Below are 280815 nucleotides of genomic sequence, written 5' to 3' on the forward strand. Positions count from 1 at the left end.
TTTCCTAGTCTCGTTTGCAGTGTCATTAGAAAGATAAAAAAGAAGTCACTGGGTTTTCTTCAGTCACACAAGACATTTCATAGAATCACAGAATGGTTTGGGTTGGAAGGGACCTTAAGGATCATCCAGTTCCAGCCCCCTGCCATAGGCAGGGACACCTCCCACTAGCCCAGGTTGCTCAGATTGATGATTCGATGCCATACACCTCCCTAGGCTCCTTCAGAGCAAGGGCTGGCAGCACCTTCAGCAGCATCTCCTGTCTCAGGAGTGGAAGGAGAGATGCAATCACAGACACAACAGACAGTTTGGAAACCAGTTGATGACAGGCCATGAACCCCCTCAGTCATGCACATCGAGCACACACGCAGCACATGAGCTGAACCAAGATCCTAGCATCTTGCCAGGGGAACAGGACCATGATGGACACGAGGGCTACCTCCCCAGCACATGTTACATGGATCAGCAGGATGAAGCTTTTGCAGCCAGGGATGGTTTCACAGACCCTGATGGATATTTCTGCTGCAAAATGCTCTTTGAACCTCTACGCTTTTAGCATCCACAACATCCTGAGGCAAGCAGATCCCCAGCTCCTGTCTCCGTTTGTTTGCTTTGAGCCTTCCTGCTAATAAAAGAACTAGAGAGTCTGAAGCAGAATTACAGAGCACCATTGAATAACTTCTTTCTATTTACCCCTTTTTAGGCCATTTGATTGTCAAGCTCACCATCTTACTTTCCAACACTACAACTATTTCCGAGCTGGAGAGACACAGCCGGCTTCGGGCCGCTGCAATTTATACCTGTCCTGTACACACACACGCAGATTCTCTCCCAAAGGGCTAAACCTGTGGCGTAACCTGAAATTTCACATGCCTGGAGCTGCTTTTCAAGAGGACAGAGTTTAAACACCCAGCTGAGATGTACCCAGGGTACTCACTGCTCCTGCGCCAGGCTCCTTGTGGGTTCCCCTGCCCCGTTCAGCCAGAGAACATCCCCGCGTCCCCAGCGCCGAGCCCTTGCTGCTGCAGCCCGGCTCCCTGTCAGCTCCAAACTGGAGGCGTCATCTCCAAAATGACTGTTGCGTTGGCTCCTGCCAGACTCTTAATTACGAAGAAGGCTGACACAGATTCTCAGCAAACGGCATTCACGTACTGCAGGGGAAAACAGAATGAGGGCAAGAGGAAAAATGGGCTAATAAGAGAAAAATCAACTGGAGGGAAGAAGCCACGTTGTGCTGTACAAACCTGACACAGCGACAATGCTGGAGCCCAAAATACTGGGAAAAAATAGGTTAGTGCACAGGGGAAGTAGGCAGTGCTCCACAAACATGGAGGAGAGACGGTGTGCAGCACAGCATCTCGGCACCATCATCTGGAGGTCTCTCTCCCCAGCTTGGGTCAGGGCAAAGGGGACAGGTTCAGATTCAGAACCCTTCTATAGTTCTGATTCCAGCACACAGACCAGTGTGTTTGAGAGCCCAAATGGTGCTGTCTGAAGAGCCCACAGCCGCCCTGCATGATTTACGCTGCCTTTATAAAAGCCTAAAGTGTGAATAAAGCATGAAACTTAATGCCCAGCCATCCTCTCCCTGCAGCTGAGCCTGGCAGCTTTAAGCTATTATTATTCCAGCTGCAGCCTGGTGGTCAGCCTGGAAAGGAAGGGGACCCCCTGCTCCTGCCTGTGCTGTGACAAGCCAGGGCTTTCACCTGCAAACAGGCTTTAGGAGAAGAGAGCCTCAGACCCAGAGGTAAAGCCATGGAGCCTGCAAGCCCAGCTCACAGCACTCGCTGCCCTAGTGAAGGACATGCCTGGTAGCACAAACACAGCAAAAAATAATCTATTTACCCTTTCTGCCTTGCTCTGCGAGAGGGAAGGAGCATCACTCGTCCGGCTTCAGGGAGCTGCAGCAGTGAGCACAAACCCAAAGGGAAGCGCTGGCAGAAGGGCCAGGAACCCTCCCCTACACACCACACAGGCCAAACCTGCCTTGAAAAGCTTCGGGTCTACCCTCAGGCTGATGGCAAAGACGCCTTGATGACAACAAGGGGAACAATCCTGGAGTTTCCATCTCCTCCCCTGTAACCTCCCTACAGAAACAGGGAGACAACCTGAAGGAGATGAAACATCAGCAGCAACTCGCCACACAGCAACAGGGGAGGCATTCAGAGAAGTTCAACATACCCGAATGCCACTTGAAAGTCACCTGAAAATACATCTTAACCAGCAGCCTCAAGTATGGGGACCAGCTTTCAGCATCCACACTGAAATATCAAGACAGGAAGATGTGAATGTTTTTCTTCTCTCACCACTCAGCCCTACTTCGAATACCAGATAAAATATTCCCTTTCAAATTCCTTACTGCAAAGGCAAGGAAGCACTGGCTGAAAAAAGCAGCAGCCAGGCAAAACTAAAAGCACCTCTGCAAGAAGTCCTCTGAGGAATTTACTTTCTCCAGGATCCTCCCCATCATCAGCCCACACCACTGAAAGCCCTTTTCAACACTAGATAAGAAGGGGCCCCACCAGTAAAGCTGGCAAAACATCCACAAGGCAAAACATCAAGGTATTTCACAGCCCGGGGGGAAGATGGGAAAATGGCAATTTGAACATCATTAAGAACGTTCTGATAACTTAAACCACAAGGAATGAGCTAAATCCACTAATGATTGTCTGCCCTCTCCGGGCAGCTCCTTTGGAGGATCCCACAGCAGCTGCCTTGGCTCCTGCAAGCTCACTGAGCCTCTTCCTTTCCTCACATCGGCCAGTCCCGGGAGCCTTTTCTCTTCCTCAGGATGCAGAAACAAGCATTAATAGGTCACAGTGCCAACAACTGCCCCTCTGGCACGGCGGGCTGCTTCCTATGGGGGAACTCTCACAAGAAGTTGCTCAAGAGCTCATAAGCCCAAGGACTGACCCCCTAGAATTAGGAGGCTCATCTCCAGCAGCACCCTTTCTCATTTGCTGTGGAACACAAAGTCACACAATCAGCAGAAGAAAACCAAGCGAGATACAAACCCAAGCCAGGGATGCTATGCTATACATAGGGTTCTCCTGGGAAAGAAAACCAAACACACAAGACCACCATTAATAATTGTGGCTTAAAGTCCTCTGCTAGTAACAAGGTCAGTAGAATCCTCTTTGTATCCCAACCACCCAGAAGTGCTTGTCTGAATCCCCCCCCAGATACCATACTCCTGCTGTCCTCTCCTGGGGCAGGCCACCTCCCAGGCCCAGAGCTGGCTGCCAGACAATGCTACCCAGTCACAGTCACCTTTGATGCAGACAGACCTGCCTCGTCAGCGCTCAGGACATTAACACTGCAGTACCCATGCCTCGTCGTTAAAAAAAGGCATTTTTCCACACTGAAATGCTACCTCTAAAATCCCATCACACAGCAATCTCACCAGCTGGTCCCCGAGCAGTAATGGTGCAGTTCACCTACTTGTTCCAGTCATCTGCTTTTCCCAACAATATTCTCAACTAAACTATCAACTCTGGGGACTTCAGAGAGTTCCTGCAGCCACTGCATCAATGGAGCGTACCTGTCCTACTGACCTTCAGCCAGACCTACCTGCAAGTCATTAATCACTTCTGAAATCCCCATCCATTACCAAGTTCCACAACAGGAACAGCGAGAACAGGAGAAGTGCAAACAGTTTTGCTGGCAGGTTTCTTCAATTTAAAGCCAGAAGCTGTTGAGTGCATTTGTTTTTTTTTTAAGCCATGCAGAACCTTGTGAGGACAAGGGGGGGGGGGGGGAGGGGAAAAAGGCAAGAGCCACAAATGTACATTTTATAGTCAGCCTTTAATTTTTTGCCTGTGATGACTGCAATAAAGTGCACCTAATTTCACATGAAATGAGATAACATGGCTCTTAATACAGCCAACATAACATCAAAAGATAAACCTCAGTGCAAAATGCTTATCTGAAGACAACCAAAGCAGTTAAGACATTTACTGTGCAAACAGCCTTTTCCAACACATGTAACTTCTGGCTGGGGGCCAGTAAATGAGTTGGCAAAACATAACGGGCAGCGGGTTTGCCATTTTGCTTCCCGACGTCCTGAAGCAGGTCTCAGCTCAGCAGTCCCTTGTCAAGGCTCTGCAGCAGTGCTTTGGGATCATCTCTGCAAGGCTACCATGAGCTCCAATTTAACCCATGTCTAGACTTTAGCAACTGGGGAATTACTACAGCTACAAAACAGATGGAGGAGAAGTCCTGACAAAGCAGGAGGGGAAGACAGAGAAAATGCCAGAATGTATACACAGGCATTAAGCATGAAAACACAGGACTGGCTGAGCCAAAAACGATTTCAGGACTTTCTCCATTTATAGTAAGCTAATCAGCTGTGAACTTAAGAATTACAACGTGCGCCCTAAGACCAAAATAGGCCCTGCAGCCATTTCTTGTGAAACAGAGCCGAGGCGTGCCCATTGTATCCAGGGCCACGTAACTAGAAAAGCATGTCTGGTTCTTTATGTCATTGTGTTAAATAAAAGTAAATATCAAAGTGGTTAATTTATCTGGAAAAAGACCTCAGCAGTTTCAGTGTGCTTTGAACTGCAATACAAAAGCTGTTAATCTAAACCCCTCCCCTTTTCTTCTCCAAAATATACAAGACAGCAACTTCAACTTTACAGGGTAAGAAAATATATACACACTACATACATAAGTAAACTTACTCTGCAATTTATACAACATTAGTGAGAAAAAAAATATAAACATTAAGAAAATTACATACAATATATTAAACAGGGTAAGCAACTGCTATCAGAGGGAAGGCTGACACACTATCAAAGACAGGCGGAGGAGCAAAGGATGATGTTGCTATTCCTATACAACAGTAATTCTGTTTAGCCTAAAGCCGTTCTTTTGCCAAACAAAGATACCCTTTGAGGTAGATTCTCCAATTCTTAAATAACATGTTGAGATTTTTAAAAAAGGGATTTTCTTCCTCTCCACTCCCTCCCAACAATGCCACGAGCATAACTTCTGTTTGAACAAAGCTAAGCTGATTATCCTGTGAAGGGCACAGAGAAGCTGCAGTCTTAGGCTAACTAACACTTGAAATGAAAGACAAAACATTTAGCATGAATTCACAACTAAAATACCTTCCCACAAGACATGTGTCCATTCTATAGCAGTTCCTTTATGGGTAATATACATACTTAAATGTGAAGGTTGGTGGTGTTTTGGGGAGTTTTTTAGCCTTATTATACATTCTAATCTTGGAAAGTTATAGGGGATTTATGATACAAGACAGAGCAATCTACAAAACTTAAAAAGGAAACAGTATTATAAAACGCACATGTTGATACTGTTAAAAATCTCACTTGAGGGAATCTCAGTTGGTGCTTCTACCCAATACCTTAACTTTCTCTTCATACATACACAGATCCTACAGACTAATCACAGCGTAAGATTTAAGCGATGGCATTTGCATGGAGAGCACAAAAGGAGATCACCACCTGACTACTTCACAAACAGCTCTTGGAGCTTTGTGACCACACTGTGTGCGCAGCAGGACTTCACACAAAGGAATTCAGACCTCCTGTGGCTTGCACAGTTTTCACATAGGCGGACCAAATGCTCATCTCCCCAAATCTCCACCGAGCTGAGACTGTAGGATTAGTATGTTCTCCATTTAGGACAGTGCTGAAGCCAGATAACAAATATGTATGTTTGTATGTAAGAAACAAACATACTCTTTTATAAAGAGTAGTACAATACTACTGGTGTAATAAGATCTCACCTATAACTTGGTCTTACAGAAACACTTCCCTTGCAGTCACATTCACTGCATAAATAAATACCCGAAGATGAGAAAGTTAAATTAATGTATCACTAACATAACAAATTCCATTTTGTTGTTTGATAAAACACAACCACAGAGCAAAGAAGCATCCACTTAACCTGTTTGGGCACAACCATGCTTAAGGTCTGCTTCCACCGTCAAGTGAATACAACAGCAGTCACTTGTTCACATGCAACTGCTGTATTTTGTAGTTTTTTAGAAACACTGGATGCTCATACCAATTCTGCTTTGCAGATTAACATGTGCAGGCAATGGTGTTTATCCAGCCCAGTTCTGAACCACTTCCTTACCAGATCACAACAGGGGAGGCCTAACACTGTTTCTGAACTTGCATTCCATGTCATGGGGCAATTCTTTCACAGCTATCCTACACGGATGTTTGATGGTGTGTGCTGGCAAGAAATCTAAGTCATACAGCTTCCAATATGTCTTGTGATTAACAACAGAAATGAGAAAACTTTCCTCAGCTCTAAATAGGATAAAATATATCTAGCTAATTCAGACAGGACTACAGAAAGAGCTGGTTGGGTTTGTTGGGGAGTTTTAACCGTAAAAACCAAAAACCCCAACAAATAACTGATTTTTTCTTTCAGTTTACCCACTTCAATTTTTCAGAAATAGTGTATTTGTAGGAAAAGCAATGTTAATCAAATCAGATCCTCGTGTTTCTAATATCTGCCTGTATCAAGCTCATGTTCCAACTCAGGTGACTGATTTCTTCTGTTCTGATCAAGGTGAAGCTCCATTCATTCTGTATCTTCCTTAAGAGTTTTTCTGTTATTTTTCCCTGAACTAGGCAAGATTTCATGAATCTGGCTCCCAGAAATCATGCAGTTTTCCCTAAAGAGCAAAAACAAAATAGTAAACAAGTCAAAAAAACAGTGATAGTAGTGTAAAGTAGGCAAGTGTTTAGCCAGAGATCACCATGATGTGTTGCAAGTGCCTAGAATTTTATTCAGAAACACTTGCCAGTTTTCACATATGTGAATCAACCCCACGTATCTCTGAAAGAGCTGCATCATTATCAACTTACATCAGTTAGTAAGCTGCAAGTTGCTTCTGCAGCCATGTGTTACTAATTTCCTTCCCCCTCTAGAAGAAGAAATGTCACACACACAACTATGTCTCTATTGCGCATTGCTGGGAGTCACTAATAGTTTTTACAGACAAATGGTCAATGACACAATTTTTAACTGAAATCAATACTAAGCATATACGTATAATTTCATTTTTATAGAAGTGTATCACTACATTACTAGAAAGTTAATGTTTTTCCAAGACAGGACTCAATCAGATGGCCTGATCACATTAGAAAAGAAATCTTACAACCCTAGAGTGGAAGAAACAGCTCTGAACTCTGGGTACCAGCAGAAATTATCCACCTATTCCACCAAAGACAGCTAGGCATCATGAAGGCAAATATTAATGCGAGACTAATCAGGACATCATTACTACTGGTGCTTTCATAGAGCACAAAAGGCTTTTCCTAGTCACTGTATGAAATTCAACACATTTGAAGGGGAGGGAGTTATCAAGGGCTGTTAAACATATGTTGATAGAGCCCTGGACTCAAGTAGGCTCCAAGTCACACGCTGCCAGACCACAGCAGGAAGTGCATCATTGTGTTCATGCCCCAATGTCCTTCTCAAAGTGTCTGCTAATAACTATAATCAGACACAGGCCCTGTGACTTGACTCAGTACTAACATTTTAGTGTATTATACAAGCCCTTTACAAAAGCAGCACTTTTAAGGATAAAGATGAAATCTTGGTTTTACTGAAGCCAACAAGGTAATAATTTTAATTAAACTCTATTCTAATACATTTAATTGCATGCCGCAGCCATGCCATTTACGAAGAAAAAAATACTCTTTAAAAGAATATGCTGTTTTCAAATGCTAAAATCATGAGTTAAATGCACCCTGCAATATGAAAAGAGAGAAGAAAGTTTCATTACAGTACCTGAGTAGGCCGAGTGGTTTGTATCACATCTTGCCATTTGCCATATATCCTGGCAACCAAGTCTTTCACCTGCAAGTTCAGACAGATTACTTTAGGCATTTATGCTAAGAAAGCCAAGATCATACCCCATCTCACCCCAAACCCCAGATAAACCCAACACCCAAGGTCTACTGGGACCATGTTATAGTCAGCCCAAAGTATCACCACCTCAATTCCAACCAGACCCCTGTAATTTGGGACTCTTAATGCAAAGTAATGTACTCCACACAAACACATTACAGGCACATGACTCCCCACGTTAAGTGTTTGGAATCAGCATGCAAGCCTCTGGCTTCCAAACACCCACCTCATCCTTCGGGTGAGTTCAGTTTGTTACACAAGTCTGACTGTATCTAGAAAAGGTGCCTGCAACTGCAATCACAAAAGCAATTCAAGCACTGCCTGCTTCCAAAATTAACTCCTTATATGTAAAACTGTGCTTTTTCATAACCAATCACAAGCAGGTGTTTAATCCAAGCCATTCAGAACTGAGATTTGCTTCATATGCTGTGTTAAAACCCAGCACAGTGGAGTCCTCTAGAAGTTACTGTATGATTACACAAATGAAGTGATAGGAAAAAAACAGAGAAAGATTTTCCCTTCTCAGTGCAAGGGAAATAAAAACTAAAGTGAATGAGACCCCAGACACAAAAATCAAGGCAAGAACATTTAACTTGGTAAAAGGATCCATGCTCTACTCATCTGGCTGAATAAAACAGAACAATCTTGAGGATGCAAATGTAAGGATGCACACAACTGCAAATGTCTGATTTAAAGCTGAAGAAGCCAAGGCTTTTCAAAGCTGAGGTTGGTCACTTATCACTGCTCTGATTTGGCCTGCTACAACAGCATGCAAAGCACGAAAGTCATAAAATTACAATTTCATCAGTAAACCCCACACCACAAAGCAAATGAAAGTCAATTATCCAAGCTTGATGCTACATCACATACACCTTTGGCTTAAATCTGCAACAGTTTCACCTAATTCATTAATTTGAAAATAAACCAGAGACACATGGCAAGATAGGCTAGTATTCCAGGCTTCTGTATCCTGCTCGGCATGTAGCCTCTGCTCTTTGGAGCCAGCTACCAATGACTGACAGGAAAAGAAACAGGGCAACTCTGCAGTTCTAAAAGTTGAGATGCCTGGTTAAAAGGATGACAAGCTAACGTTTTGCAGTTGTTAATAGTCCTGTTGTTAGCAAAAAGAGTATTTTGGGCATATATTTATGTACATGCAAAGACAGGATGCAGACAGAGAAAACAGGGCTGAGATAGGGGAACACCACACATCAAGAACACTAAAAACCATCCCAAAACACCCCCTCTCCAACTTTCTTGTCTTACCTTAGTTCGATAAAACAGCCTTGCATCTTCCCTAATATCACATTTTATGTGCTTATCTAAGGCACCACAAAGCTTCAGTAAGTGTTGCTAAATAAAGACAAAAGTGTACAGCTCTTTAAATCCTCCATGTCAAAACTAAAAGCTTCCTTCAGACATTACTGCAATTTAAAAACAATATGCATCAAGTTGATTTTTTCCTCAGAAATATACAGTAAGGAAGGAAGAAAAGAAAGAAAGAAAGAAAACAAGACCATAAGATCCTCTGTCGGTTGCTGGCATGGCCCTGGTACAGCAGATGTAAGAGCTTTAAAAAAAGAGTTTAGAAGTATAAAATTTGTGATGTGTAGCCTGCTACAGTTTCTACCAGCTAATTTGTAAGTCCTGTCTGTTCCCAAGGCAGCAAGTGCAGTGCCATTTATCAGCAAAAAAAGTTCAGAAGTTACAATAGCTAAAAAATAACCTTTTCAGCAATGACTCCGGTCATTTTCTTTTGTAGGAATTAACTAAGCAGGTAAAACATAGCCAAGGTTTTTGCACTGACCTCTGATTTATCTCAAAATTCCTCATTACTTAATAAAGCAGTTTTGTAACTTCATAATCTCTTGATAATGGGCTCCCAAGATCTTTCCCATTCTGTGAACTCCTTTATAAGATTCCTGTTTTCAATCTCTCACCGAAGAGCTTCTAATAGGCTCTGCTCTGCACAGCAGGTGAGACATCCCAAAACTCTAAATATAAACATTTGCTGGTGTCTCAAGACCATGACAATTTACCTCATCTCACTGGAAGAGGACCAGGAATGAAACAGTTATACTGATTTTACACAAAGCCCAGCCTGCACAGTAATCAGCCATACCCCTCTTGCCACTTGATGGTTATAACAGGTCAGTGAATAATAGACTCTTTCTTCACTAAGAAATACAGAAACATTAAAAATTATATTAAAAAAGATCAAGTTCTCCACAATCTTCAGGAAGGCAATGTAAAAAAAAAAAAAGCAAAACAAAAAAAAACCCAAAGAAACCAACCCTACCCCAAATCTCAAAACACCATTACAATATAATTCTTTACCAAATTGTTTCAGATTACACTCTGCGATCATCTTTTTTGCTTTGAGCAGGAAATTGAGACACTTAAGCCCCAAAAGTTAACCAAACATTACTGCTTTACCTCTCTCAAACAGTTCATTTGACAGATTCCTTAAAAGCCAACAGTGATTCCACATGATAGAGGATGTATATAGACACCCTGCCGCGAGCAACTAGAGCAAGTGATCACAGAAATCTGAACAGGATTACTGTAAGTCTAAGCAGAAGGTATTACTTAACAGATGCTTACATCGCATCACATGGCACAGAGGAACTATCACCACAGAGAACAGAAGAGATACAGTCCTAGTTTTCACTTGCTGCATGGCTGCACTCCAACGTGAAAACCATGGGGTGTTTGAACACATCTGACTGGATACTTTCAAAGTACTTTTAGATACTTTTTATACTGAAACATTTCAGCTGTACTGCAAGAGTTCACAGAATCATTTGGCTTCTTAGAATTTCTGTTTGAGTTAACTTACGGTTACTTTCTGAGAAAGATTAACAAAATAATCATCTGCTGATCCATAGCTTTGTGTTCTGAGGTTGCTCCATTTGCAGAAATGCAGAAGAGGTTTATTTCTCCGCAAAAAGTGCAGAGAAAGCTCTTCCGCATTTACTTTGCCCCAGAACAAGTTTCCCCCCAGTGCTATCTTCCACTGGTGATCTATCAGATGACAGCTACTGATAAAAACCCAAAGATTTTTAGGAGTTACTTAAGTTACTTACCCTTTGATTAGAATTTACACGATCAAAGATACTAGCTTCACTGACTAGATGAAGGAGGATGTAGATTAGGTAGTATGCCTGGAGAGAAATCAAAAGAGCTTTAGCAGTCAAAACACAATCATAACTCTTCACATCTAGATCCAGCACAATTTTTGCTTTTGGAGTAATTCCTCCAATAGCCATATCAATGGACAAGTATGCCTACACATTTGCTTATCTAATTTAAAATAGTACATTCATGTATCAGAAACATTTTTAACCACTATTACACTGGTTTAAGTTACTTAAGTAACCTACAACAGTTTCTGTAGTTTTAATTACCAAAAATTAAATTCAGGCATTGGCTTTATTTTCCCATCATCTACATCTAGATCTAAATACTTGCTAAGAGATTCCATGGCAGACTGAAAGAACCAAACCAATATTCAATTTTTGTATGGATGGAAATACTAAATCTTTCTAATACCTGTTTATGAGAAAAGATTCATAAAAGATTCATAAAACTCTTTCAGAAGTCTGCAGATGAAGGTCTGGTTCAGCATCAAACAGTTCCCACCGATTACATGAGAAGGGAAGAAGGACAGTCCTCTGATTACAGAAGACAGAACTCAAAACATCCATGTGACTGAGACATTCAGAAAATCTGACCCTTTCCCCGTTTGTTAAACAGCCTAGTACAGCTTCCTCCGTCACATGCTACTTCTTTCCTTCCTCCATGACTATAACCAAAATAGGATATAAGATTGAATTATGCAGATGAACGCAGCAACAAAATAGTGTGTGTACAGTTCCACGTACAGAACTGTCTTCACTTAACAGGAATTAAAAGAAGCATTCTCAAAATTATAGAAGATGCAATTATATAATAATAATTAAATATTTATATAAAAATATGTAAAAGACAAATGCAAAACCCCACTTCCAGCTCTGTACCTCCTGTTCTAGTTCTGCATGACACTGGTCTCCATCAGCATCCTGCTGCTCCAGTCTTTCCCTCATCTTCTTTAGTAGATTAGAAGGTTTCATGTAGACAAGAAACTGAAGCAGAAGAGACATCTACAGACACAAATGTTAACAAATTGGACTGGTTTACTGGCAGTTGGTTTGGGAACCGAATGCCACTACCATATATGTGTCCCCCAAGAACAGGACATAAAAGGGATTTTTAATTAAAATGGAAAATTTTCATGCTTTGGGTAATTTTTGACTATTCACAGAAAAAGTGTCAGTATGTTGCCTCAATAAAAGATCAATGCTACAGAAACAAAGAGCAACTCTACATGAGCATAAAAGGAAAACTGAAAGTGTAGACCTCTTTCCAACATCCAAAATGAATGCTTAGGCACATGAACAATACTGAGCTTAAAAAACTGCAGAACATGCAGGTTACACACACATGCAAATATGCTTCTAATACTAAACTAAAAATTAGTAATGGTAACTTTGCAAGGTTCTTGAAAATAGGCTTACAGTGTTAAAATGTAAAACAATAATATTCATGTTTTCTAAACTTTCAACTTGGGACACACCACATACATGCAGTACCTGTTTGTCACTGTCCTCAGGTATTTCCACATCCTTTTTGAGAAGCTTTGAAATTATCACCAGGCTAAGACGTCTTCTTAATTCCCTGAAACACAATTCAAAGACCTTTCTTTCCCAGAGAATTTCTTAAATCCAAACTGTTTCTACATAGTATAGGAGTCTATGGATGGCTTCCCTAGACATAAACTTGCCTACAACTATTAAATTGGATTTTCTGAATATAAGTGCTATTAGACTAGTAAAGAGACTAGTGAAATATAAGTACCCTTATCTCATGGCAGCTTTTCTTCTGCACAAATAAACAGTACAAGATGCTTGCATCCAAGCCGAAAACCGAGGGCCAAATTCATTCTCCTTGCTCAGATACATTATAATGTATTCATTTCAAAGACACAGAACTCGTCACACATTGACACTTAAATGCAGATATGAATCACCCCCCCAAAAATTTAACTTTTGGTCATTCAGGAGAGAACTAGAGTAGGTGATGGATCTGAAGGGGGGCTATAGGGATGCTGGGGAGGGACTGTTCATTAGGGACTGTAGTGACACGAAAAGGGGTAACGGGTTAAAACTTAACCAGGGGAAGTTTAGATTGGATATAAGGAGGAAGTTCTTTACTGTAAGGGTGGTGAGGCACTGCAATGGGTTGCCCAGGGAAGTTGTGAATGCTCCAGTCCCTGGCAGTGTTCAAGGCCAGGTTGGACAGAGCCTTGGGTGGCCGGGTTTAGTGTGAGGTGTCCCTGCCCATGTCAGGGGGGTTGGAGTTGGATGATCTTAAGGTCCTTTCCAACCCTTATTCTATGATTCTATGTCAGAACCTGAAGTTAAAGTCTATCTTTGCTGTAGGGTACCAGGAAGTTTGCAGCCTAGAAAACTACACATAAAATGTAAAAGAACTTCCACAGCAGAGGTGATCAAAAAGCTATATACACACACACACTACTGACTGCATATACCTCTGTAACATATGAGAAAACCCACGTACATTTTTTAAAGCAGCATGTAATACCTATTGCATTTACCAGACTTTGAGCTTATACAGATAGATCAGCTGTTACCACTATTACATATTTGTGCTGTTACAGTGTCATTACCGTCCACGTGTTACCCAGCTAGGCACCAGCTGAACCAGCCATAGGAGATTATGGTGATGACTGGAGAGTTCACTCAGAGCCAGGCAGAGCTCAGGCATCTTTAAAAGAACAATGAAGAATGCATATGGTGGGCATTTGTTTTATTTGTAAAGAAGCACACATCTACTCCCTAGAAACATATGTAGCATGAATATTAAAAGAAATTGAGCTAACAAGAGATGATGTGCATAAAGATTATTTCTGCATTGCACCTATAGTTAAGTCTGCTAAATACCATTTTGAAAAAGGTTAGTTGAAATCAGCTTTTCATTACGTTTTGTTAGCTTAATGCAATCATTTTGTCATTCTTTCAGAGCCATTTTAAGCATAATCTTGTCTTAGCTAAAATAGCAGCAAGTTCAATACAGTCCCCTTGCAGAAGGGGACAGGCAAATGTCAGGCAACAAAACCAACTCGGTATACCCACCCTCCTCCTAAACTTTGCACAAATCCAAAGCTCCCAATTTGTTCAGCTTAGATTTTCAAGCAGCATTTTTCTGATATGGAAAAAAAAACAAAACCAAAACCCAACAAAAACCCCCAAAACAAACAAAACTTCAAAGCAGAAGTTTCTTGAAAATTAAACTGCAGTTTCATAAATCCAGTAGAAGAAAATTATTTATGAAGTTACCTTTGTATCCCAGTCTTCTATTCTTATCAGAAGCTTCAGGAAAAGGCACTGAAAATCTATCAAAGGAACATGCTTTAACTGTTTCTCCAAGCTTATTTTAAATAGCAATAGAAGCAGCAGCATTATTTCTTGATCAGTATATCCACCTTGAATTACTGTTGTACAGAAACCTAGAAACTTTAGAAGAAAAAAAAACCATTAAAATCTGAAATCAGTTTAGTTTATTTTAAAGTATGAAGACAAGTTACTAAGTTTTCCACCCTCACATTAAAGCATACCTCAAATTGCAACACCTGTGTACTAACATGTCCCCATCTCCCAGTAACTGCACTCTGTGGAGGCTTGTGTTTTGAACAGTGTCAATATTCCCTGGATATTACAGGGGTAGGAACAATTTTTCTCCACTGCAGGTAATTCTTGTCTAACTGAATCAAAGACTGACATAGCAGTATACTGCATATACTAAATATGCAATACTGAAAACGATATATCAAGAGATTTTCCCCCACCCAAGTACTATCACATGGGTTACTTACAATCTGGGACACCTGCATAAATGAGAACAAAAATTACTCGAGAATTGTGTATTCTGCCTCCAGTGGAGATGCTTCAAGTGCCTCCTCTTGAACCAAGTGATTTTATAGTTAAAAATTTCCAGAAAAAAGTATTTTAGGATGCCTCAAATACTTCCACAAGGAACTGAAATCAGTTACAAAGCCAGTATTTTTACCATACAACCTTTAATCACAGAGAAGTAGCCTGTGAAGTATGACCAGCATTCATTCAGCCTATGGTTCCACAGGACTTAATGCATGGATCCAACAGCTCACTTCCACAGAACAGCAAGTCACAGCTCCACCTGCCCCGCAGGAGCTCCCACTTTCATTCACACTAGGCTGCCACAGACTGATTGCATACCTCCATGAGCTGCACTAACACAATGAGGTAGCATAAATCATAGCACAAACATCAACTCCCCATTTTCACTGGAACACAGAAATGCACTTCTACATGAGGGAGCAACGAACTCTGATAAAGATGTCACAGCTAGAAAAGGGAGGTAGCAGAACTGTGCAGTTGTATGTGAAGCCAGTGGAAGTCAGGAAGCTCTGAAGTCTGCAACAAGCCTTCAGTAATCTCTGCTGAATGTGAAGCTGAAACCCCAGGATAGCATCTACTCACCAAACATGCCCAGACCTAGATTAGGACATCAGGAGTTTTGCTAAAAAACCAAAGCAAAGCCACCCCCCGAAAGCCAAACCCCTTCCACACTAACTGGAGTTCTCTCACCTTAATCACATTGATTAAATTGTTCTCTGGTAGACTGGAAAAGGCTGGACTGGCAGAGGTTAGCTCTCCTCCTGGCTGGTGTTTACTCATTGTTTCTTGCATCTGACTTCTAAGAAAAGAGACACTAATTGAGCAGTAAATCAACAATTTAAAAGTCCACAAAGGCTTATCTGCATCAAACTGAAGGGAAAAAAAACAACCCCTACATGTTTCAGAACGCCTTCAAATCAAACCACTCCCCAGTTACAGAGCACACACATCTATCCCAGCTTGTAAGCAATTAATTGTAATTCTGCTCAGCTATTTGGCAACAATTCTTGTAAACCTCCATTACGAAGATGCAGGACAAAGGACAATGCTGTGGGGTTTGCTGAATCCTTACCTAGAAGGCACTGTTTGAAGTACTGGCTTATTTACTCTTAATAAAACCTGAGCTGAGAATTTAAAGAAGAGTATGGCTTGGTGGAAGGGACGGGAAATAAAAGAACCTTCTGATTCTACATTCCAAGCACAAGGCTTGCTTTCACAGGATCTAAGCAATAAATATCAAAAGGAAGACACTTACAAAATATCATACTCGTTAAAGTTGGGCTGAAGCTGCTGCAATGGAAAGAGAGATCTAAACGCAACACCCATATTGACAAAAACAGCTGACACATCGGCTAGTGAAGGAATCCATGGTTTAGACTGTTCATCACTGATGGAAGCTACAAGCAAAAGACATGGAATGGATTAGTTTTGAATTTAGTTCTTAGCATAAGTTCCTCTTCAGGGAAACAAATAAGCTCAGCAGACTGCACCAATTCTACCAGCTCTCATATCAGATGAGTTGGTACACCAAACAACATGCTTATTTTCAGAATGATGAGTGGAAAAAAAACCAGAGTAGTCTAACATAGTATTTTATGCTGGAGAAACATTGAGTATTTTCATAGTGGGACTGGAAATGGAGCTCACTAAGGTTTGAAAACAGGCAAGGTTTTTAGAACAGAAGTGCTGAACAGGTGGAATTCACTCACCTCATAGCAACAATGCTCACTGACAAAAAGGGCTGATCTGTATGACTTGTACCTGAAAATCTGCAAACTGTACAGAGGATTCTCTACAGGACACTAAACTAGCAAGTAACAGAACTAGATGCAGTGTCTTCCAAACAATTACAGAATTATTGGATCATTTCTGTGTGTTAGAGATAAGTTTGTAAGAAAACAACAAATACAAAGGAACATAACACGCAAGACACTGCAGGTTCACATCTCAACGTTTAATTTAGTAAAAACAACAACAAAGAACATGCTTCCTCAGTTAAGCACTGGAATAGAACGTCTCAGGTTAAAAGATTACACAGTTAACAATTTGCCCTAAGTCTTTGAATGTGATTTCATCAGTTTGAACTGTTCATTCAGAACCAAGCTTAATGCCAGTAAAGTACAAAATAAAGCAGGCTACATTCCCTCCTACGCTCACAGTCTGTTTTCAACCAAAATTCAAAATATGGGGTGCAATTTGGATAGACCTGAGCAAGCACTTCAAGAGAGACCATTACTTTTCTAATGTTAACTGGCAGGCTTAAATGAACTGGTGACTTTTCATGGATCTGAATGAAGTGGAGACATAAGGAACATATGAAGGAACTTGTATTGAAAAGTATTTAAGAGTACAGATGGAGGAATGCAAAATGCACGAAACATGAGCAGCAGCACGGGCTGAAGCAGATCCTTGAAAATGTTTTGGGTTTTTTTGCAGGCATATGATTCTTTTCACTTTTGCCATTTATCTGGGCAGTAAACTATGCAGTGCTATATACTGGGTTTGACTATGTGAAAAACACCCTGTAGTCCTTAAGCTATGAAATTAAGGTCTAGATTTTCCAAAGTAAAACATGGAAAGGGGAACAAATGTCTGAGCAGACTGGGCTCATTTTTAAGTCACCTCTATTTGTGAAATAACAGAAGTGAGTTTAAAAGGCTGTATCAGATGCACTGCTTTGCAAATACATGCCAGCACCACATCCTGTGGTACCAGCTTGCACACACTCAGTGAAAACCAACTTCTAGCATTTGTGCAGAACATACAGAAAGAGCCTAAATTCATGCCAGAATCAGAGACAGAGCCTTTTACTTCCTCCCCCAAAACCTTCTACACTTAACAGAAGGGAAATGCCTTCATTCAGGTGGTCAGTTTCAATTCTTCAAGCACTCACCATTTTTTAGTGTTATCTCCATCAATCTGTCTAAAACCTGGGTGGAAACACAATAGTCAGGATGAACAGACATCACCTGTGGAGAGAAAAAAATGCTACATGTCAAACATCAAGCTGCATGATGGCATCAGTCTGCTTTTAAATAAAATGAAAAGAAAGCCAAAAACAAAAAGGAAAAAAACCCACCCACAAACCAAACAACTATTTGGTAAAAAAAGAGACAGTAACAGAAGGGAGGAAAGAAAACCCCAACAAAACAACAAACCCCCACCCCCCAAAAAGCCCCAACAACCAAAATCAAAAACCCAATCTGCAGTGCAAAGATGCTCTGAATACATTAAAACCGAGTATTTGCAGTATGGGAATGCCGTAACTGCAGGTTGAGTCTGTTGTTTCATAAGGTGGTACTGAGAGTTAAGAGAATGGAAAGTATCCTATGTCCCCTTGCAACTCATCTGCATCTGTGATCTAACTGAACTCCTCAATCAAACATGGGGGCAATGGAGTGAATTATAACCTTTTCCAGTCACGAGCAAGTTGAACATATACAACACTAAACCCAAACAATGAATTCTCAGTTCTTCATAGAACTCTTAACTACGAAAACATGACTATGAAGCACAGCTCAAGTTTCCTGAACACTTCACTAGCCCAGCAAAACACCCTTCTTCATCTCCCACAAGTGCTGGATAGTTTCCTGCTCTGTGAGCTGAATTGGCTCACACTTCCTCCTCATGAGAGGAACACCAGGGCTCACAGAACGGGTGGAAGGCACTCTTTCACTGGCTGGAGGGAAGGACACAGAGGAGCAAAGCATTTCCCTTTTGGCAAAAGCAGAAAGCCAGTCAGACCCAGGCTGCAGTTTCACAGGTGGTCCAGCTTTATTTTTTGTTTCAGGCACAGTCGGAATGTGGTAAATAATCATAGAATGGTTTGGGTTGGAAAGGACCTTAAGATCATTTAGTTCCAACGCCCTGCCATGGGTAGGGACGCCTCACATTAGACTACATCACCCAAGACTCTGTCCAACCTGGCCTTGAACACATAATAATAGAATGGAGATTGGAGAGGGGCATTTTTGCGAGTAACAGACCAATGTAAATGCCTAAGGATTTAGACACCTAGAAAGACATCTAAAAAGCAGACAGACACATTTCCTTTGGCAACAGCTCCAGTCTTTCTCCTGAGCTACCTTTTCCACATGAAAATTACCTGATAATACAGTTATCTCTGATGATTTAGAAGGCAAAAGACGTAGAAACGGTACTTCTGCATTTCCGTATACTGCAGTATGTACCTTCTGGGTTTGTTTTGTTTTTTTTTTTAAGGATGTAAGGACGCAAGATTAACATTTCCTTATGATTTGTCCCACGCTATTATATCCTGAAGTCCCTTCTCACCTAGCACGTACTATGCCCTTTTTAAATGCAGTAATACATATGAAGATGGACTGGGATGTGGAGCTTTGCAGTCATTTGGAAGCATGGAGAAAAATCCATCCCTAGCGTTTTACCCCTACTGACAAAGTATTTCAGACTGGAGAACAAATCAGAACCCGGAAAGAAAGACTTCTTTATATAAAAGAGTTGTTAATATAATGCAACAAATTCACAAACTTATTCTGATTATTCCTGCTACTACTGCTTCCAGGAAGAATATTATACCTGAACGGAGTATAACTGCACAAATAGTATAATCTTACCTGGAAAAGCCACTTCAGAATTGGTATGGGACACAAGATACAACTGTAAGCAGAACTTAGAAAACCATTAATAGCTAAAGAAAGTTGCTGTGTTACACTGGAACTGTAAGACAAAGATGGGGGTGGGGAAAGAGAAGAAAAAAAATCAGCTAGTGGTTGACTCAGCACTTCCCCACCCCTCAGATCATCAACAGCAAACAAAGATTTTTAGAGATTTTTAACTCCAATGACCTTTACCAGTACTTCTAGAAGAGAAAAAAAGACTTTGCTTGAAGTTTTTAAAATAACTTTTCAAATAAAGTCTGAAGGCAAACTAAAGCAAAAACGGCCTAAACTCACTGTGCAAGTCTGTGAGGTACAAAAAACCAGCTGTCAGAAGAACAGAAAATACATCACTTTTATTCCTGAATTATTTTAGCTTTAGCCTCCTTTAGAGAGTCAGGTTATGTCGTAAGCAGCTGAATTAATGATATCCAGGTTCCCACACACCCTTCAGTTTCCCCTGTTCTCAGTATCTACTAGAACAGGTAGCTCTGTTGAAACATTTGTGTCCTAATTTCCCCCATCTCCTTGACCTGTCTGAGCAAGTGGCTAGGAAGACATCCATGTGCCAACCGGGCAGAATGGAAAAGCAATTAAATCGTAATTGCCTTCTGGAAGGGATGATTTGTTTAGTTCTCATTCCTCCAGTCATAAGATGCTTTTGAAGCTTATACCTTTGTGATCTTCAAAACATGTTAATAGAGAAGCCTGAAGCCAAAGGAGTATATCACAAACATCGTTTTCTCAAGAGATCAGAAGCCACCCTCCTCCTCTTCACACCCACAGTAACACATACATGTGTACATAAAATCTTTTAAGAGTAAATGAATTCTCTCTTCCACTGATGCAAGTTTGGAATAAAATCCCAAGCAAAATAACTGGATTTTTTTCAGGATTTGCACTTGTGGTATTACGCAAGAATGTGTCCATCTATTTGGAGCCTGACAGCCTTGTAAACACTGAATTCAAATCCCTATGACTTACAGAACTGTTGTTTCTATACGCACAGACACACAGCTAGCTCAGTGACTAAATCTAACAGATGTCAGAAACCATGACCTCCTGCAGCCCTCATTAGGTGGAGGAGGAGGCCTGAAGTCCTAAGCCCATTCAGAAGGAAAACACCCGAGTTTTTCAGTAGACACAATGCAACATTAGTAGGCCACAAATCAGTTTACCACCATCTTGCGACAGTTGAGCTTTTGTGCATTTAACATTTCACTTCCACAAACTCATCAGGTTATCAATGACAACCCAACACAGCAGAAATATAGAAGAGGGGAGAACACCTTTTTTTTCTTATGTCTCACTTAAGATGTTTCTCAAGAATTCCAGAGAAGGAAAGAAGGAAGCTTCAAGTAACAATTCACTGTTCTGTAAAGCCAACCTGGAAAGGAGACTTCCAGGAAAAGGGAGTCAATCTTGCCTACTTAGTAAGACAGAGCTTATTTGCTTTCAGAGATAATATTTTATCTTAAAAGCTGCTAACACTGAAAAAAACATGCAAGTAAACACAACAGAGTGAAGATATTCTTACTTAAAAAGTAGCTTTTCTATAGGATTTTGAGGGATGAAATGAAAATTCCTGAAGTCCAGGTTGTGTTGACTGAAGATTTTCCCAGAGGTTGATAAATCAAATATATCTTCTCCAGGGTGGTAGTCAGGTATGGCATGAGTTACTACTGAAAACCTCTTTATAAATGCCCTGTAAAATTCAGAATTGCTTTTATGAATTTAAATATCCAGACGCTATCTGCAAGTTGAGACAGTTATTTTCAGATGATGAACACATCAGCCTTATGTGAAAGCTCAATTGTTCAGACAGCACTGTCCAAGAAAACCCACCCAACCTTAGAAGGCAATAAAAACGGTTCACATTAAACATACCAAGAACTGATGGAAGGAGATTAGAAAAAAAGGCTACGAAAGTGAAGAACTAGATTTAATTGGTTTAGGAGCTAGAAGGACCTGTGTTCTTCTGAGAGATCTTCATCTCCAGTGGTATTCTCCTCATTTTCTCCATCTGAAGAATCAGCTTCCTCTCCTTGTAGGTCTTCCTGCAACCGCTTTTCTAGTTCATCTACCCTGAAATAACAGCAGCAGCAGAACTTATCATCACCATTTCGTATTTACAACAGAAATCAACAAAATTGAAGCTCTGAATGTGAACCCAGTATGAACCCTAATGGGCCAGCAGCGCATTAGGTATGGCAAAAGCATGTGAGATATTTGTATAAAAGCTAAGCATCTTGTTATTCCAAGATACAAATTAGATGTTTCCCAAACCCTAACAAATTTCCAACAGCACAATTAATCACTAGTTTGTCAAAGACAAACACACTCAACCAACTTCTGACAGAATTTGCTGTAATTGCACAAAACTTTCAAACTTCTAGGGTTTTTTTTTTAAATTTTGGGGCTTTGTTTGTTTCTTGTTGTGGGGTGTTTTTTTTTTCAGCATCATACTAGTATTTTATTTGTTAAATAGTATTAGTTATAGGAGCATTTGCTACTCCATAGTCATAGTTCAGATTCTTAGTCATAGGGTCAGATTCTTTAATAAAAACAGTTAATCACACACATATATACCCATCACCACCACCTGCCATTAGTGGTATTAGGCACATTACACTTTCTACCCAAAAGATCTCTTGCAGGAACACTCATTAGCTCTGTTCAGTGAACAGTAGCTACTCAAGATACCAAGAGTCTATACACCTTTGGAAAACACAACTAAATTACAAATGCCTTTGAAGAAATTAGTACAGTCAGTCTACATAAAATCCTTCTATTTCATGTCTGTGCAGCAGCTGCTAGCTGGCTCAGTGACCTACAATGAAGGCATCAGTAAATTTAGTCTGGCTTTTGAGGGGTAGGCAGATGTATAACAAATCACTCATTATTGCTTGGAAGGAGCATGTCATCCAGCTTTTACAGTTAAGCCACACTTGTAGGTCCCATCAGACGTATACTGGTGGTATTAGCAGGCAAAGCTTAGCCTGCTGCTACAAAACTCCATTAGTTTTGGGGAGGTAAGGTAATTCTGAGCTTCTACAACTCTGGCCCAAATTTTTCAAAGCAGCTTTAAGAAACAAACCTTTTTGATTCTTCTTTCTCCTTCAAGAGGTGTTCTAGGCTGTTCACATATGACACTTGGCTAACAACAGGAGGCCGAGACAACTGCAAATGAAATAAAAAAATTTAGAAAGTACCACAAGGTATCAATTCATTCTGTGTTAGACAATAAACATGATCAAAACAGAAGCCTCCAATTTTAATGACATCTTACTTGAAGATAAAAACTCAAAGAAGTTTTTCATGAGGTCCTAAAAACAGCAGAATTAACAGTTTAGGTTTCTTGGTCCCCTGACAATTATCAAGTCTCTCTCAGTGATTAAACTGTGTTTCACAATGGAACAGAAAAGCAAGTCCTGCCTCTCTCCCTGTGACTGACCTCCAGCTAACCTTCACAAGGAATACCAGCATCAGAAGCTTTTCACACCTTTCATCTCACTGCTTTATTATCATTCACCAAGACCCTGAGAATCCCCGTTCTTGTGCATGAGACAAAAAAACTCCAAAAATGATTCAGTACCTTTGTTACTTTCAGAAGTCCCTAGAGGGCAAAGCACCAGTGTTGGCTAAATCATCACCAAAAATCATCAGACAAAACAAAGTTTCCTAAATCCTAAAACAAACCCAAATCAAGCAGCTAATAAATAGAATTAAAAAACAAAACAACACACAAAGAAAGTCTTAACCACTAACAAAATTAGTATGGTTTTCAGTAGCCAGTGTTTTATTCAGTAGCAGACAATACAGACTTTAAGTCTTCTATGGCCATGATTTGGTTCTTTGGACAACCATTCTGACAACACCTTCTTAAATTGGTAGCCTCTTACCAGTTACAAAGCTTCTTCCTATGAGCTCATTCATTTTAGGAGAACACAATTCAATAACAGCATTCCCTCTCAACTGGGGATTTTCTATTACTCGAAGGCAACAAAAGCTAGTGTCACCTGCTAATAAAAAAAAGCCACTTAATACAGCACGTACTTTGGTATTTGAAAATAGCTTTCATACATAACAAGCAGCATGTCTTTGCGTGGGAAATCTTGTGGGAAAGCTGAAGTCCTCTAACCTTACTTTCTATCTGGTTAATACGTCTAAAATGACTGGTGAGCAACTGAGAAATCAAGATTTTATTCCAATGTGCACATGTGCCCCTTTTTACAAGGCAAGGGAAGAACGTTAGTATATGCCAAACCCATGGTCATGGAAATTTTGGGACAGTTCTTAACTGTGCTGTCTTACTTGGCCATTAATTATGCAGAAACAGGATAGGCCAACTGCTGTGTTCACATATATGTTTCACAAACATCTGATCTAGTCTCCATCTGTTTATCAGTATTAACCATTAATTATGTGGACATGTTGGCTGATACGGTGGAATATGCATGTAGCCACAGAATTCTGATCTATGACATGCTTGCTTAATGAATTATAAGGCCAGTTAAAATAATTATGGCTGTTCAACATCTGCCTACAGAAACAGTACCTAGTAAACAAATATAATCGTAGAATAGTTAAGGTTGGAAAGGACCTTAAGATCACCTAGTTCCAACCCCTCTGCCACGGGCAAGGGCACCTCACACTGGACAAGATTGCTCAAGGCTCTGCCCAACCTAGCCTTGAACACTGCTGTGGATGGGGCAGCCACAACTTCTTTGGGAAGCCACAACTTCCTCAGGCAGCCTGTTCCAGTGCCTCACCACTCTCACAGTAAAGAATTTCTTTCTTCTACCCAATCTAAATCTCCCTCCATTTTTAAAATTTAAGTAAACCACTTCAGAATTTTAAAAACAGGAGAGGAAGGCAGTATTTATACAGATATTCTGCTATTTGTTTTCTACTCTAGAAAATAGTGGTGGGCTGACGCCAGCCAGTAGCTCAGCACCACACAGCTTGCTCCTTTCCCCACCCAGTGGTGCAGGAGAATGAGTAAGAGCAAAAGCAAGAAAACTCCTGGGTTAAGACAAAGTTTAATAAGTGAAGAAAAAGAGTATAAGCAGGGAAAAATAAAATAATACAAAGGCAATCACTCAGCACATCCCACAAGCAGAAGGATGCCCAGCTCTGAATAATGGCTATGTGCCCGACCAGCTCTTCCTGGTTTGTTTTTATTGCTGAGCATGACACTGTGTGGCATGGAATACATACATCCCTTTCCTCAGCTGTCCGGGCTCTGCTCCCTCCTAACTCTTCGACCACTCCAGCCTACTCACTGCAGAGGCAGAGTGGGAAGAAGGGAAAGCCTCTATGCTGCACAAATACTGCTCCACAGCAGTCAGAACACTGGTTTCTCATCAACAGCATTTTTGTCCAAAACACACAGCACCATACAGCTGCTCTAAACAAAATTAACCCCAACCCTGCCACATTCAGTACTAAATCTTTTATTTAAACACAGCCATTTCCCACCTGTACCAACTTTGTCAGGAACGCCACACACAGTCCTACTGCAGTACTTTCCTAATTAAAACATTATTTTACAGTAAAACTCCAAACCCACTATTTGACAAGGTGCTATCTGAACAAACAGGCTAAGTCTTAAAAACACAGATCAGTTCATCAGCAAAATATCCTGTAAGCTGTGAACCACTGGTCCTTGTGAGCAGAAGTCATTTGGCTTTTTGAAATACTAACATACTTCCAATACCCATGAAATTCAGCCTCAAAGAAAACATCACACTCGCAGATCAAGAACTTGCACACAGAGCTCTGACAATCACCGACTGGTCAAGGATATAGGACTGGAGTCTAGCACACAGGTCTCTCAATATTTAAATCAATTTCCTCTAGTTAATCTCAACTCAAAAATCCACACTTCTAAATATAGCCTCCTGCCTTTTTTTTTTTAGGGGGAAAAGCAAAAACAGAAGTCCTAAAACCCACTGGACGGCATACAGGTAATGTAATCTGGCTGCACAAACCATCTTTCAGCCATTCCAAGGACATACATAGTAATGAACTCTCCCTTTCTTTGACTACATTGCACTGTGCAGCATAGGACCCTTCAGCTGAGTAACCAGTTTTACAGGCAAGTAACTCCAATTTTCCATGCATTATGAATAAAGGAGAAAAAAAAAAAAAATCACTAAAAAATACAACAGAACAAATCTGATGCAATGCTTTCTTGGGGATTTGTTTGGGGTTTTTTTTAGCCACTTACATGAAGCTTCAGTAATGGACTCATATTGACCGGAGAAAAACTGTCAGAAGATTCTTCCAGGTTACCTGCCTGTGGCTTGGAACTTGAAAAGAGGATTTCTTGCAGTGGCACAAGTTCTTCATCATCATCGTCATCTAGATTGCATTCCAAACTTTCATCTTCGCTGTCAAAGCTGCTTTTTGATTTTCCACTCAGCTTGGACTTGGACTTACAGGTGCTTTCAACTTTTAAATCCCTCGAGGGTTGTGAAGACTTATAGCCACTGTCCATGGGCCCTTCCTTAAAAGACAATGAATGGGGAACACTTTTACCAGTACCTTTGGAGACTGCCAGTTTCCCAGATCCTTCCACTGAACCAGAACCACTTTCGGAAGTCTCATCTTTTGTTTGTGAAAACCTGTTGCTGGATTGAATACCATAAGCACATCTTTCTGTTATTTTCCCATCTTGCTCTTTCTTAGCATCCAATACCTGAGATAAGCCAGTGTTCTGGGGATGAGATTTCACCCCTTTTGTATGTGTTAAGTGATGGAGAGAAGGCAACACAGCACTTTTTTCCTGAGAAAAAGGAGGGGACTTTTCCAAGAAAAAGCATGAGTTAGCCACCTGTAATTGATTCTCTTTGGTATCCACAACTGAAATGTGGTTATTCTTACCAGGATTGTGTGCAGAATATGAAGATGACAAACCAACAGAGGAGCAGTTATTTTTCTCATTTTCATGGCTTGAGTTGAGGTATTCCTCTGGGAGAGAAGAATCATGTCTAGGTAGAGCAGCAGCCTCCATCAGCTGCAGAACACCACCACAAGTAGACTTTAAAAGGATATTTTTAACAAAGTGAGACTTCCTATTTTTGCATTTTGCAGGTGATCTACTAAAAGCAGGTTCATTCAAACTTGATACTTCAGACCGATTTGAACTGTCTGCATCCACACTCATGGCAGCACGTTTTCTTTTCCCAGGAAAGTCTATTTGTTTTGATCGCCCAGAAGACATCTTAGTTCTAAGGCAGCATGAAGGAACAGACTGGGTCTTCTGCACACCAGCAGCCATCTCAGATGATGTTCTCAGTGCATTTGAAGAAGATGCCTCATGTCTGTAAACCCGCTTTGGCTTTGGTTGAGATGGGTCATCTAAAAAGTGTTTTAAGAAGGTAAACCACTGTTGTCATGTTTAAAAAAATAATTACAACCTCCAAAACAACATCTTACCCTTAAAAAATAACTGGTTTTAAATCAACTATGACTGATTTTTTTTTTAATCAGAAAAAATACTTCCATTCTGCTTGAACACAGCAGGCCACAATTAAGATTTAGTTGATACTTTACTGTTACGTTATTGTACGTTATTATTATGTTATTGTAACTAACTTGTAAATGAAATTAAATCCTTTTATTTTAAAGCAACTGAGTAGCCACTGTACGACACTTTTCTTATATACTAGAATCAGTCAGTCTTTGGAAACAGACGATAGCCCAGTTGAGGTATGCGACTGGAAGAAAACGTCTGTAATTATGTATTATGTTTATAAGGAATGAACAGTACAAAAAGTATTCTGGGATAATTTTAACAGCAGTCACAAAAAAAAGCGTTCAGAATACAAAGAAATCTGTTTTGAGGCTATTATTCTATGGCACCAGAGCCCACCACCTTCATCATGTTTTTCTGCTTCCTGTCTTAAGCTGGCATCAGCCCTTAGCCACTTCACGCCAAGCTACTTCATAGAGCTGATGTGGTTTAGAACTTCCCAACTCAATTTTCAGCCAGATCACCTCCTCCCACCGCTGGCCAAATCCCAGTGGCAGCATAGGTGGAAACTGAAGCAGAGCAGCATTGCTCCCCTCCACCTTTTTAAAATCCTCCTACTGACCAAGCCTAAGTTTCTATTCATGTGAGCTTTTTCTATTCAGTTGCACGTACTGTAGAATAAAATTACATGGTAAAAAAACACACAACAAGCAACAAGAATACCAGCTAAATTTTAGTGCTTGGTTCAACAAGAATGTTCCTCCTGGATTAAGCTGAAATTTGTTAACCACTACAGGGAATGTGGATTTTCCAAAATACAAGAGAAACTGTAAAAATAGTCAGGTACTAAGGGCTTAAAACAAAGAAATATCATGACTTCTAATTAAGTTAGAAATAATCTGTTTTCACTAAAACCCCAAATTAACACCTTTTCAGACTTGCCATGTATTGGAAATAATCTTGACAATACAACAGCATTTTATTTTTTTTTTTAAGAGAGAGAAAACAGAAAAACATAACTCCAAGAAAAAATGCCAATAAACACAGACACTAAGTGATGAACCTGATTGTTTCACTAAGTCCATATTATCAACACTGCTTCTACCTGAGGCAATCTTCCTTGAACCAGAATGCAGTATTTTTCTTAAAGGAAATCCATTTCCCTAAAAACAAAGATGGAGAACATAGAAAAGTTAACTGAGTACTTTTTAAAACCAGGATGTTGACATCTTGAGCCAAGTGTTAAATCCAGCACAGCCGCAGTTCCACACACTCCCAGAAACATGGCAACATACTTCATTTCAAAACTTAAAACACAATGCAAAGATCTCAACACAAGGACTCTCCACAACCCAAATTGTGTATCTTTTCCTTCAGATTGGCCTATGGTTCTATCTCTCTCCACATTCAGGGCCATCAGCAAGCCTGGGTTATATGGCAACATACCCTATGTGGCTTTCCTCAAACAAGTCATTAGGAACTTAAAAACCAAACTGACAGAAAGCACAGACAAGCAAATACAGAGGAAGGGCTGCTAAGGAGAAAATGAAACACAAACTAAATCTTTCTTTCTGCTCCATTCATATTGCATTATAGAATCACAGAATGGGTTGGGTTGGAAAGGATCATCTAGTTCCAACCCCCCTGCCACAGCCAGGGACAGCTCACACTAGACCATGTCGCCCAAGGATCTGTCCAACCTGGTCTTGAACACTGCCAGGGATGGAGCATTCACCACTTTTTTGGCAGCCTATTCCTTATATCTAACCTGAGCTTCCTCTGTTTAAGTTTAAATCCATTACCCCTTGTCCTGTCACTACAGTCCCTGATGAAGAGTCCCTCTCCAGCACCCTTGTAGGCCCCCTTCAGATACCGGAAGGCTGCTACGAGGTCCCCAAATGCGTTCTCTATATGACACTGTTAGAAAACATAAGGTTGTAAGACATTTAAGATAAAGACATTTTTTCTATAAAATACATTTTAAAGTTACAATTTCCATGCTCACATCTAATCCAGAGTATCTCCCCTTCTTTTAAACCAGGATTTCTCATTTATTGTAAAATAGTTAAGAACCAGCTTACCCAAGCATGACCTAAAGATCAAGAAGGAACAGCAAAGAGCATAAACTTTTTTACAGCTGAAAAAGGCAGTACTAGCAACCCTATCCTGATAGGATAAAAATCACTGTTTTCCACTTTTAATGACCCTTTTAAACACACCTGATGTGATACGCTTGTTCCTGAGAATGACTTCCTTTCTATGCAGAGAGCTCCCAGTGACATCGTGACTTCAGAGTCATTTGGTGTGCAGGGCAGTTTCCTGGGAAGCCCTGAGGTTTGGCGCAGAGCTGTGCTGTTCACAGTGCCATTGTTTCTATCACAGGCTTGAGTATCAGCTTCTGGTGATGAAACTCGTTTGTCAGAGTCTGAATTTGTGTCTTCTAGATCCATACAGTCAGTTTTCTGTTCCCAACAATTTCCACAAGACAATGGTGCTCTTGTTACTCCTAGACACTTCTCATTTCTTCCCTGATCTGACTTGACAGTTTTATCCCTTTTCACCACGAAATGGCTGGTTTGAGACCCTGGATTAACAAGGAGTTTTTTAATCACAACTTTTGGGTACAACGAACCCAGTGCCTTGCATGCTCTGCCATTCTCTGAAACATTTGCACTGTCTTTTTTCTCTTTAATTCTCCTCCGAAAGGCATCTAACACAGGACTTGTGTTTCGTGTTCGGTCTGGCATCTTTTTTCTTCTGACCTTTTTTGGAGAAGACACTTTCTTTTCAAAATGCTCAGCACACAAAGCTGCATCTTTTACATTTCCACTGTCTGGTGAGCACAATACAGTTCTGTCTTTATGGACAAGGTCTAAGAGAGAAAAGACAAGACAAATTATTCACAATCGCAATACTGGGGTGGGGGGGAGGAAGTCTTATTGGACTGTATTACTTGCTATTTTATCTCTCTCAAACCTGCAATTCTAAATTAATTTTCTTAATCATTTAGTTTTGCTAGTGCCATGCAATTTATTTCGTATCAAAGAACTGCATGATCTATGTCACACCTTCAGTTGTTAGAAACAGTCTAGCTCAAGCCTGAGACAGTAACTTATTGAATAATTACATCATTAAATAAATTCATTTTATTAGGAAATTAACGGGTTTAAAATAAATTATTAGAAAAAAATTCAATGTGCACATATTGACATGGCTGGCAAGCTATACTCCTTACATTGCTGCTCCAATTTGGAATGAGATTAAACTATACTTCTGCACACTTGGATAACAAAACCTCACATAATAGCCTCTGTTTTAAAAAAAACATACTTACCTTGGTTTAAAATGGGTTTGAAGAACTCTGTAATGGTCTGGTTTCTAAAGAGAAAACAAAACTATCATTTTAAAAGAACAAAATCTAAACACCCATACAGTGAATACTGACAAAATTAAAATGCTGCAATTTATTTCTACAGATTTGATTTTAATGCCAGCAGCTCCTGTTCTGGATAGATCAGAGAAAGCATCAGCATCCTCATCACCTTCTAAGCTTGTTCTGCTTGGCTAATGAAGCCAACCTGTCAGTTCCTCATTCAAACCGTTTCCTTTATCATCCTAGTAAGTCTTAACCACCCCTCCAGCTTAAATTAAGCTTTCTTAAATGGGACTGACCTCATTTATATCCAGTATGTCACAGGAAACCTCACCAGTCACTTGCGTGATGGTTTTGACTGCCTCCCCATCTCCACTGTCAACACTTCGAGCTGGTAACTCCTACTGGTTGTTTTTCAAGGTGTAATAGTGGTAAGCAGCCTTATCAATACCATCAGTGACCAAACCCTCTTTAATGCATTATTAGTTGCCATCAAGTCTAACCATATAGTTCTACCTGCAAGTTATACCCTGTTGTCCAAAAGCCTTTGTTTTTTTTCCACACATCTGGTGCCAGGCTCGGATGGAAATCCCTACCTGCACCATTACCAGACTCCTCAGCAAGAACGTGTACCAGCACTGCCCCTTAACAAAGTACATGTTAGCAGCCTCCCTCTCAGCACACACATTAAGGGCACCTTCTGACTTCCAACAGAAACTACAGTCTACAACCATCTTACTTTTATACATACACAACATAAGTAATAGCTTTAAATTAGAAGTATTTTCTCCGGCAAGAGGTAAGTGGGATGTGAGAACATGAAGACATTTCTCTGTGAGAGAATGCACTTCTAAAAATGGGCATTGTACGTTACTCAGAAATCTTACCATTAAAATGCAGCATGAACTCTGAAGTTGCTAAACTTTATCTTCTCCCACATAGCAAGGAAGTTCATTAAAAACTTCAAGGTTATACTTAAGCCTGTTTTGGAAGTGTCTTTTCCAGTTAAAGGTATGATAAATCAAGAATAATACAGATTTAAGAACTTTTTCCATCTTTTGTAATATTTGTGCCTTCCAAAACAAAGATCTATCGTTACTGTCTATGTAACGGTGATTACAAAGGCAAAACTTACTTATGTCAGATTCTAAGCGCCCCTAAGTGACTGCTTTCACAGAATTGGTAATAATTTCTGAAGTTCAGACCAGAAGAACCCACTGCTTCAACTGTTCAAACTAAACTTGGATTTCATTTTCAATCCTTCCCTAAGCTTGTTACTTTCACTTTCACATTTCCTAACATGGCTACTGCATTTTTAGCACCTGCCCAAATACAAAAAGCTGTTCATGATGCATTGATACTTCTTTAATCAGGCTACTGGCAAGCACTGATGTTGAGAATACTGTAACTCAATGAAAAAACATCTGTAATTGGAACACGTGTCCCTTCATCTTACCAAAGAGAACAGAAAAACTACTTATCTTCAACCTGTCCCAACTTAATCTGATGCCTGTTCTTCCCATATGCCGAAGCACCAGCATCCTCCAATTTCAGTTCAACAGAAGAATCAAAAGGCTGAATTGCAGGTTTATTTGCTATTACTGCTGTTGCTGACTGATTAGTCTCCCTGTTATTACCACCTCTGACACCCTGACCTCACCTTCTCACAGCAAGGCTCTTTCAGTCTTGCATTCCTCAGGACACTCCTCTGATGCTTACTTGTGACTGCTCTCACATCTGCAAAACCATGCCATGCCACAGCTTTCTACATTGCACATCTTTCCAAAACTCTTCCATTTTCCTAATTAAGCAACTGTACTTCTCCCTTCTAGGTTAAAGCCCCATCTGCAATACCAAACACTGCTGGCAGTCCAAATCTCACCTTCGGTTACCTCTCAGATTCCTCTCCGAAGAAGAGGAATCTTCTTCTTTTGGTTTCTCTTGAAGAAAAAACAAAACCAAAGCTTTCAGCTACCTTCTTCCTTCTTTGCACAGCCACCGATTTTGAAGGACTGCTAATGTCCCTCCCACATCCACTACCTCATTGTTGTCTGGCATTCTAATGCAAGAGCTTTCTAACAAAATTAACATTTCTTCCATAATTATACAAAGCCTTGTATAAGGTAACTGAGAGGATGGAGACACTGATGCTAAAAGGGTTTTTTTTGTACCCTTCCTGGGATAGGTTTAACTTGACTGAAGAGTGATTTGTCTTACATTATTTGTTTTAAAGTGCTTATCTATTGACATTTTCTGCTTTGCATTTGTAATTCTGCTTCTGGGGAGTGCAAGGGATAGGAACTATCCAGCTAAAGCAAAATATTTTCTCGAGTGCTATACTGAATCTCAGACAAGGAAGTGGACTAGAAAAATCAAACAAAGACAAAGAAAAAAAGCAAGCAAGTATGCAATAAAATACAAGAAGGAACATGAGAGTACTGGGCTTTCCAACCTGTTCTTCATATATATTAAAGTACAAACAGAACTGTGATTTTCGTGTGAACAGGACCATAACTGTTCACAAACTATTCATGAAAGAATTTCCACTCTTGTTTCAATAAAAGGTCAAATTATTAGCCCTAAAAGAATGAAGAACTGCTGAAGCAACAACAATTACCGGGTTTCACTCTTTTTAACCTGACACGAAAGTCACAGTTGTTTCATATATCTTTGTCAACCACTACATAGCTCTGGTTAGCACTTTTTAGCAAAATAAATAAATTCAGCAAAAGATATTCATCCCCACTAAAAACTGGTGAACTGTTTTTTTGTGAAATCTCATTTTCAGTGAGACACCAGGGACACTTAAAAAACACAGAGAAGAAAAGGCAAAACCCATAAATATGATCTTACTTGAGGAAAAAAAAGAAAAAGCTACCTAGCTGGGAGATGGCAGGATCCTTCCAGATCTTTCAAAATTGAGGGCACAACCTGCATGAAAGAGGGAGGGAGGAAATTTTTCCACTTGTGTAAAGAGAGAAATCCCTGAGTATAAAATCATAGAATGGTTAGATTTGAAAAGGACCTGAAGAACATTTAGTTCCAACCCCCCTGCCATAGGTAGGAGCACATCGCACTAAACTATGTCACCCATGGCTCCGTCCAATTCAGCCTTGAACACTGCAGGGGTGGAGCATTCACAACTTCCTTAGGCAACCCATTCCAGTTTCTCACCACCCTCACTGTAAAGAGCTTTCTTGTATCTAACCTGAACTTCCCCTACTTTAGTTTGAGCCCATCACCCCTTGTCCTATTGCTACAGTCCCTAATGAAGAGTCCTTCTCCAGCATCCTTGTATACTTTAATAGTAATTAGTATTTACACCCATATCAGTGATTATCTCTGCTTGGATAAAACCTCTACTTTTAAAAACCTGTGCTAGAAACACTAAAACAGCTCAGAGAAAGCAAAGGCAAGCAACAAAGAAATGAACTACTAAATGTTGCTACATCTTTGATGAAATGGAGCATCTTGAAAAGCATCACAGAATTAAAAACCAACAAACCAAAACAACCAAAGACAAAAACAACAAAACAACTCAGAACAGAAAGTCACACACAAAACCACAGTCTTTCAGACCACAAGACTCTTATACAACCACAGCAAAACTAAAGATTAGTTCCACTTCCTCGGGTGAGAAACAACACAGAAGAGGAGCTGAACTTCCACCTTCCTTCAAATGTCAGTGCTATCAAAAAAGAGCATCAGCTGAAATGAATAAAACACCGCTAATGGCATAAGAAAATTATGACACTGCCTCCCACTGCCTTCACTGGTGACCTTTGACCTTGTCCTCTAGCATTGTTATCAGTACAGTTCACAGCTGGAACCAGTTTGAAATCTGAATCAGTGACAACTTAAGTTCCCTCTTTAAAGCGGAACTGCTGAAACTTGCCGAGATCCACAGCAGACTGCTAACAAACACCGACAAGTAAGACAGGAAGATGTATACTACACATATTTTGAACCATGTGCGGAAGATGTCTGTCAGTACTCTGCCAGACAGGGATTTTTTTCAGTTTCTCTGCATGCTGCAGGCCGCCTGGCTATCAGACCCCTTTCATCTCGGCCAACAAACTACCGGCACCACCTAAAAACAAGGGCAACCACCTCAGGGATATAACAGTCAGCCGCGCACTAACGGAGGAGGAGGGCACCAGCCGTCCCCCGGCTGGCACACCACCGTGCTCCCTGACAGTCTTACACCCCACCTGCCAGGCTTGGCCGGGACTGAAAGGCTGGAGCAGGGAGCTCCTCCACCGCCCACCGCCAGCAACGCGCCCCGGACCCCGACCGTAACACCCCCGCCGACTCCGCGGGGCACGCCGGGAGCCCCCCCGGAGGGGCGCCCCCTGCTGGAGGCGCGGGGCACGCCGGGAGCTCCCCTCGCGCTCCGGCCGGCGAGGTGCACGCCGGGAGCCCAGCGGCATCCCGACTGGGGCGGTCGGGCCTGAGCTAGACGCGACCCGGGCAGCCTCGCGTCAGGGAGGGGATTCCTCCACGAGCAGAGGTGTCCTGTGAGGAGAGCGGCCTGGGACAGGCAGCGGGCTGCAGGCTGTGGAGCTTGTGGTACAGGTGTGAGGAAATCCGGAGCGCGCATCCGTCACCGTGGCCGCTTGATAAAGTTGCATCTTTGCAAAGTTAAGGAAGGAGTAACTTGCCTGAAATCACCCACATTGCCACCAAAACAGCACGCAGACCTGTGCCTTCCTACTCAGTCTGCTGCACAAACTGCATACCTTAGGTTAACCCCCGCACAAAACATATCCTTTGTGCAATTGCGCTGTGTGCTTCCACTGTTGTGTCTCAAACATTGTGCTCCCGGGTCAAAAACTTGGACTAGACAACCTGAAGAACCAGGTCTGCAAGTTTAGAGCACCTCAGTACTGCTACCCGCAATGTGCTGTGCATACTTGGGTAATTAGTCGCCTAAAACTTAGCAGTATCAGAATGTGTCCACACTAGCTGCTGTAACAGTTAAAAGCAGACTCTGTACACAGATAGAAGCTACATCCTGCCCTTGGTCTGCAGAAATAAAGAGATAACTTTCAGGGCACTGTTGTGTTATCTGGGACAGTTTATGCTACAACAGGTTTTGTTGGGGTTTGGCAAGGATTTTGTTTGAAGTTTTGTATAGCACTTTGCCTGAGACCAAGGCCACTCTTCTGATGTTTTACCTGGACCCAGAAACACCAGGAGCTAATTCACTCAAACGGAAAGGACTGACTCATCTGGTGTCTCTCTCTGTGCCATACCGGTGGTAGGCTGGCTAGGGAAAGTCTGCAAAGCAGAAGTGACAGCAATACAAAACTGAAAGCACAAGTGAAAATAGGAAATAGCTATTTTAGCACATGAAGTGTCCAAGTCTGATGTACTTTGCACCGCAAACCACCTCCTTTCATCCTGCCCTATTTCTCAGTCTGTTTTTCAAAAGCTGTCATCTCTGTAGTTTATGATGTCTTAAACCCAACCTCAAGAGTACAACATCGCCTGCTATCACATCATGTACCTTTCATCTTTCTTGCTTTAACCCATCTTGCACACATTCTGTCCTCAGCTGCAAGCTCTCTGCACCAGGGACAGTCTCTGACCCTTAGGTTTGTAAGAAACCTGCCAGGGGAGGATCTCACTGCTTGAGAGCACACCTCAAAACCCACCACCCACCAAGCATAAATATGGACAGCAGTTGTGTAACTTCCTTGAATAACAATGAAGAACAGTTGGACTTGCTGTCACATAGATTTGCTTGAAAAGACACAAGTGTGCAGTTGAATTACTGTAAGTGTTAAAGCAAAGTTTCATGCCCAGGGTCAGCCAGAAATTCCGGGCATTGCTATGTCACATTGAAGGAGCACATGAAATGTAAGTAATAGAAACATGTGCTTTACCTTTCAGTTAAGGTTTTAACACTTCAATTTCAATAGACCTAGAGGCATTTTTACAGTTATGTGACCTGGAGATGTAAACAGTTACAAAGGACAACAAAAGCGTCAGATACAGAATGCATTGGTAAGTTTGCAGAAAATGCAGACACCAGGCAGCTTCAACAGAAACGCCAGTTCCAGCACTGTTGATGTCAAGATGAAGTAGTTGGAGCAGACAGCAAGGGTAAAAAAGTAGTAATTACCTAAGTAATAATTTGGTTGTAATAACCTGCTTATGGTAAGTGACTGAAATACATCACTGCAGAAGGTAAGGTATTGTGGCACTGAGGTCTGTGGGGAAAGTAAGAAAAAGGTGCAACAACTGTAATGGTATCATCTTGTTTGTGGTTTGATTTCTCCCACCCCTACACCCCCCAGCAGGATTGTTGTGTGCACATACTACTGTTTAAATTAATGCATGCCCTACAGCAGTCCCTAATTACAAATAAATAGGCAACAGGAATCAATAGGCCCAGAAGTATAACTATCAGTAAGTAATCATATCTCTCAAACTACTTTTTGAAGTGATTTTAATTAGAATAATTCCTATCACTACAGATACCAATTATGCCCAAGAAAGAGGAAATCTTACTTTCCCTGGCAATTTGGAAGCACTCCACTGCTTATTATCCCCTTCGTCAAAATGAAGCAAAAGTTAGAAGACACTTACCTCATGCTTTGCTTCAAAGAGGTTGGAAAACCATTTGCCTCCTGCTCAATTCTATGCTACTGATTTTCAGTCGTAACAGTCTTTCCATTGCACAGTCTGAATACCCACAAATAACCAGAAACTTGGAAAAAAATACAAATCTGGGAAACTTGATACAGTTTTCCAAGTAGATCTGGAATTATGCTTGGGATTTTATGCAAGTCATTCTTTGCTATTTATTTCATATGTTCCTTAATTGCCTTCCAGAATGACTCATACTTTCACTTTCAAGCAAATGCAGGAAGCATCCCAGAGTGCAGAGCTTTTAAGCAATATCCACTGGGAAATGGCTTGCCCACAGCACAGCTACAGCATGATGAAGAGCTGTGATTTGGCCACAGCCCATCTGAAACTTATCAGTCACCACCATGTAATCTTTATTATAATAATTAAGTGGTTTAAATGGAGTTAAAAGCCCCAAATCTGAAAGGGCATATAGGCTTTTGTCAAAGAAAAGAAGCAAAATCAAAGCACCATTTCTAAGAAATTGTCTTTAGGCTTTTCAAAGCACAGCTGGACTTCAGGATTGTCCAGTTTTCATCTAAATACATCACTACTTTCAGCTTTTCTTCTAGAAGACCACCATTACTGCAGAATTACTGTACTTTAAAAGCAAAGGATTTCTGAGGTCTTGAAATGGCAGCTGAAATTATACCGGAAAATTAACCCGATGAACAAAAAACCCAACACATCAGTTTCCTGAACCGTTTTGGTTTGCTTTCAATTTCAGGAGCCCGAGAGATAGTTAATACCTCAGATTTGATTTTAGGAGAGGAAGAAGATTGTTCCTTCCCCCTGTAGATCCCTCACCCAAGGGGTTCTGTGGAGATAATAGATACCTGATCTTCTGGCAGAAATGACCTTCTTAGACACACACTCCAGCTTCCATCCCTCCCAGCGACTGCAGCCACCGCCTGTGTTAGTCTTTTCTGCCCTGGTGCAAAGGAACAACTGGAGTGGCCGTGCACGGCTGATGCACAAAACACCAGCAGATCAGTCATGGAGAAGTATGCTTGGGTATATGGGACATCAGACACTCACAGCTATGGGACCACCCTCAGCTGCCAGAAGAGGCTATAACCTGTGTTCAACCATTAACTCAAACTTCTTCTTCAAACAAGTTGTGATAAGAATACAGTTTTCCACGGGGTGATTTGTAGCCCTGGCCTAAACAAAGGAGTCACACAGCATATGACACACAGGACATTGCCCATGGATGGCCATCATAAGCCATGAACCTCCATCCACTTTATAACATGACAGTTGCAAAGCGCCAGATCAAATACCCTGACCACATTTTTTTTTAAGTTCTAGGGACCTCCTATCTCATAATGTCTGTTCATTTCCACAGCACAGCAAAAGTGTAAGCCGTTCAAAATCATTGACCTTGTGCTACCTGAAGAGAATCAGAGTGAAAATAGAAGATAGTTTTTTGAAGTGGCAGAGGACTGTGAAACTCCCCTAGAACATTAAGTACAAGAACAGAAGCAACACAAGTAAATGAGGCTGCAAAAGGAAGATTTGTCTAAGGAACCACAGGGAGTGACAGGTAAGGGCAAAGACAGGTATCAAAAGTTTTTTCCCCTTGGAGTTTAAGAGTTGTAAATTGCCTTTTCCCTGAGACAGGATCAAGTTAGTGGAGAAACAGATCAGCCAATATTTGTTTAGCATTCATTTTATTAAGTTGTTTTAGTAGACTTATTAATAGCAGATCACTCTCCAGACAGTAAATTTAATTATTCTTCATGATTCACACACATGCAAACACCCTTCATTACCAAGAAGGGAAGGAGAAGCTGACCAGAATGGTTTTCTCAGATACAGAGGCTCATACTGAATGAGCCAGGATCAATGCTCAGGAAGTCCATCTGTTTCTGCAGATGCACATGTAATCCTGTAATCATTGTCAGCATCTAACCACCACCCTCTTCTTGGATGTGCCCCGGTTACAAAACCATTGTTGATGCATGTGTGCTGGTGGCCTTGTAGAGATTCATCTGACTATGTCCTAGGATCATCAGTTTCTGTGGATTCAGCAGGATCTCCCGACTCTGGAGCTTACCACTTTTGCACATTGGGACACTTTTTTGAGACACTTTTGCACATTACCTCTCAGCATGTATTTTTCCTCTTTCCAGTTTCTTGCTTTCTGATAACTATTTCTCCATTCATATGCATCTAGATGTACCTGTAGAGCCTGTTCCAATTCACAAGGGGGATTTGAGACACAAATGCTCCAGGTACACTGTAGGCTGTTCCTCCTATGCACAGCACAGGCTGCTCTCTCCCACCAACCACTGTGAACACAGTTGGCCACAATCTGCAGCATAGATTCCCAAATCCATCTCCAAACCTGGATCTTCCAGAACACTGCTTCCCTACAAAGATTAGCATGCCACCACTCTGTTCATGCATGTTTTATTTCAGTAGCAGGAATTACTATGGGCTGTGTTGGCAATATAATAATGCACGCTGGGGGGAACCTCAGTTCCTCAGCACCCAAATGATTCTCATCCATCATTTTCTTTTATAGACATCTAAACAATTCGTTCCACATTGCATGGTGCATTTTCCTGCTTGTGATCCTCTTCTACCAAACATTTTTCCACCAATTATTTTCATTACACATGCTTTAATCATGCTTTCAAGCTATACCTAATGCTTAGCTACTAACAGTTCATGCTTTATATCCCAGACACTATCATCATATGCTACCACAGGTGTTGTACAGGTGTACAACATGTTGTACAGGTGATGTTTGATGGCTACAGCTAGTCTTACCTAGGTGTTTATTAGTCATGCTTTCAAGCTTCACCTTATTTCAGCTAACAGCTATAATGAGTTTTTCTGTCCTTCACAGCATTGCTTTGCTTTACTCATGCAATAGCAGAGATGGAAGTGCAGGAAGCAAAGACTGGCTTTGTCTCAGAATCCATTTATATATCATTTTATGTGGCAGATAAAAGGAAAGCTAGGAAGTAACAGAAAAAAAAGATGACATTTGAATGTGTATATGGCAAGGAATGGATAGAGACAGGAAAAGTTTAGAAGATTTTCCATTGATTTTCCTGGGAGAACATAGATACTGCAAAAAGTTGTGGAGCTGGTGGAAGGGATAAAACCCACAGATGTGGGAGTGTTCTGATATAGGCAGCTATTACTTTTTGCACTGAAAATGTAAAGGGGACTACACCGGGTGCTACACTGTTTGTTTGTTTTTCAAGTAGAAAACCACTCGTTCATGGAAACAGAACAAGAATGTTTTCTTTAGATTTAGGCTGGCTTCCTCTGACTGAGCTGTATACCTGAGCATATAGCTAGAAGCATCATTACAGCTCACACAAGCATGTCTGAGCTAAGCCTGTGTAAACTCATCAAGTTGATGTACTACTTTTCCAGGCACCTCCACACCCAGCTTCCTCTCTCTGCCTGCCTCGGCTGCTCTGTTTCCTTCACTACCAATTTGCTGTGTGGTTTCAGCACAGCCACAAATTACAGTACAGTTCAGATACAGACATTCCCTGGCATTCCCAGTTTTCTTCCATCTTTCTGGAGAACCTCTCCCTTTCCCACTAATTCCCAGGTGTTATCAGATCAGATGCTCAGCAAAATCCCTACTGAGCATTCCAGGAACTAATTTACACCTCCTTTACCAAGCAGACGCTAATATCTTGTCATGCAGCTCACGGAGGAGTAGACTGCATTTTCATTTAGGTGAACATCTGGAGAGAACATTTATGGTATCTGTTTCAACTGCAATTATAGTTTCATCAGTGGAGGGGTTTCGCATTTCATGATTGGGAAGTATCTGCTCCTCTTACAAAGCCTGTTTCACCTAGGGAATTGGCATCCCTAACCAGGAGCTCACCTAACACACTAGCTCCATCTTTTGACTGGACAAAGCATTGCACTGATGTGTCGAGAGGACGTGCAGAAAGTATCATCTGTCAGGGCTAAGTGTACGTCAATATTTCTACTAAATTAATACACATTTAATAATCACTACATAGTTTGCTCACACCTTTAACACACACTAACCAGTTTCCTGACATACATACCCAGTCCCACAATCATTTTCAAAGAAAACTTTGAATCGGTGTAGGTCAGTTAAGTTTCCCGTATTCTTCTCCTATACCCTACCTTTTAATTATTCAAGCCTTCCAGAATTGTGAGTGCCAAGACTCTCAAACTGCATAGACAAGAACCATATAACCACACACACAAAATTCCTCTGTCACCACCACTAGAAGTAGCCTGGTTTACATCTTAACCAAATTAAAAATGGAAGTGGCCTTCACCTTTGGCTTCTTCAGCAGGCATTTATCATGTTAACATTCACCAAAGCAAATTCCTGTCCTTGCTGATCCCTTTCTGTGCAGGCTGCCTCTTGGAGAAGAGCAGTGCTATAGTCTTGTAAACCTCCTGTTAATCGCTGATTGTTTCTGCAAAGATTAATCACACAAGGTCAAACAAAACCAAATAACATTGAGGGGCAGTCCTCAACTGCCACCAGTCAAGGGAAAGATGTTTTCTTCAACAGCTTATCAATGTTTCTCTGGCTTTTTTCTCCACAACATGAACACATTATTTTTAGTATAACATGCATAGAAATTTCAGTTGGTAAGTCCAGTTAGCTAATCAAGTTACCAGGTCCCTCTGCCCTTCCTCCACTCAATGTTCTGCTGTGACCAAACTCTTAAAAAAGTCTTTTCCAAAGACTGAGGGAATCCCTGCATTAGCCTCAAATATTATTTTTCTCTTGCAATCAGAGATCAAATGAAGCTGGGGGTTGTTCAGCCTTCAAAGTAATTAATTGGGAAATGCCTGCTGGGACAGGAGAACTGAGAGTCACAGCCTCCATCAAAAGTAAGCAGAGACAGGACATTTGATGTCTGGCCAAAATGAGCAAACACTGTTATATTTCAAAATCAAGACATGCACTCAGTCAGTGAAACCCCTTAAACTGACTTGCTGCTATTTTTATCCAAGTTCCATGTCTGTGAATGAACAAATGGAAGGCCAGTATATCAAAAGTGGCAAGTACTAGCAAATCTTTTTTAAAGGACTTCTTCTTTAGTAACCAGCAATGTCTGCAGAACCAAGCATTTCACCTAGAAGAAGAAGAGTACTGCACAGTTGTTACTTCAGTGGGGAAGAAGCCTTGTGGATGGCGTCATCATGGCTTGGTATGAGAGGGACAGGCTTTGGAAAAGCAGGAAAGAGTTAGATGTCAACAGAAAAAAAGTTTAGGCCAACAAGCTGGGCTGTGAGATCTGTGCAGTTATCAAGTCTTGGTTTGGATTTTATTTCTGCTGCTATCACAAATAGGGCTGGGATATCAGCTGGTTTTCAGAAAACAGACATAATTACCCTAGTAGAACAATTAGTTAGGGGCACTTAAACTGGAAAAGTCAACACTTGCTTAGCACTTACAGGTTGCATTTCCATTAATTCAGAGTCTGTCAGTGTTCTGAGTCTGAGCAAGCTTTGTGGACAGCCTGTGAAGGGACTGCTTCCTCCTACACCAGTTCTAAGAGCCATTTCTCACCTACAAAATGCTACATCACAGTCCACCACATTCAGCCAAGGAAGGCTGACATTCAGATAGAAATGCAGAGATTCGTAGCAGCAATACTAATGTTGTTGCGAAGGAAAGCACCAGCAAAAGCTATTAATCAAGCAAGGGCTGGAAGAATGTCTTGTACTGACAACCAAGAACATGATCAACAGCGATCAAACTGAAACACTGATGGATGAGATGTTTGCATCATGAAACCTGTGCTCTGATATAGCCACAGCAGAAAGAACTTATCAGGAGACCTGTGCTCCAATAACAGAAGGATGGTGACAAGGTTGTGCCACTGCTTTCTGCAGTCCTAACAGGAAGGCAAACTCGCCGTAAGGATACTCAAAATGAAACAGAGACAATGGGCAGCCACCTTGTCTAAGAATATTGGAGAAAGAAGCGAGATTCTTAAGGGGAAAAAATTCATGGCAGTAACTTTCTGGCTTCTTAAGGGAGTATAAGAGCTTTCAAAAATTGGTTCAAGCCACCTCAAAAAGTAGATCTAGCATGATCAAGAGGAACCTAAAAGGTGGAGCAAGGATTTGGAGCCAGTATCTCATCCTTTGTGTGTTACATAAGTGATCCTTGTAAGCTTTGACATATGTCTTGGAGCCCATGAGTATGTGGGTGTGAAAATGTGAATGAAATGTGTGTCAATGAGTGAGTGAAATAAGTTTTCTTTAAACCAAACTTCCCATTTCATAAAGATTCCCACTAAATCTTATGACATGATTTTTTTTTTTTTTTACAGGCATAGGGCAGTGAGTGCAGCCTATGCCTCATCTTCCTGGAGTACGTTTTTCTACACCCCCCTAGTTTAGCACTCCAGCAAGCTCCCCCACACTGGCCTGTATCAGATAGCAGAGTCATAAGCCTTTTCGGATCTGAAGCCAAATCCCTGCTAGAAACGCAAAAAACTGGGCAGCACATAGGGTTGGCTAGAGCAATTTCCACCTAAGAAAGATCAGTTATTGCTACAGCACACCACTAATTGCTCTCCTCTGAATTCCCTCGAGTGATTCACAGCTTTCCTGAAGAGCAAAGTGCAAACCTGTGTGCAATGCTCCCACATTGACCCCATGTAGAGCTGAAGTATCTATCCCCATACCTGGAGGATAAACTGCCCCTCATACAGGAGGGGGGATTTCCCACCCCACATCCCTCTCTTCCCTCCCTCCCTCCAGTAGTGGTTTGCTATAACCTGCAGATCATTTCTGGCAGACCTGTTGCTGAATAGTAGTTCTCTAACTGACAGTCTGGCAGCTCATTCCTTTAACTCACTGTAATCCTCTGTACCATTCCTTATTCCATTCCTGAGACTTTCTCAAGATTACTTTTTCCAGCCCTGCTCTCCAGTGCTCACCATCCCTCCCAGATTCACAGTAGTTTAACAAACATGCTTCACAAAGTATACCTTTTACACCATTAAATAGACTGAATGAAAACACTGAATCCCCTCAGACACTGGGCAGGGTCCTGTAAAACTTTAGCCAATAAAGCCTTCTTTCCTTGCAGCAAGCCCTTAGAAACTCACCTGAGTACAAGTAAGCACAGTATTGATACAGATGGCCAGGAACTGGTGAAATTTATTCAAAACCCCTATATCAGTTTTGCAGACCACATGTCAAGGCAGACAGGTTCCTAAATGTATATGGTACGGGCTCACATAGGCAAATATACCTCATCAGATTCTGTTTTGCAGGGCTACATTGTTAGGGATTTCTCAGATGGGTAGTTTGAAGGTTGTTTCAGGTATGCTAGTTGGAGTCACCCATTAGAGCAGTTATATGTAAATATAAATGCTAGTGACCAAGTCACAGGGTAATCAGGGAGCTAACTGCAACACATCATTCAAAGAAATCAACCTGCTTTTCACAAATCTTGGGTACCTTCAGGCATAGTGGAACCTTAAGTTACATTGGTAAGCCAAACAGTGAAGAAAAGGTGCACACTTAAATCTTGGGATGCTTAGAGGCAGGACTTGAAATAAACATGGAGACAGCTGCCTCCATCCAGACACCTTGCAAACAGAATATAGGCCCAGAACTGCTTTTAGAAATTTAGAATTCTGCACTCCTACAAATTTAGTATTCTGTAGGTGCTAAAAAGTACCCTAAAGCTCTGATACAAGCCAAGTATGCCCTGAGTAGCTGAAGTAATGAAGCCTCGCTTCCTTTATGATTGTAATTATTGTCTTTAACTCCTTCATCTCTTCTGCTTCACCCTCCCACTGGGCAGGATGCAGCCAAATGCATGCTGATGAGCAAGTGCAGACATGTGGTTGCAACTGGATATACAGCCAGCCTTGAGGGAAGTGGATCACTGTGACAGGAGTACTTAGACTGATAAATCATACCAATTTTAAGCTTTAAAATAACTTCATTACATTGGCATTCATTGAGGACAATCTTCATGCCAATAATTCTCATACTATTATCAGTACATATTAGTTCTTAAACATAGAATGGATTGTAAGGGACATTTGAAGATCTTGTCCAAGCCCCCTTGATGATCCACGTGAGTATCATGTATTCAAACCAGACAGTTCTTTATCCTAAATCAGCTGTGAGCGTTCAGTACATGTGCAATCAGTACTGGCAAATAGAACCTGTGATGGTCTAAGACATATGTTTTTAGGCCCCAGAGCTTTTCCACAAGGACAGTCAAAACTGAAGTAGGTGCTTCTTCAATCCGCAGCCCATCCTGCTAAACCTGTTGAAGTTCTCACTAGTGGCCAGCCCTTGGTGTCTGCCTCTGAAGAGAATGCTGCAAGGCTCCTAGGGAAGAGAGGTTACTTTCCCAGACTCTGGCACATGCTTTTATCGCATCCCTGCCTAGGTTTGTTCCCCCTCCCTTTGCTAAGCAGCTTCTTCCTTCCCTGAGGCAAAAGCAGTCTTTTCCCAGCTCTCAAGGCTACACTTTTTCAGTCATAAGTTGTTTATGATTCTCTCTTCTCTGCTTTCAACCCATGACTGTATTTTCAAAGCCTTTGCTACTATCTCACACTTTAACTGGGAATCATAATAAACAGCACCTGATCCCAGGTGCTCCACACAGTTCTCATAGCAAGCTGATAACTAGCCTGACAAGCCAGGACCAGGGCCTTGCACCATCTTCTCTCTGGATTGAAAACAAACCAATATTGAAGTTTTAGTATGTTTCTCTTAAGGGTGCAGCAGGCATCCACTTTGGCAGCAGCAGCAGCTGGGTAGCTGGCTGCAGTTCTGCTTCCTGACCCTCTAGGACCTAGATTTGGAAGAATTGTCAATGATCTTGCAAGAAGCCATTTCTCCACAAGGATCTTCCAGTATATTGTCAGGAAATTTAAAAAAAAAAAATAAATAAATCAATTCTTGGATTGTTCCTCACCTGCTTCTTTTTACTGTTCAATTCCTACAATCAGTATCTCCAGCTTGGCTAAAGAGGAAAGATATCCGATGGGGGGTGCGTCACCTCCCCACCATGCTCTACTTCACGTTTTCATCACAATAGACTCCCTCCACTACGGCATCCTGCTTCCAATCACACCTGGTTCTACCTGATTTCAGAGTCACACTGGGAACCCACCCTGGGACACCCACAGGTATTTTCCTCAGTAGCTTATCTGCCATGTAACGATGAGCTGTTGTCTCTGGCATCTACATATACAGTCAGTGCTGATCCACAGTCAAACCCTGAGCTACGATGTACGGTTTCAAAATAAACCTTGAGAAATATGAGTGACCTTCTAAAACCCCCATTGACATTTTGAACCTTAGAAACTCCGTTTCTAGCTGCAAGGTTAGTATTTTCAACAGGCTGAGTTTGCTTATCTGGATATCCTCTCTTGTAATTGTTAGCATTTTAATAATCTTGCTTATATAGGAATGAGAAGCACTTTAAAACCTTTGTTTTCCTACAATAGTCTTGAAAAAAAAATTAGCTTTTTTAATATACAAAACATGATACGGGATGAACTCGCCTAGAAAACATTCCTTATATTGAAACTAGGAGATGGGGAGTCATACAAAGCATGAAACATTTACAGCTTCATTAAATCAGATACAGTAATGTAAGAAATGGTTATAACTTAGTATGTATTCAGCTGGTCCAAAGGAATTTTCTTTAATTCCTTCTTAGGGAAGAGTTTAACTTGTAAGGATAAGACTCTAATCAATCCAATCAGTTTCATTGCTCTCTGCCCTCTGCTGAAGACTGCCACTACCCCAGCTCTCCTGTAAGCACACCTTCACCCATTTCCATCAAAGCAGCTTTTCCTGGCTTTTTAATAAGCATTTTTGCTAACCCAGATTGTTTTGACTAAAATGAGTGTGTGTGTGTGTAGAAACAAAGATCTTCCTGTATTTTCCCACCAATAGGTCAAGCTCATCTGTGCTTTAATTTAACGGAATTCCTGTAAGTTAATTTACCTTTGCCTCAGTTAGGTTGGTCTTGGCAGAAATATTTATCTCAGACAGTTTCTCCCCATCAGCCAAGCCCTTCAAGAGGGACAGGGTGTACATCTGCACTATGCACTTGCTCTTCCTATATTTCTGCCCTCAGAGCGAGCAGCTGTGGCCCTTTAAAGGCACGGAAGCAAAACCATTTTCTTGTCAGGCAAGGAAGACATTTTTCACTCTCACACACTCGAGAAGCCTTGATTGCTTCATTTTTATTGATAACTTGTTATTGCTTCTTATGTAGCACTAAAGACAAGATTGGTTGTGTTAGACACTGCAGCCTTCCTGCTTTTCTTTTGAGGACTGGAAAAGCATCCCTCAGCAGAAGGCTTCGGTGGCAGCTTGATCCCCGATAAGGGACTCTGCTGCAACACCATCTCACCTGGAACACTTCCAGCCTTCTCCTCACCATAGCACCAGACATCCATACAGCCCTATGGCGAGCAGACTGCAAACTGATAGTAATCCAGAGGCAACAGGGAGAAAGTTTATATATTTCAACAGAACCAGCTCCCTGCCCTGCTGCATTACAGCAATACAGATTGAAGAGATTTAATTACCATACCCCACATTCTGCAAAGAAAGCAGGTACTATTCTAGGGGCATTTTGATTTACTTGCAATATCTATAACAGGAACTACTGTTTTGGATCAGAAACCAGACAGACTGAAATGAGTAATAAGAAACAGGAAAAGAGTGCCAGTGGTTAGCTAGTAGAACAAATTATCAAGGGAAATGTTGGGTTTTTTCATTTCCTGATGTCTTCAGATCTGTCTTTTTGGAAAAAAAAATGTACTTTAGTTTACCATAAATCAGTGGGGTAATGTCAAGACAAACATGAAGAAATTGCAGGGCCTGTGAAAGATGAGAGGTCAGTCTAAGGGGTCTAGTGGTCTATGCCTGTTCTACAGAGTTGAACTCCAGAGGGAGAAATGAAGAGTGTCTTTTGCATCCACATGCACACACATCCTGTGCCTACAGAGCAGAGCATCCACAGGTAGCTGGTACTTAGTCCCACATAGGATGCTACACTGCTGACCACCTCATAAACACACAGCAGTCTGCTGCGTGTTCAAAGCCACATGCCAGCTCGTTTCACATCCAGTTCCCAGCCCTTCTGCTTTTCTCACTACAGGACAAGAAACAAATCCAGGTTCTTCTCCCTCCTGCTCTGCATAAGCAATCATCCTGGAGAAGACATCCCAAGTGTCCTACATACCTCATTATCCCTTTTACTACAGTAAGAGTTTTCTGTTGTTTGACAGTCAGATTAGACAAGAAACCTGCAAACACTTGTCACGTTTTGGAGTCCCAGTTAAACCACCACACAAAACCAAGAATGTTTCTTTTAGCAGAAAAATACTAACTTCACTCTTAGTTCTCACTAATACCAGTAAGATGCTCTTACAAAGCAAATCCTCTCTACCAGTTTTTCCCCCGCTCTTCTGTGATCGCTCAGCTGGTGGGACAAGGTAACCAGCAGGCAACAGGTACAGACAATTTGGGAAAAGTCAGAACAGCCTTTTGACAGAAGTGTTCTTTTTCTGAACGCTGTCATGCCAAACATACATATTCCTTTACAGGTCCACACAGCAACCTTCCCACCAGTACCTTTGGTTGGGTACCCTATTCCAGCCATTAAGCCTCAGTCATACACTCCTAATTACTACTGTTCACAGCCTCTTGGATCTCAGTCATCTTCCAAGATGACTTACCAGAATACTCATCACAGGTGTTGTTAGAACTCCATCCACATCAATTATTGCACACAAATTTAGGCAGTAAATCCAAGTTTTTACCTAGCAACATCAAATCCTTTCTGTATGAAAGAATAGTTGCATTTCATATTGTTCTCTTTACTGTTATATCAGCTAGCATGTCTCCCAAGCAGTTTAGCTTTGGGAGTGTAAAGAGATTCCTTTCTGCCCACCAGTAACTGAAGCTATCACACCTGCAGAGTGACCCACCAACATTTGTGTGGGGTTCAGAATTTTCTCTATACTTCCAACCATCACTCCACTTTTTATGAAGTCCATAAAGGATGGGTTTATTCTCATCAGAAGAGGGATACAAGTTAAACACTGTTCAGAGAGAGCAATTAAGCTCAGAAAAGCCTTTGCAAACATAGCAACACACAAGATTTATTTCCATGTGAGAGGAAAATGATGGTAGTCGTAACAAATCAATGTACAAGTGGTTTCTAAAGTGACAGGCCTGCTTTTCCCATGTACCGTTTACTGAAGCATAGAACAGTGATGCCAAGCCCTTAATCTGGACTGAAACTTCAAGCTTTCAAAAAGGCAATAAATATGATTATCAAGGCTGATATGATATCGTGCAAGTCTGATTCAGGATTCTTTGTGCACTCATCAATGAGCCTGTGCTGACAATACAATGAAATTGAAAATATTAATTTACTGAAGGAACACAAGCACTCACTAGTGCTGCTAAAACCGCAGGGTTTAACTCACAAAAGTATTGATGCATCCTCTCAATGACATCATGAGCCTAGCACAGGCAGGTTGATTTTTACCTAATCTCCCAAGCAACTGGTGGATTTTTCTTCCCTCACCTTTATGCTCTATCAGCACCCTGAGCAGTATCTGCAGACGTTCCCTCATCCCCAGCTATTCCTGCAGTTCTTTCCCCACACTCCATTTGTATCAAGCTTCTGGGGACAAAACCATTGATTTCCCTTTTTACTCCCCTTGGCCAACCAGGTTATTACAAGGTAGGACAAGGCAGGACTTAAAGCCCGATGAGCTCATATGGAGACCATCTCTGACAAATGCCTTCCTTCCATGCTGCTGACACCTTTGAGGACAGTTTTACTTCATCCTCCCCCTCCAGGGTACAAACATGTGCAGAGTGCATCAGTTCACACTGTCACTGCTGTATACTTGAGGATAGCCCATGTTTCACATAAGGGACTGGAAGATTTATCCATGTGCTATGTGAAAGAAGCCAGCCACATTCCCAAAGCAGCATTCATAGAGAGGGGTCTGGTCAGAAAGGCAGTGCTGTTCTCCCTGCGTTTGGTGCCTCCAGCAGGTCTCACAAGCACTTTACAGCACAGACCTTAGCTCCAAAATGAGCTGGTTCATGACGGCAACGCGAACGGAAGACAGAAGAGCAGGGCAAGTAAGCTGCTGTTATTGCCATATGATACAGTATCCTGTCCGGGAGACACAATGGGAGCCCCTTGAACAGCCCTGCTTAAAGGAGGTGGGATGCTTTCAGTACTTATCACATAGCTGAGGGCAAGAGCAGGCACCAAGGTGAGCGTTTTCACCCTCTGCTCTCAGCAGTGCAGACCCAGACAGTGTGCACCCAGCTTACAGCCGGAGGTGCAATAATGAAGCCACCAGGATTTCCATGTTCTGCTCCTGACCAGGCACAGCACTTGACAGTGGCACAAGCCTCCACTGAAGATGGCACAAGGCTGTGTGGTCTTAAGCTTGCCAATGTGGGCTTTCATGCAGGATCTGGAGATGGCTTCTCACAGGCTGCTTAAACTGCAGCCAAGCTTCCATCTTGCATAGGAGACACCCAGGATGCCAGGGCAGGTTCACATACAAGAGTGTGGGCACGCTGAAAGGTTTTTGGTAGCAAAACACAGAACTGCATCTAAGTGTGAGCTCCTGGAAGGTTTCAGCATAGGAAACAACATGAGAGCTTACATGTGGGATGGAGGCGGCTACAGCTGCCCTCAAAGCAGTGGGGGCTTCTTGCAGGGGAACAGAAAGCCAGAAAAAAACAGGTAAAAAAAAAATAAAGCAGTGCACATAAGTGGTCAACATTGCTCCAAAATTACTTCAGATGGGTGTTGTAAGAGTAAGCATGCCTTCGTTTTCCACCTTTTCAGTGCTGCCAGGTTCCCTAGAAATCCATGTTATAAGGGAACCCAATGGATCACTTGGATCTGAGGCAGGATCAGCCATCCCCAGCCACTGCTTCTGCCAAGGACACAACTTTTCTGGAAGCAAGTGCTTTGCTGGAACTGCTTCTAAGGGAGCTGGGCAAGCTCAGCACACACACCTCAGCATCAAGCCCACACATAATTTGCTCCTTTCCACCTTGTAAGTTTGCCTAGGCAGTAGAGCCTAGAAATGAAGAACCCCCACCTTAGCAATTACCCGCGACGTGGCTATTTCCAAGCTGTTCGCTACTCCATCAGGTGACCGAGCGATGAAGTTAATCGCAGTTTCCAGACCAGGCTCCTGACAGCAATAGCGTGAGTGTGCAGCCCTCTAGTGCCCACTCCCAGCCATGCTTCGGCATGACCACGTTACTGACACCAACGTGTCAGTCCTGATGGGCAGCAGGTCACTGGCTTTGTACTCCGAGGAACATAGCACCTTTTCTTTGTGTTCGTTCTACCCTTGTGTCTTTCAGCTGCACCCTCCACAGGCAGGGTCAGTCCAGGAGCTCTCTTCTGAATTGTCTGCTGTTGCAGCTTTATCTGTACACAAACCTTCCCTCAGTGTGCAGGGCTGATACACCTGCATTTGTACAGCAGGGTAACATCCCCACGGACACACAACTTTTTCTGATTCTTCTAAAACTCTGCCATGAGTTTGCTCATGTCCCCATTGCCTGGGGCATCAGCCCTGGCTTAGGATGCAAAGAAGCCCAGGCTTCCTCATGGTGTCTGCTCCAGCTTTGCTGCTGCTGCACTTCAACACTCTGTGCATGATCCGTTGCTCCTGGCCTCTCTGGCAGCAACCCCAAAGAGGCCCAAAGTTGGGTTAGCAGTGAAGATGGCACCCAGACTGCAGCCCCTCTGCCAGGTCAGCCCTTTGCCACCCACTAAGCAGTCATTACCACTTCTGCCCAGGCTCTCAGATAGCTTTCAGGGGTCTTCTTCTCTCATATCCCCAACTTACCTACACCCTCTGCTCCCAGCAACTTGCTGAAGAGCCCAGAACACACCGCTAGGAGACACCCAACTTACCCCAGAACACACCTCTAGGAGACACCCCAGAACACACCTCTAGGAGACACCCAACTTACCCCAGAACACACCTCTAGGAGACACCCCAGAACACACCTCTAGGAGACACCCAACTTACCCCAGAACACACCTCTAGGAGACACCCAACTTACCCCAGAACACACCTCTAGGAGACACCCCAGAACACACCTCTAGGAGACACCCAACTTACCCCAGAACACACCTCTAGGAGACACCCAACTTACCCCAGAGCCACACCAGGGATACAGCAGCAAGTTTCCAGATTTGACCTTTATTTGCTGGCCACAGGTGCCTGCAGTCTGCACTTCCCATCTCCTATTGCTGGAGCCTGACGAGGCCCAGAGCCCATCCAAAATGTTCTCCAGGTGCTAAATGAGTCCAGCATCACCTTCCCCTTCTGCTGCAGCCCTGGGGGTGGGAGGGTGGTGCACAGCACACAGGATTTGGCACTGGGCAGCCTGATTTAAGGTTACATCTGTAAGGAGAGTGGTTGCTCTGGCTGCTGCAGCTCTTCGTAGATGCAAAAGCCTTTCCTCATCTGACATTTGCTGCAGATGGAAGTAATCTTTTCTCATGTGAGGGCTCAGTTTAGCTGCCTGAGCATCTGCCTAGCTCCAGAGAGCTGGCAGAGATGTCAGAGGACCCTAGAAGACCCGTGTCCTTCTGAAGACCAGGTAGAGCACCCCAGGCTGTCTCCAAGGGCTCTGCACCCCTGTGCTGTGGCAGCTGTAGCAGCTGGTCCTTACTATAGCAAATCCATCTCCTACTCCCATGTCTCAAGAACAGTGCTTGTGTCCAAGCATCACCTCTTCCCTGCCAGCCAGGACATCTGTCTGGCAAAACACACTCTGTGAGTCCCCCTGGGCTGGCTGTGGGGAGCAGAGTGCTGCTGCTGCCAGCTGTGGTGGGTTTTACCACCCATATGTACTGGGTTGATATAGAAATGGGTGCCCTGTCCCAGGATGCAGATCCCTCTGTTCAGAGCCAGCCCTTGCACCTATCCCCGGGGCATTGGGGCTGCTGAGCCAGGTCTGCTCCCAGTCAGGTGCTCTCTTGGCATATTTCCCTTGCCAGGAAAGCTTAAAAAGGCCCAAGTTTGGTGTGTTTTCCTTCCCCACACAGATGATTCACTGCACTTTCCTCTGTAAACAGTGGGTGGATCCCAGCTGGATTTCCGGGAGCAACAGAGGACCAATTCCCGGCTTGGGGAGCCGTGGCTCCAGGCCTCCTTCTCCACATCCTCCCAACCTGTCTTGCAGCAAGGCACAAGTGCAGGAGCAAACCTGTGGTCCACATGCACCTGCACGATGCTTATGGGGTGTGGATAACGCCCTGAGCCAGGTCTCTGGATGCAGGTGAGCTGCCGTGCATTGTGCACCCCTCACTGCCATGCACCCTTTGCTGCCCACTCAGCTTCTGCAGGCTCTTTCCCCCCAGCACAAGAGCATTCCCCTGGGAAGGAGCCTGGCATCACAGCTCCTCATTACATCCACCTCACGCTGTCTGTGAATAGCTCGATGCCAGCTAAGAGCTGACCTGGCTCTCACCTCCCACTGTGCCCTAGTTACAGGATGAGGGCACCGTTTGCAGAGAGAAGTGCTGGCTGAGCCCAACATCCCTGTATTTTTTCCAAGGGACTAATTGTAAGGCTAGCTGAATGGAATTACTTGGAGTTGAGCTGAAATTTCCCTTGGTGTTCCTCATCAGGCTTTTGGGGCATGGAGCAGTGTGGGAACCAGCATGATGCCTGCCATACACCAGGCTAAAGCTTCCCATCTTGTGTAACACGGTCCCTAATCCAAAATCCCTCAGTAAGGTTCCATCTCCTCCCAGATGAGGCCTGGGCAGGCAGGGACTCGGGTGACCCACCCGATGTTGAAGTGTGGGGGCATTCGGGGGTGTCCCCTGTACCCCCATGTCCCAGCTCCAGCCCTGGGTGATGCTGGGGGTCAGTGGGAGCCCCAAGCAATGCAGGATTTTATCCACTAGGAGGATCAGGATGTTGGATGCCACGGAGATGGCACATAGAGCTCTGTGTAGCAGGTCCCAGATCTGGACATGGGCACTGATCTCACCCTGAGATGCCTGAGCCCAACCCTGACCCAGGACCCATTCCAAGACCCATCCTGCTCCAGCTATGCTCAGCACCCAGCCCTGGCAAGGCTCTTTTCAAGCAGGAACATGGCTTTGCCCATCAGGGGATTTAATCCCTGGGGAAATGTCAGCCGTGGGCACAGAGCGTAGGGAGAAGCCCCCAGGGCATTTCTGATGGGGAATAAACTGTAGATACTCTTTTGCAGTGCTTTCATTCCTGGAGAAGCTGTTTCCACCCTGATGGCTCCAGCTCCAGCCCTGATGCCTTTCCTCCAACCCCTGTGCCATCCCTGCTGAAAACAGGCTTTTTTGGCATCTGCAGAGGCTGGGGCAGTGTTTAGGTTCTCCAAGCCCTGTATCCTCCTCGTAAGCTGCTCCTCTGCTAGCCTAAATCCCTGGAGCAGCATCCATTGGGCTAGGGCCACCACCTGCAGACCATCACCCCGAATCCTGCCTCTTTGCTGATACACAGCTTGGAGAGGGGAACCACCCCAAAAGCCTGCCTGCTTCTGGGAGATGCTGAAAGGCAGTGGCCTGCTTCACTGCTTCTGGGAAGAGCTCAGCTTCCCCGCAGCCACGCTTGCCTTCGCTTTCACTTCTGCTTCATCAGCTCCGCTTTCCCCACTGGGAAGCCTTCCGATGGAAACCAGCTGATGCTGCCCAGCCGCTGGCCGACGGGAGGCTCCGAAGTGGGGGGGGGGAAGGATGCGGCCATTCCTGTAAGCCTCCCGTGCCGCCCCGTGCCGAGGTAGCGGGAGGAGGGCTCGGCTGGAACTTGCTCAGATGCGAATGCGTTCGGAGGAGTGACTCAGTCCTGCGGTTTTCCTCCCTTTCTCACCAGCAGATTTGACTCCCAAAGAGCTCCATGGCTGCTGGCAGCAGGGCGAAGGGGCACCCCTGCCTCCCTGTGCCCCCCTCTCCTCAGCCCGGCTCCATCCCACAGGCTCCTTCAGCCCCAACCATCCGTTTTGCTCCCTCTGCAAAGCTGTGTGGGGATGGGGAGAGCTGCCAGTATCCGTGGACCAGGGATGGAGGGGAAACAGGAACCTTGAGGGGAAAAACAACCCAAGAAACTCCCTTCTCCCCCTGCCCCCCGACGTGCTTCCTCTGGGGCTACCAGCACGAAGGCGACTGGCTTGTGCTGCTGGAGCATGTTTAGTGGGGAGCTATGTGGGGTATGTGCTGCCTTCAGCATCTCTTTGGTGGCAGCAGTTGTTCCAGAGAAGTAAATGCCATGTCTTGTGGTTGAACTCCAATGCATGTCCCTCCTTCATTTCCACTTCTCTCTGTCCTGGTGATTTACGAAGTCTTACCCAGTTTCTATCCATGTGGGGAGAGGGCAGAAGGTCTCAAAGGATGTGAAAATATGGCACAGGAAAACAACAGCCCGGCAGGTGGAAGGGATGCCTGAGCCCAGAGACACAGGCTGAGCAAAACCCTGGCTGTGTTCAGAAAGCTCTGCAGGGGAGAAAGGCAGAGCAAGTCCCTGTGGCAGGAAGATATCTGTTGCTGGCCATGCCTTTGCAGGGGGAGGGTTATTGTGACACTCACTGGTGGGTTGAGCTTCTCTGCAGACAGCCGAGCAGCCCGTCCTACCACCCTGGCCCTGAGGCCGCTGATGTGGCCCCTTGGACCTGGAGTTGAAGGATCAGACTCAGCAGACAAGCCAAAGCTGCTCAGCTCTGTCAGGGAGGGCATCTCTATCCTCGTGCTGTCCTGGTTTTGCAGTGGGAAAAGCACCTGCTGAGCCCAAACTGCTCCAAACACCACATCTTTCATCCCAAGGGCAAGGCTGAAGGATGTGGTTTCCTCCACGTATTACATTTCTCGGCAGAGGAACAGGGGCTTAGTGGAGAGGGAAAAGGAAAGAGGTACAAGAGACAGACACTGAATCATACAAAGCCCGACGTTTGAAGGGGTAGGTCTGGAGATGGGCTGAGCCTCAGCTAGAGCTGAAGTGTGCGATTAGCTCTGTATTAGACACCTGAGGACAACCTTCACTTGAGGAGGGGCTGTTGCTGCTGGCTGGGCACAGGCCTGGATCTGGGCTCCTTTTTGTGCTTCTCTAGTGTCTGCTGAAGGGCTGAGCATCCACCATCACCTCACAGCACCTCCAGCCACCGCCTCCCTGCTTTGCACATCCCAGAGCAGCCCCCTGGGATCCCATCTCAATCAGTCCTGGAGCTGAGGAAGCCCTCAGCCCCTTCCAGCCTCAGAGGCCACTGGGACAGCCCCACACTGGTCCCTGTTCCAGAGGCAGCTCCATCAGCTTCCATCCAAAACCCCGCAGCGCTGTGGGGCTCAAGCACCCGGGAGGTGCACGTCCCCCCTTCCCTAAGGCCCCTGGCTGCTTCCAGCAGTAACACTGCACGGTGGTTTAATTGCTGGCTATTTTCTGATCCCTAAATGCACCTTGGTCCTGAGGGCCGGCTTTGTCCGCAGCTGCAGGAGCCTGAAGATACGGCAGGGAAATCGCGCTGCCATGTCCTCCTGGAGCTGAACGCGGATTGTCTTCCGTGGAGTGAAGCCCCAGTGCTGCGGTGGGCTGTCCCCTCCCCTCCCACAGGATTCCAGAGGGACCCGCGCTCCCGGACCAGCGAGGCTGCAGGAAACTCCCGCTTCCCCCTGATAAAGGCCAAGCCGCCGCGCTTCCGCAGGGAGCTGCGCCAGGCCTGGCCGCTCCTCGGACTAGGGGAGAACGAGGGAAAACTGGAGAAACAGGGACTAGGGATGGTGTCGAGTCTCAGCTCAATGTCACAGGGAAGGAATGGGTCCTACTGCAGGGCTGAGCCCCAGGTCTAATCCCTAAATGTGCCTTGGTCCTGAGGACTGGCTTTGTCCACAGCTGCAGGAGCCTGAAGATACGGCAGGCTCTGCCCAGGAGACCCACATACCTCTGTATGGGGAGACTCATGCCTCTGTTCAGGACACCCACAGAAACTAGGGTCTGGGTGCTCATCCAACTCCAAGCAAACTGCCCCTCCTCTTCCTCCCATTTCTCTTCCTCTCTCAACCTGCATTGTGGGAACTGGCAAAGCTGCGCACTCCCTTCCTCCCACCTGTGCAGGGTTGGGGGTGCCCTGCTGCCTTCATTATAGCCCATCCCCTTGGCATCGGGCCTGCAGTGGTTTCCCTGTTTGCCCCACTTGTGCCTCTCTCGTACCTGCTTCTCCCTCTGTTCCCCGGTGGTTTTCCAGCTCTGGAGTGGACCGGACCCTTTCCAGCAGGCAGAGGTATATGGAACCCACCCAGCCTGGATGTGTACATGGATGGGGAACCCACATGCCAATGGGAATGCTGGGAAGCAGTGGGGGTGCCAGAGTGGTATTGGGAAGGGTAATATTCTTCTGGGGCAAGCCTAATACTAGGGAAGGCATCAGGATTAGCAGAGGGAGACATCTGAGATGGTAAATGTGCATCCAACCCCATCAAGGATAAGTAATGCAGCAGTAAGGGGGACATCAGGTACTGCTGTGACGTTGCAGTGCTGCTCTGGGAAGGGCTGGGGCAGCAGCTAGCGAGGAAGGAGTGAGGAGGGAGCATGGAGACATCTGGGACCGGGAGTGCTGGGTGATGCCTGTGAGGAGGGTGCTGTGCAATGCCCGTGTGGGACCAGGGCAGCCCGGCCTTGAGAAACAGGAGGTATTTCAGCTCACTGATTCACATGCCAAAGTCCCATCTGGCCCCAAAGTGAAAGAGATGTGGGGCAGAGTGCAGCAGCCATGCAGAGCTGGGGTGCACAGCCAAGCCCACGGCTGGCCTCCCAAAAGCACACCTGAGGCACTGAACTGGGGATACCCAGCTGGTTTGAGGGGCTGGCAGGGATAAATCTGTGCCTCCAACTCAGCACCTCTGCGGAGCAGCCTTCCAGGTGCTTCCTGCCCCAGGGATTCATGTCAGTCCCCCACAGAGCCACTCTATGAATGTCACCGAAACCCATGGGGGGCAGCTCTAGAGCCCAGCAGCAGTGCTGCAGGCAGGCAGGGGTGCCAAGGCATCTCACCATCCCCTATCAATTCATTTGCCAATTCATCGACTGATCTGTGCAGGAGGAGCCGCAGTGCTCGCCTGCCATCAGCTCAGTGCTGCAGCCTGTGCCAGGGCCCCAGACTCTGGTTTCCAAACCACCGTGGAGGGGAACCCCAGGGACCTGATGTCATTTCTGAGCAAAAACAATGGTTGGGCATTCTCCATGTCTCCGTGTGGAAAGGACGGGAAGAGGATGCTGCTGAATGGGACCTTGGGGAAAAGGAGTCCCGCTTGGACACATGCGCTCACCCCAGCTGGCAAGCGGGTTATCTGCCTGGCCATGATGTCCCAGGGCAACCAGCCCCCTGGCACACTGCTGGGTTGAACACTGGCTGGCACGCTGCCTGGGCCAATAGTGCCTGCTGCTGGCAGGGCTCTGCAAGCTGAGGACAGACAGCACTCATCACACATGTCAGTGATCCGGGATCATCCCAGCCCTGGCAGTGGCGCCACAGGCAGAGGGACTACGTTAAAGGAGGAGGTGGATGAGCTTTGGCAGGGTGAGGACAGGATGCGTCTGAGTCCTGAGGGGTGGATTTTCACTCCCAGAGCAGGAGGCTGAGCCACCCTTGGGCTTGTGCTAGGGAAGCAGCACTCAGCACCCCCTCAGGAGGGGGGCACTGGGTGCTGGGCAGCCCAGCACGAGCAAGGGGTGCTCCTGGCCGTGCCGCAGCTTCCTGGGAAAGCAGCTCCCTCTCCAGCATCCACCCCTTCCCAGGAAGCAGAGGCTGCTGGGGGCCGCGGCCCTGGCACGGGGGTGCCGGTTGCTCCCTCCCACAGCTTCCCCTTTTCTCAGAAAGCCTGGAAACCAAAGGTGAAAGCAGTGGGTGGAAACTCCGCGCGCTGCCGTCCAGGAAGAGCAGTGACTAAGTCAGCGGCGATATTTAACAGTGCCTCCGGCCCCGCTGCTCGCACTCGCCTCGATGGAGCTGGAGCTGACGGGTGAGTGCCGGGGTCACGCTGCTGCCATGAGGGAGGGGGTCTGCGCCGGAGCAGGGGGATCGGTGCGGTTGCGTTGTGATTGCTTTGCTGCTGGTGTCCCCGGGGAGCCACAGCCCCGGCGCTGCCGAGGGCAGCTCTCCCCGCATCGAGCAGCGGGAACACGGCTCCTGGCTGCGGGAAGCAGAGAGGATGTGCCAGACCCCACGCGTGGGGCACGAGCATCGTCACTTCTACCCCTGGCTTTTGTGGCTATCTGCAAAGCTGGACCCGTTCTGCTGATAACGTTAAAGGGCAGGGGACGGGAGGCATGGGATTATTCCGGCAAACTTCCTTTCCGGGAAGGCAAAGTGAAACCCCCTGCGTGAACAGCCCAGCCACCGTGCCGGTGTGGCGCCGGTGCCTGGGCAGCACCCACTCAACACCACTGCTTGGCCCTGGGCATGTCCTGGCTAATCAGTAACTGCTGGACGCTGCTGCCTTTTAAAGCAGTGAATGGTTAACCACTGAGTGGTGGTGGGAGCAGGGTGGGGGTCCCGGCAAGGAAACCACGTCCCTTCCCGGAGCAGCCTCTTCTCCTTCATCTCCCCAGGGAGCGAAGAAGAGGGGAGCTCTCCTGCCTGCCCTGTGTGCCCCATGGGAGGGAGCAAAGGAGAAAGTCAGAAAGTGCTAAATGCGAGCTCAGATGCGCTGCTCTCCGGGAGGTGGGGTTGCCTATGGGTGAACATCTGCTTTCCCATGTCCTCGCATCGCCTCCAGCCAGGCTTGCCATGGGGCAGTGCATTGGTGTGGCCATCTGATATGCTCCCGGGGCATGGCCGGGCTGCTCTGCTGGGGTATTTTGTCTTTGCTGATAGAATTTCCCCTACTTGTTGTGGAGAAAGGCAATGGGGGGTTTGCAGGGATGACAACGCACCTCACACAGCCTTATGGAGAGGGGGTTGTGGGATATATGGGGCTGGGGGGGGGGGGGTGGTGCCTCCCTGGGGTGGCTCCTGCAGCAGCAAAATGGGCCTGTGGGTGCTGCCTGGGTCCTCTCCTGCTCACTGCTGGCCATTTCCACTCACTGCTGCCGTGGGGCCTTGGAGCCTCCTGCCCCAGGAACAGTGGCTGTGAGTGGCTGCAGGTTACACAGTGCAGCACAGAAAACCCCGCAGCAGCAGCAGCAGCATCTTGCTGGTACCTGCTTGCCTGGGGTGCCTCTTGATTCACCAGCATTTTTGGGCTGAGGTCAAGAGCCCTGAGGAGCTCTCAACTTTGTGGCTCCTGTGCCGATCTTTTCCGCAGTACCTGCTCCCGGGCATGTGTGCCAGCTCCAACAAGGCAGGACCTGGCTGCTGGGGTCAGCATCAGGATCCTAAATCCAGACCTGTCCCAGTGGCAAGACAAGCCTTGTACAGGCAGCCACAGAAGGGGATGTGTACCAGAACTAACATGGGCACCCCTCATGCTCCAAGCCAGGCAGAGAGGAGGGTATCAGCAGTGCAGGGTGCTAAGGGAAGGCAAATCACAGTGGGGCTACGAAACTCCCACCTACACAACAGCGGCTGGGCTGATGCAATCCTCCCCAGCACTGTGCTAGGGCAGCGGGCTCGCCCCATGGTCAACCCATAGATGAGTGCTGCATCCCGACACCTCCTCAAACAATGTGGGGTTGAGCCAGGTCTGGGCACCTCCACACCAACAAAACAGCCAGCACCCAGATGGGTTCGATCTCCATTCACCCTGGTGTTACCCAGCACCCTGCGCCAGAGCAGAACAGGGCTAGGGATACCCCCTGGCCCTGCCTGGCTGCAGGAACGTGGGGCAAAGCTGGAGATGGGAACACCAAAGAGAGAAGGCAGAGCCCAGAAGTGTGCCTGGCACATGCAATGCGTACAGACATACACGAGCATCCCAGAACCACCACGGAAGCAGCCGCTCTCAAGAAAAGGGGTGGGTCTGGAAGCGGGAGGTTGGGTAGAGCGGTCCCTTTCCCACTGAGTGGGACCCCAGCACCCTTAGAGGGGGGTGGCAGCCTCCTTCACCCCATGGCTGCCTGTGGTGCTGTGCCCATGTTGCTCCCCTTGCCTGTGGCCTCTTGGTCACAGGGGTGCTGTGGATGCCATGTGGTGGGGACTTTGCTTGCAGGAACAGCCAGGAGTGAAAGGAAAGAGCTGGAGCTTGTCGGAGTTTGCATTTCAACCCCTCCTTTCCCAGCTTGGCCCCCATGGGCTTCCCATTGCAGCTGGGTCAAACAGTCTTTTGGCAATGGGGTGCCCCAGCACCCATGGGCAGGATGCCAGCAGTAGCTGCTGGAGCTGTCCCTGCCCCAAGATGGGAGGGCAGGGGCACTGGGCATGGTGGGACACATGCAAGGCAGCCATTGAGCTGTCCCACAGTGCCCCAATATCCACTTCACCTCCCTGGGGCCACAGAGCAAAGGAAAAGGATGACTCCTGAAGCACCATCAGGAGGGCTTGTCACAGTTGCCCCCCATCCTGCTCACCCTGAAACCCTTCCTCTTTCTTTCCAAATCAGCCTATGGAGGAGGATGGGGAGGAAGGCTTTTCTCTCACCTTCACCTTTTGGCTCCTGGAAGCTAAGGCCGGAAGGTGGGTGGCTGGCACTTTGAACAGCATCAATCCTTCAACCCTTTGGTGGTAAATGCCTCAGAGAGGAGTTTTACAGCTTAAAACTTGAAGCACAAAGACTTTTCATGTGTTTAAACACCCAGCGACTGCCGGGTGACCACCCCATGGCCAAGGAGCAGCCCAAAGCATCCCATTCCCTACCACCCATCACAAGCTGATCCCAACCATCTGTAGCACCTCTGGCAGGCTCCTGCCCTGTTCCCTTGCACTGGTGCCTGCCTGCAGAGCAGGGTAGAAGGTGGGGGGGGAAGGCTCAGAGTTATTGAAACCCCTCTGCCACACCACTGAGAAACAGCACTGTGCGCAGCCAGTCCTGACCCCAAACCACTGGCTGCAGGGTGGGGGGACCCTGTTGTCAGGCTCTGCTTCACCCCATCTCCTTTCACTGCTGCCTGTGGTCCCCAGGGTGTGCTGGGACCTGCAGCCTGGGACCCCACAGCTTCTGCAATGGGGTTTGGCTCCCCTGGGACACCCGTCGGGATGGTGAGTTCGTGCTGCCCCAGCTGAACTCGGATTCCCTGCAGATGGATTAAAATAGAGCCCCAGGCCAGCTGTTGAGCAATCCTGGAGCGAGCTCCTCGCACCGACAGTTGCTCGGTGCTTCCCCCATCGCAGTTTCTGCCCGTGCTCCAGTGTGTCATTTCCCGTCTCTTCTGCTGATCCATCAGACCCAAGGGCTCCCCTCCTGCACTGTCAGCCTGAAGGCAAAGGGCTGTAACCCTCTCCCAGCAATTACTCCTGCTGAAGCCACTCTGAGCCACTGCAGTCACAACTGTGTTCCAACTATTGCCAAGCCAAAAAAAGGCCTCTCCCTGCCTTCCAGCTATCAGCTCCATCCCCGGGGGAATGGCTTAAAGCTAACAGAGGGGAGATTCGGATTAGACACTGGGAAAAAATTCCTTACCGTGAGAGTGCTGAGGTGCTGGCATAGGATGCCTGGAGAAGCTGTGGCTGCCCCATTCCTGGCAGTGTTCAAGACCCGGCTGGACGGGGCTTGAAGCAACCTTGTTCAGTTGAAGATGTCCCTGCCCATGGCAGGGGGTTGGAACTGGATGAGCTTTAAGGTCCCTTCCAGCCCAAACCAGTCTGGGATTCTATGGAAATGAACATCTGCTGAGGACTGAGGCTGCTCAAATCTGCCACAGCACCTCTGTGGCTGCTCAGGGGAGTTCCTGTGTGTCCCCTGAGTCCACCCCTCCATGCACCTGAACTCTGCAGCCAAAACCAGTGCATGGGGGCAGCGGGCAGCAAAGGGCACATGCATAGTTGTGGGATACACCAGCCTGAGACTGATCCCTCCCTGGATCCATTCCCTGAGATACCTGGAAAAGGCCTTTTGTGGGTTCATTTTAAGCAGCAGAATTGCCCTCTGTCCTTTCCCAGACCCACACAGAGATGCTTCAGTGCACCTTGTGCACCATCTGTTGTATCATGAGCTGCACAAACCACTTCCATCCATCAGCTGCTGCCTCCCAGTTCAAGGGGCTCCTTGAGCACTGGTTTCAGCATGAATGGAGCAGAGGGACAGTGCCTGGAAGCACTGGGATGCTCCCACAGGGCTGAGCATTCCCCCCCATACAGCTGCACCCCTTTCTCAGATACACATGTGGAAGGAGAGGAGTTTAGGCTAAGGGGTGTTTTACTGCAGTGCACAGAGCAAATCTGTAGATGGGACTCCCAATGCATCAATGAATACCAGCCCAAACTGGGAGAAACGGTATTTCTCTTCCAGCTCCAGCAGGTTTACAGAGCTCAGGGCTGACCTGAAGCTTTGCAGCGGCTCCCAATGATAGGACGATACGTGGAAGCAGTGGAAAAACTGGCAGCCAACTTGAGCGAAGTTTCCAAGGAAAGCCATGGCTGCGCAGCCCTCTCCTTGCAGCGGCTCGCAGCTGTAAAAGCCTGTGTCAGCACAACGCCTGCACCATCAGAGATATGATGAGCTCTCTCCTATTTTTTTTCCCCCTCGCAGATGGAGAACACAGCCGGCTGGGGCCAGGGGAAGCTGACTCGCACTGGCTGCTTGGCTCTGAGAACTGAATTCCATAGGCGTTAAAGCTTCCCAAAATGCCCTATGGATTCAGTTCTGCAGCTGGGCAGCAAATAAGCCTCAATCCTCTAGGACGAGAATGGGACTGAGAGTTGCTCCTTCACAGAGACCAGAGTATGGACGGAGGTGAGTTGTGGCCACCATGGGAAAACCACTCAAGGCAGTGGCAGTTTGTATCAGGCTTTCTCTCAACCCCCACTACAAAATGCTTTCTTCCATCTGGAAGTGAAATGGCACTTGGGACAACAAATGCATTGCTACCTCCTGATGTACTGCATGCGATTGTAAGCCTCTGCTAAAAATACACATGGTCAGAACAACAGCCTGGGTGTGCCCAGCCATCTCCTGTTCAGAGTCCGGGCAGCAAAATCAAACAAAACTATGCAGAAGATAAACAGGGAAGGATGGGTAAAGCTAAGAGTTGTGCCTGCTCTCTAGCCACAGGCTCCAGAGATGTCCACTGTAACACAGTGCAAAGCTGCACAGGAATTTTTTGGCTGGAGGAGTGGCTTTTAGGATAGATTATGCAGGTCCTGGTAAGTTACTTATCACCATAGGGCAGATCCCATGCTCCCCCTCACCTCACCTGGAAGAGCTGGTTTGCATCTGCTCCAGGATCCCAGCTAAAGCAGCCCCTTCCCAACACCCTTCTCATGGCAGACAGCATGCAGCTGACAGCCCAAGCTGTGCCCTGAACCAGACATAGAGAATAGGGGAAAGCTGCTTCCAGCACCCCAGCAGAGCACTGCACTGCCTGGACAAGGATCCAGTGCACAAACTACTGATGCAACACTACTGTCTGTAGGAGCAGTTGCTGCTGCTGGAAGGACAGGAAGTGCAACACCCTGCAATGCTGTGCTGCAGCAATACAGCTGCAGACCAGGACAGAGGACATCTAACTGCACATCTCCACCTGGGCAAGATGCTCTGCTTTGCCAAGGGAGATAAAGAGACAGGAATTGCTTTTTTCCTATGCTGGATAACTAAAGGTGTAGCTGATCACCCACCAGTCATTAGTGGAGGCCTTTTCCAGCCCATTCAACAAGTCTTGCAGCCACTCTTGCAACACAGCTAAACAGCATCAGTTTGGTCTGAGGTTTCTGCAGCAGTTTTTTCTGGTTCAGCCCTCTTGCAGCTTTATCTGGCAGCAGAATTAACCCCTTTCCAAGAAGCTGATGGGTGAAGGGGAAATCCAGATAGTTAACGAGACAAATTGTTGCATTAGTTTTAGAAAATCCACTTGCTTTGACTTTATAGCAACTCAGACCCTCCAGAGCTAAGTTCACCCGCACAGGCTCTCTCCTTTGCTTTGCAGACCAGGAGCAAACATTTCCCTCCTGCATTATTAGGCCCTTCTCCCATATGGCATGTCAGGGGGAGATTACAAGGGGACAGAGCAGACCTGTTTCTCCTGTACACTCCAGAAAGTCCCTACTAGTCCCCAAAGATGAAACTGTCAGGCAACAAACTAGGGCGAGGTAGGGTACTGCCAAGTACTGCCAAGCAGTGCAAGCAAAATAACCCACCATAGGTGGGCAAGAGCCATGTCAAACCCATCCCTAACTCTGCAAAAGGGTGTCAGACCAATTTGCAGGTTGTTCACAGGAGAGATAGCTGCCAGGCAGCTAAAAGCCAGGGATATAACACATTTGCATTTGAAATTTTTATTATTTATAATCATTTAAAAGGTACAGAAGTTTACAAGTCAGACCCAGCCCCTCACAGCCCTCCAGGTTTCAAGCACAACTCTGAAGTCCACCCTTCCAAGAGACCAAGCTGTGAAAGTGCTGTGGTTCACAACTCCAGTAAATCTCACTGGAGAGCCAGCACCTCTAGCCAGAGCTGAGGGAGACCCAGAGGAGGGTCTCAGCAGTGATTTCAACAAGGACACATGGCCAGGAGAACCAAGCACCAGGTTACCAAATATAAGAGGATGGGGACACCAGGATCTTCTGCCAGCATGTAAGGAAATGTTGCGTACAGGCATTACACAGTGATTAAGTACAATGGAATGGTCATAAACAGCAGTGACAAGACATGCAAATATTTGCTCTTTGCAGTGTTCAAGAACCCCTTTCTCCTCTGGGACTTGCACTGTCCCGAGCCTGGAAGAAACCCCACTTTGATCTTATTGAGTGCCAGGAAAGGAGCCAGCTTCCAGGACATTCCCTTGCACGGAGTAGGAAGAGGCTGAAGTTTTCTGATGAAGGGCTGCTGCCTGGACATCCCCCCACCAGACTGTGACCGCACAACCAACCAGTGGAAATCAAGCTCTCATTTCAAAGCCAGAACCAAAGAGCTGATCTGACAGACAAGTGCCATGTGGTTTCTTCACAGGGCAGGCACTGTGCGAAGTGTAAAGTTGCCATAAGCTTGTGAAGGATGGGGAGCAGTTAAAAGCCAACAGAGGTGATGGCATTCATTGCTTGTGCTACTTGCCAGCTGCACCAAGAACAGCTGCCAACTGGTTTCCAAAAGGGCCCTGAGGCATTGGGTGATGGACTACATCAATGTCTCTGTTTCTTTTTCTTCTTACTGTTTCGGTCCTCACTGCTGTCATCTGCCTCACTGGCACTGGGGGTCACAGCCTGCTGGATAACTTTCTTTTCCACTGTATATTCCTGCTCTCCTACCTTGGGGTCCCCCTTCACCAAGAACTCCCCTTTCCTGTAGGTTATGGAGACACTGGTACGTGGGTAGGTGCCATAAACCCTTCGGAGATCATCCTTCACAAATGCTGGGAGATCTTTCCTTGGTCCAAACACCTTTCCAAGCTTCCCCCATTGAAGTTCTCCTCTCATTGTGAAGCCTTCTGGCCATGTATCACGATACTGATCTGACCTCTGGTAGGCAGCATAGGGATTGTAGTTTGCATAGGGATGGTAGAGAGGGATAGGGACCATGGGAGGGAAGTGCCAGGCGTAGTAGGGATGGAAGTAGGGACGGGAGGCACCATAGAGATGGTGATACTCCACCTGACCTCCCTCATAGTCAGGGTGGCTGTTCCGGTCCACCACAAAGGTGATGGGTTGGCTGTAGAAGCTGTGCATGTGGACGGGAGGGAGCATCACAGGGCTGGTCATGTCTTCTGCTCTCCCAGTCCGCAGTGGTGGGTAGGCGAAGGCAGAAGGTGGGGTCACAGCTGGGTAATACTCCCGTGGCACAAAGCCAGACTGGTACATGGTACAGGAGCTGGGGTTTTACACAAGGGATGTTTCTTCAGAACAGTTGCCGAGTCTTAAAAGCTGTGAGGGGAAGAGAAACAATTTACATTGGTTATATACATTCCAGAACGAGGCTGAATAGGGAGATACGCTTAGCAGCACTGTAAGGATACCAACTAATAAAAGATGCTCCCTGCATCTGCAGCTTGCAGGGCAGTAACATGCCAAGAACAAGCAGAGCCTTATTGCCAGTGACTGCCCGATAGCTGCTCAGCAGGACTCATCATTTAACCCACCCAGATCTCACAGTTAAAAGAGTGGGAACCAGCTGGCATAGAAACCACTGCGGGCAGAAGAGATGGCCTCACATCCTTGTGACACATCTGCACTGCTGGGAAGCAGCAAGACAGGGTTCAAGAAGCTGGAGACCCTTGAGCAGGCATACAAATGGGGAAGGCGAACACCAGTGAAAGATGTTTTGTTTTCCAGCTAAGAGGAAAGAAGACACAGCCCAGCCCTGCTGCAGTAACTTCATGTCCTTGCCCAGACAGCAAGATCTTCAACTAAAAAAAGCAAGCTTCAACCGTCCTCGACTCTCCCCATCCTCCCAAAGCACTCCTACAACACGATCAGCAAACAAGAGCTGCGTCTGCTCTGTTTCTAAAGCAAAATCCAGCTGCATCCACATTTCCTCTGACGAAGTTCTCATGTAAAAGCATCTCACTGCAGTCTCACTACTTATCATTCACATTTAAGTGTGCATTTACCTTGAGAAACTCTGACCCACAGCCGAATTTGTTCCTAGCCTGCCCTTACCAGACAATCCAAGCATCCTCCAGGGCATTCAGCCACGTCCTCCCTGTGACTCATTATCCTCTCCCCAAGGGCAGGAAGGAAAGCTGTACATAGCATTGGTTTTTTTTAAAGAAACTTTGCTACCAGAGACAGGAAAAGTCCATGCACAGAACTAAACCAAGTTGTTGTCCCCATTCCCCCTCAACCCCCCACTTTAGATCCTTCAGCCTCTTTCTGCTACAGCCTTAACTATACACTTGCCTCTCGCAAGTGTTAACCAAGATGGTGAAACTCATCCCTCAGCTCTGTGCTTTCCCCCAGCCTAACAGGAAATTTGGCAGTCCCCTAATAACCTGCCTGCCACAAGCAATGCTGGGTACTACACAATGGAGGTTGTTCTTGTCCCTTGAGGTTCATAATCCGCACTAGCTCAAGCCTGCTTTTGCCATGGGTGCAGACCTCCAAGTCTAACCCTGCAGAAGGGAACAGCACTAGAGTATTTAAACAAGACCAGGCAGTACCCAGTACCCTTAAACCAGACTTGCAGCCTAGCAGCAAAGCCCATCATAACCATCACATCCTCAAACAGGAGGAAAGGAAAAGTTTACAACCTACTTCATTTAGAGCCATTACAAAAAAAGTAGAGGCTGAAACGGCTTCCAGGCAAATCAAATTTAACTGGGGTCTCCCCAGCTCATTAGCAGGTTGGGAAGGAAGAGAGCAGGTACTGCGATATTTCCTGCATTTAGCCCAGCTTACAACAGAGCATAGCTCAGGCACTCACCGGGCAAGGACAGGGCTGGGCTCTTCTCTAGGCTTGAGGGCTCCTAAACGTCTCTTCCCAAATTTGCCTGACTGCTCAGAAAAGGTTGAGAGCTGAGCCTCCTGCAGCTCCACTGCCCCCTGTTTGAGCACACCTCATTATACCTTTATTGAGAGGACACCATTAGCTACCTCCCTAACAACTTGCCTGCCTAACTTGCTCAGAGCTACCACAGAAATCCAGGGGGATATTGTGTGTCAATAGCAGCATGAGGTGGGTAAATGGAATAAAATGATCTTCTTAAAAACCAGCCTCAGTGCCTCTTTTAATCCAGTTCAGCCCTGCATCCCTACCGAGAGCCACAGGATCACTTCCATGGACCCTTTGTGTTTCAGAGCAAGTGGTCCATACAGAGCACATAGCTATTGCAGCCATTGAGGGGAGACAATGCAAGCCCAGCTTGCCCCTCCTGCTTCATGCCTGTTTAAGACAGCCCTGGAGAAGCTGTTCTCTCATGTAGTTGATCACCACCAGTTCTTGCTCCAAAGCTACAGATGGTCCATCTACCATCTGCTGTTGCACGCTGCATCAGTGCTCACAGTTCTCCCATGCAGTTGCAGAAGGGTGACAGGCCATCTTAATCACTCAGATTCCAGCACCAAGACAGCCCAAGCACTACTATTAATTGCTTTCATTTTGCACTGGGAAAAGATAAGGGGAACAAGCTGGTGGCTCAGCCAGGCAGGATGGCCCACAAGAGGAAGCAAACTGAAGAGGTAAGAGGTGGAATGAGATGAGGATTAAGCAGGGCTGGGAGTGCTCCAGGGCAGCATTGTCACATGCCTGACCACAGAAGTGCAGACATATCCCTGGAAGCAGATCACCCCAGAGGAGGGTGTTGACAGCAGACATAGCGTAGACAGCACTTCACAGCCCCAGAGGGAGAGTGCAAACCCATCAGGGCAAGCCTTGGCTCTGTGCTGGGGCTCTGGCTGCCTGATGCTGCCCAGTCCCTGCTGCTCCCCCAGCACCGAGATCTCCCCCTTACCCAAGCACCAGATCTCTCAGGATTGACCCAAGAGAGGCTTACCTTCACAAGCACAAGGGGACAAATCCCAGCTCCTGGCTTGCAGGGCACAGCACTGCTCTGAAGCATTAGGTGTGTTACAACAAGGTTTTGGTATGCAGGAGGCACAAGGCTCCGGCCTTGCCCCTCCAGAGCTGCAGCCTCTTGCTCCCAGAGGCTGACAACATTGTTTACCCCACCATTACACCAGTGCCTATCATTCATATTAGCCATCAGGCTTGCTTCCACTCCCAAGGCAGGTTTTGGGAGACCACAGGTGGAGCAAATTCCTGCTAGAGAACGTTGGGCTTAACTGCAGTGTGACAAATCCATGCATACAGGGGTAGAGGGTTTTGAGAGCACCAGTACCAGCTTACCTGGTCCTGTCAAATGCTCACTGGGAAGTGAAAGCAGGCAGTGCTTCAGGGAAAACAGGGTTTGGCAGGAAGGTGATCTTCTGTAGGGCCATCTGATGGCCAGAAGGCATCAAAAGCCAGATACTTAAGCAAAACAAGCCCCAGACACTAACATTACCTAGTGGTACCCCTTAAGGAAAGGGTCCATCCCCCAAGTCTCTCCTTCCTCTTTACCTGCTCCTGTTTCTCCAGTGCCAGCAGCCAGAGGCTGCCCTGGCTTTGGAAGCAAGCATCCAACAGCATCAATCCCCCCAGCTCTTCAGGAGCAACTGTAGGGCCAAAGAGGAGATCCTGGCTGACTTGTTTCCTCAGGCTACCATCCACTTTCTACCCTTGCTCCAATTTCAAGCTCTGCTATGCCTTCTGAAACATCACCATATCCATTACCTGAGCAGGAAAGGGCAAAACAGTCCTTAGAGCTTTAGCTCTGCTAAATGCCTCTCTGGTCCCAGAGCCACAGCCATCCATTCCTATACACCAGCTCCCTCATGGCACAGACTGAAAGGGTGGCTGGGCAGGCAGCACACTGTGCCTGGGAACCAAGCCTCACCAGCCTGGGCACTGGAGCTGTGGTTGCTAGCGGGGAGTAACAACAGACCAACCCAATAAGAAACAAGGCAGCCTCTGCCTTCAAGCCTTTCCAGCAGTTTTAACCTTGCTGGAAAAGGGTTCAACCCCACTTGGCTGGAGCTGAATGAGAAGCCAGGCAGCAAATAAAGAGGAGAGAACTCACAAGAGGGTCACAGCCAGCTGAAATGAGATCTTCATCTCTGCTTGGTGAGAACATGATACTTCAGACTCTTTCCCAGAGCAATTCCCTCACCCATGCCCAGCCATCTGGCAGGGCCTCTCCCTCCTCACACGTCTTGGTGAGAGTCGAGGAGGCTGACACTACAGCTCCCAAAATACTTGATCTGCCCAGAAAAGCATGCTTCAGAGCCAGCTGACCCAGACAGAGTTGCTAAGGAGCAGTCAAGCAATGTTTGCAACACAAAACCAGCCAGTACACTTGATAGCTCAAGTAGAGAGCAGATTCTGTTTCACCACTCAATTACACACTTACTACAGGTGAATCCACCACTAGTTAATGCCTAATGCTGTTAATGGCTTTTCTGGTATCTAAAGCAGCAGAAATTACTTGCTAGCATTAGAAAAACATGGTTTTGCTGGACATGTCTCAAGGCAGTAAAGCTTTACTGTCACCCAAGCTAGCTTCAAATCCAGGGAGCTTTCTGATTACCTGGTCATGGAGCACAAAGCCCACTGTGAGCCACAAAAAAACAGGAAAGTGTAAATATTTGAGTACATGTCAGACTGCACATTCTCTGGCAGAGAGATTGAAGCGATCCTGACTACAGGACGGCACAGACCAACATACACAGTGTGCCACAGTATCCAAGTGTGAAACTTCATACAAGTATCTTATGTCTGGAGATCATTTTCACCAAGGCCAACAGTTCAGAAGTGTCACCAAGTCTCCTGTCCACCTGAAGCAGTAACTCGTTAGCTGTGTCCTCAGGTCAGGCTGGCAGCTTGAAATGGTTTGGATGCTTCCTTGGGAAGCATACTGAAAGCCAACACAACTTTAAAAGCATTGGGCCCACAGAAGAGCACATGCCCACTTATTTTACTCAAATAATCAACCAAGACTATTCTTGCCTCATGCCATTGCCCTGTGATCAGCTGCTAAACAGGGAGATCCCATTAAGTCACCTTTTCCTCTCCACTGTTCCAGCACCCAAACTTTCAGACTCTTCTTTCCATCTTTCCTTCTGCCCTGCTCTCCCCATCCCACAAAACCCACAGATCTGCTGCTACTGCTCTGTAGCAACTCCCAAGGGTACAGGGATAAGTACTGAAAAAGCAACATTTCCCCTAACCAAGGGGATGAAGAAACGATGAGTTATTTCCAGTTAGTCTCCCCATTTTGAGCAGACTCTGCATAACTGTCACCCTCTGACAAAGCCCTGCCAAAGGCCTCCCTTGGAAAAAAAAAAAGCTTCCAGGAGTGCTTTGGAAGAGAGAGGTTAAAACTGAACATACTCATCGAGCTAAGGTTTGTCTTCCACAGCTCCAGTGCCAGAGTCAGACACACATCCAGCATCCAAGTAGCTGGAGATAGCACATGGGAGCAGATCACAAAGAGGTTTCTTATTTTTCCTTATCACTTCCATTCCCACTATTCCCAACATAAAATCAGGCTCTGTTTGAGGTCTTTAAGAAAAAGACACCCAGGAGAAGATTCCCAGGTACTTCCTGGGGAGGTGGGAGAGTGGCACAGAAAGCCATGCAGTACAACACAATCACTTCAATCCTCTCCAGCCAGTAAAGATCCTTAGGACAGAGGCACTGGCTGTCTTCCTAAAAGGGATGCTTTCCCTCAGCAAGACGTGCCTGGCAGCAACACAGAAATTCAAGGAAAGTGCAATAGCTGGGTCATTTCAGGACTTTACGTATGGGAGCAGCTTCCCACACCAATGCCACTTAATCATGGAAGCATTTTGGATCTCTCAAGGTAAAGCAGCACCACGGGTTTTTGTTGCAATCTCCCAGACAAAAGCAAACCCACAATGTTCCAGCAAAGCACTCCGAAGAGTTAAATACTTCCACAAGAGATTACTACATCATACCTAGTACAACAGGGTGACACAAGGCAGTAGCCGATTACCAGCAGTAGCAACCAAGGCTGCAGAGAACAGGTCTTGATTTTTTAAAGTCAGCCACAATCCAAGGGGAGGGTTGACCTCTTGGAAGAAACAAGGTCTTGCAGCATCAAGAAAGGGAGAGATGCTGCATGGTGGGCTGAGATGAAGTTTCTGCCACACTCCTGCTCACACACTGCACCCCTGCAGCCTCTCCAGTGGCCCAGAGCACAGCCTGGACCGGAACAGCAGCCTGCCAGCTCCCACACTCGGATAGTTTAGCAGGAGGAACAATCTGCTTCACACTTGAAGCTCAAGTGCCACCATGGCCACAGGTTTCTGTGGACAATTCATGTCACAGTGCACATAGCAACAACCTGCTTCCTGCAGGCAGAGCTGGCACTGAATACCAGGAGCTGGTTACACACCAGTGTCTCCTTACACTGATCCTCTTAGGTATTTGTAGATGGAAAGTTTGGCAAAGCAGGAGAACACAGCCTCTGCTTCTCAGAAAAAGGGGTGAGGCTATTTGCCATCCCTTGTACTGTCTAGTGGTAACATGTAAAGAAAGGTAACCAATACTGAAAGGAGCTTGAAAACAGCCCGCAAGAAAGAAAAGGGCTTTGCGGACAAGAGCAGGAACTTCAAATGAAAGCAATGACACCACAAAGAGCAGCAAAAGCTACATGGTGGAAAGGTTTTGAGAGAGATTAAAAGCAGAGATCAGTAGAAACAGGAGAAACCCACCAATCCACACAGGTCTGTGTTTTTATTAAAAGGGAAAATACAAAAGTTATTTTGGTGGGATCGAAGCAGCAGATGAAGATGGCTGTAAGGCCCCCATTTGTCCCCAGGGTGAGGAGCTGGACAAGAACAGCAGCTGAGGGGTGACACCTCACTTTGGCAGCAGGATAAGCAGCCCAAGTTTCCAGAGCAGACCAATTCCTTCACTGATTCATCTCTGAAGCTAGCAAAAGATTAAGCTCTGAACACAGCTGAGGAGCCAGGAACAGCCCAAGCTGCAGGGCACCAGTATGCAGGCTTTGTAGAGTGTAAAAATGCTGTTCTATAAGGCTTTTCAGCCAGGAAGCAGCATGTTTGCTCCTCTGAGTGGAGCAACTGGTGCAGAAGGCAGCCTGAAAGCAGCCTCATCCCCTCTACACACCATTCACCCAGTCAGAGGAATTCCCCAGCAACACTGGGGATCTGACCCTACTTCCCCCCACACCACAGGGGGGACCTATCCATCAGGAACTACTTCAGTGTCAAGATTCTTACAGCTGCCCAAGCCAACTGAAAAGATACCATGAGCACAGCTGTTACCAGAGCTCATTTTGTGATGGACAGCCTAGAAGGCCTCAGATCCACCTCCCTCTCCAAGAGGTGGGCTTGGGACCACTCCCAGCTCTTGCTGCATAAACACCCCATCAACTCAGCCAAGGGGGAGGCTTTATCTTCTTCAGCCAGAAGACTCCAGTCCTCACCCTGCTTTTACTAGTGCAACACAAAGAAAAGAGCTCCAACTGGCACTGTAAACTGCAGAAATAGCAGTTAATGCGTATTACAGTCAGTCACCCCTTATAAAGGCACTTTGAAGGGGGAGTGAATCTGTTTCAGCTATTCAAAGCAGCAGTCCCAGAAAGCACTGAAATCTGGTTTGGGTCTGGCATCTATTTCCAAGGTCTGTGAAATAGCCCAGACACTGTACGAGGTCAAAACACAAGGAAAAGCCCTAGTCATCACAGAGCAAGTCTTCACTTGACTATCTAAAAACCACCCCCTGCATAACTCTGCTTAAATAGCAGTCAAAACACAACTCGGTGGTGACAGAGAGGTTTGGAGCAGCTACTTCTCCTCTCGCTGCAGCTGCTGAATAACACAGTAGGTCTGAAATGGCTGCACTGCCAAGAATAAGACATGGTGAATGTTACCACAGGGTGACTGCATCAGCAGGCAGGGCACTGGAAACCACCCTGCCTGACACCATCACCCCTTCAGCCTCTCCCTGGGCCCAGATGGCTGCTGCACCAAGGTCTAGACTCTGGACACTCCAAGCTGTCTCCTTTCTTGACTTGTCCTGCTTTCAGCACAGCCCAGCTTCTGCGTTATTATAGCTCCCACCACCAGTCTCATCTTCCTAATAACCACTGTAGGCACCCTTTGCATCAGAGGTCTTCCTCACCTGAGATAAGAATCTCCATGCCCTGTGTCACAGGATCCAAAAAGCTATCATCTTTTTCCTCATCTAAACCCCTTTTCAGACACAGCTCTGTATCAGACACTACTTTAATTGAGCATATTTTAATCTGTACTTTATAGCATTCAGTCCCAGTAATCCCTTCCATGTTGAAACAGCCTGCACAGAGACCCACTCTCTCACTCAGAAGTTCATCCCATATCCATCATTCCCATCCACACAAAGATATCTCAGTATCAATTAACCCAAATCAAGAGCTCCTGGACCCCAACTAGCAGCTCTGCCCAGCTGATCCCCTTCAGACAGCAGTCAGGGGACTAACTTCTATGAGGCACTCACACAAATACATCAGTCAAGTGATCAACAACTTCATTACCACACCACTAGTACCTCATGGTTACTTATATCACTTTGCACACAACTACCAAGCTACTAATCAACTCTTACAAAACACACACAAGTGCTATTGAGTTACAGGGGTGCCACCCTTCCCTCCCACACCACTTAGTATCCAAGTGCAAATCTGCCCCTCTTTGCCCTCCCACAGCAAATCTTTGCAACATAGACCTGATGGAGAGTCCAGCAGCTCATCCAAGGAGCATCATTCCAGCATCCCAACCTTCAGACTTCACTACCATGCACAGATGTTTGTGCTCCTGCAGTCAGATGCTCCCACCTTCATTCTTTCATTCCAGGTTCCACTTTTTTGCCATGCTCTTGCCTTCCTTCCACTAGTCTCCTCCTAAATAGGCAATCCACCCCAATTACTCCTTCCCTATTGGTCTTAGTTTTGCTACGGAGTCTGGCATTTCTGGTATTGTTACGTAGGCAATCTCAGCCTTACATAATATTACTGATACAGTGCGGGTGGCCTTGCAAGGTTCTACCCTACAAGAGTTTCTTCAGTCTCCCCCATGATCTCGAGTTCCTCCTGTTTACATATTTAGTTTACACACTCCAAGACAAAGCATTCTACTTTGGCCTTGATTTCTCTGCCTAGCTCCAGTTTCCTCAGCTGCTGTCTTATCTCATACAGAGACAGTTTCAACAGCAGAGAAACATTTTACACACTGGTTTTGTGCTATCACAGCATCCCATTCCCTCAGCTGCTAGATTACAGGTTTTTGCCCTTGAAGTGCTCTTGGTGTCCTACAAAGGCTTAACTGGTTACACAGCCTGGCTCTCCACAGTGGGTTTCCTCTGTGAACAGACCAGCATCCAGTGCTACAAACCATTTGCTTCTTAACTACTCGTGTTTGAAATACACTTGAACCCACATTCCTGCACATCCAGCACTGAGAAAGTGTGTTTAGAAGCCAGAAAGGCATAGCTTTTTAATGCACTTGTACGACATCTTCCCATGGGATCAACACCCCGAACAGTAAGATAGGGCAGGAAACAGATTATCCAGATTTTAGGGTTGTGATACATATCATCACTTCAGTGTATAAAAAAGCCTTCCGTTACAACAGCGGCACACTATTTCTAGCTCAAGTTCAAGCATCTGAGCTAGAATTGCCCATGAAAATACTGCTCTTACTGCATCCCCCAAGGCAAACAGCTGCAGCATCTGCTGATCTACAACTCTAATACATTTGTTTCATGAAAGAAATCCAGCTACCTTCTGTTATGGTCTTTAGACAATACAGAACATAGCTTGCAAGTAACACCATTGATTTTTTAATGGGAATCAAAAGGCAATCTTCTGCTTCCAAAGCCGCAATCACTCAGAGAAGCCCTTCTATGTCAACTTTTCCAAACTAAAGTGTTTAAAGCCTAACACCAGCCAACAATAACAATTTACATTAGTATCTGTCTAGATAAGTTACAAGCTAAAGCACTAGCATGAATCAAGGCCCAGCCAAGTTATGCTACTCGCATCTATTAGGTACAACAGCGCATGTGCTGGGGTGAAAGGCATCACCTCCAGAGGGATTTAAGCACTTCTGTTTACAAAAATCCAAGCAAAGTGTAGAATACATCAGTCACACACTGCTATTACTGCAGACATTTAAGCTAGCACTAGTACTGGTTTTGCGATTCTAACTGATAAAACATTGCAACAGAGACCAGTCTTTAGTCATAAGCACAGAAAACAGAGAGAGGCATTTACTTGGTGAGTGTGTACTCACATCCTGAGAGAAACCAACCAAGATGATGCCTTCACTTAACCAAGGAGCAAGAAACAGCAGCACACAGAAAGCAGCTTGCTTTCCGCAGTCTCCTTTCACTGACCTACCTTAATGACACGTACAGAGCTAGGAGATGCACCAAAATACCACACTGCACCTTGCAGAAGTTTTCCTGTAGTAACCAGGGTTGCAATACCTGCCTAAACATGCCCTTGTACTTAAGGAAGGCAACAGAAAGCTCATTCCTTCTGCAATTACATTATGTGCTCAGATAAGGAGCTTTAACCCTAGCTACCTGTAAAGACTACTAAAGCTAACACAAGGTACATGCTTCAGCTAGCTAGATGCCCTAGGGAATAAACAAAACAAAGTCCTTGAACAGAAAAGCTCAGGCATAACAAGGGTAAGAAAATACAGGTAAAGGAACAGGTAAAGTCAGCACAGAAAACCCTCAAAAACACTCACCAAAATTTCAGGGTCTTTCCCAAAGCAGTAAAACACCATCCGCAACAGACCTGCAAATTCTGAAGTTGCAGTCTGAATAGCATAGAAAACAGCCCACCACTAAACACTACAGTGATGAGCCCTCCTTCTTCTCTGTTTTACCCCCACACACCCTTTGCTCATGTTCAGCTACAGGTGCCTACACTGGTGGTATTTGTACTTACTGCTCATTCAGTAGGCTGTAATTAAACAAGAAGCCATACAAATGGCTCCCATCAGCACTATTATAAGCACCTGTGCTGTCGTGGGCCTTCACAGTACAAATCCCCATACAGGTTTGACAAGGAGGACTGGGGCTGCAGGGCCAGTGCATCACCACTCAGCACAACTGCTGTGTGGAGCGCACTCCCTGAGGATGCTTAATGCTATGCTCTGCTGCAGGTGATCTCAATAGTTAAATACCTACAAATCACTCCTTAATTGCAAACTCTGTTGACTGCAGTTAATTGCTTGGCTTCTATTTATAAAAATTACCTGTTCAGGAAGCCAACAGTGAGTCTAATACATAGAATCATTGGGAAGTAGTAGGATGCAATGATACCTCTCTGAATATAGCAGTTGGCTTTTGCATTCATTTTCTCTGGTGAAGCTTGTGAATAGTTGGGTGGTAGCAGACATTGCAGTGAGAGTATATGGTGATGTGGATGCTGAAAGCAGCAACAACTGTGTAGATGAGGCCCTTGGTAACATGGTTTAGTGGTGATCTTGGCAGTCCTGGGGTAATGGTTGGACTTGATGCTCTTAGAGGTCTTTTCCAACCTAGCTGATTTTGTAATTCTATGATTCTAACAGGAGTTGCTTGAACAAAAGATCCAAAGACAGATCTTTAAGTAATAAAGGACAACTACAGTCTCTGTGTTCTGAACAACATGGGATGCAATGTGAGTCTTTGGAGAAAAGTATAAATATCTGCTACTTAAGGCCAGAGACAAGTATTTGATGATTATGGGAAGGCCCCCAGCTGCCACGCTTGTTGTTTCATCCCCACTCAGTGCTTTAGAGGCTCTCTGGGAGCAGTGCGAGATGTTCCAGGTGAAAACACACAAATCCGCCGCCTCCATCAGCAGGCACCGTGCGCTTTCCAGGTGGTGGAAGGCTCCGGGGCCCCCCGGGGACGAGGCCTAAGACCACGTTGCCTTCGCCTTCCCATAGGCACCGGTGGCCGCAGCCTGGCCGAGGAGCCTGGTCCTCGGGCCCGGCACCGTTTCCATGGCGACCGCGCCCCGCCAGCCGGACGGGCCGCAGAGCAGCCTGCTCCCGCTAGACAGACCTCACGGAGCGCTTGCGCTCTGAGGGCGGGGCTAATGCAAATGAGGCAGACAACTCCCTGCGCCGTGCCCTCACACAAGATGGCGGCCGGGAGCGGACCGCTTCACTTGCCAGGACACAAGATGGCGTCAGGCCGGAGGCCGCCCCGGGGCGGGGTGCCGTGCGGCGCACATGCGCGGATGTGCCGCCTGGCGGCTGAGCGGCGGGGGCAGCGCCGGTAGCGGACGAAGGTAGGAGGCTCGGTTGCGGTGTACCCCCTTGCTCCAGTGCCGCCCTGGCGGAGCGGGATGGGGGAGATCCCCCTCAATGCAGCAGGGCAATCCAGCTGGGGTGGGGATTTCCCCGCTGTAGTGAAGCTGCCTGTGTGGGGTGAGGGCTTCCCTCCGTCCCTGCGTTGGTAGAGCCCTGGTGCGTGCATCCCCCCCTTACTCTGGACGGTACCATATGGGCTAGGGGTGTCCTCTCGCTCCCAGCTGTCAGTGCCTGTGTGCAGCGGCATCAGGCGTTCTGTCCACGCCGTGGAGCCGGCCGGGGTCTGTCTCCCCCCTTGCCTCTCCTCGCAGCGTCCTGGCAAGAAGTGTCTCTGCCCCACTGTACCTGGAGGTGTGAAGCGGGACTCTGCCGTCTCCCATCACAACCCCAAACTGGCCCTCCACCGCCATGGAGCAGGAGCCCACCACCAGGTGGCTGTGCCTTGCTAGACCTCCCCTCAGCATGAGGGCCTTGCGGATGGGGTGCTGCGGTGCCACCACTGCTTGGGCTTGTCCTCTCAGTGGCCCAAGAAATGGCATCCCTATCTGTGTATGGCATCGCCTGGCTCCCTGCTTTCCTTTCCTGCTCATGGGGTGTCAGCTCCTTTAGCTGGGGATCTGGTGCTGTGGGTTTTAGGTCTAAATGGACAGAGATCTCTGGTGGCCTCTGCAGCTGGGCTTTCCTCAGCCCTTTGCTTAGAGGCATGTGGCCTTGTGGCTGCAGCTGGGGCACTGGAGGAGACTGTGGCTTTGGATGGTTTGCAGAGGTGATCAATCTCCCTGATGAGGTGATGGAGATGTGTAGTAGAAACTCCTGGTTGCTGCACTTGGCCACAGTGGTAAAAAGTTCCTGTCAGCTGGTGCTTCCTGTTGAGTCTTAACAAGGACAGGCAGTATCTGTGCAGTAATCCTGTCTTCTAGCTTCTGTGATTCCAGTCTTGGAGGATGATTTCAATCCAGGTTTCATATTTACTTCCAAATTCATAATTTGAGGCCAGAGTTACCTGGCATTGGTTCCTGTACCAGTTCTGTGAAGGATTAGAGCTTGTAATGACAGTAATATCATGGGGAAACAGTTTTTAATACATCCAACACACTTTCCTTACACTGTAAAACAATTGTTAAAAAAAGGGATGCGATGTGGTGTTAAATGCCTTACCAAGTTCCGGGACTAGGAGATCTACACATTTACCTCTATTAATGAACCTCATAATCTCATTAGGGAATGAGATCTGATTTAATGAGATTGCTCTGCTGGAACACAGCTCTGCACAAACTACCAGCTGGCTTAAGATGTTAAGTGTCATTTGTGTGACAGGTCAGTTTATGTGTATGAGCTCTGCAGGAGTGGTGGAAGAACCTGATGGAAACACATGATTGCCTGGAATAAGAAGGGTGTTACCAAACCTCTCATGATATGGAGGCATCTGTGATTGTTGAATTGGTAAACAGTACTGGGAAACACCCTCATGGCCTCTTCGAAGTGGTCTGTTTCCTTGTCTGATCCTGGTGGTATCAGGTTTTCAAAGGCTTCATTGCTTTTCCATTCAGATACTGGTGTGCTGTTAAGGAGTTTGTTAATGTTTCATGTGGGACGTGTGTTTGGTGTTCCATCAAGGATCTCTAGTGGAATATTTGAGGAAACATGGTGTTAGGTTTTCAGAAGTAGTACATGGAGAAACTGAGAGTCTTGGAAATCTATTTTTCTCTAAGAGGGTGCACAGGATCAAAGTTTGGTCAGAGGAGCCTAAATTTTGTGCAGTACGCATTTAGGTCGCAGCTTTCCTGGGATAGGTATAGGATTTTGAGACACTGTTTTTGGTCCAAATGAAGGGACCATTTGCAGAAACCAATGTGGGAATGAAACTTTCAGTTTTATTGCGAAATAGCTCTGTGGAGGGATGTGCCTTCTTACTGAACACCATCCTGCCAGAGTCTAAGTAGTTCCATGGGGTGAGGTATCTGCGCTTTGGAGGTACCATGTGCAGTTTGGGCAGGAGTGTGCTGAACCTGGTCTGTGCTCACGAAACTTGTCACTGCTGGATAAGCCTGACCAGATGAAGACATCCGTGACTGTTTCCTCTGGCTGAAAATGTGGTTTACACAATCTGGGAGGAATTGATGTGCCCAGCATCAGGCACTGTGCTGGGACAGGTCACAGTATCAGCTGTTCCATGAGTGCAGCTCCAGCCCAGCTTGCCTGTGCATGGGGCTGGAGTGTCAGCACCCCAGTCCTGTGTGGCCATGCTGACTGTCTGGAAATAGTGTCACTTCTTGGGTTGCTTATCCAGCTGGTGGATTTATTGTGTTGCAGATGCAGAGATGCAGAGCTGGTATATTTATCTGTCTGCTTCAGCTAGTGAGCCACACAAAATCCAGAATACGCAGCTGAGGCAGTGTATTGACAGCTTGAGCAAGCACAGACATATCATTAAGTATTACTTGGGATATTCCAGCCTGCATTACCCACATAGTGGGGAATGAATGGGAAGGTCATCCTGTTACTGTGGTCAGGTTTGTAGATGACTGTATCAGGTTCCTGAGTGGCAGCTTCAGCATATTGGAATCATCTGGCCCTGCTTAAGACAGGCTTGGGCCAAGACTCACGTACAAAGCTCTGCTGCTAACTCAGTACAACTGACTTCAGCTGTGGAAGGCTGGAGCTCAGCCTTGTTGCAAGGCCAAAGGGTTGCCGAATTGCCATGGGATGCAATGACTTGTGAATCCAGCTGTGAGCTGGCAAGGAAGTTAGAGCAGATGCTCGAGCCCCAAATGGTGATGTGTTTCCAGCCACCATAAGCCAGCACTCAAACAAACCGGCTCTTTCCTGGTAGCCAGTATTCAAACATCCTTCTCAAAAAGATAACATCTGCAAACGTCACTGGCAGGAGCCAGATGTCAGATGCGGAGGTGGAAGGTTCTCAAATAAAGGCTAGTTGCTTTCTAATTTACAAGCTTGCTGCTTTATGACTGTGCCTTAGAAGTTCAGTGTGAATGAATGATAGCTATTCCCTCCTGCAGCTCCTTTGCCCATTACTGCTTAAAAGCCTAATGTTGAAAAGTTCTGACATACTCCATGAGTAATTCTCCATCCCAAGGAAAAGGTTATGAAAATACCAGTGTGGCAAGCTTAAATAACACAGTGCTTTGGATGTAGAAGCAAAATCATACTTTTTACAGACAACTATGATTTGTTTCGTTTCATCTGCACATTTGCAGATGGGGAGGGGGGAAATATATATAAAATGACTTAACAGCTATCCCAGCAAAGTGAAATCACTTACGAATGTCAGCTGGCTGGAGGGGTTGCACATCTGTGAGGGAGTGACGAGGGAGAAGAAGAAGACGAAGTGCAACTTCACATTCTTTAAACATTCAAAATGAGGTGTCTCTGTAAACTTCAGCAGCTGTGGTTTGTGCAACATGTGCTCAATGAAGCATCATTTGGGTGGATACAGTGTGAAGTGCAGCACTAAGGACCTTAAGCAGGCTTTGCTTCCAAACAGGATTTGGGGAGCAGAGTCAGGTTAAGAATTGCCCTTGTGGATCAGTCCACTGGTCTATCTCACCCCATGTTCTGCCCCACGACAACAGCAGGAGATGTTGTTTATGAGGAGAGCATGTGAGGTTGGCCATTGCCTGTGGCCTTTCCACTTGTCTGCCCCGAGTTTGCGTAGCCCTCGGATTCAGGATGCTGGAGGGGATTTCCCTGCCTGTTCCCTTTAGTAGCTGTTGTTATACAGCTGTTTTCCATTAAATTGTCCAATCCTTTGAACCTGCTTTGGCAGCAAATGTCAGATGTTTGCTACCTGCCAGGTATTTTTGTGTGCTTTAAACTGATTCTGTTGGTTACAGTGTGTGCTCCCAGTTCTTGCGTCCTGGCACACAGCACTTCCACCTTCACCATATCCACTGCACATGGGACATAGACCTTGGTCATGTCCCCCTTTGGCCTTTCCTGTCCACCTGAAGAGTCCCAGCTGCTTAGTCTTTCCTCAGCAGGCAGCTGCCTCAGTCCCTTAACCACTTCAGTTGCTCTTCTTTGTTCTCCCTCATCTGTATGCTCAGGAAATTTGTATTGAGGTTAGATATACATGGTAAGGTCTGGATACACTGCAGTTTCATATTGTGCAGATTGATGCTGTCTGCTTGTTCTCCATCCTGTTCATGAATTGCCCAACGCTGCTGGCTTCATCTGCCATTGAGCCAGTTGTCTGCAGAAGGCTCTTGGTGAGAGACAGAGGACTTATTGATGGGTCAGTTGGCTTCACTCTCCCTTCTTCTTTATCTTTACACATCACAGATTCTTGACTCCTGTGCTATTCATGACCATATAAAATGCAATTTCCCCTTGAGGCTTGTCTGTCTTTAATTACACCTATAAAAGTTCATTGTCTGGCTGAATTCCCCTCCAAGCAGTGTCTTCCTTTCATCTGGCCGTGGGTTTTGGCATAGTGGGGATGTGGAATGGTGGCTTAGCTCCACAAGGGCTTTGCAGTTCGATCCAGTTGAGGTCTAGTGCTTTGGCTGTGAGTGGAGTCTATGTGCAGTTTCAATCTAGTGATGCAACTGATTGGAACAAATGTTGTTCCTAATCCTTCTGAGCTAGTTATGAGGAATTCCTTGGGCTAGGCAGAGCAGATGGTTATTTTTACTTTTCTGATCTTGCCTAGAAGTGCTCAGACTCACGGCTTCTGGGAAGTGCTGAATGGGACTGGTGTTTCATCAGGTTTCATACCCAGCTGTTTATCCTTCCCCTTGATCTTCTGCTTGGACTTGATGCGGCTGATGTTGCAAGCCCAAGAAGGCTGACTTGGTGCAGAATTTCCCATTTTTGATGTGCTCATTCTTATCCTGTGTGGTGAAGTCCCCATCATGTATCTGAGTTGGGTGAATGCAGACCCTGGAGGGCTGAAATAGGAGTGACTTCCAGCCCTTTATCATGCTTTTGACAGTGTTAAGATATCGACCTTGTTGTCACCCATTGTGTGTATGCTGTGAACAGGGCTCCTTATGATGGCACAGGCTGGAGAAGGCACTTACGCTGATTTAAGAACCCTTAACACCTCACCACATACACGAGTGCCTCTAAAGAGGTGCCTGTGTTCTGCCTTTGGTTTGCAGCAAATTGAGTGTGAAAGGGAGCTCAGTCTGAAAAGCACGGAAGTACATGGCGGGAGAATGATGGAGCCATCTCCTGGCTCTGAGCTCCAGTCACTGCCAGCCTGAGGAGTCCCCTTATATCTCAGCCTTCTGTGAACATACAGCAACCTGTGCTTTTCCACTTGTTTTATTTCCATATATATTTCCGCATCTTTATTTCAAACACTTATCCTAAAATTCATGCCACTCTAAGATGAGCTGGACAGCTGCTGGTTGCCTTTATGACATGATGGCAGCATGTCTGCTGCATGCCATCATGTTCTGGTTGTCTCTTCATGCCACAAAGCAGCAACACTGCTTGCCATAAATATCTCCTGAGTCAGCCCATTTGCAGTTAGCTGTGACTGCCTGGGGAAAGCAGCATGTGCGTGAGGTTACATCATAGCTGTTGGCATTTTTATGTGGCTAAAAATGTACCCTGGTACCTAAAACTGTCAGTGACGAGGTGTGTTTTTTCTGAAGGCTGCTTTGTTGTTTGCAGCTCTGTAGCTTGATTCCTCATGTGAAGAGCTGGAAAGAGCTAATTGGCTACTTGTGAGATGAGGAAGAACATCACAGGGTAAAGGACAGGGCAGCCTGGTCATGAGGAGACACTTGTACCTCTAGGAGCCCACAGCCTGGCCTCTGCTTAGTGAAACAGCTTTAGTGGAGCAGACAGCTTTTAGTCTCTTAAATCCCCTCTAATCCACTTTTGAACAGCTCCTCAAAGCAATATGAATTCTGATCTCTGCAGGCAAAGACTGACCAGTTAATTTGATTCAACTGTTAATTCATTTAAAGAAATTGAACCTGGTTTAATTGAATTTTTTTTTTCCTGTAGGAGCAACAATGGATTGGCCCCAACAAAGATGTTGCAAGTGTTGGGATAAGACATCCCATCTGAAATGGAGGTGATCCAGGGAGCTGAATGCTGACTGCACCAACATGGGGTTGCGACTCGTGGCTTGTATTTTCCGTTTGCCCACTGCAGTGATCTATGGGTCCTTGTCGCTGTTTGTTTCCATTTTGCACAACGTGTTCCTCCTGTACTACGTGGACACTTTTGTCTCTGTTTACAAGATTGATAAACTGTCCTTTTGGATTGGAGAGGTTAGTGTTTTCCATATGCTTCTGCCCTCTTAAGTAAGAAATGGTGAAACCAAACCTGCTTCTCCCTTAGAAGTGTGAATGGAAAGCATTAGCAGCAATCACAGAATCACAGAATCCTAAGGGTTGGAAGGGACCTCAAAAGATCATCTAGTCCATCCTTCCTGCAAGAGCAGGGTAACCTAGAGTACATCACACAGGAACTTGTTCAGGCAGGCCTTGAATATCTCCAATGTAGGAGACTCCACAACACCCCTGGGCAACCTGTTCCAGTGATCTGTCACTCAATAACAGTGTTCCCCTTTGGAGAGGGAGCAAGGGAGCCTTCCAAGTGCTGGCTTGGACTTTTCAGGGTTTCCCACTAGTAAAGATAGAACAGGCTGGGATAAAAAACCCAGAGACTGTTCTTAAGACTGCCTTTCCTCTGGGGTCATTGGGGTGTTTTCACAAGCAGTGAATACCACTGGCCCTGCTGTGTTAAATCTGGCAGTTGCCCCAGACAGCAGAATCATCCTGTGGCGTGAGGCAGGCAAGGTGTTCTGTGATGGTTCTTGCTGGTTTTTCACTGTGCCAGCTCAACCCTGCTCGCTTCAGTAACAGAACTGACAGGAGCTGTCCTGTGCTTTGTTTCACTGTCCTGTTTTCTTTCCTAGACAGTGTTTCTGATCTGGAACAGCCTCAATGACCCTCTGTTTGGCTGGCTGAGCGACCGAGTGTTCCTTAGCACACAGCAGTAAGTTAACTCCCGCTTCCAGCAGAGGCTTGGGAGTTGTTTAGTCTTTGGGGGAGATGATGTGAAATTGGCAGCTTTAAAATGATGGTGTGGGAATAGTTTCTGAGGCATGGAGCTTTTAAATACCTCTTTTTCCTGGCATCTCTGATGTTCAGTACTCTTTGCATGTTATTTCAGGACCTGGCTGTCACACACTTACGTGGTAAATGTGACCCTAACCCTTAACAATCATATGAGTGGTACAGAGCTTAAAATATGGTGTCTGAAATACCAAGCCCCTGCTGTATAAGCAGACCTCTTAGTGGGGTGTTGAGGAGTGTCTGTACATGGTTTGGGAGACACAGTGAAAGGACACTTATTTCCACCTGGAATTCCTGAGGCTAGTTATTCCCAAACTCCCTGTATCATGGATCACTGTTGGCCATTAGCATTTCTCATGTATTTACAGCAAGCTTTTAATGAAAATCATGGTGTAGCTTCCTGGAAATAGTGAAAAGTTCAAGTGCTCATTGAAATTATTTACATGGTGCAAAGCACAGACAGTGCAGCACTATCAGGGAGAAAAAATATCCCTTCATGCTTTTTGGCTTTCTTAAACCCATTTTTTCTGTGTATTCGCATTAGCTGAGAAGGTATTTGATGTGGGTGTTTGTTATATAAGCAAAAGCTTATGCCACTTATACCACTCCCTCAGAGAGGGAGAATCCATGGTCATGCAGGGTTTTGTCCAGGTGTCTAAAGTTTTTTGTCTTCTGTTGCAGGCCTGGAGCAGAGATTTCCTCCCCTGAAGTAGTTCTGAAGAGACTCAAAGCACTAAGCCACAATGGCCCCCTCTTTGCCATCTCTTTCCTGGCTTTCTGGGTTGCCTGGGCTCATCCTGGTTTGCAGTTCCTTCTTTGCCTTTGCATGTATGACAGCTTCCTCACCATGGTCGACCTCCATCACAATGCCTTGCTTGCAGACCTGGCTGTTTCAGCAAAAGACAGGACAAGCCTCAACTTCTACTGCTCCCTCTTTAGTGCCATAGGCTCCCTCTCTGTCTTCACGTCCTACGCAGTGTGGAACAAAGAGGACTTCTTTTCCTTTCGCATATTTTGCGTCCTGCTGGCCCTCTGCTCCATCGTTGGCTTCACCCTGTCCACGCAGCTGCTCCGCCAGCGCTTTGAGTCTGGTGGGAAAGCAAAATGGGACCAGGAATCAACCCTAAAAGAGTAAGTGTCACCAGTTCTGCAGCAGGGACCAAGGTCTGGCATAGATCCGTAGAGTTGTTACGCACTGCAGCAAACTCAATCTGTGGGAAGATGCATGACGAGGCAAACTTCTGTTAATCCTCTGTGGTTCTTGTCTGTTGATACAGTATTCAGAATCACCTCTGTCACACTGGCTCCTAAATAGGACAGAACTATCTCACGACACCCCTGGCCCAAACTGGAGTCAGAGCCCTGACCTGCCGTATGGCCATCTAGTATTTGGAACATGAAATGAGCACCCAGTGAGGCCTGTGAGTGGCAAAATATCAGAAGCAGCTTATCATGACAGCATTCCTGCTCAAGCATGAGGCCATCTGGGTGCCCATTCCCTCTGGAGTGGGATAAGCAAATGTTTCTTATCCTTTTGCTTGCTTTAGCTACCTGGTAGTGCCTGGGCTGTTGGAAGGCCACAATGCAGCTGGTTTGCCATGTTCAGCTCCCTTGCTTTTCTTTGGGCTGCCTCACTTGTCATCACTTGTTATGAGCTGCCAGCATTATGCTGCAGTAACACAGCAGATCTTGATGAGAAGTGCCAGGTGAGCTAACCACAGGGGTCTGGCATATATGTAGTGGAATGGTTAATAAAAGGAGGATGCTTCTATGGACAGGTATCTGAACTTTGAGTTTGGAAGACAAATGCTGAGAGAAATGTTGCCTGTAGTTCTTGCTAGCAATAAGCAAACATTAGTGTAGACTCTACTGTTTTGATTTGGCTCAGGGAGAGGGATGATTGGGATGGGAGCTGAGAGACAGCTCTGCATTTACAAAGGGAGAGCTTGTGGGCTCTCCCCTGCTTGGTGCGAGGGATTTATGGTTGCTTTTTTATCTCTCCCTCTAGGCTGTACATTGAGAAACCATCCGTGCCTCCAGAGAAGAGAATCACCCTGGCAGAGTATCTGCAGCAGCTCTCCCGGCATCGCAACTTCCTCTGGTTTGTTGGCATGAACCTCATCCAGGTGGGCGCAGCAGCGATTTGTGTGATTCAGAGGCCGAGTGTTGCCTCTGCCTGTTTGAGGTGGTGATTCAGCTGTGTATGAGTTCCCCCAGAGGGGTTTCCAGTGCCCACTTGCTCTTAGAGCCTCCTGCAATGCCAGCTGATTCACCAGCTGGTAGCCACTCTCCCTGTTGTGACCCAAGGATACTTCCTGAGCAAGCTGTGAGGTGCTGCTTCCTGTCTCTGCAGCATAAGCTGCATTATGGGGGCTGGCTGAGCTCACCACAGCCCATCTGGGGTGCAGCAGCACAAGGCCTGGCTCGTGGTGGGGATGAGTTCAGGAGTGCAGTTTGCTGGCGTGGCTGTCAGCAGTCTCCTTCTCCTTTCCTGAGGCTCACATCACTGTTCTCACTGTCCAGCTGGATCCTCCTCCCAGCTGGCTTTTGCCATTTCTGTTCTTCATCCTCTCACTGATTACTACCAAATGCCGGCAGCCTGCCCAGCTTTGTGCTGCACTCACAGCTCCCTGTCTCCCTGGGGATCCCTCACTTCTCCTCAGGCAGGCTTTTGATGCTGGTCTGCATCTTTGCATTCAACCCTGTTCCTAACAGCTGCCTCCTCCCTCCTGCTGCGCCACTGTCTTCTCCAAACCCTTGTGGTCACCACTGCTGCCTCCTTGCCCTGACTTCCCCCCGCAGCTGGGAAGCAATGCTGATCAAACAGTGGGCATGGCTGGTGGTGCTGCAGCTTTGCAGTCTCAGCCTGCAGTGTTGTAACCTCCACAGCCAAGCTTTCGCTCTGCTGAAGTTCTGCAGGCCCACCCTGCATGGTCTCTTGGCACAGGGCTCCCAGGATAACAGAGCCCAGAAGGCTGTTAACTTTTTCTGCTCTCTAACTGCTGCTCCTGCTGACCAGCTCATCTGCATGCTGCCTTCACAGGTTTTTCACTGCCACTTTAACAGCAACTTCTTCCCTCTGTTCCTGGAGCACCTGCTGTCAGACCAGATCTCTGTCTCTACAGGATCCTTCCTGCTCGGTGAGTCTTAGGTGGGACTGGAGGGAGCAGCCAGGTTAGGACCTGCCTCAAGCCTGGGTTTGCTCTTCCCAAACTCACATGCAGGTCTCTGGGCTGTAAGATTCACATGTGCACGTGTCCCACATGCTTCCCTGGGACCTCTGAGTTGTTCTTCATGAGCACAGAAGTAACCTGAAGCCTTTTCTAGTGATGAGGAGCCCAGCATGCTGGACTCTGGCCTAAACTCCACAAAGGAGGTGTTCTGAGCATTAGTGGCTGCAGAGGGTGTCCCAGGGATGCAGCAGGGAACACAGCCCTGGATCTAATCCCTTTAGCTCTGTGGCCTGGACCATTTCCAGGCTGCCACAAATATGTGGGCATTGGTCCTAGAGTTACCAGGGGTACCATGGGAGGGTTCTGTGTGAATCAGGACTGGTCACAGTGTCCTGTCCCTCTCATTTCTGTTCCCAGCCCCTGTGTGACACTGGGCAAGTCTTTTCTTCTTTCTTGCCTGGGCAGTTACTGGAAGAATGCTTCCCTCTGTAGGAAGTGCATGTGTGTTGTGCCACAGAGCCACTGGGTAAATCTGCTGCAGCCTTCTGTGTGTGCCTGGGGCTGTTCTGTACCATGTGTCCTACAACACACATGGGCTGATGACAGCAGCCCTGTTCTCTTCCAGTATCCGTCCTAGGGGCATGGTAGATACTGAAACCCTGTCAAGCTATTTGTGCCTCTATCTCTGCTCAGGTGTTTCCTACATTGCCCCCCACCTCAACAACCTCTACTTCCTGTCCCTCTGCCGCCGCTATGGGGTTTATGCTGTGGTGCGAGGACTCTTCTTCCTGAAGCTGGCTCTCAGCATTGTCATGCTCCTGGCAGGACCAGATCAGGTGTATCTGCTCTGCATCTTCATTGCCAGGTAGGCAGCACTCCCTTCCCCTGCTCTCTGCCACCTGGGGAGGAAAATGACTTGTTTCTGTCTTGGGGAGAGGAGCCTGGGTCACACAGAAGCCATGTGGCTCCCAGCTCTGACAGCACCCAAGTGTGGGATGGGTCACTGCAGAATCCTCTTGCTGTGCCTGCAGCAGGGTGAGGGGGGACAGAGACCCAGCAGGGGTGGGGGCAGCCTGCAGCAGCCTTTCCCAGCTGCTGAGCTGAGCTCCTCTCCTCTGCAGCCTCCCTGCGATGATAGCCCTGAGCTTGTCCCCAGAGTGTCCCATTCCCAGGCCTGTCTGTGTGGCAGGTCAGGACTGATCCAGGGCATCCCTGCAGGGTACGCAAGGCTTGTTAGTAGCAGTGTTCCCCTCCTCTAACCAGGGCTTCTGAAATTCTTAAGCATGGGGGAACCTTTCTCATCCTCTTTGTGTTTCCTCTGATCTCACTTGCTCCCATAATTTCTTGATGTCCCTACAAAGTGCTTTGTCTGTTGTTCTGCAGCAACCGGGTGTTCACAGAAGGGACCTGTAAGTTGCTCAACCTGGTGGTCACCGACTTGGTGGATGAGGATCTAGTCCTGAATCGCAGGAAGCAGGCGGCCTCAGCGCTGCTCTTTGGGATGGTGGCTCTGGTCACCAAGCCCGGCCAGACCTTTGCCCCTCTGATTGGCACCTGGCTGCTCTCTGCATACACAGGTAGGGGTGCTCCCAAAGAAGGCAGTGGGGCAGGAAAGGGCAGACCTTGTGAGTTCAATGTCCTCCACTATGTCCTGTATGGGTGCAGAGGGCTGTGTCTGGTCTCTGCATCTCTGAAGCCATTCACTTGGGGTGACAGAGGTCTATCCCCACTGATCCCAGTCTCACAAACTCTACTCTGACACCAGGTTACGACATCTTCCAGCGCAACCCCTTGAGCAACGTGGTGAGTGCCCAGCCGAAGCTGGAGTCTCCTGCATTCCTGGAGCCAACGCTTCGCCAAGGCTGCTTTTACCTCCTTATCTTCGTACCCATCACATGTGCACTGCTGCAGCTCCTCAGCTGGTCTCAGTTCACCTTGCATGGGAAGCGTCTGCAGATGGTGAAGGCTCAGCGCCAGAACCTGACCCAAGGCCAAGCACCAGAGGTCAAAACGATCTAGGGGTGCCCAAGCCCACAGGGTATGCCTGGGTGCAGGCTGGTGGGCTGAGACCGCCCAATGTTTACAGCTCCACTGTGAAATGCTGTAATGCCAATCTTTATCCATTCCAAGAGGTGGCCACTGGGGAAAGCAGAGAAGTTCAGCATGAGGGGCCTGGGGTAGATCACTTGGCCACAGGAGCAAGAGCATTTTATCCTGACCTGTTGCAGGAAGAAGCGAGGAGGTGCTGGGTTGCAGTGTGTGCTAGAGACAGAGAACCACAGGGAGCCACGGCCTGTGGCAGAGCGAGAGAACTGCACAGGGAGTCCTTCCTTGCTAGAGCCCTGCAACTTTGGGCAGTGGAGCAGGAGGCTCCTGAGGGACCAAGTGACTGAGGGAGTGACAGCAGGAGCCGGGATGAGAGGACCCTGAAGGCCTTTCCCAGTAGATGCTATAACCTCTCACACATAGTGCTGCAGTTCTTGGACCAAATCCACTAAGGCATTTCTTGTTCCCAGGACAATACCCTGCACAGCCAGGGTCTGCTGGCTGCGCTTGTTTTATGCCAAGTTCCCTCCTTCGTAGCCTTGCAGAGGGAGTTGTTGCAGGCTGGGAAAGGCACTGGGCTTGGAGCCTTGAGCTGTAACATGGCATTTGGCATCCTGCTGCCTGTGTTTATCCCTCCTCTCCTCTCCACAGCCCTGTCTTAGCACAGTGTCACACAGCTGAGAGCCCACTCTGGCAGGGACTGTGGGGCTGAGGTCAGAGAACCAGCCCCTAACCCAGCCATGGAAGTGCCTCTGCCCAGGGCCCTCCCAGGTGACAGTGAGGCAGCCTGGCACCTTCCCCTCTCGCAGGGGGAGAGCACAGCCTGGAGGAGACACCAGGACTTGCTTTTGTGCCTTCGATTCCTCCTTGGAGCCTTTCTGAGAATGCTGGGCTGGCACAGGGCTGGGATTTTAACCCCTGTGAGGAGAGACATCTCAGATGGTCTCCATTTGAAACGGTGCCCCAGAGCGTGACCAGATCCATGGCTGCCAAGCCATGCACCGGAGGAGAGCAGGTGGTTTTGGCTGGGGGGAGGTAGTCACCAAAGGGATCCCTGAGGTCAGGGAGTGTCTCTCCAGTTCCTGCATTGCATTTGGGGGTAGGCAGAAGTGATGTGCCAAAGCAGAGCTGTGCCCTGTGTGCGCCTGCAGCAGGAGGGGCATGCAGGCGGTATCTGAAGGTGTATGCATAGGGATGTGCTGGTTAGTGCCAGGTTCCCACAGGTCACCCACAAACCTGCCATCCTGCCTCAGGACACGGCTGCCTTCTGTCTCAGACCAAGACGGTTCCTGCTGTGAGGCTTCTGTAGCTCTTGTTGTTCCAGTCATTATGTGCAACTTACCACAAGGTTTGGGAATGATTCTTCATTTCATAAATTAATCTTTTCTGTACTGCTTGGTGTTTTTTTCCCAGCGGGTGGATGGCACCTGGCTGTGGTTGTGTGGGAGAAAAGGGGCATAACTGCACCAGCCCTTGGCCTCTCCACAGTGAAAAACTGATGTCTTGAGGATAATGGTTGCTGGGGAGTAGAGCAGCTTTGGACATCACCAGTGCACACCACAGCTGAAGCCCAGGCCCCTCCTCCCCTCAGCCCAAAAGCCAGGCCAGGAACGTGATCCCAGATAAGAGATGGTGTTTTCTGGCTGAGATCAGGCAGCAGCAAACCTGCAGTAGAGAAAAACATGGGTTACCTCCTTAACACTGCACGTGTGGGAAGATGAGGCCAGGAGGCTTGAGGGTTGTATATGAATGACTTTATTTAAGTATGCTGGGCACCACCAGGCAACATGGTTTGGACAGTGTGCGAGGGAACAGTCAGGCAGATCAAACGAATGCTGGATCGAAGACGGCACCTTTCTGTCCGGTCACTGCAGGTTACAGAGGGGAGCACTGCTGCTTCTGCAAGGGCAGCAGTGGGGCAGGGAGCAGGAGGAGATCACTGGCACTGCCTGGGACGTGCTGACCGAACCGACAGGGGGGGATGCTGCTTCTCCTCCACATGCTGCAGCAAACCAGCGAGAGGAACTGATTTTTCCGGCAAAAGGCTGAGCATTGATGGTTCTTTTCTACCTGACGGGTTCTTGCTTAAAACAGTCTGCTCTGAGGGGTAAGTGAACAAGCAGCTTGGCTTCAGCTGGGAGGAGACCACCACTCCTGCCTGCCTACAGCCTCTGGAGCCCAGTGGTGGGCCCTGGGACGATGGTGCCTACACGGGCAACATGCTGCTGCTCCCATTCACCTGGGCTGGGACAAGACACCCGCTTTCCGACTCCTCTGCAGCAGCCCTGTAGCTCCTACCCCAGCTCTGCACTCGAGAGCAAGTGACCCCAAGGTGATGCATGGCAATGAACAGGATGGAGGGGAACAGGGAGGAACTGCCACCGAGCAACTCCAGCTCCACGGCTACTGCCACGTACTGCAGAAAACAACAGAAAGAGCACCAAATAATGCAGAAGACAAACCTGAAGGGGAAGCAGTGGCACACCCCAACGCAAGCGGGTCCGTAGCCCTGCCCTTGCCTGTAGAGCAGTAGAAGCAAAGCAGCCACCAGCTGAACAAAGGCACGCAGCCAGCATGACAGGGTCCTGCTCACAAACCTGCTGCTCACACCAATGTCCTGGTAGGGTTTATTGTCCTCTCCTTCAATGCACTCATAGAGAACAGCAGTTACCGGGTGGCATCACAGGGCTGGCTGCTGCACTAAGCGAGTGTGCTGTACGCAGCCTTAACATTGAGCAAGGGACAGCTGGCATCAGGTGTTCAAAGAAGACCCAAAGCGTAATTCCCAGGTGCTGTGGTCAGTTATTTGAGATATCCTCAGACATTTCAATAAATAAAGCAATTTTTACATTACAATGCACCTTTCCAATTATTGTTTTTGCCCCAGAATGGATGAAGTACACAGGAGTTATGCCTGGCTGTGAATACATGCTCCCTTTGCCCTGACATGGCAGGAAGGAGGGAAACAGCCTCCACTCTTACAAAGAACACGAGAACTCAGCACTGTAAATCTTGGCAGGTTGAGGGGGAACACACAAGTGCCTTCACCCCCATTCTGGGGGACTTGCTTCCAGAGAAGTAAAGGTACTTAAAACAAGGTACGAGAGAATAACCGTCTAGTACAATGACAGCTGATTAGGTTTGCTTTGTTCTACTCCATGCAATACAAACTAAGTCCTATCACCAACTTCTCCAGCTGCGGTGCAGACTCACGCATCAGGCTAAGAAGTTACACAGGCATACACGCACTCACGCACCCAAAACAATGGGGGCAAATGGGTTTAACTGTTGAGAATGTGCTTTCTCTTAATTAAAAAAAAAAATAAATCTATATATATATTAAAACCAACTTCGAAAACCTACTGATGGTGAAGCCGCTGCTGAAGAAGGAAGTTGCTATGGGGCCTTGGTTGTGTTTGCAGACAATCCAGGCATTGCAGTCGGGCTTACTAAAGCAGTGGTTGGCTCCCTTCTGGCTTGCCAGGCAGTTTCTATAAGCTGTTCCCTTTGTTTTTGCTTGCTTCTTTGTTTTACAGTGACAAATGTGACTGCGATACAGAAATTAAGGGACTGAAATGAACAAGGAATGGGCCATTCTGGAGACATTCGGATTGGTATTTTCCCCTTTCCAATGATAAAAAAAAACAACAACAAAACCAACAGAAGTAAAATAAAAAAAAATAAGAAGTTAGTAGTACTAATACAACCCTCCTGCTGCTGTTGTCTTTGCTCAGTGACATCGGGGCATGCTGGCGCACATACACACACACAGGCGGCTCTCAGACACTCGGACTCAGAAAAGCGAGTTTAGAACTGAAGTGAGTCTTCGGAGGAGACTGAGGACAGGTCCCAGGGCTAGAAGGTTTTTCGGTGGATGGCACGAGCTCCGTCTTCTTCATATTCTTTTTTCGAAACCCACATTTTCTTAAAGGTGTCCAGTGAGGCCAGGATAGAGCCACTGGGGAGAGACAGTATGGGTTAAAAGACAATGCTGGCAGCACTCTCTCTGCAAAGGTGAGCTCTTTCTATTGCACAATGCTTCCCCATATCAGAAAGCTGCTGAGGCTTCCAGTTATCTACAGCTGAAACACTCTCTGGACAGTCACTTCCTCTCCTGTTGGCCTCAGATGTGCCTGCACTGGAGCCTGCCATCAGCTCACCCTCCCAAACCACCTGCTGGTTGCAGATCATCGTGCAGGTGAACAAACCCTCCTGACCACGTAAGGAACAACAGTGCAAGTGTGTCAGGCTGTACCTCCCTAGCCCCCATCCCACAGCAAGATGTGCCATCATGTACTACGTACCCAATCCACGTTGAATACAATCTCTCCTGAGGAGCTGATATCTGGGAGAAAGAGAGAATCGGTCAGCACCTTCCCAGGCTCCAGACTGCTCCTCCTGGCATGCTGCCCGTATTCCACTATGGCTAACAGCTGACAAACACAGGTATGATCTCTCCCACCAGAGGGACACCCAACAGCACCCCTTAAAACAGCCACTGTGGTCCAGAATCCTGGACAGGGGCCACATTGTCAGAGGAGCCACCTTCTCAGTGATGAAAACAGTTTTTCATCGCAACAGCAAATACTGCTGGGCTGTCTCAGGAAAGTCATTTCTGGTTTGAAGCAAACGACAGTTGCACTCTCAGCATGGTTCTTTAAAGGTGACAGAACACTATATGCAGGAAGCATAAACACAAAGAGATTGCTCCTACCCTTATTTTGACGTCCTTCGGAGCTAGTTTCTTCACCTCACTCAACAGCCTGTCACCAAAGCCTGTGCAAGACAAAGTGCGGAGTGTGAGCCCCTCATCCAAATCCCAGGTTCCATCTGCTAACAATGTGGACTTGTCCTATGCAGTCCTATTCAAATTTTCCACTCCAGATCTCACAGACAGACCAGTTTGGAAAGGCACAGAACACAGACAGCAACATAATGGGATCTGATCTCACGCAGACCCATTTCAAACAAAGCACACTGGGTTCCATCCCTAAGCAGCAACTTGTGAGGAGCAAATAGGATTTTTAGCCAGGACCTCCTTGTTCCCTGTGCGTTCCTCCTGTGTTCAGCCCATGTGTACAGGGGAGCAGGGTTTAAATGGGAAGACCAGGAGCTATCTGGAGATGTCCATCTGTGAGTAACAGGTCAACAGGTTCTGGCAGGGGACATCTTTTAAGTCAATGGGGACTACCTGAGCACTAAGGGGAGGGGTAGAAAGCTTTCTGTGTAGCTGACACACATGTATGCAGCACCAGGACTGTCGAACTCTTGCACACGCCAAAGACCTAAGGGAACCTCAGGAGATTCAAGAGCCTTTTAGGTACCTGGTCTCAAATATCCTGAACTACAGCAGCAGGAAAGAAAACACTTACTCAGTCCTGACTCAGGAGGAAAACAGTAAAAACCCTGCAAGCCCAGGAGGTGACATACAAGGGCAGTGGTGTCCTGCATACCCAGAAGGGTATGATTAGGGCTCATAGACAGTAATCCCCCTGAGTTCCCACAGCCCTCACCCCCCAGGGCAAGTTGGGCGATCTAGGTTATCTCTGCAGTTTCACAGGAGAAGGAAGCAAGAGATCAGTTATGTCACAGCCCACTGAAAGAGAACAGGAACCTTTGAAAAGTGTGGAGCCTCCAGACAGCACGATGTTGGAGAACAGTGTTCGCCTCAGGTCCATGTCTGATTTCTGAATGGCAAAAACAAGCACCTCATGGAGTCCTTCACATTCCTCCCCTATTAGGTCTGGCCGGAACAGGAGCTCTGGGGCTCGAAAACGGGCAGCACCAATCTGCAAGCAGAGAAGTTAACACAGAGGGGAAGGGACAGCAGTGAGGCTCTGTGCACCATCTACAGTTTGGGCCTGCCTTTCTGAGGTGAAACCTGAGAGCAATGAAGCATCCTGGGCACTGATGCTACATCATTAGTTCCCAAGTGAACACCAGCTTGGTCTACTTCTAGAAAGAGCACTATTTCCATTTTGCAGATCAAAGAGATGAAGAAACTTGCTCAGCTCCATACAGCAGGTCACTGGCAGAAAAGGGAGTGGATCCACCCATGGTGCTAGAGGCAAGACCTGTATTTCCTCTCCTTCCACCATTCTATAGTGGGCTCAGTCTTTTAAGGAATATTCCTAACTCACTCTTCAAAGGAATTGTTTGTGCTCCTCTGGGCAAGATGAAAGCCACATACAAAACCACTGCTGAATTCAGTGAGCAGATAACTACTCACACTCCATACCCAATCTGCATAAAGATTTGCTAGATCAGAGCCTGCCCTCAGTCCCCATGGCTGCACTGCATCCCTATCCAGGACTTCCAGTAGGAGTTGTGAAGTTTCTAACAATGTTTGCTTCCCCTAGGAATTCTAGTGCCCAGTCAATAGCCTGGGATGGGTTCTGGTCTTTTAAAACTATCCCCTCCTCCCTAACACCACATTAAGTTTTCCATCACTAGGCAGAAGGCTATTCTGGAAACCCTGTGCTTCACATTAGGATCCTTTGAGGGCAATCCTTACAAACCTCAATAGTGCTTCCATCTGGCAGGTAGTACTGAGCCTTCTCGGTCTCCAGAGTCTCATCCTTCTGGGGGTTTATTGACAGGTAGCAGGCACGCTGGAGAGGAAACAGAGACACAGAGGAGGAGATGAGAAGAGTAAACCCAAATGCCTCTGATAAAATACTTTTCTCACTAACAATCAAAATCTGTAGATCCCTTTGGGGAGACCAATGTCAACAATATTTTGTGCTGGGGAAAGACCTTTTGGGCTCACATCAAGTAAAATACCTGTAATATCCCACCTGTGATGCCTGACTGCCATGGGTTTTACAGACCCTTGCCCTGAAGGGTAAACAAACACTAGTCAAAGGTATCATCAGACCCTGAGAAACTGCAGCACAGATCAATGCAAAACAGATTCTGAATCACCAGCAAGTCTCCATCTATATGTTAACAGCCCCTCAACAGTGATTAGACGAAACCTTGACTGTAAGTCTCCAGAACACAGCATAACTGAGGTTGCAAGGGACCTCTGGAGGTCATCTTGTCCACCACCCCTTGTTCAAGCAGTGTCTCCCTCTGATGGATAAAGGAATGAGGTGTGGAGCTAGGTAGGCTGGCACTTCCCAACAGACTTCCCCAAGTCATGACTGCCCTTGGGCAGAAGTCCCTTCTTGGATAAAGCCAGAAACAGACAGTGCATCACCTCCTTGATGGTCTTGACAATCTCAAACTCAGAGGTTGTGTGGAAGTCATAGCCCTCCTTCCGGAGATAGAGACGCAGGAAGCGGGAGACGTCGCGGCCAGCGATGTCAATCCGCATGATGGAGTGAGGCATGGCAAAGCCTTCATAGATGGGAACCGCATGGGTAACGCCATCCCCAGAGTCCAGCACCACTCCTGTAGTCCTCCCAGTGGCGTAGCTAGCAAAGGGGAAACAATCAAGTCAGAACAAGCAATTCGGAGTGACCCCAAGCATGCAGCACATGCAGGCTCTACTCAGCGAGCAGAGGTTTCACATGAACAGGGGCTAACCTCCTCCTCCCCAATAGTTCTCATCATAATTCAGCAAATTCCTGTAAAATCTTTATTACAGAAACTAAAAGTGAGATTCAGCTCTTGCCTGACAAGGGGCTAAGTCAGCCACCAGTGTGGGCTTCCACAGGTGGGGTTTTTTTTCGGTTAAAAGTAGATTTCATGGCAACATTTCAGGAGCACAGATCAAAGACAAGAAACACTTACAGGCTAAGCACAGCTTGCATGGAGATGAATAGTGCCGGCACATTGAAGGTCTCAAAAAACACCTCGGCAGCACGCTCTCTGTTCTTGCGTGGGTTTAGGGGTGCTTCTGTCAGCAGCACAGGATGCTGGTAAAGAAAAGAAGGAGCTGTGCTGCAGTAACCAGGAGCATGTGTTCCTGAAAATTTCTGCTTATTTGTTCACTTGTGCAAGAGGACAGGTAGAAAGGAATAACTTCAGCTACTGAGCTGTATTAGACTGTGAATAACCTCTATTGAGCTGGAAAACCAGCAGGGTTCTGGTCTAGATATGAAGAAGGTCTAGGAAATCTGTTCTGTGAGCAACCCTGCTCCATGAAGAATGAACAAGATGACTCTCAGTGCCAGAAGTCAGCCAAGTTAGCCAAAATACACACACTCCTCTAAGGGTGAAGGCGTACGGTCTTACCACGAGCAGGCAGAAATATTCCTGCTCCACTTATACAACCTATCACTCTCAGTCATTTAACAATTTTTTGGTCAGCTCTTTCCAGACCACAGGATTGTGGTTTTCTCCTCCCTCACTTCAACTCATGTCATAGCTGAGTGGATACGCCTGATGTGCAGGCAGAACAGGAAAAGTTAGAAGCACTTGGCCTAAAGCAGAATCATAAGGGAGAGTGTGAATAACAAATGCTGAAAGTCAGATTTTCCATCATGCCAGAACATTAGATCTGGGGAGGAATTCTGCTTGGACACTTCTCATGCAGGATCTCCCCAGAGGTGAAAGAATGCAGTTTTAACAGACACACTTAGAAAGAAGAGAAAAGGAAAAGTCCCGTATCTTTCCTGGAGTTCCAAGGGACCTGGTGTTACACACACACTGAATGACATCCGTGCCATCCATAATGAGGTATCTTACCTCCTCTGAGAATGTCTGAAGCTGGTCTTTTGAATACACATACTGCCAAATGCGCTCCATGTCATTCCAATCTTTCACTATGCCATGCTCCATAGGGTAACGGATCGAGAGGAGACCTCTGTGCTCCTGAGCAAACACAAGAGTGATTGTTTGAGTCTGACAGGTATGCACATTTCTGATCCCTATGACTCACTTTTTATTCCACTAAAAGACAACTTATCTCTAGCATATAAGGCAAAACCCAAACATTGATCACAAACATCTCTCCCAAAGAAGCATTCACAAGATTAAACAAGGCCTTTTTATACCAAGTCTGGCATCTGTAGAGCACATTCCATTTTAACACTTTTCAAGATAACATACAGGCACCTATCAAATGGTATTTTTGTCCTACCAGCTCAGTTATGATATAAAACATAACAGGGTGGCAAAACATAACAGGGAATGCAGTTTGGAGGGCTCACAAGAAATGTGAGACCATACGACTTAGACGCTGACAACGCAGGACTATGGAAAGCAAGCTTCTTGCCCATGTCAGGGAAATAAAAGGCAACCAAGTAGGTCCATTGCTAAAGTTCCCTGTCAAAAAGATGGGGATGTAACCACACAGACCTAGAAGTAGCCTAGGGAAAAAGGAGAGATATAGAAGGACTTGGGAGAAAGGTCTGTGATCAGCAGGTTGGCGCAAGAATTTTATGGAGCTTCCCACTCTATCTTGGACATGCTTAAAAGTGACAATCCATTCTGTTCTTCAGATCTATATACTGATACCAAGGAACCACAGCCCTTTCAAGTACAACTGCTACAGCTTCTTCTTACAGCAGCATACTGGGATGTATGGAGAAATGCAGTATATAAGTTTCTTACCTCTGCTTTTGGACCAATGAAAATGTCCCCTTCTAAAGCACCAGCCATAACACGAACGTGCTTTGGTCTGCCCACACTGGAACAGAGGCAAGAGTATAAACACTTCTAGAGAGCAAGCTCAGATGCACCCAAGGACTAATTACTTTGTGTTCCTCTGTACTAATCAGTACATTTAAAACAACGGGTGAGTGCATGGGCACTGGAAGGTGCAGACAGACCCAAGTTTGCTCTGTGCTAATCTAAGAATCAGAGGTGAAGGGAACAGATTGTAGACAGTTCTGAATTGGCAGGACACATTGCTGAGTCTGCCCACACTCTCCCTGGTGATTCAGGACTCCTTTATTCAGCAGTAACTGGGGTGAGCACGGCTACACTGAGCAATGGTCTGAACCCATAGATCCACATGGTGTTGCCCAACCCAGGTAGGTTTCTCAGACCAGACTCTCATAGTCCCATACCCCACCTCATCGTACAGAACACAGATATACTCATCAAAACCCACTCCAGTGACTATGAGTTTTCCTGATCCAGCAGTCCTCCTTCTATTAAAACTCTCAGAAAACTTCCAAGGAAGCGTGGCAGTAATCAAGGCATCAGATCACACACCAGGAATGTACAGAGGTCTTCACACCTCTTGTCCCAGCTTCATCTTTTTGACAGTTCTTTTCCTCATGTCTCAAGTCTAAAAAAGATCCTACATCTCTGGTTGGATGTTGAGCCTGACAAAGTGGTAAGTCATCTTTTATGGTGTGTTCCCACTGGAAAAATCTCAAAGTGCTTAGCAGCAGAGTCACATCTCCCTGATGCTTCTGTGCAGCAGGCAGAAATGGAATAATTCATTTCTCCAGTGATGAAATCAGACCATTCTTCCCCTCTATGTATCAGACAATTGGTACAAGGCACTAAGAAACTAACAAGACCAGCAGAATACTTACTAGTTTGGAAAGCAGTATTTCGGTATTTGATCGCCTGCAAAACCCGCTTTAATCACACCCGAACCCTGTAGGAGCAACAGATAAATACATGAGTTTGTCATTCATTCAGCCATCTTCACAAGTTTTAAAGGAGCAGCAAAGTACATCAGCAGTGACAGATCTTCTCTTTTTTACTAGGAATAAAGCTCCCCACAGACTGATTCTCCAGGCAGGACTGGGCATGGGAAGGTGCCAGCAGGGCCACAAAAGGGGAGTAACTGGCACCTTCCTTGGCAGTGACACATCATACATGGGCAAACACCCAGGGGCATCCTGGTCCTGCTTCACATGCACACCTAAATGCTGCTCTGTACAAAGTGTTTTTCTACCCAGTGCTATTGCTAGGAAGGCAAGAGGCTAACCCTGCTAAAAGGAGGAGGAGGAAGGCTGTAGGCCTCTCAGAAGAAAATCAGAAAGGATGGAGGGAGGGTGGATAAAGTCAGAGGAGGGGTAGGAAAGGACTGTGTGAAACAGTGGAGTGGAGACTAGGGAAAAGAAGATCAGGTGGTGGATAAATTAGCTAACACTAAGGAGGCAGGTCACAGAAATGTGGTCAGAAAAGACACTGGAAACAAACCCACACTAGGATGTGGGAAGAACAAAGGTGCCAGTCAGGCTCCAAGAGGAAAGGCTGCAGGCAGGAAGAGCGGCTGACAGGATACGGCTTATTTAGAAGGGACAAGGAAGAAGAGATTGAGTATGGCAGTCAGAACGGCACGGATCCAAAAAGCCTTCTGCAACACTGAAAGCAGCAAACACAGAGTGGACAAAACCAGCCACAGGGAGGCCCTGGCAGGGAGTCAGTGCCGGGCATCTGGCCCTACACCTCCCATCCCGTCAGTGTCATCCGGAAGCATCCTGGGAACTCCATCATCAACTTGGATCTGTGCTGACTCCTTCCCCTCCTCCATTTCCTCTCCCTGTATAAGAAATGACATCTCAAAACAAAGAGCAGCTTGCAGGAATACCCGAGTTTGCCAAGGAGTGGATTTTCATAGCATCCCTTTGGATAAACCACACTGGTAATCCCAGACTAGTATGGGAGCAAACTCTGTGCAGAAAGAGGAGCAGTTCCACTTTATCACATACTGGGAGCAAAGCATGGGAGCTTGCATTGAAACCCATGACCTGTGAAGTGACTGTTCACTCTCAAGGGCTCTACAGCAGAACTGCTCTGTTTTTGAGGCCAAAAAGTCATTCTGGCTGCTCCAGAGCATTTCAAAATGAGTAACAACTCAGCTCCTCCATTGCTTTCTTCTTCCCACCACCTCTGTATAGGTCAGCATCACAGCTTTCTCTTGGAGGCTGAGGCCAAATGAGTTGCTCGGGCTGCCAGAGGTTACCAGCCAGAGCAGGCTCAGCAGAAAGGAATGCAGGGCAGCCCCAGCCTCTCCAGTTCACAGCTCAGTGCCTTATTCCCAAGCTATTTTATCAGCAATTTCAAACGAAGTGCTAGGCTTTGCACATAGGATTGTGCTCTGCTACCAGGGCACTCCTGCCTTAAACCTGCCAGTATCAGGTTTGCAAGGGTGCATCCATAGGAGATGAGATCAGGAACACCCTGCAAACCAAACCTAGCTAGTTATAAAACATATAGAAGGTAGATTGCTTGAATCCTTGTCTCCTGACCAACACCTGCAGCCAGGCTGGCTCAAGGAACACATCCAAGCTGGCACCTGGGCAGGACTACTCCCTCTGGGCAAGAAGGACTTCACTCCAGTTTCATCCCAAGGTCTGCACTGTGACAAAGTGGGCTGTGAAGTGTTTAAAAGACTTCCCTTTAGACAGACTCTTCTGGCTACTCACGTCAAAGCAAAGCAAAGAACAAACCCACTATTTTTATTTTCCTTATAAACAACTCTACACCTAGGAAATAATACCATCCTTTGTCAAGTCTTGTAGAAAAAAAAGCTGAATCAAAAGCAGTACCAGAACCACATCAGAATATTGTGCTTATTGACTATTTTATTGAAGATAATGACTGCTCCTGCTGCCAGCACAGTCTGCTGCTGGGAAGTGGTTTCAGCATAACAGTGATGCTCCTGTTTTAATGTAGAGACTGAAACTTCCTTATACCAGGCTTAAAATCACCCACTATGTCCTGGTGAGACTCCCAGCAAGTTCTGCATTTTAAGGTTTACATATCAAGGTTCAAAGTTAACCAAATATGTGGGTAGCTCAGAACTCCTAGCTGGAGCCAAAGAGGAATGACTGTTTTGAATGTGCCGTAGGATGAGACTTCAACAGAGCTGTGCTTCCAAGTGCACACCAAGCACAGCTGTTTGCTATCTCCGCAATACAAAGACCTGACAGCACTTTCTGACCTATTCCATTTTTCTTGAAAACATTTTACTTCTTTGAAGCTGTGTGTGCACTGAGTATATCTGTTTATTATAGACCACTCAGATTCCTGTGCAATGAAAGGAAAAGGTTTAAACTTCTAAGTAACCCTGGCTCATTCAGAAGGTTTAAAGTAAAAACTTGGAGATTTTAATCTTTGTTTCAAATAAGCAAAAAACCCATGCATCCTCCCTTCTGCTACAAGCTCTGATTTATTAAAACCTTTTAAAAAACATAAAGATTAACATCCTTCCACCAGTAATCATCCTGTCTGGGCTTTCATCCCATTCTGTTTGGAATAGAAGAAAGAAAAACTACATGTCAAATGTAAAGGTCAAGGAAGATAATCTCATGAAAAAGTCTCCCGAGTACCTTGAAGTAACTGTACATGCCTCTTCCGTTAGCTCTGTCGCTAGTCACTTATTGACTCATTCATCTTGGAGCATTTAGGACCCAAATATAAATGGAAACCACCAAGAGTCAATCTGCTTTGTAGCACTTGTCATGGAGAGTGTATGTTTCATATTGTTGTAAAACTGTTTTATTAGATACACATTTTATAAGATCAAGCACAAACCAAAGACAATGGCCCTTAATGACAGCTCAGCTGTTTAAAACACCACCACAGAGACTACAAAGCCATCTTTTATCCTCTTTTATGTAAACGGAGACAATTCCATGGAGGTCAAGGAATTTGGACTTGCTTAGGACACAGCTGAACCATACCATCTATTTACATGTGCATTATGTTCATCAGGGCTTCCAGAGAGTTTATTTCAGAGAGTTCTTGATGCAGTGCAAGATGGGAACACAACTCTTAGAAATTACTTATTAGACAATGAAGAGTATTAAGGTTGTGTTGAGGCACAGCTCCAGCCTCTCACTGTATATTACAGCACTCTCCCTACTGAAAACATGCAGCTGAGCATACTGTTTGGTAAGAGGAAAAAACCCTTCTTGAGTTTTTAGCTTTATACTTTAACATCCTTTTGGAACACACTGAGATGCTAGAGCAGGGCTCAGACAGGGAGATTCTGGTTCACTCACCAGCTCAGTATCTTATTTCCCCCTTCACAACCTCCAACACATGAGATGGGAAAACATTCTGCCCTGCAAAAGTGCCTGCAACTCTCTGAGGCACAGCTGTAATGAGGCAACAGGAACAACGGTACCTGCTCTGTGCAGCTCCACTTCCCATCCTGCCTGAACTCCAGAGAGTACCAAAAATGCAGCGTCACCACAAGGCTCCTCACTGACAGCCTGCCAGTGCTCAAGGCAGATGTCACAACAACTGCTTCATTCTGCTTCTTGTACAGGGAGGGGAAGGGGGGAAACTCATTTATCAGGCAAGAAGAATTAGCTTTTATAAGACAAGCTGATAAAATGAGAGAAAAAACAGAGTCAGTTGCTGGCACAAGAGCCCTTCTTCAGGTCGAAGCAGGGGTGCAACTGCTGTGTTAAATAACAGAAGGACATGCTGAAATTGGATATAGGCTGCTATTACATGACTGCAGTACAACAAACTTATCCTCAACAGTACCAGCGCGCCTGGAAGTAACTTTCATGATTAGCTCATCACTTGACAGTGCAGCAGGGTCATTCCAGCACTATTCCAGTCATCTCTAAAAGCAATCAATGTATTCTTTAATGTCTCCAATGCAGAAGATAACGTTTATTTCCATGTGGTCAATTCTACTGCTTAATCTCCCTCTCCATTAGGTATTTTCTTTCAATGTCTAACTAAATCCCTCTGCTGTAGTTCCAGGGGAGAAAAACAAAAACAAAACTGTGTCAGAGAACTCAAAGATATAGAGAGGCAATTGGGATTGATAATAAAGAAGGGGTCAGAAAAATAACTGGCTTGATCTGAGAAGACCTACAATCATTCAGCCTATGGGGAATAAAGGGAGTAGGTTGAGAAGTGCTAGGCTAGCAAGTCCACACATTGTATGGCAAAAAGATTCAGCAGAAATTAAGATTGTGGAGAAAAAAAGTGAGCACAGCACTGACCCTTCGAGACAACAAAATCTGAATCACTGGCAGTAGAAGTCAGAAGGGAGGAGCATCAATCTGTGACTCACTGTACGGAGGCAGTGTCCAAGATATGCCCTCCCACCCCTTCCTGGATGGTCCTTTCTCTTGAGACCCCAACATGGATGCAGCTACTCAGAGCTGGACCCAGAAGTACCTCCCCAGGACATGCAGTAACTACTGTTCCTCTCCAGCCGAGCCATTACCCACGCAGGTTGAAGGTCTGCTTTGAGCTCACGAGAAGCATTATCAGTTGGGAGCAGCCATCTGCAACGCCACACCCCACTGTCAGATTACAGCTGATGCAACCCATGCTGAGCGCGGCTCCTTCTGGAGCTCTGCTCCTGCAGGATTCCGCGCGGGATCCACGCCATGGATGCCAGCACTCTCTTGCTGTGATCAGCGCCGGGGGGAGGTGGCTGGTGCTGGGGCGCTGGCTGCAGAGCATCGCCTCCAGCCCGGTCCCTCAGGGAGGAGGGGGCAGCGCGGCCCAAACCGGGCCCACCAGCCCTCATTGTCCCTCGCCACCAGGCGGGGCCGCCCGGCCGGGATGCAGCCGCGCCTCACGGGCGGCCCCGGGCTGCCAATGAACACAGGTACCGGGCAGGTAACGCAGGGCTGCCCCCCCCCCGCCCCGCTGACTGACAGCGCCACAGCCAATGGGGCCGCCGCGCCCCGCCACCACACACCTCGGCGGCGACGGGGGCTGCTCCCCACCGGCGAGGGGCAGCGGCGCTCCGGCGGGTGACAGACACGCACCTCAGCCAATCGCGGTGCGCCGAGCCGCGGCGCCCCGCCCCGGCGGCGGCCTGCGAGGACGCAGCGTACGGCGCTGTACGAAGGCCCGAGGCGGCGGCCAGGCCGGCGGGAGAATGGGGGGGGTAATGGTGGCGGCGGGCGGGGCGCGGCCATCCCCCATGACAAAGGGATTGCGCCCCGCCGGCCCTTCCCGCCCTCCCCGCTCCCGGGGCGCCTGGCCGCCCGCACTCACGTTGTCTATCACGACGGGCTGGTTCGCTATCACGTCGTAGGACTCCATGGCGAGGACCCGCCGCAGCCGCCCGTCAGGGAGCAACAGCCCAGCCCTCGGCGGCGCACGCGCGGATCGGCGGCGCGGGGCCGCCTGGGCGATGTATTCCTGCGGCGGCGGTGCCGCTGGGAAGTGTAGTCCGGGGCCTGCGCGGCGCCCGACGGGAAGGAGCGGGGGTGCCGGGAGCTGTAGTGCGGGACAACGGGGAGAGGAGTGGGGTTTTCGGCGTGAGGCCCGAGCGCTGAGTGCAGGGGGAGCCGTGCACCTCTACCAAATCCCACTGCGTTCCAGATGCATGATTTGCAGTTTAATGGATTGGGATTTCCCCTAATTTTTCTGATGGGAATTGAGAGAAACCGATCCCATCACCTTTTGTAGAGGGAATTTATGCTAATGGCAGCATTTTGCTGTCCCATCATTTCATGGGGTTATCTCTACAAGCTGCTGGTCATGACATATCTGTTACCTCCAAGCATCTCCTCCTTTCTCTGTACTTTCTGAGGCATAGCAACCAGAAACGAATCAGCAGCACACCACCACACACAAGAGGCATTGTGGTACCAAACAATGTGTTACCTTTTGGTTTCCATTTGCTACATGTAAAGCAACAATGGGAAGCTGTCTGGCTGACTTGCCCAGAGAAGCTGTGGCTGCCCCAACCCTGGCAGCATTCAAGGCCAGGTTGGACGGGGCTTGGAGCAACCTTGTCTCATGGAAGGTGTCCCTGTCTGTGGGAGGGGGTTAGAACTCCATGAGCTTCAAGGTGCCTTCCAACCCAAACTTGTGTTCTAAAAGCACTTTGAATAATCAGTGACTGACAAAGACACTCAAATGACATGTTCACTCGAAACTCTGAGCAAGACACTGGGTCTTGAAACCAGTTAAAGTGAAGGTCAGCACTGTAAGTGCACGTGGAAGCCGATTCAGAACCCATCTCCCTCTTACTGTATCTTTCCTATAGACACTGGGGCTTTTATTCTATAGTTTCTGCTTTAGCCCAAGCAAACAATCTCATCTCAGGTATTTATCTTTGTGATTCTCACATAGTGTAAAAGGCTTTTTATAGATAGCCAGGATGGAGGAGTTTAAATTATTTCAAGACTAGCATTGTATCACCACAGTAAATGCCAGGAGAAACTCACGATGTACTTATTAAGCCCACACAGCATTTCACACATAATTCTGTTTTATTTACCTTCTCAGCCGACCGTAATTGACTTCTCAGGCAGATGTCACATAAAGTAGTATCACAGTAACAGGATAAGTGAAATACTGTTCACTGGGGGAAGCAGTGATTCACAAGGATACCAGCTGCTTACCTCCTTTCTTAGCGGATAGTCATTTGTCTGCTTGCCACCTTCCCGACTGTATGCAATCCCCTAAAAGGTACATTGTGAATATTAGAATAAGCTCTCAGCTATTTAAATGAGAGATGCAACAAAGCAGGAGCACTCATCCTATCATTTCAGCGCTTTGTGGATCATTTTTCTCTATGATGATTAAAAAGCAGGATGCTGCTCTAGCAACAATGTGCAGGACTACTGAGCATGTCAGCCCACACATACATACAAAGCTTTGCAGGACCACAGATGTAGCTGCAACTGAGGAATGAGCCAGATCTTTAGTGTCAGTACACCGGCCAAGATCCTTGATCAGACAGCCCTTGACAGCTTCCTCTGAGGTACCTGCACATACAGAAGGGTACACGGAGAGAAAAAGGCACTGTGAGGACTGGAGGTGTAACGGTAGCCGTAACAAAAGCTGTAACAGCAGCAGTAAATAAGGCTATTAGCTGAACACGTCTTGGAGATCAGCCCTGGTCCCACACCCCACGGAGAGCAGTGCTAAGCTTCACCCCAGCTGTGTCCCTGGCCATGCTGCACAAAAGAGATGGAGTCCAGCAGAAGCAGCTCCTGAACCGCTGCAATTCACACCCTCACTTTGTCAGGTAATACTGGCGCAAGCTGCAAGCCGAGGCCGGGATGGCTGCAGCCAGGGGGCTGCCCTGATGTAACCCGGGTCGAGACAGGGCCGGGACCCTGCTCACCTCACCGCTCCCGGCCGCCGCGCTCCCCCCGGTACCTCACGGGGCCCCTCGTCCCGCTCCACGCGGTGCACCGCGGCCACCGCTAGAGGGCGCGCTGGCGGCGTGGCGTGGAAGGAGGGGGAAGAGGCGCGGCCGACCTCCGCGCCGCGCCCCGCCATTGGTGGAGCCGCCCCGTCAGTCACCGTCGCCAGGGCAGCCGGTCCCGCCCTCTCCTCCCGCAGCGCCGCGCCGCGCAGCGCCGCTTGGGCCGGGCCGGGTGCGCGTCGGGGCGGGAGTGGAGTGGAGTGGGACTGAGTTGAGTTGAGCGGAGCTGAGCGGAGCTGAGCTGAGTTAAGCCGAGCAGAGTCGAGCAGGCCGTGACCAGCCGCTGCGCCGTCCCCGGGACATGGAGGGCGTGCGGCCTGGCGGGGGTCCCCCCGCGGGCGGCCCCGGTTCAGGCTCGGGGTCCGGGTCCGGCTCCTTTCCGTCGCTGTTCCCGCCGGGACTGCACGGTATCTACGGCGAGTGCCGCCGTCTTTACCCCGACCAGCCCAACCCACTCCAGGTCACCGCCATCCTCAAGTACTGGTGAGGCGGCCGGAGCTGCGGCCTGGAGGGGGCCAGGGGCCTTGTGTGGGGCTGTGGGGGGAAGCAGTGGGGCTTGAGGCCTTGTGTGGGTCTCTGGGGAGCGGTGGGCCCGGGGGTCTTGGGGTGAGCAAGGTTGGGTCCTTGTGTGGGGTTGGAGAGGGTCTGGGGGGAGCGAGGGAGGAGAAGGGAATCGGTGCAGGCGTGGAGGGAGCCGTGGGGCTAGGGATGCTGCATGGGGTGGAGGGGGGTGAGGCGGTGGGCCTGTGGAGGTTTGCAGCAGGGGGAGAGTGAGTAGGGGTTACGTGCTGAGTATGGGGTGTGATGCAGGAGGTTTGCAGCTGTGCAATGTGTCTGGGGGAGGAGGCACTGGGGATACAGTTGGGCGCCTGGGAGGTGTATTTGGGGGGGGTGTCCTGGGGAGGGTGCATTGGCAGTAGGAGAAAGGGTCTAGGGAGGGATGCTCTGAAGACAGCAGGATGCGTTGGGCTTTTGGGGATGATTTGTAGTTTTGCTGAGAGATGGCTGATGAGGGCCTCGGCTGGGGCAGGTCATGGGAAAATGTAGTGTGTGTTACTCCAGTGGAAGGGTTCCCACAGAGAGCATGGGGCTGGAGTTTGTCCGCCTGGACAGGAGGTATGAGCTCTGTCTTTTGGCCCCGTGCTTGAAGTTAGAGTATGGCCAGTGCTGACCAGAAGTGAACCTGCGTTCCAGCCTCAAAGCCAGATGTGTGCTGTGCATGTACCCATAAAACCCATGGGGCAGAGCCAGCTTCTCTTGCCCTTGCACAGCCATGTGTTACCACAGACTGCGAATCTGCTGCTCACCGTCTCTGCTGACACAGTGTCTGACACTAGTAACAGCAGTTGTTTATGTGCGACAGTGGCATGAAGGAAGCACTTGGATGTTTAGCTATCTAGATAAGTGTCTGGCGTCTAGTCCTGTGCAAAGAGCATTTTCTTTTGCTTTCTACCATTGCCGTTCTGCCCAGCCCCCTGTTCTGGGCCTGAGGACCATAATCAGGTCACCCCGAGCATTTGCTGTGCCTGACATTGGCCAGTCCCTACTCCAGCAGTTGGAAAAAGTTTAGTAAATGCTCAGCTTCTTTATTTACAGTTCACTTCAACCTGTATGTCTCTATCTAAGCAACAGCAGAATAACATCAAGCAATAGAATAAGTCAAGCTAGTGTGCTTGTTTTCCAAATAAGTGTTTTATGTGATTCTGGCAAGAAATATGTCTGTTAGCCCTTATTGCTTAGGGTTTTTTTGGACTTTAACAGTGGGATGAGATAAGATGTTGTAAATCTGAGACCTCAAAATACAGTTTCTTAATCATCTGTGTGGGTCAGTACTGCAGTACTTTGGTGGTGGGGATCCTATTGCTCTGGGTTTGCACCTGTTTCTAATCCTAGATATTCAAGCTTGATGAGTTACCAGCACCTTGATTGGAGAGTCGCCACTTCTTTTCTTTCAACTGCTTGAAATAATATTGACTAAATTGATGTGAGGTTTGTGTGGCATGGAAGGAGATTTAGGTCTGTAACAAAGAATGGCAGAGACCCTGGTTTGGGAAGAAACCTTGCTGCTTGTTTGCTTAAGGGGTTGATTAGGGCTTCATTGCACTTAGAGCTCAAACACTAACAAAACTGCAATTGGCAGTGATGGGCAGCTGCAAGGAAGAAGCAGTGTGGAGGCTGTTTATCCTGGCATTTTCCACTTAGCAGTTCTTCCGACTGGCAGCTCAGCTGGAAGCAAGAGCTAAGAGCTTCACTTGTAGAAATCAGACGTGAGGTTCTTCCTGCTGTCCTGCACAGGAAATTCTTGTGAGAGGTGGAGCATTACATGGACACTGCAGGTACTCTCTCTCCCTTTGTTAGGTGAAATTTGGAGCTTGGTTTTGTTAAGTCTGGTAAAAAGACTTCTGCCACCGCTTGCTCTCTGTGAGCCTGTTTTCCTCTGCCTGGGCTGCCAGCTATTAGTTGGTTTAGGTTAGAAGAGGAAATTGTTGAGAAAAATTCTCTGCCTTAGGAGAAATATTGTAACACTAATCAGCTTTTAATTATACGTATCAGTTTCTCTATGGTTAACAGCAGTTCTTTTTGTTCAGGGAGCTGAAGTTCTATTCTTTGGCTTGCACAGCAGAGCAGATCCTCACTTCTTAACAGTGCAGGATCTGCAGAAGCACGTACCTGTTAAACGAAGGGCTATAGCTGTGTTGGTTATTTCATGGAACTACTCTTTTTCTAAATGCTATTTGCATATCTTGGGAGAGAGTTTGTGATTGCAATCAGAACTTCTTGGAAGAGTTCCTGGCTGCATTTATAAAGGTCATGCACTGAGGAGGAGTTTCTCTCTGTTGATATCCAGTACCTACTTTTATTTTTAAAACATGGTTGAGTATCTCTAAGTGAAATACTTTAATGCATAGCATTGCTGGTGAAAAAACCCAAATCTGTACTTTGCTTTGTGATAGATTTTTCAGATAGGCAGAATTTGGGCTGGACAGTTGGTTTTTTCATCAGCTGTCTTGGATTTAGGCCATGCACTCAAAAACCAGTGTATTGACCTGTGGTCTGCAGCCACTTGGGGATCACAGACTACTTCTGAAGGGTTGTCAAAAGGTAGCTTTGAAAAACAGTCCTGTTGTCAACTGCTGGGAAGCAACTGCAAACAATCCACCAAGGATTTTCCAGGGTGAATGGACTGGGAATTTTCTATTTATTTTTTTCCCCTGTTGTGGAGCTGTTTCCTCTTTGCCCACTTTGGGTTTCTCCTTCCACCAAAAGTTCAGAGTGCTCTTCACATCAGTCAAAAGAAGGCTGTTGGTGCAGATGCAAATACCAGTTTCCCCCGAGGCTGCTCTTCTTGCTCCTGAATGAGCTCTGTGAATAGAAGTGTAACAAATTTGTACTGTACCTCTGGCTTTGAAGTTAGGTTCTTCCTAATAAAATCCTCCAACGCTTCCAGCTCTTTGTGTGAGCGTGTGTACTGATAAGTAGATTGTGATACAAGGTCGAACCCTACAACAGTGGCTGTGGGCGGGAGGATGTACCGCAGAGGCATTAGCGCTGCTCGACTAGTTAGCTTAGCTAACTAACCTGCTACTGGGACAGGGTAAAGGTACCAGTTCCTGTCCTGAAAAAGGGCAGTATAAGGGTTTGTCTTGTGTGTTGTCAGTGTCCAAGTGCCTGTGTCGACAGTGTTCCAGTGTGAATCGTTTGATATCTAAGGTATTATTAAACCCAGTTTGGAAGCAGGTTTAATGTGTGTGGGAGATCCTAGTTGCTCAGCACGTGGAGGTATTTTCATTGCAAATCTTACACATCTGCTCTGACTGCTTGCTAATCCCTCACATTGATGTGGTAGTCAGTGTACTGACCTTCCTTGTTCTTAAGTTGTCCCAGTCGGGTAAGAATTGTGTGTGGCTGCTGCTTTTCACTGCCACTCTTTGGGGGTAAGTGACTATCCTGGCTAGAGTTGCTGGGGTATTGGCTGGAATTCCACTTGGCTGCTTCTATCATGGATCAGGGAGTTACTCCCATGGGGAGCCTGAATGCTGACCAGGATGTTGGTGCCACAGTCTGAATGTAGCCACCTGAATGGGTATCTGGCAGAGATCTCAGCCTCCAGTGTGACCTGATGCCAGTGAGATGGAACAGGTGGAGATGGGGTATATCAGATGAGGACTTGCTTTTTTCCTCAGTGTTTAAAGCTGTTGCTAGACTTTGAGAACAGGTTTTCCCAGGCTGCCATTGATGGTAAAAATCTGCTCCATCCCAGGGTCTAATTCCCCATGCTTACTCACTAGTTTGCCTTTTACACCATAAAGATATTACTTGTCATGTGAGAAGGTTGCACAGTATGACTTAACCCTTGCCAATGGACCTCTGTGCCATTACTGGGTATGGTATGCTCACTGACTCTGGGCTGCATCCTTGACTGACCCACTGGGAAGCTGGAGCTGGCCTCAAGCCACCCTGGTGGCCTTATGTGACTTCAGAGAAGCTGTCCTGGGGAAAGTCGCTCATGTTAGAAAATGCTGCTCTGCTTTTCTTTTTTTCCCTGTGGCAGTAGGAGGGAGGCAGCACAGCACAGTTATGGAGAAAACCCACAAACCTTTTAATGCAAGCTGATATATTACTTTGTACAGGATTGATAATGTTGGGCAGCAGAAGGTGGGCAGAGGATATCTAATAGTTTACCACTGTCACAAGAAATCCATGTAGAGTATGTAGGCGCTTTCTGGAAGCAAAAGGAAGCCTGTTCTCGTGGCCCTTCCTGGCACCATCTTCCCAGCAGGCGATAAACTCGGCGTGTTCCCTTGTGCATTAACTTTCCTCAGAGCTCACTCTGGAAGGCATCTTCTTGCAGGTGCTCCACAACATCAGCTTAACCTGGTGCTGGCTGGCCTCTTGCTGGACCATTGAGCAAGGGCTTGTGGTAGGTGTTCTATGATTGACGAGGCGAACAGTGAGCAAAACAGTCAAGCATGTCCCATCCTTTGGTGGGGAGCTGACCCACCATTGCATTGGCAGAAGTGAAGAGGATGCTGTGCTCTCTGCTGCCACACCAGCCTTGTTTCATTGTCGTGGGAAGGGAGGCTGCAGGTGATCGCTGCTTAACTCGGTCTAGCTGTGCTATGTTGACTTTTAAGTAAGGTTCTTCTAAGGAACCTATTCTAATGTTGAAGCAGAGGGTGCGGTGATGCTTTTTACTTGTTCTTGATTAATGCAGCTAGCGTGTTTCACAAGTTCTGGTACTAATTTTTCTGAGTCAGTGTTTTTCTCCTCCACTCTTCACTGTCACGTCTGTGTTCAGAAATATGGATTACTCCTCTCAAAACTTAGCTATTTCAAATTCTGCTTTGAAGAATAACATCACTGTTGTTTTTTTTTATTTGAGGTATGTGTCTCTGGACTGAATTAAGAGCTTGCAATGCAGATACAGCTATTTCTCTTTTACTAGTATAATTTTCCAATTTTCTTTGTGTTTTGCGGAAGCTTTAATACGATTTTCCAGAGGTTTTTATGCTTTAACATTAAAAACATTGTAGTATGTTGCACACATGCGCTTTGCCTTCCTGTGCTTGAAGCTTTCTGGACTTAACCCAACTTTTCTCCTCAATTTTTGTTGTTTTAGAGGTAACTTGAACATGATAATTTCATTTTTGTCACTAGCTATGTTTTAAAGCAGGTCTTTGTACAGCCCTTTGTAGCACCTGTGGAGACTTCCCACTTGTCTTGAATTAACTTAAAGAATCATAGAATCAGCTAGGTTGGAAAAGACCTTTAAGATCAAGTCCAGCCATTACTGCAGGACTGCGAGGACCACCACTAAACCATGTCACTGAGGGCCTCACCTAAAAGTCTTTCTACTCTTAATGCAGGCTGGGAGGACCTGACCCTCTGGACTACGTTAGCATGTACAGAAACCTGGGAAACCCTGCACTGAATGTTCCTGAGCACTGGCACTACGTCAGCTTCGGCTTAAGTGACTTGTATGGAGACAATAGAGTACATGAGTAAGTGTCATTTAAGTTCTGTTGCTGTGTGTCGTTTTTTGTGTTGCATTTTGGGGGAGTATAGATAAAACCCTGTCCTGCTGTTCACATTATTTGAACAGCTGGGTTTCTGCTTGAGAATATCCTTGCCCTGGTCTTGTAAGGAGTGATGTATGCCTGTTCTTGGATGCAGAAGAACTACTGTGCTCCCTTCTGCAGGCTTTGAACGCAGTGCATTTCCTCATCAGCGTTAAGCTGAGTGTGTGTGTGTTTGTTTTTAAATTTCCTTTAGCTGTTGGGATTTTTTTTTTTAACTGACTGTCTTGTTCTGTTTTTCACTCCTGGTAGTCTGCTATGGTCATATGCTTAAATCCTGACCCCTCCCTGTGCATGTTAAATGCCTTCCTCTGGAAAACTGCTGTAAGGGCATTTTTCCTCTTGCTGGCACAGCAGTGTTACTGTCACTGGACTGCCACCGGAGTGGCTGCTGTGTGAAGTGCCAATTTGTGTTCAGAAGCATAAAATTCTAATTGTTTGACTGTCTTTTCTCCAGTAATTAAATTATTTTCTTAGCTTGTTGGTGTGGATGGTCTTTAGCAAGCACTTACCAGGCAAGCAGCATGATCTAACCTTATTCTTGTTTTTATTTTACTGACCTTGCTCTTTAACTGCAGCTGAACTGAGTAACAATGGCCAAGCTGTCGTGATCTTGGGGCTGTGAACATGACCTTTTAAACCAGCCAGAAATGGCAGAAGGTTTCTGCTGTTACTGTTTAGTGAAACTGTCTTTATGCTGTTTCATAGCTGCAGAGTAAATGTCCTCGATGAATGGTGCAGCAAAGGTCCCAGTTTGTTCACCCACACTTTGCTGCTTTTGTTTGTCTTGGTTAAAATTCAGCCACCACTGTTTTTCACCCAGGTGCTTCTCTTGCAACAGCAGCAGTCAGGCAGTTTCTTTAACCTTACCCATGTTCTCAAGGCAGTTCTGTTTTTTGCTCCTCATGCTTGTGGTTACAGAACTGTTTTTCAGAAGCAAGTCTTTTAAAACTGACTTTATGTAGGACCCTAGTGTCACAGAGATCTACCTGGGGCATGTAACCAACACATCTGCTAACAACAAACCCCAGTCACTAGTTGCTGGGGCAGTGGAAAGGTAGGGCAAGTGAAAGAAATGAAGTTAAATATTCCTTCCCTTGCTTCCACAAGAGACCCTGCCATGGACATTTGTTCTCAGATTGTGGTATTTCATCTTTTCAACTGAAAATCTGAAGTTGCCAATACTAGGTGACCTGTGTTTGTCCACTTGTTTTGGTGTGACTAACTTTGGACAGAGTAAGTTCTGTGCTGTCTTCTCTTTGGTGACTTGGCAGGCTGAGCTTTTCCCATGATGAGATTCTTCTCTTTGCTTAGACTCTTTCCTGATGTTGTTTTTTGGTGAGAGCAGGGAGTGGATATGAATGTTTCAGTTGAAGACATGAAGGGTGACGTGTTTTTATGACTGAAGAGGCAAAATATGTAAGGACACAGCCTCCTTAGCCCTGGTACATGCTTTGGCTTCTCACTTTCAAAACCTGTCTGCTAAATAAAAACCTGTTATTCTTCTGCAGTGAAAGCTGGGGGGTGGAGGAGTGAAAGTATCACACAGGTGGAATGTCACAACTTGAAATAACTTCCTGGCATGAGAACTCCTAATTCTTCGTATTGGCATATGGTTTGGTGTGGAAATTTGGATTGAGATAGTGGAATATGCGCATGCTTTTTGCTGGTTGCAGGGCACAGGAATTAAACCCCCAACTCAGACACAGGCTGCAGGCGATTTCCAAGGACTGCTGAGTGAAGCAGGAGCAAAGTCTGCACCATGCTCTGGGACGTCTGCAGTCCCTGAATGCTCTGCGTGTACATGAGCCTGGGAGGAGACTCAGAGAGAGAGCTGATGTGCCTTGGCTGAACATTGTAAGCAGATAGTGAACCTGCACTGCTGTGCTGCTTTGGGGATGTCGGCTGCAGCCTCTTGAGCACAGGCCTGCTTGATCCATCAAAGTCATCTCTATGCCCTGAGCACCTGTGTATGTTTCCCTTCTCTCTGTAGCTGGAACTGTGTCCCCGGCTCCACAGTGGGGTGTCTGTGTGTCACTCACCCTGAGGTGTTCAGCTGTCTCCAGTCTGTCACCTTTTATTTTGGCCTCATTCTTGGAGCTACAAAACTTAATATTACACGTGCTGTCAAGAAAGCTGGCTCTGCCTTTACGGTAATAAGTCTTAATACACAATAGTGCATGTGGTAAAGCTGTCAAAACCTACACATCCCTTAAACACTGAACCTGAAGTTATCACCTGGTAGGTGAGCACTGTAGACAGGTGGAGAGAAGACTTTCGAAGGAGCTGAGAACTCGCCAGCAATTCTTGCCCCTAACAGCAGTTGCTTTTTGCTAACTACTCTTGAAACACCACTGCCATGCGAACTGCACATCACTGGACCAGCACTGGGTGCATGCTGCAGGAACATAGTGGTTTTCCTGTGTGTTGTAAGACTCATGTTCTGCAGCAGGGAATTTAATAAAGCCTTTGTTTAAGAAAATGGGTATCAGTCTCTGTTGCCTAAAGGACCTTGTGATTCTTCTGTCCCAGGTAAAGCATGCTGTGGGACGGTTGGCAGGAGCACAGGGTGACAGGGGAGTTACTTAACTCTTTGGAAGATTTCTTTTGAAGCTGGTGTGGCACTGAACTCTGCCTGAATGCCCCTAGCTTATGGATGTAGAAGTTGGTTTGTGTTTTTTGGGTTTTTTTTTGTTTGTTTGTTTCCCAGCTCTCTCTGCAAAATGTAAAGAGCTGGATCTGGTTGTGACGGTCAGCAAGGTTCCTGCAACAGGGATATGCTTCCATGAACTTGCTTTAGAAAGGTAAAGGTAGTACACTGCCAAAGGTCTTTTTAATTTCCCAGCTTGACTTTGGTTAATTTCTTGTGGACCTTTTCCAGTAGCAATATGATCTAGACCAATTACAATGCAGTATTAAATGAAAAGCACTTTTTGATTCTTTTTTGAGCAAACTAACACTGAATTGGAGGCCCCTGTATTTTTATTTATAATGGAATAGCAAACAGATGTAGCAAGTAACGTGAAAACGTTGCCTTTAATTTATATTTTTTAATAAGAACCTGAAAAGTCTGAAGCGGGGCTCTCCCTGTGCCTCCTTGTTGACAGATTTATTTTCAGTTAAAGCAGCACTATTTCCTGCTCTGCTTAAATATCAGCTATGCTCTGCTTTACAGAACTGCTCTGGCTTTAAGAGTCTGCAGAATAAGATGGAAGAAATCTAAGAATTTCAAATGGGGAAACCTTTTTCATTTAAAACCACTCAGTGTTTCATGGTATAATGGCAACCATGACACCAGCTGTGCTGGGCTGATGGTGCTAAACATCCTGATCCATGACGTCATGACAGTGTTAGGGAACCACAGGCCTTTCAGTGGGATTTCATGCCAAGCTGCTTGCATGGAAATAAGTCTCTCCAGTTGAGCATGTTGCACAACTTCAGTGGCAGCAGAAATCCTTCTAGGGCATTTCTTCAAGCTATGCTCCATTTTTAACTTTTTCTGTCTCCTTTAAAATCAAAATCAATGTGTAACTCTTGAATCTGTTCAGCAGGGTTGGAGTAGAGTGATTTATTTTTTTTTTCTTTTCACTGTTCTTGCTTTCTGAAGAGATTCTGCTCTGCAATGGTGTGTGCACATGTAGCATTTGAGCACACTGGCTGGTGTGGCTGGTGCAGGTGTGGGAGAGGAGACAGGTCCTTCACCCTTCTCCAGCCCTTTTGGCAGCTACTGCCCCACAGCAATGTCAGCAGTGAGGAACATGTCCCATGCATCTGCACAGAGCACAGTGCCTCAGCTGGCAATCGCAGATCCATGCTCCAGTGCCACACCATTGGGAGGACTAAGGCACAGGCACCTGATCCTTCCTGCAGTTTCCAGGCATGATGGTGACTTCTGTACATGCAGAATGGGTGCCTGAAGAATGCAGTGTCAGCAAGCATAGCTGAACTCTGATTCCATCAGTGGTGATGCCAGCTTCAGCTATTGCGGTGCCACGATGTGCTGCAGCCCTGGATTGTGTTGGCTCAGGTCTTTGTAGGGCTGTTCAGGGAGCAAGGAAGTGGTGTGTGTTTTCATCAGACTGACTTCAATCATTTGCTGTAAGGCCAAGGCTGAATTCCCATCAACTGTTCCTGTAATTTGAGTGCTCATTCTTTCTGTTAACAGTTTTAAAAGTGTGTGGAAAATGAGAACCATGATGTGATAGAGTTCCTGAAAACCTTGAATGGTCTTATTTATATTCAAATTGCAAGGTTGTAATTCACAGCCACAATAGAAAGCAAAGCTTAAATTATGGCTAGGTTGAGAGATAAGATTTGTATTTGTGGCCTTCCCACATCCTGAGAAGAAACGTGCCAACTGTGTTTTGATGTTTAGCTTTTTATGCAAATTCCAATAATTGGGTTTTCTGATCTACACAAACTTCATATTGACAAGAGGGGTGGGTTTTGTTTTCCCTTTTTTACCCTGGCAGCTAGCCAGGAGCTGGAGCAGCAGCATCCCATTTGCATAAACCCAAAGAGATTACAGCTGCCTTCATCTCTAATACAGATGCAGGGTACCACCCGCGGAGACAACAGGTTCCAACTTGCAGTGGTTCTTTTGATTTGCGCTACTTTCCATTGGGATCAGGAGGGAGCGGTGCATGCCGGGATAACGTGTTGTCTCTGTGGGTGGTGCCTCCCTATTAAAGGTGAGGGTAAGCATGAGCCTTTCAAGGTCTCCAGTCCAGCTTGTGTTCTACTTGCTTGTACAGATCCTCTGAATGACCTTAACTTGTAAAAGGGCAAGGATGCTTGTTAGAGCTGGGAGGAAGAAAAAGGAGCACAAAACTGGATCAGGTAACAAATGCAAGGCTTGCAGAGGGGTGGATGTTTTCTGGAAGGCTTTCTCCAAGTATGAAAGGAGTTTGAAAAGAGTATTTAGAAAATAGCCTGAAAGTTGGAACGAGTGCTCTCTTTTAAGTGCATGCTGGCTTCTTCGAGTGTGCATGAATGTAGGACGGAGTGGTGCTGACAGCTGTCACTTCAGTGGCCTCTTAGTTCTGTAGCCTTTCTTAAATTTAAAAGCTCACTGCCCTAAGCATGCCAGCCTTTAGCCTTAAATTTTGGTATTTAATGGGTCCCTAAGTGCTTTATAAACCACATGCCTAAAGCACCACTGAAATATTACACCAAACTCCAAAGTGATAGTCAACGCTTCTAAAATGGTGGAGACTCATTCTGCCCCTCTTTGTTTTCACAAAAATGCTGTAAAATAAGGGGCCCTTGGGAAGAGCCCTTAGATTAGAAAGGGGTGGCGGTTGTTCTCGATCTGTATTTCAGGTAAGATTTTGTAGAGTTCAGCATGTCTGCACTGGAGAGAAGAAAGATCAAATCAGTTTAGCCTGGGAGTTGAGCCTGCAAGGAAAATTATTTAAGCCCCAAGGTTTTCTTCCACCTTTCATGGTGCCCGGTTTCTTTCAAGTGTGGTGTAGAAGCATACTTTCACACAGAGGAGCCTGAGGACTTTCTTAAATAATGTCACAGATGTGTAAACTCTTCCTTCTTCATCCTAATCTAGTTTCACTAAGCTGTTAGCTCTGAAGTTAAAGGACACCTACCATGTCAGGGCTGGCTAAGTGGTAGCTACTTCATGGAACAGGGAAGTGAGGTTGAGTTTTGATGGCATATGCTAAAGTTGAGGATCAGGAAATAGTGGTTCTGCTCCTGGGTCAGACTTCTGTGAAGTGCGACTGTGTTGGGTGGGTTGTGGGGAGCAGCCATGAAGTTCTGTCATTTACAGTTACTCTTCTGTTACTGTAAAATGTAAGGAGATTCTTCCAGGTCTCCATAACTTCCTGCTTTGTGTTACCATTGCTTCACCTGTGGGAACTGAACTTTAGACAGTGCACTGAAGAAAAGCTCCTTCTGTATGTGGTGGCTGGAGGTAGAGAACCTGCCCCAGCTAAAGGGAATGACATGGAAGAGAACATTGATAAGTATCAGTATCGGGAAAGAGGTACAAGAGCTGGGACCTGGAGGAGGGGAGCCCAAGGTGAGCACCATACTCTGGACTTCCTTTTTCTTCCTAGGTCTCTTGGTTGACTGTCAAAGATTGACCCAAATTTAATGCTTATTTTTCCAGTTGGCAGAGGGGAGAGGAAGGTTCATGGCAGAGTGGTAAGGTAGAGGACATGGAATTAAGGAGTTCTGTAACTAAAAAGATATTTCCTTTTAATGATAGCTAATTTGAGAATCCATCAGAGTGGAAATGAGTGATTTAGCTGTGGGGGAGCAATAAGAGCTGGTTTTTAATGGATTTGTGTTCAAGGCCAGGTTGGACAGAGCCTTGGGTAACATGTTTTAGTGTGAGGTGTCCCTGCCCATGGCATGGGGGTTGGAACTAGATGATCTTAAGGTGCTTTCCAACCCTAACTATTCTATGATTCTATGTGTTGTGGTAGGGTGGGTTTTGTGTCTATAAAGACATGAGTTAGACTTAGCTTTTCCCAAAATGAGGGGAAACAGGTCTTATCTGTGTGGGTTCTTTGCTCTTTAGAAATACAGTTGTGCTTCTACTGACGCTTGCTTACTGGAGTGCCTGTAGATCCTTCTGTTTTGTCTGGCTGTTTTTTTCTGCCTTCACAGAAATGTGGTATTTAGGGGAAAACTCTTTCTTTGAAGGACTTGATTGAATCTGACCAATGAGTTAGAATATTGGGGGGACATTTTAAAGAAGCACATGCAGAAGTGTGATCATCTAAGGTTCATTTCCCTCTTTCCCAGGCAAAAAAACCCAGCTAAACCAACTGTCATGCCTATTTACCTGCCCCATTGAGATAAGTGTCTCCCCAAGGACCTAGGCAGTGTACCAGGACTGATGAAGACTTGTGATTCTTTGCTGGAGGCAGACCTCCCTTGAAGCCATGGTCACCATGGGGAAATCTTTTTTTCCCTCCTCCCAGGCAGACTGCGCTTGGCTTCCAAATGTTGGAGGTAGTTAGCACCATTAATAATATGAAAGATGTAGGCCACCTACAGAGAGAAGTCCGCTTGTGCTGCGGTCTGTCTGTGTCTGTGTGTGGAAGCTGTGGGACAAGAGTACACTTGAACTGTGCTAGATTTGGATCTTTTGTTTTAAAGTATTGAAGGAAATTCATGTAACGCTACAGCACGGTAGTTGAATTTACAAGAAGGACTGTTTTCAATCAAAGAAAAGGGAAAGGGTTTTAAGTAGGTTTTTAAGTAGGTGAGTGTTACTGAAGGCAAACCTCACTTCCTGTTCAGTAGCAGGTCTGCATGTGCATCACGGTAAGATGAGCCTTGTGCTGCCATGCAGGGGAAAGGGCAAAGTGTTCAAACTGTGATCTCATCAAACTCATGATTTCTTTTTGTCAGCAGAACTTCGACAGTTACGATCTTGGCATACGGGAACGGAGTTGGCCCAAAACGGGGCTTCCTTACTGTCATCTCCCAGCTGGGTTAGTGCTGTATGACGTGGGAGAGCTCGCAGGCTCTGCTGTCCCAGTGTGTTCAGCCTGCCAGGAAGAGGAGCGACTGGGGCTCAGAGTTGGGTCTTCCAGTGAAAGATTGCTTTATGTGATAAAGGTCTGTTTAGGATGTTCTAAAAAGCAAGTATTAAAAGATAGTGAGTTTTTTTGGTGGGACGTGAAGGTAAAAGCATTTTTTGAGCTGTGTGGCCATTCCAGCTCTGAGATCAAAGAGGAGTTGACTTTTTTTATCCCTTTGCTGCCTGGAATAATGTTACTAACAAAATGAATGTTTGAAGAGATGAATGCCATTATTATGCCTAATCCCCTTTTTCTCTTCAACACAGATTTAGCGTTGGAACATGCCTTCTTGACTAGGACTAGAATAAGTCTGTGTTTCTTGATGGAGCAGTGGTTACAATTGGTAACCACAAATTACCGCTGGAGACAAAATTACCAATATCATTTGAAAATTTGAGCTTTTGGGATTTCTGTCTCCTAAGCTGGAAACTCCACAGCGATTACCTAACTTGGCTGTCTCTCTACTGTCATCTCAATTTTGAATTGAGGCCCAATAAGCAGTGACACCAGGCTAACAAAAGAGGGCTGCAGATCTTTGGTGGTCTCCCATTCAGATGGTATTCCCTTCCTTGCACAAAGGGGTGGCTAAGGGCTCTTCAGTGCCACTCTGCCTCCAGGGATGGTAAACAAGGAATGGATCATCTGATGGGAGGCATTTTTTGATCACTTGACAAAGCTGGGTAGATGTGATACCACCTGACAAAGGGCTGAGGTTTAAAGGAAGATTTTGCAAGGGCTCTGAAGAGCAAAAAGCATCAAATTGAGGGGGGAAAAAAAAAAAGGCCAGAAAACTGTGGTGTTTTTCAGAATGTAAACATGGTGGAGGTGAAGGGGGACTCAGCCATTCTTGGGGAGCTCTGATTTAAACCCAAAGGATAGAGACAAGGAAAGGAGGGGATGGGCGCACAGATGGCTCATTGTTTTGTGCATTGTTGCACTGCTGAAGTGAAGGGCAATTGTTTTAAAATCCCTTTTGCAAGGAATGCTGTTTGCTTTTCAGCTATCCCTGGTCCCTGAGATGTAAACTGTAAACCAGAGGGGCTGGTCTTTAACACCTGCTTGTTTTGGAGGGTCAGTGCCCTGTCCAAGGGGCACAGGACAGTTCCTGGGCTGTGAGACATCACTTCTGTAAGGCAATGGAGGAAAGAGTGTGCCTGGAAAATACACTGCGTTAGCCTGGCAGAAGGTGACAACGAAAGGATGCACATGGGGGGGGTGATGCAGAGCAGTGTCTCGCCTGGGGGAACATCACCAAAGCTAAGAAATGTGGCCTAAAACTGGCACATACCTCACCTGCAGCAATATCTGATGTACAGAATAGTTTTCTTACATCATTATTTTTGGTAGTAAATAATTTGTTAGTATAGAGAAATGTTACTATTTCTATACTGTTATTCTTTCAACCATTCCAGTTGCACTGGCATAGCTGCCGACCCTCCTCCCCTGTGAATTGTTGTGGCCTTTCTGGAGCAGGGGCCTTTTTTGGCATAGTCGACAAAAATAAACCGTAAAGGCAGCTGTTGTTACGAATAAGGCTCAACAAGGGAATTTTACCAGTAGAACTACAGCAATATAATTATACTGGTAGACTAGTTACAGTAAATTTCCTCATGAAGACAAGCCTTAAGTTGACATTTCCTAGCTAAGTTGGATCCATATGTGTAACTTTATTATGCAAAAATAGTACATCTCTGAGCTTTGAATTCTTTTTTACCCAGAAGAGTAACATTAAGCAGAAAAGCAAAGAATTTAGTGTTCAGAGATGGATGGGAGATTTGCTGTAGCAGAGCTGCTGTGACGATGAGCTGTACGCTGAACTCTGTTTTACTGGGTCGGTTATTCTTCCTAAAGTGATGAGGAACGTGAGGAGCGTGTTTGTACTTAAGCACATTTCAGTACTGCTTACTTTTTGGTGCAGTGAGTTGACATCTCTCCCAACTTTACTCCTGTTTGTAAGAGAAGCTGAGCCATTTTGCAGTATCCATGACCAAAATGGTTTGGCTGAAAGGCAAAACTATTTTGCCACTATTAAAATCTTTTGGGTTAAGCATGGACCCACTGAAAGGAAGTGGGGAAGGATGCTTCCTTTCCTCCTTTGTTTGATTTAAAGAGGCTAAGATTGATTTTATCCTTTTGGATCTTGCCTTACAGCGGATGGAGCCTGTGTAACGTTCACAAGCCAGGTGTTTATTTCTATAGATCAAAAATATCAGCCTATGATTCCTACTTCTGGAAGTTTCCAGTGCTTCAAAGGAATGACAGTCTTGCAGGAGAAGCTTAACACTTAAAGGCAGATTAAAAAGTATATAGTATACTTCTCATTGCAGCTGTCTCGTGTTTCCCTTTCAGGAATCTTTCACAAGCGGTCTGGTGCTTGTTTTTCCCTGGAATTACAGCGTGAGCTCCCAGGGCCTTTTTTGAGTGTGCCCTTTACAATGAAATGAGACTATGTAACAGCTCTGCAAGTAAGGAGGTATTGTCCTGATTTCTACAGCTAATGAAGTGAAAGATCAGGGACTGAATCCCAGATCCAGCAGGATACTTAGGTGCGTAAACCCAGCTTGAAATCTGTTGGATTTGAATCAGGCTCCTAAAAGCTCCAAAATACCTTTTATGCCTCAGACTCACTGTACAGCTGAGAACTTAATTGTATGAATTGTATATTCTAAATGTGCTTGAGGGTGTGCTGAAATTTTCTCGCGTTTTCTTTTAGCATATGTTCTTTAGCCAGCAGGAAAGTAATGGGAGACACCAGTGTTTATATTCTGTGTAACATGTTGGAGCTCTGATCCTCGCTTGAGGATTCTAGGCGATGCTGTAAAAAACTAACTGTAGCTGTCAGTGTAGCCTCTGGCTTTGGGGTTTTCTCTTATTCTTTCCACCCTCCCATACTGCTTTTGAAAGCCGCTTTTGTTATGCGAATGGGTTCCTCCCAGCAGCTGCAGAACTTTCCACAGTAGGAGCTAGGAAGGAGCCAGCAGGCACTGCAAGGAAACTTGGAGCCCTGTTCCCAGATGCTCACCAACACAGCAATACTGTCCTTTTCTTCCACGCTGGCTCAGACTGGCCCTTTGCTTATGTTCTGGTGGCTGGTGAGGTTGCAGCTGAGCCCTTTGGTGAAGTTTGGGGGTGTGTTATCATTCCTTGCTGGCTACACAAGAAGCAGTGTATGAGAGCAGTGTATGTGAAATGGGATCTGTGTGCAGATGGAAAGTTGTCTTCTTCACTGGTGCACTGTATAGCACAGTGACTGTGTGCTTCATCTGTAGAATCACCTCCAGCTCAGGCCAAATGAGAGCATTGTTGTACTGGACCTTGTAGAAATGAAGGATAAGTAGTTCTGAAGTGCAGCATAAATAGCTTAAGTAAAATGTTGAAGTACAAATCTTGCTAAGTTGTGGTTTTTTTTCACTAGTTCCCTGCCCCTTGTTCTGTGAATGCAATAACAAGTCCTTCTTGTACTCCTAGCTGTTCTTTCCAGGATCCTTTCAGTGGGCATTAAGGTGATGCAACTGTGCTCCAGCTTCCCCAGGCCATCACAGTGAGACTGTTTGCCCTTTCCCTGTGGAGCCATGATGCACTGCCTCACTTGCAGTGCTGGCTGTGCTTGCAGCCTGCTGCAGGAGGTAGTTGAGAACCTGCTTTCAGTGTGAGATGGGTTCTGCTGTCTGTGAGATGGGAAGCCTGGGTGACTCCTTGGAGAACTGTGTGAGCCCTTGAGCTGAAAATCATGGCCAGTCCTCTGTCACTTGATTTCGGGTAGTTTGTTTATTTTTTAAATATGTGTTTTGGGAATCATGAAGATGAAATGGTTTGGTTTTGTCAGTTTATTTATGACTATAGTGGGAGATCAAACTATCACCTACTGGTATAGTTGTATCCATGCACCATAAAACAGAGAAAATGAAAAGTAAACTGCCCTCATGTGGACATCGTTTGCTTGGGTGGAGAGTGACACATCCCATGTAACCTCCTGTTTCATAGTTTGTTGTTTTAGTCATTTCCCATGTGCAGTATTTGTCCATGCTATGCAGAATGTGGAGTTCATTTCCCAGCTTTTGTGACCTTGATAGTTGGAGTATATCAGCATTTCCTATATATGAGTGTGTCACATTACTCTTTGAAGCATGGAAATGTCATTAATTTACATATGGGAATCAAATTCTGAAGTAACTTGTTGAGGAGGATAGGAAGTTTATAGTAGACAAGAGATTCAAACTTAGGGTTTGAATGCTGGGTTAAGATTTTAAGTCTTCTAAAGTTTAGTGACTTAATAATGAAGCAGATAGTTGCCCTTGGCACCAACAGGGTCATTACAGTCTTTTGCCCTTAATCAGTGTGCACTATTCATATATGTATGACTATGTTGGCACTCTCCATAATGAGACAATAATGCTCCCAAGCCTCTAGAGCTCAAAGTGATTAACCTCCAGCAGCTAAGTGGGATCCTGTACTTCAGATGCTACTGCTTTCATGGCATGGACAGCTGAACCTCAGAGAATCAATCCTTAGATTGTCTTAATTTACAGCCCAGCACATTAAAATGACCTGAAAACTGATGGTGGTTTACTTTAACATGCTAGGCTGGAGGAGCATAGCTCAGGAGCTGTTTCCTCATGTGGCTGGGCAGGAACTGAATATAGTAACTGCTTCTGTCAAAATGAGTTTAACTCGTGTTCATAAATTTATCAGCTGTAGGTCCCACCAACTTGGTTTTGGACACAGGGTACCAGTTGTAAAAGTTTCTCTCTTGTCTGTGATGCTTCATCCCTTGGGTTTGAAGGGACCTCTGAAAGTTTCCAGTTGATGCCTGCTCAGAGGGCCAACTTCTGCAGCCTCCCTGATCCTGTTCCAGAGTTTGATCATCTGAAAAAGATTTCCAGATACATGTAACTGGAATCGTTCATTACCATTTTGCTGTGCGTCTCTGAGAAAGGTCTGGCTCTGTCTTCCCTTTGCCTTCCCAATAGGTTATTAAGCAATAAGATCCTCTCTTCCTATTAGCCTTCTTTTATTGAGGCTCAACAAACCAGCACCCAGACTTTCCTCATGTGATGGAGGCAGCTGTGTGCCAAGTGCTTCTCATGTGCCTGCCTGATTTAGGCGTCTAAAAAGTGGTCAGTCTGTCAGGTCTACAAATAACATACAATTCCCAAGCAGCTCTTGTGTAGTTCACGTGACACTATCTCTCGCAAGACAGTTGTGTCTGCAGAGTTAGGAGTAAGGTTAATGACTCTGTAGTCAGCAGGTTTAGAGGAAAAATCAGTTTGTCTGCTGTATCAATGCTCATTAATTCATAGAATCATAGAACAGCAGGTTTATAGAAACCATTTTTAAAAACAAAAACCTGAACTGTGACTTTCTAGGCTTCAGGGGCAGGATTGTCCTCGCTGAGTTTTGAAGAAGCTGAATAGTAACGTGAAATCGGTGGTGTGTATGTGAGTGAAACTTAAACTGAAGTCTCCTCTTTCCCCCTGTGCCCCATAACAGCACTTTACTTGCTGGATGGTAGCTCAGTGAAGAACATCTCTGTTTTTTATACTGGGCAGCACAAATCGACTCACAACAGATCTATTTCAGTGTAAGTTTTCTAAGCTCATCCTACATGAGTATTTTGGAAAGCTGACAAACTGCCTCCAAATGCCAGTAGACTGAGTGCCGCTGCATCTGTTTGGGCTTAGATGTTGGAGTAATTCTCTAAAAACAACTTAGGTTGCTGTTTCTAGAAAGGTTTTCCATTTGGTTGACGGCTTAGACATTTGATATGATGTACTGCAAGAGCAAGCTCCAAGCAACAGCTTTGCGTTTAGTCATAGACTGATGTCTCGAACATCGTGTGTCACTCACTTTCTGGCCTTGATTTTACATGAACAAAAATCTCTGAGCATGTGTTCTTTTTTGCATTTGTATTTGCCTTATTTATGCATGAAGCTTTTCCTTAAATCAAGCTAGGAAGGAGTCCAGTAAGATCGTGTGTGCAGGTTTGGGATGGCAAGAGCTCATGGAATTTCCTGTCGAGCGCTCTGAAGAGGTAACCATCTGACAACCAGATAACCACCCCCTGCTTCTCTCAGATGTTTTTATGCATTTTTCTTTAAAACTGATGCTTTTTTCAATGCCAGGAGACAATCCAGGAGAATATGTGAGTGAGCAGGTGGGGTTTGGCTGAAATAACTGTTCTGGATACTTTTTAAGCCTTTAATGTAGGGGGAGTTCTGTGCCTATTATGAAATTGTTTCACAGGAGTGTCCCAGCATGCCATCAGGGCTCTCAGATGAGACTTTCATACTGTTTGACAGCTTCACTAAAACAACCATTTCCTGTTAGGCAAGATGCTTGAAGAGCCAGGTAGGATCACTTATTTTCTTTCCCTTTTCTTCTGAAGCTCTGGAATCTGAGTCCTTTGGTTATAGTGGGAAGACATTGGAGCTTGAATTCGCAAGACTGATTCTCTGCATAGTCTTGTTTAGGGCACATCAGCTCTTGCCTGATGTCTTTCCTGGGAGATGGAGACACTAAGGTGTTCAACTCAATGGCAGTGACAGCTTGCTGAAGGCTTCTCTTTTGGGTTTTAAAAGGCTTCTCTTTGGGTTTTAGACAGGAGCTCACCCTTTGTGTTGCTTGTTTGTAAGCAGATGTGGGCAGTGGAATGATAGATGTCCTGATCCTTCTTAGGAAGGACCTGTGAAGTCAGCTTTTTGTTAAACACGTCATCTGTGTTGCTGATAGTGATATCTTTGCTAGCTAATAGGAAAATCTTCTGGGATGGTTACTAGCTATGCAGTCTTAAAACACTCTTGAGAGTTGGGCCTTGAAGTACTTTGGTCTCATCAAGCAGAGTGATGGGCACTGCCCATTAGCTTGGTTTAACCACCTTCTCAGACTTCTCAAACATCCTGATAGGCTGATCTGGAGTACTGAAAGCTATGGATTAACAGGGTTTTTTTGAGGGGTGGAGTGCACCGAATGGTCCATCCCTCAATGCCATGCCTCTCAAGTTAGAAACAAGGATGTGTGGGACATTGTCACATGTTTTGCACAAGTCATGGCAGATGATATCTGGTTGTGATAACTGTACTTCTACAGCCTTCAGAACAGTATCAGAGTAGCTCACCAGTGGCAGAGCAGGAAGCTTTGTCCTTGTAGAAGATGTGTGGAAATGCAATTAGGGAGTTGAAGCAAAAGGCACATGAAGTGGCTTTGCTAAAGCAGTGGCAGTGGGGCTGGAAACTGAAGCTGGGACAAGTGGGTTCAGAGTACTGTGAGACTCCCAGAAGAGACCTGGTTTATCTCCCTGGAGCTGCTGGGAGTGGAGCTGTGACTTCTGAAAGGGCAATCACAACTGTCCCAAAATACCCTGAAAGAGCTTTCTTCTTGTTCCCTGGCTGAAATAGTCGTAATGAAGGGCCTGCGTTTCTCTGCATAAACTCCCATTTTCAGGACTGATTCACCTAATATGTTTATACATATACTTTTAAACTCTCAAAAAATAAGCACCTAGCACACTCTGCTTCTTGTCTAGAGCTGTGTTGCTTTCAAAAGCAGAATTTCAGAAACACAGCCATTCTGCACTGCAGTGGAGCAAATCTCTTCTCATTCCTTGAAAAAGTGAGAATGAAAATGCTTTGGCAAACAGCTTTGATTTAAAGTGAAAAGCCCCTGGTTTTCAGAGCTGCTTTTAAAGCAAAGGGCTATTTTGGCTTTTGATCCTCTTAAGCTGGGTTATTTGATGTGAAAAACGCCCTGGGTACTCTGCTGCAGAGAGCAGCTTTTCAGTTCTCTGTGTGTGGCTTCATGAGAGGGCCTGGCAGAGCACAGGGTGGTGGGGGGCTCAGGGGGCCCGGCCGCATGGCTCTGTAAATAAAGGGGCCTCTTTTTCTTTGGATTCTTTTGCTATAACTAAATATCATGATCAGTGAAACTCTTACCTCATTAAAGGAACAAGCTAGGCTCCTTCAGCATATGTGCATGCTGAGATGTGGTCTCTTCTGCTGAGCTGATTTGCTATACAGATAAAGGGAGTTTTAACCCAAAGAATGGCATGTGATACATGACCTTGGCTTTCAAAAGGTTTATTTTTGTTCATGCAACAAAATAAGGTTTTAATATTAGAGTTGGATTTGACTTGGCAGATACCAGAGCCTACTATTACTGCTGTGGTCATAATATAAAACTATCTGATGTGTGGGCATGCAGCAAGCCAAGAATTTCTCCATCAGTGCTTCTTTTTTGTGAAAACTTACGCAGCTGCTTGGCAGTTGGCTTGGCTATAAAGGTGATGTGCCCTCATGTTGGAGGGGGCAAAGAAGTGGCAGGCACAATGCGGTTCATGCTGTCTCTTTATAGTTAGTATCTTCAGTTTACGGGCAAAATATAAATGTATTTGTTTTCCTTCTTAGTATTTTAGGGGTGTTCAAAAGAAACTTTCACTTCAAACTGTAGGGTTCATCAGAAGCAAGGCCTACATCAAGCTATGTGACATACTAGGGTCTGTTAGTAAAGAAACTTACTGCTGTGTTGCAGCTTTTAGTTCATGTACCTGAGGCTACACACAGATACAGAATACTAATTCTGAGGTTCCTTTCCTGCACACGCTCCATTCTCATATCATGGTCTTACTGTAAAGCTGAGGCTCTTTTGGATTACTGGATTGTAATCATTTTGCTGAAGAAATGACCTGTAAAGCGCGTCAGTGTTGAGATGCTGATCTGAGCTCCAAAGCCTTTGTTCTATGGCTATAGTCTGAATTGGTCACCTTCAGATTTAAGAAAAAGCCAAACAAAACAACACCAAAGTGAACAACTAAACCTCAGCCAAAAAGCCCCACCACCGCAGCTGCCACCTCCGCTGCTTACAAAGAAACCTGCTCCTAATAACTGTGCCAGAATGTGGCTTCTGTAAAACATAAAGTATGCAATAAAAGCATTACTTCTGCAGTTGACACAGGAGTTGGGATCAGGGTAACCTGCTGCAGAGGCTTTGGTGCCCAGTTGGAAGGAGCAAGTTAGTTCAGGTAGTGGATCATGAGCAAACCTTGTCTCTGTGTGCTTTAGCAGGATTTCTTCCACCTCTGGGTTATCCTCATACTTCACCCAGTTTTCTGCGGAAATGAGGTTTGTTCCATCTGTCTCTTCCAGAACTATAGGAGTTTTTAATGTGTTGGTTGACTGTAGTTGGATTTTCTGGAAGGAAGTTCAGTGAAAATTGGGAACATTTGGGAAGGAGACTGTTTGAACATTAACAAGACTGTTTGAACATCAACAAGCCTGCAAGGTGTGATGCTTTTATGTCCAGTTCCTTGGCATCCTCCTAAGATAACATTTAAGCAGTGGGGATGTACCCTACAAGGAGGCAGCTGCCATGGGAATTCAGTGTGTCCACATTAAAGCAATGGGTCATCTCGATATAAATGAACTTGTTTATGAGGAGTCTCATTTTATTAGTTCCCTGATTATGGGTGGATTTCTTGATTATGATAGGTGTATCTTTTGTCTTGTTGGTAAGACCTTGAACAAAAATGAACGCAAATAAGCTGGGAGAATGAGCAGCTGCTTACAGCCCAGATATAAGGGGGGAGTCTCTTTATCCTTGTAGGGATAAAAAGCCATTTTCTTGGGCTTCTGTTCCTATGGTGTGCATATCTGGAGGTCTCAGGCTTTCTACTGGGCAAATTCATTTCCCACATGTTTGTTGGCTGTGGGTGCTACTTGCCCCTCTGTCAATGGACTGATGCATCCTTACCCTCACAAATTTTGGAGTCCAGGGCAGTGTAAGCACTCACTCCGTAGTGAAAAGGTCTTCTGTAGGAGAAGCCAAGCTGTATAACTCAGTACCAGGATTCTTCTCTGTGATTTCTGTTAGACCAAGAGTCAGAATCCTGTGACATGGTTATAGTTTGTTTAGTTCTGAAAGCTCACATCTACCTCCGTTCTCGGTCCATCAGATTGTGGTCTCTTGTTCATTGAAAGAAATTTTATGGCACCTGTTGAAACTACATTCAACTTACTTTCTAATTCAAGACTTCTTATTCTTAAGAGTAAAAGCAAAATTTTTGGCAAAAATGCTAAGCAAAAATAACTACCTAATTACACTCTGAATATTAGCATTTCTTCCTATGAAGACCTTGCCTGAATGAAATATAAAGGATTTCTAAAATAATCACAGGCTTTTAAAGCCACATGTGTCACAATTTCTTCAAAATCAAATTGCCAACCTAAAATTAAACAGATCAGACTTTTACTTTATAGACTGTTATCTTGGAGCAGCTGCACAATGGAGGTGAATTGCATGTATAATTTTCACTGTGACAAAGCCATGTATTTTCAGCAACCTGTGACCACTAACTATTAAAAAAAAACCAACATTTGAAATCTAATATTTAATTACAAATCTCTTACATGCAGATAGGACTCTTCTGAAATGTAACTGTTAATTTTATAATTTGAGAGTTTAAGCATTGTGTGTTGCTGTGTTTTTTAGTGGTTTTAGAAGATGCATGTTTTATTCTTGAGGGTTTGGGGTTTTTTCCAAGTCTTTCAAAGGAAGTAACTCCTCATTTCTTTATCTTTAATTCTATTTATTTTCTAGTAGATCTTCTCTGTATTAGTGTCTATTTTATTACTATATTAAAAAAATCTTGTAAGAAACATTGCCTCTCAGTTTTACTGCTTTGCAACTACTGATATGTTGTTGACCGATGTTTTCCTAAATGTTCACCTTGCTTTACATTTTATGGATAATCACCTGAACACTTCTGTTACCCTGTAACTTGCGCGTGGATCAATATAAAGCATGTATTGTGTTTTCTTTAACAGTTATTTCTGGGAAGTGGAGAGAGATCTGTGGAGTTCAAAAAGCCCCCCCTAAACTCTAGTTTGATACATATTAGAAGTAAAGCTATGTTGTTTCAGAATGGGCCTTGAAAGGAGGAAATTCAATAAGGAGCCATCTTACTTTCCAAAATTTAAACTGTGAAAGATCAGCTTGGAGGCTTTTTGTTAACTTGATCTTTCTTAAAATTGACCCGTTCATAATGTGTTTCAGTTTCTGCTGTATGCTTTTTCCTGGAATCAGTCCTTGAAAACTACCCACTTTGAAGCATTTTTGTTTCTCCCTTTAAGAAATATTTCTGGTTTTCCTTTGCTAACTGATATGTGAAACTAATAAAACACTACAGGGGTGCTGAATGTGCAAAGTACAACTTTGCATTTGTGAGGCTATCACCATCCTGTGTCAGTCTTTTCGTAGGCCTGTATGTGTGATTGCAGAACACGGGTTTCACTGCATATCCAGATTCCACTCCCTGGCTGGCTGGTTATTCAGTAAGCTCTTGTTTTGTTTAAGAACCAAATGTAATTATTTGGCTTGTTGCTTAAAGCTGCACCTCTTTCCCAAAAGAGGTTTTATGTGTACCATTTGACCATTCTGAAATGTGTTTACTGCTCTCTTCATAGAGAGTTTGATTCAGTAGTATGTAATTCTCAAATTCTTTGCCGAGGAGAATGTAGCGATAAATAAAAATGGACATTGAATTTTACTAATGAAATAAAGACTTTATTTGCTATATTGCTTATTCCCTTTTATTGCAGATGTCTGTCTGACTTTCAGTACATACTCCCTTGGTTTCAGTCAGAGATTTTTATTCTTTTCAGTATTTTAGTGGTGTTTAGAAGAGACTTTCACTCAAAATTGTGGGGTTCAGCATTGTATTCAGTACTGTAATTGCTGTTATCTCTTTGGACTGTCTCATAGTCTAGCTCTGTCCTTCTTAACTATTTTCATTGCATCAAACGTTCCCTGAAAAATCCTCAAATGAAGTTACATTGCATGTTGATGGAGTGGTATCAATGCTTAAGTCAGATCAGTTTTAACACGTCATTAGGTAGAGTCACCATAAAGCATTTGTTTCAAAGTCTTTTGGAACTGTTGGAACAACCCTTCCGGCACTTGGAGCCGGTCACTACATTGCTGCTGAGCTTTGCTTTTCAAATGGAAAATGCTGTTGTTACTATCCCTACTGCTCTGTTTCACTGGTTTAAGACATAGTATAATGTTAAGGCTTTGTGTGTTGTGACTTTCAGCATCCAAGACATTCGCAAAGTTTCTCCAGAGAATTTGCCAATGGCTGCAGGTGTTGGAGATTTGAACTGGCAAAATGATACTGATTTGTGAAAGCTTCTGTGAGATGTCTTTATGCTCAGAGTAAATCTTTCTTTGTGGAATATCCACAGCAAACAAGCAAGGCATGCCATAACAGTGGTAAAAAAGACATAGATACCCTTGACTTGCTTTCAGTTTCTCAAGCTATGAGGTTGCTTATTTTCCACAGTCAAATGTGGCAATTTGAGTTGTTGGGGACTTGGAACAAGAAATTTCCCTTGTGTGTGCGTGTGTGTGTGTGTATGTATATATATATATATATATCTATAAATATAAAAAAAGGATTTTTGAGCTCTAGTTTTGTTAAAGTAAAGAGTAGTTTGGGGTATCCTCTATTTACTCCATTGTGCTGTAGCCTTGATACTTCAATTATGACTTTATGCTTTCGGGTAGACACTATCTGACCAAACCAAATAAACTGGCACCTATTTATGTCAAATGGGGAAATGCCCAAACTGGTGCTTCTTGAAGAGTAGTTGTCCTATTCAGTGCTTTTTTTTTTTTTTTTCTCCTCTACAGATAAGGAGAATGTGTGCAGGCACATATTGGAGCAAAATAAGAATTACTGCATTGTGTGAGAGATTAATAACTTTCTGCCTGTATCCTCTTGTTTTGCCTCTCCCGTGCTGACCATCTGCAACACAGAAATGTGTTATACATCAAAATACTCAGTTGTTTCAACCCAGAAACTTACTATGCAATACTTCAGTTGCATCTCACTTCTCAATGTATAGAAAATTAAATTCACAAGGGTGGAGTAACATTTTCTATTACACACTTTCTTTGCTGTTCCCATTAGGTATCAGTGCAAAACTTACAGTGATGTTTTAAAACCAAATTCAGGTTGCTGCAAACTCTACCTGTCCCAGGAAAAAAGTCACGTTTCCAAGGCTCTGTTATTTTGACTGAAAACACTACAATGATAGTTATCTTTTAAATTGTATTACGTCAGCTAACCTAACAATGTTTTTCCATTCAGGACAGAGTAGACTGAAATAAGAGAATTACTAAACTTATCTTTTCTATGAGAACACTCATAAGTTTTCCATGGTCCTAATCTTGAAGCCTCCTCTGGTTACAAGGAATATGTCGTGACTTTCTATTTTTCATTCCCTCCAGGTTTACAGGAACAGACGGACCAAGTGGTTTTGGATTTGAGCTGACGTTTCGCCTAAAGAGAGAAACGGGGGAGTCAGCACCACCTACTTGGCCAGCAGAGTTAATGCAAGGCTTAGCCAGATACGTCTTCCAGTCAGGTACTGCAGGGTGAAGTATGCTGCCTCTTTTTTCCTGCCCTTGTTCTTAAGGGCAACATCTGTTACATGGTGCAACACTTGTCTCATCAGCGCTCTATCAAATCTTGGGCATTACCTTTGTCTGAGAACCCAAAAGAGTGTGTTCCTTCCATCAGCCCAGCTTGCTGGGGACAAAACCCAACTGCTGTTCAGGTAACACCAAATCCATAGCACTGAAAAGCTGAAGATACAGAACAGTTGGTAACCATAGGAAGCCTGCCCTGTGACTCTTTGTTGATCTTCTGTGTTGTTGGTTTCACCTTCTCTCAGTAAGGAAACCTTATAGTGCAATGGCTGAGGAGCACCCATCTTGGTAAGGTGGCACTTCTCAGCCTAATGGCTGAGAATAACTTCAGAAAAAGTTGCAGTTCATTCACAAGCAAATATGTTCTTATTGTCTCTGCAGTTGAGCAGCAGCAACATGTGTAAAGAAGTTGCTGGGATGAGAAAATGGGATAAGGGATGCCAAGGCTGGGAGGGATTAGGGAATTAACAATTGGGAATCATTAATGCTGATGGAAACATCTCAGAAAACTGAGAACCAGGGAACCTACAAAACATCCTCTTGCGCTACCCTTTCTGGGTTTCATTCACACCTGTAGATTAAATATCAGTTCTGGTCTGAGCACTTGAAGACCCAGAGAATGGTTGAGTGCATTGGAAAGCCCTCTCCAGAATCACAAGATACAAATGAAAATATTTGAAGAACTTTCTTTTAACCTAGTTTGAGGTCCTTTACCGGTAAAGTACCTTCCAAATCAATGATTATTGAATTTAAAACTTTTGGTGCTTATTCTACTAGTTAAAAAATTGGTCAGTAACTCCTGATTCTGTTGCTGGTTAAAACCAGGATTGCTCTCCTAACCTCAGTGACAAATCTCTGAGGCAGTGGCAACTCTTGTGGATTTGTTTTGTTTTCCTAAATATTGACTGATAGAGACAAATTCCAGCACAGGTTATTGCTTCTTGTCATACTGGGAGTGCCTCTTGTTGCATTTTAAAAGGACCCAAGCATATTTTTTTATAACCTTTGCTGTGTTGACATTGGGCTCTCGATTTTTGCTGCTCTTAAGCATCTGAATCCGAGTAAATGTAATAATTTTTGCTGTTGTTTGAGGTTCCCATCCTGCCTAAGTTGTATTGTGCAGTACCTTCTTGATACTGACCATGCAGTGATGAATTCATACTCATATTTTCTATGTATTAGCTGCAAGGTCTGAAGAAAAAAATCTGAATCTAAAGTCTCTCTTTTACATATTAGGTACTTACATACTTATTATTTAGATATTTATCTTATGTATTACACCCTTTTTTAAATTTTCTGCTCCAATGTAGATTCTCATAACGGTCTTTTAATAGAGTAGTTTCAGTGCCTTCTATTTGCGTATTAAGCAGCCTCTCATGCTTATTTTTCTTGCCCTTTTCATGGGTGAGAGGAAGTCTGCAGAGTAAAATGGGATTTGGTAGGCTACTTTAGGACAAACTTCTCTGTGACTAAGCTGGCACTCAGGGCAAAGACTTTCCTTGTTTGATTCCTGCACTAATGCAGTCTTGTGTTTCTGAACTCAAAGCCAATGAACTGTTTTTAGACTGGAAAGAGTGGTTGTGCCCGTGCATCAGTCTGACATGAACTTCTAATGGCCTCCGGTATTACCATGCTGGTTTTGACTTTCTGTCCACCATGACTCTTTAAAGGCACTGTTCAAATATATGTTAATGGATTCTAGCTTCTGGGTGTTTAGCTCTCAATTTACATTGTTTAAAAACCCAGTGTATGAACCATAAATTGACTTCTTTCTTTGAATATGAAATTGAGCACGAGCCAACTGTACGCTCATCATGTAATAAGGCAACCCATGTGCTGGCTCATCTTAGGAAGAGCATGACTAGAAGATTGAGGGAAGTTATTACCTCTTTGGCATTGCACTGGGGGTGCGTCACTTAAAACACTGTGTCCTCGTTTGGGCCTTCTCACACCTGAAGAGTGTCCAGGGTAGTAAGGGTCCTAGGACATGTGAGCTATGAAGAGAGCTGAGGGAGCAGGGCAGGGTTAGCCTGTGAAGAGAGGGTGCAGGGTGATCTGACAGGAGCATACGACTGTTGAGAGGTTAGTTACAAGACTGGGGTCAAGCCCTACATAGCACAACAAGGGTCTACAGCTCTGAATTGTAGTATGGGGGGTTCTGTAAGGGCTTCAGGAAAAACTTGCTCACAAAGAGGGTGGCAAAGGACAGGTAACAATTTATGAGAGGTGGTAGATCTCCATTCCTTAAAAAGTTCAGGACTTAGTTCTTCAAAGCTACAACAGCCCTGATCATCATTGGTGATGGCTCCACTTAAATAGAAGGCTGGACGGGAGACTTCTAGAGGCCCCTTAGATGTTACAGAAGAGTTGGATTTTTGTTTTGTTTTTTCTCCATACAGCTTCATGCCCTTCAGGAAGCAGGTGTGTTCTGTCACTGAGTATTACCAACCATTCCTTGCCCTGTATAGAAGGAAACCATATGATGTTGCAGCAAGTGAACAAGTTCTAGTTTTATTTTAGTACAAATTTGTTTATCGCTTGTCTCCTTTGAATAAGAACTTTCTCAGGCTAAAATCTTCTGGCTAATCATAGACACCAGGTTAATCCCAAGAAGATAATGTAAGCCTTACGAGAAGATGATGTAAAAGTAAGCCTTGTAATGGGACAGACTATCATGTTTCTTGATCTCTCAGGGCAATACCTGTTGGCCATACCTAGATGCAGGCGTCATCTATTTAATGTAAGCTTGCTCACGCCATTGCTTTGCACAGTCCCCAGTCCTTCTACATCTGACATGTCTCACTGCTTTGCTTATGAGCTGCTGCCTCTCAGGCTTTCAGTCCCCAGAGCAATTCCCATGTTCTTCTTTGCTTCACCCCTGAGTAATCAGGCACCCACTATTCTGCACTGTTGGGGTTTTTCTGCCTAACAGGTTTTCCCTCAGTCTAATGTGGTCAGTCTGCAAAGCCAAGTGTCTTTTTTCCTTGGTCTTTTACAGGACTTTTCTGGTAAGATGTTAAAACTTTAAAACTGGGAATTATCTGAAGGGGTGGGTTTTCTGAAGCCCATTGGGTAGTAGGCAGGCTGGGGTACCCACAGCATTGTTTTACATGATGAAAGGTTTCTTTTTGCTCAAGTTCTTTCTGTCTGTGCCACTTGGAGCGTTTATCAGATGCAGCAGTGGTGGTGTTTGACTCTGGTATATGTACCTGAAAGTTGTCCTCTTTTTTCTTTTTCTTTTTTTTTTTTTTGTTTTGTTTTTTTTGGGGTGGTGGTGGTTGGGTTGTGGTTTTTTGGGGGTTTTGGTTGTTTTTTTTTTTAAACCAAACTTTTTAGTGTCTTTGATACTCCAAAGTAGCCTCAAAAACATTTGATGAACCGAACCAACTTAAGTAATGCCTATGAATCCTCTCTGAACAAGAGGCAAGAAAAAATAAAACTGCCAGGAGCTTTTTGGGTAGGCTCCAAGCACTTTCACATGTCAAAAGATAGTTTACTTCGAACGCTATGCTAAGAGCTAAATTCGTATCTCTTGAATAACCAGCCAACTTTTTGGTTATCATAGATGTGCTTTGTTGGGTCGGGTTGAAGTTGGGGGAGAGTAAGGTGTAGTTATAGTCCTGCTGAACCTGAGGATTTTCAAATGGTGATGACTGAGTTGAAAACTCACCTAGCAGCTACTGCTGTCCTAAATATTATTACTTTATATTGCAGTTGCAAAGCATGTCTCCTTGCAGTTGATGTATTTTTGTAACAAACACTTCTAGGCAAATGAGTGTCCTGTTCCTTTGTTCCTGTCTCTCCTGCACTGTGGCTGTGATTTAGAAAAGCAGCCTTCTGCATTGAATTTCAGCCCTCTTTGAGCCTTGGCTTCCCTGTTCACTGTTACAAACACTTGGTGCTTTGTGCTTTTGATTAAATGGCACTACTTCCCCTCCTTCAACAAAACCAAGCTTGAGAATCTCAAAAATTTTATTTGTGGCTTTATCTGTTCTTTATTTTATCACTGTTTGACCACAACCATGCATTCCAGCTCTGTTATTTTTAGTTTTAAAAACCCCCAAACCAACAAACCTTGAATCGGTGACCTTAGCTTGTCATGGTTCATGGGTATACTGGGAATATCTCATGGTAGAACAAATTTATACTTCAAACAAAGAGGAAGAAATTCTCTTCCTACAAAAAGCTTGTCTTGGGCTTATTGCAACTGTTAACTCTTTAGGTACTGCAGTATTACAACACGTAATCAGTATAGAGAGGCTGTGATTTGTGTTTTCCTGAAATCAAAATCTGCATTGTTTCTATGTTATTTTTACAGGCGTATCTGATACATATCATAAGGGCTATACATTAATGTAGTATGGAAATAAATGTGTTGTGTGCATGAGTTCTTGCTGCTTCTGTGTTTCTTGGCCTGAAAGAAAACAGCTGCAGCTGTAAGGTGCAGGTTTGGAGAAACTGTCAGGAAAAACTCATCATGTTAATGGTATAGCATATGTCATGGTTATGTTCTCTGCAGTGCATGACTGTAGTGGAGAGCTAGTTAGTGAAACTATATTCAGAAGTACTAAGATGTCCAGGAATTAGAGGTATACAGGTTGGCTGAGCTTAGTAACGTTTATCCCGGAACATGTCTGCCTGAGCAGTTTGAGCCCTACCATTACAGGGGGAGCAGGTAGCTTTACAGGAGGCTGGAAAATGGCAAATGCTGTTCTTCACTTTCAGCCACACAAAAAAAAAAACCCAAACAAACAACAAAACCAAAACAAACCCCAAAAATGCAAAACCCTGAGGTTTCTAATTGGTCTCTCAGACTTCAGATCTTAAGAAACAGTTAGGAAAAACAAACTATCTAGAAGGCATTCAGGGAATAATGGATGTTCCAGCATGGACTTATCAAGAATAAATCAGAACAAACTAATTGTGGTGAAGTTACAGGCACCATGGGAAGCAGTGAATGTTGGTTACTTTGATCCTAGTGAGACTTTTGACATTGCCTCTTCCAGCAAGTATGTGAGTGAGCTGAGGAAGTACGGCCTTGATGAACACTAAAGGGGGATGCAGTACCGGTTGGCTATTTGGACTCTGAGTAATTCTCAATGTGTAGTTGTCAACAACAAAAGATGCACAGAGTTTGGATTCCTCTAAAATCTGTCCTAGAGCTCATACAATTTTGTACTGATCAGGATGATGAAATGCAGAGTATACTGATGAAATCTGCGGACACGGCAAAGCATTTCTGGTGCAGAGAGCTCTAATTCAGACAACCTTTGCAAATAGTGGAAATTATCTCAAGTACCAATGTGCAGTAAGGTCGGGGACGTGCAACAGCTGTGAGGTCCTGTGCTTACACAGGTTAATCCACTGCACAGTTCTGAAAGAAGAAAATGATTCAAAATTAAAGTCATCAATGAACTATACCTAAAGCAACATGCTGAGAGAAATTAAATTAATGTAGAAATAGAAGTGTTCTGTGTATTGCATATGATAGCATCCTGTACTGCTGGAAACACCTTGAAGGGAAAAGGGAGAGCACTGTATCTTATTTGGGGCAAAAGACTTCAAGTCAGATGCATCCCAGTTGGAGAGAATCTGGAGGAGAGCAATAGGAATGACCCAAAGGTCCAGAAAATATGACCTGTGGAGGAACGATAGAATTATGTTTGTTTGGTGTGGGGAAGAGAAGATGGAAGGAAGATGTGAGAACAGTCTTCAAGTATGCAAAAGGTTGCTGTAGGGAATAAAGTAATAATTTTTTTGTGTGTCTACTGAGGATATGAGAGGTCTGTCACTACCAAAATTTCTGTAAGGTAGCCTTAGGATTTGTCATTAGGAAATCTTTTGGATAAGTATGGTGAAATACTGGAATAGTTGAAGATTCTCCATTGCTGCATACCTTTAAGACCCAAGTCAAACTATTCTTCATCAATATTTGTCAAGAAGAGTTGATTCCAGATGAGGGCAGAGTAGGAGCCTTCTTAGCCTCCTTTGTATTATAAATATGTCTTCACTGATTAGATGTCCTCTTCAGGTTTTCTAAATGCAATTTTGGGTGGTTCCATAAATACATAATTTATCTTTCTTTCCTAGTCTCCTGATTACTTGTGTGCTAAAAGATATTTAAATGTGTGAGCTTGAAATGTCTGCTAGATTGAAAGTTGAGTTTTAATATTAAACCTTTGACTGGACAGTGGTAAGAAGCTGTCTGGGGGACTGCAAAACAGTAATAGCAAAATGTGTGAGCAAAGGAAGTAAGCATGCAAAATGCAATTTGCAGGTGGCGATTTAATGTAGATTTCACCTGATTACTTCAGGAGAAACTTACTTGTATGAGGTATTCCTTAGAAAACCTATTACACTTTTGTAAAGTGCATTGGACAGAACTAATTCCAGCAGGTACATCCGAGTTCTACATGTGGGTGACGGCATGTTAAAACACTGACTGAACAGCTGATGTGTTGGGTTCTTTTTTGAAGAAATGAGGTAACTTGGTATCTGTGAGCTTCTGCCCTCTGTCACGATTAAAGTCAGTGGGACAATTTCCCAAAGTTACTGGAAGGGAGGATGGTTCTGAGTGATGCATGCAAGTGCCCAAGGCAGCACAGCCACACAAGCCTTTGTCAGCCTGGCTGAAAAGAAAGCCCAAAATGAGGTATGTGTAGCCTGCCTTAGGTACTTCTGACATGTCGTACTTCAGGTAGAAATTATAGTCTGATGGTTTATCCATAGTTTGAGGAATCACATACATTCTTCCTGCCTATATGCTTGTTGGGTCATTGCATCAGTTTGGGGCCATTGTGCCTGTTCTGTGTGCTGCAGGTTCCCCCTTTTTTAAGCCAGGGTGATTATAGGAGTTGTAAGGACTGCAGATAGAGATGCAGTTTTCATCTGATCAAAGTTAGTTTAAGTCTGAGCCACAGAGGCACTTTGCGTTTGACAGGCAGTATAACTTTTACACTGAAAATGGGACTCAGTGGGATTAAGTGATTTGACTGGGGTTGCAGCCCTGCAGCCGTTCAGCCAGCAGATACCTTGACACCTGCTGCCCTGTGTAACTGCTACACCTCATCTTCACATCTTCTGGAGTCCAGAAAGCTCCAGTGTGGTAGCCTCCCTGACTCTTACCTTGCCAACATGTTTTCAAACATTCTTGACACAGGCCAGTTTTGTGTGTAAAAAGGAAATAAAAAAACCCAACCAATCCCAAAACAAACTCCTTGCTTCCTTGAATACAAATGAGGCCTGTCTAGCTTGTTTGTAAAACAGTGTTTATTTCTTCCCAGTATGGTGACTAAAGCCAAATACAATCTCCCAGTAATTCATATATATTTTTCCCTGACTGTGCCTTTATATATATTTTTTTCATCCCCAGGCTGATTTATTGTTCTCTTCAGGTTGCTATGGCTCTGTGAAATGTATGTATTTTTTCTATCATCTGTTTGTAATATTGACCAGTTTCCAGCATAGAGCTGGCTTGGCTCCTCTGTAGTACTCCAGGATTTTAGATTAAAAATGGGAGGGATTAACTATGTTTTTTAGCTCTACAAAGAAGTATAAATCAGCATCAATTTCATTTCAGCAGAGCCTGTTACGTAGTGAACTCTGCTGTGCAAACACTGAAAATGTACCACAGTAAATTGCCGTAGGTGAATGGGACTCAACCAAGTGCGCAGGCTGCGTGCCTTTATCCTGCAAAGGGGTATGGAAACATTAAGTCACTGGTTCCAATTTAACCCAAGTTTGTCATGGCCAAAAGCTCTCATCATCTGATAGTTATTCAGTGGTCCATGAGAAATTGGTTGGGTCTTAGCCTAATTCCCCTTAGATGTTTCCCATAAAACAAGCTATTCTGTGAGCAGCAGCACAGATCAAGCGTGGTCCTTTACATCTTTGTGCGCTAGCTCCTCAGCATCCCACAATGCAGCAATAAATCCACTTCTCCCCATACTGCTGCCTATGAGCTCACCTCCCAGTATTTCCCATCCCTACCCCCCTTCTCCTAAGCCAGTCTTGTCATATCCCCTAGATTCCAGCTGGGGTGTACGTGCTGTGGCTGGTACCAAACAATGTGCTGGGTGATAAAACAAACTGGTTGCTTGTGTTCAGAACGGTTGGCTGATGTGCCAGGCATGACAGGCAGCTATTGAGTTTGTGCTTCAGTCTCTAACCTGTTGCTGGCTTTCCCCATGGCTGGCTGGGGGCTCTTAAATTGCTGGGGAGGGAATTGCCAAATGCAGCTCTTGTAAATTGCCCTGATAGGCGCTGCAGCAAAGCGCAGGTTGCAGATGGATCTGGCCCTTTTTATTTCCCCTTATAGATCACAAATAAAGCTTATGCAGCACTGCTAGTAATCTAGAGAGAAGCATCTGCCTGCAAAGCTCTCAGACAACACTGAAGGGACCTCATGGAAAATGTTTTTATCTACAGAAGAGGTGATTCTAAGAGGAGACATTTTATTCGTGTGTAAATGCATCTTCTCTTGAAATACTGCCCCATGGTTGCACAGAGAAGATATTGAAGCTAGGACTGAATTTAGTCTTAGCGTCTTGTTGTTGTTACTGCTTGGAATGCTTGAAACTTACCTAGTGGCACTCTCTGATCACCCTATCCTGCCTGATGCTGGATGCCTGTTGAATGTCCCACCAGATGAGGCTCATCCTGCTATGGCAGCTCTGCTCACTTTGTGTGTGTGCCCATTAGCTGACACACGAGGCAATGCCAGTTGCAGGAAACCTTTGCTTTTGCAGCAGCAGAGATGACAGTTTGCCATATGCTGGCCTCAGCCTATGTGTGCAGTTGTAACTTACACAAACTTAATTGTGTATCTGACCTCTCAAAGGAGAGATGTCAGTGTTGCAGTATGGCTTTGTTTTTAATTTGAGTGTGCTTGAAGGATGGGGCAGCTAGACACCTATCTGCTTTCCTGCTGTAGCTACTCTGAGGCAAATCTTAAGGAGCTTTCTAGTTGTTTAGTTTTTGGCATCAAACTTTCTCTCTAATCCTTTTGGGTTGTTTTTTTTTTCCTGTGACTGTTCTGGGTTTGGTCCAGCACTGCTCATTGAAAGGCATTATTATAGCTCTTCTTTTCCCCCTAAAGAAACTGTAAACTTCCAGCGCCTGCTTTTAATGTGAAGATGTTCTTGCCAACCCCTAGCAGAGGTCTGTGGAGGAATATGCATAGCAGTAATATGCATAGCAAAATAGCCTGTCTATAACAGCCAAGTGGAGGGAGCCTTTCACTTGAAAAGGAGATAGAGGACAGGTCTTGGCACTGGTGACAAGTTTGGGACTTGCTAGGACATTGTGCAACACCAAAGAATCTCTTCTCCACACAATTCCTTTTGCTGCTATGAGAGAAGACCTCTTGCAACCCTCAGCTAGGTTTAAAAAGTGCTGGATGCTTTCTCAGGAACTTGAGAGGAGGGAACCAGCACCACTGCAGTGTGACATTGACTTTTGCTTTGTCAGCACTGGTGATGTGAACATAGACTGGGCACAAGGTTCTCCCAGGCTTCCTCCCAGTCTGGAGTTCAGCAGTAGAAATGCATGACTGGGAAACCAGGAGCTTCCAAGGACGCAAGTACTCACTTTCAACTTGGAGGGGGAAAAGTCTACGGCTTACACTGTCTGTGAGCTAGCTATGTAATATAAGTTAAAGCCTTTACTTCTCTACCCCCCTAATGTCATGAAGTTTGGGCTTTTTTTTTATCTCCTGTAATTTGTCTTATGGTTCAGGCTGGGTACTTCCTGTGCCTTGCCATTGAAGCCTGACTCTGTCTCTCTGACTTCTAGCTCTCAGCTGGGAACAGGTTTTGGACCTTCTCTGGCCCCAAAGGGTATGTTGACGCTAAAGCATGGAGATGCTTTGGGCCAGGAGCCAGAGGTACAGAAAGTCTTTGTTCCTTATAAAAGACTTTGTTGAAATAGAAGGAAAGCTGTCTTCCCCAGACTGCTTTACTGATTGCATAGTACTTCTAGGCAGTAAGCGAGGGATCTCAGCACTGCGTGAAAGAGAAGGCTTGTTTTTAGCTGCTGCTGCAATTTAGATAAAGTAGGTTTAGGCCCAGTTTGAGTTGGCTGGATTTCAACTGATGTTGTCCCTTTTAATTCTGTCAGCTCATGTCCTGTTCCTGCCTGGGAACTGAACTTGGCTCGTTGCTTTTCAGCTGTTCAGTACAGTTCATTCAGTTCATTTATTTAAAAAAAGGAAAGAAAAAAAAAGAGGGGGGGGAAATCTATTTTTTTTCTCAGTGCTTTGCATCAATCTATGTGCCGTAAGGCTGCTCCCAAATATCAGGGATGGACAGAGCAGCAACACTTGTAAATCTGATACGTGGTTGCATTTATAAATGCACAAGTTGCTTTAGGCTTCATATAGACTGTGAGCTGCCAGGGGTGAAAGAAACATGCTCAGAGACCTGGAGGAAGCTGTGTGACACATCTCTGTGCAAGGCTGCTGCAGCAGTCGAAGTGGTAGGAGGGCAGCCAGCAGGCCCTGCACCCTGATATGTTTGGATGCTGGCCCCTCACAGAGTCTGTCTTGAGTGGCAGCAGTTTCAAGATCAGAACTGATCTTGCTAATGTTTTCTGCCCAAAGTGGAGAGGAGTCAAGCTCTCTGCGGGAAGCTTTTTCTCCATCATACCCAGCAGCTTCCCTGCTGCAGGAGGGTGAGGAGGAGCTGACCTGGTGGGCACCAGCAGGTCTTGTTAAGAAGAGCTTCTGTTACTTCTGGGATAAGAAAGTGGGGGAGAAGCTGCACATGGTCAGCCCAGCCTCGGACAAAGGCTCTGTCCCGTGTACTGATGGAGGAATGCAAGACAAAGGCGACAGCTCAGAGAAGGCATAAAACTCCCCCTCCTGCTGGTGTGAGGTCCTCTGGTGTGTTACATAGGAGGTCTTTGTCCCACCCGGCCTTTCCTGGGAAACGGAAGCAGCCGCTTTAATAGTTAAAAGCTTCTGCTCAGAGCAGTGTTGCCTCCTCTTATCGAGGAGCTGAAAGCCACAACACAGAGGGATTGTTCTGTAGTCGCAGGAGCATCCTCTCTTGCTGCCTGTGCGCAATTGTTTGGGAGGCACAGAGGAGAGTTTGAAGGTTACATGTACTGAGTAGCCATGTGAAAAGGACTGTTTTTTCCCTTGACAGCTGCCAAGTCCATGTTAGATGGAACTGTAGAGAAGTGGACTGAGCTGGAAGTTGGGTTTACTGTTACATATCCACCTTGTGTTTTCTATTGAAGATCTGTGCAGCAAGTGGTGTTCAAACTGTGCTGACTAACTCACTCTTCCTATGAAAGTGGCAGTACATGGAGCTCATTACAGACCATCTTCTGACAGCCTCAGACGCAAAGACCCTTAGCAGCAGCCTGCTCAGCCAGGAGGCAGCAAATGGGCACAGCAGGGGAAGCGTTTTGTTCTTGGTGGGGAAGAGAAACTGGGAAAGTATATTCAGAGGCTGCAGGCAGCCTGTGGAAAATGGACTCTCCTGCTTTCTGGTTTGAAATCACGAGTTTAAAGGAGTTATCTTGGAACACTCGGGGTGGTGTTTCAAAAGGTGCTCCATAAACAGGCTGGCCGTTTTGGATCTGAACCATAAATATAGTTCTTGGACTAGGTTCGCGGGTTTCTCTTGCCCTACAGTAATGGGTTGGTAGAGCTCAATGCGTAACTAATATTTTACACAAATATGTGTGAATTCAAAGTTCCGCTGTTTCCTGCCCTTCGGCCTCCTGCTTTGCCAAAGTAACACAAAAGTTTGGCCTGTGCAAGCTTGAAATTCCTCAAAATTTAAGAGAAAATAATCAACCACTGAGAAAAAGGCTACAGTGCTCACTCTTTAAGGGCCCCTGCCCTTCCTGTCCATTATAAGCCTCAGAACTAAAGCCCAGGTAACTAGAACTCTTTTTCTGAAGAGATTACAATGTAATAACTGCAGAAGTATTTTCTCTGAGACAGTTTTGGATTTATTGCCCTTTCTTGAGCATTTTTTGCTAAAAGGGGTACCCTAGTGCAGTCTAGCAGTCTTCCCATTAGACATTGGTGCCGTGAAGGCTATTAAAAGAAGCTACTTCCATCTTCTTTGGATCCTTCACAGGAGAATACTGCCTTCCCTTTCAAGCTCCCTGAAAGCTCTTCAACATACACTTATCATACATAGCTATCCAGGGGAGGATCACAAGTGATTGTACAGTCTTACAGTGCTCCCATGTCCATCTGAGCATCCATCATTCTCAGTGGCTTGCCACATGTGCAATTATGTAGGAGGTCCAACAGAAAGAAGTGCTTTTGTTTTTCTTTCCTGCTGCAGTTCTCTCTCTGAAGACACATAAAAGTTGCTAAATGCTGTGGGTAAAAGTCTTTGTTCTAGTTGCGTCTGGCTGGGAGGCATTCAGGTAACCATAAAACATTCTGGCTTTCATGTGCCAGAACACAGGATAGGGTTTTTAAATGAAAGGCAGGTATCTCTTCAAATTAGCCACGTGGGATCACATAATCTATAAATAAACTGTCATTAAATACCTATTTTGAGCTGAGTCCTTATCTGACAGGGATCCTGCTGTATAACATCCTTTCTTGCTTGTGGGCCTCCACCCCATCCCGAGGCTATTCAGTTCCTGAAACTGCTGAAGACATAAATACCATCCTTTGAAGGGAGCTATAAAAAATACATCTTGTTCAGGTGAAGGATGCAGAAAGCTGGTGGCAGCACAGCTGGACAGAGGTGAAAGGGTCTCTCGCCTGGCCTGGAGCTCAGCATTTGGCAAGTGTGTCATTCCTGCTCCCTTACTGTTGTTGGACTGGGTGATGGAGAGGGTGAAGAGAAGGTTGTCCCACTTGCCTGTTGGAGGAGTTGAAAGCAGTCCAGCCCTGCAGCATCCAAGGGTGGTAGGTCTGAGTGATGGGGTGTAGAGGAGTAAGAGCTTGGAGCAGGCAAGTTTTGTGGGGCTGTGAAGGAGCAACTTGTATTCGTTTTCTTTCTCTGCCATTCTTGTCAACACCAGGTAAGTCCTTTGATGCTCCTTTGCCTTCCTCCAGCCTTCCCTCCCTGTGGGAGGGAACCATGCAGATAAATCTATAGATAGGTGAGAACTGTTCTTGCAAAAGCAAAGCAGGAGATGCGTCCTGCCCCAGGCGTTGCTTATGCTGAGGGGATGCCAAGCACCATGGATATGCCAGCTCCTGCCTCCGCTGACTGCGAGGGCTGGAGAAGGCTGGAGAAGGCTGAAAGGAGGAGATGTGGAGGAGCTGAATGAAGCTGTGGGAAGGAAAGGAAGTGTAGGAGGAGGTGGCTGGGGGAGCAGGCTGTATGGAGTCAGGGAGAGGACAGGGGGCCCACTGCTCGCAGAGGGTGGGAGCGTGCCCTGGGCACCGGAGTCACTCGCTGGGAGCCTGTGTGAAAAATTCTTGGAGGCTGCAGTCATGGAAATCGTATATGTGCTTAGAGATGGGCAGTGAGAAGGAGCCAGCCAGGCACATAGATGTGTAAGGCATGGAAAGAAACATCCTGGAAAACAGAAGAGGTAGAGGAGGCCTAGAACCGGATTGGTTATTGCATGGCGGCATTTTAGCATTTGTTTTTTGGCTAAGATACTACACTCTAATGTTACAGAAGGTATCTGGGTGTCTGGGACCTACTCTGTGATAAGAAAAGCAGAGTTTGCAACTCTATCAGCAGAAGCTGCAGTGCAGTGAGACACATTTTCCACTATCCCACTAGGGGTGAGTGCTGGCTCTGAGCAGGGCATGGAGAAGTGAGGACTTAGTGTTGTCCTGCTGGTGATGTAACCTGGGAAGGCATGGGAGGCCCTTCACGGGGCTTTCAGTCCAGGAGACTTGAATGAGCAAGTAAGTTTATATATGCTTACATGAACTGATGCGACTTTTGAGAGGCTTGTTAGTTTTCCAGGCTTCCAGCCTGGAGCTGTGCAGTCACCACCTCTGTATTTTCAACCAGCTGATCAAGTTTTGAAAGTCTGCATCATACTTCTGTCTGGCACTGTCTTCAACCCTTAGAGGTTGAGCAGCGCTTACAGTACCAAAGTACAGTACCTTACAAAGCCAATTTTGGGTTGTCCACACTTTACAAGAACCTCTTGCCTATGCCTATTGTTTCTAAAAGCTCCATATGAATCCCTGTGGTGGAGCTATCATTTAATTGTATTCCAGCACTTTAGTACTTCCTAAAGCACCTCATCTGTGCTGCATGCCTGCAGCAAGCAGCAGCACCACGTGTATTTGCCCCTCTTTGGAGTGCCTGGGCAGGGGCAGTTCCCGTTTGCCGGACAGGAGATAAGGGGCAACAAAACAACTGAAAAAAGAAAAACAGGGAGGAAAAGCATTTTTTTTAGCATAGGACAAATATACCATGGCTGGATTCTACTAATTCCTTGTATATTCTTAAAACACATCCAGCTTGACTTGCAAATGAAATTACAAACTATCTGTCAGCAGGTCCCACAGAAGATACTGCAGTCATTTCTCCCTTTACCAATCCATGCGTGCAGTCCTTTGTAGCTTAGGAAACTAAGCAGATGGGCTGAATTTAGCATTAATTTGATTATCCTTAGATTATCTCAATGTGGCTGGCAAATGAGTCTTAATAAAGCCTTATTTCATCTCTGTAATAAGTTGCAATGGCAGTATTACTTTGAATTTTTTAGACACAATTTTCAGTTTTAGCTTTTATATCTGTTTATTATAGCTACGTCTTTGCATGCTTATATCCGTTATTGAGCTAGTTAGAAACATATTAAGTAGTTCTAGTGAAAATTTTATCTGATACATTCAGTGCTGGCCTCTGCATCTGCCCTTAGTTTCAATTAATTCTAGCTGTTCAGTCTGCAAAATGGTACTGAAAAACAGCATCACATCTTACTGGTGACAGATTGCCAGATTACCTTTTATTTTTAGCAAAGCCAGGCTGAATATTAAAAGCGTGTTGGAGAAAATACATTTATATAATAAATTATACAGACTGTGCATGGGGTAATCGTGGGGCAATAAATTACATTGTTTCTGTAAGTATCAGACAAGCTGAATTCAATTTAAACGTCTGGCTGCATCACTGTCGTGCTGGTCAGGAACTCACTGGGGGCCTTTTTAACATTCCTGCACCCATAAGTCATGGAGCTGAAATCCTGCTTTGCTTTGCTGTCAAATACAGAATTGCTCTGAGTTATGCAGACTGACGTCTGTGTCTTGCTGCCTGCACTTTAGCTGAGATCTCACAGTAGAATACAAAAACGCAGGTTTGTACCCCTGAGAGCAGTGAGTTTTCAAGCTGCCAAGTGATGCAGATAACGTAGGTCTGGCTCCTGTGAGCGATGTGGTCATCTTGTTGGTGTGCCAGCATCCCCGGTGCCACATGCTGTTGCAGATTTATTTGGTGTTATATTTTAGACCAAGCTATCAGAGAAGTGGCCAGCCTTGTGCTGGCATAGCTAAGCAACATTACTAGCTCAAGAGGGTAGTCCAGGTAACTGCTGCTTTATCAGGGGAACAAGCAGGATTGTTTTTTCTGCATCAACTTGTGCATATCCCAGAATAAAGTGACCATGTAATGATGGCCTGGCTTTCTGCAGAAATAAGAGGGGAACACAAACTTGCTTTTGAAGGATAGGAGTGCAGTAGGGGCAGTTGTTTTCCCCAAACCAAGCATACTTAGTAGATAATGTACTTGGGGCATCTTATTCTACTCTGTGTGGTATCAGCTCATAACCTGTAACACACTCTCCAGATGGATTTATCCAGCTGATAAGTCAGAACAGTTTAACCTGTCTGTTGCAGACTTTAGCTGGCAATTTGAAGGAGGAGGTATCTTAAAAGAGGTACACAGGAATGGTCAGGCTACAACTCTGTTCTTCTAAACTGAAAATCTATCTAAAGCATTGCATAGCATGACCATGTCAGAAGGTGGAAGCTTCTGGCCTCTGTATGAACCAGGGTGGTGCAGTCTGAACTGGAGCCAGACTCAGGCTGGGGACTGTATGCCAGGCTGTGCATGGGCAAGAGCATGCTTCAAGTTCCTTTGCTGCCTCCTTGCTGGTGGAACAGCATCACCTCCTTGTTTTCCTCCATACAGTCCCCTATGCACATGCCAGGGAAGACACTTGACTCACAGATGCCCAAATAGCTATTTTCCATCTGCTCCGCATGCAGGTAGCAAACTCACTGGGAATGCTCCCTAACCCAGATTAAGCCTGGGGCCACTTTTTGCATGGAGCTGTCTCAGTACTTTTCCCTGTTTGCTGTCCTTTTCAATTTATACCCTTTGGCTATTCAAGGGAATAAGGACTCCTTGCAGGATCCTACAGGGAACTGGCAGGTTAAAAAACAAATTGAAAATACAGTGGGAATTAATCTGTGTTTCTCTCTAGAGGTAGGTAACACCTCTTGATCATAGACTGCATGCATTACACTGTTTATAAAACATCTTGAGGCAAAGAATATGGCTTGGTTTTATTTCTTTAGGCATCAGCTATATTAGTCAAATTAAAGGGGATGGGAATGCACTCCAAGGAAATATATGAGCAATGTTACACAAAGAAAATTTACAAGTCTTCAGTGGAATGGTTCCTTCTGAGTTATTTCCTCAGTTCTCATTATAGAGCAGTTGGATAGTAAAGTTAGGACAGATTGCACAGCTGAATTATGACCATTGCTGCATGAAGGAACCTCACCTGCTTTAAGTGGGCTGTAAAAGAAAATGGATAATGACATTTTAAAGACTTCAAAATATGGGAAGCTTAACACAGTGGCCTGGTATAACTGTCTTAGAGATGCTGCTGTCATGTAATAAAATGGTACAAGAGCTAGTTTATGGAAAATTTAGAGACTTCTCATTTTTGTAGAGCTAGAGAGGGGCTTCAGATTTGCTATTACAAATTATGAAACAAAATAGTAAGCTTGAAACGAAATGTTTAATGATTTCCTTGCTGAGTTTTGGTGAAATCAATACCTCCCTATGAAGCACTTTGATTTCATAGAATCAGCATTCCTGAACAGAAAGAAAAAGAAAAATCACTAGTTTTTGTTAAAACACAAACTTGGAGAAAAAGAACCAGTGTCAGACCTTCTAGGATGGATCACCTGGCTGTGTTAGGTTTAAGTCCTGTTAGTACGCCTTCTGAGCAGGAAGGTTGCAAGTGTCCAAGAGGTTGCTGTAAGCAGCCTGTGTATTTACAACACATCCAGCACTCCCATAGTAACTGCTGAAGGATATGTGTTTATCCTGAGGCACGTCAGGAGCTTAGCTCTTCCTTCCTTGGAGGGAACATGTCACCACCTCAGGTTTACTGTGAGGCAGAAGTATTCAACAGCAGTCCCTTGTGAATCAACTTGTATGCAATAAATCATTGCCTTTGTGTACTCCTGAGGTTTTGTGGATTCATCCATACACCGAAATCATTTGGATTTAATTTTTTTCATGTATTTTTTTTTCATTTCCTTTGCTATTTAGTTCCTCCTGTTGATGGTTAGATCTTTTCTTGCCATCTGTCTGACGGATTTGACAGTTCCCTGGTGAGGTGCTGATAACTTTTTCTGGTGACTGTTGTTTTTGCTGTGCTCATCTGAGGAAACAAGGCTGTTTCATTCATAGTAGCTGACTGTGCTACCCAAATGGTGTTTGAACCTGTTGGCCAGTGTCAAACAGACTTAGCGGAGTAGTAGGGCTCTTGGAGAAACTTGTTTTTTAAAGGACTGTAAAAAAAAGCAGATGAGTAAAAATGTTAACAGTGCTCCCTGTGGTGGTGAAGAGTGGTGGTGTGTCACACTCAACCTTAGACGCAGTGAACCTAGATAGGGTCTTCCTGTGTGTGCCATAGCTGCAGTAAAAGCTTTAGTGAAGAGCTCCTTCCTCCTTAGGCAATGAGGAGTCCATCCGCAATGTGCACACCCACAGAGAAGAGAGCATCTGTAGTTCCCCTGTTCCTAGAAGTCTTCTCTAAGCTTAGTCCTGATCATGGGAACACACAAACTAGTTTGAGGCTTACTATTTACACAAGAGTACATCAAAGTTCTCCCATTATATAAAATTATTTCCCTGGACACATCACATCTCTGTTGGCTTTGCTGTGCAGTCAGGTAGCATGGGAGTTCAGAGGCAGAAGTCTTTGCAGCAGCAAAAGACACCCGAGTCCTGGCATTTGCTGCTCCCAGGCTGGTCATTGCCCTCCTGTAGTGGTAGAGAAGTGCTTGTCCAGTAGAAGCCCATGATTTTTCACAGCTACTGCTGAAAGCCGTCTCACATTTTCCTGAATTCTGGACACAAATGCAGTTTGTCTCCTTCAGAAATACAGTGCAAAAGGACTTTGGTACCATCTGATGTGTTCAATCCCTGCTCAAAGCCAGTAAGAAGTTTTCCCACAGGTGCTAATCTGCACATAATTGCAACATGCCAAAAGGGTTGTCATACCAGAGCTTGTTAAGAGTGAAAAGTTTTGGACCAAAAGTTGCTTTTAATCACCTAGTATAGAGCAGAGGTAGTTCCCAAATCTACAAGGGCTGGGACAGCATCAGTGTTGTGATGTGATCCTTGCAGAACCTGCTTTGTTGCTGAGGCTCTAAACTTTCAGCTTTACTAAACTGAGATAATTTGTAAAGGAGTGTTCTGTGCTTGTCTGAAAGGGGGGTTATGTTTTGGCTTAAAACTACAAATTGTTCTGAGATGTTTGTAGCAATAAGTCCTGTCAGACTAGGTCAGTGCTCCGCAGACATAAACTTCTTCCTGTAATCTTTTGGTTTTCCATACAATATTTCCTTTACTTGTTTATTAATACCTATCTTCATGCCTGCATTTTCATTTTGTATATAAGTAGCTTCCAGCTGTGAGTGTAGGCGTCTCATTTGATATCTGCAGTAGGCATCAAAATGCGTACTTCTCAGTATGGCTATAAAACTGAGTGCTGTTGAGAGACCCATATTGGCATCATGATCTCTGAAGGTCCTAGTCCCATCCTTCGTTCATAGCAATGCAAAACAGATCTCAGAAATTAGTTTGGAGATGGCAGGCTGCTCCTTTGGTTAGTCTGCATGGTGTGTGAGATACAGGGTTGCATTTTGGGGAATAAAAACAGCTGACTTCAGGCACGTCTGACTGAAGTGTATTGCTTCTTTTAAGGTGTTTGTGCTCCTCGCGTACCTGAGTATGTCCTGTGCCTACTCATCTCTTGGGTTTATAAAAATACATACCTGCACGTGGGAAATACTAGAGCATTTTACCTGTTTGTGGATGAAAGGCAGGTTGTGAAAAATGAATTATCAACAGCGCTGCAAATGATAGGTGCAAAAACCACAGGAGACTTTTCGCATCTGTCCATGCTGTAATGAGTTTGAGGATTTATTGGGATGTTTTGTGTTCTATTCAACGTAAATTAAATTCAAAGCCACAAGTTTAGTTATAAATTTACTTTGGAGGAATCATTTATGAAAGCTTTAGGATTTTCTGGCTAAAACAGTGTTTAAAACTTAGAATCATAGAATCATTGAACAGTTAGGGTTGGAAAAGACCTTAAGGTCATCAGGTTCTAACCCCTCTGCCATGGGCAGGGACACCTCCCACTAAACCATGCCACCCAAGTCTCTGTCCAACCTGGCCTTGAACAGTGCCAGGAATGGAGCATTCACAACTTCCCTGGCAACTTTCCAAGCAACTTAAATGCTTGGAAAGACTTTGATTGTCTTGTTTGGAAAACATGAATGTGAAAGGTGGGAAAGGAGAATGCTCACCCTCCTTTCCCGAATTAGGCAAAATAAAGTGGTTATCAAGTCCTTTCTGTAATTTCTTCGGTTCTGTGGCCCTAAGTGCTGCAATTAAAGCTGTCCTCAGTGCAGTGGTCTCTGTAGAAGAGCTTATATCTCACATTCCACATTGATTACAATGCACCAAGTGAAAAACTGAGGTTTAGGCTGTAATTCTGAATTTCTTGCACTCCTACAGGTTTTAATTCAGCTTCATATTATGTGCAGTATTTCTGTGTGTGATTTAATTGAGTAGTCAGTGTGAATTTTGTGGTGTTCGTGTGCATGCAAGGCAGAGGGAGGTTTTCTAAGTGCTCAGTGTTCGCATGGGCATAAACAGGTAGGTTTCCAGCAGAGACATTTGCATTTGAAAACCTGCTCTAAACGGGCTGGGCTTTCCCAGGAGAAGCAGCACCAGCAGTGAAACACAGCGATCGATCAGCATAGAATTGTGTGAGCATTTGATGGGCAAAGTGTTGTGGTGGAAAGACAGGGCCCAAGAATAAGCGCTTTGTGGCTTTGTTTCGTTCCTGAAAACTGTGACTGAGAGGCTTTTATCATTTAAACCAAAAATGCAATCAGCCACATTTTGCCTAACCTGGAAAATATCACAAGATCCTTTGCAACATTCTGAGTGGTTTCTTTAATCCAGTCTTGATACTAAAGAAAAACAACCCATAAATTATGTTTTTCACTTTTATATACTTATGTTTTCCCAACTTTAAAACTAAAGTATCTGAGCCACTCAGTTCAGTTGCAGAGCTGAAAGCGTGTATTTAGAGTACCTCAGGATAAACTCTTTCAAGCAGCTTGCATTTGCTATGTTTTCTTTCTTTCCTAATTTTAACTAAGGAAAACATTCCCTTACTTATCACAACACTTCTGTTACATGCCTCGATTTTCTGGCCAAGTTCCTTATGGTATTTGGAGTTTATTTTAATTTTCAATGGAAAAGCAGTCCAAGACATTCATGTGAAAACCGTGTAATGATAAATGTTGAAATACACGCCAATGGGGACACCTGGTGGAGAAACTACGAGTTGCCCGGGACGCCCTGCATGAAATCCTTGAACGGGTGAGCATGAGTTAGCTCATCACTGAGACTGTTGGTGTTTTTAACCACAGCAACTGCAAGATAACTCTTATTACCTGCTGATGGCTCCCTCGAAGCATCCTGCACTTGCTGCTGGCCAAGAGTACATGCACACAGTTGTGGTGGTGTGAGTGCACAGTGAGTGGTGTGCAAGGACCCAGTTCCTCAGTGTCTGTTTTTTAATGTGGCTGGGGACAAAGCTACAATTACTGGCAAATGCTGTTTCTCTTTTGTCACTGCAGAAGCTGCCATGTTCACGGATTTTCAAATATGCCCTAAAGATAGTTAAGAGAAGTCCTATTGACATGTATTTGGAAGGCGATGTGGGAAGGTTAGGTGAAGATCCAGGACCACATCTGGTCATAGCTGCACTCTACTGAATCATGAGATGCTCTGGGGTCCTGCTCTGCATCATATGAGATGCTCCGGTCTTGGCAAACAGCAGCTCAAGTAACCACTAACATTTTCCTGTCTGCAGTAGAAGTCCTAGTCCTCCTCCAGTAAAAGAGGGCAAAGCCTCTCTGGTAAGCATGGCCTTGAGAGAGACCATGGTGAGAACAGCAGCCCAGACTGCCTTCATCAGTGAGCTTGGTCAGGCAGAGGGGTGTTGTGCTTACCACTGGCTTTGGTAGCAGGCAGGCAGTACTTGCTTCATCCCTGGGGTACTACACATCTGTAAGAGAGCAGAGTGTGTATTCCAGGCTGTTTACTTGTATGTGCTATAAAAGGTCTGTCTGGAGTGAGACAAGCACAAGACCTGAGGACAAGGCCGTCAGCTAGGCAGCATTATCTCACACATCTTGTAGGAGCTGTGTGCAATTGGACCATGCTATAATTGGTGTGAAATGGTCATGGTTGGTTGTTTTACTTCTAGCTCACTCAGAAAGCAAGTATTAGCCTAATAGCAGCAACATACAGATGGGTTCTGGTGGGCTTTCTAGCATGCACCAGCTGTGGAACATGGGATTATCTGGGGCTTTGTCTTTCTAAGTAGGAGAAGAAGAAAAGAAAGGAATGCTTGCAGTCGTGAAGAAGGAAGGATAATTTCTGTCTCTTTGTTTTGATGCACTTTATTCTGACATAGAGGGAAATTTATAGCCTACTGGTTTTCTCATTGTTTGGGAAGGAAGGAACGTATTAATTATAATTCTGCACCAGAGCCACCAGACAGCTGGGAGAGAAAGTGGCTTTGACTGAGACCATCACAAGTTGGGCAGCAGACTGTGGATTTTTATTAGACATAGCAAAATGTTATTTGTGAAGTCACATTTCAGCATCTTTTCTCTGTGGCAAATCAGAGCTGCAAATTAAGTATGAATTGGTGTCCCATCGGCATCCAGCATGGCCTGCTGACTGCACCCTCTCACAAAACGAGACTAATAGTAAATGAGAGAAAAACTAATCTTATTTGTTGGGTTTGGGATTAATATCAAAGCAGGACACCCATTTTTTGCCCCAGGACTCAAGAATGAGCAATTTTAAAGTCAGTTCTTGAATTTCAGACAGCTCAGTGAGGTTCTTTTGCTGCATCACATGCTTCAGCTGACACGGAGACTCAGCAGAGCTGGCTGGAGGTAGTTGCTGTGAATAGCCACCAGTGACTGTCCTGGAACAGACAGAGGTCAGGAGCAGATGCTAAGAGAAGAAATATTCTGTCAGACTTTACAGACTAAATATTTCATGCTTCTCTTTCTTGCAGAAAACACCTTCTGCAGCGGTGACCATGTATCGTGGCACAGCCCTTTGGACAACAGTGAATCCAGAATCCAGCACATGTTGCTGACAGAAGACCCTCAGATGCAGCCGGTGCAGACTCCTTTTGGGGTTGTTACTTTCCTACAGGTACGACGCAGCAATAGTGGCTGACTGTCACCTCCCTGGTGTGGAATGCAGCTAATGTTACATTTAATTTAGCTCTGATAAGTCAGATGATTATTATCCGGTCTTCCACCTTTCTTCCTTATTTGATTACCATGGATTTGATCTTCCAGTTGTTACTCTGGAGGTATTCAGTAAGCATTTTACAGGGATTGAGCAATGGCATGTTCAGCTCTCAAGATAGAGGTCTATCTGATGAAGAGAAGTTTTACACCCTGCAACAGACCTGGAGTTGAATATTACGTTACTGCTCTGAAATTCCAAACATGAACATAGGGGAAAAAAGCTGAGAGAAACACTTTTAAAAGGTAATGTAGAGCTAAATTCAAATTAATTCTATGGTAAGTGAGCCACTGGTTTGAGTGCCAGGAAAAGAAGAGTTTGGAGCAGAACTCAGAGTTGCTTTAGCATTATTTAATGGCAGAAATGTAGCTTGCAGCATTGACACAAAGACTCTTTGGGGGCTGAGTGAGCTTTCCTGTATTGATGTACTGTTTAAGAAAGGTTCAGGTTTGCTTTGCAAAAGAAACACTTAAAAATTCCCTTGCAATTAAACCTGACTGTTAGTGAGGGGAGCTCCCTTGGCCAAACAGGTTTACTTGCTTTCCCAGAGTCTTTCTTCTCAGTGGTATCTCTTAGAGATGGGCTGCTTTGGATATTTTTAAATTGCATATTGGAATTAATAGCCTTAGTAGAAGAGTTGGCATAGTTTATGTCAGCTGGTTATTTCTTCCTGCTCTATGGAAAAGCTTCCATCCTGTGGGAAAATGCAAGTGTCTGTATTTTACAATATAAGCTTCAAGTTGCTCCCGTTTGTCCTTGGCTGTAGTTGCAACATGTAAGTGGAAGCTCCATTTCCATAGACCTACACAAGGTAACTGCTGTGCAAAGGCAGAGGCCTTCCTTAATTTTCTGAGGTGCCCAAAAGTCCCTGTTTTATCAACAAGGAAGGGATGGGTGTGGGTTTAATCAGTGAAAGGTGAGTTGTGGGACCTGAAAGGAGAGAAGGTGCCAAGATGAGCAGGGTGATTCCTGGCTGATTCTCCAGTTAGTGCTGCGTGAGTCCTCATCTCTCCTTTAGTGCCCAGCTGTGCTGGATCAAAGGACAGTCAACTTGTTTCATCCTGAGGCTCTTGGCCTCTCATCTTCCACAACACATATGGTTGACTTAGTTTTCCCCTTTGTTTGATGCTTGTTGTTATGGATTTATTTTGACCCTTGAGGATAAACGATTGCAAAAAGAAAAGAATGAACACAAATTAATTTCCTGTTTGTATGTAATTAGTGAGTGAAGGCCCAGGGAGGGGTGTCCTGAAGCAAGGGTGATTCAAGCTGTTACTGGAGGAAGCCTGGGAGATGGGTGAGGATGAAGTGCGTCTCGAAGGGCTGGGTCCTGAGAAAGTGAAGTCTGCAAGGGGCAGGGGAAGTAGGGTGTGTAGAGCTGGCTATGTGCTGACATTGATGATTTTCCACACAGATCTCTATCAGTGCAGATTCATGCTTGTGGCAAAGGCACATCATGCACTTCTGCTTGCTGCTCTTCAGAACTTAGTTTTCAGTTTTTCTCTTTTCTGATAAAACATCAGTTCAACAAATCTTGGCCAAAAATTCAGTGTCATTGGAAAAGATTTAGAGTATTGAGGAAGAAAATAGAAAAGCATGGCTAAAATAACTTTTCATCCCAAAGAGCAAATCATTATGCTCAAAGCCACAAGCCAGCAGATGATGGATCAGGAATAAACTGCCTTCCTCTATCAGCTGAAGGGTGTTTCACTCCTTCATCTGAAGCGGCAGTCTCAGCTGCTGTGAGAGAGACATCTGGTATTGCTCAGTGTGGCAGCCTCTATCCTAAAAAGCAAACACATCCTGCCTTATACAGGATGCAACTGCCTGCAGTGACGAGTGGATTATGTGATGTTTAAGCAGCTTTACTTTATGGTGCTGGGTAAGATGTAACCAGTCAGCAGACTGAGTTGGTCAAGGATTTATGAGCACTGAAGCACTCCCTTGTGGCAGCAAGTCCCTTGCCTGACTGAAATTGCAGGTGCAGTATTGCATTTGCCCCTAGCAGTTGGCTGACAGAGCAGTGTTTTGCATATGCTCAGACCCTAACCTGTCCTGTCTTGTGTGGACTAGATTGAAAAGTGAGAACAGATTAGTGGATCTTCAGTAAACCCTGATTTATCACCAGGCTCTCCTCATAGTTGCACATGCTGTGCAAGATTAAATGTTACATGACCAGGGCACTTCCCGTGATAAGTGTAGTGAGAGGGCATAAGGAATTGCAGAATCCCTCTATTGTCTCAGGCTCAATTTGTCCTTGCTCTCCTACTTTAAAGATTGGTGCTTCTCCTCTGTACCTGCAATGTTTGATCCAGTACCATGTGGTACATTTTCTCTAGAGTTCTTGCCTGGTTCCCATCCAGTTTAGTGTCCCCTTTTTTATTTATTCCAGATTGTTGGAGTTTGCACTGAGGAACTGCATGCAGCTCAGCAGTGGAATGGGCAAGGGATATTGGAACTGCTTCGGACTGTCCCAGTGTAAGTGTTCATATAGCCCATATAGGGGAGCATTCCCGTGGAGAGCGGCTCACTTGTTTATTTTTATTAACAATCTTTAACTTGTTAATGGAATTTACTTAATCCCGTGCTGTAGCAAGAGATGGGAATTCATTGCAAATCTGTTCTCACACAGAGACACTTAGATGGCAGATTAATGCATGTAGAAGTCCACATGTTCATGGTGAAACAGAATGAGGTCTTGAAAGCTTAATTTCTTTCCTTTTATGCCTGCAGTATTTTCTCATTGGCTCTTCCTACTAGAGCTGGGATAACTTACTGGTGACCTCTCTGTGTAGTTCAAAAGGAAGGAAGAAGGTCTGATTTACAATGCCTAGCAAAGCTTGGGGACTGAAAGTGAGAAAGTCGCTCTCAACCTGGCCCCACTCTTGGTGAGCGAATTTGAAACAGGAGAAGTGTTCATGCAAGTGAAGTTCATTGTTATTTCTCCCATAGCAAAACAAAGATGTCACTGGGTTAAGAAGTAGATCACTTTTAAATGTTAAATGATATGATGATGCTTTATTTGCTGCCCGGTTGCAGCTAAACTTTTTTGGCTTGCAAGTGTTTTGTTTAAATATTTTCTCTTATATTTAGTGGAAGTTATTGCTATGTGATTGTAGCGCAAAAGATCACTTTTTTTATTTAAAACAAAATAGTTCTGCATATGTGTTCCTGGGCACAATAGTATATACTCTCTAGTGTCACGATGGCCTTTGATTATTTGGAGGAGCCTTTGCTTATGGACTTTTTAAACTTGAACCTTTCCTTTCTAGGCACTACTATCTGCTATCTCAAGTAGAGTGAATTTGTCTAGCTGCAAGCTTTGTTTCTGGTACCCCAAGACAATAAATGCTGCTTGCAGCTCCTTTTGCTCCTCAAAGTTAATAGAGATATAGCACCCCTCTCACTCTGTTCTCATGTTGGTTTTGGGTGTTTGCGATGTGGTAAAAGTACCTTTCCAAGGATAAAATGGGACCCAAATGTGTATGATTCAAAGGCAAAACTGCAAACTACTAGGCTGCTGATGTGGAGTCAGGGTAAAAGTCCGTTGCTATCCCAGTAAGGAGCTGAAACAGGTAATAATTCGCAGCTTCCAAAGTGATGTGAAAAAAGAGTGGCTATCAGTGCCTCTGAAAAACTAGAAAATACTAACTTCTATTGCTCCCATTTTAGGCATGCTTTAGGAGTCTGTAACACAGACAAGGCCAGAGGAGGGGGCTTTTGACTGCAATAATAAAGTGTCTCATGAAAATAATGAAAATTTTTATGGCAACAGACTTCAGTTTTTATTTCAAATGAAAAGCACCATCTGAGGCTGACTTTTGCAGTCTGCCTGCACAGTGACCCAAAGAAAAGTTTCTGAGTAGTTCATCTTCACAGTAATCTGTTTTCTATCACCTTTGTTGGGAAACATCTTGACCCTTCTGACTTTTAATGCTAATGAGAACAAAGCTTTTCCCTGAACTGTCCCTGAACCATACCTAGCTTGGCCATTAAGTACCAGCTAGGTAAAATGTCTATTGTGAGGCTATTTATCAGAGCAGGAGGCTCTTTATGGTACTGAACGTGATTGCTGATCTCTTCAAAAACTGCAGTCCCACTGGGACCCTGCTGCATCTTTAGATATGTAGCAGAGGTATAAATTTTGACCCTATGCTTTGCCTATCTTCCTTAGACCCAGGCTACATTGGACTTCCAGTCCAAATTCAGTTACTTGTAAGATTAAAACTCAGCTCAGTCTTGTATGAGTAAGTGGGCCCACACAGAGGACAGGGGTATAATAGCCTGTGTGAATCCTGATGGCTTTGCAGGACTTGGTGGTGCCAGACACTAGGCAAGGAATAGGTATGTCATGGAGGACTTTTATTATGTATTTGGGAAATGTAAAGGACAATTGCATGTTATGAGATGTACGCACAACATAGAGAGGCTTCTAGGCTTCTTTTAAACTCTATCTTGTGCTTCCTTCCAGTACAAGTCCACTCTGAGGTCTCTGGTGGGGAATATGAGCTAAAGTGCTTGTTTGGTTTATTGACTTCCTTTCTTTCTTTGTAGAGCTGGAGGCCCCTGGTTGATAACAGATATGCGAAGAGGAGAGACAATATTTGAGATTGACCCACATCTACAAGTATGTCTTTGGTTTATAAAATGTCATGTCTTTTGTAGTAGCCAGAGGGAGAATTGGTTTAATGGTATAAACCGTTCTATTATTTTCTATAAAGGTGCTGTTACCTTCTCAATGTTTGCTATAGTGCTGGAAAAGTATTAGAGACTCCCTTTGCTCTCTCAGAGGTGGTTCAGGACTGCACATATCCAGTCCCAGGTGGATGACAGCTCTAGGAAGAAAGTTAGAGAAGGGGGACTAGGAAAACAGAATCTCATTGATGAAACAAATTGGTAGGATTTGGGCTGCATGTTTTAGAAAGGAGAAAAACAGAAGAAGATAAAAGAACATAGCACAATACAAGCTTTAGACATTATTAGGAAATTAATCCTTTGTTTTGTATGCAAGCATAAGGAGATGTAGCATGCAGAAAACTCAAAAAAAGTAGTATTTTTTCACAGCAAATGTGATAGTGTAGCTCATTCCTGTAGGATGTCACTTGAGGCCAAGCAGTTAGTGTGGTCTGAGAAATAATAAGAAGCCAAAAGTATCTCATGCAGTTATTACTAATCCATGTAGGAAGACATATTCTTCTTTAGATTTTAAGTTAATTTCTAATGTTTAAAGATCAGCATAGGACCTCTATTGAGGGGGTCACAGTCCCATGGACTACTGCTGATCCATTCATTTAGGAGGCAGTTCTGCATACCTGCAGCAGAGTTGTGGTACTGGGGCACATGTCTCCCAGGCAAATCCAGTGTGTTGCTGGCCTTGGTTCAGTGAATCACTGTGTATTTGCCTTTAACAGAGAACTTACGGCTTAGCCTGGTAGGGCACATGCATATATGCACGTTTCGTACAAGCCATTGCATTTGCTTATGGTCTGCATGTCTGCATCTGATTACCCTCAGTTGCCTCACAGCATTTCTTGGTTTGAAAGCTTACAAAGAAAACCAAATTCTACTTTTACTGTTTTTAAGGTTTTATTCATCTAAAATAACCCCAGTCTGAGACACACACAAAAAAATGTTCCACAAATGTCCTACAATGTGGGAACTAATGCCATGGCAAGTCCTATAAAGTTTTTAGGCTCTTCAGAATGTTGCCCTCTTACCTCCTGGAGGTGTTTCTGTTCTCTGCACACTGGTGATTCCTAATGATAACAGGGTTTTCTTCAATTTACTGTAAATGAAAAGTAGCTCAGCTTACTGGAATCTGAGTCAGCCAAGGCAAGTTAAGGCAAACAAAGAGTACCTGTGCCTCACCAGTGTGTCCTGCCTCTGAAAGCTGCTATGTCTGTGGTCCTTCCGGACTTCCTTACATTGAAGACATTCCTGTTTCTGTTCTCTCTTGCCCATGCAGTAGTGTGTGTGCACAGATGCTTGTGTGAGCCTCCTTCCTGCTCTGCTGCTGCAGCCCCTGGGGATTCACAGGGCGAAACCTGCTCCTGTGGTGCTGAGTCCCACAAAGAGCCTTTGCTGAGCGCAGGGAGCTGGACTGGGTTCAGCTATGTTATGCGTCTCCTGCTCTAATTAGTGGGGAAAGGATAAAGTGCCATTTGCTTGGCATTTTCTTGGTGGTGGCACAGGGTGTGTGAGAGCTGAAAGGCAGCACTGGAAGGAAGATAGGTGGAGAGAAAAGATGGAGCCGGCAGGGAAAACGGACAACTTTCCCGGGAGCGGACAGGCATGGTGTCTGCCTGGGAAGCGGGCAGAGCTTGTTTTGAGGCTGCATTGTGTCTGTGGGAATTGGTTGAGGCCTAAACCCAGCCCTGGCAGCAGCAGCTGTACTTTCTGTTCGGAGTTGCTGAGAATGGATCCCAACTAAGATGTCATCCCAGGATGTCGGCAATTAACGCTGTGGCAACGCTGGCTGTTTTCTGTTCAGCCAGGCTTCCCTGTAGGCCATTCAGATTTCCCTGGCAGCACTGTCAAGCAATCCTTGTTGGTCCCCAGCTCTGCACTGGTTCTCAGTGCTTCGCTTCTGTTTTAGCAGATATGTCAGAAGAGAATAAAGCTGATTTGAATTTCCTGAGTTGTGGTTGCTGCTCTGCGGGTCACACCGCAGTGCTCTGGCTCATGCAGAAAGGGATCAATGACATACAAGAACCTCAGAGCATCCCTCCCACATGCTGAGAGGAAAATGGGACAGAAACATCCTTTCTTTGAGGAAAGAAAAAGCTGAACCTCCTTTGCCCTGGGCTACTCCAAGCTCCTGCTCGGACTGCCCTTTCAAGGGAGGAAGAAGAGCTTGTCAGTCCAGGCACATCTCTGGTGAATAAAGATGGACTAAAGCTGTGCACTGCCCCAGCTACTGGTTAGGTTTTTTGGGGCTCCCCCCCCCCCTTCAATACTTGCAAACGTTATAAAACAGGCATGCAAATTTGGCTGCTTTAGGCCAGATCGTTTCCATCAGTCCCCCTTGATCTCCAGGGGATGCCAACAGAGCTGTGCTTCTTCCCTTGAGGAAGTGCTCTGCAGACCAGCTGAGATGCAGATGACGAGTCCCTTTCCCCCTCCCCAAGGCTATGTGCACTGTCCGGGGGCCCTGACTGTGGGGATGGAGAAGCATGTCCCACAAGATTGTACTGATGGAGTCTTCAGGGCCCTTTGGGCTCTTCTGTTTTCTGCTAAAGGGCAAGTTTGGTGGTCTTCCCATGCTTCCCCAATCACTGGAACAAAAAGCAACCATGCTGACAAGGCTGATGTGGGTCCTCACAGAGCACTGCGGAGGGCTCCCAAAGGAGCCAAGTGCTAAATCTCACTCGGAGCATTGTTTTGCATGTGTAGGATCGGATGTATTTTTACTTCTTTTTCCACAACTTCTATTTCTGGGTAAAACAACTAATTTGATGTTTAGGATATAACAAAAGAAAATCCCAGCAGATTTGTTATTTCTCAGATTTTCCTATGATGTTTTCATAGAAGCCAGATTCCCCTTGATGCAAGAGGAAGATCCCAATGAGGAGAAGTCTTTCAAGGAGAGAGACAGAAGGAAAGCAGTCTCTTGAATGCTTAAATCTATGTTAGGACTGCCCTGATCCTGCCCTCAGCCACAGGCTTGGGCCAAAGAGCCAGTTTAGGGAGGTGATCCAGCTGAAAGAAACAGTTGGCTCAAGGGAAGGGGTAGGAGCGCATGGAGGAGGGTGGGACTGCAGCCTCTAGAATTACATCAGTTTATACTGCTGTGCAACCACACCCTGAGCGCTCGTGCTTATCTTGGAGCTGCTCAGATCCTCTCTTGAATGGTCACAAGAACAGGCAATGCTCTTTCTAGGGCGCAGCTTGCAAGGAGGAACTGAATGTAAGTGGGTTTGGGAAGAGGTGACAGCGGTTAAGAGCAGCCCTTCCTCAGGGTAGCTCAGCCCCGAGTTTGTTCAGCTCAACATCACCCCCTTGTGGGGCAGAGATGGAAATTCAGACTAATGCCAGTTTCCCCAGCAGGTAGGTGTCCTGTGGAAGCGTTGGCTGCAGCGTAGGGCAGTCTTGCTGGCTACAGATGCACATGTCCTGGACAAAGTGCATGGTGTCTGGGAGCATCCAGCTGCTTGTGGGTGGTGTATGACACCTTATGAGGCCCAAATGGTGTTTGCATGCTTGGGAAGTCCAACTTGCAAGGCAGGAAGTTTGTGTGTTTTGCTGATAAAGCTACGCAAAAGCTTTGACATTGTGAACAGACCTGTGTCTCCTTGCACATTTGTCCTTTGCTGAACACCCTAGCACACTGAAAAGCGCAGTGGTTGTCTGGTTTGCCAATGATGAACTCTTGTGAATGATGAGTCTCTCTTTGAGCGCTTTTCATTGTGGGATTCCTTGGTAATCTTGGAAAGAGAACAAGTCTATTCAGGAGTTTGTTATCACTGACATACACTAGGTAGACTGCCAAGCTGTGCTTCACAGAGGAGTGTATAATGTACTTTGAGTTGGTGTAAAATCAGAGCTAACACTGAAAGTAGCAACACTGCATAGCCCAAACCATCAGTTTCCACCTCTCTCTTTCCCTGCCTTATGCCTGCTAGGGCTGTGTAGTGAAGCAGTGGGAAAGGAGTAGGACTTCAGGCCAACCTGCTATGGAAAAGGTTTGTTCCAGTTCAGACCAGCTCCCTAATTTTGCTCAATATGCAGTCACTGTTAGCTGACAGATCAACATATGGAGGACAGAGAGTGGAAACTGGCCACAAAGGAGGGTCATGTAAAGGCTGGGTTGAACCAGGGTGGGTTCCAGCTCGGGTTCAGGCAACACCCAAAACCATCTTGGGGTTTTGGATCTTTTCAAGCAGGAGAGAGTGGACAAAGGGATTGAGACAGATGGCTCAAACCTGAGTGGAGTGAGTGCCAAATGTGCCTGGGACGATCTCAGCCGGCCCCCAGAGGATGATGAAGACAGCAGGAGCATTTGCATTGGGACCCAGCCACGGCGGCTCTCTGGAAAAGGTGAGAGGTCCTGAACTGAGTCACTGTCAGTGCTTGTTTTCTGATGGATCTGGGCAGTGGTCTGAGTCATGCAGCATCTTGGGGTTCATAACAAACACTACAGTTGCTGGAAGGCTCAGTATGTCACAGGAGAGGGAAAGGAACTCTGGTGTGGCCTCTCTGTGTAAGGCAGGGGAGAAGAAAAGAGATCTTTGTGTTGTTTTGTCTAAATGCTTCCTTCAAGTTTTAGGCTATTTCTAATCTAAATCTGCGCAGTTAAACTTAGCACTGGGTGAAAGAAACCAGGACTGTAAACACCTGCAAGGTGAAGCAACTGCATTTTCCCAGGATGTGCTCCTTTACTCACATTGTCACTTCTTGGGTGGCAAGTTAGACTGATCCTGCACATTTCTGTAGCTGAACTCAAGTGATCTTGCAAATACGGAACTCTGGAAAGAAGAAACAAATTACAGCGGAGTTTCCCTTTATAGTGAGATGCCATCTCAGGGTACAGATGTCATTGCCATTGCACGTGCTTGAAATTACACGTGTTGCCTTTCAAGTGGGTGAAACAATGTAAAATTGGAGGGCTTGTTTTCCTGGAATTAATAATGGTTTCCACAGGAATGGTATCTTACTTGGGTTTAAGTCCATGGTAAAATAAAAAGCATTTAAATACATATAGGGTTCCTTCTGGCTCCTGTGCAAATATTTTGAGCTGCATTGAATCTAAAAAGGCTGTTTTCCTTCAGCTCTGTGAATGGAGAGCCCAAGACTGGTGAACATGATGAGATTTGTGTAGCCGTCAAAAGATTTTTAAATCGTTTGGATATTTTTTGTCTACCCAATTCCCACATTTCTCAAAAAAAGATGAGGAAACTTCTAAGGAAAGCAAGGCTCCTATTGAAGTATTTGGCCATTAGACATTATAGGCAGATGAAAAAGTAAGAAGACTGCATCTGAACTGCATAATTTGCAGTTTATTTTCAAATGTGAGCTTCAGGCTAAAGTTTGCCCTGCATGAAATTCCCTTCTTTTGTGAATCTTGTAGTTAATTAATCAACAGATTTGCAAAGCCAATTGCAAAAGCTTGGGAATGTCCTTGCACTCATTTGGTAAAGGAACGAATTCCTGTTATGCCTAATGGGAAAAGTGGCTTCCAGTGCAAAGGCTGGAAGTGTCATGAGGTTCTGTAGGAGCTGCAGAAACAGCAAACACCTCATTTATGAAAGGATACAAAACTACTCAGAATTTCCTCATGAGGAGGGCTCAGTACAAAAGGTTCCAGCTCTCCTTGCCTGACATAACGTCGCAGCCCAAAGCGAGAGAATTCAGTCTGACTTTACAAAGTGAAATGACTCCTGAGGTGCAGAAAGAGCTGGTAAGAATTAACCCTTAAGAGATCTTCATTTCTTTCTGAAGGGGAAGAGTTTAGATGAAACACAGCATAGAAACAGGCCTTAAAAAAAAGTCAACCAGCTGACATTTCCTTATGTCTGTGATGTTTCTGAGGACTCTAAGTCATGTTTAAAAAATTTCTCTTTGCAGATACAGAGCAGATCAGGGAGACTTTGCGGAGAGGGCTTGAGATTAACAGCAAACCTGTTCTACCTCCAATAAATTCACAAAGACAGAACGGGTTGAACCACGACCGAGCACCGTAAGTTTCACCCTGCACACTCCACACTCAGATGGGGGGCATGGGGAGGCTAAAGAGTTAAGTGTGGGAAACAAGGTTAAAGCTGGGTGGGAAAAGACTTGGCAGGGGGAAAGGAAGGCTAGCAGCAAATACTTGCACAGCACAAGGACAGAGGGAGAAGAGCTGCTGAAGTTGGGTTAATGGGCTGATACTCAGGAGGGCAGATTTTGAGGAGGGTTTTTGACAAACCTTGCTAATGCAAAGCAGCTCTGACTGTGTTCTGTAGAACCTGCTGTTTGTGATGTACAGTGATTGGAATCAAACTGGACTGAGCCCTGTAAAATGTACGGATACCTATAAAGTGCATGGTATCCAAAGAGCTAGGTGGCATAGATGAGTGTTTGCTGATGTTTTTGCCTAAGCATTTCGATTTCAAGCCCATCATTACAAACCTTTTGCTTAAAATGTTGGGTTTATTCCCCCTTTTATTTTTAAGTGACTTTGATCTTACCTTGCTTAAGCATGCATGTACTGGCAGTAACTGCATACCAGTACCACCCTGCTCTCTAATAGTCTGTAGACTAACAGGTGATTTAAGTAGGACCTGGTGGTCCTCATTTGTAACTTGACTTCGCTGAATCTATAGGAAATTACCTGTGATTTCAAGCCATCTCCGGTATCTGGACTTAGGTCTTTGGGGTTTCTCCCCTTCCTCGCTTCAGCTTGTTTCAGTTGCTGGTTAAATATCTTCCCACCAATCTTTATGTTTTCATCTAAATGATACAGAGAGGCATGCATCTTTGCTGTGCTCTTTCATCTTGGTATTTCCTTCGGTTTCCTAGTCTCCAGTGAACATTTGTGCTTTCTTGTTCCAAGAGTAAAGATCATCATGAAATCAGCTCTTTCCTGTAGTGCCAGGCAGGGACAGTGTCCTGCTCTGTTTCAGTTCCTGTTCCTTTCTTGATTCAAGCATTTCATGAGAAAAATATTCCTCATCCTTTATTAGGACCCTGATGTCCTTTCTTGTTCCATTTTGTGGCTGACTTCCGATTTGCCTTGTATATGAATATTTCCGAGTTGCCTAATCCTTTTGGGGGAAGTATTATGTCAGTTGCCGATGCTGTGTACTAATAAGTAATATGAGATATTGCTGCTTATTAAAGAAAAATCTCAAGTGGCTTTATTATTGCTTTAGAAATAATCTTACTTTTGCTATATAGTAATTCTGTGGAGCCAGATTCTGACCTGACTCCGATTTTGAGAAGTATTTCTGTACCTAAAGTTTGGTCCTGTTGGCACCACTGAAAAAACAAAACAATTTGCACAAGTCACACCCAACTTGGGAAGGCTCAAAAGTATTGAGCAGCATTTCTCACAGATGCTGGGCTCACATGAATCTGCATGCCCAGTGAAAACTCTGAGTTCACAGTGGTTGGGGAAGACCAGAGCCATTTGGGGTGCACATCAGGTCAGGAAGGCAGCTGATTGGTAAGCCTTAATGCTGGGAGACAGTTGCTTAGATAAGAAAGCTTTATGTTATTCAGGATAAGATAAACAGAGATGCACTCAAGACACGGTGGTGAAAGGTTAGCAGAGGTCTAAGATGAAGCACACAAATATTTATCTGGGGTTTTAACTGTTCTGAGGCACAGAGAGGAAAGCAGGTCAAATTCAGAGCCTCATAGCCATGACAGTGCTCTTTGTTGCAAACTTCTCTTACCTATAGCAGCTGCTCACCCACCCTATCTGAAGCCTGAGTGGTAGGAATGGCTGGCTCCCAGTGTTTGCCTCCTAGAGATCAATACATTTCTCTGAGGCCTATGGTTACCACTATGGAAACTGATAGCTAGCCTGTTTCTCCACAACAGCAATTGATTTAAGGAAAGAGAGCTGTCACCTGTGTGTCTTGCCAGCGGGTGGTTTGGTGATAGTACCAATAGGTCTCCTCAATGCAAGTGTGTCATAGTACTTTCTTCCTCTATCTTACTGACTACTTTGAGAGGAATTTGATGAAGGTCTTTTTCTATTTGTGTAGTGGCTTGTCTTCTACAATTCATGTACTGGATAAAATGGGACTTGTTGAGTGCATTGGGCATACTGAGAGGGGTGGTTTGTGCTGGAAAGCAGTGTTTACTCACAAACTCAAACTGGTACTTAAATCAGGCCTGATGAGTATATTTACTGGCTGAAATTTAGCAGTCACCACGTTTTCCAGCACAGTGTGGTACAGATAAAGCAGAAGAGGGAGATCTTACTAGGTCTCAACCTTTCTTAACACACTGTCTCAGCATGTCTTACGTGTTTCAGCAATGTTGCTCAACATGCTATAAAGTACATGAGCATGATCTGGAGACTCTTGTCTTCAGCAGCTACAGAAGGATGTAACTTAAAGAGTTTAGCTTTTTCATGTAGTAATATATCTACATCATATTCACTGCAGGTAGCTGCAATGGCAAAGGATGAGACACAAAAGCACAAAACCAGTGCAGATACAGTAATTTCATTAGACTTACAAGCACCTGAGATGAAGGGCAGCTCTGCACATAGATCTAGTCCTCCTGGTGCAGTCCTTGCTTGGGCCTGGTAGGGTTACAACTCAGTTCTGTCCTTCAGTGTAAATCTTGTGTAATCAAAGGCAAGTCATTTAGCTATTGAGCTTCAGTTCTGAATCTATAAAATGGGACTAATAACAATGTCATCTTCTTGAGGCACTACAAGGATAAATATGTTAACGATTACGAGGTGGTGGCTGATGGGAAGCAGGCTTGTGTGTAATCATATCCTGCACTGTACACACCAGACCATAAAATATCAAACCCATGGTTCATTGCAGAGGGCCTGTGAATAACTAGTGCGTTAGAGGCTCCTTGGGAACTTGACAGCAACACTGTTGGGGCATGGCAAATTGTTTCAGATCCCAAATCTACTTGCCATAGGGAGCACTGCAGAACCCCAGGCTGTCAAATTTGCACCCAAATGACATTAGGATCTTAAAGTCTGACACAGACTCTAATGGAATTGTGCAGAAGAGGAATGTGCTGTTTATTTATCATAGATTTGCAACCACCAGCTGCTTTCCTAGTAGCTTTCTTCCCTTTCTTTCATCTTAACCCTACCACCCACACACAGTAATCTATCAGAGCTTAAAGGCAACAACCTGTTCTGCATTCAGTGTCACAAAATTGTATCAGAAGCACTCAAACTCTCAAATATTTATTGGTATAAAATGTGGAGGATCCGAATTCCATACAGATTTCACTGCCTTTGTGTAGTTACAGTTTTCAGCACTTACGCAAAAGCCTCCTTTTGTTTGGGTGCAGATAGGACTTGATTCAGTGTTCTGGCCCCAGCAAAGCACATACTTACATGTAAAGCATGCATACTACCATACTGTCCCAGAGTCCTAAAAAAAAAGTTCCTTTGAGAAAAAACTGGTTTCTGTCAGAACGCTGTTGGGCAGCTGTGGTATTTTGATTCATTAGTGTTATTACTGTAGACTGTGTAGCCCTTTTTCTCCTAAGGATATGAATAAAAGCACTCTTAATGCTTAAAACTGCACCAGACATCTGTTTCTCAAAATGACTGTTAGCTCAGTTCGTAAGCAGCCATTAAATCAGTTAGTACACATAAAACAAAAGAACATGTAAATTAATCTTTGGAAACATGACTAATCATTTTGACCATAGGTAACATAATACTCTTGATTACTGCTTGGAAAAATGGGTGGTGTGTGAATATAAATGTACTTTACATTGTTTATTTCTTAGGACCCCTTAGCACCTTAGTAGGTGCTGCTCAGACAGACAGAAAGGCAAAGCTTCCGGTTGCCTGAACCATACCGATTCACTCTTGGGTATAGTGAGCTCTTACCCTTAGGGAACATTTAGATGTTAGGCTAAGTCCTGCTGCTGCTAAGACCTCGGAGGGCTGGAAGCTCCAGATGTCAGAGTTAAGTGGCACTTGTGGAGTCTTGCTTCATTCAGTATTTAATTTCTTCATGTAGTAAGTTCTGGAGCCGAGTCTTTAGTTTTCCTTGGTAATTATCTCTCTGCTTTCCTGTGAGGTAGGCAAATAGTATCTCCGCTTTGTAGAGGAAGATAGAGGAGTTAATTTGCCACAGTTGCAGTGAGAGCCAGGGTTGGGATAGGGGAATTCATGACCTTTTCCACCCCTCAAGGGTCCCCTTGATCACGCAATGTTGCTGAAAGTGATATTTTTCTGCCCCTTGGCTGACTCAGACTGTTCTACAGCTCCTGTGAGCTGAGGCATGGAGTAGAAACCTAGAGCTAGCATGCTGCATTGCTGCACATGCTGAGGCTAAAATTATCAGTAATTGCTACATTTCACTGTGCCAGGAGTCAAGTAATGGCCGTGTGCATCCTCGTGTCTGAAGGTGAGGCTTCAGTGTTCTAAAAAGGTCTCCCAAGGCTGTGTTAATTTGATGAGGCTTTTCCAGCATATCTTTGCTGTTTATCACTTTCCCCCTTCTCAAGAAGCATAAGGTGGTGTGGTTCAACATACCTGATTCCCCTATTTTTGTTTGGGATTCCCAGATAACTCTATGGGCACTGGTCTTCCCCTTGTATTGCAGTGGTTCATCCAGGGATCCACACTGAATGCCCCAGAGACCTCAGATCCCATCTGCATTCAATTTCCAGTCAGAAAGGTTGAGTCTAGGGAAACCTGAACATTCGGTAGCTCTGTGACCATCTGCTGATTCCATCCAGCCCTGAACAGTTTCCAGCTGTGTGTGGAAATGAAGGCAGCTTCCTGGCAAAGGGAGCAGGGAACAACCCTCCGGCAGGTGGGGCTGGCAGAACTGTCCTGGCTGTGACCTTCTGGTGCCCTGCACCCTGAGCATCTCAGGATGTTGGCATTCCTTTGTGGGAAGAAGGAGTTGTGTCACTCCAGGAGTGCTCCCTGGAAAACCCCAGACCGTCACACGGTGTGCCTGGTTTGGAGAGCATGAGTAACAGAGGCACCGCTTCCAGAAATGGAGTACTCTGCCCATGCAGTTCCCCTGACTTGGTAAATAGGGCATGCTGATGTCTCCTTTCAGTGAGTAGCACTGGGTTAATGCACATTAACAAGCTCCATCTGACCAGCATTTCTGAGGAAGCTCTGACAGTAATACCAAGATGTAGGATTTGTTTCAAGGCCAGTCTGCACTTTGCTTCTCCCAGTTGCACTGGATTTTGTTTGCTGCTTTCCTTGGGCGGAGGGGAGCTGTTGTCTGTGTAGCTGGTTTCCTGTCTTCAGTTCTTGGAGGCAAACTTTTACATAAAGGGGAACATTTCAGCATTCTCTGAAACTATCCAGTTCTGGCTAGACTTTCTGATTCTGCAGCCACTAAGCTGTAAGTTTCCAATCCAGTCCTGCTTATTTAGGCATGCTCTCTCATCAAGACGCCATTCAGTGGTGTCTTGCTTAAGTAAGGAATGCTAAATGGGGGGAGGCAATATACTTTAGGGAGTGTCTCCCATCATGAGGCTGAGTGCTGGGTGACAAGCCTGCGAACTAGTAAAGTAAATGTCTGGAAAACCAATGTCAGAAGAAGTGCAGAACGGCCACCATGCAATAATTTGCAGTTCTGCATAGCTTTCCCCATCTAGGAATCCAAAAGTGCTTTGCAAACATTGACTTAATCCTTGCAACATCTCTACGTGGAAAAACGTCTCGGTTTTACAGACAGGGAACCTGAAACATAAAAGACTTAACTTCGCTCAATGAGTCTGCAGGGTGCCAGTGGCACAGCCTGAATCTCTCCATCCCTGCTCAGTTGCAGTGCTGGAAGAGTCTTGGCCCCCTGCAAGCACTGACAGTAGTTACTATGCAGCTTTCTAAAGGGATGTGTGAGTGGCAAGATGCTGCTGGCATTGTCCTTGGAGCCCTTCCATGCCAGGAAATGCACACAGAACATCTTCACTGTCTGGTTTAACCAGGGTGACGAGCATCCAGGTCTGAACAGTCCAGCTAGCCTTGTCTCAGTGTGACCACAGCAGGAGCTGTGTAACCATGTCCTCCCCATTCCTGCACTTGCCTCTGTGCATCTGTGACATGTGCCTTAACTTCGTTTGCCAAGATGCTTAGGGCTCTTTCCCACAACTGCTGGTTTGCCCTTCAGGGGAGACTGTGGGAAAGACATTGGAGGATTGATGGCACTGAAGTGATCTTTGACTGTATCTTCGTTAGGGAGTGAAGAGGTTGGGAAAGGAAGAAGCGGGGGGGGGGGGGCAAGTGGTTCAACCTTTCTCTCCCAGCTCTGTAAGCTTGCACTAATGGTTTTCATTTTCTGGGGTTTGTGCTGAGAAAGCAAGGAGCAGTGACTCTAACTCAGGTTAGTGGTGCGGTAGGCACCCACTCCTACAAAGAGCCCTTGCCATAGCCAGCTTCCAACAGTATGTCCTTTGGTACCTGGGAGGGTAACTTGGAAATACAGTGAAATTATGCTCTATGTCAGTGACAGAGCTTGGAAGGGAACTGAGACCTCCTTCTGAGACAGATCCATGAGATCAAACACTCTGATCGTAAAGCAAAACACAAATGCAAGAATAAATAAACCTTTCTTAATTCAATCAGCCTGGATATTCTTGAATCCCATAAAATAACTGCCAGCGGTTGCTTGAGAAGAGGTTGTTATAAACATGGCTTAGAAGGAGGGGACATCCAAACTTTGTGCAACCCGGTGATTGCATTGGCGATTTTCCAGGAGCCCCATGGGCTGCTGCTAATTGCCATCAACTTAAGAAGGTTGCAGCCACCCTCGTCTTTAGTGCAAAGGCAGGGCCCTCGGGAGGCGGCAGGTTCCAGCGTGTGGCTCACATTGAGAAGGAGCACAGCACGCTGGGACATGTAGTCTCCTCAGGCCCTTTGTCCCTGTTGACAGAGGTCTGGGAAAGCTGCAGGCCACATTGGACACCTTTGCAAAGGTTTGACAACCCCTGTCTTGAAAGAGGGGGGAAGAATTAGATTTGGCTTTCTTTAAGTTCATGGGCTGTTAATCAGCATTCATGAGATTTAAAAATAAATAAAAAACCCCAACAAACCTCATTTCCTCTCTCTCTCTCCTCTGCCCAGAAGCAGACTACTGGTAGAAACCTAAGCTGGAAAAAATAGTTGAAAGTCAGCTAAAGTCACCTTGGTAACTGCAGCAATACACTTGCCCAGAACAGGAGACATCAAACCCAACTACAAACAGCTTTAAAGAAACAAAAAGAATGTAATCATCTAAAGAATTAATCTGACAACTGCCCACGTTTACACCTCCCACCAGCTCCCAATCAGAGGGAAATGCGCTTTAATCTCCTCCAACTCCCCTCCAGTTTCACAAAACATGAGATGTGCAGTCCTTAAACTGGGGCATTTCCGGCATGCCATTTCCATTTAAATCTACAGCCTTTCCTAATGCAGCAGCCTGGCTTTTCCAGACTTGTTTTTTCTGGACACTGAGAAACATGAATTTTTTTTGTGTGGGTTGGATGAAGTATTAAATCTGGATTAGACAAAGTTTGCAGCATTTTACATGATAGTCAGCTAGATCTTAGTCATAACAAGTAAAACTCCACTGGCTTTTGGTGCTGATTTATTTGGTGATGGGCTGGAGGAAGCAAAGGCTTACGGGTAACTGACAGTTGTAAAACCAGGGATGTTAGTGTTAGGAAGCAAACCTTTTCTACATTTTCTTCTGAGGCTCAAAGCTACAAGCTGTGGATGGCAGTGTGTGTTACGACATGAGCATTTCATTAATAACAACCTTGAAGTCCTGCTGACCCTTCATCTGGGCCATCGCCCTTTGGAAGGATTTCCATTCCCCAAAAGAGATTTTAAGGGGTCATGCCAAGTCCCTGTGTCATGCAACATATTCCAGAGTCTGCAAGTAATTGCACTGTGGCCTTTTGGATGTGTTATATGCAGTCCACAACACACAGCTCTTGTGTAGAAGGATTTAGCTTAGATAGATGATTATTTGGTTTCTGCTATTGGAGCTTCACCCTTAACTTTAAATAGCTGAAATTGTGTGAGAAACACAGAGACCGTGACTATTTTGGGAAGGTTTTGTGGAAAGGATTAATACTTTCATGTCATTCAAAGTATTAACTGCTATTTTGCTTCACTCCTTCACCTTTTTGACAGAAGGGCTGGTTACTTATTAATGTGAAGTCATAATTATTGACAGCCTTAAAGTCATGACAGTTCCGTTTGATAGTTACACATTAGTCAACATCTTCTCTTGAGCATGTAATGACAAACAGCATTTGCTGGTTTTAATAAGACTTAGAAAGCTTTGCCCCTTGCCTCCAGAATGTTGTCGTCATTCCTATTATTGCATTAGCAACCGGAGGCTGTTTTCCCTCCGGACTGCAGCCCCATTGTGCTAGCGGCTGTACTGGATAGCGTGGTGGGAACCTAAAATCCCACCTTCGGCTCAGGGAGGTTTGGAGCCATGGGGCATGGGGAACTGTCCTGTGTCTGTTTGTCCTTCTGACGCATAAACCTACCTACAGCAGCAGTTGCCTGGAAGGCTGTAAGGGGACATGCCCAGCACTTTTAGGCGGTCCAGGTGACAAGGGCACAGTCTCTTGTCTATAGCAGTAATATTGCTGTAAAGCTCCTGATCTGCTCCAGGGTGCATAAACTTCAGAGCTGCATTTAATGAGTGCAAGCTTATGGCCTGCTTGAAAATCATGCGTTGCTAATGGGTGACCCTTTGGTAGGGGCTGATAAATGAATGATTGGAAGCCATAGACCACAGGCTGACTTTCCCACAGCTCACTGTGTATATAAGATCTGATAAGGAAGTTGAGGCAAAGCTTAGCTTAAGGTCAACTGATCATTAATCAACTGTAACTGCACTTCTCTGGTAATCAGCCTGTAAAATGCTGGCCCACTCCACTCTTTGAAGACCCCACCTACAAAGAGCTGTAAAATGTTTGCTGAAGTAGATTAAACATAGCTTTAAGTGCCACCTATAGACTACAAAGCATGTTGTGTCTTTGCTTCAGGGTTAAGCCACCAAACTTGACGCTCTTGCTGACTCTCAGTCCATCAGCCCACCCTGTTTATAAACTGTGTCCTGAGTTACTGTGTCCTTGCTGGGCCCACATTGCTTTTGTGTGTTGCCAAGGCAGAACCTGGGGCATGGTTCAGTTTTTTGTCTTGCAGGCAGCCAAGCTGCTTGGTTTATTTTTTCTCCTCGTGTCTGATCTGGCCATGCAGAGTATTTGCAGGAGAGCGCTGTGAGATATCAGAGTTTAGCTTGTATCCTCATTTCAGAGTGGGCAGCTCAGCAGTCTGGGTGAAAGGCTCACCTAGGTCTGGGTGACCTGGCGAAGCAACAGGCTGATCTTCTTTGGAAGCCACACTGAACTATATTACAGTGAGAGTGGTGGATGAGAGTTATTCTGGGACAGAACCCAAATGTAAAATCAAGTAAAGGTGTGATTTAAGTCAGCTTGTGAGGGTCAGGCTGCTTCTTTATGACCATTTCCAGATGTACATTAAAGTGGTTCCTCTTAGGTGGAGGAAAGACCACGTTTACCAGTGTTCCCAAATGGAGCCACAGCCTGATAGCCTTGTTTGGCTTTTTGTCTGTCTGACACGATGAAAACACATTGCAGTGTGGCATCTCCCAGTTTCCTTCTCCTTTCCCTGTCCTACTCTGGTGATTCTGTGCTACAAAAACTATCTTAACAAAGTCTTAACCTCTGTTAAGTTCACATGGAATGCCAGGTGGCAAAAATACATCGCATGGCAGACACATCACAGCAGTCTGTCATCTGCAAAAATTGTAGTCCCCCCTTTTCTTTGTTCTGGCCTATCAAGTAAGGGATCGCGCTGATGCTCTTTGGACATATAAAGTGTTTATGATCAAGTATTTAGAGATATACCATTGAATTATCTAGAGGATTCTTTCTGGCAAAGTTCCTAATTATGTAACAGCATGACCTTTAGTCCCAGCTTCACAATATGCTGGTCTTGCAGAAATGAACGAATAAGAAAGCAAAGCTGTATTGTCTTAAAGCAGCTCTGTTTACAAGGGAAAACAATCTTCATATGTCCTACTTGTCACATGTAGAGTCCACCTTTTGGCTGTTGCACTTGATGCTGGTGGAAGAGGAGGGTTCTCAAAACGTTTTGGTTGAACTGTGCAAAGAAATGACTTAGGGATGCCTCAGACCTCAAAGATATTCAAGCTAAGGCACCAGGGAATGGACAACTCTGTCCTACAGGCCACTGCCTAAAAATCCTGAAGATAAAGCAAAAGCAGGAGGGAAGGCGCACATGGTAATTCTTCCAAGCCATTTTAAGGGGTTTTGGAGAACGTAGGTTTGCTCCCGTTCTTTCCGGAAATTTTAGTTCTTGTATGCTGGGAAGGGATGTACCATGTGTGTGCACCAATTGAGATCCCAGGTCGTCAAATCAAGGTGAAGAGCTGCATGCTGGGGCTGAGGGAGGCTGTGTCTCTGTAGGAGTGATGAAAACTCAGATGTGCGTTTGTACAGTTTGCTCCTGTGTCCTTCAGCATTCACACAATCGCTCTGAAACACAGCCGAAAGCACACAGCACTGGGATCCTAAATATGTGCATTTTGTCTCTTCTCTTAGAAGCCGTAAGGACAGCTTAGAGAGCGAGAGCTCAGCAGCTATCATTCCTCATGAGCTAATCCGCACAAGACAGCTGGAGAGTGTACACCTGAAATTTAACCAGGAGTCCGGAGCACTCATTCCCCTCTGTCTAAGGTGAGCGAAGCTGTCCTCCTCCTCAGCTTGTGCTAACATGCTGCTTTTGCCTTGTGGCGTTGTTTCACCATACAGACATGCATGCAATGGGTCTTTAAAGGCCAGAGCTGAGATATTTTGCCAAAACACATTAGAAACAGATGATTCTTTGCATGTGTGTTCATCAGGGTAAGATTGTTTCTCATTCTTTTTATGTCCTTCAGTGTATTTTGAGTGCTGAAACAGGACAGGGTTAATGGGGGGGGGGGTATTAATGTAACACTGGCAGCTCTGTGATAAAGAAGGGATGTCTTAACATTCTCTGTCAAAGAAATCCCTTAAGTTGTTAATTCTGGCTTACGAGCTCAGACACAGGTGGTTGTACAAAGTCTGTTTGCAGTCAGTTCATGCGTGCAAGTGTGTTTTTCAGCCAAATTATGTCACATACATGACAGAAGGAGCAAAAACATCGCGTGTGTACTCTGCACATTGTCTTTTGAAGGTTCAGGCTCCGCATACCACTGCAAGTGACTTTTCTGAGTTTCCACAGTTCAGTCAGCAGCATTTTTAAAAATACCTGTGGCAAATATCATAGTCCTTAACATAAAGATGAACTGTGGGGTTGAGACAAATGGTTGTAGGTGACTGAGTTACTTCAGCTTAATGGGTTACATATCTGTAGTATCAGAGTTATCAGCAGCTGGTGCACACTTGCCTGTGCCTGTTGAGAAACCAGTGGGATAGTTAACATGAATATATTTTATTTTACATCACAACTGTGTGAATGGTCTGTCTCATCAGTTACCACATCTCAGCTGACCAGCAGTAACTCATCAAGCAACTGGGATGTTAGGCGCAATGTATCTTACCTGAAGTTTTCCCCCTTGCATGTTGGAAGCCATGGGTGCGTGTTACACATGCTCTGAGCCTAAATACCAGAACCATGATTTTCCTTGTGGAAAGCACTGACAGAAAAAAAAAGGGAAATGATACTTTAGACGGTCAGGTATGCATGTTTTCTAGGCATTTGCTTAATACAGATTACGTTTATAAAGCACCAGGGCAATGGATTAGTAGGTATTGTCAGAGTAGGTAAGTTTAGCCCCACCGATAAGCCTGCTTAGAAATTCATCTTCAGATTCCCACATGATACGGAGTCCGGATTCCCTTCTCACAGTTTTCATCTTACTGAAAGACTGGTAGTCCTCTGCCCTTACATACGTCAGCACCTCATCATGGTGACAGGCATGCAGTGGGCTGTAGATGTATTCTAGTTCTGTAACAAGGCCCTGAGATTAAGGGGGGAGATAAAGGGGAACTCCCAGCTTCAGCAGGAGGCTTGTGACCTGCTTTGTGGAGCAAATCATACATATATATTGCAGAAAAATTAATAGTTGCTGCCTTCAAAAAGGTTTCCCATGCTGATGGCAGAAGGTACAGTCTTCATCATTCTGTTGTTTGCTGCTCATACCCTCTCAATTCACACACGTATGTTTTATTCCCCAGGGGAAGGCTCTTACATGGACGGCACTTTACATATAAAAGTATTACAGGGGATACAGCAATCACATTTGTATCAACGGGAGTAGAAGGAGCCTTTGCTACAGAAGAGCACCCCTATGCAGCACATGGACCTTGGTTACAAGTGAGAGAGCCTCCTTCCTTTTTCTCCCCCTTCCTCCTTTAGTGTGTCCTAAAACTGATCCTGCTAAGGGCTTCTGTGGTTTAAAAGGGTAACAAACTTGTGTTTTCTGCTGCACCATCTCTTATAGCTCTTGCATAATATTTTCAGTAATTATGGACTCAAAAAATAATGGTGAACTGTTAACTATTTATATTAATGGAATTCAAATTGATGAGCAGTGGCTGGAAAGTTAAAAAATCATCTGTGAATGTAAGTGTGCATTTTGTGGAGTCAGCGAACACTTTACAGGCAGTATTTACTCTTGATTTCTTCCAGAAAGGAATTTGGGGAGGCAGAGTGGAATGACCTAAACAAGAATGGAGCCAGGGCAGAAGAGCTAGAAAGCTGTGGGACTGTGATCCTGCAGAGCCAAGATCTCGGTTTTACATCATCACTAGCAGGGGAGCAGCACAGAGAGCACTGCTTCTTTCAGTTTCAGCTCTTTCCAATGGATTCTTTGACAAAAGCTCAAAAGCTTTCACAACGAAAGCACCCACACGTTTTCTGCACCCAGTTTTTCTGTATCACAGATTTTTCCTTGGAAGCTCCCCATCTGCTTAATTTTGAGGGTCAGCCCTATGGAGCAGTGATGCACTAATGATACGATGGTGTATCACTAGTCTGACCTTGAATTTCTTCATGGTTATGAACATATTGCAAAAATAAAAAAGCTTTGAGGAATGTGTTTATGCTGAAAAGCCCATCTCTGCGGGACTATATGCATGCACGAAGTCTCTGCCTTCATTGTTATTGTGGCATTCCTGCCTCCACTTCTGTTTTGAAGGCAGGGATTTGTTTTAGCATTGCAGTGTTGCAGTTAACCTTCCAGTGACTTGTTTTCAAGGCATTCCACTGCCCCTGTTCATATGTCTGGAGGACATCATACCTTGAAATCTATATGACTTGTAATGGAGCTGATCTTGGCTAGAATCATGTTGTGTGTAGGGATTTTCAAAGAGCTTGCGTGCTTTGATTGTACTGACTGAAAAGTGCAACGCTCCTCTAATGATTAACAGCAAAGGGTCAGGTTTAAGGGTGGGTCATTTGCTGTTGGTCCCTGTGCTTGCCAACACATGATACACAGGATCTTGTGACTGTGTTAACTCCAAACATAAGTGTTTGTTTGCATTTACATCACATCTTGAAATGTATTGATGTGTAGAGTAGTCAGGTAACCTCTAAATTGTGAATAACGGCAAGGATCAGGTCACCATTCAGACATGTTAACCCTTATGAACCTGGTTGATTCTATGTCTGTTTGGTAGAAAATTGTGGAAGATTTTTGGAGTAGGTTGGTGGGAAAGGTGAAGAATTGCTGGCTTCTGAGCAGCAATGAGAAGCAAGTTTCCTCGCTTGTCTCCTACACAAGGTCAATGTATTGGATTTTCTCATCTGACGTGGCTGGCTTCACTGCTGGCTCCTGCCCTGTCCTGTGATGAGCATGAAGGAGGACAGACTGGGTAGGGGAGGAAGGGAAGCTAAAAGCAGCACAGGACAACTGGAGGAGCACCCAGTTGTGCGATATACATGTGGGAGTGTCTGAGGCTCTTGGCTTAATATGCAATGGGAGGCTTCATCTGTGCTCAGCAGTCCCGTGTGGTGGTGTGAGTAGAGGAGGGAGGTTCATGTGGCTTTGCTTCAGAAGTAAAAGAAGTTGTGGTGCATAAAATTTCCAAGGAGGCGAGCTGTGTTTGGTTTAGTCCCTTGCAGCCTGGGCTGGCCGAGTTGGCAAGCCCTGCAAAGCTTTCATAGCAAGGCCCAGAGAGGATTTTCCTCCTCCCCTGCTTGGGACCCCAGGCGCAGCGATGAGCTCCAAGGAGAGCTGGTGGCTGAAAGCAGATCACTGCAGTGCAGGGGCTTGTTGCAAAGACGAGTAAATGGAGAGACTATAGAGAGAAAGAGAGATGGCAAGCATCTCCTCCTGTGGACTTTTCCCCTATCTTAGGGGAGAAATAAGAGCCTGAAAAATCCTGACCTTGGCTCTGCAGCAGCCAGCGACTGCCTTCTCTTGAGGCTGAGCTTTGGTGCAGTGAAAGCCCAAACCTGCAGACTAAACACAGTACCTCCTGTTTACATGCTGTGGGCTGGAGTGGAGCATGTCCAGGGTGGGACAGGCCATATTGCTGCTGCAGTCAGCCCCTGCTCCCAGGCTGAGCAATGAGCTGAGAGTCGCTGTGCTGCAGTGGAGGGCTAACAGATGACAGGAGTTTGGCAGGTCCCAGCGTCATTCCTACCAGACAGGTGTCTGTATCCCCACCACAGCTGGCACTCTGCTGTTTTAGCTGTCTCAGCAGAAAAGGCCAGGAGTCATTAGACCATGGAGATTGTACACCCCATTTCTATCAACAGCCTTTCCAGGTCACGTTCGAGGCATGTTAGTAAGGGAAGCCTGTCCTGCTGCTGCCCATGCTCTGAGGATGATTAGATTATTTCATTCTCCAGAGCTGTCAAATTGGCACCTTTCCCAAGTACTTGGACTTTTTTTCTTTTTTTTTTTTTTTTTTTTTTTTTTTCATTTAAGTAACATTTAATTACTTCTAAGAAGCCAAATTCTATTAAAGGTCTAAGCATGTCAGGCTGGTTTATTTCTGAACTTCTTCCACTGTGTCATGTATTGTTGAGTAGGGAAATTGCTTTGACTCAGAAATGTACAAACATATTCAAGAAGTCCTCCTTGTTAACACTAGGCTCCTGTTTATATGCTAGTTACCCTGGCAAAGTCTCTGATGTGCAACACTTGGCATTAACATTACACATGATCAAAGGCTTCCGTGGTTCTTTCTTCCACTCCCCCTTCCCCCAGTGCTGTGACAGCAGAGCCCCCACAGTGCCTCCCTAAGCACCTCTCCTCTCCTTTCCAAGGGGTGGATGTTCCAGATGCATAGCAAAAGGCCACATGTTGGAGGGTTAGGGATGCTGACCATGCAGACAGACACCACCCCATGGTGACATTCGTATTCCTGGTGGAGCATCCAAGGTTCTTGGTCCAGTGTCTGAGTTGAGCCGAGCATGCAGTTAATCTCACAGATCAACCTTGTTTGTCTCCAAAACCTACCCAGAGCAAGGTGAGGTTGTTCATGTGTTCTCCCTCCCTCCCTTCCTTATGTTCCAGCAGATGATAAAGGTCTGTTGAAATGTGTTTCTGATCAAGCCCGTCCCAATAAAGTTGCCTGAGCCTTTAATACATATTAATATTATCCTGGGGTAGTTTGTGTCAAAGCCTGTCAGCATGCATCATCCTTTGGGAATTACCATCATTAAGTCTCCAGTGATGGGAGTCAGGACATGCTTCTGCAAAGCTCCTGTGCTTTTATGTGGCGCTCTCTGCCTGCCTAGCACAAAGCAGACTGTTCTCCCCTCCTACCTTGCTCACCTGGACTGCTTACTCTCCCCAGAGGGGAGAAGGAGGTTTGTTTAACCCTACCTTTACATAACTTCTGCTCCTGCTGCTTTAGGCAGTCATTGTTCCCGGGAAGGAGATGACACTCAAGCCTTTGATCATGTGCAACGTACACGTTACGCATCAGATACTGCTGCAGACTCTGCCATACGAGCCAATACAGTGCAGTAAAAACAAACCTGGAGTTAGACTCCTTGTTAACTGCAAAAGCTAGCACACAGAATGTAAGAAATGTCTCAGCACTTCAGCCTTACCTCTGTTGCATGTGTATTTTGATGTTGTATCTAACTGAAGGATCGATCATACCTATTTTTCACAAAGCATGTCTGCCTCATTCAGTGCACAGAGATGCGACATGAATCAGGAGTGTGGAATAAGGTATACTCTTGCCTATAGGACTTCCTCTTTGTTTGTTTGTCAAAATTAAAAGGTGTGTAGTAAATGAGGCAGGTAATTGCAGAAAAATCACAATAGTTTTATAGCTAAGTCTTCAAATGTTGCCCTGGAGAACTGGATCCTGTTCTGCCTCTACTGCTCTGTTCCTGTCAATGCTTTTCCAGAGTCTTGAGCTCAAATGTACTATCGTGGCAGCTGAGTTTGTATTCCGTGTTTTCTGGGTGCTCAGCCCAAGACCTCAGGTCTGACCTGTGTTCCCAAAAGCAGAAGGAGGCCAGGAGGAATTCCCCTGTGGATACCCCTGTGCCATGCAGGGATGAGTGGGAAAACAGAAACGTGCAAGTCTCGAGACAGTCACCCACAAGGAGAAGACATTCAGATCCAATTTTTTCTTCACTTATTTTCCCATGTCTGTTCAGGAAAACCTTCTTCCAGTCATCCTGCAAAGATTAATTCTGTGCTTGCCAAGCATTCCAGCTCCACAGATGAACACCAGAAACAATTTCAGGAAGAGATTAAAATTTGTTCTTGCAGGTCAGGAGAAGGGATCTCTCTGGGGCAGGGGGTCAGCCTGGGAGTTGAAGAGCCATGTTTGGCTCCCTGCTCATGCAGATTTTCTCTGTGACTTTGTTAAGGCTCTTTGCTTCTTCCAGCCTCCCTCCCCCATCTGCTGCATGGAGCGGAGCGCTTCCCTGCCTCGCTGAAATGTAAGGCTGAGCACGTCAGAGGCTGTGAGAGTGGTAAGGACAGTAAGATTAGGTACTTCCAGTGTAATCCATGCTGGCAGTAGTTGGATGGAGCATACTAAATAAAGGGGAAGAGAGTAGGAGGGAACAGGGAAGCAACTTGAATGATAATGCAAAGAAATGATGACTAATGCTGCATTCAGTGAGCAGAACCATCCTGAGGACTGAGCAGGGCACAGGTCTTGTGGGAGAAAAACTGCAGGTGATCCTGTGGTTACAGATTTGTTTTGTGAAGCAGACGTACACTGGAGCCAAATTAGCACGGCACAGGCACTCTCTGTGCAGCCATTTCCAAAGTTTTGTATGCCCAGTGTCACTGGTCTCTGAGTCTAGAGGGGCTTTTTTTCCAGGTAACTTACTCAGTTTCAGGATGATTCGGCAGATGGAGGCTATGGTTCATTTGCAGTTGGCACCCTTCAGTTCTCAGCACAAGGTCTGTGTCTCCATGTGAACTGAGCAGCTCGCAGCAATGGTGGGGTATTATCCTCTGGCACCAGCCGCTGCTGGAGGACACACTTTGCTCGCCTCCCATGCCAGTAGATTTGCAACATCCAGCAGACAGCATGTGGATGCTGAGGCTGTGGAAATGGGGTTCTCCTCCAGTTTCCTCACCCTTTGTGTTGCCTCCAGCCTTGGCCTCTGATCTGCTCTCCATCCTGTTTTTCTGTCTCTGTCTTCCCCCCATCCTGGCCCATCTCTGCTTTCCTTTCCTCCCCTTCATTCAAGTTGGCAAATTCCTTCTCCTCCTCCTCCACATGGCCTGACTTCCAGCAGAAATGCTGAGAGGGCTGGAGAGTTTCCCTGCCTTTAGTCCTGATGTGCCTGGTGCCATAGCAATCCCTCACCACTCAGAGGAATCCCTCACACAGAGGAATGATCAGAGGGAAAACTGCTCCTTAGCTACCTCTTCCCTGTGTTTGGGGCAGTCCTGCCTTGGGTTTGGACATGCTCAATGAAGAAGGACTCTGCAGAGCATTTTTCTGCTTTTCTCTGAAAGGCTATGGACCAACAGTGACTTTCCGAGGCTTCTGACTTGGCAAAGCATTTCCACGATCAGGAGGAAGACTTTCTCTTGACCTCCAGAGTACTTTTTGGCAAATCTTGTAAGGTGTAGTTCTCTTGTTTTGCAACAGAATGATCATACACATTTGTTAGTACTGTCACAAAATACTTTTTCCAAAATACCTCCCTGAGATCACTTGAGTCCTTTTCCCTTAAAAGCCTTAAAGAAAAAAAAAAATGAAAAGGCATCCAGCATGGAAAAATAAGTTGATGCTTAGGACAGCAAGGTCAAACTTCTCATAGGAAATGTTAAATGTGCCTGTAGGCAGGATAGGTATATGGAGGCTGTGGGAAGCATCCAGCATTCAGGAGCTATCAGCATGCACTATCTGTGCTGTCTTGGCGGTGGGGGTGGGGATTAGTGTGAGCAGGGTCATGGGGGACAATCCATTCTTTTGGTTTGGCAACCTAAGTGAAAAATTTGGGGAAGAAGATCAGCCTGAGCCCAATCTTTAAATATTTTCAGTTTTTCTTGCTGAAACAAAAGCCTTAAAGAGACCAAAAGCTGAAAAAAAAAAATCCTTTTGTGTTGAATGAAACCAGAAATAGAAGGTTTTCTTCAATAAAAACAGCAAAAAAATAATCTAGCTTTGCAGAACAGAGCTGGAGTTGTTAGAAGTTTTGCCTTCTCTAATCAATATTTGAGGGATAAAACAGTTGCGTAGGATATGAGAAACTCATATTTTATTCCTTTCCTTTTATTTGAACCCGCATTTCTACTTCTTGGCTTTATGGACACCACAACTACAGGGTATTTTGGTTCTTCCTCAGCTCGTCCAGTTGGAGTTGTTCCACATCATATAAAACACTGAATTAGTCACAGAGACAGAGAGCACAAGAGAATGACTCTGTTCCGGTAGAGTTAGGACATTCCCCTGGAAATGAGCACATCTGGTTCTTTTCTCTGCTATACCACATGTTAAATCATTTACGCACATTGGCATAATGGCAGCAGTAGAGGTTCTAAGCAGTGTTTGAAAGAGCTACTGTGCTGCTTGAGGTGCTCACTTGTAAGTTGGAGTTGGGTCAGGTCTTCTCTTGAAGAGGTAGGGGTTGATTTTTGGTCTCCCTAAACTATAATAGATGTGTTATGCCTAGTGTGGTGAGTTTACGTACAACACTCACAAACTGTTTAAGTCACGTATAACTACATCCTGCTGTTCTCCAAAGCAGTTTGATGCATCTAGACAAAGAAAAAGCTCTTTACAGAATCTCTTGAGTGGCTTCCCCCAAATTCTGTAGCAGTTCTAGGAAATCTAAGCCAGCACTCTTCCAGCCAGCTTATCATCTTCCCCAAAACCTCACTGCATTATCCCTTTGTATTCTTCATCACTGCTGAATGAGACGCTGGGAGAAACTTACACTAGGGTACAAATATCCCGTTAGGTCATCACGATCCTCCCTGTATCACCTCTCCTGCAGCATGTTCTCTAGTGCTTTGTCCAGGCTAGTTTTGGGTGAGTCAAGTTCTTTCATCTTTCTTAAGCCGACTGACTATCCTGCCACCTAATGCCCCTCCCTTGCTGCTCAAACTACATTTTGGCAAGTTTGTGTAGGTTTTCTTCCACCCACTTGGAGCATTCCATGAAATGCCTGTTCTTCCTTTGCTTTTTCACTCTGAAAGAATTAGTATTGCCTGTAGCCTTGGCTCCTTTGTCAGTGCTCTCTCCATCTGAGCCAAGCATTATGCGTTCACTCAAAGCAGCCCTGTCTGAAAGACATATATCTCAGTCAGGCTAGGCTCTGAGGAGGCCAGGCCCTTGCAATCAGCCTCGTAGTTGGGAATGTCATGGAGAGAGCCCACAAGGTCAGAATCTTTCAGCGTCATCATATACTTCCTCTTCATGGATTGTAACATCACAGTGTGAAGCAACAGCGTCCCCGAGGCATCTGTGAGTGGATGTTTTTCCTTTACAAGGAGGGTTGTGAATCTCCTGGAAGAGCAACAGTGGAATTCCCCATCAAAGGTGTTTGTTGCAATACTGATACCTTTGAGGCTGTAATGAGAGCTGTGGTGGATTCAGGCAGCAAGGTGGCCTCTCCAGGTAGTGTCAGGGCTGGATGTGACGTGCAAAAGTGATGTGACAAGACCTCTGCCCACTTGCAGTCAAAGCAAAGCAGTGCGAAGAAAGAAGGGGAGAGCAGAGGGGTGGGCTGGGGGATGCACAAAGAGTGATTCATCAGGGGGTTTTCTTGGTAATGTTTAATTTCATTGGAAAATGCTGACACACTTTAACTTTGCTTTTTACTGTGCTGTTGAAACATTTTCAGGGCAGAGGGCTCCTAAAAGCTGCTAGATACTTCCAGCTCTAACAGATGACATGTGGCTTAGGGTACAACTGCTCCACCCATTCCAGACATAGTACCTGGATGGATGAACAGTTTCTTTGGAAGGGTTGGCATGGTTTATATAGGGGTTTATTGCAATGTGTCCCCACCTTGCCTGGATGAGGCATATAAGCCAGCTCTGTACTAAGTCCAGAACTAATAAAATGTGGTTTCTTTTCTTTGACAAACCCGCTAGAAAAGCAAGCGGCAGTGTTTAATACAAACAAAGTGCTAGGGCAAAGTGTGGGATTGTTTGATTTGTTTCTAGGTAGGCAAGAAAATGGGGTATTGTCATAAAAGCACCCCTGCTTCATTGTCTCTGGGCCAATCGCTTGTGTTTTGCCCTGGACAAAGCATGTTTCCTGAAGCTGGAAAGAGCTGCAGCTTGATTCCTACCTCAGCTTCTGAGGGTCCTCCTTGATCAAAGCTGTGCCAGGTTTTCAACATGAGTGTGACCTCTGGCCTCAACCAGCCTTTCCTGAGCGGAGAACTTCAAGCCCTCATAACAGTGTTGAACTCTTATATGAGATGGGGTGTTAACTGTGGGGTGGTACCTGTAAGCTGGCTATAGAGTCTCTGATGTTTCACTAAGCACCACTTGCTTTCAAAGGCAGCCCTGGAGCCCCGTGACCTTGTGTATGTTTTCAGATCTCACCTGTTTTCATACGCTTGCAGCCACATACCTATAACAAGTCACGATACAGGTTTCTCAACTATCTGTGAGTATGAAAAGCTTCAACACAAGCTCCTTCAGTTAAACCATAGGTAAGCCCTGTGTGGTAAGAAGCAAGCTCAGGTGAGTCTTGCCACGAGAGGGAGACATCATGCATGTAGCCCATGTGTTCCCTGAACACATCCACCTAGATACGACAGCCTAGCCTGGGATTTTGTAGCATTTCTGGGCACATGCAGTTGTTAGTGAAGAGTGAGAACCCAAACTTTGGACCTCAGTTATGCAGCAGGTACCTGTGATAGGAAACGGGGACGTATCTGTTGGCTAGTCATCATCTTCCAAGCATCCATAACTAACAGCCACAGAGCACACAGAAAATGGAATCTCAATCTGCTAGCAATGGGATAGCATGTGTCTGGCCCTCTCTGGTTCAGGTCAGGGACATCCTGGTGCAAGCAGGACCATGCAGCACGGACGGAGATGTTTCAGATACCTGCAGCTGGCTGGCGAGGCCGTTCCCTGTTCATATTGCAAACAGCCATTAGAAAGCCTGAGCTACACCCTGTAACCAGCTCCAGCAGGCTGGGCCGGCAGGAGTGTTTGCACAGAGCTGTGAAAACACAGCACTGCGAGCTCTGCGGCACCCAGGGCGCCCGCTGCCACTCGGGAGAGCACCTCTGCTCCCTCAGCACCAGCCGGGAGATTTCATGGGAGAGGAGGCCTGTTCAGTGTGCATGGGATGGCTCCGTTTCCCCTCCAGATTTGCGCTGCATTTTCCCATGGCTGCAGCACAACAGCGAGGCTCTGTTTTCCTTTGGGAAGGGAATAAGCTGCTTCATCATTGTGATCTCTGTGCAGTGTCCTGTTGATAAGCTCAGTTAACAGCATTGGAGGAAAACTCTAGATTCAGGTCTGAAATATAAAGTGAACAGGGCCTATTTGTTTAATTTGAGCTTCTAAGGTTTAAATCCCAGAGGAAATTAAATTAGGTGCCTAGAGCAATGGCAGTCTGTCATGTTTATTTGCTGGGAATGTCACCTTTAATATCATGCACATATAACGTGTGTGTGTTAATGTAATGGGGTATCATACTGTGCAGGAGCAGGCATGCTACAAGAGCTGGAAACGTGAAATATTGTGAGTGAGAGAAGCCGAGATGGGATTGGATTTATTCTCATCTTTTCCATAGGAGCAAAGACTCACCAGCATGAAGGTGGTTTTGCTGATTGCAGGTGGGGATGGCAGCCTGATCTATGAGCACAGGCCTTAATGCTCCTGGGCCATTTTGATTGGGATACTTCTAAGAGGAGAAATCTTGTCTAGACGTGAAGGCAGGATGACAATACCTCTTGCTTCAAAGCCCTCTTCAGCAGTTGGTGTGCTGCAGACACATGCCTTCCCTCTGCATCCTCAGGAGAGCCAGTTTCCTGAGCTGAGGGACATGGCTGCTTGTACGTTCAGTTGCACCCGTGCCTCAGAGACTCCCTTCTCCAGGAAGGAGAGCTGTACCCAGCAACGTGGGGCTGTAGGGTTTGGGGTGTTTTTTTTCCTGTCTCCTGTTGTTAAGGACAGGCTCTGAGTGACACACTGTGAATGTCACTGCAGCAGTTTGTCATTGCTGCCTGTGACGCCTGCCCTCCACCAAAGTGAACTGTCTATGCAGGCTTGCAGAACAGCTCTGCAATCTTTTCCCGTTGCTTTGATCTCATAAACACAGTCCATGAGACAGTTGAGCTGTGGACTCCAGTCCCAGTGCACTTGTCAGACCCTTCAGGGAGCCGGTTCAGATCACTGCATCAGTGGAATTTGGTTGTTTGGGGCTTTTCTTTTCAGCTGGATTACCAAAACTCACTGAGAGGGGACAGTGAGCTGCAGATGGCCTCAGCCGTCTCAGGGGGTTGCACCCCAAGTCAGTGCTAGCCATAGTGCTCCACCTAGCTTTGTCCTTACTCTGGGAGTCTGTGGTTTAGCCTGGACTGACCTATCCCCCCCTTCACTCTCTCCACCCTTTGCTGTTTACTGCTGCATACCCTGTCTTGTTTTGCCTCCAGCCTCGGAGCAGCTGGCTGCCTTACACACGTGGTTCCCATTTCTCTCCTGCCTCTGGCACCTCGGGAGCGCCCAGGGGTCTTCCTGCTGCGCTTGTCTTCTCGTCCCCTTGCCAAAGCCACGGCTCCTCGTTGCTGCTCTCTCACCCATCCCAACCTCTGGCATTTTTGCTCATCCATGAATGGCTGAATATTCATTTCCTCCTTGCTGCTTTCCTTGATTGCTGCGAATACCAATTCCTCCTCCTTTTTCCGGCTTGTTCTGTAGATTTTGATGTCTGCCAAATTGTTTTCATTCCCTCACCCCATTGCAGGCTGCACCTCCGCAGAAAGCGATCTGCTCCACACAGAGCCCCGGCTCCCCACCCAGCTCTTCCTTGTGAGCTGAGCGATCAGGTTGCCCTCCTGCCTCCAACACAGACAGACAGCTTCCTCCTCCTGCAAACAGTCAACAAACGGGTGTCTCCAGTTCAACAGGCAGAATAGTTACAGGCTCCTGCAAGGAGACTGCAGCAGTTTGCGGTGGTACTGTGTGTTTTAGTGCAATGTTCCTCAGCTTGCCAGTCTGCAGATTGGTGCCAGGTTGCAGAGTCTTGTCCAAAGCAGCAAGCTCCTGGCTCCTAGCTAAAGCAGGTTTTTTTCAGGCTTGAGGTGTGATCAGAAAGGCCTGATGGAGGTGCCTGCATCCATGCTGAGCAGTTCGGTCATAAGCCCTGGCCTGGAGCCTGCTTGAAGCTAGGCAAAGAAAGGAATGTAGTGGAAAGGGGAGGTGCAGTTCCCTCATCCCCTGGGAAATCTGTGAGCAGTGGCAGCAGGGTGGCAAGGTTGAAGGGTATGGAACTGCAGGCACCTGATAGCTCTCAGATCTGGATTTGGTGTTTCTGGATCTCTTGCCAACAAAGGAAGAAAGGGAGACCTGAATCTTGCCTTTCTCTTTCTGTCCAATAGTCCTGCTAGTGTGTGACCAAATGGAACCCAGAGGCTTTCACTTGCCAAACAGCCCATGGCATCCTCGCGATCACCTGCTCCTTACTGGTGTTACTGGTGTTACTGGTACCAAGGAGCTGGTGAGCATGGGAGGTGGGGCTCTGTGGTGGCTGCCCCTCTTCCAGATGTGAGCTGGAGGGGAAGGCAGAGAGGAGTGGGGCTGGGCACATAGCTCCATCAGTGTTTGGTGCTGGAGTGGTTCCTTCTATGGGAGGGAGCACAGAGTTCATTGCTGGAGAGAACAGAGAAAGGGAAGAGTAAGAAAAGGGGCACTGGGGAGGTGGTTGCTGCAGGATGGAAAGCAATGCCAGAGACAGAGGAAAGGGTACAGTGAAGAAAGGAAAGGAGGAGCAGCAAGGGAGAAACAAACCTGTAGGCTGAAATGGAACTAATCCGCTGGATACTGCTGCAACCTAACTCCCAGGAATGCCACTGCAAGGCCCCCTCACCGCGTGGGGATGTTTGCCTGGTCCTGCACGGCTGTCTCTGCTCCTGTGCCAAGCCAGCTGGCCTGCCTGGAGCTCTGGCCTTTATGGCTGTTGTGAAGAGAGGCAGGACGTGTTTGCTTTTGGCTATCACATGCTTTTGTAAGAGGGTGGGAGTCCCTCCCCTTGAATTCCTGGGGCTGGTTCCCCCCCCCGGTGTCTCTGGTGTATGTGACCTGGGGAGCTCCATGGGGCCAGGGTCGTGGCCCTCAGCTGCTTTCCTGGGCTGCTTTGTGCATCCCAGCCTGGCCTTGAGATGAGGTAAAAGCTTTCTCAGCACAGGCACGTGTGATACAACGTGGAGGTGCCTGGCATAGGCCCCTCTGGGACCACCTCCTGTACCCAGCATCTGGTTAATCTGAATGATGTGCTGCACTCAGGTCAGAGCCCTCCCCGTGCCCAGAGCACCAGCTCTGTATGGGTCCCTGTGCTGCTGTTTCTTGATTAAACTGAGCTTAACTTCAGTGGATCAGATGAAAGCGGCTGTCTCCCACTGTCTCTCTAACAGTTGTTATCCTGACCCTTTTTCCTTCTTCCCCACTCCCTATGTCTAAAGCTGAGCCTCTAATTTTAGACTGAAGAAGATAATTGAGGTTCAAAGAAAGACTGCTGTATAATTTTAACTTTTTTCTTTCAGTGGTTGGGGTGGGAAGCAAAGTTAGGAGCTCCTTGCCCTCAAACCCTTGTATTGCAGGAAAGAAGGACATGGAGGAAGGAGTGAGCTGGTACAGTCTGCTCTCTGCAGAAGTCGTTCGGTTTCTTGGCTATTAGCTAAAACTAGGAGTGTAAAGGCATAAACTACTCTATTTCCTTTGCAGATCCTATTGACCGAAGAGTTCGTAGAGAGAATGCTGGAAGATTTAGAAGATCTGAATTCTCCAGAGGAAGTAAGGCTGCGTCGTTCCCATATCTCCCATGTACTGTTCCAGAGAGCTTAGCCCATCCTGCAGCTTGCCTTTGATCCTCCCCTCTGCTCGCAGGCTGTAGCCTGCATCGTAGACATGAGGCCTTGCTAAACCTTCACATCTGCTGTGACCTAAGGCACTGAGAGAAGGGGTTGCGAGAAATACAGGGCAGAGATGGGTATTAAGTGAGACTCTGCATTTCCTTTCCACCAGCATCTTTCCCAACGTGGTATGTGAGCACCCCAAATCAAGGTGGTGCAGCCCCTGAGCCAGGTGGAGGGGTTTCCTTCATGCCATGCATAGTTCCTTCCACAGGAGCACCAGGCACATCAACTTCGCTGCTTTGAGAAAGGCTGAAAGTGGTGGCAGTATTTTTACTGCTGAGCAACCTGTGATAGGGGCTTCCATTCTGGGGCCTGGGCAGCAGGGAGTGGGGGGGTTCACATCTGCTGCTTGGCCTTCACTTGCCAAGTGAAGGAGAGGACCATCACCAGCCTGGAAGCCTCATAGCAGCAGCCAGGGGAGCTTTACAAAGCTTTGCCGTGCGGTACTAAACTTCTCTCTGCCATGTGATCTCTTCCTGGGGAACATTTAACACCCTGTCTCCCATGCATGCCATATAAATACTCTGCTTGACTTCAAAGAGCAGTGGCAGAAATGACATGTAATATTTTTAATCCCATTTTTTACAGCTCCCTGCAGACTCTAAAGAAACTTTGCTTGGTTTGTAGAGCAGCCCTCCCATCCCTCACCCTGCTCCCTTCCCCCATGAAAATCTCAGGGCTCTAATTGTTTAATCCAAAGTTGATTTAATGCCAGGGTATTCTTCACTGTGTGAGTGAGGGGAGCATGCTGCTAGCTGTGCAGTGACTTTCAGGCCAGCTTTTATCCAGTTAAACCTAATCCAAAGCTCATTTTTGCTAGTGACATAGAAGCCCAGGAGCACTTTAGTTTGAAGGCCCTTTAGTTAAGGCTTTGGGCTGCTCTTGTTCCTTCGCTCTCCACTGAGAAGCAGAGGCAATGAGCATGGCAGCTCCTGGCACAGCAACTGGGCATTCGGTTCTGAGTTGCTGTGACTTTGCTGTATTAAAAAGTGGAAAACAAACAAATGCAAAGGATGACTTCTCCAAGAGGATTGCTTTGGAACCACTCCTGTTTATAAAAAGGAAAATACTTGAGATGAAATGTGAGCTTTCACCATCCAGATTCCTCCAAGGATTTGTAACTTGCAGGACCCTGGGTTGGGCCAACCGAAGGCGTTCCTCAGCAGCCCTTGCTGTTGCTGATGATGTTCCTGTGGTAGAATGAAGCGCTGCAATGAGAATCTTTCCTTTGCTGCATAAAGAGCCACCTGTGTTAAGTGAAGCTAGATGATCCGAGTATCTTTAGCATGTTTTTTACATACCCTAGAGCTGAACTCAGAAGAATCCCCTCAGTATGAGGGCTTGAGTTTAAAAAGACACCAGCCCTAAGTGGGTCTTGGGCTGTTTATGTTTCCTAGAAGAGAAAGAGTGGAAGTTTATAGTAGCCACTATCCTGAAGGACCCTTCTTCCATGCCCCCAGATCATGGCTCTGACGCTGAACCCCCAGCCTGCATACTCAGGTCGGTAGGTACCAACTGAAGGTCATCCTTATAAACAGCTGCGTATGGAGCAAGGTTGGGAGCAAATTCATGTTAGAGCCACCCTTGCTGTGGAGCAGGCAGCTGGAGGGGATTTCCTTTAGCAGGAACTTGCCACTGGGCATGTGTTAATGTCCTTCAGAAATTGGGCACTTATGGGAAGAAAGACAAGTAATTAGGTAAGGATAAATGATTCCCAGGTCAGTGCCCCCTTGCACCAGCTCTGATTCACGTAGGCCCTGGGAAGCTTATAGCGTTGATGGCTTTGGTCTGAAGACTTTCCTAGGAGAGGACCACTGTATCTGTAACTGTTCTGGATAAGCTGCCTCCAGGTCAGGTTGTTACTGGTGGTGTGGGATCCCGGTAAGATTCCTTCCTGGGAGTCCTTCTGGGGTGTCAGGGACTATCGTGGTGTCAGTGGGTATAGCAGATCCTGCAGACTGGCTTCCAGAGCTGTCCCAACATGTTTTGGACCCTCAGGTTGAACACCAGGATTGCATGAAATGCCTGTGCAGAACTGGTTGCTATCCAGCTCTGAATGGGGCAGATTTGTAGCTTAAAAGATTCCACCCCTCACCTCCCACAGAGCTGTTTTTGAGGTCTCTGCGAATGCATGGGCCCTGGTCACATGCAGCTGTGAGAAGGGTTGGTGGTAAGGCCCCTTGGAGCTCTGTCGCTGTATGGTTGTGTTTGGGGTCAGAGATGCTGGGGTGACTTCCCAGCCTAAGGCAGGATGCCCTGGAGCGATAACAGGATGGGACGAGTGCACTCACCTTGTTTGGGAAACACTGGCCAGAGACAGTGCTGTGCAAACCAGACTGGGGCAAAAAAATCTCCGTTCTGAGTGCTTCAATCAATGTTTGCAAAACAGCCTGAGCAGCTGAGTGCCTGTGTGAATATGAGGCATTGTACAGCACCCTGTGAAGCCTTTGTACCAGAGGTGGGTAGGGCTGGAGCAGAAATGCTGTTCAGGCACACTGTCTTTCCTCAGCCAGGGTTTGCTCACCCAGAGGTGATGGCCATTTGCAAGCCTGTCACCCAGCAGAGCCATGCTAGCTCACATCCCACCCTGTACCAACAAGAGTTTGAAAGCTGTCGTAAGTCTCACTTTAAAGCAAATGGGGGCTGGTGTAGTGCAAGGAAAGGGATATGGTCAGGTTGGAAGGGAGATAGTTCTGCTATGACTTTTCAGAGAGTTGGGAGGGGAAAGGGTGATGGGGGCAGAAACCCTCCAGAATCCGTCTGATGAAATAAACAGTGCTTGGGCTGAAAACTCGAGCTTTACTTTGGCAGCTGAGGCAGAGGCTGCATTATCTAATGTCCAGTGCTGTCCAAAACACACTGATGGGGAAATGTTTTCTTAGTGGCCTCTTGTTTTAAAAAATAATAATAACATGGGGCTGCCTGCCTTTGCACTGGATTTGTTTGTTCTGTGCAGGTTGCAATGATATACATTGACTGGTTCTCTTTACTGTCTTGCAGTTTAAACTTCCAAAGGAGTACAGCTGGCCTGAAAAGAAACTGAAAGTTTCCATCTTGCCAGATGCCGTGTTCGACAACCCGCTGCATTAGAGCTGAATTACACCCTTCTAACAACTGGGAGAGCCAAGTTACTGTCCATTGCCCAGTGACTCACAGGATAATTAATGCAGTAAAAACTCTGCCTGCAAATAAAAGAGTTTGCTGCGCAACCACTGCGAACAGAAGAGGAGCTACTCAGCACCAGCCCAGACCGAACTGAGCCCTATCCTTTATCCTTCCCAAGGCTGAGCTCTCTGGGAACAGCCTGCGTATGTGTGAGTGCGAGTGAGAAATATTTAACTATGAAAATTAGTAGTAAGAATCCTTTTTCTCTCTCCTAGCTACAGAACTCCCCTCTGCCTTAGCTCAGGGTGTAGATGCTCTGCACGCCTGTATTTACACATGCGTTTCTGCCAGGTGCGAGCCTATAATCCATGGATTAAATGTTCTTTACGTGACTCTGGAGTCCTTTTGTTAGCCAAACTTTTACTGACTGCAGAACTGTTCTTCCATGTGCTATTTTTTTTTTCTTTTCAGAAACGGAATGGTATTTCCCCTGTTTAAAGGAGGCCAAAAGCTCACATGCTTGAAACTGAACAGATTTAAAGATGAACTTTCTAGTTCAGTCAAGAAAAACAAACCCAGATCCTCCCTGCCCTCAAATTAGGCATGTTTTAAGTGTTGGTCTTGGTGCTATTAGCTATGGTATCACTGCAAACAGAGGCAACTTTATTCTCACGCATCCTGTCCTTGTGCCTGAACCCCAGGGAAGGTCGCAACCCCTGGTTTTGCACAAGCAGGAGGAAGAAAGCTACCGGGGCGGGGGAGATCTCCTGTTTACAGTGTGTTTATCTTTAAAGAGATACTGTCAAGTATTTTTTCCTTGCTATTGTACAGAATTTGAGAAGCTAGAAAGGAGCATTTGTTCACAGGGACAACTTCAGCAGCTCTGCAGGATCCAGAGGGCTGCTTGAAAGCATATGAAACAGAGATCTCCACTGCCCTGGCGCAGCAGAGAGGAGACAGCCTCAATAAAGCCAACTATTCTCCCTGTTCCAGCAGGGTTGTGCCCTAGCACAGCTCCATTTTCCCCTCTAGCCTCACTGTGATGGCTCTTCTTCTTGTTGCTGATGTCCTTCCTTTCAGATAGATTTGAGCTGTAAAGCATCAAAATCAGCTTGAAAAGACCCTCCCTCTAGATCCCCATGGCTTCCTCCTTGGAGCAAAATGTGGTGTGCAGAGGAAACAGTCTCTGCAGGGTCAGGTTTTGTCTCTGCATCGAGATGCTGGCCCCTGTGGATATGCTGCAGCAAACCACTGCAGGCTTTACCCCCTGCTGCTGTTGCAGGTTGTTTCTGATGCATATTCCCCACCCTTCTTCTGCCCATTGTCTTTTGGTGACAACTCTTCACTCCTTGTCAGGGGAAGTGCAGCTTTCCTTCCACCCCTTTTTGCCTACAGGAGAACTTAGTGATTTACTCACAGTTCCTGTGTGATCTCAATATCAGTATAACAGAGTATAACAGAAGCTTTTAACACTCAAGTCCCCTGATCGAACAGCAAAGTCCAGGAGGCCTCACGGTACCCCAGGGTTGGTTTTCTGTTTGTTTCCTGATTTAATTTCTTCCTGGCACATTCAGCTTTGATGGTTTTTGCATATATTTGGGGCTGGTTAACGTTGGTCAAGAAGCAGAGCTAGGAGCCACAAAGCTTTCTTTGGACTTGCTACAGAATTCTGCTGTGGCCTCAGGCAAGTCACTCAATGTCTCTCTGTGCAGAGGGTGATTATTGACTAGAGGGCTGTAGGACCTACCGAAGCATGCCAGGGTTTGCAGGGGAGGGCGTGCTTTGTGTACAAAGTAGTATTTGTATTATTATAATTGTTGTTATATTATAATTTAAGACAGGCCAAATGCAGGGTCCAACACTGCTCGGCAGAACCTTCCTTTCTGCAAAGCTACGGAAGTAATTTACATGTAAATGAGTTTATAATTTTGTCTGAACTCACAGGATCATCTTAGAATCCTGCTGCGAAAGAACAAACTTTCAGATATCTGCATGTGCCAGCCGGGGGGGGTTCTGTGCAGTGGCAGACTGCAGTCATCCGTGGGATCTCTTGGCCAGTTTTCGTTGTCCTGGTTAGCACGAAGCATCCCTTCTGCACTGGAGATGTATGTGCAGGGGACGGCATGGGTGAGAAAATGGCATGAAGATGTACCAGTCCACCTTCAGAAATGACATGCCCAAATGTCCCACCACCAGATAATGAACAAACAGATGATTGTGGCAATCAAGGGAAAAAGGCAAGGGCAGCAACTCCGATTCTGTCCCAGAGCCATCCGCCAGCAGTAGCACATGGGCTGCTCTTGTACGATGCTTGCTAGAGGTGCCTGCAGCAGAGCTAGGCCATCGCCATGGTGCTCGCTGCTCTTCCTTGTTTCCAGATGCTAGCTCTCATTAAAAGGAGCTTAAAATCCACATCTTGGTGAAGAAGGGACATTTGGAAGGTCAATCGTTGCTGTTCCTGCAGAGATCAGCACGGGGCAGAGAGAAGTCCATCAGATCCTCTCTGGGCTCTGACACACATCTGGAAAGTTTAGGACCTCCTGCCCTATGAACTCCTTGAGCCTTCACAGTGGGGATGCAGTGCTTTACGCAGTGAATGCACCTCCTCCAGGCTGGCTTGTGCTCCAGTTCTGCCTTTCTTATGTGTATGTTTTCCTCGCATATTTACTCTCATGAGATGTGCTGGGTTGGGTTTTCATTGACTTCAGAGGGAGCATGCTGAATGCATTTGAAAATCCACCCAGTATCTTTGTGTGCGTGTGTGTATTTTTGTTCTATGTCATGTATTTATATATAGTTCTGTGTATTTGAGTTATGAACAGGTGGCATGACAGAAATCTCTATTTCTGAGACACTTTCTCACAGATCCTTGCTGGTAGCCAAATAACAATTGAGGGGAAAGTTTAAAGGCAAGGAAATGAAATCTTCCTATTTAGTTAAGGGGGGAAATATTAGACAAGTGCTAAAATAGAAATATCTGTCTCTTACAGTAGGTGTAACAATGAGAGAAAGCGGTGAAAGTCAGCCTTTAAGCTCCAAGGTTGTGTCACTGCCTCTCAACAGTTGTCTAAGAATACGAAAGTTGCATGTTCCTCAGTATCATGAATTGCTGCGCACCCACAGGACCTCCCCTCCCCTGACTCACATCAGGTTTGCAACCATGCCAAAGGCTTACTCATTGGCAACTAAATGAGATCTCAAGCTTGGATATTTTCATCCTGGGACAAGAGGACGTGCCTGTGTGTGAAGGAAATGGAAAAGAAACCGTTGTATTTTAGTGAGCATTTTCCCTTCAAGAAGGGAAACGCATCAGTGTTAATAGCACCATGGTATTTGTCTAGCCCAAACCTGCTGAGATGGTAGGTCCCTGGTGCTGAGTTTTTCTAGATTGTGTGGAAGGTGTGAAGGAGGATTGTCTGAAAACAAAACCTGTGAGGCTTGTGTTGGCTAAAGATAACGTTCTGGATGGAAATAAACGTGGTTCAGAAGCAGCGAGTACAGGTTCTCTCCCTCCTGGAGAAACCTGGCGATGCAGGTCAATAGGGATATTGCCAGAGATGAAGAGCCTCATGGCAGACCCGCAATGCCTTGAAAATCCAACATGTGACAGCAATTCTGAAATGAGAGAAGTCCCAAAAGCCAGGACTACTCTCCCTCTCGACTTGTGATTAAGAACAGAAGGAATGTATAGTTTCACTCCTGAAGTATGTGGGCTATGATCTGAGCAGAGCTTGTAGCTGGTGTGACCTACAGTGATATTTTCAGTGGCTCAGAGAGGTGGTGCCTGCTGTGTATCGTGTCTTTGAGGACGGTGATATATTGCTCTTACTGTACAGAGATTTGCCAACAGTGATTTGAAATTATATTCTGAAGCTCTTCAAATACTCAGTTACTCTTGGATGGCTTTTGAAATTACACCAAGTCATCAAGTGGTCTTTGAAGAAGTGGGGGTTTTGTTGTTTTTCATCTGTGACCAGTAGAAATATTTAGGGGGTGTAGCTCTTAAAAAGAAAACAGTTGAAAGAGATGCTTGCCTTGGAGGGGGCAGATTGCTGGGGAGAGGTTGCATGGTAGGGGAGCAACCTCCTCCTGCACCCACAGCTCAGACTCATTCAGGGCAGTGCAGCCCTTATGCATCTCAGGCGCTGCAAGGGGAGCTAACATGGATGAAAGGAAGCCAGAAACCAAAGTGAGAGTCATCAGGGCCTCAGCACAGCATGGGGCCCTGCAGGCAAGTCCTCATTTCCATGCCAGGACCCACTGAGGTCCTGCACAGGCACAGGCAGCCGGCACGCACATCCCGCTGCGTGTTCCCGCTCTGGCCTGTACCCCTCACTGATGGCAGAGACTGCAAATGGCTGCATCTGAGGTAGAGTCAAAGATGGGGAGTGGCAATGTGGCTGCTGCTGTGGGCTCATTTGTTATTCTAATCAGTGTGGGGTGGGGAGCCGAGCTCCTGCTCCGCTGCCCCTCGTGAGAACCTCCAGGCTGGTCACCGAGCAAGCCTTATTGTTCGCCCGCCATCTCTTCCCTTTGGCACGTGTCCCCCAGCTCCCCACGGAATCCTTTCTCTGGTGCTTCACTGGAAGGTGCTTGGCTGGCTGCGTGCTTTGCAGGACGCTGGGTTAGATGACACCTGGGATCATGGCTGCTCGGCTGTTTGTCCTCCTTCCTCCTGGGTGGGCATCTGGAGCGCATGACCTGCTTTGCCAGCTTGTATCTGGCCAGTGCAAGGCAGCGTTGTGTCAGCTGGGGAGATCCACAGACCTTCAGGCCAGAGGAAACCCTTAGACCTCTGTGTCCAGTTTTCCTTGAACCCTGTGGCTCTGCTGTACCCAGTCCTGGGCGCCAGCCCAGGTGAGGAGGGCATCCGGCACCATGAGGGCCCTTCCACTTCCCGGGGACTTGGTTCTCTACGTGACTGCCCTCCATTTAGAGTATATATTGTGCCTTAATTCTCCCCATGAGTGAAGCTGCAAGGGCACATGAACTGTCGAGCAACCAGGAATCTCTTTCAGTGCATCTGTCCCTATCGATTAATGGCAGCCTGCACAGCAGCCAGACTGTATCCAAAACAATCTCAAAATGCGTGTTTGCCAGTGAGGTTCACCTCCAAAGGTTTTAAAGCTGGATTTAGGTCTCTTGGACCATGGCAGTTTTAATGAGCTCTGTTGCAACCTCCTATTTTGATAATGTTTTTTCTGTTGCGCAGTTCTCTTTTCAAAAGAAAACCCTCGTGTTTGACGTTAGTCCAGAATTTCTAATGGAGAATAAGCCTGAGGTTGCAAATGTGTTTAGAACCCAGCCTTGCATCAACCTGTCTCTTTCAGGCAGTGAACCTGTCGTGTATCATGCTTCACCACCTCTTCATTTCTACCATGGTTCTGTTTCCCCTAAAGCCGCTGACAGACCATAAAATCATCATAAGCGGCACATCAGTTCAGAAACATGATTTCTAGTCTGCCGTGGAGGTGGTCCCTTCCCTTTCTCTCGCTGAAAGACCACGGCATCGCTAACCGTTTGCCTCACAGGGCCCCGGGAGCAGGAGAAGAACATCAGCCCAGGAAGGGCTGCACGTGGCTGGGGCCAGCACTTGGTTGTTTTTAACTGTCCTGACGCTGCCTCTTCCCTTCTTTAAAAAGAGGAACAGAGAGGGGAAAAAAGCCCCAAACCTCAAAAACCTGGGGGGAAACTTCCTGCCGGCTGTTGTGCTTTGCACACACTGGCCTTTTCTCTCACCCTCTCCCTCCGCTCCCGGCGAGGCTGGAGATGAAAATGGCTCCTTTGTTCCTTTCCCTGGGGCCCAACTGCAGCGAAAGTGCGGCTCCGGAAACCCTCTGCTGTGTGAGCGGCGAGGGTGGGAGGGACCAAGCTGTCACCGTGTGTGGTAGGTCCTACATAAACACGGCATGTGTTGACAATGCCGCGGGCAGGATGGGTGCAGGAGGACTTTGTGGTGCTGGCGACAAAGCTCTTGTGCTGTGTGGCAGTGAGCAGGCAGCGAGGCCTATGGGGGGCAGAGGAAGGGGTGTGAGTGGCTGTGTCCTCCCGGCAGTGACTGGCCGTGGGCTGGGGGCTCCAGGCCCTTCTGATCTCTGCTTTTGGCTGTTCCCTTGTGGAAGCAGACAGCATCCTGCTGTGGGCTTGCACCAATGCTTTGGACCCCACACCAAGATGCTCCTTGCACCCATCCAGCCCTGGAGTCCTGGTGCTCCCAGTCTGGACATGGTCATGCCCCAAAACCCAAGTTTAGTCATTGAAAACGCTTCTCTCATCCAGCCTGGGGTGGACACACCAGCTTTTCCCTGTCTTTAAAGGGCTGGAGGTTTGGCTGTGCACTGGGGACACTGTTTTGCATAACCTAGAGCAAGGGCAAGCTTCCCAGGGTGAGGGACATGTGGATGACCGGGACCACAGCAAACCCTGACTGCTGGTGCTGGCCTCGCAGCCCAGAGATGACCCTTTCTGTAGTTCAGCGTGTGCCTGTGTGCGTGTGTGTGTGTGTGTGCTTGGTCTGCGTGCACAGGGCTGGATGGAGCGAGGAGCCCAAGGATGCTACCGATGGGGCTGGAGGGAGCCCGCGTGTCTGCAGGCGGTGTGTCAGTACCTTGTAGATGGCCTTTCTTCCCCTGCCCCTTCCTTTTTTTTTATAAAAGACAAAGGAAAAAAAAACAGAAAAGCTAAACTAGCAGAGGTTTTTAAATATTTTATATTAGTTTCTAATGTAAATTCCTACCTTGTCATTGCAGTGCTGGGGGGGGGGGGGTCGCCTGCACGTGACCTTTTGTAATATTTTTGTGACTCACTAAACGTTTCTGTTTCCCTCCCGTGTATTCGAAGTGCATTAAAGGTATTTGCAGAACTGCCGGTGTCCTTCTCTGCGGGTGAACTGGTGGGACCCTCCCTCCTCTGATCAGCACCTTCTCATTGATGACTTCTCCCCACCAACCCCTGGGGAGCGGGGTCTTAGCTGCAGAGGGAGGGATCTTCCTATTCCCATGCATGGTCCTGCCCGGGTAGGATCCTCCATGGCAAAACCCCCTGGAGCAGCCTGAATGCCGTTGGGATGGGGAATGCTCGCACACGGGTCCGAGGACATGGCCGGTTGGCTGAGGGATGACAACCTCGTCCGCTGGCGTGGGAAGGAGGGAGCTGGGGTGAGTGCTGGGTCAGATCCCTGCTCCCATCCTCTGCCAAGTGCCTCTTGGCTCCGGCGGGACCCAGGGGGGTGTGGATGTGTGGATGTGCGCTCTGGGTATGCCGGGGAAGAGACGCAGGGAACGCTGACGGGAACAGGACTGAGCTAATGTTGCGCTGATTCCCCAGTAACGCAGAGCGATTCTGCAGTGATCTTTTTACACTCCTCGGTAATAAATTCCTTTCAGGTCAGAGAGGAGAGAGAAAGGGTGGGATATCGGGGACGGGGGAAGGGAGGTGGCTGCGTGCAGAGGAAGAGTGACAAGGCAGGAAAGGGTGCATGGGGAGCTAAATCCAGCTTTGGGCAGGTTTTGTGCCTGCTCTCCGGGGTGTTGTCTCAGCACTCCCTGCATCGAACGGGGAGCAGTCAGCAGAAGGGCTCCTGTGTGAGTTTGTTTTCTTTTGAGGTTTGGGGTGAAAAACATCCTTTCCCAAAGAACCTCTCCCACAGCTGCATCCAGACATGAACAGCCCCAAGGCAAAGCAGCAGCGTCTCCAGGAGCCAATGGTGCAGAGCAGCCAGTGCTGGACATCCCGAAGGGAACATGGCCATAGCTTGGTCCTGTTCATCGTCTCACTTGAGGAAACTTTGCTGGTCAGCTGGGGACGCAGTGAGGTTCTTCTTCCAGGCAAGATTTGGGAGGTGTGAGGCTCCATACAGCTGATCCCCTGGTCTGAGACACCCACCTCCCGCATGCCACTCACCTTCCCGGACATCTAAGTGTTTGCAAGCACAGGGCTACCCTACTGAGGCATCGCAGCAAGGATGGTGGAGCTGAGAGCCCTCCCCGCTGGCCACTTGCTTAATTTAATTAATGACCCAAATAATCCAAGGGCAGCTGTCCCCTTGCATTGGCACATCCCAGCCGATCCCTCTGTCCAGCCTCACTGAGGCTAAGGGGGATCCAAGGGGACAGGGTGTCCCTGGGACCGCGGCTCAGTGGGGTGCCGCTCTCCCACCACCACCCTTCACCCCAAGCCCTACCACCAGCCCAGGCAGCGGCGGTTGAGGCTCTGCCTCCGCCGGCTGAGAGCACCTTGGGCAGTGGATTTAATTAAGGTTCCTGAGGAGCAGTGCCTGGGAGCCCCTCCTGGCTCTGCAGCTCTGAACTTCATTAGGAGCGGTTTGTTACTAATAACGCCAGCAGCTCCTTCAATTAATAATGGAAAGGCTGCGAGCAGATGCCAAGCCAGGAGAGGGAAGGGATTTGTTTATTTCTCTCCTCTTCTTGGTTGGGTTTTTTGTTGTTGTTTGAGTGCAGAGGGAGGGATGGGGCTCGCTTCCCATCTAAAAAGTGAACGGCAGTGCCCAGGAACCTCAATGGGGAAGAGAGTGAACCTGAGGGGCAAAAGGGATGGGGTGGGATGAGAGGGCAGCTGCCATGGGAAGGGGTTCCTGCTGTGCTCCCTGCCCACCCAGGGCACTTGGGTTGTGCTGGACTTGGGTAACCAGGGATGGTCCTGACCTGGGAGACCTGGCCGTAGCATCACCCCAGCCCATGTCAGGATGGTGCAAACATGGGAGGGAGGAGTTCTCCATACTTTAGTCCACTTGGACCACAAGGAAATACAGGCTGACAGGGGATCAGCACACCAAGTCACTTTGGATCGTTCTTTTCCCCCTCTTTTTGCCTTGTTTCTCTGCTGCTTGCTGTTTCACCTGCCTGGTAGTACCTCAGTGCAGAGGAAAGGCTCCCAGCACATGCCGGTGTGCAGGACCTGACACATTAACACCATGAGCTCCTGGGGACCCTGTGGCCAAGCTGCATTCGGAGAGGGGCCTGAAGCAGCTGGGCTGTGTCGGGTTCTGCTGCCTCCACCCCATGCAGGACAAACCCCCCCCAGCCCCACAGCAGAGCCTTGGGGACAACAGGGGCTGGGCAAGTATCCTCACCCTGCTGCAAGTCAGAGCCTCACCATCCAGCGAAGGAAACCAGGACCTGGCAGCGGTGGGAGAAACACTGCAGGGAAGCCCCAGCTCTCTGCGAGAAGCCCACAGCGTGCCCAAAAGCTCGGGCTTCTCCAAATAGCTTTCAGAGCAACTGCTCCTGCTGTCAGGCAGTTTGCATTGGAGAAGAAGAATGGCCTTACCTTGCCCCAGCACCTCATCGCTCACGCTAATTGAAGCAGCCCATGAGACAGGCCATGGCAGCACGACCTCAGCACAGGCTCCGTCCCCTCGGTACCCCACTGCTTACCTGCTGCAGGGATGCGCTGGCTGCGGGTGCGTTTCAGGCAGCAGCTTTCCAACAGAGCGAGCTTCAGGTCTGAGTTTGTTTTTCCCAGGGGAAAAGTATTTTTAATGCCTTTCCCATCATTCACTTTTCCTCAGACTTTCCACACTCTGGCCACAAATAACCTGATGGAGGGCAGCGAGCGAGGCTGGAAATGCTCCTGCTCAGGAGATGGGGTACCCGCTCCGGAAGGGCTGGGGAGCAGGGAGCAAAGGGAAGATGTCCATGGTCAATTCGACTGGGGAGATCCCGTTTCCTGCCTGGGCTGGGATCATCCCCATCTGCCTAACGCATAAAGCCCTTTTCCAGCTGTTAAAAACACTGGAGGAAACGTGGAGCTGCAGCACCTCATGCTCCCCGCTTGCTTTTTTGGGCAGGAAAATGATCCAAAGCATCCGGCAAAGAGGGAGAATAAAGGCAAAAAGGGCTCGGGAATGGGGGGATGGCTGGGATGTGTGGTGGGGAACGTCTCCAGGGATGTGGGGCGGGTGGCAGCGTGCCCAGCCCCATCACAGGCAGCCCAACAATAACGCGAGGCATCAGGAGCACACTCAGCGGTGGGAATCCCAGTCCTTGCCTTAAAAGGAGATTTCAGGGATGCTGTTATTGGAAAATTGTTTTCTGATTATTCACCTTATTGAGAGGCTGTTTCATTATTTGCAGTGTGACACGAGGGGGGCTGTGGCTGCACATGAACAGCGACGACCGAGGGTGTTTCCATGGATTTCCAGGCCAGGAGAGTCCATTAAATCATCCCGTTTGACCTCCCATGTTCACAGGCCAATTCACCCAATTCCTCTCACATTGAGCCCAATAACTTGTGTTTCTGAATCAAGCAGGAGGACCAGGACTAAGTCCTATCTCAGCTGAATGACTTCAAGAGAAGAAGAATTGGCCATTGACTTCCCTTGGCTCTCTGTCCTGATGACAAGAAACCCATGACAGCAGCATTCTGCTGTTGACCTATTTCTAATGCTGCTGCATCCCGCTTGCTTTGACCCTCTTTTGGGCAAAGGGGATGCCCACACGGCCCCTCAGCCGGTGCCTCCCGTGCATGTGTGCTGAGCCACATGGTTTAATACAGACAAACAGTGGGATCCCTCTTGATCTGCTGTCAGTGAGCAGCTCAAGAGTTAATAAACTTCGAACAGATGTGACCAACATGTCAAGACACGAGAAGTACTTGGTATGGATGTTTATAAGTACATCGACAGAAGGCATTCATAAAAGGTTATAAACCATGGTAATAAGCAACCCATCAACTTGTTTGGACTCTAACACTTGATTAACCATTTATTAAAAGGTGCAGTAATCATTTATAAGCCATAAGTGGGACCAAACGTAAAGTACGACTCTTTTCATGTTAATAGATGCCTCAAGAATTTCCTCTCCCTCCGTGCCGTGGTTTGGGTGGTTAAAGGCTAACCCAGGCTGCCGGGAGCCCCGGCCCCTCCTCTGTGGCATGCACGGGCTGGATTCATACTGGGAGCCTCCCACTCTCCCAGCGCCATGGAGCAGGATGGGTGCCCCCACCCCAGGTTTGGCAGTGCCTTGGGGTTGTGCTTGTGAGGAGCCATGGGTTTATTTTGGGCTCTGGGTGACCTCCAGCAGTGTTTGAGCATCTCACTGGAGACGCCAGGAGGGACCAGCCCAGGGGGTTTGGGGCATGGAGAGACAGGCAGAGGGGTCTGCTGCTGTGCAGGGGCAGCACAAGGTGGTGGGCACTGAGGGGAGCATGGGGAGAGGCTCTTCTCCCAGGCACAGCCCAGCACCAGCCCTGCCACCCACGGGTCCCGTTGGACCCCAAGGAAGGGCTCTATGTGGACAGTGGCCATCAAGTGCTGAGCTGAGCAGGGTGGATCACGGACCACGGATTTCAGCCACCTGCCTCAAGTCCCTGGTGCCCTGGGGAATGAAGCAGAGTACAGGGAGAGAGCTGGGAACTGTCTTCCTGCATCCCCCTGCATGGAGTCAATCCAAGCCCCAGGCAGCCAACGTACCAAGATGGGACGGAAATGCCTCCGACGCAAAGGCAGCTTCATCCTTCTGTCAGCAGGACCCTCCTTCTTTATTTGCCATCACTACTCTTACCCCAGACAGACCATGTTTTCCTTCCTGGTCTCTTAAACCCATAATTGCTCCCATTACACAACCAGGAGTGACAGTTTGTTAGCAAAGCTTCCTGACCTAATTTACACTGATACCCTTGTGCTCTTTCCTTCGCTGTGGGCAAACAGACCTTGAGGAAGGGAAGGAGAGCCCTGGTAGCGGTGTGTGCATGGGCTGCAGCTCTGGGCTCCCTGCCCCTGCCCTGTCCCAGTTTACCCCGGCTGCACCAAGCTCAGGAGCGACACTTGGGCTCAGGGACTGCCCTTTAGGGGTTTCAGGGGGGACAGCAGCAGCGGATGCACTCCCCTTCAAAGGAAAGCTCAGTAGCTCCCTGGCGGGGGGTGTTTCAGCATGCCAGGGGCCAGGTCATTTGGCTGCAGCTGCCTTTAATTGCAGAAAAGGAAGAGGAAAGATGAGAAATTGCTCTGTAGTGAAGATTTCAACAGTCACACCTTGGCCAGGGCAGGGACTGCAGAGACCTTCTGGTGGGATAGTGGCTGAACCGAGCTGCAGATGGGAACGGAGGTGGTGGGATCGTATCCTGCTCGCACCCTCAGCCTCCCAGGACTGGAGCTGAGGCTGGCAGCTTCATGTGCCCAAGCTGGGCTGGCTCCATCTTTCCCCCAAGAAGGTGCCCAGCTACAGTGGGGGATGCTGTACCAGAGCTGCGTGCGCCAGGGAAAAGGCTGGTGCAGAGGGAGAGAAAGGCCACCAGTAGCCACAGGCTTGGGGCAAAGGGCTGCTGCTTCCTGCCCTGCCTGGCCTTGCAAAGGGTGCATGTGTGCAGCCTGGCGCTGGGGGGACAGAGGGGCAGCAGAGCCAGGTCCCTGGGGCAGGAGGGCTCGCAGGGCCGCCGGGGGCTGTGAATCCTGCCCTCGCAGCTACAGCACAAACCAGGCGGGAAATGCCTCGCAGTGACTCGTCTTCCTGCGGCACGGCCTGCGCTTAGGGCAGCGCAAGCCTGGAGGGGACCGTGGGAGCTGCGGCAGGGATTTGCTCCCAGCATCACCTTCCGCTGCCCCAGCCCACGGTGGGGGACCCACGCTGGGTGCTGCCAGCGTTTGCCGGCGTCCCTTCCCGACCCTGCGCAGTTACTGTTTAACCCATCCAGGATCTCTCTCAGGGTGTGGAGCCTGCCCCGGAGCACGGCCGAGGAGTACGAAACGCTGGGTGAACCCCAGTGCTGGCTCTCCCTCGGATTCTCGCACCATCCGTCCCCAGTGAAGACTGCCCGCTGGCAGCCCGGCTCTGGCAGCACCAATTCGACTGGCAGCAGAGGGTAAAATGAGACTGAGCTGCACTTATTAATCCCCTTGGCCACCCAGCAAACTTGTGCAGTGTTTCTACTGGGTCCCGGCCCATCCTGGGGGAAGCAGCAGCCCCACAGGCGGAAAAGCAACCCCAGTCTGGACCCAGATTCCTTTGTACTCAAAAAACAAAGAAAAACAGAAAATTGTGCTGTTTTTTTTCCTGTTTGGTTGGGTTTTTATGGACATATATATATATACATGGAGGGTTTGTGGCTTTGACGCAGTTTCCTGAAAATCCTGCTTCATCCTGCCAGGGGCTGAGCAAATGCACATCCCAGCCCTCGGCGGTGGGGGAGAGAAGGAGGAGGAGAAGCCAGGGAGGGAGAGAAGAAAGCCTTTGCCAAACTGGCCTGACCAGAATGTGACACAAGAGCAGGAAATGAGTCACGCCAGCAGGGCAGCTGCTCCCAGATATTTGCATAGAAAGAAACCCCATCAGGCAGGGAACTGCTCTTGCCCAGTCCCGGATCCCCATGCTCCAGCCTCACAGCCAATGAACCCACTGACATGCTCTGTGGCACCCCCAGGCCAGCCAAGGCAGGGAGCCCCTGAGCATCACCCCTGCCCCATGGCTGGCTGTGCAGCCCTGGATTTGGCCATTCAACCTTAGATTGGGCTGATCCAACCTGGATATGCCCTGAACCAAAGCGGATCTCCCCTCCATCAGCCCCCATGCAGTTCCCCTTGGACAGACCTCAGTATCTCCTTTGCCCTGTGCTTTAGGCTGGGGGAGGAAGCCCAGCATTTTTGCCCTGAGAGGAGCCCCAGTTATGCATTCATTGCACAAGGGCAAAGCTCCCCCAAGGAGCCAACAAGGCCATCGGCATCCCTGCACCCAGTACACCAACCCAGCCCTGTTCCCAGCTGTCAGTGTTGGATGTGGGAGTCACTAGATCCCAATGCTTGGGTGCTCGGGGCAGAGAACTTACTTTGCGTGCTGTGGGGACCAGGCTGCACACCCAGCTCCCAGTCCTTTCTTATTAATCATAGAGGATGGAGGTTTCCTCTGCATATAGACTGTGAATGCATGTGTGCATCTTCCCTCAGCAGGGACTAGGCTGTGAGGATACCAGAGCAGGCACTGACAGTGTGGGATGGGTGCTGCAGCAGGCATGGGTGCAGGATGGCTACGCACAAAGCAGTGCATGCTGGTGGTGTGCCCTCAGCTGTGTCCTGGGGTCCTCAGCTGAGCCATGGGCCCCCTGTTTTGTGCCTCCTCCGTGGGGCTGTTTCCCTCCTTCTCCGAGCCAGCCGGGAGCGAGAGGGCCACAGAGAGATTTAGTGCTGCAAACCAAGCTACTGCCACCCTGCAAGTTCCTTAAATCCTTAAACCCAGTCTTAAAACCAGTGAAAGCCTTCAATGCCTTAATCACACGGAGCAGGGTGGAGGAAGCTTTCTCCATTGCACTTAGCCACCTCACAGGGCTTACATGGAAGCAGGACAGAAGGGCAGTGATGGCTTCTCTCTGGCTGGTTAATTGAGTTATAAACAACCCAAGAAGCACATAATCTGGTATTACTTCTGGAGGGTTCAAGACTTCTGAGAAGGCACAGGGCTGGGTGACAGAGCATCCCCCAGGAGCATCCCAGTGATGGGGTGGTGGCAGGCAGGGAAGCTGTCACTTTAACACCAAACCAGTCTGTGGCTTTGGGGGGGTTGAGGGATGCGCACCAGGACTCTCCAAGGTAAAAAACATCTCTGCAGCCCCTTGGCATCGGCTGGAGCACCCACACGGGACTGGATCCTGGTGGAGGGATCCAGAGTGGTGAGGAGCACAAAGGGCTGCAGGCTTTCTGCAGCTCACTGCTGCTGGTGTCCGTCATTCACACAGCACTGGTAGGAGGGTGTCTGGGAGCTGAGTGAGCACAGGGGACCCTGCCTACAGTCCCCTCTGGGCAGCTCCTACCGCCTACAGAAGGGTTGTGATGCCCAGCCTGGCTTTGGGGCTTCCCTTGCTGAGGGGGTATCTCCAGGCTGGGCAGAGCAATGGCGTTGTACAGATGTGGATGAGATGACAGCAGGGCCAGTGCCGGTCCCAGGGCAGCAGGATTCCCAGCTGAGAACAGGATGCATCTTTCAGCTTGGCCCAGCCCCAACCCATCCATCTTCCACCTCTAAATCCTGCTAAATACCAGCCGGATTCCTCAGCTCATCTGCAGCAGAGGGCATGGGGGTGTCCCAAGCAGCCCCTTCGGAAGAGCTGTGCCCTGCCTGTGGTGGGGATGGTGGCTGTCACCAGGGGCTGCCCGGTGCTGCCTGTGGTTGTAAAGAAGAGAGAGTCACAAATAGTTTTGCACTGACTTTCTGAGGAGAGGTTTGTCTCTGTGTGGGCTCAGCAGCCAACAGCATCTCTGACACATCCCCTTTGCAGTGCTTGAGCCCCAGGAGCCCTGGGCTGGATGTGCGGGGATTAAGGGTGATACAGGGTGAGCCCCAGTCCTGGGGGGGTACCCATCACTCCATCTCCTTAACTCTTTGGCAAGACCTGCCGGTGGGCAGGGCGTTCCTGTAAAGGAAAGTGTGGCAACAACTTGTGTGTGCTGTCGGGTGCTCATCCCTCTCAGGCAGCCAGCTGCCCTGGCTGGCCCATGGCACCAGGGCTATAGGGTGCTACAGGAGATACTACTGGGTGGTGCCTCTGGACAGTTTGGTCCATGGCTGCTGTTGAGAAATTCCTGCTAAATCCCTCCCATAGGCAAATTGCCATCAGTGACCATCACCCAGGAGCAAGGTTGGAAACGGATCCTGAAGCCACCATCTGAGCCTTTGCCTCCTTGTCACTCCACCATAAACCTGATAGTGCACTCTGAGCATTTTTTGGTCTAAATATTCTATTTGGAAGCCATTTGTGACCCCCTTGCCAGTGGAAAATGAATTTACACCAGCAGTGTGCTTGATTCCCAGTGGTCTGGCACATTTGGCAGGGGTTGGATATACAGCATCCCTTGAAACAGCTACGGGAACATTTGGTGGGAGAGCTGTTAACAGACACACCTCTATGCCCTGGACTCCGGCAAGAGGTGCTGGGGCTGCCCGCTTGGGAAAGATCCCATGGGACAAAGGACGGTTGCTCTGCAGGGGGATGAAACAAACCTGAAATGCTCCTATGCAATGTAACAGTCCATCCAGGTGGGGGTGAAGAGGGGGTAGGAGGCTCCAGAGGGCAATTCTGGTACCAAGTCCAGCTGTGGCCCAGGTGTGAGCTGGTTTCAGGGTGATCAAACCCTTTTTACGGACCAGCACCTCGGATAAGTGTGGCTCCTGGCCGTGCAGGGATGCTGGTGGCCAGGTAGGGTGGCCCTACCTCTGACGCAGCGACCAGCAGGGACACCCCAGCTGGGCATGGAACTAGCTGGGGGTTGGAACTCGACACTCTTAAGGTCCTTACCAACCCTGACCGTTCTATGAACCCCCGACACGCCTGGCCTCCCCGGGCCCATGCTGCAGCAGCCACGGCAGCGCCGAGCACCGCGGTGGGACCCCTCGATGGCTGGAGGCGGCGGCGGCGGGCGCGGGGGGCTCTGCTGAGCGGCCCCGGCGGGACGGGACAGCTCGGCTCGGCTCGGCTCGGGCTCGGCTGGCCCCGCAGCCCCTCCGCAGAGCCCCGCCGCAGCGGGAGCGGGTTTGTGCCGGTGACTTCTATTTAATTATTTTTTTTTAATACCTTTTTTTTTTATTATTATTTTTAATTTTTTATTATTTTATTTTTAACGCGTCTCCGGTCTCCGCTCAAAATGGCTGAGAGCTGACTCGGCTCTCCCGGAACCGTACGCTTCGGCCGGCTCCTTCTGGCTGCCCGCCGCCTCGCCCCTTCCCTTCCCGGCGGGGCCGGACCGGGGAAGGCTCCCGGACAGCGTCCCTCTGCTCCGCTGCATTGTTACCTTCCCCCGGCCGGCCATGAGACCGGACTAGGTCGGTGTGTGTCGTGTCCTTCCCCCCGTGCCGGACGCCTGTTCCCCCCCTCCCAGCTCCGTGGGAAGCCGGAGCAGGTTGATCGGGGGCCGTGGGGTTTCGCTCCCCTTTGGCAAAGCCCATCCTGTGCTATCCCTGCGGGGCGCTGGACGAGGCTGCGCGGCGCTGGGGTTTGCTCTGAATGACCGAGCTCTCCCATTCAAGACCTCGCAGTCTCGAAGCAGGCGAGAGGTTGGCTTTTTTCCTTCCCCTTCCCCCCCCCCCCGTCTTGTCTGTTCCCCCCCACCCCCTTCCTTTTTTCCTCTGCTGCTCCACCGGGTGAGGAGCAAATCTCAGGGGCTGCAGAGAGAATTCGTTATTTTCGCCATCGTCATCATCGCTATTATTGTTATTTTTTTTTAACCTTCCTCCTCTTCCCATTTTGGATCTTAACCCTTTGATCCGTTTCCTTTAAAAGACTCCGATTCCCAACTCCCATCGGGGGAGAGGGAGGAGAAATACTGGGGATTAAAAAAAAAGAGACCCTGAGCGAGCGAGCGAGTCCGCGCTCTCAGCTGTTAGCCAGGTTGGTGGGGGACAGAAGTCCCTTTAAAATATTGAATGTCAGTTCCTAAACCTAAGAAAAGAAAAATCTGATCCGGAGTGCTAAATTTAGGAGCTTTATATGGAACTTGGATTCTGCTGCTGGATTTTGTATGGATTTTTTTCAACCTTTGGTAAGTTTCAATTCACCTTCTTGCCTAAAAAAGAAACAAATGGCTTTTAGGGGTGGGTTAAGGCTTGGGGCTGTAAATCCCACGCTATCACGTTGGGGTTTTTTAACCGTTTGTGTCGCTTGGTTTAATGAAGCGGTGGCGGGGATGTCGCGTTTCCCTGCTGGAGATTCCTAGAGTGCTGCTCGGTGGGTTTATTTATCCCCAGTTTTAGAGATCCCTGTGGTTTATCATCTACGGTGTGCTGCGGGGCGGGGGGAGCCTGGCCGTTCACCCCCAGGCTTCCCCTTGCAGGGAGGACAGACCCCGGCGTCCGCCCCTAGACCGCACTGAGCAACCGAAGCGGGTTGGGGGGGAGAGAACGTCGCCAGAGGCTGCCGGCAGAGATGGCCGAGAATTGGAAGAACTGCTTCGAAGAGGAGCTCATCTGCCCCATCTGCCTGCACGTCTTCGTGGAGCCGGTCCAGCTGCCCTGCAAGCATAACTTCTGCCGGGGCTGCATCGGGGAGGCGTGGGCCAAGGAGTCGGGCTTGGTGCGGTGCCCGGAGTGCAACCAGGCTTACAACCAGAAACCCAACCTGGAGAAGAACCTGAAGCTCACCAACATCGTGGAGAAGTTCAACTCCCTCAACCTGGAGAAGCCCCCCTCGGTCTTGCACTGCGTCTTCTGCCGCCGGGGCCCGCCGCTGCCAGCCCAGAAGATCTGTTTGAGGTGCGAGGCTCCGTGTTGCCAGTCCCACGTCCAGACCCACCTGCAGCAGCCCTCCACGGCTCGGGGCCATCTCCTGGTGGAGGCGGACGACGTGCGGGCCTGGAGCTGCCCCCAGCACAACGCCTACCGCCTGTACCACTGCGAGGCCGAGCAGGTGGCCGTCTGCCAGTTCTGCTGCTACTACAGCGGGGCCCACCAGGGACACTCGGTCTGCGACGTGGAGATCCGCCGCAATGAGATCAGGGTGAGTCCGACCTGCGTGGACACGGGGGTTTGTCCGGACCGGGGGGGCACCCCTCACCTCTCGCCCTTGTTGCCCTTTCCCCTGTTCCCCAGAGGCCTGTGTTTGTGTAGGACCTGCACAAAACCACCCCGTTGCTGTTCCTCCTCCGCCCGGTCCCCCCGTGGCGGACATGTTAGGTGGCCTCCGCAGCCCAGCAGTGACAGAGCCCGTGGGTGCCGGGGGGCTCTCTGAGGAAGAGCAGCTCTGCTGGGAGGTCTTTGGAACCCTTCAGCCATAGGACCTCAGGCCGCTTTGGTCTGGGCTGTGAGGGGAAGGGTCGAGGCTGTGGGCCAGGGGGATTTGGGGCGGTCATCTCCCCAGTTCCTGCTGGGCAATGCAGCCACTGTGGGGAAGGCTGAGGAGCTGCCCACATCTGAGGTCCAGTCACCCCCAAACTGGACTCCCTGGGGGGACAAAGCAGCTGCAGACGCAGCCCCCATCCATTGTAAGGCCTGTGAATGTCAAACTGCTGGCTCTTCCCACCGCCATCCCCTTCCCCCCGGCGATGAGTGGCTTCGTGTCAGAGACCCCCGGCTTCTTGCTGGCCGGGATTTGGTTGTTTTGGCCAAATAATAGGGTTGTTTTAGGGGGCACAGGGCTGACCCCCCCCTTCCTAAAGCAGCACGGGGCGTAACGCTGGATTCGAGGGAAAGCAAACGTATTTCGCTGGTGGCCAGGCCATCTGGCAGGAGCTTTCACCCTTGGTTCCCCACCCCGAAGTTCGTGGTGGGCATTTAACAGCCTTGCCATGACCCGACCACAGCCTTCCCCCCTCCCAGGGCTGCCCCTCCACTCTCCTTCCGACCCTTCGAAAGAGGCCCAGCGCTTGTCCACCGAATAAATATTTAACAATGAATTGAATGGTGATTACTGTAAAATGGGGATGATTTCCTGTGTATTTTAATGTTGCCAAAATGAGTCACCATTTAGCAATAAAAAAAAAACCAAGAAGTCATAAATAAAAATTGCAGTATAATTACTTTCCAATTGGATGGCCAGGCCTGGGCTGGGCTGGGGGGGGGCAGCTCTGTGCAGACAGGAGCCAGCCTGAGCTCACAGGAAGGTTATTTTCCTCTCCAGGTTTTTTTGGGGAAAACCGGAGGGCTCTGCGGAGGTGCCAGCGGCTCCGCCACACGCGCTCCGAGGGGAAAGACCCAGCCTGGCTTTTGGAGCAGTGCTTTTTTGCTTCTATTTATAGGGAAGCATTTTGCTCTCCCTCTGCCAGGGTGGGGAGCCACCCCGGGAGGGCCGCGCGGGGCTGGGACAGGCCTCGCATGTGCATTTCCCGGGAGCCTTAGCCAGGGACCAGAACTATTTTTCCAGGTCCTTTTCCAGGACACTTTGATCTCATCTGTTCCCGCTCTCGCTGCGTGGGGGTTTTTTTTGTTGTCGCTGCCGTTGTTATGGCTGGCTGTTCGCTGCTGCTTGCGGATGCAACGCTGCTAATGACCTGGCAGAAAACTGCCACGGGCTGAGGCTGGGTTTTGGCCATGGCTTCAAATGTTGGGGTATGTGGCCAGGCACCTAAAGCATCAGGCGTCTGTATCGTAGGGCTGCAGAATTATTTGGTGACCTTGGCCAAATCCCTCGGTACCTCCGTCGCGGCGTTATCTTAATTTCCTTTCTCTGCGGTGATAAGCTCGTCTCTTCCCTCTGGCTACGTGGCTTGGTTGGGTGCCGGGGCAGTGGAGGACAGTGCAAAGCAGGGGACAGCACAAGGATCCCCCCCCCAGTAGTTGAAGCAGTTTGTCTGTGGAGAGACTGGAGTAGGGAAGAGCCCACAGGAAAATGCCTGGCAGGTTGCTGAGGGCTCCCTGTGTGGCCTTGGCCAGGTCTCTGGTTGAAACCTGCCCCATGCCAGCCGGTGGCTGTGCTGGTTCCTGAATTAGGGTGCGTGTGCTCAGCCGGTGACGGCTTCCCGCCTGTGGGAGCCGGGCCCAGGATTCCTGGCTGCTTGCTCACCCCGCAGCAGTGAGCCGCTCTTGGAGCATCCCGGGAAAGGACAGCAGGGACTAGGGGGTGGATGAGTAACGCTGGGCTCCGGAGGTCTGGGGGCGGCCCCGTTGTGAGAGGTTTGTTCCGTGCATGGGTCGCATTCAGGAAGCTGTTAATTGAGAAATGAGTCAAAGTTTGGAGGCTCAGGGCCCTGCCCTTGGCGCAGGGGACGTGTGAGTGTGGGGGTGACATGACCTAGTGTGGTTGGGGTGGCCCCATAGCCCAGAGAAAGGGCAGGAGCCTGCAGACACGCTCCCCATAAACTCACCTTCTGCTTGCCCACCTTAAAGGACATCTTACCCAGGTTACAGTCCGATTTGAAGGGGAAAAGGTGCTCAACAGTCCCTGGGGACGGCACCAGTGCTTTCTCAGCTGTAAGCTGGCAGTTAGGGCAAGAGAGCTTGTGCTGGGCAAAAGGAGCCAGAGGTGTGTGTCTGCAGGAGGTAGGAGAGTGTCTGCGGAGGGCTGGCTGGAAGCGGAGGTGTGCGCTTGGTAGGTTTGGGGGCCGCTCGGCATTAGGTGCTGCACAAACCCGCAGAGCCCTGGCTCAGAATTGGTTGAACTCCACAGTGCAACTGTAATGCAAACAGTAAATAAAATGTGGTTAATCTTTCTTTCGTGGGCGTATAAAGCGCTTACCTCGCCTTCCCCCCGTAAGATGTTTTCTCCTTTGTTTCCTGTTTTTATAGTGCTTAAAGAGGAGAGGGGAGGGAAAAAAAAAAAAAGCCAACAACCCACCCTCTTTTTTCTTTTCTTTTTCTTCTTGTCCTTCTGTTTGTGTCAAGGTCTCAAAAGGAAACATTTTGCCTTCCATCTTTGCCTTTGCTGCCCCAGGCATGTGCCTTCCGCCTGCATGGGGAACCTGCTGTCTCCCTGGTTTGGGGGGACCTGCTTCCAGGGTTGAAAAAGAAAGTTGCTCCAGTGCAAGGCTGATGTATTGCTTTTATTTATTAGGGTAAAGATAGATTGCTGGGATTGGAGCTCAGGTCAGAAGGCAACAGCCAAAGAAATGGACTAATTTGCAGGTTATCACCATGTTTGCCACCTCTTTGTGTGGGACATGGTTGGTTGAGGCCAGGTACATCAGAGCTTGCTTGAGGATGCCTCAGCTGCCTGTCCTCAGCTGGAGGTGCCACCAATGGAAAAGGGCTTGGGGATTTGTTTCAAGGGATGGAGATAGACTTCCCTCTGACCTAGCTTGCAGCGTGGTTTTGAGAAATTGGGAGAAAATCTCTCCACATTCTGAAGATCCTTGGTGGTTTTCAACATTCAGAGGGAGAAAACGTTTTGTGGTGCTGAGACCTGCAGGAAAACACTGGGGATCCTCCTGCAGGCATGTAGGAGCAGCACCCAGCACTGGCTGTGGAGCGGTGCCCGTTTGGCAAATCAGGGGGACAGGGACTGTGCTGCTGAGGCCATCTGTTCTTGGTGGGTTTGGGCTTGCTTTCTTGGCAGCACCTTGGATAAGGCCGGCTCAGGTGCTTTCTGGAGTATGGGAAAGAGAAGCGAACACTTGGTAGGAGCACAGGAGGAGATGAATCTCAAGTCTGTACCAGAAACTCTGATCTTCTGCCAGCACTGGCTGCCAGCCCCAGTGCTGAGATGGCCTGTGCGCTTTTCCTACCTGTCCCAGCTGATTGCTTCTGTGATTCAAAAGCTTTAGGTCTCTAGAGGGAAAAGCCACCAGCTTTTCTTTGCTAGACAGCCTTGACACCAGAGATGCCTCCCTATTTGAAACAAGTCCCATCTCGCATCGCTGTGCTGCCATCTGTGCCAGGGATGTTTTGCTGGGACCTATGGAGCCCCACTGGTGGAGAGGCTGGGGTCGGCTCCACTGCCCCGCTCCTGGCTTGAACTGCTGGAGGTTGTTTTACTCTGAAACAGGTTTGGTAACTTGTGACGGGCTGGATTTTTACAGGCTTACTTATTTTCCAGATGACTTGTTTATGAGGAGCGTGGCACGCAGCGCACCAGAGGCATTGTGAGCACAAGTGCCCAAGTGCTCGAGCGTTAATGTAGCTCTCATGACTGTAGATGGGCTGGTGTCTGGCAGGCGTTCCCAGTGGCACTCTTTGAACACGCTTGGTCCCCAGATGACTTTTGCAGTAGGTCCTGTGAAGCTGGAGGTGTGCAAGTTCTCTCTGTGCCTCCATCTGAGCCTCTAACAGCACCCCAGAGCTGAACTGCCAGCCCAACCTCAGGGTTAGGTCACCTAACCCAGGTTTTGCCTATGCCCTGGTTCCTGCTCAGGAGCCTCAGGAGACCAGCGCCAGGCTCCTAAATGTGACTGCTCATTGTGCCCTGGGATGCTGTCAGTCGGTCAAGCCGCTGTGATGAGTAATGACTTCTTGAGCCTTGGGCAGTGGCAGAAATCCCAGCACCCACCTAGCCTCGTGTTCTAGCTCCGTGCCATTCATCATCATCGATCTGTCAGGCTTCACTGTGCTGTGGTGTTGGGGGCAGTGGGGGATGTCAGTTCAGACTGATTGCCTGTGCCTTCAGTTTGAGAGGTCTCAGACCCATCTGGTTTTGCTGACCAGGTCTCTGGCTGGACTGGGACAGTCTTCTGCCTCCTCGGGATTGGATTAAGGGCTTTTCCCCACTGCTTTCTTTCTAAGCTTGAGCATTTTCTTTGCCCTTAGCCCATCAGGTTGCCAGTGGTGCTTGCTCTAGGCCTGCTGCTGAAAGTCTTCTGTATAGAGTTAATCTGGGAAGTGACAGCGGAGATGGAGGATGCTGGGAGGCAGCCTGGTGGGTTTGGGTGGTAAGGAGGAGGCTTGGATGGAGGGGACAGGCTTGTTAAAGAAGAGGAGTAGGACAGGATCTGCAGCAGAGAATATGCTTTTACCATGGGATAAACGCTATGTGGATGGGTGCTGGTGAAGAGTGAGTTGGAAGGAGGAGAGAAAGAGAGGTTCATCAGAAGACCTTGAGCTGTTTTGCAAGGAGCTGACAAATCATAGCCCAGGCTTACCCCTGCAGTATATAGGGGTTGGATGTACTTTGCATGTGGGGATCTCCAGCCAGACAGCCCAGAGCTTTCTGCCTTGAAGCCCTCCCTCAGTGGTGGCTTTGAATGAGCTCCTGCGACAGGGTTGTCTGGGTCTGGTCTCTGAACCAGGAGGTGTAAGCTCAGCTTTGGCTGGTGATGAGGGCATAAGAAACTTAGCCCAGACCCTTGTTTGATCTAAATCCAACCCGTGGTATTTATGTGGCTCATGTGGCTGCTGGCCACATGAGCTGGCCTCATGTGGCTGTGGTATTCGTGTGGCTGCTGGCATGGAGGTGTGCAGCCTGCTGCTGTCCTCAAGCCTGCGAGCATGGCGGAGAAGTAGCAAAGACATGGACTGCAGTGTGACACCCTGGACTTTCCTCCACCCCTCAACCTCGTGCCTCGCACGTGGGAGCCTGGGTGAGCCCTTCGAGGAACGCAGGAGTCCTTCCCTTCTCCTCTCCTCGCTCCAGCAAAGCACTGTCCTCGAGCTCTTCTGTGCGCTTGGCCAAGCCTGGTCCTGCCGGAGGGGGGTCCATAGCCTCTGTGCTGCTCTGGTCTTTGCCTCTGGAGCTGAGGAGTTGCCTCTGTCCCCAACTGAGAGGGGGGGAAGTAGAAGGGGGGGCCTGGTGGAGGGGGTGGGAGGAGAAGACAGATTTCCATGTCTCACAAAGGGCACAAGCGATCAGATTCATGCAACTGCCCAAGAATAAAGAGGCTCTTACAGTGCTGGCTGCCCTGACCTCTCTCCTCTCTGCTCCAGAGGACAGCGTGTGACCACACAGGGATTTCTTAGCTGTGCTTCAGAGGGAGGCAGCGGGTTTTGTATCCCCAGCTTGCCTTGCAGCATATTGGCCTATTTTTTGCTCGTTACCTATCTGTTTACTGGAAATCTTGGAGCATGGTGGTAATTTCTTCCTTTCTTCTCTTTAATTTCGTTTAATTGTTTGGGTTTTGGTTTTTTTTTTTCCTTTTTCCAATCTGACACTGAAATGGGGCTGAGAGCAGCAGTGCTTCCAGAGCAGGGACAAAAGTAACCAGGAAACACAGGGCAAGAGAGGAGGGATCGACACCGAAACAATGAAATAGCCAAGCAAGGAAAGACTGAATACTCAATAGCACAAGCCTTTGCAGAAATGCCTGGCTAGTGCAGCATTTTATAATCAGCTTCTGTGCTGGGCTGGCCTGCAACTGTAGTGTGATGGGGGAGGAATGCTTTGAATTAGCTGGATGCCAGAATTAATTCTGTCAGAATTCAAACGTACATGTATGTACGGATTTATAAATAAACACTTGGAGCCAGATTCTTGTTTGCCACGCAGGCTCTGGGGCACAATCCGGTCTGGCTTGGCTCGTTTTCTTTAAAAAGCTATAAAATGCTATGGCTCTGGGTTAGGTTCTGGTGACTTTGTCAACTTTCTGTGTTTATCAGCAGCCCGTAGCCTCAGGAGATGCTGGTTTGGTTGAAGTAATGGGGATGGCTGGGAGGAGTCAGGGCTGCTGAGCTTGCCTGTGGTGGTAGCCAGTTTTCTGCAATGAACTGATAGAGAAGATGGGGCAGATGCTGGGGGACCAGTGGGGAGGTGTGGAATGATGTCCTGCCCTTCTCTTTCCTCCATGGAAAAAGGATTGATAGAGGCAGCCACCCTTCCTGTATCCAGAGCTACAGCCAGCACACTTGGGAATGGGAGGAAGAGAAGCCTGGTCCCAGATACGGAGGGAGGGGTGGTTGTTTACAGGCACGAGACTCTGGATGCACGCAAGAGTTTTTACATATGTCCCCCAGATGAACTCAGGAAAGAGGTTCCCAGTCCTGAATCCTTTCTGATAAGGACAGCTTCGGCACGTTCTTGCCAGGGGATCGTGGTTGTCCCTCTTCTGTCTTGTGATTCGCTTGTGATGGTAACATGAGCAAAGTTTCCGGCTCAGAGCAGTCTCCTGCCACTTCACAGTGGTGCCGTCTGCGTAACACGCACTCAAAGTCATCTGCTGGGATGATGTACCAGAACTGTAAAAAAAACCCAACCTGAAATCAACATGAATCGATTTAATTTGTGTTCCTTCTCTTCCCCCTGCCTGTCCTTCCTCAGTTCCTTGGTGTGTGGATGCTCTGGGGGAGCCGTCTCCAGAGCAGGCTGGGAAGAGCTGAGCTGCGGATGGCTCCAGATGAGGCAGTTGGCAGGGAGTGATGTTCCGGATGGCTGTGTCTCTCTGAAATATGAGTAAACGTTGTCAGACTCTATGATCTGGGGCTTGGGGAGGTCTGAGCTGTCCTTTCTCCCTGCTACCCGTCTCTCCCCATGTGGGATCCCCCATTAGCTCAGCATCACCCAGTTTCCTCTCCCTTACTGGGTGACCTGGAAGCTTCATTCTAGGGCTTTGGAGAAAGGGAGGGAAAATCCCTCATATCCTAATGGAGGCAGTGTTTTCTCTTGCTGTACAGCATCTTAATCCAAACCCTCATTTGAGCCAGTTATTGTGTGGCTTTAAAACCCCGTCCCCTGGAAACTAGTCTCCCGCCCCTTTCCCTCCCAGTCGATCCCGGTCGGTGGAGCCGTGCTCCGGGGTTTGGTGCTTGGCCACACGCAGACAGAGATCGATCGCGCTGGGGGGCGGGTTGATATTTCTGTGGCAATGGTTTTTATGGCTGGTTGCGGTTGTTGTTGGAGTTGAGGGGGTTGGCGTGCGCTCTAACGGGCTTGTGCGTGTGGCAGGGGGGGAGAGGGTAACGTGATCGCGTCCTTCTGCTCATTATCCTCTTGTTAGCAGCGGGGGCTGCATCCCTCTCCCCATCCGAATCCATGCGGAACTGCGGTGGGATCTGTTTTTCCCTGCAGGTGAACTCCTCTGTGCTCAGACAAAGGGCTGGGGGGTGCCGGTGCCTCCCTTTGTTCTCCTCCTGTCCTGGTGCACCCGCCTCCAACGGCAAAAAGCCCTTTGAAGCGCGCCTCTCAAATGGATGGAGCGGAATAAATGCGCTGTGAGGTCTCTGTCCCCCTCACAGACACTTTGGGGATGGGAAAGGGGGGCACTCCCCCTTCCCTCGGGTATTGTACTAGTGATGGGGGTGGCCAGATCCGAGGGGGAATTACAGCGCTTTCCTGACACAGCTGCACCGTTGTGGCTGAGGCCCATGAGCCCTCTTTGGGTCAGAGGTGGATTGGTTGTAGGGGATGGGATGTATGGAATGGAAGCACATCTTAGTCTTGTTTTCTTGCCTCTGCCTGCTGGCAGCCTACATGATAGGGCATCCAGGCAGGGGACTAGAAATAATGCCTTGTGTGTTGTGCGAAGACCACCCCTTGCCAAGTGCATCCTGAGAGTGTGAGCCCAACAGGAAAAGCCATGGTCTGTCCTCCTGCCAAGGATTTTGTAGCATTTTGCTTGTAACAGGGGCAAAAAAAGTCAGTTTAATCCCTGAAACAACCTAATATCTGGGTAGGGAAGTCAGGGTGCTACCCTAAACTAGAGATAAGTGGAGGTGGAGGGACCTGCTAGGGAGTCAGAAAGTCTGCGACAGTGTAGGGATGCAATCCTGGAGACTCAAGCTTTTTTTGCTGGTGGTGATACCTTGCTGATCACAGACCATGCTAGCTGCCCCAAATCCAGGCCCTTCCTCCCCTGGTCCTTCTCAAGGCTGATTCCTGGCTACTGCCATCATCTGTGAACAAACATGGTACTAATCTCCATTTATCAAAGTGGCTTTGCAGCCATCTGATAATACCAAGGTGATGAGCGAAAGCTAAACCTTCTTCTGCATGTTAAAACTGCCCTCTGGAACCTTCCTCAGGAAATGCTCCTCCTTCCCAAAACTCAAGACCTAGCTTTGCAGGAGAGAGAGAAACATAGGAGGTGTCCAAAAAGACAACCTTCAAGCACAAGCTGCACCCAGGAACTGTAGCCACAGACATTTGAGGAAAACCTTGTGCTTCCCGAAAGGTGGAGGCTCAGAATGTCTGTTGGCTTGGGTGGAGGAAAGCAGGGGAGTGGGAACCCATGTGGCAACAATCCCAGGCCCAGGCATGTCCCATCCATGGGTGATCATCCTGAATCCCAGTCCTGCTGGCTGCTTTGCATCTGTGAAACCCATCTTTTGTGCTGCCTGGTGGAGGGAGCAGGAGTTAATGTTTTGAAGGTCAAGCAGAAATCGAGAGCTGGCCCCAAGGCACAGCTGTGCTAGCTTGCAGGTAAGGAGAAGCCACAATAACTGACCTCGCAGCCAGGTTTCTTTGTGGGTGCAAGCTCACTAGGGGATGAGGAGCCGCTGTTGTTGGTCCTTCTGCTTTAGAAAATGGCAGTGTGGTCACAGCTAGATATGGCTTCTCTGGTCGTACCCTGCATGCTGGCGCTGCATCCCCAATCCTTCTGCAGCTCTCGGCACATCCCATAATGTCTGTGCCTCCACCGCATCCTCCTTAAAAGAGGATAATGAAACTGGAAGGGGGAAGCAGTGCACGCTGGAGGCACCTTGGTCTGCCAGGCTTGATAAAGCACTACTGATCTGCTGGAGACCTGGAGATTTTTGAAGCAGGAGATGAAATGCCAGGTGGGAGGAGAGGGCATCTGGAGAAAGCTGCCTCATGTGGGGATGGAAACTGAGCCTCAGATCTGGCTCACATGAATTGGCAGGACCGGAGTTGAGCAGAGCAGCTCCCCTGGCTCCCAGGGAGGATGGAGCTGACTGGGGTCTGAGCTGTCGAGCTCCGATCGCAGAGTCAAACCTGGAAGATAAATGATACTTCAGGGGCCTGAGATCAATAATGTCAAAGGCTGGCCCGTAATCGGGGGAGATTAAAAACCAATGACAGGCCTCCTCACAGGGCCGGAAGTCAGCACATTGAAGGAGAGAAGCAGGGTTTGCTCCTTTACAGTTATTCCCTGGCAGTACCCGTATCCAAAACCCGCCTTCCTGGGCTGCCCCCTGCAACATCAGCAATTCCCCCCTCAATCAATATCGACCAGATCCCTCAGGTCCTCTATGGCCAGCCCCTCTTCACTGGTCCCTGTGCAGCTGGTCCAGAGCACTCTTGCCCTTGGGACAGTGCTGAGGTGAAGACAAAAGCAATGCAGCCCAGCACTGGCCACCAGCTGCTTTCACTGCTGCGGGATGTGCAGGGGCCATGGGAGGCAGAGGAGAGGAGGAGAGACTGAAGCAGGAAGCCACATCAATACTGTGGGTACCATGATGTGCTGCGTGTTGTAAAGAACACATAAGGAGTTTGGGAAATGCGGGCTGCAGATGGCTCTTGACTTTGTCCTAGTATGTTGGGTTTACCTGTATTTGTCCACTGATGGGTGCACGAGTGCTGGGCAGGAGATAAGAGGATGTGTGGTTGTACCTGTTTTGGGGGGCACTGGTGTTGGAGCTTGTCACAGAGGTGACTTCTCCCTTGGGTGGGCACTGGGCAGGGAACTGTGATTCTGTGTTCAGCTCAAGTGTGCTTCCCCTGATCAGCAGCAGCCACAGTCTGGCTGAGGTGGAGAAGATGGAATTGATTTATTTGGAGGAACAAATTAAGATAAACTTGAGTCCCTTTTGTCTGTGCACCCTTAAAGGAGTGCATGCTCCGCTGCAGCTGCCCAGGGCAGCACTGGGGCTCCCGTGAAGGGCACTGGGAAATAGGATGTTGCCTCTCTTTCCTGAGCGCAAGGGTGATTAAAGGAGAAGGGGCTGTGCCATCTCCTGCTGCTGCCCCTCTGCGCACACGGGGAGCTGGAGATGTGGCTTGCCTTTGCCCCGGGCTCCTCTTCCCCTTCCTCCCTGCTCCCCCCGCCCTTCCCTGCCAGGAAGCCTGGCCTTTGTGTGAAGTGATGCCTCCTGACATCAGCCGGGCATCACAATTTCCTCTGCAGCCGGGAGGGTGAGCAGGAAGGATAGGGGTGCTGTGTTCCCCAAGGGGTGTCAAACAGTCCTGGCCTTGCTGGAGCATGGAGAGGCTGCATGTCCAGATGAGATGCTCCGGGGAGGTAGTAGTCCCACCAGTGTGGTGGTTTGGCAGAGCTTTGCCTGCTGCGCTGGTCTGCCTGAAAGCACCATGACTGGTTTGTTTCTTGCTGCCTGTGACTGATGGCTTCGGTGGCATCTTTATTGGACACCTCTAGGGACACAGTGTTGGGCTCTATATTGCTGAAGCTTGGGGTCTTGCTCCAGAGTCAATGGCCTAGAAGTGGAGAGGCTCACAGCAAGGCAGGAGCAGGGCTGACATCTCCTACACCTCAGCCCTGGGAGCATCTTGCTGTCCGTGTAGACCCATCACTTTGGCAAGGGCAGGGCACAGCTCAGCCGCGAGGGGCTTTGCGGGGTCCAGGCTCTTGGCTGCTCCTCGGAAAGGGGCTAATGCAACACATGGGAATTGGCCAAGTGCCTGCTAACAAGAAGCCGTGGCTGGCACCTTGCCAGGAGCTTGGGGCCTTTCATCTCTTTAATTCGAGATGTGTTTATGGATGGATGGCCTTTTGCATCTGGCTGGCTGGAAACTACAGGTCCCAGCATGCTCCCTCCTGTGTCACCTGGCTGCTGAGTTCCAGCAGGAGTGCGGGGCCACGGGAATCATAGTCTCAGTGCTCACTGCTGTGAGGCTGTGCTGCTCTGGAGAAGGGTTCTGGTTCAGCATGGCTGGGCAGAGCCAGGCTGCAAGACACAGGGCTGGTCTCTGCCTCCTGCTTTCATATCCTTCCAACCACCCACTTGCTTGATGCCAGACCAGGTTGGCCTTTTCATGTCACCAGGCTGGGGGAGCGGATCTGGTCCTATTCTTACTCGTTTGCAATGTAAATATTTTGGTCCCGAGTACGTTGCTGGGAGCCGTGTGTCACATTGAGGAGCATGATTCATTCATGCTGTTGCTGCTCGGAGCACAATGAGGCAGCCTTGGGACCGGTCCCAAAGATTTCCTGTGATCGCGGCTGGTGGGGAATTCGGGACGTCACGTTTGAGTAAGTTGGAGCCCTCTCCGCGTAATTCTTGCAAGCCACGCGTACTGTGCCATGCCCAGCGTGCCCAGCGTGGCATGATTACGTGTTCAGGACTTGCCATCCCCAAAATGTGGTGGGTACAGGTGGCTTGCATTTCCAGAGAGGGAAAGAATGGAGAATGAAGCTGAGCTCGGGCTCTTGCCTTCCCCAGCTGCTGGTATGTGGGGATGGTGGCAGGGCGTAAGCCTTTGTACCTGGTTCCAGCCAGCCTAACAAACAAAGGTGCAAAGCAGTTCAAGTTCAAACCCTACTGCACATCAAGTCTCAGAAGAAGCTCTCACAGAGTTTCCCTGGTGGGGCCAGCACCACATGAGCATGTGTTTTAGAGGGACATGGGACAACCCAAGGCAGGATGCTGGGCGGATGAGCCAGAGAAGTGGAAGACACCCCTCCATCCTTGCTGGTGATGCTCTGCTGCCAGAAGGGACCTTTGCTCTCCCATTTGGGTCACTGGTGCAGAAAGGGCTGCACTCTCCTCCCTGGAGCTGGCTCCTTCTGTCCCCGTGTGTGTAGCTTTGTCCTCCCCACACCACTGAGAGCCAGGTGTGGGCTCTGCAGCACCCGGATTCGTTCTGGTATCCTTCGTTAGACACTGTTTGTTCATGCTGCATTTTTCTTTTTGCTGGCTTGCTTGGACACGCACTGGTACATTCACAGTGCTCAGGCAGTAACGTGAGTCTCTTTCCCATTAGGAAAGGGGCCAGGATTTGGGGGAGCTGGGAGGGCGGCTTAAGTAGTAGTTTCTGAGATATTTCCTTCTGCCGCCACACCCTGCATGAAAGAGCAATATCCGCGGCTTCAGCTGCTATCGCAAGGCTCTGAACGTCTCTCTTTTAATATAGATTGGTATCATTTTGCATTTTAAAGTAAAAACACGCTGCAAGCTGCAGACAGCTGTCGGTTGGCAGCTTTGTTTGAACATCTGGCATTGCTGGGCTGCTGTTCAGCGCAATCTAACTATGGGATTCATAAAGATTATAATCCGGGCTTTCAGATTCTCAACAGCCGCCTCGCAAAGAAAGATGGGGGGAGAGAGAAAAAACCCAGAGGGGAGGTGGCTGCAGGGTCCTTGGCGTTCAGCAGGTTGTGGCGTGGTTGGTCCCCTCCTGGGTGCAGAGAGGTGGATGGGCTTGCTGTGTGTCGCCCCGGCTGCCCGCAGGTGCTGATGGGCTGCTTCCAGCCTGCAAAGCGCCGGGCACTGGGGAGCTGTAGAAGTGTGAAGTTCTGTTTTTGGTTTTTTCCTCCTCTTCCTCCCTTTTTTTTATTTTTTTCCAGCTTGTGTGCTGAATCCGGTTGAGTCTCATACTCCCCTGGGTGGTGTCTGGTGCTGGCGAGCTGGAGCAGCAGATTCTGCTGAGGCTTTTGGTAGATGTTTGTAACAGTTGTCTGCAGCAGCAGGACTTGGTTTCTTTCCCTTTAAAGTAAGTGATGGAGGAGCCAAGGCTCAGAGTAAACATCTCAGCCCGTCAAAACCTAGTTTCCAAGAGAAATGGAGTCCCCTTTTCCTTGAAGCAGCCGAAAGGTTGAGATAGCCACCTTTGTGAGCCCCATCCATCCCTCTGTGAGTCAGGCACTTTCCTTGGCACCTCTGAGAATTGAGCAGCCTCTAAGCCCCCAACGGGTTGTATAAATCTTGTTAGTTGATCTGCATTTTTGCAAAGCTCTTTGAATCCAGCCTATTGACGCATAAGTCACCTTGACTTTCTACAAGGCTTTGACTCCCAACTCACTTTCAGGCTCCATTTGTCAGTTGGAGGTGCACAAAAAAAGTCCCCCCTTATCTTTATTAGAAAGAAAAAAAAGAAAAGGCTGCCTGGAGAAATGTAGCTGCACTCTAGTTGGTGCAAGCCAATAACAGAGGTGCATATAAACCTGTTCTGCCCTTGTTTGTGTTGATTTAACTTACCAGTACAAATTAAAATAGCCTTGAGCGGTTGGAAGTTTAACTAGATCAGTTGGAAGGGCAGGGGGGAAACAAAATCATGGCCTTTAAATCAAAGCAGGGTTTTCTTTCTAGTGCTGCCTGAGTCTGGAGAGGGGCTTTGTGCTGCCTGCACAGCCAGACCCTTTGTCTTCAGGTCACCAAATGAGATGGTGATGGGGTATGTGGCTGCAGGTCTTTGCCTTTGCATTTACTGGTGCATGTGGGTATTGCTGTGGCTGCTCTGTTCCTTGGTGGTATGAAATCTCCCCAACACCTGCTTGTGCATTCACATCCTCAAGCCAGGCTCCCTCCAAAATTATGGGGGTAGGAAGCTGAAGGGGCTGTTGTTCTGAACTCAGGTCTTCCCATGGCAGGGCTGAGCCATGGAGGGTGTGGAGCAGAGGTCTTTGGGCAGGGGAAAGTCAGCTCAGCCTGCTGTGGGAGGAAGGGTGGAAGAGGCTGGCTGTGTTTCACCCCTGCAGGGAGAAGGCTCTGAGATCACACAGGCCAGCTGGATCTTGAATCCAAGATGTTTATTTGGAAGAGGGAGTGAGGGTTTCTCAATTTTGCAGGGGCTGCAGATGGGGGTAGGTTTGCTGCCAGGCGGTGGGAGTGGGTCTTTGCAGGATGGCTGCTTTTGAAGGCAAAGCATCCTGCCAGCCACAGTTTGTGGACAACTGAGATTGCAGCATGTTGGGAAGATCTGGGGATTCAACAGAGCTAGATGAGGCTGGGATTGGGGGTGCTGCCAAAGCATGTTCATTTCTTTGTGGGGTTTATGGAAGGAGCGACTCACAGATGATATGTCAGAGCAACGGGGCTTGTGTGAGGAGCCGGAGTTTGTGATACAATTGAGTCAGCAATGAACAACCTCCCATTGCTGCCCAGACTGCCACCACTGGAGCTGGCAGAACACTTTGAGAGCCAGTTCAGGGAGATGATCCAGTTGAAGAGTCTGATCTTTGTGCTGCCTTAATTTCTCAGCTGAATCAGTGGTCAGGAAGGGGGAGATGAATGAAACCAGACAGAAGAGGGAGGAAATGAGGTTAGGGCCCCTGCAGCATCCATGTAAATTGACTGAAACCTTCAAGAAACCACACAGTCTCCTTGCTTTAGAGTGCACTGAAGATGGAAAGGGCAGGACTTCTTATGTAACCTCTTAGGCCCCCACAAATGTCAAGTAGGGTGAATCCCAATCAGTGTAGTTTCAGGGCCCAGATTTCATCTTCTGGCATGGCAGGGAGGAAGCACAAGGCAGCGTTGGTCATTGGGGCCAGATGTGCTCCAGGTGTTGGTGTCAGTCTGAGGTCCCAAGTGGCTGGAAATGGTTGCTCAAGACACTTGCATCTGGGTGCCTGAAACTTTGTGGGATGTCGCAAACCCCTGTGCTTTCCCGGAGTGCCCTGGTGCTCTGGAGCCAGTTGCTCAAAGGGCATTTGGTGCTGGGTCGTGCTGGGCAGGGTGAGCTTGTGCTGGAGCCTGCAGCCAGAGCCCCGTGCCAGAGATGGCTCAGCATCAGGGTGAAACCAAGCACTGATATATAAGCAGCCCCAAACTAGGGTATTTCCTGCCTAAGACTGAAAGGGGTGGGGAAAAGAGCTCCTCCATCACATCCCTGATGGTGGAGAAGGTGCAGACCTTGTCCTTCATAAACATGGATCTGAGCCTTGTGGCTGCTCCTGGGTCTCTGTGCTTCCAGGCAAAGGCAGCCTGGACAGTCCTCCCTCCTGCAAGCTGGCCAGGGACTGCCACTGGCCATGTTTGCACCCAGGCCTGGGTGGGATCTCCTCTCCCACCCTTCCCAGCAGAGAGCAAAGAGATTCCTTGAGCTCCTTGGTGCCTTAAGGGCCTGGTCGTGCCTGCAGCCCCAGCCGCTCTCAGAGCTGGTCCCTCTGTCTTGCTCCTGCACCGCCCAAAAGCATCTGCTGTCCCTGAGCTGCTGAGACACAGTGCGGGAGCGTGCTTTCCCTGTCCAGGTGTCTCCTGGCAGATCCAGGGCAGGAGGCAGCTGTGCCAGCCAAAAGCATGGGCATTACCGAGGCTCATGTTTGTCCTGTGGATCCTGCGGCATCAGCTGGGACTCGCCTGTCTGCACACTTGGCATGCAGACCAGCTCCTCCAGCCCCATATTCATCTTTCAGGTGTGTTTCCAGCCTCCCCATGAGTGAGTCTTGAGCCCCAGGTCTAGCAGATGTGGTTCACTCTGCTTTCACCACCTCTTGCTGTGCTTTGCATGGGGGCAGCTTGTCTGACACTGGCCCATAATCAGCACAGCCTCCAACATGCTGCAAAAGTGGCTTTGGTGTTTGGGGTCCCTCTGTTTCAGGGGCACATCACCCATACTGGGCACCAGACATCAGGAAGACTCCTGCCTTCAGGACTTGAATGGTTGCTGGCACAGAGGGGTTGCTTCTGTAGCCGCTAGCCTCATCTCCTTGCTTCTGAATCTCATTTATCCCCCCTTTCCCCTCGAAGTAGATCTTCACCCCTACTTGGAGGACATGGAAAGCAGTGGCAGCTGGGCCATGGCTTGTAGTTGAGGTCTGAAAACCACGGGTAGAGCCCCAGCCTCCTTCCCTCACTTGTGCAAGAGGCACAGCCACAAGTAATCCCCACAGCAATGGGGAGCAGGGTGGGACACACAGGGCTGGGGAGGCAAATTAACATCCTCAAGGTCCTTCTGAAGGTCGCTTTCTGACAGAGAATAGGTCCCCGTTTCCTGGCCTCCAGAAATCCTGCTGCTGGCCCCACACAACACAATGCCTTGTATTTTCCTTTTGCTAACGAGTTCTTCCTTTTTGCTGGGTATAAACAAGGTGCAGAGCTGTCCTGGGCTGTGGGCACCAGCACAGCCCCACAATGGTCCAGGGTCTGATAGTACAAGGCCATGCAGAGGAGCATGGTCTGCCATGACCACTGTCCTGTGATGCCAAAGGGACAAGGGCCAACCCGAATACTGCTGAGCAGCCATCAGCTGTGGTTCAGGGGTAGCATCCATCTGCTGTAGAGGTGTCCTGTGCCCTGACACCAGCATGTCAGAGGTGGGACATGTGACTTTGCCTCTGGGGTAGCCAGTGGAGATGGGACATGGGGCTTAGCCTGATGGTTTTTCCTCCCTGCATGCTAGGGAAGGCTCAGAGACCAGGCAGCACCTCGCAGGGAGATAGGGACAGGCAGGAGGAGGCATCTCCACCCAGCCTTGCATGAGAACAGGGCAGAGAGCTGCTCTTGCAAGAGGCACCCTGCATCCTGTTCCCCCAAGCCAGCGCTGAATATTTGGCCTCCAGCCCTTTCTATGAAGCGCCAGCTTTCCTGGTGCTCAGGGGGTCCCCTCAATGCTAGCAAGGGTGTCTGATGCTCATATGGTGCATGGTTGCTGCTCCCATACCTTCCTAGCAAGGGCAGCTATTAATATCCCGGAGGCTGTTCCCCTCCCCTCTTCCTTTCCCTGCTGGGGATAAACCAGCCCAATCTGCACAGGGAGCACCGTGAGAAAAGCCAAACCCTGGAGCAGTGTGTGTGCTCCATGCTGTCTGGTGGAGGCAAGGCCTCCTGCTCCGGCCAGGGACCTCCCCTGCTGCCTGGTGCTTACTGTAAATGTGTGCAAGATGAAACCCCAACCAGAAAACATTTCCTTCCTGTCCCTGTAAGCGGATCAGCCTCCTGTGGGGCCTGTGGGGAGCTTGAGAGGTGATTCTGCCTGGGTCTGGTTGGCAGGACACTGTGGGGCAGCAGAAGGGATGCTCCAGGGAGTTGGGCTATGGGGACTGGTTCTCCCAGGCTGTGGTGGTGCTGGATCTCATGGTTTGAGGTTCTGGTTCTGGGGGCTCTGGTGTTGATGCCGCAGAGCCGTGTTCTGCCAAGGTGCTGGTGCATTATCTGGTGGGGGAGGCTTTCAGGAGGTGTGAGAATAGCTCATTGTGTGGGTTTTTATCAGAAAACAGGGCCAGGAGCAGGAAGCCTGTGAGGTGTGGGGAGGCAAAAGGTTGCGCTCGCCTCCTCGGTCCAGGGCTTTCGCTGCATTAACATTCAGTCGCTGTGACTTTGGGCCCGTCTCCAGCAACGTGCCGGGACACGGGTCTCAATGGGGGCCCTTGATCCCAGTCCCTGGGCTGAGCTGCAGGTGTCTGGAGCCATTCCCGCAACAGGCATCTGCCCTTTGTGGCTTCCTCGCTCCCATTCCACCTTCCTCCTCCTCCTCACCCTTCCTCCCCCTTGTGCTCTGAGCTGCTCCCTCCGTTCTGGCTTTCCGGTGCCTGCAAACAATGTCCTTATTCACTCAGTGGCTGGGATTTGGCGACGAGGGGAAGGCCCGGGCAAGAGGAGAACGAAGGAGGGAGGCAGAGAAGCCAGCATGCCTGCCCTAGGCCAGCTGTGGTTAAAGGCACTCTGTGGGGCGATCTGGCTCTCTGCTCCCCCCGGTTTCCTACAGGAACAAGGGCTGTGTGCTCTTGTCGTTTGTCCACCTGCCCTCTTTAGTACCCTCCAAACCTGTGGCTGGTTTCAGCCTAGTTTGTTGGGAATTAGCATCTTGCAAGTGTCCCACAGGTGGATGTGTGGGACATGGTTACTTTTGCTGGGGTTACATCCCTGTAGGAAGCACAGTGCTTATTAAACGTCACAGGAGATGTATGGGCTTCGTTTACCCCATGAACACAGAAAAGCTTTTCACTGCTCCAGCTCTCATTTAAAACCAGAGCTGCTCAGCAGGTCGAGGGGCACCTCTCTGGCTCTGGTGCAGCTGCCAGGCTCCTTCCTGAAACCGATGAGTCAGGCATGGTCTGGCCAGCACCCGAGCCTCTGGGGAAGGGGTGCCACAGGCTCTTTGCTGCCAGCTTTCTCCAGGGAGGCACAGAAGGACCATTCTCGGAGCAGGCAAAACCCTGGGGCAGGTCGGGATTTTGCCCCAGAGCCAGCCCCAGGGTCGTGGGCTGCTGGGGGCTTCAAAGCGGGGATGAGAGGAGTGCTTTGCTCCAGGCAGGGCAGGGTGTAATGTGCTGTTATCATGGGCTCAGCAGTGACCATAGACTTAGCCCTGTCCTTTGGGAGAGGACGGTGGTGAGACCAGTCTAAAAAAAGCCATGGAGCCATCTTGCTTGCAGGTTTCTCCCTGCCTGGGAGGTCTCAGGAGGGTGTGAGCTCCTTCCCACATCCCAGTGCCCCCCTTTGCAGTGGGGTTTGTGGGGCAGCTGAGCTGGACCGGTGTATGTAACACAGCTGACGCTTGTGGTGATGCAGAGAGGTGATGGCTGTGGGATGAGGAGCCCAGATGCCCTGTATGTCTTCAGCTGTTGAACTTTCTGGCTGCAAGCATTCAATCTTGCAGAAGTTCTGTTCTGTTGGGGCAGCCCTATCCCCCTGCAGGCATCCCTCATCCCCTGCCTGGGGGATAGAAGGAGACCTTGCAGTGCTTGCTTTACTTGCCATAGAAATGATCCTCCGAGTAAAGTTTCCCTGCCAGCATGTGACCTCAGCACCCCATCCTGTTTGCTGGCAGTGGGCTCCTCATCTGCAAGCAAAGGATAACCTCTGCTTGTTTCTCCTTCCACCTTCAGTGGTTCCGCTCCTGCACGGGGTTGATGCCCATGGTGTGTTTGCAGAGAGCCCTACTTAGGGCTTAGCCTTCCCCCCTCCTCCTTATGTTTTTCCATGAGAAGGGGGAATAACTTGCAACTCCAGCAGAATAAACTGATGTCCAGCTAGCCCCTCTCCCTGGGGCTGGGCCAGCCTCTTACCCTGGCTGCAGATTAACTTACTGATGAATTAGATGAGTTCCCTCTCAGCTGCTGTTGGAATAGAGAGCGGTTTTAGCAGCCGCTTTGCAGACCAGCAGCATGTCTCAGTAAAGACAAGCCGGGATCACAGAGTCGCTCAGAGCCCGGGAAGGGCGCCTGTATGGAGGGAGCTGCGTTTCTCTCAACATCAAGGTCATGCATGAAATATGAGAAATTACCCTGAGAAATTCTGATCCTGGAGGAGGAGTTCATGACTTCAGAAATACCAGATTTGGGAGGGGATGGAAGGGCAAGGGATATATTTTCCTTTTCAAAATACCTAAGGAATTTAGCCCGTGCGCGGAGACAATGAGATTTCTCCCCTCAGTGCCAGAAGGGGTAGTTCAGACCCATGTGTCTTGTTAAGGTTTTGGTTGCTGTGGGTCAAAATCCCTCCCATCCTGCTGCAATCCTAGGCATGCATGAGTTTTAAATCGCCCTAAAATCAAGAGAGTAGCTCAAATGTGAGATTTAAAGAAAAGGCTCCATGTCCTCTATTCTGTACAATTTCTGTGGCTTTAGGTTAGATTTCGGTCACTTTTTCCAGCTGTGAGGGGCTATTAAATTAACTTATATGTATAGAAAGTTGTTTATAGATACATTTATGCACATTTTTGTGATTTCACGTAATTGTATGATTCCGGGAGCTGAGCGCCCTGAGGTTTGTTACAAAACACAAAGGTTGGCAGCTCTGCCACGGCAGCTGCAGGGCGGTGGGAAGGGGATGATGATACGTGCGTGTCTCAGGCTGTTTGGTCTGTCCCTTGCACTGGATGGGCTGGCAGGGTGGCCTCTGTCCGCTTGGCATCTGCCACTGACGGGAAGCCCTGCTTTCCCCCATGAGACCATCCCAGCAGCATCAGGGCAAAGAGCAGGGGCTGCCTCAAGGCGGCTCTGTGTCAGACCCCTGATGCCGGAGTGGGATGGGGGGTTGGCCTTTGTGCCCAGCAAGCCAGCATGCTTGGATCCTGTCCCGCATTCTTGCCCAGCCCTGCCCCAGCTGGCATCTGGGGGATGCGGGCCGGAGACCTGGCTGCTCCCCAGGGCCCCCCCCACACTCAGCCATCCTTCTGGTGGATTGGTGTGGGGTGAGTCTGGCTGCTCGTGATGGAGACAGCAAGTCTCTGCCGGCAGGGAGGGAGGTGCAGGAAGGGCTCAGTGTGAGGCTTGCAATGTGTTTTGGCTCTCCAGCTTGGGGAGCAAGAAACTCGGCCTGTGCTGCCAGAGCTGCTCCATCAGCCTCCTGCGCACAGGGATGCGGAAAGGCATCTTCTTTCCTGGAGCAGGCGGCTTTCCCATCGGTTGACTGTGATTTTGGTGGGGAAATTCCAGCCTGTGGATGCCGGAGCAAGATCCAGAGCCAGGTGCACTATGCTCCGCACCAGGGGGATGTTGCAAACCCTGTTTTCAACCAGTGGTGCTGGGGGCAGGTTGTGTTGACGTGCACCTGCCTTCACCGCTGCTGGAGCAGGTTGCTGCTGACTGTAGAATGGCTCTTTAATGATGAAAAAGGGAGATTTTTACTATGTGCATCAAACCTTTCTCCATGTAGGCACTCCCACCTATTCAGCTGGTCTTAAACATAGCAACAGCAATGCCCTCGGATGCTTGCAGGCCCTCGTCTTTCTGTATGAATGTGCCACCAAATGTTCCCTCATGCCTGGGGCTCTGTTGCTGCCCCTCGGACCCTGCTTCAGCGAATGTGCTGTCTGTGTGTCCATGTGCATGAGTGGGTGCACGCACATGCGGAGTGTGACTGCGAGTGGGAAACTGGGGTTTTTTTAGCTCCTCATTATTATCAACGGTAGGAGCCCCATGGCAGTGAGGCTGGAGGTGCCCGAGACCTTAAGGGAAACAATAGGGAAGGAGGAGGCTTTGCATTCCTGCTCCCAAATTGAGTCGGAGGTGACAGCCTTTCCCTGCAATGCAATTAATCCCGGCAGCGCCTCTGCCGCCCTCCCCCTCCCGCCTCGTCCAGGAATTAATTACTTGATTATAAATCCCCGAGCGACAGTTTATAATAGCAATAATCCCCTCGAAATTCATCCTTGCTGCCGGTTTCTTCCCATCTCGCCCCTGTCGTTGAGTCTCTAACGCCGTGTCTCTGTGCTGGGTGAAGCCCTTCTCACCGCGCTGGTGCCATGGCTCTTCCCTGGGATAACCACAGAGGGAGAGAATCTGGAGTTGATTTTGAGGGATGTTTTGCTCCTGCTTACAGGGATGGAACCCTTCTCTCACGTGTAGTAGATGGGGAAGCATGCAGGAGCAAAGTGCTCATGCTGATAGCTGGGGACTAAGATTTTGTCCCAGTTATTAGGCTGATGGCCCAAGCCCAGCCCCAAGGACTGGGGGCCAGGGGCTGGCAGCCTGGTGGGGGGAGGCCCTGTTCCTCCTCTCTCTGTCCCTCCTGATTATGCTGATGCTGGCTCTGGGGCTTGTCACAGAGGCAGGGAACACAGAAAGGATTTGGCACAGCATACAGGGGTGTGAGGGGGGTGGCCATGTCTTGCAGGAGCCTGCTGGCGATGGGTGATGGGCCTCAAAACAGTGCTGCCATAGTGGCAGATGAGCTCTCCCTGTGTCCCCCCTGAACCAAACCCCAGTGACCGGGTTGCAGAATGTTACCCAAGGGGCTGCCCCCATCCAGGGGACCCAAATCAAGGTCCTCAGCTGATAAGGCAGCCCAGCATATACAGGCCCTCTGTGCAGCCATTGATATGGCAAGATTTCCACCTCCACCAGGCATGCTTGGGCTTTCAGCTCAGCAGTGGCACCCCGCTGTGAAGAAGCACTGTCCATCCTGAGCGACACGGGCAGAGCCAGGGCAGGCAGCACCGTAGCTTCCTGGTGTGTGTGGCCACTGCTCTCTAACAACTGCTCCTCTCTCCCATCTCTGCAGAAGATGCTGATGAAGCAGCAGGACCGCCTGGAGGAGCGGGAGCAAGACATCGAAGAGCAGCTCTACAAGCTGGAATCGGACAAGCGGCTGGTCGAGGTAACTGGTGCTTCGCCCTGCTGCAGCCAGCCCAAGGGACTGTCACCCTATGAGGCAATAGGGACAGGCTGCAGGGGCAGAGGGGCCTGATTGGCAGGGAGGAGGGTGGACATGCAAGGGGTGAGTGGCTGGACAGACCTGCTGTCGTGCAAGTCATCCTTTTGGGTGAAAAATCATGTTTGGGGCTGCCCTACAGTCTTGTGGGTCCTGGTGTGAATTGAGAGGCAAGGAACAAAGCTGTCCTTACATATCAGATGTCCCACCAAACCCTCAGCTCAACACAGACTTCCTGGCTTCATCCCAGGCAGAAGGGGAGGATCTGGAAGTGGGAAATCCCTGAATAAATCACTGAAATACCCAGGAGGTGGAAGAGATGCAAGTGGGTGTTTTGCTGGGATATGGGTAAAACAAGATTAGCTTGTGGTCCTTAAAGCTCCTGGGCCTCCCAGAGCATGGGGGGAAGGGCTCTGGAGCATGGTGTCCCCAGCCTGGGGTGGAAATGGGGATGGGAATGGGAATGAGGATGAAGATGGGGATGGATGGGACTTTCCAAGGTGGTGTGGCACACTGTTGCTTGATGTTAGCTCTCTAGGGTTGATCCCCACCTAGACCCTAGAGGTAGGTCCAAGGGGTTGTCTACAGTGTCCCTGTTGGGTCTTGGCACATGTGGCTGCTGATGGCAAGGTTAGGTCTGTGTGGGTACTGCAGGGGGGCAGAGCTATGGTGCAGCTCCCAGGTCGCACTCGGCCCTGCTGAGGAGTGGACCCCGGTATCCTGGGACACCATGGTTGGAGGGCACAGTGGGCCTGACCCTGGTCCTCTCCCCCAGGAGAAGGTGAGCCAGCTGAAGGACGAGGTGCGCCTGCAGTACGAGAAGATGCACCAGATCTTGGATGAGGACTTGCGGAAGACCATGGAGATCCTGGACAAGGCCCAGGCCAAGTTCTGCAACGAGAACGCAGCCCAGGTCCTCCATCTCAATGAGCGCATGCAGGAGGCCAAGAAGCTCCTCAGCTCTGTGCAGGTGATGTTCGACAAAACTGAGGACATCAACTTCATGAAGGTAAGACAAGGCGGGGATGGGATGGGGGCCATGGGGAGGAGTGGGACATGGTGGTGAGGGGACTGGGGACACTGACAGAGCTAGCTGATGCCTTCAGGTGGCTGAGCAGTGGGAGAAGGCAAGGAGAAGTGGGGCAGACTCAGCACCAGCCTTGAATGAGGAGATGCCGTAGCTGGAGATGGAGCTGGGACAGCCTGTGCTGGGGAGAGGGGGCTTAGCACCCCTGGGCAGCCTGTCCCCTCCTGGGGGGCCACAGAAGGTGATACCGAAAGGGGAGGTGACTGCTACAGCAGGGACAGGCCTAACTGACCAGATCTTCTCCTTCCCTTCCTAGAACACCAAGTCTGTGAAAATCTTAATGGACAGGTAAGTGTGCTGGGGAAGGGGCATGTTTATTGTTTGCAGGGTGGCAGCAGCACAATGCCCAGAGGAGAACCAGGGCCAGGGATGCTACAGGGCCTGGGAGAGGCATGTTTCATGCTTCACTATTCCTTTTTCTCTGGGAGGATGAAAAAATCCCCTCCTGCAGCCATTGAATCAACTCTTCCCCTTGGACGAGGGAAACACAGTGTTGTGCTTGTGGAAGAGCAAAGCTGGGACCCAGCATCCCATCCAACATTCTGTACAGAGTGGGAGCAGCTGGGTTGGGTCACAGGGCTCAGTTGGCTCTGCTGGGGCAGAGGCAACATTAGTGGAGCCAATGGGAGCTGGGGTGGCCATGGTGGGGGACACAGGGGCTGCAGGAGGTGAGTCCTGGCATGGGACCTTCACAGCAAAGCTGCACAGGAAAAGTCCTGCCCATCGAGAGAGAGACAGCTCCCTGCTGCCCTCCACACTGCTGCCCTAGGGAAGTGGTTTTCCCCCAGAGGGGTGTGAGGAAGGATCCATCTGACCCTCCCCTGAGAGTACCTTGTCCCTCACATCTCTCATCTCTGCCCATGGTCCCCAACAGGACCCAGAACTGTACAGGTGGCAGCCTGCCCCCACCTAAAATCGGCCACCTCAACTCGAAGCTCTTCCTAAACGAGATCGCCAAGAAGGAAAAGCAGCTCAGGAAGTTGCTGGAAGGTGGGTGAAGTCTGAGGGGTGCCAGGGGGAAGCATGGGACCTCACTACCTCCTGTATCCATAGCTGGGTGTCCTGCGGATCCCAATACAAGAGGGTTGGGAGAGCTGTTGGGATGCAAGGACCCATGGGAACCTCTCTGCGGTCAGCATGGACATGGAGATGCCATGAAGCGAGCTCCTGGCTCTCCCCAGGACATTCCCCTTGGCCTGTGAAGCAGCTGTGTTTTGGGGTGACAGAGCAGAGGGCTGGCCATCAGCAGGAAATGTTAGTGGAAAGCTGGGGGTCGGTGCCCGGGTAGGGACAGCCAGGGGCCAGCGTGGTACCACAGCCCCCAGCCCATGCCTGGGAGCAGACCACATCCTGCGGAGGTTGTGGGTACTCAGGAAGGGGATTTGGGTTTGTCACCCAGGCTGTCCCACCCTGATCCTGTTACAGACCATGGTCACTAGCTGTGCATGGGCTCAGCCTATGCAATGATTGCAGAGCAGCACTTCAGGCTGCTCTGAGCCTGCCGGCCAGGTCCGGAATAGAACCTGCAAGTTCACCTGTGTATGGCTGTTTGCCCAGTGTGCTGCTGGTGAGGCGGGATGGGGAACCCTCTGCTCGTGTGGGGCTGGAACGTGGGTCCTGGGGCTTTGCTGCAGACTGGGACCAGTACCCTGTAGCTGTGCTTGATGCAACCCCCCTCTCCCATTCTCCTCTGCAGGTCCTCTGAGCACCCCCGTCCCCTTCCTGCAGAGCATCCCCATGTACCCCTGCACTGTCAGCAACTCCGGCGCGGAGAAGCGCAAGCACTCCACCGCCTTTCCCGAGGGCAGCTTCCTCGAGCCATCGTCCGGGACTGTGGCGAGCCAGTACATGAGCCAGGGCGCTTCGGCTGGCGAGGGGCAGTCCGCACAAGCCATGGTGCCTTGTAGCTCCACGCAGCACATAGTTGGACTTCCCAGCGGCCCACAGCCGGTGCACTCGGGCTCTGTCTTCAACCCATCTCACTACCCCAACACCACATCATCTCAGCAGTCCGTGCTCTCCCAGTACGGCGGGCGCAAAATCCTCGTCTGCTCCGTGGATAACTGTTACTGTTCCTCTGTGTCCAACCACAGCGGGCACCAGCCCTACCCGCGGTCGGGGCACTTCCCCTGGACAGTCTCATCGCAGGAGTATTCCCACCCGCTGCCGCCTGCCCCTGCCGTCCCACAGTCGCTCCCGGGACTTGCCGTGAGGGAATGGATTGACGCATCCCAGCAGCACGGGCGGCAGGATTTCTATAGGGTGTACGGCCAGCCGTCGGCGAAACACTACGTCACCAGTTAACCATCACACACAGTCTGCTCCGTGGCGCGCTCGGAGGGAGAAGTCTGGTTTGGTTTGGCTTTTCTTCCCCACCATCACCCCCTTTTAAATCAAACGCGATGTTTTCCCCGCCTCCCGCCCCTCCAGGATTTTGGGGAGGGTTGTTCCCTCATCCCCCTCTCGCTCTTTTTTTTTTTAATCCCTTTAAAATGAAATAATTTTTTTTTCCTTCTAATTCCTCTTTTTTTTTTTTTTTATTTAATTTTGGAAAGTCCTTCCTGCCCCTCGCTGGGAAAAGATGAGGGAGAAATTACTGAGAAGAAATTGATGGGGATTTCAGTCGGGCGTCTGGGCCTGTGCTCTTCCTTGCTCCTCTCTGCCTTTGGAAAACTCCAGAAGGGACAATGGCACCTTCCCTCTTCCCATTTCTCCAAGTTCATTTTTATTCCGTTTGGTTCCGTTTTTCCTCTTTTTCCCACCCTTCTCTTTCCCTTTTGAAAAAGAAAGCCACCCATCATGGATTCCGTATGAAATGTAGATTTTGGGTTTGTTACCTTGTTTTTTTTTTATTTTAAGAGGCTGATTTTTTGTGTTCCGAGGCCACCTCTCACACCTATTGGCATTTTTTGTTGTTTTCCTTCTTTCAGAGGTTTGTAAATACACGATGGCAGGAAATTAATGCACAAAAATAACAAAAAAAAACACAAAAAAAAGAAAAAAAGGGAAAAGAAACTTTAAAACAAAAGAAATCACGAATAAATCAATAAACAAAGAACCTGTTCTCGTCTCCAGGAGGGGCCGCGTGGCCCTGCGCCCCCCCCTCCTGCCTATCGCTGATGCAACTTCCTGTAACAAGCACTTTGTATAAAAAGAAAGTGGACTTCCTGCTATAAGGCACAGGTATTTATTCTGTAACCGATTTTAGAACACACACACACACACACAAAGTACTCAAATAAATGTGATCACTTAGTGCAAACGCCTCGCTCTGCTGCAGCTCTTCCCCCCGGGAACGCCAGCTCCGGCGGGAAGCTCCCATCTGCTTTCGGAAGGAACTGCTCCAACGATGACGGGGATTTTCCACAGGGCTGTTTGGGAGGGATCAGTGCGGGGATGGGGTGACAGCGGGTGCCCACCAGCACCCAACCTGCATCCCAGCACTGTGGGGAGGATGCTGGAGTCATGTCTCCCTGCGGCTCCCTCCCAGCCGGTGAGGATGTGAGTCAGGCATGGAGCTGGCCAGGCCGCATCCTGCCTGCAGCCTCCAGAACAATCCCCATTGTGGGATGGGGACAGGGTTGGGGATGGGGCAGCGGCTTTCCTCCCTTCTCCGGCATCCACCGTGCCGGCCATGCTGCAGCTTCAGCACCCAGGCTCCATCCCCACTGCCCCTGGGCTCTCTGTGTGCTGGCAGCACCTCGGGTTGGTTCAGGGACCCTCTGTGCTCAGCCAAGGATGGGAAGGGGCAGGAGAAAACCTTCAGACAGAGCTTACAGTGGAGCCATGGGCTGGGCTGGCTGTGCCTGTACAGGGGCCAGCTCTTCATCTGGGGAAATTGGGGCTGACTTTGTAAAGCAGAGCAGTGTCTTAGAGGCATTCAGGTTTTTACCATCGCGCTCTTCGGGCTTGGCTTCCTCTGTTTCTTCCTGGTTTTGTTCCGGTTTGGTTTCCCCCCTTGCTTTGGTGGGAAATGAGAATGGAAGAGGGTCTGAAACCAGCGGGCAGTGGGTGGAGGGAGGGGACCTTTGTGCTTGGCTCTGCCCATCCAAGCCCAAGGGAGGCAGCAGCAAATCCCTTGCCAAAGGGCCCCCTTTCCAGGCAGTGCACCCCACCCCTGTACCACTCTGTGCACAGGGTGCTGCGCTGTGCTGCTGGGCCCTTCCCAGCCCCATCCTGTGCAGACACTTCAGGAAACACCCAATCCACTGGGATATTTGGGGGTTTTCTTCTTGGTCACAAGCAAAGCACTCTGGTGGGATGCTCACAGCCTCCACCACAGGGACCGCACGATGCTTTCCCCATGTCCATGTGCCTGGCTGCCGGGAGAAGGGGAAGAGCCCCAGGAGTGACAGGGACACAGACAGGGGTGAGATGAGTGACTTCCCTCTCTGTGGAGGGGGGTCCAGGAGCAGTCCCCGATGCACAGCCATGGCCATCCCGCACCGCACATCCCCTGCGCTTGGTGCCTCCCAGCTGTCATCACCATCACCACCCTCTTCCCCCTTGGCACAGCTGCCTCCTCCTGCAGGACGGGACAGCTGCCGCATTAAGGCACCTGTCCCTATAGACTGGGGGGACGGGGATGGGGTTGGGACACAGGGTGACCCCCAAGGGCTTGGGACATGTCCTCGCTGTGGGCTCCCTGCGCCTGTGCAAGAGGGAGAAGTCCCAAAACAGTGGGGACAGAGCCCTGGTGCCATGGCCCCCAGTGCCCTCCCCAGCCAGGAAGAGGACCCTGGAACCGCAGCACCACATCATCAAACCCCATGTGGTAGGGATGGAGGTGATGCTCCCCCCGGGGTCACGCCACTGGGTGGTGTGCCCTCAGCCCCATTGGGTTAACAGCGTCCCAGGCCACCGGGAGGGGAAGCACGGATGCTCCATGCTCCAATGCTCCATGCTCTGGTGCTCAGCAGGGTTTTATTGATGGATGGCTCTGTCCAGGGGGTGGGAAAAGCAGGGGAGCCGAGGCACATCCATAAACAGCTCGAGTTGTGAATGGAAAGAGACGGATTAGGAGCCAGGTGAAAACATGTCACGCGGCGGGAAGAAAAATGAGCAGCTGGGCCAGACCAAATTGGTGTCTGATGAAGGACGTGGGGCCTGGTGGAAAAAGGATCCCAGGGCTGCTCGAGGGAGGCTGATGGGGAACAGCTGGAGCTGGACACGCACATCTGGCAGAGCAGGGTGAGGGGAGAGGCCGAGGCAGCAGCAACCACCACCCCTCCGGCCACCACCGGGCGCGGGGCTGCGTCTTATCCGCGGCTGGGTGCATGAGAGCGGCTGATGCTTCATTTGCAGGCTGATCCAGGGGCCATCCCTCAGCAGGGATTTAACCGGTGGGGTTCAGGCTCTGCCGTGCCGAGGGGTCCCCAGGTGGAGGAGCCGTTGCCTCTTCCCCCATTTGCATACATGTAAATAAGCAATCAACATAATGAGAGTGAATGCAAACCAGGCTTTCAGTTTGCAACCAAGTCCTATTTTTAACCTTGGAAAAGGGTTTCAGCAGGAAGCTGCAGGCCCTGGCCTGGGGCTGTCAGCACATCCAGCCGTGTGCCCCAAAGCACTGCTGACCGCATGGCCACCACCGGGTCAGTGCCTGCTGCACTCCGCTCCCCTTCCCCAAGGAAACAGACCTCACATCCTCATGGAAACATGGACAACGCTCCATCACACACCAGCTCATGGGAACCTTCATGGGCAGCTCTCCCACCCGCCGAGCCCCCGGGTGCTGCTTCAAGCCGGGGTGTGCACCCAGGGAACCCCCCCGGCGCCCTGGGAGCGAAGCCCCATGCTTATACGTGAGGGGTATATTTAGATGGCATCAATTTGAGTTTGCACATCAACCTTATAAATATGAAAGCTCTCTCAGCGAGATGTTTAAGATACCTCATCAGCCCCTGGAAAATATGCAGGAATATTAATTAGCCAGATTTGGGTATTATCTCGTAATGAGTAAATGAAGAGACTCGCTGCCTGGGACGAATCACTGGTGGTTTGGTGGGGTTTGGGTTGGGGTTTGTAAAGAAAAGTGTATTTCTGAAGTAATTCCCTCCTTTTAGGCCAGTGCCCATGGAGGGGCTCAGGGGGCCGCAGCTGTGCAAGGGTGGAACACCTCAGGGTGCTGCTTACATGCAGGGACCCTAATGGACCCTTAGGGCTGGTGTTTTGCAGCCCCTGGTTTGGCCTCTGCTGGCTGCACTGCCTTTGGGATGGAGGGAAGGGGACAGGGTTGGAGCCTTGCTGCAGCTGCAGCAGCTCCAGGCTCAGGATGGAGGCGGAAATTGCAGCCTTAGTGCTTTAAAAACTTACTTTTGGCTTCTCCCTCTCCTGCCTCCATCCTCCCCTCCTGCCTCCTGCTCTGCATCCTCCAGCTGGGACAGGACAAGAACATCCCAATTGCTGAATAAACCCGGATGAAGGATACGCTTCAAACAGAAACACCAAACAAGAAATGTCTGTGCACTCGGATGGATGCTTCTCCTTGCTGGCATGCAGCAACTTTGGGGGCCTTCTCTGGGGCACCCCACATGGCTGTGGGGCTGTAGAACTCCCTGTCAGACCCAAAACCTTGCATTGAACCACAAGCAGAGACGGGGTCCCTGCAGGAAGGGCTTGGAAGATCTCCATCACTGCAGAGCATCGCTGCACTCTGGGATGGAGCAGCCACTGGGGTTTTGTCTTTCCTGCCAGCTCTGGAACCATCTCCTCCCCTGGCCTTAAAGCTGAGGCACCCCAACGGTGATGGAACGGGGGGCTCAGGGCTGAGCAGGTCACAGCCCAGCTGGAGGTGGCAGAGGATGGGGACACCAGCACAAGCCTCGAGGTCCCGGTTGCGTGTCCAAGCTGATGGGCCAGGCAGCAGCGCCATGTCCCGTGGGCACAGGGAAGGGGGACCGGAGGAGGCAGGTCGGGACAGAGCAGCCGGCAGGTCCCCGGTCCCCCCCACTGGCGCGTGGCGGCTGCCGGGGGTGCGGGGCGCTGCCGGCTGCCGGAGCTGCCATTGTTTGCCTTCAATCAAGATGTTTCAGGCAGAATCAAAAGCACCAACTGGGGAAATCATCATCACAAAAAATCTTGCGCCTGCAAAATAGGTCAAGTAAGACTCCAAAGAGAGAGAGCGTCTGATCTGCATTGCAAGGAAGAATAGCAACAGCTGTGATCTCCAGTATATATGGATGGGCTGGGGGGGGGGATAAATATATATATCCATGCATATGTATAACCGCTTACAGCTGTTGGGCCGTATGTTCATTAGGGCCAACTGTTTTGGAGGCAGAGGGATCAGCGCTAATCGGGAAAGGGAGTTTATCATCACATTCAGAGGCAAAAGTGTCAGGAGCAACTGCAGCCCCCCTGCTCCGCAGCCCGCACCAGCTGTGCTGTGCTGAATGCACCCGATTCAGTGTGTCCCCCCCGGCCCCCGCCGGGCTGCCAGAGCTGCGGATCCTGCCCCGGCTCCAAACGCAGCCGCAGCCCCCGGCTCCAAGCGTCACCCCAAGGCACATTGAGGTTGCTGTGCCTCAGTTTCCCCATTCCCCCAGCCCAGCTCTCCATGCTCATGCTGTTGTCCTGGCTCCCTATGGCGTGGCCCCCTCTTTTATCCCTGCCTGGCGCTGGCCTCACAGGTGCTGGCTATAAAAATGAACTCAAAATACATATAAATCCTCCTGTCTGACACTGCGGAGGGCAGTGGAGCCAGGGCAGGACAGCCGGATCAGCCATGCCAATACTGCCTGGCCAGTGGGGACCCAGCTGTCACGGGCTGCAGTCCCCAGCCCATGGGTGATGCTCTCAGCATGGCGGGACCTTCTGTCCCCATCAGCATCCCTCTCAGCATCCCAAGCCCCTGCCAGCTCTCCTCTGCCAGCCGGGAAAGCATTAAAGCTCGCAGGCTTCAGCTCCCATCAGCAGCACAAATAAAGGTTGAGAAGCCAAGCAGCAAGGACAACCTCTGCTTAAAAATACGTCTCATCCAGATGATTTATTCACAGGGCGTTCCTGCCAGCACCTAACGCAGCTCAGACCTGGGCCCTAACCTACCTGACAGCTCCCCTTCCCCACAGGGTTATTCGCTCAGGGCTGCATTTGGCTGCCTGGTTGTGCTGCTCGTCGGGCTGCGGCTTGGAGCCGTGCAGTCACAGCACATTGCAAGCAGAGGGGCTCCTTCCAACCCCTCCGCTTCCAACTGCGGTTTTGCTTATTTTTGTTGTACTTTTCCCATTATAAGGACACAGATATTCATCTTGGTCAGCCAGCTAAATAGGAGATGTGGAGAGGGCACCCCCCACATCCCATGCTGCTCCCAGCAAGCCTTTGACAGCGTCCCCCAGCACAGACTGCAGCTTTACAGGAGTTTCGCTTCCAATCAGCGCTGGGAAGGGAAATGAGTGAACAGATTGCAATAAAAAACCCAACGAGCCCAAATTCAGCCAACTGAGCCCGGAGCTGCGACTCAGCCAGGAGCCAACGGCAGGGCTGCGGGGCGAGCTCGTGTCCACACCAACATACTAAATGTAGAAAGCTTCAGTGCAGCGCCTGGGTCATGCAGTTGTGGGGCAGTGTGGCCAGAGCACTGCATGGCCACTGGTCCAGCAGAGCACGGCAGGGCTGGGTGATGCCCATTGTGGCTACAACACTACGGCTGCAATCTCTGGCTCCACAGCCATAGACAATTTGATTTCTCTGCTCTGATAAAGGCGAGTGCAAGGCCATAAACACAGGGGAACACTGGTCAAAGAGGAACAAAACCCTCAGTGTTTATTTCTCCTCCAGGCTGTGGATTATTAGTAGCATTATTTTTCCCCTCCCCACAGCCAATCCACTCGGATCCTCGCCCTTTTGGGAGCACTAAATTCATTCATCCTGTGCATGCAAAGCGGGGCTCGTGCGGGGAAGCGCGCTGCGGTTCGCCCCAGCAGACGCATGCAAGGTCACAACCAGCCTCGCCATAAATTACAGCGCGTCGCACCGTAAACAGCACCGGGAGAGGGGAAGCAGGGGCTGGGGCCTCCGGGGCCGATACATAACGTCGTGACAAGTCAAACAACTCTCAGGGTGTTCACTTGCCAGAGGAATATTTTTTGCATCCAATCCATTAGGCAAAACGAGATGAAAAAGTATTTCCTACTTTGCGGAAAAAATACCAGGGCTCGGGATAAAGCGTGCCTTAAAAAAAGGAGAGAAAAGGAATTAAGTGTGACCATCCATAATGGTTTTTTTCCAGCGGCTCCGACAGCATTCCAGGCATCCCGGCCGTGCAGGGAGGGACCTGATGCTTAAGAGCTCTACTGGCTTCTCGCTTCTTGGAACAGTAATGAGTCAAATTAGCTGGAAAGGAACAACCCCGGAATTCGCTTCCCTCCCTCTAAACCCCCTCCAACCCCTGAACCAAACCCAGATTGTTTGCTGCTTTTCTTTTTCCCCTTCCCTTTCCCTGCCAGGTCGGTGGGGACGTGTTCCCTGACACGCTGCTTTTTAACCTACAAAATGGTTCCTGACATGGGAAGATCGTCCCGAAGTTTGGCTTTCCCGCTGGCAGGCTTTTCCGAGAGTTCTGGACAAGTGAAAATCCAAAGGGAAAAGGCTTCTTCCAACTGTTTGACCACTTCTAGTACTGGCAGCTGTCTCTGATGGGGAGACGGAGGGGAGTGGTGGAAGCGCGTCCCCGCAGACTGTGCGGCGGCTCCTCAGCCGCTTCATTGGGAAATGAGCCTGTGGAAGCAAAAGGATCACCCCAAACACGAGCTGTGTTTCTACTAAATTTTAATTTATTTATTTTTTTCTGTTTTTTTTTCTTTTATGTGACAAAGACATCTCCAGTATACACTGAGTCACAACATGGCCAGGTATTGCAAACACTCCTTTCTGGTGACACTCCAAAAGGGAACATAAAAGAAAGAGCTTGTGTGGACCCGGCCAGCTCAGGGAACGCAACAGTGGCCACCATTTGCTTTTGCAGAGCAGCGAGCCCTGTTGGGCCCAGGAGAGCTGGAGCGGGCTGGTCTCCTCCCAGTACACTGAATGGAGAAAGTCTGGTGATCAGTTATAATTCAGACAGAGAGAGGGTCATTCATGGGCAAGAAGCAGTATTGGTAGGGGCAAAAATGGGAGAAGGGTACATGAGGCTTTGGCAGGCATTCTCCAAGGGCACGGAGAGAAGAGATCCTCCATCAGAGCTGCAGCCAGAGGAGGACAACACTCACAGTGAGAGCAGGGGTTTGGACTCTCGCTTCCTGATATGCCCTTGGAGAATTTCACTTCTCCATCATCTCTCCCCTCCTGAGAACACAGAAGGGGCAGGAGAGGCATTGTCCATCTACCGCAAAGGTAAAACCACATTTAATGATGTGATAGTGAATCAAGACAAACTCCCCGTAGCAGGGGGATTAACCCCTGCGGCAAACTCCTCAAGGCCTGGGCTGGATCTGTCACCCTGAGCCTTTAAATCAAGGCTGGGTGTCCTCCTACCAGGGATGCTCTAATTCAACCACAAGTCACCGTGCTGGCGGGGTGGCATTTAATGGGCTGTGTTATGAGGGAAGGGAGGTCAGGAGAGAGGAACAGAATGGTCCCTTCCGGCTTTAAACATCTATGAATTGATGCGACGCGTGGCAGAGCTCCTCCCATACCAATGAGATGGTTGGTTTGCTTCCCCTGAATCTCACTTAAAGGAGGGCAAAGCAGGCAGAGTTGGAAGGACAAAGCCTGGCGTATGCAGTTACCATAAGCCAAATGGGAGCTGAAGGGCTGGGAGAGGGCAATGGGTTTCTCTGCGCAGAAGCAGGCGTTTTGGGCTGGCCCTAGCCAGTTTTGCAGGCGGTATTTAGCCAGGTGCTGCCAAGGGAAGAGAGCCCTGCAGAGGGTATAACAGATGTAAACACATTCAGATAAGGAGCAGCAAGAACACAACCTCAAATCCTTTCGCATTTTCACCAGGTGGATACACAGAGAGATGTTTACAATACAAAACGCAGTTACAGCCATCACTGCAGGGTGATTTACTTGCATCATGGTCATTTTAACCCCCCGCCTCCATCCTCCCAGCACAGCACACTCTAGCAAGGTCTTCCTCACTTACTACTTGGTGCAGGTAAATCCAATTAATCTCCTGGATTACAGGTGAAGCTCTGGCTGGTACAGATAAACACAACCAGTATGTGTAGCTACATGCAAACATAATGAATGAGCCAGCAAACACTTCTGGATCCTGTGTTCAGTAAGGCAATTTTTGCTTCCAAATTCAAGTGACAGGGAAACAACTACATATTCATTTTACACACATTTCCAAGTTTAACTTCTGTGAGCGTAAAAAACACCAAATTACCCTCCTGGATGCTTTTTGGATCTAGAAGCGAACTGTGGCACAGGTGGAGGGTCACAGGGTAGGTTTGCCTCTGGTAAAACAGTAGGGAGCAGGGAAGCAGTAACTCAACCCCTTTACAAGTGAGAAGGATCAAAGCCCAAGCTCCCAAGGGGACTTTGTTCTGTCCTGCCTGGCCAGGGGATGGGTACCCAAGCATTTCACTCTGTAGCTGACATGCAGTACAGGCAAACCCAAAGCTCAGGAGTAGCTCTCACAAAGCTCTGTCACTCAGACAGCACAAAGCATGCCTACAAGCAAGGGCTGCAATTCTTTACAGTGCTTGCATCAAGCAAATGCATTAATTGCTAGGGAAAGGCGCTGCTGGGATGCATTCTCCTCCTTGGGCTGACCCAGGAACACGCAATGCTCAGATTCCTCGGCTTCCCGATAAGCCACTGCAGCTGGGGAGTCACTGAAGGAGCTATGTTTAAATGAGAATCTCTCATCGTAGCACTCCTTACTCAACCCATGCAGAGCCGGAGCTGTGTCACTCTGTCATTAGCGATTGCTTAACAGCTCACTTGAGCCTGCTCTTCCCCCTCCTCCCAGTCGTCTGGATTTTAAAGCAAGGCTGTGCTATTCTGGCATGCGTGTCCTGCCTCGGTGCTGGAGACAGATGCACTCAGAGGGTGCTGACTCACGGACGCAGGCAGATTAAACTTGGATTGCTAAAGCAGTTGCTGTCCCAGCTGTCCCTCGGCCCCCAGCCACAGCACAGACAGCTGAACTACACATAGATCAACCCCCAAACACTACTATACACCCTGATGTATGGGGGGACCAAGGATCGGCCCCAGATGACTTTAATCTGCAGGGCTGTAAGATACAGGCAGCCAGAGGCTGCTTCACGTACAGTGCAGATGTTTCTGCCATGAGGTGGAGACATCCAGGGGAAGGGAGGAGCAAAGAGCTGGGAGCTCCAGGGGTGTCAGCCGTCTGCCTGGGTCCATGAGTCAACTCGCTGACGCGTGGTGAAGCCACATGCTTTAGTACATGCAGCTTTCCCCACACTGCCCGCCGGTCTGTCTCCAAGAGGTGGAAGGGGTAATGCAGTCCCTAGTCATGCTCTGGCCTTTCGCAGGCAGGCAGCAAACAAAGCTGGCAAGCAGGGCAGTGGGATTATTTTACCATCTGTGCATTAGAAACTGGCCCAGGAGTCACCAAGCTCACTTCATGCGGGACATGGCTGCTTTGGCGTGCTAATGACTCCTGCTCACTGTCAGCTGGGGCTAGATTTGAATTGGGGATGAGGAGGTGGAAAACACATTCCCTTTTCTATTTCAGCAACCGCATCCTTTTAGAGCAAAGCCAGTTTGGAGAAGAATGAATCCTCGCTTTAAAGAGCGCTTCCCATCTGCTGTTCATCAGCATCCTCACCCTCCACCAGGACAATCCTGGGGGGACCTCGGGCCCTGGGCAACCAGCCCACCATGGGGCAGCCCCCTTGAGTCCCTTGAAGGGCTCAGCAAAGCCTGCTAAGGAAGGAAGGGGGGGGGGAGGGGTAGGAGAACATATTTTGCACATTTCGAAAAGGAAACCTGGGACCTGGTATCTCATTCTATAAAGTAATCATGGACTTAATTGCATTTTGCTGCAGAGTTGCCTTAACATCAAGGGAAAATCAAGAGGGATTGTTCAACATCAAGACTAATCTCGCACATGGAACTTATTGAACGTAGGAACCACGTTTTTGCTGGCTCAAGGTGAAATGCTAGGCTGAATTCTCCTTCAGCTGCGAGAAAAGCCCTAGGCACGCTCATCCTGCATTATTCCAACTGTAGAGAGCTTCAATTATACACATATAACCCTTCCCTCCCTTCTTCAGCGGTGTCGCAATGCAACAGTGCCTCGTTATGATCAAACTCCTCTTTTATGGCTATAGGAATGTGCGGAAGTCTTCTACCCTCATTACACAAACGACTCCTTAGCAGCTTTATTTTAAGAAACTACCCACAATTGGTAACACAACCGCATTTTATCTATCACTGAGGGGAAGCTGTGACTGACACCTGAGCATGTCCTCAGCAACCGCAGACCTGCACGTATAGGGCAGGTCCTATGCATCTAAGCAACTACAGGAACTCACCGCTCCCTCTGCACCACACTGAATCACAGTCTTGCTTCTGCTAACAAACTTGCTTGCTAAATAGACATTTAATACTATTTATGCATAGGGAGGAAATATAGAATTCCTTTATTGGGGTAAAAAAATGACACTAAAGAGCAGGTCAAGTTCCAAATCCAGCAGTAGGTTTTAACCAGTGTTGTTCCCTTTTTTCTCTCTTTTTTTTTTCCTTTTAACAGCTGTAGCTGTGCACAGATGGAAAAACATTTGGTCAGAAAGCAGCAAATTAGTGTTTTCAGGCTAGAATTCTGCTCCCACCGCTCCTCCATTTCCATGCAGCTCTGAACGCTTTATTTCTTCTTAGCATTGACATTTTTGCACACCCAATTCATGCCGTCCTTCAGACAGAGAAAGGTAACATTAGTCAAAGGAAGGGAAAAGGAATCCCCCAATCCCACCTGGTCACCATTACTGCAGGCACCGTGTTCTGCCTCCTCACCCACCTTCTGCCTGCTCCCTGCACCCAAAACCACTGTGGGTTAAAAAAATAAGTGCTTCCTTGCTCAGCAGATGTTGTCACACAGAGCTTATTAAATCTTTCATCTGACCATAAAAAGCATCATCGTCTCATCATGTCACAATGCATAGGTCCTTCGAGGAAGGATCACTTTGCAGTTGAGCTGCATCAGTGGCAGATGAAGGCTCAGCTCCAGATTCAGCTACAGATGATTTGTGTAACCTTGGGCAAGTCATCTTATCTTTAAGACCATGGTTTTTAGGGGGCTGCTTGCTATACAGTCAGCTCCCTGCTAAGAATATGGCTCTAATTCTCTGCTCAGCTGCAAGCCTTGAAATCCAGATCCATGAAAGTCACTGCAATAACTGGATCTGGACCCTGCTCCCTGTTCCTTGGGGCCCCCACAGAAAATGGGCCCTCAGGGGCTCCACAGGGGTTCAGTGAGAAGTGATGTGGTCATGTTTTAAGAGGCTGATACATTCTTCAGGCAGCTTTTCTGACCACAGCAAGCAGGACAGTAGCACTTCTGCTGTGAATACCTCATTTGTGAGTTTATTGCTCATATCCCAGAATGGGACACGCTATTGAAGGCCAACCAAGACTTTATCTGTTCCTGTCCCTTATCTATTAGGAGACACACACAATGGAGATCAAGATGCATAGTCTCCTCATATTTGTGCCCCATCAAACCGATTACCTCTGCCATGCCTATGTAGTGTCTCTGCTGACAGGGAGGCACGGGGCAAAAGGTAGAGGTCTGGGGATGAGAGGGGAACAGCACACCATTGCGCTCTGAAAGGGGGCAAACATTACCTTAGAGTCCAGGGCAGGGGGATTTCACTCTATTATATTCAGTGGTCATTTTTAGATCATTAAAATTACAACTAGACCTTGAAAAAAGATCAGAACCTTTGGGCCAGCATAGTGGCTAGCTCCGTGGCAGCAGTGTTGCTGGCTTCCTGCACCATTGTCCCCAGACTGCCAAAAAGCTACCAAGGACCTCAACCTCTCCAAGGACAAAGAGCCAAAGGCACAGCACAGCAGGACCTTTGGGTGAGCAGAGACCCACTGCCATGCCTCCATGCTGCCCCTCAGCCACCAAGGTGGTGGCCATCTCAGAAGGGAGGTAAAGAGTTAAGAGAGAAGAGAGGGAGTCCTCAGGGCTTAATCAGAAGCAGAGGAGTTCTCACTTGAAAATACCAATTCACCTTGATAGCTGCGCTATGTGACACTTCTTATCTGAAGGGGAGCAGCAACTTTTGAAATCAGCCCTTGTTGCTGTGTTAAATAAAGAAAAAGAGGGCCCAGCTTCTGTGCTGGAGTGCACATGAAGCCCTACGCTAATAACACTTCTAACTCTAACCTTGGGGAGGGTTGATGTCTCCAGTTTCATTTATTTATCTCCACAGCAGAGATCAGTGTAAAACAAATTGTCTGAAATCCTCACAGCAAATGGGAAAAGATGAGAGGTAGATTCATTTTAAGGCCCAGTAGCTTTGTGTCTTCCCCTTTCAATAACACTGATAACCTAGGTGTAAAACATGTAATGCCTTAAGCAATCAATAGTGTGGTTTAAAGCTTATCACTTTAGAGAGAGAGAAGGAGCGAGTGATTCCCAGCATGAGGAATGCCAGGGCTTAACAATGGGGCTAGGAAGAGAGGTGTCAAGCCTTTGGCTTGATTGTGTGCTTTAGAAATATGCATGATTGCCTGCAAAGAGTAAAAATAAATAAATAACTAAAAATGCTCCCACAACGATTCCAGCTTCCCCTGCCTCGGAAGCAATAATCACATTTGCACACATCATGGCATACAAGGCAAGCAGAGCTCCTCATTCATTTTGAATGTAGGTTTATTTGCTGAACCAGAACAGCTGAGACAGCTTAAAGTAATAAATATCAGCTGACACCCTCTGCTATTCAGCACAGTAATCCCAGAAACAATACATCACTGCAAAATAACAAACACGCATCCTATCTTCTACCTAATCTGACCACAACCTGAATTCACAGTGATTAAAACTCTGCCTGCTGCCATTTGGGAGCTCGGGAAGGGGGACAGACAGACCGTTTCCGCACCAGTGTGGCGAGGGTCATAAAGCAGAGTTTATGATGGGATTTACCACAGCTAGGAGCCTGTCTGCATCAAGCATTTAACGAGGGCAAAAGAATGACATAGCAAAATGCAAGAGGAAAGGTGAACTCCAAACAGGCTTGAAATACGGAAGTAGGTCACCAAACTTTTATATCAAGAAATGATTTAAAAACCCTCTCTTCTGGCATAAGTTACCTGGCACAAAAAAATCACGTTTAATTGTAAATACCTCCCTGTCTGACAGTGCTAACAAGAAAATGAATATGCTAAGCTCTACGTGTGTTGTATCAGAGAGGTACGTGTGAGACACCTTCCTCACCTACAGCCACATCACTGCTACATCCATAGCTTCTGGTGCACCTTTGGGAGTGTGTGTTCTGCTGCACCCCCAAATACTCTGGAGAACAGCAAACACAATGGAGAGCAAAAGAAACCATAAGGTATGTTTGCAGTTTTTCTACCTAAGGTTTGAAGCAGAATGGAGGGTTGGTAAAATAGAGAAATCCAGGGAAGCTGATGCAAACACAAAGAGCTGCTATGGGGAGGGCACATGGGAGGGAGGAAATGGCGCTTGAAAGAATGAAGTCCACAAGGAGTCAACTGTTGTCATCCTTTGCCTCTACACACATTGTCCCTACATCTGCATGCTTAAAAGATGGCTCTATGCAAAAAGTACAGTCCCTACAGTAACATTTAGATCTTGATAGATGTCCTTGTGCTGCTTTGTTGAGACACAGAGACGTTGGCAGGTACTCTGAGGATGGAGACGAATACAATATTAGTATTCCAGCCTCAAGTCAACCCTGGGAAAACTCAGCCAGGGAAAGATTTCAGATCTTTCAGCTTTGCCTCTCTCAGCTCCTTAGCAAGCGGCTAGTAAACTTTACCAAAGTAAAAAGAGAGAACTCCAGGGAAGGTGATAATGCTCCTTGCAGAGAAATCCTGCTCAGCACAACCCCGCCTTGCTGCAGTCACATCTGCTCTTGCACCAAGGGAGTTGTACTCTAGCGCCCTTTGGGAAAGGACTGGTAGAGCCTTCCCCAGGAGAAATAAAAAGTCCTGCTTGAGATTAGTCCACTGCTTGCTTATTCTTGGCATTATCAGCTTTGTGGTTATGGGAGTGAAGTAATCTGACTTCAAACACAGCAAACAAGTCCCTTCCACCCTATAAAAAGCCTCCCAATTTCTGCTCCCCTGTAAGCCAGGGATCAGGCAAGGCCACAAACTTGTGACCCCTAACATGACCTTAAGGACAGCAGAGCTTAATCTTTTCATGTAATCCTCTGTCTGCCATAACAAATTGGGTCAGGCAAGTGCAAAATTCTCCATCTCTAGCATTTTTGGTATGCGTTATTTTAACTGTCACTTTCTTCTCCCACTGCACAGCTAGCACTGTGCTTTCATTATCTGTCATTTCTTTGCACCTCCAGTTATCATATAGGCTGGCTTTCACAGGCTCCTGCAAGTACCTTATCCGTTGTCTTTTGCCTGGGTGCAGGCTTTTCTTTTGTCCTCTGAGACCTTGTATCCCTGATGCAGCGCTGTAGACTCCCTCCTTACTCTGCTTAAAAAACACAAGACTTTGCCATGAAATCTGGAACCATGGTTGTTTTTCCTCAATAAGTACTCACTCTGCCTGCCCCAGGAGAGCTGCAGTCATTGAAATTGGTTTTAAATCACATTTACAAGTAGCTGCAGAACCTTGTGAAGACATGGAAGATCCCTGCCCCATCTAGATGCCCTGGATAAGACATCTTTAAGACAAAACCTAGCTCAGAAGATACAGCATTGCAGGGGGGTCCTATTCTGAATCTTGCACTTATGAAAGCACTGAATCACAGCATGGGTGTAACTTTGGTCTTGGGCTTCAGTCTCAACTGGGCTGAAAGAGCCAGGAAGGAGAAGGCGGCTCAGCCCTTCCCACAGTCCTTTGGGCCAGACCAACTCTGGAATAAATTAGAGAAGTTTAGTGGCTACTCTCAGTTCCACTGGCTTTTAGTGGTCTCCAGGGGGGCATTATGCTTGGGACACTGTGGATGCAATACACTGCAGCATCGTTCTGGAGAATGACTTCTAGGGGCAGGCTGAGCTCCTGCTGCCTTGATTGGAGAGTCTTGCTTCGTACAGGAAACAAACTGCAGAGCATGGACCAGTCCAAAGCCTTGAGTCATGTTTAATACACATCCTGGCCCCTAAATAACACTCCAGCAAGAGGGCAGACAGCAAAACAGAGGAGTCCTGCCTTGCTTTCACCCTACCCTGGCCGGCCAAAGTGAAATGTACATAGCTCTTGCACGCCAAAGACTGCAGCTGGAGATCTGGTCACAAAACACAACCCCAAGAGCCTATGTGGCACCAGAGAGCTGTTGTGCAGCAACGGTTCCCTTACGTTTCTCTGCTGTCATTGACGATCACCTTCCTTGTTTGCTGTGCTCTGTGGCAAGAAGAAAAGGCTTTCCTGCATTCCTAACTAAGGCTGAAGGATAAAATCAGACCCAAGCAGACATTTTGCTTGAAAAAGTCTCTAAGCATGAGGAATGCCACTCTTCCCTCAATGGCGCCATGAAGTCTGACTAACAAGGCAAGAGCTGCCCACAGTTACAATCAGGAGGTAATGAAGTCTTCAGCTGTGTAAGAGGCTGCCAGCTGGAGTCAAGGACACTACACGGGTTCCAGTTAACCCAGTCACCTCTCTTCTGAGCCTGCCCAGGACATTGCTGGGGCCCTTTTCCAGAGCCCCCAGTGGTTAATTTTAAAATAGAAGATGACAATATGGATTCCCTCCTTAATTAACAGTTTTATTAAACAACCCATTTCAAATAATAGTTAAATTCTCTAAATTTATATCATTCTATTAACCATAATCTAATCTCATTAACCTTGAAATTCCCAGTCTTAACTACCCAATTCTATACACCATGGTGCTAGCAGCTAAACTAATTAAATGACCTTCAAACTATTTCTCCTTCATGTATTGGCATTATTTATCTTTGCTCATTGTTCTCCCTTCAAGCTATCACAAAAATCTTCCCCTATGAACTCTTCTCTCATGCACTCAGTACTAGATATGCCACCACTCTTCCTTGCAAAATCCATCAGTAATGTCTCCAATTGTCCTCTAGCTAATATATTCCATCAGTGGCGACGGTTAAGTGTGCTCACTCCTTGGCTTTCATTCTGAGTACCTGATGCTTCCACATCTTCATTTATTGTGCTGTCACTCATTGTCATTTCTCAAAGAAGTCCTCAAAGCAAAGACCCGAGATTTAACTGCACATAGAGAGCTCCTGTTCACAGCCACTGGTAGAGGGAGATATTATGTACCATGATCTTCAAAAACGTCTTACTTAATCTCACTCTCTACGCAAGTTCTTCTTTGATTCCCCTAAATTTTGAGCACGTTGACCTCTTCTCAGAGTTCCAGGACTGAAGATGCCATTTCTTCCTGTGCTGATCCAGGTTTAGTTTAAAAGCCATCCCCCAAACTATTTTGTTCAATGAATTACCAAGGCAAGGGAGAGTTTGGCATTCTTGCTGTCTGATTTGACAGGGCTGGGGTTACGGCAGAAGAGAAATGTAGAGGCTATTTTCTATAAGCTATAAAGAGTTTGTGACTCCCCTGACCTTTCGGCAATAATCATTTAAGGAATAAGCTGCAGTATTTAGGGCAATGAGACTTCTGACATCAAAGCAAAATGTTATCTGGCCTGCATCTAAATTAATTTGTCTAGATAAGCATGATGAACAAAATATATAGGCCTATAAATACTTGTATTTAGCTTCTTTTTTTCTGGAAGTGAATGCAGAAGCAGATTTCCTTTCCCCAGTAGAGGGTATTGGGCTGCATAGTTTACTGACTGTATAGGGAAGCAGTGTACTTCAAGGAAAAGGCACAGTAAGAAGGTGCCATCAGTGAAGAAGTGTGCAGCCCACTCCAGAGAGCCCACTGATTAGCTTAAGAAGGAAGTGTTTTTCAAAGCTCACAAAGTGCCACTTCTTGTCTCTTAGTTCTTCCTTATCCTACACACATCCCTGAATTTCATCTGCCTCTTTACTGCCCCTTTGCAGCTGGAGAGCTCAGTTAGACTTCCATAAACTAGAGGAGGGCCTGGAGGAGGGAAGAAGGTGACCTCTGCCTGCCTGCAACTCTGTGAACTGCAGCCCCACTTTCCTGATCACATTTCTTTGGACTTGAATATACACTGCCATTGTGGAATGCCTTTCCCTCTACCACCACCTCTTCAAAATAAACATGAGAGTTGAAGCCTTTCACAAGATGGGCTGCAACACAGCTGAATTTGCATCTTGGCTAACTAAATAAAGGCATTTGGAAGGACACCATCTACTATGTTTAAGTCTAAACATCTGGCAAGAATTTTAAATCGGAACTGCTGTACTGGGTCAGATCAATGGTCCAGCCAGGCCAGCACCCCCTCTCTGGATGCCACAAGAAAGAACATGTAGGAACAGGATCTCTCTTGGTCTGTTCTATCCTCCCAGGCCACGGTTCAAGCTGTTCCTCATTCAAAAGCTGCCTCCAGATCCTAATGGTCAGAGGTTGCCTGCAGATCTCTTCTGAAATTCACTCAGTGTTTTTCTGAACCAACTGATACCTCTGGTCTGCACAACATCCTGTGCCAGTGAGATCCACAATTTAATTACACAACTGGCAAAGAAGCACTTATTTTTATTTCTTTTAAGATGCTGATTATTCCATTAGGAACGCCCTTTCTCTAGCAATGTGAAAAATAGCACACAGCCTAGCTGACGTTTTTACACCTTATTTTATAAATCCTGAAGATGTTCCCACTCCCTATCCTCTCTCTTCAAAGCTGAAAGTTCTAATTTATTTATTATCCCCAGGTATAGATGCCACTCTGTGCTACTGATCATTCTCACCAGAGGATTCTCAAATCTCTCCTAATTCTGAGCAGATATAAGGACAGTATTTTTTCTGGTGAGTATAGTTAAGCGCTAGAAGAGCTCACCCAGAGAAGCTGCAGCATCTCCATGCACTGGAGATACTAATAACTCGATTGGACAAGGCCCTCAGCAACCTCTTCTAGATTCACAGTTTGACCCACTTTAAACATGAGATTGGTCTAAAGATCTGAAGACCCTTCAACCTATTTTTTTTGGTGGACTCTGTGATTCTACTACTACTGAAGTCTTTTTAGACAAGGCAGATGCAGAATTAAATGTCATGTTCAAGGTATGGGCTCACCATGCCTTTATCCTGCTACAAAGGAAATGTTTTCTGGCATGTTTCTTGTTTGCCTTCTGATAATTGTCTAGTATTTGATTTTCCTCTCTGCCCTTTGATAAGCAGTAAGCTGCTATTCCCAATGGTCTACTTCTGAGTAACAGCAGCTCATTTGAGTCCATCATTGTATGTGTATAGTTAAAATTGTTGTTCCTCACGTGCATTACTTTGCACTTGTCAACACTGAATTTCATCTGCCATCTTACTGCCCACTCAGTATTGTGGGCTTCTTCTGCGGCTCTTCACACTCAGCTTGAGATCTGACTATCCCGAACAGCTCTGTGGCATCTGCAAGTAAGGTTTTACTGAAACTGCAAGGAAGATAAATCTCTTCACCATTATGTTTCTTTAAATACCAGTGAAGGGAGTATTCCCAACTGCTCGGATTGTGAGCACTGCAAATATTTCATTAATTCAGGAAAGCCTAAGAGTGAAATAAACAAACCTAGGTCCCATTTACATTACAAAGAGCTACTATACTGCAGAACTGGCTACAGCACAGGAGCCCAAGACACAGCTATTACAGTTCAGCACAGGAATACAGCTCAGTCCCCCCAGGATGGGGTTTGCTGCCCCGCATGCTGCCGTTGTAAGCGGTCCTTCCCGTGTTTGCAACTCTTGTGTTCCTGTGGACCAGAAAAACTGAACGTTTTCTCTCTGGCATCTGGGTTGAGCAAAATGCCAAACAACGTTAGCAGCAAAGGTAAATCAGGTTTCTAAAGCTCACACTTGTAACACTCAAAGGGGGTTAACACCAGAAGGTGATTTGTTTTGTGAAAATGATTAACCTGACAGCAGTTTCTTTAAAATAAATCAATGCCGTCATTTGGCCCAGCCAGGGGGTCCTGGGTGGGGATGCAACTGCTCTCCCCTTTCCTGGGGATGTGGGCCCACAGCTCCCCTTCCCTTTGCACAGGCGACAAGACACGTGCCCTGTGTTCCACACTGCAAGGGTTTGGCTGTGCTGACCCTCCTTTGTGGGGCAGCCGGTCCAGCCCCACCCTGTGTATCGACAGACAACCATCTCTTACAGATGGCCTGCTGGCACAGCAAGCCTTCTCCAGAGCCTCACCTGTACTCCCTCTCCTGAAAGAGCCGAACAAGACTGGATCTGCCACACTCTGTCCCGGATTGTGTGTAGGTTCAGTCCCTCAGCAATCTCTGAAGCAGGGGCAGCCGTCAGCAAATCCTGCTTGTTAGCGAATATGAGCACTGGGACTCCACTAAGCTTTTCTTCATCCAAAAGCTCAGCCAGCTCCTGTATCGTTTACAAGGGAGTGGGGTGGGGGAAAGACAGAGAGAGGGAAGGGAAGAAAACCTTCAACCACCAGTGGTTGTCTCTAATTAGAAATATATTTAGGGCAAATGCTAGAAGAGCATGTTCCAATGAAACCTAGATCTTATTATAAGAGAGCAAAAATGTATACAATCATCTCTGCCCAAGGTTCAAAAGCTATTTCTTCCAATTACAGGTTACAAAAATCTTCATCTTAGTCTGAAATTAGCAGTTGCCTTAAAGGCTACAACTCTGTGTTTTACCAGTCCTGCTCCCAGGAGACCAAAATTGATGAAACAGCAAAAGACATGTAAATTGGCAGTATGAGGAATCTGTCTTAAGTTATTGCCTGACTGGCATTTGTACCTGAGCAGCCACTGACAACAGCCTGATATTGCTAACAGTGAGTTTCAGGGGTTTGTTCCAAGTTTTATACATTGCAACTTGAGCAGGAAAGGATTTTTTTCATCCCCAGAAATGGAAATCTCCCTCCCACAAGAAAGCGTTTTTGAAGGCATTGGCTAGCTGAAGACAAGCTAGCTTTACTAGCTGGATTTTGGCTCCATATGCACAGCACACATTGGGTGGCATCTTGAGAAATGGGTTTGTTCGTTCAAAACTGGGTGACTCAAAGAGACTTTTTTAATAGCTCAAATCTGAATCTGCAGTGGATCAACAGCGGCTGAAATGCTTCATGTCGAGAGTTGTGCAATGGCTTCATGTGAAACAAACAGAGTCTCAAGTCACTTCCCTATGTAAAGATATGACAAACCCAGCAGAACTTGAACCTGTAAGGACTGCTGGCATTGCAGATAGATGAGTACATGAGATTTTTGTGGGCTCCTTAATTAGCTGGAGAGGTCTCATGCTTTCAGATACTGTCCTAACATCTTTCATCCACTGGCTAGAAAATTCTCGATTATATGAGTGCAGTTGGGGAGATGCTGAACTGCAAAAGAAATCTGACTCCATCGCCCCCAAAAGCAATGTTTGGTTTGAAACCAGGATGAGAGAATGGAGTTACAGAGTTGGCTGGGACATTTTCAACAAAATAGGTCTTTCATGCAACACAGCTGATTTATTGAAACCAAAAGTGTCTGTGGAAATACAAGGGGTCCAGGCTGACTCCACCTGACTCGGGAAGGTGCTCTAAGCATCTGCTTCCTCTCCCCCCTCTCTTTTGCCCAGTAAGTATTTAATTGCTGACATAAAATGAAATAGCTCCAGCAGGGGAAAGATTCCCCCCACCCCTAGAACAACCAATAGTTCTGCTGTTATACTGTCCATGACACTTCAGAGGCAAAAGATCAAGTGTCTCCTTCAAATCAAACAGAAGAGAGGGCTTTAATCTAAATCTCCCATTTCTAGGGGATAAATCTGTTGCTAGCTATTTTGGGACAATGTCACTTCCTGAATTTTACAAAAGAAAGTTCAAAAGTCCTATTTTTGTTCTATCCTAAAACACAAAATGTTGCAAAAGATCAAAACTTTGCAAAAGAGAAATCTTATTTTCTGGCCAGTCTTAGTTAGAAAGTTCTTAATTTTGGGTTTTTTTTTCAATTACATCCAAAAGACAATCAAGTCAATATGATTTCCATTTCAACTCTGTAAATAAGAAAACAGGATTCCTCAGGGTCTTGGTTTGGCAAGGTTTAAAGGATTTAGAGAAGTTTTTGCTTTCAGTCTTAGGCTCCATTTGCTATTATTGTACAACTTCAATGAAAACCGTTCCATTTAAACGGAATTAGGCTACCTATTTTCCTTGTTTCACATCTACCAAAATAATCTGCATTGATGTTGAAAGGCAAGTCTCTTGAAATGCAAATTTCCCTCATAAACAACAAAACATCTTCCTAACTTTTGTGAGCAAGGGGCACTCAGAAGCACTCAATTACTTCAAAGGAAGCTGGGCATAAGTAACTTACCTGACCCGTTTCTTCAAACCTCTTCCTATCTGCGCTGTCAATGACATAGATCTGAAAAAGAAAAGAGAGAAGTTATTCTTCCCAGAAGACACTATTCTACAATATGACGTGCTTAAGTGAGCTGAGCCTAATGATTATGCTTTTGGGCACAAAGATCCCCAGTATTATTTAAAGCAAAATTTGACAAAACTTCAAGACATTCTGAAAGGAGAGGAACCACCTCTTTTAAAGTGGGGGTTGGGGGGTGGAGGGGGTGGGATGGAGAGCCACGTGGGTAGGATCAGAAGGGACCTGGGGTCAGTACTGAGGATGCTCTCACCATCTCCACAGCATTTGTTATCCGAAGAGAACAGGTATCTGCCTGGTATCTTTCCAAATGACCAGCTTACAAGCTGAAGCTGAGCACAGGAAGACAAAACCTGCGGAGCCAGACATGGTCTAGCAAAGTGTACAACCACTGCACTGGTGTGACTATGCTGTGCTGCCCTCTAGCAGGACCCATCACCTCAATAAGCCACCAAGGCAGACAATGGCACTCGGGGCAGCTGAATGCATTTAGGACGCTCAGTTCCTCCCCATCAAGTGATCCTACTGCAACATCCTGGAGCAAGCAGCTGGGGAGAAGGGCTGGATGGAGCCTGTGAGACTCCAGCTACCAGCTTGTCCACCAGGATGATGGTCTAGTGTGAATCATCCCTGGTCTTAAGGTCCTTTCCAATCCAGACCATTCTATGATTCTACGATGGAGAAAATGGGGAGCAGCTGGCTTATGAAGACAGACAATACAACCCTGCCACCCTCTCAGGGCTGGGCACCACATTTCATGGTCCACAAGGAGGTCCCAGCCAGACACTTGTTCCCTGGTATGAAGAAGGGTGGATCCCCCAGCCCGCAGGCTCCCTGCCTTGGGAGGGGCTCTCCACCCTCTCCAATACCACGGCATGTACCCATTTCTGTCTGTAAATGCAAACAAGACCTCAGTGAAGGCAGCTCTAGGTCTACACAGGCTAAAAGGCTCCTTAAAGGTCCCCCTAAATACATGCTTATTAAGTCCGGCCACCCTCCTTACCCCTAGCAATGCTATTGCTGTTGAGATCATACAAGTATAAAGCTACATCTAAAGAAACAGGGAACCCCAGTTTAACACTTGGGCAAGAATAGCCTGATATCCTTTTTTCATTATGTGGTAGGGGAAGGTTTTTGAAGGAGAAGGGCGCTGGGACAGCAGACAGGGACAGGACTGGTGACAAACACTGAGCATTTTGCTTCCAGTCCCTGCCATTCCCCATCAGCAGTGATTGAAGCTGCTAGCATGTCATCTGCATGCTCTTTGGTGGCTTACAGGGAGCAAGTGTCAGCCTGGTTTTCAGGGAATAGATGAGCACAGCACCCCGCCATCAAGATAAATGGCATCCTTGCAGGCAGTCTCAGCATAAGACTCCACGCTTCCAGGATAATTTTGACCAAATAGTAGGGGGAGGGAAGATCTCTAGCACCAGTATCTATTAAACTGTAGGCACTCCCTTAATGAGCACTGTTACATTTGTTTGAAACGGCACCAAACATGCAGAGAGAGAATCTATGCCAGGGCTGAGGAGGTGACCCAGCACCTCTCAGACCTCTCTGTTCATCCCTCGAGGTCTTGTGGTCCCCCCAGGCCAGGCTGATGCACACTGACAGAGGGTGGGGTAGACATGGCAGGGCTAGACGTAGCTGCATGGTGGGGATGCGTCAGCAGTGCACACTGTTGGAGCCACGTGATGGGAAAGGCACACCATGACACACAGCCTCTCCCCACAACAGGATCCCAAGCACGGGCACCAATACTGTGTCAGCTACGCCTGTCCTCTCTGCCCTTCCCGAGCATCCACCCTGTGCATCCTATTTGGGGGTATGAAACACACAAAGAAAGGAAGAAGCTGCAGTGCAGCTGTCCTCTGGGGTGAAACTGGACTGCTGACTGTCCTCCTGTGGGACATCTCAGGGGAAGCTTAGCAACACATAAATGAAATAGTTAAGTGCTTTCTCAACTGAAAGTCGGAACCTCCTCTATTACAGTGCTTCTGTAACTGGCAAAGCAGACATCTGAGCCCAACCAGCCAGGCTTTCCCCTGCACTACTCCCATTCCTTGCTAGGGAGCTATTTTGCAAGATGAGAAGCAAAGACAACAGTGCTCCGGGCAAAAGCCACAAAAGCACAGAGAAGGTAAAGTATGTGCAGAGTGCCTACTTCCAAACCAGAAAGCACTGTGCCAAATAGCTGCAGGTGCCTGTCTGAATATGCAATCAGCCAGATATCCACACCTTATTTGCCTGGGTTAAGCTTCCAAATATCACAGGTGTGTGATGCAAGACCAAGCTCTCATTCAAAGGCACCTGCATGGATTTGAATTTGCAATCACTTCCTGCTTTTTCATACTCCTTAGAGGGTCCTTTCTGCTTTGTGCAATATAGTTTAGGAGAAGACAGAAGCAGGGGGTCCTGGGAACTGTAGTGTGTCTCATCTCCACGTTCCTTCTATGGCCAGGGCCACACAAGAGCCTGTTTCTGGCTGTGGTGCTCAGTAGCACAGTTGGTCGCTTTGAACAGCCACCAAGTACAGCTTGTTGGAGAAATGAAGCTTGAGAAATTCTTGTAAATTGGGTGCCTCCTTAGAGCGACATGCCAAAACAAAACCTGGAGTAAGTGGGTTGGGCAGAAATTACAAGTGGTGGGACTGGATGAAGAAATAACACAAGGGATAAATTGGCTTAATTTACAGACGCACAACCTGCACCAGGTTTGTCAGGGGATACAATTATTGGCTAGAACAGGGGTGAGGGCTAGTAGAAGACAGAGAGTCACCAGCACATACTTGATCCCAGCTCTGGTGTGTATGGACATAGCAAAGCACTGCATTAACATGCTGGCAGCCCACATTCTGAGGCTGGCTGTCAGCACAGAATGCAAGGAGGGGAGCTTAGGTCCATCTACACACCAGTTATTCCCTCTGAATTCACAGTGCTGCTTGCCCCAAAGTGACTCTGCTTCTACCTATCCCTTTTCTTACTCATATGAAAATAAGGGTTTTCTCTACATTGTTTTAACTGGGGTGGAAGGAAGACAGGGAAAACAATTGCTTTCATCTCCTTCATCCTTCAAATTCACCTTTACTTCTGCACCTCCCATGTAGCACACACTGGGAAAGGTGGAAGCCCACAGGCCAGTGTAGCTCATTGTCTTTGCCAGCAGTCTTCCAGATACCGTTTTGTGGTTGTACTGTCTCTGCAGCCTCAGCAACTGCCAACAGCAGGCAAAGAACCCTGGCTGCTGCTTTGCAGTGTTGACTTTGATCTGCACAGCTACAGAGCTTGGACTCAATGGACACAATCACCTCACAGCCATGCCATGTCCCCTTCTCGATGGCCTCAGAGGAACATGCAAAGTGTGTTCTGCTAGTTTCTCAAATCCTGATCTTTCCATTACTCTTTGCAAAAGCAACCAACAGGGTGTGTGCTCTGGTGGCTGCTCTCAAACATCAGATTCCAAATTCAGGCTGAAAAGGGGGAAATCTGCAAAAGAGATTACTGAGGGTTTATCAGTTCCATTTCAATAACAGCTTCATTTGGACACGGTTTTCTAAACCTGCAGGTGCAGCCAGGCCCTTCAGGATCCTGACATGAGCCTTGGAGTAGAGTCCTATTCCTAGCTACACTGATCTTTCTGTCGAAGTGCATGGAAGCTCACAATATATTAGTATGTATGTGACAGGAGGGAGGAAGGACGTCTTTCTGAGACAGCTTCCCGCTTTCTCATGGGAGCCCTGCAGTCTTTGTCTTTTCTCTGTTCCCACAGGCAACACTGCTTGGGGTGGGGAGAGGCCTGAAGCCCCCATCCTTGTGCCTTCACCCTGGCACAAGGCTGCATGTTAGAGGTGATACTTGAAACTAGTCAGGGCAGCACTTGGAGGGTCCGAGGGTAACATCCTCTGGCATGGAAACACAAAGGTCCTGCACTGTAAATACAACTGCAGTAATCTGTAGCTAATTCTGAGGTAATTACAGCGAAGTTGTCAAAAACATTAAAGGACAATCTTATGATTAAAGGAGCAAAAGAAAAGACAAGGGGGTCTCTCTGTGTCCCTCAGTCAGAAGCTTTCCCATATGACGCCAGACATAGTATTTAATTCTGTTGAGCCTCAGTTTCCCCAACTAGAAAACAAAGGCACCATACTGACCTACCTCTACACATGAGGCTTAAGTCACTAATGCCCATGACAGACCTTCAGAGTCTCCAGTGAAAGGACCTATAGATGGGTATACTACAAGTTATTGATGTTTTTTCATCTGAAGGAAACTGAGATGAGAGGAAAGGAACTGGCTATAACCAGCACCATCCTGTGAAAGTAAAAACATGCAACTGAAAGATTTCTCCAAACATCACTGTATTTTTCTTACTGCACCCAACCAATCTTGCCATTTCACTCAGAGTAACTCCTGTTACAATGGCAATGGTGTTGCTGAGGACTTGGACATTACATTACTTGTTCCTGACTTCTGGCTGAGACCTTGGAAAGCTATTGCATGAACACAGCATTCAATTGCAGCCAATACTCACAAGGACATCAGTGTTTTCAAAATAGTTCCTCCAGTATGGCCTGATCTTCCTCTGTCCGCCTATGTCCCATACGTTCAGCTTGAAGCCTTGAGACTGTACACTTTTGATGTTAAAGCCCTGGAAAGAGCAGAAACAAAGCCACATAGAGCATAAAGCTGAATGGCTGGAGCACGTTCATAGGCAGACATTAACACCTTATATATCCCATGCCTGCAATGTGCAGTGAGATGGGCTGGGCAGCCATAAAGATGGATTGGCTGTGGGAGAGGCACTGGTGAAAGTGAACACAGGTGCCAAACCATCAGTTTGCCAGTGTTCTTGGGTCAAGGGTTGATGCTGTCATGGCTATGGAGATATACGATGCACTTACTTAGTGCCCTGGGAGGGCTCAGCAGGGTGGGTGCAGGAAGAGGTGGGAGAGCTGTAGATAAGGAGAAAACAAGGCTGCTGTGAGAAGCAGGACTAAGCTTGTGAAAGCTGAGTAGAGAGTCCCAGCTAACATGAAGCCAGAGGTCTCTGCTCAATTTGACATGACACAGATAATGCTGGGCTTAAAAGACCAACAGCTGCATGTCTGCAGGGTCAATTTCATCAATTAGAACACCAACTGAAAGTGCATTCAAGTACTAACACAGGATGTGGCGTGGGCTGGCAACGTACTGCCACACCACCCAGGGGACTGGGGCTTGGAATTGGGGTATCAGGGCTGGGAGCTTTGGGAGGCAGCTACGAGGTGGGGGGAAGCATCTCCCATAGCTCTCTAGCAACCTCCTCTGGTCAACATAGGAGCAATACTGCAGTGCTTCTTATGGGAGATATCCTTCTACCCAAGCCCAGGGTTCAAAGAAAGAGGACTACAGGCATCGAGAGGGAGCGCTGGAATATGCAGGACCCTCAGAGCTGGCTGGGTGAAAAATGCAAGGAGACAGGGGCTTGTCCAATGCTGCAGCATCTTCTGTATATGTTCCCTATTTGGCAAGGACAAGAGGAACAAAGTCTCATCCATGCAACCCTAGCATGACCAGCATTCATCCACTTTTACACTACCTGGCAGATCTGGCGTGACATGATGCTCTCTGGCTCCTTCAGGGAGCCTCCTCTTATGCAGAAGACACACAAACTGGAGCCCCAGGCTCCAGTTGCTCCCACTTTTACTGAAACACTCTGCTGAATCATTAGTGTTTTGTATAATAAGGCAGGTGGGACCACAAGAACTGCTTTGGGCGGGAAAAAGCCTTCCTCACCTGTGTTGGTGTGATGTGGCTGATGTCCTCAGATGCCAGCTGTTTCAGGAGTGTTGTCTTGCCTGCATTATCCAGTCCCAAGAGGAGGATTCTCACCTCCTGGTCTGGGGCACTTTTCAGTTTACGCAAGATTGACAGTAAACCCTAAATCCACAAAAGAGACTGTAGCTGTTATTTGCCCCCCACCGTGCCATACCCTCCTCCCTTGAAATGGGTTCTCTATGGCAATGGATCCCAAGACACATTGAACCCCTTCCTGCAGTCCCTATTCTCATTTCCTCTTCTCCTCCTCCCCCTCATCTCTTATTTTCCTTCATCTCAGAGTGTATCGACAAGGTCTCAGACAGCACAAATGTCACTCAGTGGGGTGCACCACTGGCTGCATTGCTCTTGTCACACAGCTGTTCGTCATTCCCTGTGCCAGGAAGCCAGTGGCCTACACATATCATGTGTAGGATCTGCAAACCACACACTTGCGAGCTCTTCATTATCTTTTATCAGAGGGAAAACCCCATTAATTTAATCTCTCTCCTAGTTAACTGCAGGTTACTATGTACCTGACATCAGTTCTTTTCATAGTAACTCCCTGATCAGCTCAAACCCCGTTTATCTGTCTAAAACATGCCGGACCCATGGGGCACATGCAGTTCTGGTTCTCAGGATGTAACACTTAACAACTATCTCAGATCACCACACATGCTCACTAAGAAAAAGCACAGTGGATTTCAGTCATTAGCCAGGCTCAGCTCTCTGAGCTGACAGTATCACTCAGGATTAGGAAACAGAATATGCAGGTCAGCTCATTTATAACCACACACATCCCAGCAGCACACCCAAGCTTTTGTCAGTGCCACCCCTCAGAGACCTGCACCTCTCTAAAATGGCTGGAAAAATACTCTGGATCCTGGCATGTAACCGAGAGCTGCAAATCACCCCACTTCCAGCTGCCTCTGGCTGCCCAGCCACAGAGGAGAGGGGCAGTTGCAGCCAAGGGCATGGGAGCAGGCTGTGAATTCATGACTGCCCAAGTGTCCTTGGACATGTTGCTGCACTGCTCCTCAGAGCCTGAGCAGTGCACGCTGCAATGAGACCCAGCCTGGGGACACAGATGCTCTTGAAACTCATTTCCTTGAGCAAATCCAGGAGAGGGATACACCTACAGCCCCTTCCGGGGCCATCAGGACTCCTGCTTGGTCTCTCCCAGATAATTCCCATCTTGAAGCCCACTAAAATCCAGAGGCAGGAGCAAAGTTCAAGTGTCAACACAAACCTAGGCCCACGGGGGCCCATCATCTCTCAAGCTTTTTTGTTCTCCTGTTTGCAAAATGGAGACAATGCTTCTTGTCGACCTGCAAGGGTGAATCAGTTAAATGCCACAAAGTGCTTTGTTGCTATGAGGAACTACACCCTCTAAATATTCCTGCTGGGAGCCAAAGACTATTTGAGCCATGAAGGCTACTCCAAACACCCTCCAGATCACGGCAATCAGAAACTTGTCCTCACGATGAAGAGCTGCAGGACATGGCACAACCAGCACGGCTGCAGCACGGCTGAAGCAATGCCCTTCTCCCAGCTCCTAAAGAGCCCCATCTCAGCCCTTTGGGAACTGCTGCTGCCCACTACTGCTCATCACACCCCTCTGAGCTGGGGAGTGTTTGGAAAGGACACAGCACTATCAGTTGCAATGCCAAAACTTTCAACAGTGCACCGAGATTCAAAAGCACGTGAGACTTGATCCACTCCTCTGAGCATTTCTGATTCAAAAGTTACTTATCGGTTTTCCATTTAATTTCCAGACACAGCTCAAAATACATTCATGATGTGTAATAAAACAGGGAGAAGAGACAGAACTTAGTAAAAATGGGTCTGAAGGATATCTGTAGAAAGAACAGGACTGCCACTGCTGCTGTGCTTTTAAAAAGCACTGTGGAAAGCTGAGGTTCAGAAATTCAGAGCTGGCGCAAGGAACAGCAACACTGCAGTCTCACAGCCCAGTAAGCATGCTCAGGGGATCACCTGTTTCATAAACAGGCTGGCAAAAACTTGGGAATTCAGGCTCCACTCAAGAGCTGTTAATCAGGAATGGGCTCTGCTTGGTAGAGGGTGCCATGCCTCACAGTACCATCCCCAAACTGCTTGTAGCCAAAGCACACAGGCCTGTAACATCACACGCCGAGCCCCGAGGGCCAGATGCTCCCAGCTGGCTCTCACCATGGGCCATAGCTAAAGGATTTGGAGGGCTGTGCTCAGCATAGCCAGAGGAAAGCTCTCCCAGCGCAGCAGCTCATCTCCCCTGCACAGTGCCCAGCCCATGTTCTACCCTGATGATGGTCTGTACTTCCACACGTCCAAGGGGAAAGGAACAGCAACAGAAATACCTCTCATGCTTACTTGTTTACATGCATGTCCTGACTGCCCTTGACATCATTAAAAGTACAAGTTTTCACTGCATGACTAGCAACACATTTTCTTTTCACCTGCGGTCATATTTATAGTTGTGTTTGTTGGCTTGTAAATCCATGGATTTCAGCTGAGTAGGGACCACCCCACTTCTCATGGGCCTCACCCAAAGCCAACGCACACCAGCCAAAGTACCACTGGCCACTTCAGAGAGCTCTGAATCAGGCCCTATTATTTCAGTTTATTGCTCACAGTTAAAAAAGGAAGCTGTTGAAATGCTAATCCTATTCACAGCACCACTTGCTAAGTGCAGAGCAGTGTATCCCAGAGCCGATCAGGATTAAGAGCCTTTATGTTTCAGAATTCAACTCCAAAATACTGAGCGCAAAGAAATGTATTACAAAGTATTGCTTATCTTCCACGGAGCAATTCTCAGGGGTCTCAGGGAAGAGGAACAGTTGTAAATGTTAATAGAGCTTCTCCCATTGTAGATGGATGCTATTTCTGGGCCAGTATGACAGCCTATGAGAAAATGATCAGCATCGTTCCATATTCTACTCAAGTGACACTGCTGCATGGCTGATCACAGGATTATCTGGGATAGCCAATAGAAGCAAGGATATATATAGAAATAAAAGTATTCTCTAAGGTATAAAGTAAGCTGATTTAAAAGGCTGGAAGACAAGCGAGCCAACATAGAGAACTGGACTTTATTTCAGTAGCTGCCAGCATAGGTTACATGGTCTGCATATACAATTTAAATCAAGAGCCAAAGAATAGTATTGATTACTATGACTGTTACTATTTTGTAAATATTATTTAAAGCTTGCACCCAGCATTCTCCCTGTACTGGGTGAAGATTTAAGATGAAGGAAAGCCATGCACAGATGGGTTTCTAACATGATTTTTAATTGCTCTTATGAGCACACTGGCTAGGAAGACAGAAAGCATTTCCTGACAGCTTAGTAGACTGGAAAAAATAACTCAGACAAGCTCCCTGCTGCATGCCACCACTAAGTGGGACAAGCAGCCCTTATTGCACACACGATTGACGAGCACTTCTCTGCTCACAAACACAATGCTGAAACTAACTTGGGCTGATGACAGTCAGGTAGTAACCCTTTCTCATGATGGAATGTCAGGTAGAAAACCAAGAAAGGGAAATATTTGGTGAAGAGAGGATGCTCGGAAGCAACAGGAGAGGAGCAGGCCTTTGAAGTGGGGCAGCAAACAAATGCCTCAGTACTGGGACTTAACTTGCAGTGAGGAGGCAGGATGCCCAGGACACCTGCATGGCAGCCAGGCCAGCAGTAATCACTCACGGAGGACTCCAGTGTGAGGGGCAGGACAAGTCTCAAGCAGGACAGAAAAGATGTTGGCTGGCTGAGAGCTGCAGAGACAGCTCACAGGAGTATAAGGGCAATGTGTCATTTGCACAAAACCAAGCAGACTGCGGCATCTATAACAGAGGAGGGAACTGCAGATGCTGTTTGGATAATGAACAGCACAGCGTGGCAGCGCAGGCAGCCTCTGGAGAGGGGCAGGCAGACAGAGCAACTCAAGGCTGGGCCCAGTCAGCCAGCAACCACTTCTTGGTCACCTCTGGGTTAAGCAAACTATGTTTTATATCAGATTGGCTTGTTTAAAAACATCTTTGTCCTTGGTGGAGAGGGTTTTCTTTACAAGCACCATGAGGAGACAGACTGATGGGGTCAGCAATGAGGAGACTGTGTTTTCCAGACAGTGAATGGGGACATACGAGAAGAATGTCCTGGCAATTACTGTGAAATCAGAGTGGGGCATTAAATTCAGAGATGCAACTAAATGGGCAAGAGCACTCATAAACACATTGAGCATGAAAGCAAAGCTAACCATCTTATTAGCATCCTTCAAAAAACAGGGATGTGTGGTTTTATGAAAGTATATCATTGCTAGGTTTAAAATAACCCTTGAATTATCAAAGGACTTTCAGTTATAGCACCATGCAGTAAACCTATTCTCTTAAAAAAAATAAAATACAGACATACATAAAAATACAGTGACATTTATAGTCCTAGCTAAGGGTTTTGTGGGTTTATTCAGCTTTAAATCCACGCTGTATATGGGTCTTTTGAACTAGTTGATGCATGTAACTACATCCTGTACCACAGAAGCCGCTAAAAGGAAGATTCACTTTATAAGCCAAAGCAAAAATTGGTTTGGGACAAATAGAGCATTGAGATAATCTGTTTAAATATTGTATCAGATTGGCAATATAAAGCCATAATGGAAAGAACAATTTCCCCTTGTACTCAGGACTGGATATGCAGGGCATGGATAAAGCACAGCCCACAAGCTGCTGCAGAGCACAGTTGATTCTTATTAGGAAAGAGGAGTAAATGTATTCTGCTTAACTTTATTAGCCACAAAGCTCAGATAATTAATTTAAAATAAAACCAACCTCAGTCACCAGCAACTGCTTATCTACTAGACATGGATATTTAGCTAGAATCAAATCAACTCACCAGGAGGCAATACAGCCACAAAACTCAGCACCTCAGACTGCTGCTGCGACCACATCTCCTGCATCTCTACATCCCTGCATGGACTCCTCTTCCCCTCTGCTGCAACCACGAGTCACTTGGCTTTACAGTCAAGGCCGTCCCCAGCCAAGCGCATTTGCCATGGAGGTGATGGCTCCTGTGTCCCCATGGTTTGTGATGCCAGCCCCAGCACTGCTGAGCTCTATCCTTAAACCTTTGTGCCTTTCCTACAACCGTGGGAGAAACTTGACAAAATACCCATAAAACTACCCTGTGATTTTCTTGCTAATTCCTTCTCTGCCACACCTACAATCCTTACTAAAAGTTTAGGCAATGAACATGCCAAGTTTGAACCTGTCTTGGACTCTCCTTGCTGGTATCACTTGGTTATCTCTCACCTCAGGCAAAGCGTTGTTTCCATGGCATGGGGAACAGCTCCATGTTCTGCCTGCACAGCACCTAGAGCAGCTTTGGACAGCAGCTGCCTTTTAATTAAGCAATATGGTGGCAGTTCACCATTTTTAAAGAGTAAGTTAAAGACAGAAGGTGCACGTGATGGTTTCAGAAAGTCTCACAGGAGACGGTGACATGGAGAAGGACGAAGGGCTCAGTTGAGCCAAATATCCTGCCTTCAACAGTGGGTATTTGAGGCTACATTTGTCATCCATGGTGAAATCCTGCATACATAGAGCTGGAGGAGGGGAGTCCTTTTATGACAACTGCACTGATTAGCTGGTGTCCTGAAGAATGACGTTTGATTACCTTTATCTTCGGCTGCAGAACTGCAAATGTCACTAATGGTCATAAAATCACCCAGTCTTTTTCAAAATACAACCGAAGGAAATTAATCTATTGAGCACAGTTTATTCAATACTTCTTACTCTGGCAAAACTCCCAAAAAATCATTTGCTTGCTGCATGTCTCCACCATATGGTGTCATTCAATGCAGACTTTCTCTCCTGCATTGAAATCCAAGATTTAATGGAGCCGAATCACCTACAGAGTTTTTCCAGTTCAAGCCTACTAACACAATTTTCTGTCAAAGAGGTCGCACAGCACTTGCTGGTTTGGTATATTAACCACGGCCAGCATGAATCCTGCTTTCATAATTAAAATCAAACTCTGGTTTTAGCAAGTTTGAAGGAAGCGTTTTGCACAGAGAAGAACTAATGCCCAGCACTGGACAATGTCAGCAGTCTTTATCTGGTTTCAGAACTTGACATTCTCTGAATATACTGTCCTATCTGCAGGTAGTTTCTCATATCAATGTCTCAGCAACCAGAAAACTAAACCAGAAACATGGGACTGTACTGGGAAACTAAAGCAGTGAGGCACTATTCAAACTCTCAAAAACATTTTCTTTTTAATGCGGCCATTTTAAATAGAACCTTACCACCAAGTAACGAGGGACAAAATAAAGAAATTATGGGTACTATGTACACCTACAGTAGGCAACAGATAGATGCTGGTTTTGCTATAAACATGAGCTCAAGACCAGAAGTAAGATGCATTTAGCTATGCTGGCATTTCATCCTCCACCACATGTGCCTAATGTCAGCTAGACACTCCATGACTCAGTTTCCTCAGCTGTAAGATGGGGCCATGCTTTGACAACCCTGGTTTTGACATCAAGATGGCAGCTTCAATCAACAGGCTTAGAAGAACACCAGCATCCTGTGGCCCCACCGCTGATCAATAACATACCAGAGACTGCTATTACAGTGATGAGGAAGCCACAAGCTCTGCTTCACACAGCATTCCCAAGGCTTTGGAAAGCAGCGTATCCTTTCATGTAGCAGCCTCCCCTTGCCCTTGATGTGCACCCACCACAGATGCTGCTTAACGGCGTCAAAGACTTCAGTGCTGCACATCCCTCATGCTATGCAGCTTTATGGCTCATCTTCCCCTCTGTGCTCCACCTATGACCTTCCACCACCTCTGCCCCACAGCTGTGAGAAATGCTGGTCTGCTCTGCAGAAGGAGACACTTCCCCTCTGCACTTACTCACTTGGATGAACACTGAAATCATTTAAACCTCATCATTAACCCTCTTATCACTGGTGTTGGAGCAAGCAGTTATTGAAGGGCGTTTAAGCACTTTCCAATGCAATCATGACACACCAGAAACACGCTCAGGCAGCTACCACAGCTCACATGACAAGCAGTAAATTGTCGCATCAAGCTGCCTGGATCATTTCTGACTGCTGACCCACACCCCCAGGCTGCCATAGCTGCTTTGGATAGATTTGCTGCTCTTTCAGAGTTTCTACACTAAGGATTATTCTGGTTAGTGAAAGTTGAGACTAGAGATAGTGAGCACTCTCACTGGGTAGAGCAATGCTCTACCCAGCCCAGCCACCAGGCACCCCAAAGTGCCACCCACCCTGCCAGAAGGGCTGTAATTCAAATAACAACTTCCACAAATGGGAAATAGACAAAGAAGTAGTAAAATGGTGTATCAAATAACATGAGCACTGGGAAACACCCAACCCACCCTCTCCACACACACAGCACTCAGATAACAGCAGCCAGACCCTGAACTCCACCAGCTTATCAGGACATCACAAGGCAGAAGAGCAGATTTGGCCAGCAGCAGCTGCAGGCCAAATGTGTCCCACAAAGCACTACACTGCTGGAGGCAGCTGCCTTCATCTTTACAGCAGATGTCCATCCTATATGGATGCTCCATCATCAACTGATCTAAAATAGAGCAGATCCCACAGATCTTATCTCAATCTCTTTCTCTGTGGCCCAGGAGGTGGGGATGCAGCCAGAATTAACCCAGGGAAGATGAGCTGCCTTTGCTGCTCTTGCTTATTCCTCCTCTTGTGCTGCACACTTGCATGAATCCAGCTTGTATACAGAGGGCTCCTGGACCAAACACAACTTGGCCCTTGGGAAAGCTTTTTCCCCATTGCTGTTTCTTTCTGCCTGTGCTCTCTGCACATGATGCATGTTCAGGAGCAGCTCTCCCCACCTACTGCAGCTCTCTCTTACCACCCCTCACCCAGCAGCCCCAACCCCTCCTTCCAGTCCTTGCTGGACTTTGCCAGCATTCCCCCCACCTGTCCCATCCCAACTACTCCAACATCTAAATCCAGGGTGTTCCAACAACCCAGACCACCATCTGACCTTACCCCAACCTTGATTTAGACTACAGTACACCATCACCATACCACCCATCTCCCAGCGTTGGCCTCCACCCTAACCAGATCCTTCACTGCACCCAAAGACCCCAGTTGGTTCTGTAAGTCCACACTGCTCTCTCTTGAACACTTCCTTCCTTCCTGGGTCCCCTCTTTCTCTCATCAGCATCAAAACTCCACTTCCAGCCCTTCGCATAGTGTATTCCTATTTCTTCTTTTCAGCCCAGACTGTCCCTCATCTCCCAACCTCTGGCAGAAACCCCCACACCACACCACATCCTGGCAAACTATCCTAAACAACCAGCATTGACTGGGTTTTCCCAGTAACTCACCAGACTGTTCACCCCACCAAACTGGCAGGTTTCTTTCAGCCCCTGAGCACTGTGTCTTAGTCCTGTCCATCCCTGAATGCCCAAACCCTTCATCCAGGCTTTCTCTGTCATCCTCTACCTCCCACTCTAAGGTTGTTTATCAACAACCAACCCAACAACCTTTCACCTCAGCAAGGTCTCTTACAGCTCCCTCAGCTCCTGTAGCCAGGGTTGGATCCACATTGACTGGATTGTTCAATGCCCTGTCACAGATGCTCCCAGACTCCCCAGAGTCAATCCCTCAGCATCCTCACTTGGTTCCTTCATTGCTCCTTCCCTTGTAAGGCCAAGTGGGCCATGACCACCCTGCTTCCCAGCTCTCCTTAGCACCCAGCCCTCCATCATGCCTTCCAGACCTTAACTGCATCAGCTCAAGGCAAGCTGATCCCATCCCAACAAAGACTCCCCCGTACCATCCTCAAGCCTCTCAGCCCATGACAGGCCCCTTTTCCAGGTCCCACATAGCCTCAGGCTCCGGCCAGGGCCCCACACCGGCCTGCATCTCCCGTGGCTGAAGGCTCCAGCAGCATCCCTCTGGCTGTTTGCCCCTAGTCCCCCTGACCCAGGCCCCCTTTCCTGACGGGATATCCCCGCCCTACCAGCTCCCGGTGGACAAGCCCCCCATGGTGACACCGCCGGTCCCAGTGGCCCCCGGCCTGCCAGGCCCCCGGGTGGGTGTCTCCTGCTCCCATTACCCCACGCTCCCCGGGGGTGGACGCCCTCGGGCTCAGAACCCCTCTGGTGCGCGCCGCCGGGCCCAGGCCACCCCGGTGCCCCGTCCCCGCCGCACTCACCATCCTCTGCGCGGCTCCGGGGTTACCATGGGCAACTGCGTCACACACACGCCGCCGCCACGCACGGCGTAAGCGTTTCCCGCCGTACGTACAGAGCGTGCCGACGGCAGGCGCGAGGGAGGCGGAGCCCGGCGACACTGCCCGCGGCTAAAGTCCCGCCCCGCCCAAGCCAGCGCATGCGCGAAAGGGGCAACCCTGCTGGAGGGGAGGTGGAGGGCTGCCCTCTCTGGGCTCTATGATTGGCTGAGGACGGCCACGCGGCGGGGTCCGGGGGGCAGGTGCGGGCCACGTGGGCAGGAGACGGCGCGTGAGGGGTCTGCAGGTAGGGCCACGTGGGACGCGGGTGTGCAATGCAGTGCAGTGCGTACTGCCATGTAATGTAATGCAGTGCAGTGTAGTGTAATGCAGTGCAGTGCAGTGAAATGTAATGCAGTCCAGTCCAGTGAAATGTAATGCAGTCCAGTCCAGTGCAGTGCAATGCAATGCAATGCGTACTGCCATGTAATGTAATGCAGTGCAGTGCAGTGTAATGTAATGCAGTCCAGTCCAGTGCAGTGCAGTGTCATGT

At 47.4% G+C, this 280815-nt stretch overlaps 7 protein-coding genes and 2 long non-coding RNA genes across 20 annotated transcripts; 4 read left to right on the plus strand and 5 right to left on the minus strand.

The window, feature by feature from the left end:
- Positions 1–6404: 6404 nt before the first annotated feature.
- On the minus strand, positions 6405–37222 carry SLF2 (SMC5-SMC6 complex localization factor 2). 6 transcript variants are annotated; one of them, XM_057421030.1, is made up of 20 exons: positions 36976–37222; positions 30343–30386; positions 29228–29880; positions 28072–28171; positions 25761–26893; positions 22626–22708; positions 21497–21613; positions 21066–21233; positions 19487–19589; positions 17785–17860; positions 16147–16288; positions 15582–15690; positions 14292–14468; positions 13622–13719; positions 12525–12609; positions 11913–12035; positions 10980–11057; positions 9160–9246; positions 7774–7842; positions 6405–6652 (listed from the first exon to the last, which is right to left on the minus strand). In XM_057421030.1, the coding sequence occupies exons 1-20, from the start codon at positions 36978–36980 to the stop codon at positions 6617–6619; spliced, it is 3486 nt and encodes a 1161-aa protein (XP_057277013.1). In that variant the 5' UTR covers positions 36981–37222; the 3' UTR covers positions 6405–6616. The 6 variants fall into 6 exon arrangements, with proteins under 6 accessions (XP_057277013.1, XP_057277012.1, XP_057277011.1 ...); XM_057421029.1 differs by lacking the exon at positions 36976–37222 and adding an exon at positions 33260–33333 and having other exon boundaries at positions 28114–28171; XM_057421028.1 differs by lacking the exon at positions 36976–37222 and adding an exon at positions 33260–33333.
- A 21639-nt stretch (positions 37223–58861) lies between these two features.
- MFSD13A (major facilitator superfamily domain containing 13A) lies at positions 58862–91440 on the plus strand. 3 transcript variants are annotated; one of them, XM_057421043.1, is made up of 10 exons: positions 78902–78917; positions 80257–80382; positions 84922–85190; positions 85841–85920; positions 86682–87131; positions 88009–88126; positions 89044–89140; positions 89867–90038; positions 90557–90750; positions 90939–91440. In XM_057421043.1, the coding sequence occupies exons 3-10, from the start codon at positions 85026–85028 to the stop codon at positions 91190–91192; spliced, it is 1530 nt and encodes a 509-aa protein (XP_057277026.1). In that variant the 5' UTR covers positions 78902–78917; positions 80257–80382; positions 84922–85025; the 3' UTR covers positions 91193–91440. The 3 variants fall into 3 exon arrangements, with proteins under 3 accessions (XP_057277029.1, XP_057277027.1, XP_057277026.1); XM_057421046.1 differs by lacking the exons at positions 78902–78917; positions 80257–80382 and adding an exon at positions 58862–59059; XM_057421044.1 differs by lacking the exon at positions 80257–80382 and having other exon boundaries at positions 78782–78917.
- On the minus strand, positions 66247–66976 carry CUNH10orf95 (chromosome unknown C10orf95 homolog). Its single transcript, XM_057420976.1, has one exon. It carries the CDS (start codon positions 66919–66921, stop codon positions 66247–66249), a length of 675 nt encoding a protein of 224 aa, XP_057276959.1. The 5' UTR covers positions 66922–66976.
- A 1516-nt stretch (positions 91441–92956) lies between the features above and the next one.
- On the minus strand, positions 92957–107215 carry ACTR1A (actin related protein 1A). The gene is made up of 11 exons (XM_057421064.1): positions 107057–107215; positions 101656–101720; positions 100721–100796; positions 99854–99979; positions 98957–99081; positions 98421–98637; positions 97738–97830; positions 96834–97008; positions 95934–95995; positions 95524–95564; positions 92957–95177 (listed from the first exon to the last, which is right to left on the minus strand). The coding sequence occupies exons 1-11, from the start codon at positions 107102–107104 to the stop codon at positions 95075–95077; spliced, it is 1131 nt and encodes a 376-aa protein (XP_057277047.1). The 5' UTR covers positions 107105–107215; the 3' UTR covers positions 92957–95074.
- A 2296-nt stretch (positions 107216–109511) lies between these two features.
- SUFU (SUFU negative regulator of hedgehog signaling) lies at positions 109512–198791 on the plus strand. 4 transcript variants are annotated; one of them, XM_057421048.1, is made up of 12 exons: positions 109512–109709; positions 115094–115228; positions 136132–136268; positions 158863–159005; positions 161497–161582; positions 163659–163731; positions 167984–168140; positions 169668–169779; positions 180363–180497; positions 181983–182121; positions 195104–195172; positions 198295–198791. In XM_057421048.1, exons 1-12 carry the CDS (start codon positions 109528–109530, stop codon positions 198382–198384), a joined length of 1458 nt encoding a protein of 485 aa, XP_057277031.1. In that variant the 5' UTR covers positions 109512–109527; the 3' UTR covers positions 198385–198791. The 4 variants fall into 4 exon arrangements, with proteins under 4 accessions (XP_057277031.1, XP_057277032.1, XP_057277034.1 ...); XM_057421049.1 differs by having other exon boundaries at positions 167987–168140; XM_057421051.1 differs by lacking the exon at positions 109512–109709 and adding an exon at positions 111143–111493.
- A 15942-nt stretch (positions 198792–214733) lies between these two features.
- Positions 214734–243509, plus strand: TRIM8 (tripartite motif containing 8). Its single transcript, XM_057421042.1, has 8 exons — positions 214734–215727; positions 215818–215878; positions 216170–216831; positions 239430–239525; positions 240355–240588; positions 240923–240954; positions 241541–241656; positions 242363–243509. Exons 3-8 carry the CDS (start codon positions 216262–216264, stop codon positions 242968–242970), a joined length of 1656 nt encoding a protein of 551 aa, XP_057277025.1. The 5' UTR covers positions 214734–215727; positions 215818–215878; positions 216170–216261; the 3' UTR covers positions 242971–243509.
- LOC130605529 (uncharacterized) lies at positions 223959–228575 on the minus strand. Its single transcript, XR_008973727.1, has 3 exons — positions 228368–228575; positions 227197–227329; positions 223959–224066 (listed from the first exon to the last, which is right to left on the minus strand). It is a non-coding gene; the product is annotated as an uncharacterized LOC130605529 (long non-coding RNA).
- Positions 243510–254155: 10646 nt separating the features above from the next.
- On the minus strand, positions 254156–280373 carry ARL3 (ADP ribosylation factor like GTPase 3). Of its 2 annotated transcripts, none has more exons than XM_057421072.1 (6): positions 280248–280373; positions 271015–271158; positions 269771–269887; positions 265175–265225; positions 263046–263231; positions 254156–254497 (listed from the first exon to the last, which is right to left on the minus strand). In XM_057421072.1, the coding sequence occupies exons 1-6, from the start codon at positions 280248–280250 to the stop codon at positions 254450–254452; spliced, it is 549 nt and encodes a 182-aa protein (XP_057277055.1). In that variant the 5' UTR covers positions 280251–280373; the 3' UTR covers positions 254156–254449. The 2 variants fall into 2 exon arrangements, with proteins under 2 accessions (XP_057277055.1, XP_057277054.1); XM_057421071.1 differs by lacking the exon at positions 254156–254497 and adding an exon at positions 256451–257464.
- LOC130605528 (uncharacterized) lies at positions 257010–261048 on the plus strand. Its single transcript, XR_008973726.1, has 2 exons — positions 257010–257150; positions 260779–261048. It is a non-coding gene; the product is annotated as an uncharacterized LOC130605528 (long non-coding RNA).
- Positions 280374–280815: the final 442 nt, after the last annotated feature.

Source organism: Pezoporus wallicus, unplaced genomic scaffold (genome assembly GCF_028554395.1).
Source record: "Pezoporus wallicus isolate ANWC-B61680 ecotype Strahan unplaced genomic scaffold, APGP_CSIRO_Pwel_v1 contig_3365, whole genome shotgun sequence".
Lineage (NCBI taxonomy): Eukaryota > Metazoa > Chordata > Aves > Psittaciformes > Psittacidae > Pezoporus > Pezoporus wallicus.

Coding starts and splice junctions, on each gene's coding strand:
- MFSD13A (XM_057421046.1), top strand. CDS start 85,026: ATGGGGTTGCGACTCGTGGCTTGTATTTTCCGTTTGCCCACTGCAGTG. Junction 87,132..88,008: donor CAGGAATCAACCCTAAAAGA/GTAAGTGTCACC, acceptor CTCTCCCTCTAG/GCTGTACATTGAGAAACCAT. Junction 88,127..89,043: donor TTGGCATGAACCTCATCCAG/GTGGGCGCAGCA, acceptor CTGCCTTCACAG/GTTTTTCACTGCCACTTTAA.
- TRIM8 (XM_057421042.1), top strand. CDS start 216,262: ATGGCCGAGAATTGGAAGAACTGCTTCGAAGAGGAGCTCATCTGCCCC. Junction 216,832..239,429: donor TCCGCCGCAATGAGATCAGG/GTGAGTCCGACC, acceptor CCATCTCTGCAG/AAGATGCTGATGAAGCAGCA. Junction 241,657..242,362: donor GCTCAGGAAGTTGCTGGAAG/GTGGGTGAAGTC, acceptor TCTCCTCTGCAG/GTCCTCTGAGCACCCCCGTC.
- SUFU (XM_057421048.1), top strand. CDS start 109,528: ATGGAGGGCGTGCGGCCTGGCGGGGGTCCCCCCGCGGGCGGCCCCGGT. Junction 169,780..180,362: donor TTGAACCACGACCGAGCACC/GTAAGTTTCACC, acceptor CTCTTCTCTTAG/AAGCCGTAAGGACAGCTTAG. Junction 182,122..195,103: donor CACATGGACCTTGGTTACAA/GTGAGAGAGCCT, acceptor TTTCCTTTGCAG/ATCCTATTGACCGAAGAGTT.
- ACTR1A (XM_057421064.1), bottom strand. CDS start 107,104: ATGGAGTCCTACGACGTGATAGCGAACCAGCCCGTCGTGATAGACAAC. Junction 98,638..98,956: donor ATGCAAGCTGTGCTTAGCCT/GTAAGTGTTTCT, acceptor CCCCTTTGCTAG/CTACGCCACTGGGAGGACTA. Junction 95,178..95,523: donor TTGTATTCAACGTGGATTGG/GTACGTAGTACA, acceptor GTCTCTCCCCAG/TGGCTCTATCCTGGCCTCAC.
- SLF2 (XM_057421028.1), bottom strand. CDS start 33,318: ATGCAGGTTGTGCCCTCAATTTTGAAAGATCTGGAAGGATCCTGCCAT. Junction 26,894..28,071: donor GGACTTAGTGAAACAATCAG/GTTCATCACTTA, acceptor AACACTTTTTAG/ATGACCCATCTCAACCAAAG. Junction 21,614..22,625: donor GAGAAAGAAGAATCAAAAAG/GTTTGTTTCTTA, acceptor CTGTTATTTCAG/GGTAGATGAACTAGAAAAGC.
- ARL3 (XM_057421071.1), bottom strand. Junction 269,888..271,014: donor GCCACATCACACCAACACAG/GTGAGGAAGGCT, acceptor TGCTCTTTCCAG/GGCTTTAACATCAAAAGTGT. Junction 263,232..265,174: donor GGTTTGAAGAAACGGGTCAG/GTAAGTTACTTA, acceptor TAAACGATACAG/GAGCTGGCTGAGCTTTTGGA.
- CUNH10orf95 (XM_057420976.1), bottom strand. CDS start 66,921: ATGTACCAGTCTGGCTTTGTGCCACGGGAGTATTACCCAGCTGTGACC.